Consider the following 288,358-nt stretch of genomic DNA (forward strand, 5'->3'; position numbering starts at 1 on the left):
CTTTTAGTTCAAGTTTTCAAACGAATAATATGATTATTATTGATTATTCATTGCCAACTTTTCAGCAAAAATCTAGTGAATGTTATGAAATTATCCTAATTAAAGAGAGTTTAGTGTTACGTGATATTAGCTTAAGCAATTAGAATAAATAATGATCCTTGATACCGCTGTACCAATTGCATGGAGGTGATGACAAGAAACTGTTAATCTAAATTCCACGACATTACTATAAAGAAAGGTACTAACACTGTTTCAGAGAGGAAACTGCAATATACGTTAAAAGATCTGGTTGGTTCCGTGAAGTAAAGGCTTTTTCTGAATAATAGAGTTGTAATCCTAAAGCAAATTTAGTTTACTATTAAGCGTTAGTTTCTTAATTGCTGTGGTTCGTTGGTGTGTATTGATAAAAATAGCATGATATCTAATTTAAAACATCATGTGAAAAAAGGTCACGAAAGATAGAGTGTGCGACTTTCAAAGGAATGAAATCAAAATTAGAGGCCAAACTGGTAGCTACATTTATAGCACTAATAATAATTTCACAGGAAATATTCATCCATTAGTTAACCAAGCAGCGATTTTTGTTCAGCTTTGGACATGATGGCGGGTAAAACAAAATACGGTCTTGGCTAACTAGTGAATGAATATTCGCTGAAAACTTGTTATTAGTGCTATAAGTGTAGCTACCAGTTTGGCCTCTAGTTTTGATTTCATTCTTTTAAAAGTCGCACATTCATACCTTTATTGGCCGTATATTTTCACATCTAAAGTGTTTTTGATTAGATATATCTATTCAGTAACAAGTGTGGCAGCTATTTATATGGAATGTTAAGCAAGTTTAAAAATTATATTGGCTGCATCTTGGGTCATGGGTAATAAAACGTTGTTCAGTTGTATATTTTCAAAAAACAATCAAACATAATAAAAAATATAAAAAAAATTCTAATTATGTTTTGAGTGCCTAAGAGTTCCTCGTATTTCGGTGTCAGAAATAGTTCAGCTCAAATAAAAAGACAATGTATTTGAGTTTAGTTCCCGTGGAGTAATTTCACAACCAAATTAAAATATACTCTTTCCATGTAACTTGTTTAGTTTAATAATTTAATAGCATATTCATTAGTTTTATGTCAGCAATTTCTTTTGATAGCATATTTCACCATCGTAACATTCAGCCATGCACCCCTTGAACTGAGAGTGTTGCCTTCACATATTTTCACATTAATTTGAAAAGAACAGTTATGAAATAGTATAATACTAATATTTCATTGATAAGTTTGTTTTGTTTGTTTAGAATTAAGCACAAAGCTACTCAATGAGCTATCTGTGCTCTGCCCACCACGGGTATCAAAACCCGGTTTTTAGTGTGTAAGTCCGCAGACATGCCACTGTGCCACCCGGGAGCGCATTGATAAGTATGTAATTATTATTATTTTATATATTATACACACACATATATGTAGATAAATAGTTGTTAAGCTGACCTAAAATATTCACTAACATCTAAAATTATAATCATTATCTTTGTAGTCATCAAATATATTATTGCTATTTCTGTCTATTAAGGAACTCAGGTAATATATAAATTATGTATTATGCTACATCTGTCCTTTTTGTTTGTTCACGTCAAATGTTTTTGTTCTGAGCGTTTGTATCTAACGTTCGTGTGTCTTGATCTTCAAATCTTCGTGGGCCTGGCATGGCCAAGCGTGTTAAGGCGTGCGACTCGTAATCTGAGGGTCGCGGGTTCGCATCCCAGTCGCGCCAAACATGCCGGCCCTTTCAGCCGTGGAGGCGTTATAATGTGACGGTCAATCCCACTATTCGTTGATAAAAGAGTAGCCCAAGAGTTGGCGGTGGGTGGTGATGACTAGCTGCCTTCCCTCTAGTCTTACACTGCTAAATTAGGGACGGCTAGCACAGATAGCCCTCGAGTAGCTTTGTGCGAAATTCAAAAACAAACAAACAAATTAAATCTTCGCGCTTTAACTTTCCTTTGAGTGTCATTTATTTTTTATACTAAAGCTGTAAATGTTAAAGAGTTTCTAATTTTCTAGTGATTTAATAAAGTAACAACACAAAGTTTCACGAAGTTTACTTAGGAGTCAAAAACAAACATTTTAAGAGTTGCTTTTTTTTTAACAGAAACAAAACAAATATCCTAAGAGCTGATTTATGAAACAAAAACAATTGGTGAAGTTTGTTTAAAAAGGCAAATTATAAATATCGTGGTAGTTACTTCAGAAAACAAACATTCGAAACAATTCAGGAGACAGAGACAAACTTCCTAAACATTTATTTGGGTGTTTAGATAGGATATAAGACTATTTTTTGTGACTTATTATACGACCTCCAGGTTATTTGAAACATTTTCTTTGAACTTGAGTGAACTATATCAATTATTTTATATTTGAGGAGACAATAAATTAATAGATGATGCTAGAAAAGAATCATTAAACAAAGTGAAAGCTACGTTCACTAATATCTTTAAGATAAGATAAAAATCGTAATGTAAATATATGTATTACATTTTTATTCGTTATATGGCGTGAAATATGGAATTAACACAATCGTTCGTGAGCATTCAGCAGGCCAGGCATGGCCAGATGGTTAGGGCCAGCAGGTCAGGCAAGACCAGATGGTTAGGGCATCCGACTCGTAATCTGAGGGTCGTGGGTTCTAATCCCCTCCCCACCATGCATGCTCGCTTTTCAGTCGTGGAAGCGTTATAAAGTGATGGTCAGTCTCACTGTTCGTTGGTAAAAGAGTAGCCCAAGAGTTGGCGGTGGGTAATGATGACTAGCTGCTTTCCTTCTAGTCTTACACTGCTAAATTAGGGACGGCTAACTCAGATACTCCTCCTGTAGCTTTGATCGCAATTACAAAAGAAACTTTCACCGCTGGGACAGCGGTAAATCTTCGGATTCACAACGTTAAAATCAGAAGCTCGATTCTCCTCGGTGGACACAGCAGATAGCCCGGTGTGGCTTTGCTATAAGAAAACATACCATAAAATAAACAAACAAAAACAAATGTTAATAAGAACACGAATTAACTGTTTTCATACGTAAAGAAACAGTGTATTATATCGAATAAAGAATATAGGAGTAAAAATAATAGGCTTGAAACTAATGTCTGATAGCAAGTATAATTAAATATAATCATGCTTCGCCAGTTTTAGAAAAGACGTTCACACCATAACAATCGTTGTAACAAATGGTTTGTGAAAATAATGTTTCGACCAACACTCTGTTCACAGTGTGGAAAATGTTGTGTTAACATTACAGTAAGCCTAATGATAAGGTGCAAAATCACTTAACTTGTACTCTTGTATGAACATTAAGTGGGTTAGTTAAGGACAGAAGAAAAAGAATTACGCCACAGAGTCATATATCAAACTGCATGAGTTAAAATATAAGTTTCATTTAAGCTAATATAATAGTTTACTTAATACCCAAGTGCAACTTCGACTACTGTATACAGTAGTATAAAGTTGCTAACTTTAAATATAATTTCTTCTTTCGGGACTGTGAACTTTTTCTTCAGTATTTTTACATATTCATTTTTAGTGGAAAAGCGAGTGTCATTAAGAACTACATATAATAGAATTTATCAGTGTTTTGCTTCGAAAATCCATTATAATATCTATATGTATCATTGTTGGAACATTTACATTTCATATCACGGTTGTATGAGTTTTATTGTAATTTTTTGATAAGTTAAAACATTTTCGCTGTCTTATACCATTTAACTACATGTTCTTAATCATTAAAATTTCACTACACTTTATCAAAAGCAGTTTAAATACTATAAGTAAAAAAAACAAAAACTGATATACTGTAATCTGCGTTCAAAGGTGTGTAGCGAAAGTACATTACATAACTATAGTTTCAAACTGAGTTGCAATCTCATTCATGATATAGAATTTTAAACAAAGTACAAAAGTTAACTAGAGTATAGCATTCAGTTTTTAACAAGGCGAAAACTGTATTGTGTAATAACTGTTTCGATGTTGTCATAGTGATTGAAATGGGGAAAAGAATATGAACCTGTGGGGGTGGGGGTTCACAAGCAGAGAAATTCACCATTCTAATAAAACTTTAAAACATTGTTATTTACCAAACCTTAAGAACAATCAGTTGCTGAATTTGACGTTAGTACAGCAGTAAGACCATCAGTTATAACAGGCTTCGCTTCGCCGGCATTTATTCATTGATGGCAATTCGTTTTCTATCATTCTATCTTGCAAAGAGAAGAGGGGTTCCATGGGGCAAATCAAAATTGAAAAGCCAAACATTGTTTCCTAGTGTAGCCAGAGAAATAATTTCCTCCTCACTCACTGTCGGTTATGACAGTGAGTGAAGCTATTAACCAACAGCAAACTCGATTTGCCGGAGTTAATTGAGGTGGAGAGGGCCCACGCTAAGCCAAATTAACCACTCGTTTGCCGACGTTTTTTTATTCTGCTGCGTGTCTTCATGCATTAATGTCACATATATAAGATCTATAGCGCCCCATGGGACAGAGTAAGGTAATACGTCCAAGAGGTCCCTTTCATTTATTTTATTTTTATAAATACTCAGAATTTTACGTACACACGACTGTAAATGGTTAAATCAGTCATTGCTCGAGATGGAATGTACTAAACCTTCCTCGCATGACAAATGAGCTGAAAAACAAGAATGTTAATTAAATAATTTGTTGTTTCTGAGGAAATGTCTATCACATCTGGAATGGACTTTGATATTGTATTTTATGTTGTGTCGCAAATATTTGTTACACCTTTTGTCGTATGGATCTAATATTTCTGTTAAAATATGGATTGTAATACAATAAGTCTCATAGTTTGGTGCATAATAAAGGCTACTTTTGCGAAATTTTGGTATATTTTCTAAAACTTCTTCATATGCATGTTTCCATGAAACATCTTTATATATGACGAAAAATGTCTAATGATTCTGCTTTTTAATTCTTTGGTGTGTTGTTTAGTAACATACTTTCGAAACATATGTATTTTTTAATAACAAACGCCTATTGTCTTTATTTCCGTCTTTTGGTATGTAATAGGAATGTCTATATGAAATATCTATATAATATAACAAGCTGAAATACCTGTCGACTGATGAAGGATGTTTAAACGTAATTGTTTGTTTGTTTTTGAATTTTGCGCAAAGCTACATGAGGGCTATCTGCGCTAGCCGTAAGTAATTTAGCAGTGTAAGACTAGAGGGAAGGCAGCTAGTCATCACCACCCACAGCCAACTCTTGGGCTACTCTTTTACCAACGAATAGTGGGATTGACCGTCACATTGTAACTCTCCCATGGCTGATAGGCGAACATATTTGGTGCGACGGGGATTCGAACCCGCGACCCTCAGATTACGAGTCGAACGCCTTAACGCACCTGGCCATGCCGGGTCCTAAACGTAATTAAAACAATGTTAGTTCAACACGAATCACATATTTCAAAGTAATAACTTGAACAGAAGGTCCATCTCAAACTTTTAAAATTATAATAAAGCTTCTTCATGAACAAAATTTACAATTTGTTTTCTATCTACCAACAAATAAAGATTTTCGAGTGATCCCACTCTTGAACACCCTACATCTCATTAACTGTGAGAAAAGTGTGGTTGTTTCAGAAACAACTAAACAACATTCATACTTTGACCTTGAATCCTTTTAGAATATTCAACATTGTCCAAAGCGTCAACCTGTTATTATTGTTTGAGATTGATTCAATAAGCTGGAAGTAATTAACTAAAAGGCTTTGTAAAATAGAAATTTGGCTAAGTTAAATGTTTACATCTTAAGACATTCCACATAGTTCATAGTGTTTAAATACAAATCTTGGTTGAAATTGGCCCAACAGCCTCAGGAGAGATCGGGAGTAAGCAAACACTCATTTCTTTAAACATTACAAGTGTGCTTTCTTGGATGGACCAGGGTTTGTGGTTTTGTGTGTTAGTGTCCCGGAATATGTGTCCGAAGACCTATAATTCGCGTCCTGTTGGCACAAAATCACATTCCAAACTTTAGAGCCATGGATGTGTTGTAAGAGTGACGGTCAAATCTCATTATTCGAATAGAGTAGCCTAAGATCTGTTATGATTACTGTTGAAAGGTTGTTTCACTTCTGGTCTGCCAGTTCAAAATTAGGGATAGCTAGTACAAACAAGCAAGAAAACTTGGTAGGTATTCAAGTGAAATGCACTTGTATAGTTTTTCGCGAAGTGTATAACTAAATTAGCCCTGAAATATATTCTAGAGCAATGGATGTTAAGTAGCGAACCTTGTTATTCATTGATAGAGAAATCTGCACTTCTTTCTATCGAAATCATTTGACTTTTCTGACTCATTCTTAACCTAAGCTCGATACTACAAATAATGACTAATCTTTTAATTAACAAACCAATAAACTTAGATTTAAGAACAAGACAGTCTTCAACTTTGATCAGATATAGTCAATATCACCTTTCCTTAGTTGGGCTGTAACACCATCGGATCAAGAAATTAACACTGAAAGGTGAGAAAATTTTAAGATATATTGGTGTAGAGAAACCAGCATCATTTTTCATAGTCCCTCCAATTACATGACATTTATTATAGAATAACCAATTACTGTTTACGAAATATATAAGACTAGAAACACGAGAATGACAACTTCAACCCAACAGACCAATGACAAAAAAAGGTGGTTTGAAATTGCCATTAGCTATTTAAATGTCATATTCCTAAGATATTGATTTAAGTCAGTGAGGAGCAGAATTGTATGTATATATACCTGAACTATGAATATTAACAAAAAGGTTTAGTATCTAAAATGTCACATACTGTTTTCGTCTTTGATATATTAAAGAGGTCAAACAATTTATCTACACAATGTAAATTTCAAGTTTCTTTTAAAAGCGTCATACTAAAAATAAGAGTAATACTTGGCCTATTAATTCATCAATTATTTCCTTCACTTCAGTTGTTTTATTGTACTTATGACTGAAAACAACTTGCAAGAAATCTATTGTTTATAACATATTTTGAGTAATCGGATCAAATTTTAGAACAGTTAAATTACTTAGCACATCATTCGTCAGTTAGAATAATTTCTATGACTTCGATTAGTTTAACCAATTAATATAAGGCGCTAGTAATGAGTGACAGAGCTAGCTGATCAGATCCAAAGTTGTTAGAAACACTGCCGATAAAGATTTGTGTTATTAATGTAAAGTGTTTTGAAACAGTTGGTCTTAAACATATATGTTTAGATAGCAGCATATTAAAAAAGTAAAAATATATATACATAAATATTTATTAAAAATAAAGTAATTACTCTAGAAGACAGAATTAGAACGAACAGAAAGATCTTCTGCAACTACATCTGTGGATATTGTTGAAGTATTAATACTTCATTGCACGTATGCACGTGTACGCACAAGTATCTTGAATGCGTTTTGTATGAATATAGTTCTGAAGAAAAACTTTTGATCATTTAATTTTCATCGCTGTGATCAGTGATAAGTTTACGTCATGCCTTCCTTCACTGATGGATTTTGCCCAGTAAGCATGATAGATATTCCCCTTTGGCTGAGCAAATCTCAGCTTATAATAACCGGATCTCATCAATTCATATTTTCTAATCAACCAGAACCAACCTGCATGCATGGTTGCTTCTCTGCTGTACTCCTGTCACTGTTAAGCGGTCGTTTAAGCGTGTATGCATCATGGAAACAGAAAATGAAATTCTCTTTTTCGAAGAAAGAAAGTTTGAAGTTAAATTAAGATTTGCTAATGTATTTATGAACCTGAGCATGAGATTGTTTTTAGTTTCACCAATCTTATATAGAAACGGTTCTGTCAAAAACAATACGGACCCTTACAAACAACAAATAAAAAAAAAACTCACTTTAATTTTCATGTATCTTGTGACAAAGATTACAGAAATATGTTACAAATCGTCTGTGAAAAACCTTATTTGCTGGCATTAATATACACGTAATGTTTTTCGTTTTCTGATAATTCTCTAGGAATTTCTATTTTAACAATTGGCGAATCAAGTAAGCCATTTTATTCTTTGTAACCAACTGACTTTCGTGGAATACTTAATGATTAAAATAAATGTTGTGTTTTTATTGAGCACTCGAAAATTTTGAAGAATACATCACATGTGCATTAATATCACAGCATAATAAAATACTACAAGTATTTATGAAGGACGTTTGAAGTGAACTATAAAAACATGGGATGGCGGAACTGGATCTGGCTTTACAATGGTGTTAGTACGTTTCAAAGGCACGTGTCATGCATGACAGTCGCTGCAGTTGTTAGGCCTTACAAAAACGTTTTTCTCCTTCTGAACAGTCGAGATACACCATTAAAGCACAAGTTCCGTTGTTCCCGCAGGTACCGGAACTCACGCTCTCAACTGGGAACCTGAACTGTTCAGAAGGAAAAGAACGTTTTTCTAAGGCCTCATTCCTAACAACTTTAATGACTTTTATCAATAAGATGTTCCTCTGAAGTGTATAGACTGGTCATAGGGTATAACCATTACCACCAAACTCTTATTACACCTCACAATCTTAAGCAGCATTATAGACTACGAATAGCTTTTACAAGCAAAATCATTCCATAGGGTCTTATAGTGTGAAAATCAAGTATTCCCTTATCGAGTCGCCATCATTTTCATTTGAGATATTCAACGACTCCACAGACATCAAACAAGCAGGGAGTTGTTTGAAAGGCGCTTCTAGAGAAGTCATTGGTTGACTTGTGCTATACAGCCACCACTAAGATAATGCCATCACCAGATGTCAAATACCCTATATAAAATAAGCATTTGATGCTACTGGAATGTAGGTAAACCAATCAATACGAAAAATGTGGGAATAGAATAGATGGTTAAACAGAAAAAAAAATGTTGTTGGCACTTCTTCAAAGATGATGATGATTAGTCACTTTTTCATCTAAATCACAGACAGTTCTTATACCATGCACAGATATCGGTAAAGCTGGTCGAGTATTCATCATCTTTCAAAGCAACTACGTTATGTTTAAAGCTGATGTAAATTTAAAGCTTTGCACCAACAATGGAACTGGAAATCGTAAGTCTCATTCTCCTCTGGATTCCTGAAAACAGTGAACTGCAAATAGATAGTGTCATATATACGTTATTTGCAACTGCTTCGCAGGTAATACTTTGTAAAGTTCAAGCATCTGTATGATAAAATCATCACATGAATGTACGTGCTAAGCCTTACAGCTAAACAAGGAAACGGGTAAGTTGAGATCCCTACACAGAAGCCTCTTTATGAAAGCCTGCACATCTCTGCTGTAGAATATCGACCTATTCTACACTTTTGAGGCACAAACGACAATCACAGTAGGCCTTCTTCAGCTTTAAAAGAGTATAAGCCTACTGGAATAGCCTATATAGTGCAGCTAGGTAAAGAATAAATGGCAAACAATAAAACATTATAGAGCCAGAATACCAGTGAAAGTGTCAGTAAAGGAACTCTCTTGTATCTCTTGAAGAATATCAGCATCTTCACAAGGGATCAGTGCCTGTCGGCGCAAACCTTGGGATTGCCACCTAGTGTTTACTCAACTCAACTCATACATATTTAACTCATTTTGTATCTCTATGTAAAATTTTAAAGATAGCTTACCATCGCTTTTTTTATTAAAAAATCTTCATCAAACGTCTTCAGTTTACGGGACATTTGACAGAAATTATGCTTTTACTTCTTCTATGTTTTCATTTTAAATTTTCCTTCACCCTTCTTTAACTTTCAGATTATTTTTTCTCACGTAACAATAAAAATCCGGGTACATTTTTAAGCTACTATTCACCTAGAGCTCAATCTGGAAACATTATAAACAAAGATACTACCTTAAGCCTGAAATTTCGTAGGTTGGTGATCCACTTCCTAAGTACTTCATTTATTGAATGTTAATGAACACTTGTATGATTGACATAGCGTTATAAAAGTGACAATTATTAAGTTCACAGCTGAAGTAAGCCGTTATGTCAGCAGGTGTTGGTTGGTAATTATCTTTTCATTGATCATTGGTTCAAAATTAGAGACGGATATACCTGAACGTTTGGAGTCTCTGTTACCAAGCTTTTTAGCTAATGTGTGTAAGGTGTGGTATTGGTTGAAAATACCAGTACTTCTGTATGGCTGATTCATCAAGAATTACATTTGAAAACTTATTAGTCTCATCTCATAACTTATAATTTAATGTCAGAAAATAATAAGTGTATATATATATATATTGTGTTTGTGTTTTTTTATAGCAAAGCCACACCGGGCTATCTGCTAAGCCCACCGAGGGGAATCGAGCCCCTGATTTTAGTGTTGTAAATCCGTAGACACACCGCTGTACTAGCGTGGGGCGTGTATATATCTATATATATATAATAATTACTTTAAGATGTGTGTATTATAAACTAAAAAGTAGGCATAGTAAAATGATGTGAAATATATTGAATTGAATGTCACGTACATAAGCCAGTTCGTCGAATAAGTCTTCAGTGTGAGTGTGTGTGTGTGTACATATATATGTACATATGCCTCGGTGAGCCTTTTATAAGTAGGAGCACCATCTTTACACGACGGCAGTGTGTGTATGAAAACTATTCGTTCGTCTAGTATCTAAGTTCCAAAAGTTGTGCATTCCAACGACGTTTTGCTCTCCAATAGTGATGAGTGCGTCGGCTAAATTCTTTTCATTTCTATAGAATATTTGCTCTCTTGTCGTGTATGTTTGAATTACTAACGTGTACGTGGTTAGAAAGAGGTCTTCGTGCGCACGTATACTTTAAGAGCACTTTAAATATCCGACGTGTCCAGCGTACCAGAATTTATGAAACATAAAATTTGGTAGTAGACCACACAGCGGCGAACAGTGGCTTCGGTCATGTAATGGTTGCCAGATTGGATAAGCAGTGGCGTGTAAAACATGCGGGGGTTGTGGGTTCACTGTGCAGCAGGTCTCCTTCTGGGGTACAGAGGGAAGGTCGAGATGCCACGTAACTTGCCGGTGATTCACATCCGACACCATAAAATTGTATTTGTCAGGTTTGGTCTTCAGAGAATTTAAAGTGTGCGAATGTGACTGTTAACTCTAAGCAATCAATTTGTCACATACACGAATTCATATCACATATGTTCATGGGTTCCGAGATACACGTAAATAATTACAATTAATGACGAAAATTTACCATAAAATTCAAAATTTTCTTACTATGAATTATTATCTTTATGTTGCTGCACATTATATAACATGGTACTTGATAAGAAACGTCTATGCTGACAGGATATGCTATTATTTGCTTTGATAATACTTGATGTCATACATATAACTTATCCATAATATTATATATATATATATACGATTTCAATAGAGATAAATAGATAGATATTGTTACGTTTCTCACTAAATGTTTCACTGAGAACAGTTGATAGTGAAGACCTAAATAAAGGCTGGAAACTGACGTTGTCTTAAATCAATACACGTTGATTAAAATCAATCTATCACTTAATGACCCTTAAGTTCTACTCTCTGTGCCTTCAGTACTTTTCAAACCGTATTCACTCTTTCGAATTTGATTCATAACAATGAAAGGTCGTGGTTGTGAGCCTGTTTCTAATTTCTTAAACGGTTGCTTTAATTCTTTTACCTTGTCGTATAAAAATTATGATTACATTAGATATTAAGAAAAGATGTCGATAATAATGAGTGTACTTATTGATAAAATGTAGATAGCAAAAAGTTATACTGAGATTATATATTTATCCACAGATGGCGCTCACTACCATCCAATGACTCAAATAGAACACATTATTGATCCCCTTTCCTAGAAAAAAAAGGTAAAATACGCATGTAAGTTCTAGGGTTAAATTTCTTTCTTTAGTGTTTATAATGTAAGCTGGACTATAAAATTAATGATTTTATTGCAAGATAGTAATTAATAAGTACTAATTGTTTGAAACTTATCGACTTAATCAAAAATACTTATTTGTGTCACATGGAATGATACGTTGCCGTCATCTGATAAAATGACATAGAAGCAAGAAAATCTAAAGTAAAAGATGAAAAATATTTCATTATATATTTTAATTTAAAACCATTACTTAATTTTTCAAATGATATATTATAGATACTTTTTTAGTTTTTTTATAGTTGTTTGTTATTAAAACTACATTTTTAGCACTGTAAGTCCCTTTCTACGCCTCTAAAAATGAGGCATAATTTATGAAACATTTCTTAAACTTTGACAAAAAATATTAAAATAATGCAATGTTAATAATTTTTCAATCTAAAATTTTGAAAGGACAAATTTAGACTACGAAAGATACAATATTTAATTATACTTTCAGAAGTAGTGTCTTCAGTGTTTGTTTCGGTGTTGTAACAACGTGCGTAACTTTGAACAAAGTGATAATAGTGAACAAACAAAATCCCATTTATTTAACACTTTTGGTATTAACAAACTAGTTTTTGAACACCGAGAGGGATGATTTTTTGTTTGATTCTAAACACAAAACTAATAATGGGCTATTTGTTCTGTGTCTACCACTGGTATTGAACCCGAATTTTTAGCATTATAAGCTATGAAGCTTCTAACTGTGCCACTGGGTAGTTCTGAAAAAGGTGGAATTGCTTACTAATTTTTGCTTATTTAATCTAAATGCTTCTTTTCGCCCCAAGTGACCCAGTACTAAGTCTGAAGATTAAAACGCCAAAACCAGAGTTTCGATGCCCTTACTGAACATAACACAGATAACCCGTTGTGTAACTTTGTGATTAACCACAAAGAAACAAAAGTTTTTTATCATTTTTATTCATCGTTGTCATGACGTGCAGCTCATTTTATTATATTAATCAATTAAAAATAATAAACGCTTTGTTTGTGTGAAGAAGTTCAAAAGTAAAAACGATTTGTTCCTTGTCTTAGAATCCCTGTTAAACGTTTTAATATTTTCATCATATATCAGTATTCATATTTATTGTTTGTTTGTTTTTTGAATTTCGCGCAAAGCTACTCGAGGGCTTTCTGCGCTAGCCGTCCCTAATTTAGCAGTGTAAGACTAGAGGGAAGGCAGCTAGTCATCATTACCCACCGCCTTCTCTTGGGCTACTCTTTTACCAACGAATAGTGGGATTGACCACCACATTGTAACACCCCCACGACTGAAAGGGCGAGCATGTTTGTTGCTACCAGGATTCGAACTCGCGACTCTCAGATTACGACTCGAACGCCTTAACCCACCTGACCATGCCTGGCTATGCATATTTATACACTAATAAAGCTGCCTCCTCTAGTGGCAAAGTCTGAATTAGGCTTCGATACCAGTGTTGGGTACAACACAAATAGTCCAGCGTGTAAATTTTTTTTTTAACAACTAACAAAGAAACAAAGCTACTTTAACCAAAGGCTTTATTAATGAGAATACCCTACTACGAATCATGAACATAATTTGGAAAGATTTTATGTGTTGATATATTATTTACAGAGTGGAGCATAAAAATCAATAATTCAGGTTTGAACCAAAGCCGATGTTGGTACTATTAGTTTGTACGTGTGGTTGGTAGAAGTCAGATTAGAAAAATATTCATAAAGTCTAAATTCACTTCTAGTTAATGACTCTAGTGGCATGTGTGAATTAAAACCTTCTCCCGGGGGAGAAGAATGTAAGTGAACTTAAAATGGCGATTAACAAATACACTTTTATTACAACTGACTGAATTATGAAGTGTTAATTCGGATTTATCTTTAACGTATTCTGTTGACGAATAGCCAAGAAATTGTAAAGCTGAACATTAAACAGCGACTCACAATATAAAGAGCTTTTCATTACACTAAAATATTTTTGCAGTTAACTTTATATAACCAAATGCTACAGTTTATTTGTTGTTTACTATTTTCATTTCAAAAAAGCCACCATTTTGTGGTAACATATTTATCAGTTCGCCAACCATACTTAGAAAAAAAAACTGATCTGCATTGGAAAATATCTGATTAGTTGAAATACAGTTGTTTCAATTATCTGAAAGTAGACGTTTTTCAATATAATGATTTATTAACGTCTATGGCCCAGCAAGCTATATAATGTTACTCTGATCATTGACTGGGTAAAGGTTAAGAATTTTGAGGTGAATATTGACATAATAATGTGACAAAGTCATGTTAAGGCAGTACTTATAAAAACTTGACTAGATGACAAGAAACATTTTGTCCAAACACGAGGATTCCCGCCCCTTAGTTAAACACCACTCATACTCTGTGTACAATACACCAAAGTATCATGTCTAGAGCACTCAGAGCAAACTGTTAGGAAGTGTCTCTCTTGTTAGTTCATTAGCGGTGTTCAACCTAAGCCTAATGCTAGGGTTAGAACTAAAGGTCGTCTTGTTCTTACTCGTAGGGGATCCAGTCATTAGTCATCGTGACAAGCGGCTTCTTTAACCACAGATACACGAATCCTTTTCTACAGACAAGAATTCTTAACTGACAAGGCTAAATGTCACTTGCCTGTTGGGAAAGAAGGTAATCGTATCTGTGTGTATTAAATGAATAGTTAGTGAGACGCAAACAAGTTAATGTTTGAACCGGAAAACTAGAATCCCGAAAGTGAAATGTAGAAAGAAAATGCAACACATTACTGTGCGAGAGTAAAAAATGTTAGATATTTAAGCTTTCTCTTTATTGAATTTAGTCCTGAAGGAAACAACTTGAGTATTACGTGTTACAAAGAAAGGAAATCTTAACACGCGAAAGGCTGTCTTTTACAATCTTGTAACTAACTTGCACGCTTTGCTTCAAATAATAATTAGATCCTACTTTCGATAGAGTTACGTATATTTATAATATAGTACCGTCTAACGATACATTTCTTTAAATGTCATATATTCTGCTACTTAGTTTTAAAGATGAAAAAGAAATGGTCTCTTTCTTTAAAAAATCGCTTAAACCGTGAACGTTTATGTCATAATGGTAGCTGTTTTTCACGTAATAATGTACGCAACAAATATATGATTCATAGCTTTTATAGCTACAACTAACTGATACATTAAACTTAGTTTAATGACAAACAAGAGAAAACAAAGTAACTCCTAATAAAATAATATGATATATTTTTATTTTATATATATTTCTCGGGAAAAATGTCTCATTTAAATCTGCTCAAAATTCATACAGTCATGTGAAAAAAGTTAGGACACTCTATGAAAGCCTGTGTATTTGTGAAACATTTTTGGATATATAGATACTTAATCTCAATTTTAACAATATTGAGAGATTATAAAATATAACTAAACAATTAAAACTGAAGAAAAGACTTCTCAATATCTTTTGTAAATGTAATTCTACAAAAATCTATATTCTAACTGAGGAAAAAGTTAGGACACCCCCCACATTTATTTCCACTTAAAATAACTCAACTCACACAAAGGTGTATCACACCAGGTGCACATGATTAGAAGATTGTTACTCAGCATTTTGCATGAGGCTTGCTCTATTTAAACCTCAGACATTTAGTTTGGTGTGCTCCTGACTGTTGAAGTGAGAGTGAGCACCATGGTGAGAGCAAAAGAGCTGTCTGAGGCCTTCAGAAAGAAATTTGTAGCAGCTTATGAGTCTGGTAAGGGATTTAAAAAAATCCCAAAAGATTTTGAAATCAGCCATTCCACTGTCCAGAAAATAGTCAACAAGTGGAGGGCTTTCAAAACAACTGTAAACATGCCCAGGTCTGGTTGTCCAAGCAAGTTCACCCAGAAAGCAGATCGCAAGATGTTAAAAGAGGTCTCCAAACACCCTAACATGTCATCACGGGACCTACAGCAGGCTCTGGCTACTGTTGATGTGAAAGTGCATGCCTCTACAATCAGAAAGAGACTGCACAAGTTTAACTTGCTGGGAGGTGTGCAAGGAGGAAACCTTTGCTCTCTAAGAGAAACATCAAGGCCAGACTGAAGTTTGCCAGAGAGAATGTAGACAAAGACCAGGACTTCTGGAATAATGTTCTTTGGACAGATGAGTCCAAAATTGAATTATTTGGACACCAGAACAGAGGACATGTTTGGCGTAAACTAAATACAGCAGCAGGACCTGGACAGCTCACAATCATAGAATCCACCATGAATTCTACTGTATATCAGAGGGTGCTTGAGGAACATGTAAGAAAATTAAAGCCGAAGCGGAACTGAACCCTGCAACACAACAACGACCCAAAACATACCAGTAAATCCACCAAGGACTGGTTGAAAACTAAGAAATGAAGAGTCCTGGAATGGCCGAGTCAAAGCCCAGATCTTAATCCCATTGTGGGGTGACTTGAAACGGGCTGTACATGTAAGAAACCCCTCAAACATCTCACAGCTGAAAGAATTCGGCATTGAGGAGTGGGGCAAACTTTCTTCAGACCAATGTCAGAGACTGGTAGATGCTGTAAGAAGCGTCTCACTGCAGTTATTTCAGCCAAAGGGGTAACACTAGCTATTAGGGGGTAGGGTGTCCTAACTTATTCTTCAGTTAGAATATGCATTTTTGTAGAATTACATTTACAGAAGATCTTGAAAGTCTTTTCTTCAGTTTTAATTGTTTAGTTATATTCCTATAATCTCTCAGTATTGTTGAAATTGAGATTAAATATCTATATATCGAAAAATGTTGCACAAATACACAGGATTTCATAGGGTGTCTTAACTTTTTCACATGACTGTAGGTATTTAAGATTCGTAGGATCGACAGCGGCCCAGCGGTTAATGTGGCGGAATGTAAATGTGATAATTCCTGGTTCCAGACTGTTTTCACCCAAAGAAATTATGCACCATATTTGAGGTCTTGGTTGCGTTACAGGAGTAACAGCCAAATTCCATTATATGGTCTCAGAAAAGTATTCCAAGAGTGGGTAATGTTTATTAGTTACTTACTCTCTAGTATATATTGTTTAAAATACAGGGACGGCTAGCGCAAAAAGACCTCAAACAGCCTTCTGTAAGAAACAGTAAACAAACTCGGAAGCTTATGAGTTTAGTTAAAGAGAGAAATCTAGCATTTTCTTTCACAGCTCCAGAATGGTGTATGTGTTTTATATTAACCGGGCATTTGTTACATTAGTGAACATCTAAAAGCTGTCAGCAGTTTGAGTTTTTATTTATTTATAATTTATGAACTACATTTATTCCTTGTTTATATTCTTTGGTGAAACATTATATGACGGAAAAAAAAACAGCTGAATTTTCTGAAAAAAAAAAAGGTTTATTTTCTTGCTAATTTTTGAACTTTGTAGTTTACTAAGCCGTTTATCTGGTTAAAGCTGATTAACTTTCCTGGATATTCACCAGTACTGTTCATTTTAATACAGATAAAAAATGTTAATTGAATAACTGTAAAACGACTCTCAAAAAGTAATTTATTGAATCGTCTTGTTTTTTGTATTACCACAAAAACAGGTTGTTTTTCGTACCATCGTTCGAGTGTTATTTTTAATCGTAGAATTAGTTTTCTTTTATTTGGTAAACGTACGTGCTGTTAAACGAAACAACTATGCATGATTTAATTCGAGTGGATATTTTTGTTTCCAGCGCGAAGTTGAACCTTGAATTCTACTGTAACAGGCTGTTATGATTACAACTTCAGTCACATGGAAACAAATTGGTGTAATTATTCGTTAATGTATGTGCAAAATCATATCCAGTTATAAGTTATAAATACAATTAAAATGATTAAATATCCATGTTTAGTTAAAAAACAACAACAAAAGAAACTGTAACTTGGTCGACATCGAAATACATATTATTTTTCCCGTTAACGAAATATTTCATTTACCTGTTATAAAAGCTCGTAGATACATATCTTGGCATATATTCTGTGCATAAATACACTCGAATATCTGTTTTCCGCCTTATAGGTAAAAATCAATTGTAACCAATAAGGTTGTAACAAGAGAAGAATGACAGTGCATTTAAAAATTCTTCTAACTAGTCTTAGGTTCCTCTTTTCTCGGAATATCCATTTAAACCTCTCACAGAAACTAAGCTAGAAACATGACAAAACTGAAAGAGATTGAAATGGAGAGGGCGTTATCAGTTTGTCTGACGGTTTCAGGTATATAATTATCTCATGTAACCTATGAGCTGACGCGATCCTACTCGAATCTTTTCACAAAAGACCGTAGAGAATGCTGGGATTAATCACACAGAATGTTCTACTATATCAGCAAACCAAACAGAAAAACATCATAAAAAATAACATATTTTACCAACAATTCCATCCCTCAATAATTTCGTTAGTTGGAGAGGTACAATTTGAATTTTAAATTATGAAGACTTTCTCGTAGATTCAAAGTTTAATTGACTTATCGAATAGTGCACTACGTTGAAGCTGCGTGCATTGTCAGAGTATAGTAGATAGCTATTTGCTGTTAGGTGTGTTAATTTTTATATACATTTATATAACATATGTTTATATTCATATTTGTAGCATTTAAAGAGTCAAACTACTTTACGTATTAAGGGAACTTAATCATAAACGTTTTAAAACCGACAAAGACTTATCTTCATCTTTATTACAATGAGAGATATGCGCCTGACTTTATTGTTTGTTTGTTTTTCTTTTAGTTTTATTCTGTTTGCATATACATATTTGTAAAACGCGTTGAAGGTCGTTGAATTTTTATCCAGGTTTTGGTGATGAAGTAAGCTATTAAAATAGAAAAGCATCTATGGGCCGACAGATGAAGAAATTATTTTTTGCGTTTTCACCAACAACGTTCTATCTGTGATCCCTCAGTATTGTTATAAAACAGTGCCTACTCTACAAGCGTCAAGATTCCTTTTCTCCACTTGCGTCATTCTTAACAGTGCTAAACTGTTCTAATCTATATACATCAAATTATATTGCTCTAAAAACCTCATTAATGATATTGCATCACTCTCATAGGTGGCGATGTTGTGATGCTACTTGTTGTACAAGAAAACCGAAATCGATAATTTTAAAGAGTGATATTTCAACATGTATCCAAACCACTAATTCCTACCGTCTCATTGCAGAACTAGTGATAATACTATAATTTACAGACAGAACTCCCAAGCAAAACGTCTTTCACTCACATAAACAATCACGGTCAGAAATTTTGTGTGAATGATCTAAGTCCGACTGTTTTTTAAAGAAAAAATGCAGACTAATGTGAAACTTTAACTTATAAAAATAAATTTTTACATTGTTAATTGAGTATCCGAATTTCGAAGTAATCTAAATGTTTTAAGCTGATCTAACCTTATTGTTTATTACTGGGATTAAAGTAAACGATATAAATAATAGCAAGGGTACACAAATGGTGAATCAATTCTCTCTAATTCTTATAAGATTTTGCTTTCTTGTGATTTGTTTTAAAAATTATATACTATTAGAGAGACTGATACAGAGACTTAATTATATTATCTATTAAGCTGTTATTTCTCATCTATGTAGTTAGTTTGCTCTGATCAGTAGTTAACAATATTAACTTTCTATTTTAATGTGTGGTTGCTTATTCTATGATCTAAACCGAAGGTAATTGTTCTTTTATTTTTCAATTTCTCTCAAAGTTACTCAAATGGTGTCTGTGTTAGCCGTCCCTAATTTAGCAGTGTAAGACTATAGGGAAGGCAGCTATTCATTACCATCCACCGCCACACCTTGAGTTATTCTTTTACCAACAAATAGTGAGATTGACCATCACATTATAACGCTCCTACGACTGAGAGAGCAAGCATGTTTGAGCCCCGAAGGAAATTATCTCTCTTTTGAGCTATGTTTGTAAAAATATATAATCGAGACATCATATTGATTTGTATACATGTTCTTACTAAGTAGGATTGCTCACAATGATATGAGTTGAAATAAATAAGCTTTAAATCACTTGCTCCAACCATTAAAGAGTAAAGAGCGCAATAGAAAACAAGAGAGAGAGAGAAACTAAGCCTAGTTGTTTTTGTTCCACCTTCTATAACGATGCCATCATCTCAACAGCAGTTCATATATTCTGGGTTCTTTTCTAATTACCGCTGGGACAAACAGTAGCTCAGCAGTCCCTATATCATTTTTACCATTTCTTGACGTCAGTCTGTACTGTATTGCGCCACCGGTAAGTGCGGTATATTCGGTCGAGGGATTTCAGGCCCAGACCTCTTCCACTAGCATATAAATCAAACTGAGGGGAAAAGATTATCAAAAATTCAAGCGACAAACGAATTGCTTATCAATAATGTAAGCTTAGATTTCTCGTCCTTTATTGTAGATTCATAGTGCCTAAGGAACGTCTCATTGGGTTGTGAAGGGACCATCTCAAAATGTTATAAAAATAAAGTGTCTTTCTCTTTTAGAATATAAACAATAACTTTTACTTTCAAAAACAATATACATTATCGAAATAATAAGAAATTCTTAGCTCTGTCACTAATTTTGACTTACTAATTGGTTCAGTTGAATCTTTTATTTTATTAGATGTCGTTTCTATAATAAAACATTTTCCCTTACTAGTTATTTTTAAGTCACACCAAATATGCTTTCAAAAACAAACGGTCTCAGCTTAAACTCGCGAAAACTTCAAAGCGACGCGCTGTGCAGTAAGACTTGCGATATATCATTGCTATTTGGTACTAAAACACGTCGTGTTTTGTAGTTAGATAATCTATAAAATCACATAGGACTTATGACGAACTCCAGATACAATGGAAGATAGCATTTCGACGATTCTATCTGTTAAAAACCGAGCTTCGATAATGCGTCTTTTTGTTTAATGAAATTTTTTTTGACTGAAACAATATTTTTGTATCCAGTTTAATAAACAGTCACACGGGAAACTGGAAAACTTCAACTATTGTTTCGTAATGAAAAGTAATAAAAGTAATTCAGTAAAGATATAATGAAGTTTTTAATACGTGTAAAGGTATCTTTAGTTTATAAAGGTAAGTTTCATAGACTGAATAATTTAGGCTTAGTGGTTCTTAAATGCAGTTGTTCTCAGATGGATGTGGACTTTCTTACCAAAATCAAAAGTAAGGTGTTTTTTGTTTGAGATAAAAACCACACAAGCACTACAGAAAGTCAATTAGTAGCAACAAATGTAAAAAAAAAAAAAAAATGTACATTGTATTTCATGTTCATTTCAGAATTTTCAAGCATAGCTACATAAAGGGTCATTTGTACACATCCGTCCGCAATTTTGAGGCTTGGTTGCTAGGACGCTTAATTTCCAATCTGTTAGTTGTAGGATCAAAACTAAGCCCTGGTCATTCTCCTCTGGCGTGGGAGCGTTATAATGTGACTGTAAAGTACATTATTCCTCAGTAAATAGTAGTCCAAAAATTGGCGGTGCGTGCCTTCCCTTGTACTCTGCAATTTAAAATTAGGAACAACAGTAGATCACTTAACAACCTTGTCATAAATAAAACAAATAAGTTAATCATTAAAAAGTAATTAAGCAGAACATTTTATACTAAATTTGTACAAATATAAGTAAACAGAAACTAAAAAGGGACATCCCGGGCCTCTGGGGCAAAGCCTCTTTACTTGAGAGTGTGGGTATGGTCTCGTGACATTTTACACTCACTCTTCTAGTTTACTACTATCATAGCTTCTAGCACTGTTCGTGGTGAGCACAGCACAGATAGCCCATTGTGTTGATTTGTGCTTAACTGTAAACAAGCAAACAAAATTACCTGAAGAAAACAGACCAATGTTCTGTTGAAACGTGTGATATTTTCTTCAAACGTATGCCACATTACTATGCTTACAGTTCATGAAAAGAACATTAATTTGAGGTTTACCTTAAGTAAGATTATGTTCTGTGTGTATGTATATATTGCAACACGTTTTTCATACGATGGAATGTTTAAACTTTACAAAGTGCCCAGTAAAGCAAAGGTAAACACTAGTATACCATTAGGAATAGAATTTACATCAGTCATACTAGAGGAAATTTCTAATTTGATGGACTTGTCATGTGAAACGTCACCTCACGTGGAATTTCTGTGTCTATATCTTCAATTAAAATACTTAATTAACAAAATCATTAATTGTGTTTTAGTAGTAATAACCTATGAGAGTATAATGAAACGTTAATTAATTGTTATAAAAACGCCAATCACGATTTAATGTATTTGCTTAAAGGAACAGTAAGTTAATTCAAACAAAGAACACTGAGCTTACCGTAAAAGTAATTTGGTTAGGGGAGCTATAGATTTCCTAAGGAGGAAGTGAAAAGCTGCAGATTGTCGCATACGTTAGCATCATTTGGTTGAAAAAAATTACATGTATAGTGTGCTTCAAAAAGAACACCAAGATACACTAAGCTACGTCACAATAAAGCGTTAAGTAGTTTGTTTGAGTCCACAAAAATATCCCTATGAACCACAGAGAATGAAACTGACGTAATTTTATCCATTTTTCTGACACGATTGTATGGTCATTTGACCGCCCAGCAATGATCTTTTGCGAATTTGGTCTGCTTAAACGTAGTTTGAAATTTGATGTCCATGTACATTGGAGGGTCTGATAGATTTTGATTTTAATGTATGGTCTAAAGTTGACCTCGTAATCTATTAGAGAAAGTTTTACGATGACAGTTTCAAGTATCTGATAACAGTGCCTAATTGTGACCATTAGGCTTAGCACGATTGACAATGAAGTAAACAATACGAGACTTGGAACATCGCTCTTCTAGAGTGCGATTATCTCCGTATAACAGACTTGTTGCACTTTATCTTCATTTCAATATGAGTTTTGGTATCAAGGCTCATTAACTTCTTAGCTTACCTTAATTAACAACATTTGAAAGAGCCCAAAAGTAAATGTGAAGACATATTTCAATGTAGGAGCTGTAAAGTTGTTGTTTGTTATTAACACTACAAAATGAACTATCTGCGGGTATTGAAACCAATAACATACCGTTGTGTTACTGAGAAAGCTATAAAAATATATAATGTTAGCATAGGAACAGGATGGCGTATATGAGCTCCACACCTGCCTCATTCTTTACGTTTATTCTTACTAAACATGAAGCAGTAGAATTATGGACACGATCTTCTCACCAATCCAATCCGATAAAAACATTTTTCTGAAAATATTAAGAAACATCGTTGTTGAACTGAGTTACACACTAGCCACGCCTTCTAACAAGAGACAACAGTAGTACTATGTACGTGAATTTTAAACCACCCTCATCCAATAAGAGCTTATTCCGTTTTCTTTTTATCACAGTAGAACTTCATTGTTTACATCAACTCAACCCCAACCTTATCCAATAAAAACAATGCGTCTTACTTCATTATAAAAATAAGGAAACCGCACTGTGTACATAAATTTCAAACTATCTTCATTCAATACAGTTTATTTCTTTGTAAATACAAAGCAACCACATTGTGTACATAGGCTCCACATAAACCTTATCTAACAATAAGTTGTTTCTAATTATTCAGTTGGTTTTTTTCTCTTCATTAGTCATCATTGATTCAGATTTGGTTGTATATTCCATTCTAAGTAATATATATCAATATCAAAGATAACCGAATAATGATATTAAAATATTGATTCATTGAATAGCCTTATCGGGTGGATGGGTAGATTTTATGGGAAATTACAGTGATTTCAAAACTGTTAAAATATTTTTAGTCACAGAGATCTTGTTTCTTGAATACTAAAAATCCGCAGTAGAAACAGACACAAACACTTTGAAATGTATAAAGTTATGCAAATAATGTGAGCAGTTTTCTGTTTTTATCTGTTCTTATTTTTCTCATCTAAAAGGAAGAGTTTAACTGATGGTAGAATTTAGTAGGCATATTTAGCAATGAGCGTGAATTTGTATCCTTGTAAAAACACAACATTGCCTAAAGAAAAAAATCTTTTCGGCAAAAAGCAAGAAGTATTTACTTCTTGAGAGCTGTCAAAGTCGTTCAGGGTGGTTCGTATGTGAAGTTCGTCTAGAATCGATGCGGTACCTTTACTACTTTGTTTTCCCGCGACTTCAGTTGTCAGGAGCTACACTACTTGGAGATGGATCACCTGCTTTCATTTACAGCTTGAGTACTGTCAGTATGAGGAGCTAAACCTAACTTGCCTCAACACATAAAACATCCACCAGGGATCTTTTACTAGTTACTTAGATAACTGGAAAATATTAATTGGCACTATTTTGTTTGAACTTGAATGACTGGGACAGGTGAGATAAAAATTTACGTCGTTTGGTTTTTTTGAACATATGAGTTTCGACAAATTCTCAAGACAGCAATAACGTACAGTTTTAGGGAAGTAGCTAAACAATGCATTTTTTATAACATAGTACAGCTTCACATCTTAAGCTAGAAATAACTACGAGATACGACGTATTCTGTCAGAAACTTCAGTGTTTACAAAGTAGTTTCAGAACTTTAACTACTAAAGATCCCTATTATTAAACATAAAAACTTTAACAGATCATATATATATATATATACCTATTATTATTATTCTAATGAACCTCAAATGGTCATGTTCTCAGTGCGGTTAACGGTTACGAAGATAAATTGATAGGACACATCGACATAGAAGTTATTTCTGAAGTGCCACAGGCCTTCACAACGGAGTTAAATGGAACGATTCTTAGTCTGCATGTTAAAGTTCCCCATGAAATAGAAAACTATTTTACTTAGTACATTGTTAGATACCGCTACATTTTATATAGGGATAAGAAACAATCCCTCCAGCCCGTTAAAATATTGAATGACTTATACCAAACGCTTTTGTTTACACAACGAAAATAGTCGATTTACCGCGACGGAAGACACAAAACCGAAAAAAAGCCTTGGGCTTTTATTAATTAACAACGTACGAGTAGCTATGCAAAATATAGATAAAACAAATACTTAGCGCATGGGATTAATAATGACACTTATATGGTTGTATGTATTAAATACATAATTATCTTTATTATCGTCTTTTGAAGTTGTCTTTTAATTTCAAGTGTCTCTAGGATATCATTGTTTCAACGTACTACACAAGGGGTGGAAAGTTTATTCTCTACGTTGTAATCTAAACTGTAATCTACACTGTTGAGGTGTATACAGTTAAAATAGAAGATGGTGTAAAAACCGAAATAAGTAGATTTTTTAGGGATGGTCCTTTTTCATAATAAATTATTTGTTGTGCAACTACCTTAATGTGGATTATTGTTTAAGTTTTTGAAGTGTACAAGCAGATATATTGTTTTGAAATTAATAAGTCATAATTTTTAAACATCGAATACGGTTAACAAGTCTTTACGTTTCATCAAAAATATTCCGAAAAGTTCTAACGCATTCAGTCGTGTAAGATGACATAATATTTGATTTTAATAACATTCTTTTTTTTTTTGGTGTGTTTATTTTAATTAAAGATACACGATGAGATCTTCGCCTTCTATTCATCGCATGGAATCGAACCTAGCATCTTAGCGTTGTAAATCTGATGGAAGATGGAGTATAAAGGTCAAATGTATTAAAATAGTGCAAAATGTAAATTTTATTATGTTTTCTAAAATAGTCAAAGGTGAAATACGGAAATATAAAACAATAAGTTCAGCTTCATCGATAGTTTTATAACTCGAAGAGAAACCATTAAGATAAGTATGATTGTAGGCCTAGTAAATTATAATAGCTTACATATTCAGATTAAATGACAAAATACTTTAACAATATAGAGAAATAAAGAAGCTTCCAGTGGTTGCGAGAGATAACTAATCTTAGAACGGAAAAAGAGATATTTAAGTTTTATGTTTCATGTTTATATATATATATATATGTCTTTCTATTGTACAAACTATGAATAGCCAATTTCAATTCAGACCCAATGTGTTCTTGTGGGTGGGTGGGTAATATAGTGTCGTCATGTTGAAAGTGTGAGAAGAAATCAAAAGGGTCAGAACGATTCCTGTCTTCATCTCTCTCAATATAGATATATATCACTTCTCGAAAAACGAGTATTCCACTCTCTCTCTGTATTTAGATGACCTAATTGAACGTTAAAGACAATGTTCCACTCTCTTGGTATGGATTTTGTAATTAACTTGCAAAGACAAACTAGTAGGTCGATATCTGCAAACGTTCCTATTACTACAGAATACATATATATATATTGTAGCAGAGAAACCGGTGAATCAAAGGCAGTTCGATACGTTTAACTAATACCATTATATCTTAATTAAAGAAAAACTTCGAGAAAAATTACATATACAAATGTATAACATGTTGAATTGCATATAGTTTTTGTCATACCTCGTGCACATAAAAAACAGTATTTTGATAAGGTATTAATATATATTATACTGAAGCAATTATCATTAACATAACAAAATATTTATACGGAAAGCTGCTTTTGTTGTTTTTATTGAACGTTTCAGGTTTTGTTAAATCTGTGAACAATGTAATAACAGTGTTTGTCAAACAAAGCTGGTCGTTAAAGTACAGAGAAGTGAATTAGCAGTAACAAAAAAAACACACTCTATTTTGGGCCATTATCTTCTGTAATCCCTGAGTGGAATCATTGATTTGCATATTAATTTTAGTTGCATCATATCCATTCTATATAATTAGTTAGAATCCACATATTCTACTTGATGGATCACAATAAATATATCTTACATCATAAGATACAGCCCATATGTCTTATAGGAAATATTATGAATAATCCATTGAAATAAAGAGAGCTCGTGTGTATTCTCTGCACATGTTTAGTTGTAACATAAACATTTTGAAAAGGCTAATTTTATACAGGTATTAAGACAGTCAGTTATAAAGTATATTGTTGTGGATCAATCCATCTTAACACATAAAATATGATCACTTGTAGCATAAACACTTTGAAAGGCTAATTTTATATACGTATTAGGACAGTCAGTTATAAAGTATATTATTTGGAACAATCCTTGTTAATACATAAAATATGATCAGTTAAGACTTGTTTTCTACATTGTCACCTACGGTGTACGTTTAACCAGTTATTTTTGTTCATTATAGTTGATCAGTTAGGACAAAGACAAGAGCGTGAAATCGTATTTAACTGTACTTTACTGTACTGTCACGATGTTTTAGAAGAGCACTAATTTGGTTTAGTGATAAATCAGCAAAAGGTTGTAAGATTTCAACAGGAGCTTTATATCATTCGTCAATAAGAACTGAATATTATTTCTTCAGAAATTTCGAAATACAAATACGACGTTACAATCTGGTTTCGAAAATACTTACTAATAGTTCAATTAGACTAAGGTCTTTCGACTTTGAAAATCAGAGTTTATGACTCAGTTCAAATTAAACATGTGTGCTATCACCTGAAAATTATCAGTAGGATCGTTGTATCGTAAGGAGAAGTCGGTCTGTTTGCAGCTTAAGGATAAAACCAAAGCCATATCAGCGAAATGCGATTCATTTCATGATAAAACGATCTATACTTCTAGCAACTGGAATCATGCACCTGAATTGTACACTTTCTGCTTTCCTTTTTTCCTATTGGATGAGAAAATGGTGAATGTTGACTAATCTCACCAGATCACCTTGCGCTCACTATTCATGAGTCCACAGTCTGTGAAGTCATTGCACCGTTTCATGTGCAAATTTGTGTTACTGGGTTAATGAATGGCTTGTGCATCTGAGATAACACACAATTCGTCTTTAGACTTTCTTTTATACAAACCGATGACGTTCCTTATAAATATTCTGAACGTATTTTCGTTGCTGTTATTATTACTTGTTTCAATACTTGCAGCCACCTCGTTCACTTGTTACAGTCTTCCTAGCATCATTCCTAATTGGAAGTTTGTTAGATCTTTCTCAAAGACGTGGTGTCGAAACAAATATCACAGCGTTGATGAACAACCCATGAGTACTCCTACTGCGGGGTTATGTGTTACATTTTCAAACTTATTTATTTATAGGAAGAAATTCATGTATTTCTTGAAATTATAAGAAGGGTTTAAGTTTTCATCCAACTCATACATGTATTTTACGAAATCATTCATGGAATTATATTATTTTAACTGATAGATTACGACATTGAATAAGCAGCTGTAACAAATCTATTGTTACAGTATATGGTAAATTTTAATATTTGTTTACTGCATTATAAATTATAATGCATGAGCTCCTTAGAAAGATTTTAAAAGATGCATAATATTACGCTTATAAATTCTGCATGAATTCTGCTACGTAAATAAAAACCTTTATGATTAGTTGTTATTGTAACTTACGTATTGGATGATCAATTAGCTAAACAGTTTTTTTTATAAACATTTATATTATAAGTTACGATAAATACTGAATCTTCCAGTATGCCAGTAAAATATCTATACACAAAAAGAAACTCAAATATCAAATTTCACAAATGCAGAGCACAAACTAGACTTTAAATTATGTGTATTTGTTGGGCTTGAAATTGAGCTTTAAAACAAAAGATATGTTTGTCAAACTCGTCTTGATTGTCAAAGTAAACCTTTTTTTGGAATTAAATACTAGATATTTAGTAACATTTCTAATGGAAGTTTCTAACCTGGTAACTTTGAAGGTAGAATACAATTATGTATCATCACTAATTTGTAAAAGGGCAAATATACGAACAGAAATCTTAAAGAAAAACAAGTTTAATCCTAATAATGCTTTAGGACTTGTAAATGATTACTGCACTGTTCTAAACTCTGTTAGTGAAAAAGGAGAACTATTTTTCACGTAAACAAAGACTATCTCATTAAAGAACGTAAGACATTCCCTATAGACAGATAATAGTTAACATATAGTGTGGGTAGAAATAACTTATTAAAATATGAAATGCTCGTGCGCTTTTCGAAAGAGGAGTCTCTGGTTATCGAGTTTCTTGTGGTTTAATTGAACCGTTTTATAATACTGTGTATCTTCTTAATTCCATGAATATGACTAAATGTTTCAACAAAATTTTTACCATTCACATGCCAAGCATGTATTATTCTCGTCGTATATTATGTACATTTACTGGTCAAGTTCTATCCTTTGCTATAAAGGACTTTAGTAGTGTTCTTTTTCCAGTTTAAGAGTAAATTTGAAAACAAAAACAACATGTTTAACATGTTTTGTCTCAGTGAAATTTTTATTATCCTTCACACGCTAGAGAGAGATATATCTTTATATTTAGGAAAATACATTTTGAATGATTTTGGGATAGTTTACAGTTACTGAGCGGAATAATAACTAGTATATATTTATAGCAAGTAAAAACAAATGAACCCCATGAAATAATGAGAAAAAAACAGCTGACGAAGACGTTTTTACGAAGATTAAAATGCGTGGTAAGTTGTTTTTTTCAATGCCGCAAAGATATATATATATATATATATTTGTGTAATTTATTGTGCAATAATCGTTGGAAGTTTCGTAAAACGATAAATGGTTGATTTGTTACAAAGCGATGAAGTGAAACATGGTGATGTATTTTGAGCTGTCTAAAATATTCAACGTACGGTAGGAAAAAGAGACGAAACCATAAAGTTTGAAAACCACAGATCACTTACTTATTAGATAGGAACTGCCGTTTACAAGCCTCTTTACGATATCCTTGCCCAAAGTCATGTCAGTAAATTTCCCACTTCACGGGCAGGTGTCTTTTTGAAATGTTGGCCACGCCCACACTTGAGGTAAGTAGGAGGAGCTTTTCTTACAGGAAAATTTGTGCGGTGCCTTTTAACAAGAAATTTGCAGATAACATCAGTGTGATAGTGTTAAGGGCGTTCAGCTTATCTACTAACATTGTACGTGTAGATTAAATGAAAACCATTTCCATCACTTCATGGTTTACACGAAACAAGCATTAGGCGCCTCTGGTTCTATGTTTTGTCCTTTTTTTCAGTTGTTATGATCTCTTATAGCGATTCGTTGTTGTCTAAGTTGGTTAAAACACACTGACTGTCTAAAAAACAATCAAATCGCTGGTACTTTTATTTGTGTTTTCTAGAACATTAGCATATGATCTTAGTGGTTTTAATTAATAAAAAAAATTTTTATATGTAATATATCTGGTGATGATCTACCGTCCATGAATTTGATCCTTGAAGGTTAAGGTCGTGCTATTGTGATTTGGAAATATAGATAGGTTATTTTCAAAAGAGTCATAGTCTACCACTGTAACATTTACTCTTGAAGTGACTTACTAAAATCTATTTATTTTTCACATAATATTCACTGAGAAAAATTGTTTAAACACGCACATAAACAAATTCGTAATCCAGGCTCTTTGAGCGATGATGGAGTATTATGAGTTTTACTTTTCATCTGGTTTCTTGGCTATCCCTTTAATAGGTTAATGTATTGTAGGCCCACGTCACTGTTTAATTGTTCGTTTATTAAAGAAACCAAACGGGATGAGCTTGTAGTTTACCTGCTGACCGAGCTAATGATTCCAACAGTTAAGAACGCGATAGATTAAAAGTCACTCATAATAGTTTCATATAATATATTAACCACAGACACTGGCATGCATGTGACACGATAATGTATATGAAGAACTACATTATGAAATCATCCAACCATAACATTTGCGTCACCTTTTAGTCAACAAAAATGAAACCCATTGTGACGTATGTTATGTCGTTTCTTCAGTTAAATCAATTTTATATTATATGTTTAAATTATACGTTTATCCTTATTTTTATTTTATGCCTACTTAGCCGTTTTGTGTGATGTAAAATAACATCCAATTTGTCTTATATTCTGGTAATTTATTACATATGACACATCGAAAAGATGTGGATAGTGCATTGAATAGACGTTCAAATATTTAAAGATGTGAATATGAAAATAGAATGGAAGTAGTATACAAAAGTTGAGAAATATGTACGCATTTCACTGTTATATTTTTGCATCAAACATAATGTACGGACGTATTATAGTCTGTAATGCAGAGGCCCAGCATGGCCAGGTGGTTAGGGTTCTCGACTCGTAATCTGAAAGTTGTGGGTTCAAATCTCCATCACACCAAACATGCTCGTCCTTTCAGTCTTGGGGGCGTTATAATGTGACTATCATTCATACAATTCGTTGGTAAAAGAGTAACCCAAGAGTTGGCGGTGGTTAGTGATGACTAGCTAGCTACCTTCCCTCTAGTCTCACACTGCTAAATTATGAACGGCTTGCCCAGATAATCTTCGTATAGCTTTAAACGAAAGTCAAAACAAACAATTCTGTTCGCATTTCGATGTCTTACACAGATTAATACGTATCTGGAAATTACAGAAAAAAAATCAGATCAAACAGCTAAACTACAAGAGCTGTAGTTTCAATACCTGAAATGAAATAAATGCAACTTGGAAGATTCAAATATTTTTTATTTCATTCACTTGACGTTTAGAACTGCTATACCATCACTTGATCCAGTGTTGTACTATTATGTGGAAATGCCATTTTCAGATGAACACACGAAAAAGAGTAATGAAAGGTTAAGATTTGTTGCACTTTCCCAACTAAAACTTTGATTTAAGCAAAATAAACACAGTTTATAAAATGACGTTCGTGTACAAATATACTGTATGCTCACGTAGGAATTCGTGAAATATTGTATACTGATAGTTACTTTGTAAAGAAAGATGTAGCTTTCTGACTAGAAGATAATTATTTATATAACTTTATTCCTATTGTTAACTTTAATTAAGACTATCCTGCATGACAATAAATATAGGTGTAATTTTTTTATTTAGAACCAATCGAGAAAACTCAATTTAGTATTTATTGTTGAATTTTGTATGTATCATAACAGGATTAAACCTTTTGCCACCTGATGCATTTTCAGAATATTTCACATATTGTCATCCATTAACAATATAGAAGTAAGCTGTTTTTCCTGAATAATAAAAAACTCTACCAAATGCTACACAAGGTGTTAGAATACCTTTAAATAAAGTATTCATACTTGTATTAGATTACATAACAGAATATATTTCAAGATTACTATAAGTTACAACATGTATTTCAATATTATTTTAAAAGTACATATCGAGAAACTATTAATGATAAACAAGTACATGGTTACTATGAAAGAGTCTTCAATAAATGCGCTATTTAGTTAATTTTCGAAAACCGTCCTTGTAATTAATAAAAAAAAAAGCTCTTGCGCCATCTTTCATCGGATTTGAAGTTATAAGCGGTATTTTTGTGAATTTAGTAGAACCTTTTCAGAAATCATAACTATCTAATAACAGAAAATGTACGGGATACCATATCTGATGATGTCCATAGCATGCAGGTCCACCCTTGAGATAGCACTAACATGCGGGTTTTGATTCCCCGCGGTGGACATAGCAGATAGCCTAATGTGACTTTTCTTTTAAAATACAAACATGTGAAAAACGCGCTCAGCAGGTAGGTAATTCTTAAAAAACACTTACTGAAAGAACGTGATGCTGTATGGTTATAATTTCAGGTAACAGATGGTGTGTAAGACATAAAATTAAGAGTAAAAGTAGAGTAAAATTTTACTACGATATCTTCCATGAAATATCACTGCGATACATTTTATATATTTTTTATATGTTGGATATTTTAGGACGAAGACTATAAGTCCTTTTAGAAGTTTTAACATGTTTTGAACTCAAACTGTAAACCTGAAAATCTTAGAAAATATCCTTTAAATTGTGAACAATGCATCAGGTATACAGGGTACATTAAAACTTCACTGTTGTTAATATAATTAACATACGTATTTGCTTTTTCAAGCTCGCCATGCAGTTAGTCCACATTATTACTCATTTAAATATTATCTGATAATTTACCCGTCAGTAAGTTCATTAACAAAATCAGGGAAAAATGTCGTTTATAAATAAAAAGTTTGTTTTGTTTTAATTTCGCACAAAGCTACTCGAGGGCTATCTGCGCTAGCCGTCCCTAATTAAGCAGTGTAAGACTAGAGGGAAGGCAGCTAGTCATCACCACCCACCGCCAACTCTTGGGCTACTCTTTTACCAATGAACAATGGGATTGACCGTCACATTATAACTCCCCCACGGCTGGGAAGGCGAGTATGTTTGGTCCGAGAAGGATTCGAACCCGCGACCCGCGGATTACGAGTCGAACGCCTTAACATACTTGGCCATGCCGAGCCAATATTAATAAAAAAATGAAGTGTGGATGCAACGTCTAATGTGACATGTCCGTCTATATAAAAACACACAAACTAAACTTTACTGGTGACGTTTTAATTAGAAATGATAAAACCAGTTATAATCAATTATAATTGTTGTGCGTAAATTATAATTGCTTAGTATATGGCAAACAGACTAACATATTTGCGCATATTGCACATAATATTTGCTCTAAAATGTCCTTAAGGGCACATTTTCTTAAACCCCGTGTGCATAATATTGATCGCTTTCCAATATCCTAGTGTGAAAAATCTATAATATAATTGACTTCAGAAGCCCATTATGCTTGTAAATCGTTGTTTGCCTATTCATTATTAATACCTCCAGTCTGTCATTGTGTCTATAATCAGCATTGAGTCTAACTATTAGCAATAATTACGTACATAGGTCAGAACTCAAAATTAACAGAGTGAATGTTTACATATTGGTTAACTAGCAGTATGTAATGATGTAAAACAAAAACGTATAATTTGTTTGTTTTTAGTTAAATACAAATCTACTTAACGGCTAACTGTGCTGTGTTCATCACGGGTATCGAAACCCGGTTTCTAGCACTGTTAAGTCCGCAGTCTTACCGCTGTGCCACATTGATTCTTCAAGCACTTTAGTTGTTATCAAATATTTAGGCCCGAATTAAAATATATCATGAGGCCCAGCTATAATATTTAAGTCGGTATTTTTTAGCGCAAAGCTACGGAATGGCTATCTGTCTTTGCTCTATCAACTGCGACGAATCGAGCCCCAGAATATAGTAAGTCCGGAGACTGACCGCTGACTTAGGAGTGGACAGATATTTAGGTTGATCCAAAATGCATATGCTAAGGTAAAGGTGCAAAATAATCTTAAGTAATAATATATATGACAAATGAGTGAAAAACAGTGAAAAATTAATATAATAAACAATTAACTAATACACTTATTGAAATTAGAACTAAGTGAAGAGTGAAATATTTGTTTGAATTTAGTTTGCTGTTTGTGAAATACTTGTTTGTATTTTTTAAAATAGTTTACTTGGCACTATTCCAAAGACAAGATCTAGTGTCATACAAGGTATACATACATACTCTGATATCTTTATCAGAAAGAGTGTTGTCTGTAAAAAACATCAGTCTCACCGTTGACTCATTAATATGTTGAATAGAAGCCGAATTATAGCTCAAATCCTGAACTTCTGAGTAAAGCCCGGTTTCTTGTCGGATGAAGTACAACCGGGGATATAGCCGGGAGATTGGAAAGAAGATTGGAAAGGACTCGTCGACTAGCAAGCAGAGGAAAAATATTTGTAACCAGTGAAGCGTAGAACCATCACATGTCCTGGCAGTGGATTCAGTCGGCTGACTTGGTGTCCGAACGGAGCTAGAGCTGCTTAATGAGCGAAAACGGCACGCAGAAATTAGTTCCTGATGAAGACTGATGGCCACAAGAAATGCAAGCCGAAGTTTATAACCGACAGATCGGAAAAAAAATGACGAGTATGACGCTAGTGTACCACGTTAGGTGGCTCTAGCTGTCTACTTTTCTTCTGATGTGACATGTGGAAAAAATTGTTCATAAGAAATATTTCGTACGTTATAAAACGTTCGTAATGCCTTTTCTACTTGTGATCAACAGTTTTTTGATAATCACGTGAGTTAATTAATTAACTCATATTTTAAGTTTTGATACACTTAAGGTTGACTTCATGGTCAGTTTTCGGGAGAAATTATTTTCTAGTCTACATACTACTGTTTGTTTGTTTGTTTTTGAATTTCGCGCAAAGCTACATGAGGGCTATCTGCGCTAGCCATCCCTAATTTAACAGTGTAAGACTAGAGGGAAGGCAGCTAGTCATCACCATTCACCGCCAACTATTGGGCTACTCTTTTTACCGTTACATTATAATGCCCCCACTGCTTAAAGGGCGAGCATGTTTGGTGTGACGGAGATTCGAACCCTCAATGCTCGGATTACGAGTCGAGGGCCTTAACCACTTGGCCATGCCAGGCCACTACTGCATAATTAATAAGATGTCATACAAATGTTGAGTTCTGAATTTCTGAACTATCGCATCGGGTTCGAATTGTACGATTCCATGAAATATTTCCTTGATCTTGGGCTGTGCACGCGTTATAAGAGTGACAGTGAATCTCTTAAAATAAATAATGGGTGGTAGAGTACTACTGATCGTCTGCCTTTCTTATGATCAATACAATTTAAAATTAGAAACGGTAGCAGATAGCCTTAGTAGCTGTCATAAATCTAAAAATCGACACTGAAATCTATATTTTTGAATTATTGAATATGAAAAAGAATTATCGTAAGACATAATACTTTACTCAGCAGACAGCCCGATGTGGCTTTGCTATAAGAACACAAACACACATAATACTTTACACCCATAAAAGGTCGTGCAAGCTTAAAACAATCGTATTCGATAACTTCAATGACAGATAAACGTTGTTAGGAAAACATTATTCCAATTATTATATATTTTCTTCATTTTTCTTAGAATGATCATTAAATGTTAAGTTTGGACATAATTCATTAAAAAAGAAGAGATAATGACTTATCGATTTTCACAGCGAAACGTTTAGAAAACAACTATTTGAAGTAAACTAGAGCTAGAAAACTTTAATGAAGATAAGATAACTTCAATCAAATGATGAAATACTACAGAAATCGTCTTGTGATGGTGATATGTCCTATATTATAATACGTGGCTAGTATCTATGATATCTTATAGTATGTGTAGATAAAGAATAAAAAAAAAACAACTTTACTGGAAGTCGGAATCTGTTTCCGCTCACTTAAACAAGTAGTAACTCCATAATGGCGACTGTCAACGGTTACTTGTCTGAAGAACAGATGAGAAGAGGTATATCTTCTGCTTGGCTGTTCTTAGTTTATTTCTTGAAGACGAAATAGGGGAATATCAATGACGTCATCCAAATGATCTTCTTGACTGGCGAGAAGGTTTTTACGCTCTCCTGGACAGATGCAAGCGTATATATGTATGGCTGATTTTTGATTTATTTCTGTTTTATCAGAGCGTATACCTTATCTATTTTGTATCCTTTCACGTTTTGTTTAAACAACAAATAAACATGCCATATATGTATATATATATATATATATATATATATATGTATATATATATATATATATATATATATATGTAAAATGATTAATCACGTATTCTGCTTTTATCAAACATCTTTTATTGTCTTATTTTTCATCAACAACAGCAAAAGAAGTGATAAATAGCAACTCAATCACTATCAACAACTAAACCCTGAACGAAATGGAGTTTCCATTAAAAGTTTCATTACGTTTTAAATTTCAGAAAATGCTAAGAAGAAATAAATGAAAAAGAAATTATACCTAAAACAGCCAGAAAATTCTGCGGTTTGTTCTTTAAGAAAAACAAAGTTATTTTTCTGATCTGGTATGTAACGAGGTCACTCTTAATTTTACAGAAGAAAAATACTATTAACATGTTTCATTCGATACATAGTTTTGCATTTTCGATACAAATCCTCATAATAAATCTTATACCACTTATCACGTGATCCTGTTGAAACCAATTTTGTCCTTACATGAGATTGAACAATTTCGATAAAATGGAAAAGTAATTTAAAATATCTATAATTTATGTAAACGTATTTCCAAAACAATGTATTGAATTATCCCGTATTTTTTCGTCTGTATTTGATTCAAGTTTTCTAAACTTAACAGATACCCATACTTCACCATCAGTTTCAAAAATAAAAGTAGATCTGGGGTACATTGAATAAATTGAGGTTTCATGGTGTAGCATGTGAACGTATTTTACATACGGATAGTATCAGGTTTAATACGTAGTATCAGTCTTACCAAACAAATCGAAATGAGTTTTTATTGTGAACGTTTCTTTGACGTACGGATTAATGACCATTTCATTAACTTAAAAATAATTTATAGTAATAACTTCAGACTATCTCATTACTAAGCTGAGATAAACTCAAGCAACTGCTGTTAAAAGTACGAACTGAAATACAATGTCATATAATTCTATGTTACAAAGCGTTATTCCAAGTACTTATTCCTAATCTATTATAAAAGCGCTTGAAGGATCTTTTACTTCAACTACAATCTTAAAGGGCTATATATATGCAAAAACGGCTCGTTTGGGTTGAGAAAATATTTTACATAGAAGAGCGAACAACGTTTCGACCTTCTTCGGTCATCGTCAGGTTCACAAAGAAAGAGGTAACTGACCGGAAGCTGACCACATGTTTGAAAGGGGTTGTGTAACTGGGTGTCGGAATGTAGAGGGCGGTATTAGATGTTTCAATATACAATTTTATTTTATTTTATTTTATTATATTAATATAGGTATAAAGACGTTCCTTTATATTGGTTTATTTTGGGTTTAAGTTGTTGTATAAGTAAGGCTTCTTTAATTTTGCGTTTGTTTATGTTTGTTTCTTTATTTAGTATTTGAGTGTTTTCTATGGTTATGTTGTGTTTATTTGACTTGCAGTGTTCGAAAACATGTGAAGGTGACTTTTTATGTTCTTTTAATCTGGTTTCAAATTTTCTACTTGTTTCTCCAATATAGAAGTCGTGGCAGTTATCACATTGTATTTTGTAAATAATGTTGGTGTGGTTTTTGTCAGTGTAGTTTTTACATAGTATAGACCTCAGTTTTGTGCCTGGTTTTTGAATAAATTTGGTATTAACTGGAATGTCATATTTTGTTACTAGTTTTTGCCAAATGTTGGTTATTTGTTTGCTGATGTCAGGAATATATGGTATACAGCAGTATATGGTTTCGTGATTTTGATTCGTGAGATATATTTACTTTAGTTGGTTGATTTTGCTTTCTGTCTAGGTGGGTGCGTATAATGTTTTCTACGGTTTGTGGAGGAAACTTATTGATGTTGATAAAGTATTGTTTTATTTTGTCTAATTCATCGTTAATTTTATCTGGTGAGCATAGTTTTATGGCTGTGTTTATTTGGTTTCTTAGTATGTTGAGTTTTTGTTTTGTTTCATGTGCTGAGTCCCAAGGAATGTATAGTCCAGTATGGGTGATTTTTCGGTGGATTTCTGTTTTGAATTGTGTGTCGGTTCTTGTAATTTTGAGGTTAAGAAATGATATTTGATTGCTTTCTTCCTGTTCACATGTGAAGTTAATGTTGGGATGTATAGAGTTAATGTGATTGAAAAAATTAAGTATGTGTTCTGTAGAGTTGAATCCCGCAACCGTGTTGCGGAAACCATATTCAAAGAACATAAAAAGTCACCTTCACACGTTTTCGAACACTGCAAGTCAAATAAACACAACATAACCATAGAAAACACTCAAATACTAAATAAAGAAACAAACATAAACAAACGCAAAATTAAAGAAGCCTTACTTATACAACAACTTAAACCCAAAATAAACCAATATAAAGGAACGTCTTTATACCTATATTAATATAATAAAATAAAATAAAATTGTATATTGAAACATCTAATACCGCCCTCTACATTCCGACACCCAGTTATACAACCCCTTTCAAACATGTGGTCAGCTTCCGGTCAGTTACCTCTTTCTTTGTGAACCTGACGATGACCGAAGAAGGTCGAAACGTTGTTCGCTCTTCTATGTAAAATATTTTCTCAACCCAAACGAGCCGTTTTTGCATATATATTTCTCAATAAGTGGGTTTCTCGACATCACTGAATCTTAAAGGGCACTTGTCAGCTAATCTTACGCAATACATAATGTTAATAAGCCGGGAGTGACCCATGGACTAGCGTGCTGGGCCGGGTATTGAAAGTCTAAGGGTCGTGCCACAATATTGCCGAAATCACGCTAAATACGATCAGCTGTGGGTGCATTACAAGAGTGACAATTAACCCCATTATATTAACTCAAGAGTTAACTATCGTATTTGTATATTACAAAATTCAAGTTTTGAAAGTTTACTCAATTTAACACACCTAGATGAATGATTAAAGAAACTTCGACACAAATACCTAAATAGTGTACAAATCATAATTATGGCACGAAGAAAAGTTGAAAGTGGAGACAAAAATGAAATAATTATAAAACTAACCAAATACTCTTCACTGTTGATATTCAGCCAATACTGTTTAACGTTGAAACCGCACTTAATATTTAGTGTATAAGCTTTAAGCCATTTAGTATTCTCGTACATCTTAAATAAAAGATTTATTGAATACTTTGATCGCTTCTGGAGAATGATACTACCAGCTTATGTGAGTGTGATACTCTGCTTCCTTCACTATATATAGTCTTGGTCAAAATGTTTGTACACTTTTCCATACTAGTGCTATTGTCTACATGTATGGAGTAGTTATTGAGTATATGCCAGAGCAGTAACAAAGAAGGTAGTGTATGATCGGACAAACATATATGAGTCGTTATTCTGGTCTGTATAAGTTGTTGTCAGTATTTTTTCATCAAAATATACATACTCTCTTCTATAAGAATGTTGTGCTTCTGGTGTAAGCATTTTTGAAACAGATCAACACTTTGTCCAGGGAATTTCTGTGTACTTGGTATAGAGTTATGCCATGCCACGTGTCAAAAGTTATAAAGCGTCAAATTGTTAGATCGTCCAGAAATGGTATGATGCAAACGGACATCGTCAGAGTAGTATCCCAATATACTGTATCCAGGACCATGAAACGTCATCGAACTATAGGAAACGTTTCAGGAAAGTCTACTGGTATACGCCGAAGATGACATGTTTTGATCAAGTTAACATGCTCTTCATATCTTCCATGGAACCGTCAATGGCGCGATTTAGCATCACCTGGAGACGATATTTCTTCCATATGCTACAACGTTTGACAATAACTCTGTGGCCTAGTACGCGTATTGTACAGAGTTATTTCAACCAGGAGTACGTTGCAAGATTTCCATGACCAGCAAGCAAAGTCTCCAAATTGTAATCCCGTTGGGAACTGCTCGGCAGAACTGAGCCGAAATATTGTTTACCACGACCCTAAGCCAGCTACGGTAGCTGAGTTGCAGTGCCTTCTAGTGACAAGTTGGGATGAAATTACGGTGAATTACATCAATAACCTCATCAGCAGCATGGAATGTCGTTTGCGAAGATTGTTAGTGTACGAGAAGGACCAATCAAGCACTAAATGTTTAATATCAACTGATATAAGGTTACAGATGCTATTTATGATAAGCTGGTGATATAATTTGTCATTATGTATATTTTAGTAAGCTTCTGTTGTGATAAATGAAATATTGAATTACACATGTTTCTACAAGTGTTTGACAAAATTGTTCGCTGTTCTGAAAAATCGTTCATGTTGTCCACAGAATCAGCTTAACAATAATGATATTATTTGTTGCAAAATATGAAAATAAGACTGTACATTTTTCGCACACCAGACGAATGCACTGGCAACTGAGCCAAATGGCCTTTAGTGTTTACTTACGCTACCACGGAACTAATACAGATGTAACTAACATTAATCAAAGTCACGCTACCTATGTAAAGTTCACTATCATCTCCGTTCAAACAAATTATTTCAGTGTATTAACCGAATGTCTGTGAAGCAATAAGAGATTATCCAAAATAATATACAGAAGCTTTACTCGAACTATCAAGGAGCAAAATATCTTTATCAAATAAATCACGTAATGAAATAAGCAAATAAAGATGGAACAGACATAGTCTTAATGAAGTACCTTTGGTAAGATGGTGACAATACAGTATCAGCACTACTCACGACTAGTAGTATCATATACGAACGCCTAAATGCACTTCATCATTACACTTTTTTAGTTGTATAGGTACTAATTATCAATTGATGTATATTCTACACTCCAGTCTCGAGTATGCCGTTTTTAGAGAAGTCCTGAGAAAGATCATACGTATTGGAAAGAGTCATGATTTATTTCTGAGTCATCTTGTAAAATCAGCAACTATAAGTAACGTAACAAACTTTCTTCGTAGTTAAGTTGTTACGTGTACACTGAAACTGTTTAACATTACACGTATTAAAAGCGTCCACCATCGTTATTATTGCACGTGTGGCAAAAACCACATAAATTATCACACCAAATAGAATAGAATTACAGCTATACATATATAGTATCTTTATTGAGGAGGAGTTCGTTATGGCTCCTTCCCTCCATATTAACACACATTGTATCCACAGAGATGTTTAGGTATAAAAAATATATATTGTGGTAATGTTTATACGGATTATTTCAAAGCACAGAAGCCACAAAAAGATAATTTTAAAGAAACTTTTATTATTATACATATCTTTGCATTGAAGATATTACCTTCAACAGAGTGTTTGTTACATAAAGACTGGTACAACCAGCCACTATGACGGCTGTGCAACCCTGAAATTGAAGTACTTGATCCACATATAATTGTTTGTTTGTTTTCAAACAAGTGCCTATACAACAAAGAGTGCATACAACTTTAAATTAAACATAATATAACACAATATTATACCATAATAGTGAAAGTCCCTAGCGTACGGAAGATGAGGTTCATCAATAGGGTAAGATCGAAAACGACGTTAAGTACATTTTTAGAAAACGACACAGCAACAATGAAGGTTAAAACAAATAAACACAGTGAATGATGATTGAACGATTTATATGGCGACAAACCACAAATGAGAAAATAGTTATAGCCGGTCTGTGTTTAATATTCATATTAATTTCCAGACAAAAACTTTGAAATTGGCATCTAAAAATTACTTAAACTATTATTAGGTGAAAAATGTTAAACGAACGTTATTCGTCTTCCTGACCAGATTTGGTAGAAAAAGCTCGAAACTCTTTACTTGTAAAGACATTCAGATTAAATAAGTGTTTTTAATGAAATAATATTTAAGTTATTTTACCTGATGACAAAGTTATAATTTAATATGTAACAAAATTCTTACTTTTCTTGTTCCTGAAAGTGTTATTTCCCAATTGCTTATCCCTAAAGTAAATGGAAAAGACCTATTTTTCTCTTCAAACTTTACTTTTGTGACCTGGGAGCGTATAACAAAAACATGATGGGAGACTATATTTGGGAGCTGATATGTGAAAGTGATTTACATTACAGTCTCAAATCTCGAAAAACTACTTACTTCTAAACATTTTTGTATAACTTTAGTATAAATACACGTAATTCTTGTTTCATATGTTGTTTTATTCAGATCTTATGTAAATGAAAATGTGCAAATTTGCCCGTTTTTACATAGAAAATAGGTTAATTTCTAAATTTTATTATCCAGGTCACAAAAGCAAAGTTTCAAGGGAATAAATGGCCATTTTCTGTACTTTTATAACATAAGCAACTAAGAAATAACACATACTATCCAGGAACAAAATTTATGTTACATAGTGTAATTAAATAAACAGACGAATAGTTAACTTTACTCATTAATGATACAAAAGTGGCAAAAGTATCTCACATTTTGTCCAGTAACTAAAATTCTGAGTCAGTCTTAGTATAGATAAGAAAGTTTAAAAATTAATTGATATAAAGTCAGAACACTGTTTTGTTAAAACAGTTTTACTAATTTTTGTTAAATATTTTTGGAATTTTAGTTTGCAATTAAATAGTATTTGTTATATAAGATTAAGCTTAAATATGTTATTCAGAATTGAAGAACATATATACTTGCTACTCTTTCGACAAATCAGAATTGGAAAAAGCCTAATAAGTTAAACCAATCTTATTATTGTGTTCAGCTGTCCAATGTTTAATTTTACTAGAGGTTTTATATAAATTCTGAAACACACACCATATTTTTTAAGAAACGTAATCAATCCTTTTAAAAAAAAAAGTCATACAAATAATTTTCTGAGATTTAAAAGTAAGATAATGCTTTTCTTCTGTTTAATGCTTTTTTATCTTTGGTTTTCATAAGAGTCATATTTTGTTACATATATTTGATTCACAGGGTGATATTCAATGCGACGAAAACTTTTATGAGAACCATTAACTATGACTCTACACCTCAAGTCCACTAACTACATTAAACTTGTGAATTTAGCAATGGTAGTCATGTTACAGAAAACATGTGAAACATAAACATTTGGAGAGAAAGTAAAGTTTGTACATAAAATGATAGATAACGTTAATACATCATTGTGTGAAAGTGAAATAAATAAATAAAAGACATTATGCTTGATATCTGTGTAGAAAAATGCTGGGGACAAAAGAAAAACAAAAAGGAAAGCTCTATGAATATATATTTTTTTCTAATCTAGAAATATATCTACTTATAACAACTTGACAGAAATGTTCAGCTAACATCAGCATTCCATACGTAAAACATTAAACTAGAAAGAGGTATACTTGACCACTGGCCTACTGACAACCACAAACTGTACACTTAACTTCTGCTAAGATGAGCTTATTTTTATAGTTTATTCCTCAGTCCAGCAGAAGATAAACGTTATGACCCGCGTGTTTCATTTCGTCCATACTATTGTTTTCATAGCAATATAACCCAACACTAAGTTGTGTCACTTTGTCATTTGAATCCAACGAAGGTCATTAGAGAGATTACAATACTTATGATGATTTTTGTCCTTTGGCCACGTGACAAAAGCGTGATAATTTTTATAGGATGACATTGTTATTCACTACTGCCCTTGACGTCAGTTGGCCTCACACACTTTAAAAAACAAAAACAATTTCAGCATTCCTCGAAGCCACTTAAATGCGTGGAAATGCAGTCTTCAAGTCGAAAATTTTTGTATGTAATTATGAAAGAAAAACATGCGCGAAAGAAGTTGTGAAACTGTCCCATATATTTACATTGAGTATGAGGACTAATCACCGTATAATTACACATTCAGATATTCAGATTACTTTTTTCTTTTAGAGGAATCAAACTAAGTATTCCGCCACTAAGTTGAAAGTTTGAAGCTGGAGTACTTTGATCCTAAACACATGCTTGAGCTAAAAGCAGTTTCATACAACTATGTATACATAAATAACATTCATGCACTAACAAGGAATATTATTTACATCAACAACAAATGCTTTTAAATATTGAAAAATGAGGATCTTATATCATGACTTTTTTGTTATATCCGAATATTGTTGGTTTCTCATCGCAATTCGAAATCTGACGTGGTCGATCATTTCATCGAAGAACTCTCATTCTTGTCAAGTGCTCATAAAAATTTTGTTAAATGCAAATGTACATGCGAATATTTCGAGTTCTTTGAACGTTACACCAGGTATGTTAGCATTAATAGCACAACTATCTGGTGAAGTTATACATTTCCTGTTGACTCAGTTGCGAAAAAAAAACCCGGTAAAATTGAAACGCACTTCTCTAGAAATTTCGCTAGTATTGATGAAGAACCTAGGAGTTATATTTGACAGCTTCTGCTACGATTGGCCTATTATTAGGCCTAACTTTCCAAAGGGTGTGTTTGTTCCCAACTTTTCTTATTTAAAGGTGAGTGGGGGTAATTGGAGGTTGATTAGGTTTTGTTTACTTGTTCTTTTTTTCCAGAACAACAAATGTTATTTTTTTTTAAATTCATCCAGATCAAACAGAGTCCGTTTGACGAGAATAATGTCACCAAACTGGTGTCTCACTTAGTGACTGATGAGAAAGACCTGGATGAAACGACTCTGGCGCTGAGGATCTAGGTGGGCCGTAACCATCTGTAACAGGTGGCAGATTCAGCACAGAGTCAGGACTGGAACGTTGAGACAAAAGATCGCTGTGGTGCTGGAGATAGGGGGCGTCTGCTGCAAGGTTCAGTTGCCCTAAGGAAAAATAATTCAGTGTATAAACACCGCCAAACCAAAACTTTTTCCTTAACGTCTGAATGTCCTAAGACAAAATTAAAGCACTATTTATATACTACTATGTATATAAACTTAGAAATCGACGAAATAGACTAAATACCTCCAGCTGATTCTTTAAGAATTTTTAATTGATATAATATAATTCAATATTCATGCAAGTGTGTGTGTGTTTTTATAGCAAAGCCACATCCGGCTATCTGCTGAGCCCACTGAGGGGAATCGAACCCCTGAGTTTAGCGTTGTAAATCCGTAGACATACCGCTGTACTAGTGGGGGGGGAGCAACCTTCATACACCCCTAAGACTTCCTCTCTCTCTCTTACTCGGTACAGTAAGTATCACATATGCTATTGACGCTACTAAGTTAGCTGAAGTGACATCATCAACATCAAATGTTTTAGGTCTCTGTTTTTGAACTAAAAATGAATAAAAAGTAGTCCTTAACTATAAATATCAAGATTGCAACGTAGTGTGTAAAGATGATTCTTTATTCTGATGTAATTTGTTAAAAAACTATTTGATTTTTAACGAGCCAAACGCAAGAAAAATATGTGCAACTGATGCACTTTTTACCAATACCCCATTTCTGAGAGTAAATTAACATTTTACTATTTTACTGATGTATTGTGCTCATATATTGTATCCGTATAAAACTTTAAGAAAAATAGTAGATAAGAGATTAAACGGGTTGGACGACAACAAACAAGTCATGTATTGTTGAGTTACCGCTTTATGAAGTAGCTGGTAAGTAACGGCTAATTATTATTGAAGTTTTGACAAGTATTCAATATATCGGACAATGGATTCGAATTAAACATCCTGTGTATTGGTTACGGAGCTCGATTTGTAATCTGAGGATTACGATTCGAATCTCCTTTATCAAACATGCTCGCACCTTTTAGCCGCAGGGGCGTTATAATGTTACGGTCAATCTCACTATTCGATTATAACCGCCCAAGAGTTGGCGGTGGCTGATGCTGACGAACCGCTTTTCTTCTGGAACGGCTAGCGCAGAAGGCCCTTAGCTTTGCGTGAATTTAACAAAACAAGCTACCACTCGGTGTAAACGCGAGCTAACAAGCTGAGCGATTTACGAGTTCACCATAAACTCTCTGGAAATAAATTATATATATATATATACGGAAATGGATAGGATAAACAGTTAGTTCTTACTATACTAAAATACTTAATAAATAAATAATGCACACTCTATTCACCTAAAGCTCACATGCCAGCCAAATGAAGAAAGAAAATAACAACTAAGAGTTGAAACATAAAAGATAGTAAGTATTATACATGTATATATCATAGTCTATAATAAGTATTATACATGTATATATCATAGTCTATAATAAGTATTATACATGTATATATCATAGTCTATAATAAGTATTATACATGTATATATCATAGTCTATAATAAGTATTATACATGTATATATCATAGTCTTTTAAGTTGTACATAAGTGTTTTGTAAAGGATTAAAGCAAATAATGATTTACGATATTGCTATAGTAATTATTCCTTACTTGAGTTGGTGGTGAGAAGTATTAACCATACATCTATATACATTTTTTTATATTTTCTTAATATGTTCTCACCTTCTAAAATAAAAGAAATAACATGTTCTTATACCCTTTAAATATATGTATATTTAGATATAGGTATTGTATATACAATATGTACGCTGTATTAATTTATTTTCTGTTATAATGAAATTTTCATACAAAAATTAGGAAACGTTTACAAGAAATCCGCTAGTTCTTTAAAAATAACCAAAGCTAACAAAGGTTTTAACGTTGGTTTTAAAATAAGAGATGTTAAAATTGTGTAATTATGGTTGTAGTATTAAACATGTAAATGTTTAAAGAGTTATTACTCTTTCAGCCCCAGCCCCGAAAGAATATAAAATAGTTCTTACTACAAAATGTACCTTGTACCATTGGACCTCCAGGTGGTACAACAAGGTCCATAGCCCTTGAGGACGGAGGCGGGCTTGGTACTGCGGCGCTCCCCATAGGTCCTGGCGGGAAGTCCAAAGAATCTGGCGGATGTTGGCCCGGAAAAAAGGAGTAGAAGCCTGGCTGAGCCCCATAAGGAAAGTCAACAGGACTTCCAGAATCTGCACGTAATCAAATTGTTATTCACGATTTGACTCACAGAAGAAAAACAACATGTGGTAATGTTCGGTGCCATTTTAACAGAATAGTATTGAAATTTATAAGGACCAATGTTTAAACGAATTAAAACTTATCCAAGTTTTGTGCAATTAAATAAGTTTTGTTTGATATAAACTTTCTGTAGCAGTAACTGATTTACTTGTTGGTAATTAAGCACAAAGCTACACAAAGGGCTATTTCTGCTCTATCTATCACGGGTATCCAAACCCAATTTTTAGGGGTATAAGTCTGCAGACATGCTGTTGTGCCACTGGAGAGTACTATAATAGAAAGTTATGATTATTATAGCGTTTCCTGTCTTAAGTAAGAGTAGTGGGTTATAACAGTGTTTTCTATCTTTAAGTAAATTTATGGGATGTGTTAGTGATGTTAAGTAAAATTGGTGAGATATGTTAGTGATGTTAAGTAAAATTGGTGAGATATGTTAAGTAAAATTGGTGATATGTTAGTGATGTAAAAGATATGGTGAGATATGTTAGTGATGTTAAGGTAAATTGGTGAGATATGTTAGTGATGTTAAGTAAAATTGGTGAGATATGTTAGTGATGTTAAGTAAAATTGGTGAGATATGTTAATAATGTTAAGTAAAATTGGTGAGATATGTTAATAATGTTAAGGAAAATTGGTGAGATATGTTAGTGATGTTAAGTAAAATTGGTGAGATATGTTAGTGATGTTAAGTAAAATTGGTGAGATATGTTAGTGTCTTCTGCCTCCAAATGAGTATAATAAATTATGTTTGTACCTCTAATTAAAAGTCATGAGACATGTCAGTTTTCTCTTTTTCCAAGAGAATTCGAAGTGAACGTAAGGCGTCATAGGGATTTGATATATATAACAAATATAGCGTGGGGTGATACATTATTATAAACTATTCTTTACTTTCACTCTGTAGGTCTTATGATTTTTTTGTGTCTGCAAGTAAACATTATGATTAATAAAAGTGTTTTGTTTCCAAATGAAAGCAGTGTATTTATTAGTATTCAGTATCTCCTACTATTAGACTGATTATGTCTAAGTTCTCTATATTCAACTACAAACAAGTTTATGTCATTACTCTCCGTGTATAATTAAAAGGCACAGGTTATTCTACTGTTTTTTATCTTCATGTAAAAGCTGTTGGTTAAGTTTTTTGTTTTATATAGTTTCTATCTGGAACTACAAATGATAGATTATGTGAACGTTATTTGTCTTGATTTGGAGGTCGTGAATTACGTCAGCGGTCTCTGTCTCCAAATTAAAGTAATTGATTATGCTACTAATCTTTGTCTCCAAGTACAGGATAGATTATGTGAGTTTGCTCTATATTCGATTGAAAGTTATTGACAGTATTAGTGATGTTTGTTTTTCTTCATTTAAATATTATAATTTAAGTTGACACTCTCTGTATCTAACTGACTGGATCATTGTCCAAGTAGTTTATATTGTGGTGATCTGATTCCGACTATTTCAAAGCAACATTTTAAAGTTCCTCAGCTCAGTTTATTTTCCAGTCACAAGTTTAACTTGATTGAGACAAATAGTTTAAAGTTTCAATTTACTAAACCGACGTGAAAATCAGCGTTTCATAATTCGATTGTTGCTATCCAAAAAACTCCAGAGAAATTATAAGCTACCTAAAGAGGACTAGAAAATTACCGTATTGCCCTTAATTAACTGCAAAAGGAAGGAGGCGCTACCTTTTATATGTGATTTGTTTATTTCAAGGATAATAAGTTTGCAAGTACCTAATTCTTTTTTTTAAATCAGAACTACCCTAACAAAAATGGATTATATGTTGTACTACTATTGCTGTCAAAATTAAGGTAATAAAGTGGATTACTGTTGTTGTTACACTAAGTAAGCTGTATAAAAAATATTGGGGGAAGATAATTAGAGAGGTAGCTTTAATTAAGGGCAACACGGTATTTTTAGTTTCTAAAACCATGTATGATTGTACACGAGCAGTACTTAAAAGTTATATTGTAGAAAATCATAAGATTATGTTATTGTCAATGTTTAAAGAAGTTAGAAAGGTTTCTAGTATCAAAGAAAAAATCTGACGCGAGATTAAAATACATGAGGCCTTGCAAGGCCTGCTAGTTAGGACATTTGACTTGCAACCTGTGAGTTATGGATTCGAAGCTGGTTACTGAACTTACTCGCCCTTTTAGTCGTGGGAACTTTATAATGTGACGATCAACCTCACTATTTGTTGGTAAAAGAGTTATCTAAAAGTTGACGGTGGGTAATTTAGGTTAGCTGTCCTCTTTCTGGTCTATCACTTCAAAATTAGAGACATCTAGCACATATAACCCTCGTGTAGTTTGTTTTGTTTTTTTTTGCAAAATTCAATAACCAAACAAATACACATACTAGGAATACACACACTGCAAATGAGATAAAGGGTCAGTGGAATAAATGAAATGATGAGGATGAAGAAGAGAGAGATGAAAATTAGTCACAGTAAACAGATTTAGTGCCATGATGATAGAATTAGCACACAGGGCATATGCACAAAAGTAACTTTTAAAAGTCCCAAATACTCGAGCGCTTGTGAATAATTGATAAAGAAAAATCAACTATTCGGAAATGTTCAGGTTTTGGAGATTTTTGAAAACAGATTTAAACAATGATAACAATTCAAACTTAATAATAATAATACTGATGAACTTCAATAGAAAGACGTAAGTAACAGTTTAAATAAACAATGAAGCATTTGAAAGTATGAACAAATGACAGAATGGTTAGAACACATTTTAAATAAATAACTTATTTGAAAACAAAAGAAAGATACGGTGAGAGCAAAAAATGCAATAGTTATTTTTAGCAAAACCCCCACAATGGTTATCTGCGCTCTTTCTATCATGAAGGATCAAACCCCCGATTTTCACCGCTGTAGGTTATCATACTTACTGTCGATCCAGGGGACAATAAAATAGTGATAATAAATAAAAGAAAATAAATGAGAACAAATAATAAAAGTTTGTTTATTTGTTTTAGAGCAAAACTATCTTGGGTTATCTGTTGTGTTCACTGCGAGAAATCGAACCCTCGGATTTTACAAAAAAAAAAAAAAAATCACTGCCTTTTCATGAAATTTTGCACTGTGTGTTACTTGGATTTACCCAATAATTCATTTGTAACCAATATAATTATGTATTATTTTAATCAAAATACCTGTGACTCACTGGTAAAATTTACTTTATGTATATGAAAAACCAAATGACAGGTCAGAAATCTGAAATCAGATTTGTTTGTTTAAATGTTACGATATAAATTAAAACTTTTTTGTTTATCTGTACAAACATTTCAATACACATCATATTTTAACTGAATTGTTTTAGTAGGAATTGAAAAAAACGTTAATTGTAAATCTGTGTTTTTCCAACTCCGTACCGTGTAATAGTACTACAAATCGAATAAAAACAATTTTAGAAATGTTATTTTGCTATGCATCGAGGCCACTGTTATTAATGGGCTTCGATCGAGTTAAGGCATGTAACATACAAGGTAATACCGCCCGCTGAGCTACGCATGTCTGACACTATACGGTTTGAGTCAAAACCATTTGGCACTTTAAATGAAACTTAATTGGATGTAACTCATTAAAATTTTCCTGTTTTCCTACTCTTTTTACTGCTGCTACTTGTTACATCTTTGAACAAAACAATGATAAAAAGCGTGTAAACGGTTATTTGAAAGGTGTTTTCTTGTCTTTAAGTTATACTAGTATAACAACAGATTTGTCATTCCGAAAATGACTAAAACCTCAATACGTTGAATTTATGATGGTCTAACAATTGCATAGCAAGATCATAGTGTTCATCATAAATTTACTTGTTTGTGATATACAACTGAATAGAGAATCCACGCTGATACGGTTATTCCATTTTTTAATCATTGATACGTATTTAGTGCTTAAATATTAAATTACCAGCTCCCAGCGAGTCAACAGTGAGTTTACGGTCTAACAATCTTAAAATCCAGTTAGACTTTCAGCGGTGAACATAGTGCAAAATAGCCTATTGTTTAAAGTTATTCGAAAACAAAGGCGACAATAAATATTAAACTACCTAGAAGCTCGAACAAAACTTTCAATTAGTTATTCTCTGTGCAAAATTATACTGACATTAATTTTTTAAATTAAAAATAACTGTAAAAATCATTTAGATATTACTGTGTTGGTGTTTTATTATAGCAAACTCATATTGGGCTATTTACTGAGTCCACAGAGAGGAATCGAATCCCTGATTTAAGAATTGTAAATCTCTAGACTTACCGCCGTACTAGCGGAGGATGTATGCCACGTTATAATGTTAGTTTTTGACGACTGTTAATTCTGAAAACAATAAGCCTTAAAAGTTTTGTCTGTAGTTTCATTAATTTAATTACAGATATATGTATATATAATGCACACATATATTACAAGGACCTTTTTTTTTCATGTACTTTCCTGCAAATTAGATATTTGAGAGAAACGACCCCCATGTTTCAGAACACCTTCTGTGTTCTCAGTGTTAGGTTCAACACGTACATAAATAACTACACATTGTTTTAGCCATGAAATCAAATTGTGCGTTTCATTTCACGCCGAATGGCAAACCTGCCATTGGCAGCACGTAGTTCGAAGTCGGAAGGAGTGGAACTCATGTCGTGTCAACAAGTTTTCCAAGTACCACATTCTCGTTAGACTACACGTCAGTTGCACGTGGTCCACGCTCCACGAGATGCGGGTTGCGTTCCTTCAGAGACTGCCTGAGCGATCTCGAGACTTGACTTGAGCATCCATCCATCTATCTAGGAGGCCTCATCAGTGAAGCGCGAAATGGAACGAGGCCTAACGGCTGGTTTAGCTGGAAATGATTCCTCTGGGTGCGCTAGCCAATAGCAAACACGAGCTCGATAAGAACCTTCGCCTCCCGACATCCAAAGATGGTCCAAGAGATAAGAATGCTTTGTGGCTGATCGATTTTGCATCGGGGAAGCGGAGTTTCAGAATATGGTGTTGTCTGCCCGCCTACGGGTTGAATTTAGACATATACCCGTCTATCTTAACTTCGAATCTATGGTAGAAACGACCTAGACCAGCTGAGAGTGAGATACAGCAATCGATGTCAGCTTTTCCAACGAACATTATAATGTTTATTTCTAGGCGCAGCTTTCCACGTGAAGGTTTAATGAGAATATGCGTCTTGTACTGTTTGGTAAATATTGTGTTACAGTTTAAGATGACCAACCGTCTTCCAATATTCTTATGTGCTCAGTTAAATAGAACCACGTGTAAAAAACAAACAAACAAATAAACTGTCCCATTAGCAATATATGTTTATGTAAGCTTTGTAATGCCACATGAATGCAAGATTACAGGACTTTGAAACACTGAAGGGGATAAAAATAAAACGTTAAAAATTACTTTTCAAATTTTATCTCTACGCATATTCTTTTTGTTTAGTTTGTTTCGCACGTACTTATCAAAAACCTCAACAATGTAAACGTACTAGAACATTGTAACTTTATGCATTTGGAGTTTTAAAATACTCGTTTCTCTTTTAGACTCGAGAGTAGACCTGATGGTTAGGGTACTCGACTCGCAATATAAGGAGTTCAGGATCGAATTCTATGTTGAAACATGCTTGCCGTTTCAGCAGTGGGGGCGTTACAATGTAATTGTCAGTCCTACTATTGAAGTAGATTAGCCGAAGCATAAATTAGCTGTTTCCCTCTAGTCTATCACTGAAAATAAGGTAAGGCTAGAGCAGATGACACTCATCTAGCTTAGCGCGATATCAGAAATAAATAAATAAACAATTTAAGCAACGGTTGCTTAAAACGGCATTGATACTCCCAATATGAATGGCCTAAAGTTCAAATATTTATGAGACAGACGTGAGAACAGAAGAGAGAAAGAAACATCACTTTAAACTACCTTCCTATAAAAACTTCAATAAGTTTCCAGTTTCTTTAACTTAAAATGAGTTTATGGTCATCACAATAATAATTCATTATAACAGGAAAAAAATTCTGAACTGAACCTGATAGCAGGAAATAAGGAGGTGAGTAATAACATATAAAGATAAAGAAGTTAAGATAAGAAATAGAAAGTTAACTTAAGTTTATATATCAACTGTATATTTATTATTAATTTATCTTTTTTTTCCCATTGAGTTTCTTCATACCTTCTTTCACCAGAAAGGGCCCCAACTACCATTCTAGTTTATAAAACATTTCGGAAGAACCCTTCTCCCTTCACTATCCTAGTTTTCGTCTATCTTTTACAGGCGCTCTTGTGACTGATATGATTCGTTTCCACCTTTGGTTCCTTCACACACACATACGATTTGCTTCTGACACCTATGGGTACAGCCGTTCCTAACTACTAATCATTTAGACACTCGCCGCCATAAGAGCACACCCTGGTCTTTAAAACCGAACATGGAAATTGACTTTACTCTTATAACGTGCCTACATCTATAAATGTGAAGCATGTTAGGAAGCATCGCGGCTGAAAACTTGAACTTTCAATTTGTAGCTCGGCACATGTTGACGCCATACAGCTAAAAACAGTACTACATTTATAAAGCTATATAGGTCTAACTTAAAGGCTTTTGTAACCTGGTGTGTCTTTAGAAGGAACAAATACAACCCTATACTTTGAATAAGACCAATAGCGTTAGTTTAAAATGAAAATCTAAACTAGATGGCGCTGAGTACACATAGACTTGTTTGTTTTTTTTGTTTTTGAATTTCGCAAAAAGCTACTTGAGGACTATCTGTGCTAGCCGTCCCTAATTTAACAGTGTAAGACTAGAAAGAAGGCAGCTAGTCATCACCACCCACCGCCAACTCTTGGGATACTCTTTTACCAACGAATAGTGGGATTGACCGTATATTATAACGCCCCCACGGCTGAAAGGGCGAGCATGTTTAGCGCGACGGAAATGCGAACCCGCGACCCTCAGATTACGAGTCGCACGCTTGGCCATCCCGGGCCGTAGTACACATAGACATATTTTGACTTAATGTTAGATGAAAGGTACATTCTGAACTAAAACCAAAAAGTTTCATGTAGATAATCAAAATAATAACAATAATAGTAATACTTCGCAAGATTTGGCGAAGTCTCAAACAGTCCATGACTTACTGCTTCAGTGCTCGAATAAATTATGCTGGCTGTTATTAAAATTAAAGGTCGGTCGAGTCTTTTATAGCCATTTATGCGTTCTACACTCCCTAAAATGTTTCAACGTGATTCTCGGAGATAATATTATTTTACTATTTACTTGTTTATTCTCTCTCTGTGTGTTTTTATACATAAAACATCCAAATAAACGTCAATGGTAGAGTATAAATTTGAATAATAAAATGATACACTTGAAAATTTGTTGTTGCTTATGTATCACTGGTATTCTTTTCTTCAACTGACTTCATTTGTCAGTAATAATTTTATTTTCCTTTCGTGGTATAAGTTTTCTTCTTTTTGTTGTAGTAAAGCTTCTTGAGATTTCTAAACTTTATAAAGAATCACTATTGCAAAAATTTTAAGATTTCTAAAATATGTTAGAAGTCAGATACAAAATACAAGTCCCGTTAGCTTAGTCTCTCATCATTGACCACGTAATTGAGATACGTGTTTATTATATAATGACTGTGACTATTAATCTGAATAAAAACATTTACAACAGAAGACTTTGTATGAAAGTGTACCATATCCTATTATGGATTGATTTATGTTAAAGATGGGTGTCCGACCGCTTGGCCTATCAATATATCTTTAGCTAAACATAATACAAAAATAGTTATTATAACGAGACTTCACCTTTCCCATTTAACTTGCACCTCTAATGACGTATACCGAAATAACCGCAACTTTGGTAATAATATATGTATTCTATAATCACAAGATATTCATTTTGTGTGAAGGTGGCTTATCTTAACGTGTGATAACCTACAAGGAAAAGCAACTGCAGTAACCCATCAGGGACTCTCCTATAATGATGTCTTATACTATATGTGCTGAAACCTTACACTATAGATGCATCACGCGGCCCTGCATGGTCAGGTTGGTTAACGCGTTCGACTCGTAATCTGAGGGTCGCTGGTTCGAATCCCCCGCCGTACCAAACATACTCGCCCTTTCAGCCGAGAGTGTTACAATGTGACGGTCAATTCCACTATTTGTTGGTAAAAGAGCAGTCCAAGAGTTGGAGGTGGGTGGCGATGACTAGCCGTCTTCCCTCTAGTCTTACACTGTTAAATTAGGGGCGGCAAGCGCAGATAGCCCTCTTGTAGCTTTGCGCGAAATTAAAAAAAACAAACAAACATGCACCATGCTGTTAATGAAACAAACATTTTTGCTTTCTCTTATTTAAAGATAAATTTTCAAAAGCGCGTGACACGAGCGTATCATATATACATGCATTAAGATACACACACACACACAAATATACAACTATTTCGCTTTAACTGTAGCTAAATATTTTTAGTGTGACCACGACATTGCACGATATACATTTAATAAGTTGTAAATTAATCAGATATGAAACACACATTGCAAGATATTATTGTTTATTGATTAAAATATCGTGCCAGTGTTAAGTAATCTATTGATTCATGCACATTATCATAAGTTGAATGATTTGGATACAGCAGGAAAGTAAGGACACGAGAGTAAACCACTATTGAAAGTATGATAGAATACACTCGATATCAAGGGTAAGCTTGTTCACATATATGAGAATTTTACAGAAATGTCTCTGATTGTATAATTAAAACTTATACATGTATTGGTATCACCACGTTTATGGAATACAAATTACTGAAAACTAAGGTAAAAATGTACAAATACACATTTTCTCTCTCTTTATCATAAGTCCAATGAAAATACAAGTAGTTGTCAAACTGTGAAATTTTATATCCGCTCTTCTTCTGATACTAACCGTAATAAGTGTCCACACTTCTTCTGGTGCTAACCGTACTTTTGTATCCATACTTCTTTTGGTGCTAACCGTATTTTTGTGCCCATACCTTTTATGGTGCTAACCGTACTTTTGTATCCATACTTCTTTTGGTGCTAACCGTATTTTCGTACCCATACCTTTTATGGTGCTAACCGTATTTTTGTGTCCATACTTCTTCTGGTGTTAACCGTATTTCGATACTTCTTCAGGTGCTATTCATATTTTATATCCATACTTATTCTGGTACAAACCATATTTTGTATCCATACTTCTGGTGCTAACTGTATTTTGTATCTGCACTTCTTCTGATACTAACCGTATTTTTCTATCCATAGTGCTTCTGGTGCTATTCATATTCTATATCCTCACTTTTTCTGGCACTAACCTTATATTGTATCTGCACTTCTTCCAGTGCTAATCCAGCGGTGTATAGAGGTAGGTATCGAACGATCATTCCAGCATTCTTAAAGGGTTAAGAGGTTTACTATCTTGGGATTTTTAATAACAATTGACTTTTATGGGAATCACTTCAATTCTCGTGTGAAAGAAAATGTCCACATTTTTAAAAAAAGACCCCTTCACTTTATAGAGCTGGCAAATCTCTTTTTACATAGATATTCATATAATTTAATATGTACACACAAAACAAAGACTTATAAGATAGGAAATAGATAGATTATTTGTTCGTTTTGAATTTCGCGTAAAGCTACACGAGAGATATCTGCACCAGCTGTACCTAGTTTAGCAGTTTAAGACTGTAGGGAAGACAGCTAATCATCACCACCCACCGCCAACTCTTTACCAACAAATAGTGGGATTGATTGTTACACTATGTGCCTCCATGGCCGAAAGGGCGAGCATGTTTGGAAATTCGAATCCGCGACCAAGAGTCTGCGAGTCGAGCGCTCTAAAAACCTAGCTGTGCTCAGCGAAAAAGACTAAATAGATGAAATAAGATAAAGAAAGTAAAAAATAGAAAGGCTAATAGGTATACAACAGTTAATATTTTCTTTTACCAACAGATATAGGGGGGAAAGCAAATCTAAATAGAATAGACATAATTCTCCTATGAAGAACCATTTAAAGTGAAGGATGAAATCAAAGAGTGCCGCAGTAAATGCTTATTATAGCAGAAGTTTATTTATGGCCAAGAAGCTTATGAGAAAGTCTGGACTTTGAAGCACCACATGCCATGGGTGATGCTACATAGAAGGAGGCAACCGAGTGTTGAGGGAGTGCTTTAAAAAGAGGGCAGAGGCTGCTGGTTACTTTAATACTTAAGACCTCTCCCACTTTAGGGCCACCCCTCTATTTTCTTTTAAAAATGAAAGTTTCAGCCTGTATAGTCCACTCCTTTACTTACAGGTCTCGCACCCATGTCACTCCCTTTTCCCAACCCCCACTATACTGTCCCATCGAAGAAAAATGACTAAAGTTGGTGCCTGGAGAGCTTACGTTGATGGCGTGATCAAGGTCTCTTCCCATCATGGTGGCGTGTAGGCATGCTGGCCGACTGAAGGGCACCCAATCGATCTTCGTCAGCTGTCGACATACATCGCTGCAATTCCCACACCCCTTACCTTGGTGTTTTCAGGTTGATATCCTTACACATATTTTACCTGAAAGTATTGCTGTGCTATCGTTGCCAATAGCTGGTGCTCATTCGGAAAAATGAATTTAGAGAACCAGAATAAGAGGTCATAGTAAGTAATAGAAACAAATGGAACAAGTTAAATGAACTACAAGCAAAAGGTGGCAGACTAGCCAATTATTTGTGAAACGTTTTGATACTTATCAATATAAAAGGTAAGAGAAATCATTGACAACTAAAGATATCTATCTTACTATTACTTTTTGAATTATATGCTCTTTGCTTTTTAATAATGAACATAAAACATGAACTTAATTTGAGGTTAAGATACTGTGTAGTCATAATGAAAATCACGTACGAAGCTGAGGATTTGCTGCTACTATAAATCATATATTTTTAAATTGTATTTAAAGTTTGTATCTACGTTCAGTGAGAACCATCCCCCCAAAGAACATATATATATATATATAATCAATAAATATGAAAAATTTAGCATTTGCACCAGACTAATTTTCATAATTATAAGTTCGATTCCCCTCGGTGGACTGAGCAGATAGCTCGATGTGGCTTTGCAATGAGAAAACACACACACAGAATTATAAGTTTCTCGGTTTTCTTTACAAATACATTCATATGTAGAAATAAAAATGTTCTGCATTTGAAATCCGTATGTAAATTTCGACGTCACAGCTGTCGAAATCTGAAGACAAAAGGAAAAAAGATGAACTTTAAACATAATGATGCCTCGAATTTCTAAGAATAGTTAAACTGGTAAATCAGGCGTTTAATGTCAACCTAATAACATTGATCAGTAAACCAGTGACCTCTAGAAAAACAGCTATTTTTATTTATCAGAATCTTATTTTAGTAAAACTTTATTTTTGTCTTCTTATGCCTCGTTGGTTCGTTAATCAATGTCTGAATGACATATCGATGTCTGAAAGTGATAAGGGAAAAACTTATTCACAACATTTTGTTAGTAATTATAGTTACGAAAATGAATCAGGTATGAAACCTGAACATGTACAATTTCTTATAAGTGGGGATTCCCAAACTGCACGAAGGAAAGTATTAGTGATTTCGTTGCAAATACACAAATTATGCCGTACTGTTAACCTGTTCGGTATTTAGCTTCATTGGTTGTGAAAGGGAAGCCTCAGTCAAAATGATGAATTTTTTGTGCGTGGGAAGTATGTTTATAGTATTCGTTTTTCATAGATAAGCACACTCAAGTGTAGTACAATCACCCATATTCCAAATATTAGACCCCTCAGTGGCACAGTGGTATCTCTGCGGGCTCACACTGCTGGTAATCCGGTTTCGATACTGGTGGTGGGCAAAGCACAGATAACCCATTATATAGCTTTGTGCTTAATTCCAATAAATCAATCAAACAACCAAATATTAGGCTTTCCACTGAGTTCAATTAAAATAGTTATCCCGTCTGACGCCAAATGTAAATGATGAGATTACATTATTATCTTAAAATATTTTACATACATTTTTTTTCAAACCAAGGGATTCAAACGGCCTGTTAGTAGAGGTCGCAATTAAAAAAAAAACACACAGTATTTTATTCCGATAATATATTGTTAGAAGTACAAAAGAATAATAATTATTGTAAAGTATTTTATCGCTTAAATTCTATTAACTCCTTCTTGCGATAAATGTATAGTTTCACATAAGCATACAATCTAAAATAAACATATAGTCACTACCAAGAATATTCCGTGACACCATATCCAAACACTTCTGACGTAAAAATACAGGTATAATTCAGTAGAGACCACAAAAAGAAACACTTATATCACAAATAAAACGATGTTGGAAATTAACAGTATTTTTGTCCCATATTTAGAGAAATGGGAAGGCGATCAATCAGTGATAAATTGTCATATTATTTACAATACCGCTGTCTACAATGAATAGCTCGATGAAAGCACCTTTCACTCCAGTCAACATAGCACATCGACAGAAGTGGGCATCACAGATTCTATCACACCTTCTTGCCTATAGGAACACTGTAATTTTTTCGATGAATCCGTGTATGCACAATAAAAAGACAATGGTTGCACCTGAGCTTGACAACTATTCTCCCAGGAAATTTCGTTAAAACGTCTGCAAGTTATAACAAAATAGAGCGCTATTTTTAAATGTGTATGATGCTATTGGTCAGTAGGATGAATGTGAAAGAAAGACCTCTGATGCAAAAGACATCACAGTTTTCAAAGAAGGCCCTCTACCTGTTTACATCAGTAATCAGTTAAGAGGTAAATTAGTGTCTAATGCAAGTTAGGGTTTCTACTCTGTCAACTCAAGTCACAAAACAATGATCCAAGTGGTCTGACAAATCACAGAATATGTTTCGTCCATCCCTGATCGTTTCCTGCGAAAGCTGAACTTCTTGTCCTCTAGTGGCACGGCGGTATGTTTACAGACTTACAACGCTAAAAACCGGGTTTCGATACCCGTGTGGACAGAACACAGATAGCCCATTGTGTAGCTATGTGCTTAATTCGAAACAACAGCGATACATAATCTTCTCAAACAACCAGCTGAAGACACCCTTATCCAAGTCCTTTACCAGGAATTGGTGTGAATCCAGCAGAAGACACCCTTATCCAAGTCCTTTACCAGGAATTGGTGTGAATCCAGCTGAAGAACCCTTATCCAAGTTCTTTACCAGGAATGGATGAGAATATCACAGGCCAGATCTTTTTAAAAAGTTGTGTAACCGTGTTTTCGCAAAGATTATACTTAATCCTACAGTGACTCAGGCTAAAAATCGGGTTTCGATACCCGTGGGGACAGAACACAGATAGCCCATTGTATAGCTTTATGTTTAACGACAAACAAACAAAATGTTTTACTTCATACAGTAAAATTTCTTATTGTAAAAAGTATAGACTAATTTGATAAAACAAAAAATTTGGAAACAGAGTCTAAAATGTTATTAATCACAACAATGGAATTTTGAATAATAATAATAAGAAAGCCATAAAACATAAGTTAAAACTTACTCACTGGGTTATCCGTACAATAGACAGAAATTATGTAAATTCATGATTATGGAAAAATTATCTTAGGACATAAAAAGATGTTTTCTTTATATATAATTAAAAAACAAGAACCAAAACACTAATAGAAACAGCAAAATACAAAGTGTGAAACCGTAAATTTGAATGTATCTCCTCATGGACCCAAGAAACCTTCCTGTCAAATTTGCTGAAGATCCGTAAAAAGGAGCGAAGTAGTGATAAAATAAAAATTCGCAAAAACACTCGTAAAAACCGCAAAATACAAAATTAAAAATTTGTGTGTATTTCCCCATGGACCTAATGAGCATCCATACGAATTTTGGTGAAAATCCATCCACACCCTGCGAAGTATTTACATGGACATACAACAGACAGTACTATTATATTTGTATAGATGGTGCCATTGCATTATATCTGCGTATGATGTATTCCTGACGTCATATCTCCACTCTGAGAATGAAGAAAAATAAAGTTCTCTGTGACAGGAAACAGAAAAATCGTAACACCTATTGCAAATATACAAACATACAAGATAAAAAATCTGCAAAGTTGGAGGTTGCACATCGCATAATAAAAATGTTTTTCCATTATCATTCAAGCATGAGTTCTATTATAGTAGGATGTGAAAGTCTCCTGTTTAAAAATTCGTAACATCAACAGTTTTGTTTAATCTTTTTTAAAATATTAACTATATTGTACTTATTGGACAGTTGTATACATCATTGAATAATTCCTCTTCCTTCATTTCGTAAAATCAACTTTCTTTGGATTTTGTGTAACTTCGACAATCCTCAGATTATTGTAAACCATGTATGTATTTTGTGCCTATACATATTTAATCTATATGATAAATTATTGTGTATATTAAAAATTGTTTGAATGTTATACGACGAATGTTTCTTTAATAATCAAACATGAAATTGTAGTATTAACTGGAACAGACTAAGCGAGAACGACTAACTATTTACCATAAATGTCAGTGGTGTCTACTGCGTTGAGATATAAGACGTTTCAAAATTATTATACACATATCTGCATACTTCTTTAGCGCTTAATTGAGTAAGTTTTTCCATAGGGTTACAGATACTAGTACACTTTGAGATTAGAATGTCGAGGGAATTCATTTTCAGCAAGAAGTCAGTTCTCTAACCTTTGAAATATTTGTAGTATACTAACAGACAGGCCAGCTTTTCTAGGATCGTATTTTTATGTTAGTTGGATGTTGGGAAAAGCATTTCTGTGGCTTTAAGGCTGATGGCAGCTGTTGAAGTCTACGCCAGAGGGTGTTCTTGCAAATGGCGAGACGTCTCAGCAGGGATTCTAGTTTGAAAAACCTGGCGACAAGTTTTCTGTTCTCAGTCATTTATGGGTTATTGGTATCTGTAGGGGTCAGTCATGTTGCTGTTAAACAAATGAACTAGTCCGGAACGTACGATATAATGTATCGTAATGTTATACACGACTGAATATTATCTGCGCATGTTCCATGGCTAATTGATAAGCAGGTGGTTCAAGGCAGATACCAGAAAGTTGATAGGGTTAACTAGCTTCCTCGGTTCATATGTATAAACAAGTCCAGAAGCTGGTTCAAAGGAAATGCTTAAGGCCTGTAACTACTATATTATACTTCGGTGTCATGAGGTCAGGGGTTAGCGAGAGCCGCCCAGGATTGGTTATTACCTTCTACCTGCCAATCTATCGTTATTTTCTTCTATACTCTATCATTTTCTTATTTTTCCAAGCACAAGGGGAGGTACGAAAAATATTGTAACCTGATATTTATCTCAGGCTGTATCCGGTTAGTTTATTACCTTCAAAACGGCCATTGCTATGGAAACATACACGTGCCACACGGACATCCCCACACTTTAATCCGATGAAAACCCCGTTATTTTCTAGCTGAAATAACACCGTGTCAACCATAAGATTCTACTTAAAGAACTTGGTGTTGAATTAACACAGAAAATTATATGAATCAGTTGCAGCAACACGTGATATTTTGGCTACTGTGCAGTTCCAGCTTTCAATAGAACCTTCCCACTCAATTTTTCATCAAAGAAAGAAGCTCCTCACACACATAGATAAAAGTTATGGGTCAAATCAAGATTAAACATCAGCGTAAGTGCAATAGGGACGACTCACTGTACAATAACACTATAAATGCCAAAAGCCAACAACAACAAAACAAAAGTATATTAGCTTCCATAAGCTGACTGATTTTGAAGGTTTTAACAAAAACGAATCATTATTTTATGGTATACAGAAAGGAAAATAAATCAATCATGCCATCGATTACATCAACAGTCTTTTGAAGGTTATTCCATCACAGTTAAAAGTTTTCGTAAATGTGAGCAGAAAAAACACTAGTTTTATAAAACAAACAATTCAGTAACAGAACCTGAAATGTTATTAATTACAATAATGTAATTTGTAATAATATTGAGAAGGAAGTCAGAAAAAAGTTTCTTGTTTAAAAATTCGTGACATCAAAAGTTTTATTTCATCACTTTAAGATATTAACGTTACATCACAGATTCACAAGAAATTAAATAACCAATTACATTTGTGTGGCTTCAGAATATACAATCCCAGTCTTTTTTAATTCTGTTTTATATGAAACATTTAAAACAGATTTTACGTCAAAATGGAAAAACAAAAAAAATATGATTAATTGGTTTTTAAGTTCAACGGCTAAATAATAGTATTAAATACATAAAAAAGAGTAACTTTTTCTTGATGAAAAACAAAATTAGTTCAAATGTCCACTTTAGTAAGTTAACCTCTCAGTAGTACAGCCCCGCGGGCTGACAGCATGAGAGCTTTTATGTATAGTAAGTACCAAGTCCATAGAGTAAATTGCCCTAATAATGGCTGATACATACTTCATTACAACTAACAAGGGGAGAAAACTGCTCTCCTAGTGACTCAATAGTCGCTATTTCCGACAGTCCACGCGCCATCATGCAGAGATCGTGCCAAATTTGAGTTCCGCGTTCACGCGTGATCTTTTTAGCACCCAAGTCAAAATAAACTGACATTTTGATAACAAAATAAAAGTTTGAGCAATAAAAAGACATTTTAAATCATACCTACAGGAATTTAATCTAAATTTGTAATATATATATATATATATATATATAAATGTACATAAGTGATAAAATTATTTGGAGTAATTTCATTTCTTAAATTACGCAAGATCTAGAATTGGGATTTCTTTGTTTGGGAGCGATAACGCACTGAAAGTTCTCATAAAATTTAATGTATCATCAGAAAACTGGTAAATCATATATCCTACCAGCGTTGATATGAGAAACGAGTGTGGCTACCTGGAAAGATGTTAGTTCTATTTCTGCCTACGAGTCATCGAAGCAAGCACTCCGTAGACATAGAATTCTGGAAAACAATATTCCTAACTTACAACTAATTCGACCTTTTATTTCACGGTCCTGTTGCTGTGAAAACAGGAAACGGTTGGCTGGTTGTAGAACGGACGTTTGTAATGTTAAATGTAGATACGGAATGAAATATATTGTAACCTCTTTAGTTTTATTAGAATTATCTGCCCCCTCACAGAAGCATTATGTACACACTTGTGTAGTTAACATATATAAGTACCTTAAACATAATACAAAAATGGTTTTAAGAGAACGTCCTAGTTTGTACAGGTTTATACTGAGTCGTCGAAAACATATGATATATATATAATTTGATCTGAAGCTATCAACCATCTGTCAATATTTAAATAAATGTACTTATAATTATTCACATAGGCTTAAACTTTTCAAATAATAACAGTTTCTCTTATGTTAGTAAGCTGACTCTCAATACCTGCTATGTCATTCTTTTCTTTCTTTTTTCAATACAATTTTTCTTGCATTTGTCGAGAACGTTATTGGAAACGACTTGGGTTTTTTGAAAGAAATTCTAGTTCTGAAATCATCGCTACGCAGTTCGCACTAGTTTCGAAGACGAAGCTTTAGATTTTCAATTTTAGTTTTTTTTTTCATTTGGTCTCTATTATAAATAGGCTGGGGCCCGCTTTCCTGCCTGGAGGCCACCCTTTCTGTGGCAGGTCGATTTGCTGTCAGGCGGCAGGCATCAGCGGGAGAGAGAGAGAGAAAGCGGGGCTCCTAGTGTTGCCAGCATAGGTATCGGAAATCGATGGGGGGAGGGAAGATGAGCGGGTTAATCCGACAGCCAACAGAAACGATACAGAAAGCTCTGATGGTGGTTGGCCCTCCCCATATAGTTTCTTGTTCAGGAAATCTCAGGGAAAGCGCAGTTTGATGACCTGGAAACACCACGTTTGCTGGTACAAAGTCATAGACGTCTCTTTCTTTCGCAATAACATTGAAACATTTTATAATAAATACCCAAAAACCGTTGAATATGATAACCATTCGATATATATGACGTTTTTATTAAATAAAATCACGATATATGAGTCTATATACAACAAACTTAATATTATAATAACACAGATGTGAATTTTAGAAAGACGTTCCGTTTACTTACTATCCAATGTGTATAAACAAGGATGCTGATAAAAACATTTTGAATATTGTGCTTCAATAACCGCACGGAAAAACTATTAAAAACACGAAAGTAAATCATATCGCTCCGCTTTAAGATGTGGGTGGCCACATTAGCTGCTAAACACCAGAATGACACATTATAATTTGGTTGAAACACATAACTGTCACTGTCTTCCTAATCTTGGGTAATAGGGTAAAACTCCTAAAATGAAAAAAATACGAATGTAACACTTTTACACGTTGCAACAGATGTAGAAATGTATTCATTGGATCTTGCTGTTATTTGTGTACATTAACAACTAGCTTCCAACATATTAACGTCCAGAGCCGGTATTAAACACACGTGCAGCTGTTGAATTTATTACATGTTGAGTTCAGTAGTGTATGGGTGAAGGGCAAGGAATGCCGTGGCTTAAAATACTTCGCCACTTAAAAGATTGTTTTTGCATAGCGTGTCTGTAATATTGGCAAAACATTAGTGTTTAGAGTAGGCTTCACCAATCATTATTATAATAAGATATTTTGACCCCTCCATTTGCACATTCATAGTTTAACATTCTATTAATTATATCCAACAACAGCAATTTGGCTTTATTTATAATCAGTTTTAGTAGATTTTACATGGTTCATGACCTAAGTGAATGTTTAACTAACTTTGATAATAATATGGTTAATTAGGCGAAGTTGTAAGTGTAACATACATATTAATTATAATGAAAACATATGCATAATATAATACACTGCCCACCGGTGGTTCAACGACAAGCCTGAGGATTTAAGACGCTAAAAATCTTGTTTCGATACCTATGATGGATACAGCGAAAGTAGCCTTTGGACTTAACAACAAAGGATTAAATAATACATTTCGAGAACTAAATGTTTACAAAAACCTTTCTATAAAATCGTTAGCATTATTCAAGTTCCCTGAGAATAATTCATAAACATTTTTGTTCTTTTTCCATTCCTTATTTTCGATAACAAAAACGTTCGTTTCATGCCGACTTTTCGTGATCACTCTGAGAGAACGACTGCGAAGCCCTCAAGCCCTCCGACGTCGCTCTCACCATCTGCTCGGCGGGAACTGTCGCGTGCAGACACACGCGTTCATTGGGCGTTATCCTACACAGAGATGTGAGACCGCTTGCATGGGTGTTTGCATGGCTTCCCGCGGTTCTCCCATCCGGAAAACCCCTGCAGTGGGCTTTGTTCCCAGGAGAGTCGTTGAAAATGAACCAGCGTGCACCAGCCGAGAGATGTGTAGGCCTAAAGATATTTGCATACATTTGTTGCATCTATAACTGTCGTGCTATAAAGTGTAGTTTGGATGATTGCAATGTTTGAGGACTATACGTCGCGTACAAGTACAGGCGCAGCATCTCGTGCATTGAACACACTGACAACAAAGATCTCGACAGGTGCTGAAAATTAATATACAATCAGAACGTACAGAGGTGTAGTCCTGCTTTCTTCACCGAAACACGTCATTGAAGAAAGTATAGAACTTAGTGGAATATACAATGGTTTACTGAGTTTGCACTATTACCATAGTTTATAATTCTCATTTCCAGCTAACACATACAACAATAAATGAAGTTTAAACATCAATATATATATATATATATTCAGAAGATTTACTGTTGTTAATTTTTATAATTGTTGGAGTACATTATTTATCAAGCATCAATATTTTTAATGTTTAAGTAGTTAAGCCTATCACTGTCACATTCTTAATACGAGGAAACATTATTTTTCGTTTGAATGTCCACGCAACCATGATTGTTATACATGTTCAACATGTAAGTTGATCGTATTAACTCAAAAGATATTTATACATGTGACTGCGCGTTGAATTTTCTAAGATACTTTTAAAAAGAACTCTTTATAGTAGTTCAACAAGCTTAGTACGGTATGAAACTGTACGGAACAGTACAATCATGTCTTCTCCTGTTAAAACATCACTGATATGTTATAGTAACATACTATAAGTTGTGACTAAGGTTTCTGACCAGACGTGTCCTGAAGAAACATTCTTAGGAACACGGAAACTATAAAATTTAGTTAACTTGTAAAATAAAGACTGTTTTCGAAGTTTAAACACTCTTTTTGTTACTCAATAACTTTAAGTTTTGTTTTAGCGTAAGATGATTATCATACTGTGAGACATAGTGACCAGCAAAGGACAAACATAAACAGGCCCATAATTACCTTTGTTATCACAATGAAACAATAATCTACTCATGTAGAAATGAATTTTTAGACGTCATCCTATTAATTATTTACATGTATAATGAATGCAAAATCTAAATTCATGTTTTCCTTGTCTGGCTATTTTCTTATTCTCTTCTATTTCAGGACTTGTAATAGTTACAATAATAATTGTAATAGTTATAATAATAACTGTGTTAGTTATATTGATAATACTTTTGTAACATTGTTTACAGAATACCACTGCGTGCCACGTACTCCCAAACTCCATCGTAAACCCAATGTAAAATGAATAATTTTACTCACCCGAGAAGTATCCATAGCCAGAGTTAGGCCCTACTACCATTTCTGGACTGTCGTCAAGTCCATCAGGTGACATTCCAGGTCGTATCGGCCGCATGGCCCGCCTAGGGTTCCTGAAAAAGTGGCGCCGAGCTCCGAGGGTACTGAGTTGTTTCATCCGTCTTTCTTTCGATCGACGATTTTGGAACCAAACCTGTTACAACATCAGATAAAGGTGTCTCGTGATAAATGATTTATTTACATCTTTTTATAAAAACATGTACAATACAAACATTAAGAAACAAAAGCGAACACTACAATTATACATTAACTTTTCAATATTGAAATACCATTGGACAACCTTATTCTTATAAAAGTATAAATCACATTTGGGAATACACAGAGGACAATTTTAAAATTCGACCAAATGTGCTATTTCATTTGTAATTTAAGTGTCTTTTTTGTTTCAAATTACAAAATGACTGACACATTTCTGAAAATAATCATTTTTTGAAGTTAAAAGTTAATCAGTATAATAAATATAACTGAATTTTGCAAAGGGACACGGATATAGTACATAGTCACGTATGGGATCGCTATAACTTGAAAATTTATGAGTTTAGAGCTAATAATAAAAGTCCTAGATTTATTATGTTTTTGGATTATTTGTGCAGTATCACAATTACATTAAATTTATGTAAGAAAAGTTCAAGTAACTTGAAGATTAAGTTTTAATTTTTAATGAATTGCTTCACGCTGAAATTTCGTTCTTCTAATTTGTTTATTTGTAATTAGCACAAAATTACATATTGGCTACCTGTGTTATACCCCCCACAAATATGGACCCAAGAAATTTAGCGTTACAAGCCCTCGAGTACCGCTAAACTACAAAGGAAAATAAGAAAAAAATCATTTTTTTATAGTTCGTCCCTCAGCATGGTCATGCTTCAAATTCATTTCCAAAACATGAAGGAAAAGGTTAAGGTAGCAACACTTTGGAAAAAAAAGAAATTGTATAAAAATAAACTGTAATTGTTCCCAGTACGTAATCTTCGATCTTCCAAAATACGACATATAAAATTATGTTCTTAAAATGAAAAAGAACTGGGTTTTCTTTATTCGTAAAGCTTCTTTTTACACACACATTTTCATGAAGTAAGAAGTACACACCGACATTCTTTAGTTTTAATTTTCCTCATAAAATGTATTTAACGTCTGGTTTTTCGATACCAAAACCGTAAAATTGATTTTTTTTCAGTAATACAAATACACGCACGTACGTTTACAAAAATATAGTCAGACAAACAAATACAGATATAAAACAGACGCTTTTAAATCTCATGCTATTTCACAAGATCAGTCAAGTGAGGCGAGCCATGAATGCAATGTTGATCTTTAAGTAAAACGAGTGTTCCATGCACTCCCTGGACACACACACGTATACTGATGTATGTATTCAGTGATGAGTATTAATTATAGACTCACCATTAAGTTACATTATCCTGCATGAGTGCATGTGAACGTCGTCGGTGTTGAAGAATTACACACTTGATAATTAAACATTATTAAATTTCTGCTTTTGTATATTGAGAAGAGGGTGAAATTACTCGTCAGACCACTGACCAAACATAGAGTCGAAGTAATATAATATCAATGAGAAATAATCTAAATGGTGCAATCCTTTGTTTTAAGGTCACATCTAGTAAAAGTCTAGAGATGACACTCGTGGTTTAACTCAAATATTCTCCATTGTAGCTTACATCTAGTGTTTGTAATTTCACACTCCAAAGCACAGTATAAATTTTGTGAATTTCTTACAAAGTGTCATTTACAGTTTAAAATACATGTACTAGAATTGTAAAAAAACATGCGATTTATCTTCCAAACACGAGTTTTTAACACAGCTGTAAAGAACTCACGGTTCTCAAAGATGCCATAATGATTTTCAGCATACAGTTTCTAACAAAGCCTGCAATAAAACTAGTTAGTAACTTGTTTTGTTATAATTTACTTTGTCTCGTTCTATTCGAAGTGTTTTTATTTCAGCTATTATCTTTCAGATTATACTGCCGAACTTAGCTTTATGGACAGACGAAATCGATTACGATATACTTCAGCTAGAATAAGTAAAATAATGAATACAAATTCGTTTTCAATACATATTTTTATTGAAATGTTCTAATACAGAATAAAACAAATTTCGTACTAATCGATATATTCTCTAATAAGACGGCGATACGACTCTTAGTAGCTTTTGGACGAAAAAAACAACAACAAAACCAAAACCTTTAAAACAGAAGTGCATCAAAAACTTAACAAAACTGTCAGGTTGATATAGGCAAATGTTTTAGGAAAGAAGGTAAAAGTAGCACTTAATCATTGGGTTTATATTATATATATATAGAATCCTTCGCTAACATAACAAGAGGGGATTTTCAATAGCCGCAGCATTCGAAATCCTTTAAGCAGAACATTAAAGTAAATTAAACTATGAGATCTGGTAGATGTCTGATACATCAATCGAAAGAGTTTGATTTTCTGAATCCAAACCTGTAATCAGAACTCATATTGGTCAAAATATGACAGAGCTATGAGGTAAAAGTTTTAATTTAATAAAACACACCAAAAAACTCAGAGCCATTCAATGAGCCGTTATGCTGCTGCTAAAAAAAAACGTATCAGTATGATCAAAAACTAAACTCGTCTAACAATTTTATTGACTACAAATATTATATATATAAACATAAGTTTATATGTGTATATAAATATATATATATATACACACACACATGGGTTACTGATACTGCAATTGAAATTGTGATATTCTAAACTATTAATCTTACCACTTACACTTTTATTTTTAAAAATAGCCAAATGAAGGCATATTTGAAACCTTGTTTCCTTTGATCCAGTATCATATAAATGCGATAATTTTCAAGTTCCCACTAAATTCAAATTGTCTTTGTTCTCTTATTGATCTGTTTAGTCTTAGCATTCAGAAATTTACCATCGTATGTTGTTAGTCAAACATTCACCTGGAAATACAAAGAGATTAGCTAGCAATAGTTTTATTCTGATTGGTGAAGGATAAAGAACTATTGCTTTGGCTGTGTGTTTAATCTATAGTTTTGCACACAGTATTCAGTATGCTCCAATTGGTGAGAAATGTAGCTAAGTATTCTAGTTTCATTTTTTAGTTTTTCCTTAAGAGAAAGCATAATAACGTAAATAGTTCTCCAATTAAAATTACTATCGATTGAATATAGTTCCATATAGTCATTGATCATACGTGATATGATCCAGTTCACCATTCAGTAAGCATCTAGTTAGTGGGGGTTTCCATAGATAAATATATTGCCATATTTCTTATAAAATTGTATCTTGTTTTCACCTTTTATTTCACTATTGTTCTTATTCTCAGGTTCAACACATTTTGTATTACTTTAATCACTACTTACACTGGTCAGTTATATCCTGCAATCCTCTTGTCAAAGTGAAGATAATTCATCCAAACATACTCTGAATACCACAGTGTAAATTACAATGACATGTTTGGTGCTATGAAGTTAGAGTTCGTATTTTTCGTTGTTTTAGTAATTTTTTTTGTATTTTTAAGACATATTTTATCTCGGCCTTGTTCTTACTTGTGCTGCAACTGTTCCTCTACTAATATCCAAACTGAGAGTTATTCTTAAGGGAGACTAGTCATTGCCAGGAGAACTGAGGGAAATGATGAGAAATCTCTTGCTGTAACTAGGGTGGTCTCTCATATTGAAACAGACTTTCCTTGAAATAACCTTTATATTTCTAATCAGTATTAAACCAATGAAAACTTTAAAACATCTCATCAGGTCACTTCTGATTTGGCTACGGCACTGACGTACCACTAATAGGCTAGTAAAGTCAAGAAATCCTAGTACAGTCAAGCCCAATTTGGAAATGGTCTTGCAATGCTAAGTCTGTTTATATAAGGTGTGGAAAACCTGTTTGGTTAGATAGACAGGCCTGTGATAGTTGGAACACTGCATTTGGCATTGGTGCATCGAGTATTATTAGTCGCTAGCTGAATGAATCAAAATGGAAGTTGTGGCTCTCCGTACTTACCTCATTTATTGTGAGATGACAGTAATGTACTGCAGTGGATGGACGGAACTAATAATTTAAGAAGACTGCAGATACTGATTCACCAACTGGAAGAAGATCTGGTTTAGTATTTGAAATAATTATGGAAAAGATGAGAAAAAAAGGTTATAAAAGGCAAATACTAAGAAAATGCTATCCTTATATTGTGTGAAATTACGCTGCACCACAGCATGAGAGGGTAGAGATAAAGCAAATATGTTCAACAGGTTTCTTGTGGAATGGCTAAAGATAACTTAAGTATATTTTTGTAGCAGTTTAAGTAAGATATTATACAACACCAAATCAATTTTTCATTGTTTTTTTTCTAAGTCTTCACGGCGCCAAGAGATACTGAAAACTGATTGTCACCAGTGGTGGAATAATCACGTTATTTCAATCAGAGAGAAAACAGAGCCATCTACCAAGCTAAATTCAAGGCTCATAATTGTGTGTCATTAAAAAATATAGCGAACTTTGATGATTTGCTTACTTTTCTTGGAAAGGCCCAGATGAGAATGGCTGAGGCAGAACAAGAGGTGATGTTAATTGATAAACATGTCAATAGTCTGACCAAAAAGCCAATAAAAGATTATATGTATCTCCAAGATGTATCCATATTGATATAGGAAGAGTTAGAGGCCAGTTGAAATGGTAACTTCCAGTGATATGTTTGAGAAAACTAATCTTGTGGTAGCGGCAGTAGTACAAAATTACACTGAAGACATTAATGAAAAGTATTTCACTCAAAATGGTTCACAGTCAGTAACAATAGTTGAGAATGTTAGGACGTGTTTCCCAAACAAGAAACATATTAATCAGACTAACCTAAATACATCATGTGATCTAGGATGCAGATGGAGCGCATGATAGAAGTAGAGATTTTACTTCACAAGAACCGATGTACTTGTGCCGTCTAAAAGAGAACTGCTTCACTTTTGGTGAGCTTGAATACCAGGATCAACACTTGTCTTATTCATTAATTTTTTTTGGTAGAAAGCTAAACTATAGACTCAGATGACGTTAGCAAATAAAACTGAAGCCGGGATGCAGGAAATAACAGCTGCAACTAGGTTTATTTTAAACTAATATGTTTCAATTTCAGTGTGATCAACTGATTTGAATAATGCTGGAGCTTAACTGATTTGACTTATGGAGTGATAGGATCAACAACAATAACATTACTGGGCATACGTGAATGCAAGGTAGAGTAGAGTTTCTGGTAATTACTGGGTTTGCTATCCTTCTTCTCGACTTTGCTGAATATGGAGGTACTAACACCTAAAGCTTCTAGAAGGACAAGCTTTCATCATACCTATGAAACCTGACTTATAGTGAGACTGAAGCTTACCTTTTATGCTGTATCTAAATGAGCATTGGTGTGATTGAAGATTATTGCTCAGATATGGGAACCCTATGGATGAATTTCCTACAGGGTTATTTGCAAGAATAGCCTACCAAACAGGCATGCTAAAGTTCTGCAGCAGTCTATCTAGGTCATAACAAGAAGTACAAAAATGACAAGTTTTATTTAAAAATAGTAGTTTATGAATTCAGTGCTCCAACTGTAAATAGTTAGCAAAGGGAAATCCATTAGTATACTGAAAGAAATGTTCATTTATACATTGTTATTTTCGTGTATAAATATACTGTGTATTTAAATAATTCATAAATCAGTTTCTAATTAGATCCAAGTTACGTGTAGCAGAAAAGAAGCTGAAGCCATGGACAATGGTACACACAAGTTGAATTCCTGGAACATATATTAAAACGTTAAAGAGTGGAAGCTACCTAGAAATGGTCACAGCAATAAAAGACTGGATTTAGCCGATTTCAAGTGAAAAGCTTTGCAGTTTTCTTGGCTCGTATCATCTTGCTGGGAACCTTGTAACTAGCCTTCCAGTGGTAATTCCATTGCTATTTATACTGTCTAATGCGGATGTACATTTTAAATATAACTGCAGTTGTGAAAGGGATGAGTTTTCCCACGTTGTCATTTCAGCAATTTTACTCAAAAAATTTAGAATTTTTATTTTAGCATTGTATAATTCTTGATGAGTTTACTTCACGAATGATAAAAACATTAAACTTTCCTTTCGGTCATTTTCCTAAAATGTCTGGACTGTAAAACTCCTGAATTTAGTAAATGTTTTCTGGCTTTTAAGTTTGTTTTATCTTTCAATTAAATTTCAACATTTTATTTGGGTAGCTCGATGCTTATTTTCTATTTGTTCAGCCGTGAATCTACCTTTTGAATTCTCCATTATTTTGTCACATACACGGCCCGGCATAGCCAGGTGGTTAAGATTACACTCGTAATCTGAGGGTCGCGGGTTCGAATCCCCGTCACATGCTCGCTCTTTCAGCCGTGGGGGCGTTATAATGTGCGGTCAATCCCACAGTTAGTTGGTAAAAGAGTAACCCAAGAGTTGGCGGTGGGTGGTGATGACTAGCTGCTCTCCCTCTAGCCTTACCCTGCAAAATTAGGGATGGCTAGCGCAGATAGCCCTCATGTAGCTTTGTGCGAAATTATAAACAAACTTAATTCACTGAACTTTCAGCGGTTCTAACTATAAAATGGGATTTGTACTTAAGCTGATAATTGTCAGAAGAGTAAATTTTATCTATACTGCTGTACAGTAAATAATAAAATATTGCTGTAAGGAAGTTAGCAATATGCTTTATAAATTGGAAGCTAGTATGATCACACAAAAAACCTTTTTGGTTATAGAAAACCGACTATAAGTATAACTTGACCTTCAAAATAATCAATGTTGTCAAAATATTATGAAACAATACCGGAAATAAAAGAAGGTAAAGGTGAGGTGATTTGAAATTTATGTCACGTTTGTACGATTTCAGTAGGGAGCTGGTTGCTTCGGTCAGTAAAATAAATATTTTAGTAATTATCAAAGAAATAATGGCTAATTGTATGTATATATACATATACATATGTATAAAATAAGAATTTCTGATGCACAATAAAAATATAAAGAAAAACAAGTATCTTTAGCTGTTTTAGAACAGGATTTCAGAAATTCGCAACCTAAAAATGATATATATGTATATATATATTTAAAGAGAATATTAACACTGAAGCGTTAGGTAAAATCAAATCAAAACGAAGGACTGCATTAAACTCACAAAGATACATTTTTTTATGCAGAACTGGACATCGTTTAAAAAGCTTGAATCCTGTTTAATTCAAATGGATTAACTGTTTATTTACTGTAAGGATGTAAATGACTAGTTTATGCTTTTTTGCATCTTTGTGGTTAATAAAGAACCAACTCACTCAAGTGATGCCAGACTGATGCACTGATGGTTGCATACCAAAGATTGTACTGCAAATTCCTCATAGACTCGAATCAGAGCTATGGTAGTATGTGTCTTAGCTGTAATTCAACTAGTACAGAAGGGCTAATACGTTGCACATGTGAATCATGTGTTGACATCTATTTAATGCAACTACGATACCATTAAGGAGTTGTTTGCATTTATACACTTTTCACTAGTCAAATTTACGTCAAACAGTGGAAATACGGACTGTCTTAAAAAAGTTGGCTTTTACTAGTTGCATCTCTACCATACAGTAATAGTAAAGACCATGTAACGTAAAGTTGCAATAATAAATCCTCTGACTTGCCATCAACATTGGAAAGCCACTGGTATACACAGCTAGAAGTAATAAAAATGTTTTAGTTACAGTTGGTTACGATTAAGTCAAACAAAACATATGCTATTGTCAGAATCTCACCATAGTGAATTCGATTTTGGTAGAGTGTATTGTGTGTTGTTAAGTGCCTGAAGAAATACACATGAACCATGGAGTAGACATCAATAGTTGTTTGTCAAGCTGTTCTAGTTATTGAGAGTAGTAATGATACAGACTTTATGTTACTAGTCCCAGCCATTGAAAGAGATATACATATGACCAAATATAGGCTTTATAAATGTTTTAATCCAGAGTCAGCTGACAAGAAAGACCATCTCCCATACTAGATGAAAACTTATTAAGCTAAAGAAGAGCATTTTCTGGCTGTTTGCCAAATTTGTGTTCATTCAGTCATGAACTGTCACTTCCTTTAAATATCATGTTTGGCCCATTAGTGGGTGTAGAGGTTTCTAAGTGTCCATAATAAAGAATACGTGGAGTGATTTCATTCAATCCAAACATATGTGTATGAACTTGCATGCTGCTAGATGGGAAAGCTTAATTTAGAAGTGAATAAAGACTACGAATAGGTGATGGGAGTATTGCTTCAACTACAAATACTGGGTTTGACTGTGGGATACACTACCATCCACACAACCACTCATCATACATAGATAAACCGATGCTATGTGCAGTTGAACATCTGCTGACGTCTTGGTAACACCAAGAAGAGGTGTAAATGAGCAAAGAGGTATTGGACAAAACTGTAAAACTAAATAATAAAAACACAAAAAATACATAGGTGTGGAAGGTAATTCAGATCTTAACTATATCAAACCCAAACTAAATTTCAAACATATAAATATATCAGCTGAAATATTCAATAAATAGAAACAGCTAGGAAAGTATCAATTGACAACTGAACATAAAAGGATTTAATGAACAACTGTTACCATTATGTTAATTTCAACCACAACTTCACACATGGATATATCACGAATCCCAGATTTGTTTATCAAGGATCCTAGATTTTTTCATCAAAGAACAACAACAATATTATTGCCACTTGTTACTACCACAAGAATTTGTGAAGTAATAAGTCGGTTGTCAACAAACAGATATTATGACACATGGTTTCTGTCAAATAAATGAAAAAAGTAATTTTGTGATTAGGGATGATTTATTCAGCAGAAATAATACCTATGATAGCTCTATTATTTTTTAACTTGAAGGTGAAAGAGGGACATGGCCATTGCCTACAAAACAAATTATTCACAGCAATAGTTTTGTCATTACTCAAACTATAGTATTTAAATATATGGAATAAAATGGCATAGGAAATATGTATTCATAACTGAAGGGCTCGGCATGGCCAGGTGGGTTAAGGCGTTCGACTCGTAATCTGAGGATCGTGGGTTCAAATCCCCGTCGCACCAAACATGCTCGCCCTTTAAGCCGTGGGGGCGTTATAATGTTATGGTTAATCCCACTATTCGTTCGTAAAAGGGTACCCCAACAGTTGGTAGTAGATGGTGATAACTAGCTGCCTTCCCTCTAGTCTTAAACTGCTAAATTAGGGACAGCTAGCGCCGATAGCTCTTGTGTAGCTTTGCGCGAAATTCAAAAACAAACAAACAAACATAATTGAAGAGTTTATGTGAAATAAAACATACATAAAATTTCTTCAGTTCATCATCAGAAACTCCATTACAATGAATAAGTAAAGGTGATGAAAAATGCGGTAGTTTTAAGAATGTCTGTAGTTCCGGGCTGGCATCAGTTGACACACCACAAAATTTAGAAATTTGGATAATTGAAATTCGTTATACGATCACAAAGATCGTTACCCGTGTTTTGTAATTTTAAAGATATCTTTACATCGTATTTGTATAAAAATGTTTTTTGCAATTGTTACTAAGACATTTTAATCTATTTTAACTGTTGGTTGTGCTTAATTTTGTCTGTGATTTTTTATTGCTATAATGTTATCACGATTCTGACAGCTGATAGATTTGAATTTTGTTTTAACTATTATGTAATAATTTCTAAAATTGGTTAGTAATTTGTATCTTATGAATCTTATAAAAGTTATATGTGCACTTATTTTGTCACTGGTTGTATTCCGATTTATAATAATTATATTTTGTTACGGTTTATGGTTTGGTGCATCTTAAAGACCTGATTTGGAAAGTAACTCATGGTGAACACATCTAGGAACGGGCTATGGTCAGCTAAATAAGCACTTGATATCGCGGCCCCTTTAAAAGTTAGAGAGAGCATTTCGTTTTCTGCGCATTTGTATGTGAATTAACCATGATATAGTTAATGAACGTCTTCATAAGGCTCTAGGAATAACGGAAAACATCAAATTATCAACCTATTTTGTAGATAAATGGAGTGTTATGCAAACACCAAAAATATGACCAGAAAGTGTGAACTTTGTTATATTACAGTTGAAAAATTATACAAAGGTTAAACAGCAATTTTATAAATATGGCTGAGCTAATAACTGTATAACCCCAAGTGGCACAGCGTTATGCCTGCGGACTCATGACTCTACAATCCGGGTTTCGATAAATGTGGTGGGCTGAGCACAGATAGCCTACTGCGTAGCTTTGTGTTTAACTTCAAAACAATTATATCATTATTATTGTGTAATATTAAAGAAGTAAATGTCATACAATTTTGTTAATTGTTATGCTTTCTTCTTCAATTGTGCAGATAGCCCTCGAGTAGCTTTGTGTTTAACTTCAAAACAATTATATCATTATTATTGTGTAATATTAAAGAAGTAAATGTCAAACAATTTTGTTAATTGTTATGCTTTCTTCTTCAATTGTGCAGATAGCCCTCGAGTAGCTGTGCGCGAAATTCAAAACAATCTTCTTCAATGTGGCCAAGTAATAGTCGTTTTTCAAAAGCCCATTTTTATTCAATATGAAAATGATTTTTCTAAAATTAAGTTTGATGAAAAGCATGAGTTTTAAAATGAGCCTAAGAAAAAATGTTTTATTTATGAGTAAATTATAATGTGTAAATCTTATGTATACTAACTGACTTCATGCAAAAATTTAAAATTCCCGACGTGTAAGTGGAAAACGCAGTTTGTTAAACATATTCAAACGATTACTTTAGAAGACTAATAAGGTCTGTAGCGCTCTGGCGTAAAAAAAGGTTCATCAATCACGCTATGTCATTAGGATTTTTCACAAAGTCTCTTAGCTTCCGACTTTCTTTTTTCAATATTCTTCCCTACTCATAAAGACACTTGAGTGCGTTCTATCATATCAAATACGTTGCATGTTATATAAGAGCCGCCTCACTTACTGAACCAGCAAAAATATTAATACATGCTTTATGAGCTGTTGGATAGGCTAGGAAAGAACTGATAAAGGACACGTATATGAAAGCACAATCATCTATACACATTTAATGTAAAAGCTCATAGGTACCTAAAGGTAAATTGCAGTTTACGTTGTGGTTTGTTTGTTATTGGTTGTGTTTTTTTTTTTTTTTCGCAAAGCTGCAAAATAGGCTAGTTGCACCCTGCCAATCACGAGGAATCGAGCTTTGGATTTTGACATTGTAAGTCAGTAAATTGACCGCTGATCCGTCGGAGGACCAATAGTAAAAAAATTTGGGATAAAAGTTTATCCAGTGTTTATTATATTGATAAATGTTCGACAGTATTTTTTTATTGGAACATAAGCCTATTTATAAATGTTGATATTAATCGTATGTTATGTTGGAACATAAGCGTATTTATAAATGTTGATTTTAATCGTATGTTATGGTGGAACGAAAGCGTATTTATAAATGTTGATATTAATCGTATGTGTCCCCCGCTAGTACAGCGGTATGTCTCCGAATTTACAACGCTAAAATCAGCGGTTCAATTCCCATCGGTGGGCTGAGAAGATAGCCTGATGTGGTTTTGCTATAAGAAAAACGCAAACACACACATTAATCGAATGTTATGTTGGAAAATAAGCGCATTTATAAATGTTGATATTAATCAAGTGTTATGATTAATTTCTGATGAAAACTTTTTTCTCTCGATATTGTTGAAAAAGATAGTCACATGATGCAACTGAGTTGGAAGAGCCGGGTAAGTAAATGAAGAGGTTTGTCAGTGTTTATGTATGTGTGTTTGTTAACTTAATAGCTCTATGACATTGAAAAGAGAAAGTTTCCTCTCACACACATGTTGCGCAGAGTTTCCCATTCTGTCACTGATGTCTGTATGAATTCCGGATTACGGGTGTTCGAAGACCGGTTTACACACGGCTGCAGAGCCCTGATAAGGGATCCCCAGCGTAGGATTACTTTAACGATTGTTTTCCTCTAACCTTTGTGAAGAAAATCATACACATAGACTGAGAGTCTGTAAAGCCGCCAGCTTAACAGTTCAGTGCTGGAAATAAAACCTAAATATTCGTTACAGGAAATAAAACCTAAACATTCGTTACAGGAAATAAAACCTAAATATTCGTTACAGGAAATAAAACCTAAACATTCATTACAGGAAATAAAACCTAAATATTCGTTACAGGAAATAAAACCTAAATATTCGTTACAGGAAATAAACCCTAAACATTCGTTACAGGAAATAAAACCTAAATATTCGTTATCGATTACATAAGTTTACTCATCGACGCAGCGTTGTTTCTAAATGTGTAATTTAAACACACCTGAAGTTTCAAATAGCTACGGATCACACTGTTCTACTTTAATACAAAACCTACAAACTTTAAACTCTGCCCGAGAACCAGTTTGTTTTCTGTTATTAAATATTCAGTGAATATAAAATTAAGGCTGAGGAATAACATCGTCTTACAGTAAGAGATAATTAACAACGCAAAATGAGTAACTCCCTTTATCAAAACTAACGTTTAAGTTAATCTACGAAGCTGTCACAATTAAAAAACTAGAATAAATTAATTATAAACAGCTCATGACAAACATACAGCTCTGGTTGAGAAAACTACAATCCATTCTTTCATAAAAATAAGCATAAGTCCTTTTCAGATGTGAGAGTAAGTTCAATAGTATCCACCTTGAATATGTGAGAATACATTTAACAAAAAATACAATTAAAGTTAAGAACAAAAAGAACGACAAGTATATCTAGTCCGTCAGCATATCCTTTCTATGTATTTAACATGTGAAACTCCATGACGCCCAAGCTAACTCTTAATCTGAAACTGAGCTTCCTTTCTCTGTTTGGCCAACGTGTTCCAGAGTTTGTGAATGTAACGGATTATTTCCGACGAGTGAGTGGTCTGTAAGAAAATAATTATATGAAGAGAGTACATAAAATGCTATCTGCTTTTAAATGTGGAACCACTTGAAGCATTAATTTTCGATTTCAGGTCAATAAATAAAACAGACCAGGCAGTTTCTTTTAGCAAGTATGGTGGTCTGATCACGTGTCCATGAAGATACTATGAAGTCATCAGGGTGACTATGGCGGTTGTCGGGAGTTAGCGTATACTAATGAGGTTTGTTTCATTTCTTATTCTATAAGAAGAAAGGAAACAAAAGATCTCCTAGCAGATGCGGCATCGTTCAGTCAAGCCTAAAACCACGAGATTTTGACTGTGAATTGCAACGCTTACGTCCCTGAACGTGACTGGAAGGAGCTTGACACTATCTTAAAAAAAATGTATAGAAGACTCGGTGACGTTGTTCTTAAAAATGTATATATGTGATGATTAAGGCAGGTGTTTGCCTCAGGCCGCGGCCTTATTGTAGAGCAAGGTAAGTGTAGGTATTACTAGCCTGCGACTCAGGTAATAAACAGGGGCTTGTAGCTTTTGAAGCACGGGTCCCTTCTATGATAGTATCTTAATATGATATATTAAGAAATATACAGGTAGACATATCGTGTCTCTCAGTAACCATTTCGATTATCTTTGAAGTCGATAATTAGTAGCATTCACTGCAATATGTATGATTATGTTGAGATATAATAAACGTTTTGTCATAGTTTTAGCTCGTCAAAGAATTGTGCCGTTCTTTTGAAAGAAATTCGTACATAAATCTCCACAATACGTGTGTAAAAGAAGTATTTACAAAATGAAAATTGTAACTTCTAACAAAATTAATTATTTTGTGAAAAGAAATGGACGTTCAGAAAATAGTTTCCATGCTGATATTTGTTGACTAAATCACCAATACCAGTTCAATAAAAACTTAAGTTAGTGTTTGATTTTGTAACAAAACATTATTTGAGGAATACTGAAAAGACATAAAACCTTCCAGGTTTTAGGTTGGCTAGAATAGTTTAATGTGTGTCTAAGTCATATGAGTACTCTGTTAGTGTCATAGTAACTTGACTTACCATATCAAAATGGGTTTGACAGAGTTCCTCAGATTATCATATATTGATTTTTTAATATATTTAGTCACATCATCTAATAAATAAGAGTAAATGTCTGCTTGCCATGAACTTCTAATAGTTGTAAAAGTTATTAAAACATTTAAACCATTCACAGTTTTTTAAAGACTTATTAACCTTGATGTCTTTCTTCAGTTTCTAAAGCCTGAAGACTATATAACTTGTCCAACCCAATTCAACTTTAATTAAAACCAAACATTCTACATACTATTCCATACCTATATTCTGAAATCCTTTTGATTCTTCTATCACAAACTTATTTCTTCTAATTGTTAAAAAATTAAACATCCATTTCTATCTTCTGAAATCTATCGTTCACCAACCACACATCTTTCGAAAAATAACATATAATCATATCTACCATCACCAGTTGAGGTGTTTAAATTTTGCTCATAACGGTTCCAAATCTTTCACACAGTATAAACTCTCTATATGTGCGTTTACACAGGTGTAACATTTCTTATCACAATTCTTGGATACAAACTAATATGGTGTAGACATTTTGGGATCTTTCTCATCTTCTGTAGTCAGTTTAATAATCTCAGCAGATATCTCTTTGCACGTTTCATTACGAAAAGATAGTTTATTTCCACGATAGATTGTTTCTGATACTTTTATTATATTTCGCCTTATATGCTGCAAAGTGCATTTGTTTTATCACCAGGAGGCAGTTGTCACATGGCATGGTACAGTGATCGATGGCATAGAATCATTCATTTCACAAGCATGACAGAGACTTAAAGCTGAACAGAGGAGGTTATAGTTACTTGAAGTAGTATAGGGCTTGATCGATATGAATTTACTTAATGTCATTTTCCTCAAACAGTCTATACAAATAGGCATCTAATAAATATCATGTACACATTCGTATTATTATTGTGATATACCTTTGCAAAATAGTTTTAGAAAGTTGGCTAAGTCGACTAAAAAAACATATTTGAAAAATGGCGTAATCATGTTGATTTGCTTTTTAAATACTGTTTTCTAATGTTGGGTATCCATAAAATCGTTATCTTCCAATGACTGTATGATACTTATGAGTTTTACTAATTATTAGCTTAAATTTTATTATACGTATAGGCAACAAATAAAAACATTGAAACAATTTAGCATTTCAGTCACTAAACATAGGAATTTTATTTGTTTGCAATAAAAAGTATATTATGTCTTTTGAAGAGTTGTTTGTTTGTTTTCGAATTTCGCGCAAAGCTACACGAGGGTTATCTGCGCTAGTCGTCCCCAATTTAGCAGTGTAAGACTAGAGGGAAGGCAGCTAGTCATCACTACCCATCGCCAACTCTTGGGCTACTCTTTTATCAACAAATAGTGGGATTGACCGTAACTTTATAACGCTCCCACCGCTGAAAGGGCGAGCATGTGTGGTGTGACGAGGATTCGAACCCGCGATCCTCAGGTTACGACTCAAGTGCCTTAACCACCTGGCCATGCCGGGATCGAACTGTTCTGTAAAAGAAAAATGCTAAAAACAAACCTGCTAGTGAGCGAGATGAACACAGGTTCTTAAGGTAAACATTTTGTTAAAAATGGGGAACTTCCTTGAATGAAGATTTATAGTGATATTATATTTATTATTACAATTTCTGAATGGATAAATAATATATTTCCAATATGTCTGAGTCAAAGAATACTAGTTCCAGTAGAAATGTTTAGTAAAATGTCCTGGGAATAATATTTTTATTGTTTTGAAGAATTTTGAAAATATTTAATAAACTCAGATTCTAGAACATAAACTTATAGAAGTTCCAACAAATAATGCTTTCAAAACCTGGTGTTCATCATTCTTTAGGTTATGAACAGAAAACTTGAACTGACGAGTTACATTAAAGTTCATATCATATGGTTAGCTTTTCCTTTGTTTTACTGTTTTATTGACGTGGTTCAACCTAATTTATTATTTATGTAACTATGCAACCTACATGTTAGCTGAAATATCCTGTTAAATGATGGTTAATCAAACTTATTCTTATGTTTTTAGCTCTTCTTTCAAACAATTGTTACATCCGGGTATTTCTTGCGTCAATGGTGGATATAAGCAACATAAAGAATATAACTTTTATCCATGTCAAATTTCTCAATAAATATTTAGATATTTGAAAATAGTTTGAGACAATGCATATATAAATCTACATGTGTGTGGATAAAAGAAACAGGACCAATAGAGAGATAAATAAATAAGATGAGCAAACGTACAATCTTTCGAATTTGATATACAATTTCAGAAGTACCTTGAGTGGCATTTTAATTGTATTTTTTATTTCTGCTTTCAAACAGCCCTGTAGATTGATTCCATTAATGCCCATGTTTCTTGCTTCAGACCATTAAAATAGTTTCTTCAGAGTATCTAAGTGAGTACTGCGTTTTTCTTTCTTCATTTTTTTAATGACTCTATAAGAAGGAATTCTAAAATTGTCAAAATGAGGTATTATTATATTCCACGAACACCGAGTCAACAAACCTTTCCCCGAAAGTATAGAACGGAAGACAATTTCAGGAATACATCTCAGACAAAAATTATCCAAAGAACTAAAATTAAAGCAGTTTAAACCCCTTGTATTTAACAAAACAATGTAGAACGGTACAATATATCACTTTCATGAAGGACAAATGTAAGATGTTTGTAAATCCACCATGAATCTTAAACATTCCTTTTCTTTCTTTCTTTTTTCTATAAATGCTCATCCGGCTTCTTTAAAAAGGTGGAGGTAGTCCCAAACTTGTAATAAATCATAAAAAGTATTGTAATTTCTGGAAGAAAACATGTAAATTGACAAGCCAACCACTCCTTCTAACCTTGTGCTTCAAACTCCTTCTTCCCACAAGAATAGGGTGCCTAAAAATAAAAGAGAGGAGCCGTGTCATCACAGTCTACATTTATCTTACGTTCCTTGACAAGCAACCAATCCGCTGCTAGATTCTTTTTGTCTTCTCTCTGCTGTAAGTTCTCTATCTCTAGCTTTTCTCACACTAAGATATCCACGCCCCTTACTGCCTGTTCCGCCATGTTTCCAACACAGTATTAATACAATGCTTATCTGTAACTGTTGCCTTTTAAACCATGGTAAATCGGATGTGTCAATATCTATTCTCGTTGGCCCTAAAACCTTGCTTGTTTGAGGTGGTAGAAAAAAAAATACTCGACTGATTTCATTACATACATTTTCTTTTGTTTTTTTGTGTGACAGTTAGATTTAGACTCTTGGTTATAGATGATCATTTTGATTCTGAATCTCGGTATGTATAGTGTATAGCTCAGGTTTCGTAGTTATTTTTTAAATGTTTCGTTGCAAGTTTATTTTTACTCCTGATGATTCATTTACCATCTATAATTTCCATCCATTGCAATTTTTGCCTTTGATTTTTATTTCTTGACTTTGGTTCTTATCAATTTTATTTAAAGTTTTACAATATATGGTTCCTAATTTTATTTAAAGTTTTACAGTATATGGTTCTTAATTTTATTTAAGGTTTTACAGTATATGGTTCTTAATTTTATTTGAAGTTTTACAGAATATGGTTTTTAATTTTATTTAGGGTTTTACAGTATATGGTTCTTAATTTTATTTAAGATTTTAGTTCATGCACTTTTGAAACTTTAGACATTTCAATTAAACTTTAAGAAAGATAAACAGGTTTTAAGAGTGCCAATAGAAAGACCAGAAAAAAACTTTAAAATACTGCAGTAGTATTAAGTTTTAGGTTGTTTACACTTAGTTTTTCTCAAAACTACAACAACGAGAAACTTCTGTAGAAAACTGTTTACTTGTCCGTGACAAATCTCAAAAATTGTTCGGAAGTTATAAACGTGTAACTATTAGAAAAATAGATGGCGTCCTTTTAAAATTTCAAAATTAAAAATATTTTAATCATTTCCATCACTGTCACGTATATTACAAAAATAACAGAATACGCTAGTTATACACATTTTCTGTCACTCATGTAAATAAATGAATAAATATATGTTCGTGTGTTTATATATACTTAGTCATACATATCCTTTAGAGAGTTCCTTTCGTATACTTAAGTCCCAAAAGCTTCATTTTCTATATACACAGAAGTCTACTGTAAATATTGAGCTTTACTGCGTATACATACCCACTTCTGTCTATTACGTATGTTTATATGAATACACGTTCGAGAAGGTGTATCACACCACATGCTATTTATTTACACCCGCTTCTTTCTCACTTGTATATAGATCATAGCATGCGTTAAGCTGGGGTCATTGCAGCTACATACTATAGTAGGCAATAATAGACCCAGTAGGTTCCCTAAACCCCCCACGTAGGGAACTGTGGGGGTTAGTCGTTAAAAAGAATCTCCGCCATTGGGCATGGTTGTCAAAGAGTGCTGTCGAGCTTGTCACGGGCACCATCTCTGAGTCTTTAATACGCCGCTCCGTGCCATAATGGTTCCATAAACCTGCCACCAAGAGGGGGCGGACTTTATGGCCTCTTTTGTATGGAGAGAAAGTGGCAGCTTTACCTATAAACATAGAAACAACAGGTAAATGGTGGCGTTGTCAGAGGAACAAGAGTGACGGAAAATGACTGCCTTAGTCGATTTATTATTGTAAGAGTACGTTCATGAAAATACTACCACCCCTACACACACAGCTGGGGTCCTGTCGAGTTTACTAAAGAAAATTTTTTTTTCAGAACAATGTTCGTAAATTAATATCAAGGTTTCAGAGTGTGATGTAAGTGAGAGAAATATGCAACATTGTTAATTTAGAGTAATGAGAAACTCTCTTACCGTTATCACAAAAAGTAAAAGTCTGAAAATCAGAACAGTTATTTACATAACAAAAAAAACTTGTTACAGACTTTGCCTTGTATTCCTATATATACATAATATAGTTTTTACATTTCATGTGGTACCACTTGGAATCGGTTTAGAGACTGTAATTTATGAATTCTCTCCTTTCTTCCTAATTTTGTTCATTGACAAAAACAATATGCTATTTTCGCTGGCAGCGATCACATGTGTACACATTATTCAACAACGTGTGAATTACATGTTTGACCAAGTGATCAGGATACTTGACTCGTAATCTGAGGGTAGTGGGGTCGAATCCTCGCCACCAAACCTGCTTGCCTTTTCAGTCGTGGGAGCGATATAAAGTAACGATCAATCGCACTATTTGTTGATAATAGAGTAGCCCAAGTGTAGCGGTGGGTGGTGATGACTAACTTCTGTCTTACACTGCCACATTAGATATCCTTCGTGAAAGAAACAAACTAATAAGAAATAAATGATAACATATTAAGAATGCATAAGACGAAACAAAAATTTCTTGTTTTCATGGTTTCAAACAACATAATATTTTGAAAATTTCGATCTTTTCTGCGGGAAACATTCTGCTGTTTGAACATAACATTGAAATTTTATAACGTGTCGAAAATATATCTCACATTGCTTTGACGAAACCTTTGTATTTTATTAAACAAATTTACTACGTTGTATTTTCCAGTTCCAAAATGAGCTCACCGAATGAACGGAATAGTTAGAAAATGTAAGAGAGAAACATCTGTAAATCGACGCCTGAAGTTTGTCGCAGTTATCCTTCCTGCACACTATTACGAACCATTTAAATTAAATCATCTTCGTGAAGAACCTGAGTAAACACAATGGTGCATACCTTTTCTTTTCTTTCTAGTTTTAATTTTCTAAAGATTATATTTGATAACTCACAAAACAACGTATACTCAGATCCAATATAAAATATGTGTACCTTATTTTAAAACTTCTGTCAAAGCTTTAAAACAAATTCAAAACGTAGGTTTTACAGAATGCTTGAATTAACTCATAAATGAATTTAAGTGAGTTTTCCTGGTCGAATTTTATTAAAGTGTCCATGTTTATATTTTGACTTTTTCTTCATACAAAGAATTCTTCATAGACGGTAACAAATATTGTACTTGCAAACAAGTTGGTTTAGCTGAACGACAAGTTACTAATTACAACAGACACATATCTCTGAGAATCGAGTGGCTTCCATCTCAGATTTATCCATGTGCTATGTTTATTTCAATGAAACCTGGAAACAAACAAACAGTAGTTGCCTTAGAGAAACAAATCTGATGTTAGAAGATCGTCTTTCTCGTGCTTCGCGTAGTCGGCCGACATATATCACGACAGTAATTTCCAGGGCCTGATATTTGATACATGTAGACGGTCTTCTATACAATCTACAATATTATTAGAACATGGTCACAGAAAAATAACGCCGCTCTTAATCTATAACTATACCAATGTTGTTTTTTATTTCATAAGTGTTTCATGTAGTAACATGCTCTAAGATTAATTACCTAAGGTATCAGTTGATTGTTTACGACTTTTAAGCGGAGAGATGTAGACAATTTTCTCTTCAACTTTTTTTTTTTAATGTTTGACGCTCGTAGAGCATAAAATGTCATTATTGAAAGTGAAGTGTTTCTTTTGTTTGTTTTTCTTGCAAGGTGTTCAAAGAAATTTTTCGTCAAAATCCGTCAAAACTGTTCATTGAAACAAAGTGTTTTTAACTAAAACCTGTTAACCGCTGGTAACCGTCCAATCAAAACGTAAACTTATAAGGCGCAAAAACTACGAACTGTATATCAGTTGACGAATTTCTCCAATTATTGACAAGACACGTCTATCACCGATTTTAACAACGTAAAGAGTATTAGAAAAATGCCATATAGCAGCTATTAAAAGGTCTAAAAAATATATTATTTCAGAAGCAAAAAAGAAATGAAAGGTTTCTATAACACTTAGTGCCAAGACTGCAAACAGTGAGTGCCTGTAAACCTGTTATATGATAAACCACTTTTCATTATTTTCTGTACTGAAAATAGAGTACAAATTTGATAAGTAACCGCGTGAAAAACTTGTCTCTGTTTGTGTTGTTTCAACAGTTTAAAGTTTTACCTATTGAAGGTGGAGTAATAGAGCAGGGAAGAAGGTTGAGTTGTTTAGAAGGGGATATATATATATACAGGGAGTAGCTAAAGGCTGTTATCGATATATATATACAGGGAGTAGCTAAAGGCTGTTATCGATATATATATACAGGGAGTAGCTAAAGGCTGTTATCGATATATATATACAGGAGTAGCTAAAGGCTGTTATCGATATATATATACAGGGAGTAGCTAAAGGCTGTTATCGATATATATACACAGGGAGTAGCTAAAGGCTGTTATCGATATATATATACAGGAAGTAGCTAAAGGATGTTATCGATATATATATACAGGGAGTAGCTAAAGGCTGTTATCGATATATATATACAGGGAGTAGCTAAAGGCTGTTATCGATATATATATACAGGGAGTAGCTAAAGGCTGTTATCGATATATATATACAGGGAGTAGCTAAAGGCTGTTATCGATATATATATACAGGGAGTAGCTAAAGGCTGTTATCGATATATATATACAGGGAGTAGCTAAAGGCTGTTATCGACTATGTGCGCCTCACAAGTCCGTATTTCGTCCCTGATGAACACCATCCTATTCAATACGATTAGGTACCAATTTAAGGCACTCATATTGTTCTTAGGTGTTTCATAGAAAACGAAGAAAACTTCATTCATCTTCCATGGCTGCTACAATTATTAAATTTCAATCCAACTTAGTATACTAAGGATGAAAGTGAATGCCACATTTACTGTATCAGTCGTTTGTAGACATGTTTCAAGACAAATAAACTGGAGCGAACAATACTTGTTTAAAGATTCTATGAACTCTATGTCACGTCAAGTTCAGGATATTATTGCAGCGACAGATGGTCGAATCTGTCATTAGGTGGAATCACAAACTAAAGAAATAAAAAGTGTATATAAAATTATAAAGATTTATTATATACATATGAGAATACAAGGTTTAGTTTTAATATTCTATAGATGTTTAAACATTAAAAAAATTTAATAAATCAAAAGTATATTTGAACTTTAATGTTTATTACAATATGAGTTTTGTTAAATAAAAAACGTACAGAATTTGGAAAAAAAATGCGAACAGAACAGAATAGAGCGAGAAACAGTTGAAGTTTTATGTTCAGCTTAAATGTTTGCGCAAAATTACGCGAAAGCTATCAGTGCTAGCCGTTCCTAAATTAACAGTGAGAGATTAGAGTGAAGTTAACTAGTCATCACCACCAACGTTTGGATTACTCTTTTAAAAGCCAATAGTGGGATTCACCGAACATTATAACACCCCACGACTGAAAAGGCGAGCATGTTTAGTAGGACGGAGATTCGAACCCGCGACCATCAGATTGCACGTCATACGTACCTAACCACCTGGTCATACCGCGCCTGTAGCAGATGAGAATCAATGACTATTGTTAAGTCTATGTGAAAATGGTGGACTGAAGGATACATAAAGAGAGAGAGAGAAACTGCGTTGGACACGAACTACAGTAATTTAGACAGAAAGGTGGATGCGTGTAGGAACGTAGAAAACTGAACAGTACATGCTTGTCTGAGCTAATGACGAGGCCTAGGTAAGACAACAGCGGCAAGAGATTTCAGTGAACAGATTAAGTCGAGTCTGGACATTAAACGTCACGTGTTAACCGTTTGAACAGACATGTCACTGTGGTAGAAACTCCTTTCTAATTCGCTTGTGATAGTTGTTTTCTGCCCTTCTTTCTCTCTCTATTCATATCTCTGTGTACGACATCCCGGTACAAAGGGCGCCAAAACCTCGTGCTGGATTCGAATTAACCCGTTGCACGCTCCGTCGACCTCCCTGATAGTATGCACGCGCAAACACCGCGTGCAGCTGATGTGCAAAGCAACTTGTGTGAAACACTGCCGTTTAGTTTTAATGGGTTCGGACGCACTTGGCTAACTAGCCTAAGCCTAACTTATACATCATACGTTGTATTCGCTCCGCTTGTTTTGCCTCCTTCTCTCCTGGGGGTCTACATTACTTCCAGTGTATCAATACTGGTTGATTTCAGTTTTTTCTACAGTATTTTATGGTACCTCATGTACATTAAACGTAGACATCGCGTGCTTGCCAGAATAAGAGGTCAAAAAAGTAGACACGTTTTAATTTATGGTGACCACGCAACAAATACTTATTAAGTTGGACATGGTCATTGTTCTGTTTAAAGAATTGTGGTATGAAAATGAAATTTAGGCACGTTCGTTTTTCCAGCGCTAAATGTATTAAACGTAAACTAAGCCTAATAACAATGTACGACTTCTCAAATAACGAAATAAAAGTTCGTTTACACCAAACGATCATGTTTTACAGATATCACCACCATACGCTCATCTTCGTCCCGAGAAATAAGAGAAAATATGCATTATATAACAACATATAACAAAATAGAATTAATATGAACTTGCTGAAATGTAGTACGGAAACGATGAACAACGGCTCATTCGTGTAACTCTTCAACACGAACAGAATAGAATAGATAAACAAATAAACTCTTCAAATATTTTAAAAACTGCTTTATAGCCATAAAGTACTGACCTAAAATAAATATAACAAATGTGAATAAACTCTGCAAAACTAATTATTTTTGTTATCAAGTAAGAGTGAAAATAGTTCCTTTAAATACAGGAAAAGAAAACACACGTTGTTCGTAATGTTTCTATTCAACGTACGTTCTTAAGTGCAAGTGTATGCGTGTTTTCTTATAGCAAAGTCAAATCGGGCTATCTGCTGTGTCCACCAAGGGGAATCGAAACCCTGATTTTATCATTGTTAATCCGTTGACTTACCGCTGTACCAGGGGAGAACCTTTAAGTATAAGTATCGGCGCTCAAAACTACCATAACTTATGGAAATTATTTTGTATATATGCTCTATACTTATGCGTAGTAAATCTCGAGTTTTACTTGATTAGAATATTTTAATCTATGGCTTGCAGCTCAGTGTTTATCAGTAGCAGCTATTTATGAGGCAAAAGTTTCATGTTGACCTTAAATAGCTCCAACGTGCTTACTGTTCGATCTTATTGTTATGGAAACTTCATAGTTTTATTTCCCATAGGCCAGAAATATTTCACACACACATATATATATATACTATCGAGATGGCACTGTTCCTGCATTCAATTTGTTAGGATGGAAAACTCAGTCTGCTGTGAAATATATCTGTACGATTACGAAACTTTTAAACAATGTCTATGTTTCAAATTCTGTCTTGCATCTTCAAGTAAGTAACGGTTAAGCTAGGAGTTGCCACTATCTTGTATGGATCTCACGTTATACCAACCGTTCAAAGACACTGTGCGGAGTCAATGTAGCCCTTAATACCGGCGAGATCTGAGGGGTCAGGCGGGCGGCTGATGGACGGTTTCAAATCGTTTTCCAATAGCCTCGTTTATCCAAACTCGCGTGCTTCAGTGGGAAATGCGCCTTTGGTTAACCAGTGTTGCAAGGGACCTATTTTACGTACATATATATTCTAACGTATTTGTAAATCTTAATTTATGGTAACTTCATTCAAGAAACTAGTTTTCAGTAACACAATTCACCGATGTTAGCAAAAGAGCTATAACTAAACTAAACAGAAAAAATCAATACTTTATCAAAAATGTAATTAAATGTCCATGGTATAACATGATAGTGTGTGCCTTTATTTTTCTAATATCAGCTTGAGTTTAATTTTCAGATTCTACATACGTCTGAATTATGGACAGAACTGCACATAAATACACAGTACCTAAATTACTCTGTTTTAAGAAGGTGTAACGTGTATAGAAATGAAGAAAGTGCCAGTATAATGTAAAGAGCGTATTCTACTCACCATGTGACATAACGCAGGTAGCAGTATTAGATAAAACAGTCTTGTTTTAAACAAATCAAAAGGAATGGCTACAAAAGGTAAACGTTTATATGAGAAAGTGAGGACTAACATATACGATGACATCAAAAACACATTATTATACTGGAATAGGAATGGAATTCATGGTTCTACACCACGTTGTTTCTTTTTCAGTACCGTGTAAAACTATCAATAAAAGTTTCAGGAGTTTCCACCTTAAAGTCAGACGGGTCTCTATAATAATCTGTGATAGAAGAAACTACGTAGATTCCTTGAACTAGGTCTACAGCGTAAATTACCCACAAATATCATTCACTCACTTTCAGAAAATCAGGTGTATGTTAATCTCATGTTTCTATCGTTTAAGCTTCACGTGTGTCTTTCTCTTATAGTCTCGCGGGGATCGTGTGTTGTTCTGAGAACATTACATTATTAAAACGCATTTATAAATAAATACATATTACTGATTTCAGAAATAACTGTATATGTTATGTTAAGCTCTTTGTGGTTGTATGCTCTTGTTTGTTCATTTTACGTACTGGATGAATTTCTGTTTCATAAACTTTTACTTATTTTATTTACATTTTTTCTCAAGTTCTTAAGTTTTTGCTTGAAGTCATGTTTTACATTTATTCTCTCGTAAATATCTGCTTTCAAATATTAAATAAGAAAAGAAAACCTAGCAATTAAAGCACCAGTACTTTATCGGAAAAACATGCCTAAGTTGACCCTACTACCATAACCAAGTTCTATACACACGCTGTAACCAAATTCAAGTTTGCAATGGTGTATCACTGGTGAACTCTGTCCACGACAGTCCCATAAATCATGGGCGCTTGTCAAAGACTCCTGTGAGTCCACACAGAGTCTCCAAGACAAAGCCTGCCGTGTAAACACTCTATTTACATGGACCAATTGATCTTCGTTTAGATGGGCCTGTTTATGTATTGATTGATCGGGCTGTAAAGGCTAACAGGAATACTTTACCTTCTTGTCCAATGTCAACCACACGCAGGCCAAACATATGGTTCGGGTGGGAGACGACATGGTAGGGAGAAAACGACTCTTGAGTGTAACTGACAATCGCTTAATTTGTTGAGTAGTCAACTTATAAATATCGAATGGCTTAAATGTGTCAGTCAAGCTGTATTTACGAGTTATAAATCTAGTATAAAAGCCTTTTGTTTTATTTAAGTTTATTTGCTATTTGTTTGATTACATCTAAAGGATTAGCAAAAGTTTATGTTGTCATAGGATGTTCATTCTCATTCAATCATGAATTAATTTCAACCTGTTTCACTAAAAATGTTTACAGATTTTACTTCAGCTTAAGCCTTGCACTAATTTTACTTTACCGCATAACTCTGACTTCTGTGGAAATCTAGTCATGTTTTAGTTGCCAAAGTCAAAGTATTCTTAGAAATACCGAGATTTGGGTCCTTGCTTAATTGATTAATCTTCATTTTGACAGTTTTAGAGTCCAATGAAAGTCCGTTCAAATTTAATAAATCAATAAATATAAAGTGTGACAAAAAAATGTCCTCGGAAATCGATCACGACAAAAAGAAATTCAGACTTGCCTCATACAAATGTTCAACATTACACCAATGCGACGAAAAACCTTAATCCAGAAGATTATTTAAAAAAAATCTATCTCGATATTTTTCTTTGCAACGCACACAGACATATTTACATCTAACTATATATGTGTATGTGTGTGTGTTTATATATAAATACATCTATGTAACGTACAATTATCCATACGACAACCCTGAGCAATACACTCTGTGTCAAAGCTGGTTTCTGTTCGAATTTCTTTAGTAATTCACAAGCAAAAATCACATTTACAAAGTAATTTTGGTTGTGTGATAACGAAGTCTAAGCGTTTGGACCTTGCTAAAAGTTTGTTCGTTTTCAAGAACAACTGAGCATTTGGAAAACATATTTTGTTGTATAACAGTAAGGACCTGTCATGAAAATGTTTTTGTTTCAATTTTGAAGACAACATGTATTCCTTTATATGAGTGAACATTCTCAAAGTACATAACTCATTACTTGAACGCATGTAAATCCATCATATATAAATGCGTATATGATGTGTAAATGCATGTGTGAAGAACATCCAGGTCGAAGCTGGAACACTCACTGAGGCGAATGTTTTATATATTCAAAACATTTTATTAATGACACTGAAAACCATCTCTATAGATAAACTCCACACTACGTATGTGATACTTTCAGTAGTTTAAAGATTGTTCCTTCCTAGTAAAGGTTAAATCAAGTTTCACTCAGCCAGTAGGGCACTCAACTTGTGTGTGAGAAACCTCGGGTTCGAATTTGAGCCGAAGAATTAGAAACAAAAGAGTTTACCAGAGTAACCAAATGGATGTGTTTTAAGCACCAGATGTTAACTAGTAGCCTAAAAATACCATATTTTTGGTATAAGAAAAATCCAAACGTAGTACTGAACTGTCAGTTAATATCTCTACTTTCATACCAGTATGATTCCTAAATTTGCTAAGAATTACAATCAGAGAGAGGAGGTTTACAAATGTGATGCAAAATAAATTTGACATTAGTCGATGTTACCAAACAAAGACAGAACAAACAGGAAATATTAACATGAACAGTAATAAACGTAACATCAGATATATACTTTCTAAACAGTTTTATGTGTAGTAGTTTTAACTGGACTTATAAACTTGCTACAACATAATTGGTATTTATTACACTTGTATTCGAAAAATAATTCCTGCACGTCAAATGTTAGGTGAATATCGAACTAAAATTTGATATTATTTTTTTGACAGCAAACATATTTCGTTACTTCATGATTAGAATATTGAATAAAATCATATTATTAACATATTACAAATCTTTGTTAACGATATTGTTGATAATGAATTATTTTACAATATGAATAGTAGATAAAGTTCTATTATTAATCTACTACAAATAATTATTAACATTATTATCAGGGGTTCGATTCCCCTCGGTGGACTCAGCAGATAGCCCGATGTGGCTTTGCTCTAAGAAAATACACATACACATACAATTAACATTATTAATCTATTACAATTAATCATCAATAGTATTGTTGATAACGGATTACCTTACTATCGGAATAGTGGATTAAACTACCTTATTAATCTATTGCAACTAATTATCAACATTTTCACATATTTTCTTCAATACCCACGAAGAATATGTCAGGGAAACACAAATCTGTTTGAGAAGTTTTCATTGCAAGAAAACCTATAAGAAATTATAGACTATATTTATGAATTCTAATTTGATTCGTTTAGTTTGTTGGTTTGGTTTTTGAATTTCGAGCAAAATTACACGAGAGCTATCTGCGCTAGCCGTCCCTATTTTCGCAGTGTAGAACTAGAGGGAAGGCACCTAGTAACCACCACCCACCGCCAACTCTTGGGCTACCCTTGTATAACGAATAATGGGATTGACCGTAACATTATAACGCCCCCACGGTTGAAAGGGCGAGCATGTTTGGTGCGATGGGGATTCAAACCCCGACCTTAAGATTATGAGTCGAACGCCTTAACCCACCTGACCATGCCGTGCCGATTTGTTTAGCATAAAATATTTCCCTCTTTACCCAATGAATCATTAAATTACATTAGTTTTTCATAACTGCATTTTTGTTTTGCTTTTTTACATTAGATTGTTGAGTATAAATAAATTTATTTTTAATGATCTAATTCATATTATTTTTCATTGACTTCGCTCATTTTAAATTATTTTTAAATACAATCTACTAGTATATTTCTAATTAAGTAAGATATTCTTCATTAACTCATATTTCATATAGGATAAAATTTTGTTTATTTCTCAGCTTCCTATTTTTCCTCAAAATTCACATTACTGATTATAGAAAGATGTATTCATTCCTTAAACGACCTTGTGCGGACCACTGGTAGTGTGGCTGCTTGTGTGCCTGATACTTGTAGTTCCCGTCCCGATACTATCAAAAATAAATAAACAAAAATCGCTTACGCTGTATGGATTTACGAGTGTTCTAAGAATGGCAGTCAAATCCCACTATTTTGTTTGGCCAAAGTAGTCCAAGAGTTCGGGGCGGGTGGTGTTGAGTAGCTGCCTTTCTTTCAGTCTCAGCTCAAAATTACGGATAACCGGTTGCAAATAGGCGTTGTGTGGCTTTGACTGGATTTCAACAAAAGTGACAAAACAAACCTTTCTTTAAAATAATATATGGAATTTACGCGTGCGCGAGCTTCAAACCCTACAACTCGTAACTATCAAAATAGTGTGAATCCACGACTGTGAATAATGTTCGCCTTAGTAAGGAAGAGATTCCGATAACAAAAACTAAAGAGAAAAATAAGGCTTAAGATCAAGCTATCTCGAAAAAAGAGTTGTTTTTACGAACAGAGTTATCTATGCCAAGAAAAGTTAATTTCTTCTCCGCTTCAAGTGCTTCTAATACCACTAGATGGAACCACAAGAAAACAAATGGTTTTATTTGTTTTGTATTTTAAATTAAGCACAAAGCTATACAATGGGCTATCTGCGATCTGTCCACTACGAGTATCGAAACCCGGTTTCTAGCGTTGTTAGTCCGTACAAAACAAGTTTGTATCGTTGCACAGAGGTATAAAAGAATTGACGAAATGATATTTAATAGAGATTCATGTACACGTAGACAACTGTAATTAGACAGACAATGAGCAAATAGGTGGATAGCTGAACTAATGAACAGGCAAACAGTTGGAAGAAGAGTATGAGAGAATTCACAAAACTTTAGACGTACAGATTGTGGTAGTCATGTGATTAAATATATAATAATTATTTATTTCCTTCTATTCATCTTTCTATTAATTAAAATGTTTTTACTCCTTCTGATTGTGTAATATATTATATTTTTTTATATACAGGTAGTCCACATTCTTGTCTTCTAGTAGCTTATTTGTTCCAAAACGCAACGGTCAGTATTAGAACAAACCACAGGAGGCAGGAAAGCAGACCAGTGCTGAAGTCAACCGAACTACCTGCCCCGAGCGGACCCCAAGCGGAGCGCCGAACTGTACAACTCCCTTCTCCTGCTGCGGCAGACGTTCGGAGAGCCTCTGCCTCCGTCCAACATGAGCGTGAAGTACGGCAGTGATATTTCATCACTCCCTCTCGTGCAGTGAAGGCCTGGCCATAACTTTGGTCAGGTTTTTACATGGCCGGCCGTTCTTTTGATCGTCAGCTCACGTTTGATGACAACTTGTCTACTCCGCCTTGTTGGTGAAGCTCTAGGCCGCAAGTATAATAATGTTTGTGGAATTTTAGCTTTCTTTCGTCGAAGACTTCACGCTGGGCACCAAAATTTATCTGTACAGCGTGACAAGAAAATCTCAGCCGCTGGCTTCAGGGAAGGTTGTTATGAGTGCCAGTAATCTTTCTTAATAGCTATTACCTTAAGTTCCTTCGACATTCATCTCACAGCTACTTTCTGAAAGTCGAAAGGCAAACTTATTGTCTGTTTCTGTCCTTAGACAGTAGCCATATTGCTGAAATCTGATATAAAAATGAAATTCTTTTTTACCCCTGATTTATGATGTTGCAAAAAATGTCTTTATAACCGTAATGACTAACTTATCTGAATTTCCTAACATTTTTTTACAGATATGTTTTGCAAAAGAGGAATCTCATGGTTTATTTGTACTTTCAAATAAAACGACATAACTAGATTATAAGCATTAATAGATACATATAAACAACAAGGCCTGCTCACTTCAAATACATAGGCACGAGTAGGTTTTGGAAATGTATTGAAGTGATGAACTACGTGCAACCTTAGTACCAATCTTTAAATATTAAGTTATAAGAGATAATTTCACTTTTAACATTAATAAATACAGTAAACTATAGTGTCGTCAAGCCCTTAAATTCGTCTAAGTGTATTTTGTATGATAAATACTACACACTCATGGGTTATAATCACTTTCAGTCTGATTTCTTGCGTTAGAAGAAATAAAACAAAGCCTGTACACACTATATTTGCACTAGTTGTCTTTTACAAGTATATTAACTATCAATATATATATATATACAACATTAACCCACAACACATATATATATACGCGTTAGCTCAAGATATGTGTATATACAGTAGTAAAAAAATTACCTGGTATTTCTTACCAAGGTTTTTTTCCCCCTAATTTTCTTGGTTCCCGTATATTTTGCGATGTGAAAGTGTCAGAACTAGTGTAAAACGGTTATGGACATTGGTGAAGGTTCACTCATATTTCAGTCATCTAAACACACATGTGCATCTTTGTTAAAAAACTGTGAAAACCGTATTACGATAGACGATCAGCAAATTTTTTAACAAATACGAAAATGTTCACTGAACAGGAAAACCTAGATCTTAAGATAACGCCATTAATGTGGTTGACGAACAGTGATCACAGAGTCTATCCCTTGTTTTAATGTCTGGTTGCGCCACCATCTGCCCTAGACGATTGCTTGTCATCGATGTATCATAGAGAGACAGAATGTTAACAGAGTTGTATTCGTGATGCCAAACGCGAATTAGGGCTTCCTACAGCTCCAAGGTGCTCTCAGTTTTTTATCTTACACTTTACTTTCCAACAATTTTCAACAGAGTTGGGATATAAGCTGTTGCCTGGTCTGGACCCTTCACCTGAAGCAAATAATTAAAACCTAAGATGTCTTTTTAAGACACGTAAAGTGAAATGTTCCTTTTATTTCATGTCATAGAGTGTATGAATATTACCAACCTTTTTAGCCCTGTGACATGAAGAAGAACCATTTTAGAATATTCTATGGTCATCTTCACCCGAGTGATCCCGAATTGATGGCTTTAATTTTAACCTGGATCAAGGATCTCGATGTACTTGTTGGCATTGACTGTGCCTTTCACGAAGGACGGACTAACAACACGCTAGCCAGAGATGCATCACCATATCACCTGATCCTGCAGATTCTGTATTGTTCCATTCAAACACAGTGGACAAAACCCTTCTCCACATCGACATTGTAAGTGCTTCCTATCAGACCATAGCAGGTGAACTTTGATTCATTTGAGAAGACCACTTTGTTCCTTGCATCAGTTTAATCAGCATGCTCTTTATCCCAGTTGAGTTTCATCTTTCTCGTCTCGTCGGTGAGGAGAGGGTTTCCTTCTTGCTGGGACATGAACACAGGCGAGACTGAAAGGTGTAAACGTTGCCATGGTCCATTGAAATCTGTGGACGACAGTCGACAATGTTTCAGACTCTTGTGTTTCAGAACACTATCCTCAGGTACTTTGGAAAGTTTCTTCCCACCCTTCCCTTCCACCGCTCCATACAGCCAGTCTCTCTATATCTCCTCATCCAGCGGCCCATAGTCGACTGTTTAAATTTAATTTTTTTTCATTAAATCTCCCTTGTCGAAAGTCCGTCTTTGTTCAAAGAAACAATGATTGTTTATTTCCATGGAGTTAACCCACAACCAATGGCTTTGATAGCATCACATGCGCGTTGTAGCAGATAAGCTTTTAAATTGACTCTCAATAAGAACTTCTATTTATAGCAAAATCAAAACAGCTAATACAAAACAGCTAGCACAGACAGCATATAGTGCTCCTGATTTAACAATTATACAGTACTGCATCGTTCACGACATATATTTGCACCTACTGGTATTAGAATCTCAAAACAGATAATGATTGTGAAGAAAAGAATGAAAAATTGGGTGTTACAATAAAATTTTCTAATATATACGTGCGTTAACTTTCTATACATATTTATATAAGCGTTAGCTCACGATATGTATGTTTATATGCGTTAGCTTATGAATGCATATATGTATATGCATATATATGTATGCTACTTCAACAGAGATCCTGCCATTGGATGGAACGAGAATCAAATATTGGCTAACAACCTGAATTATAACCACACTATAGCAACATGAACAACATACCAAGCAGTATAATTACATTTTTAATTAAAAATTTAATGTATTACAGAAGTCTGTAGACAGTGAAATATACAACCTGTTTCTTGACGCTTTGTGAGGGCGTGTTAGAGATGTGTTTGATAGAGTTTTGGAGATAACTGACCAAGGATAAACATCCAACAAACATGCACATCTGTCAAACATGGCGACTGAGCATGATGACGCCCTCAAAAAGTTTCACCTTCCGGAGAAAGTTTGGGATGCAAATTAAGGTCGTATTATTTGAAGCAATTTAATTTTACTAAATATTTATTATTAACCTAATGACTGAATCATCGAAAGAAAATGCACGACGACAAATTAACTCGTCCAATATTGTAAATAGTGATCCTAAAGCTAATTTTTGTAGATCATAATAATATATTTAAGTGCTCACTAACTTTTGAGCTACCTTGTATATTTACGGGTAACCATAATGCATACAAAAGCATCTTCCAAAATATTTTTTTTTATGTTAATAAATCTAAGAAAATGAATGAAAACAATTAAGTTTAATGCCTTAAAACTAGTATTAATGTATTTTAACTGTTCTGTCCGTAAGTACCTTATTTACAACCAAATCAGGAAGAACTATATCAGCTGGGCCCGGCATGGCCAAGCGTGTTAAGGCGTGCGACTCGTAATCTGAGAGTCGCGGGTTTGCATCCCTGTCGCGCCAAACATGCTCGCCCTTTCAGCCGTGGGGGCGTTATAATGTGACAGTCAATCCCACTAGTAGTTGGTAAAAGAGCAGCCCAAGAGTTGGCGGTGGGTGGTAATGACTAGCTACCTTCCCTCTAGTCTTACACTACTAAATTAGGGACGGCTAGCACAGATAGCCCTCGAGTAGCTTTGTGCGAAGTTCAAAAAACAAACAAACAAACAAACATATATCAGCTTTCGCCTTCAAGTGTTTAGACAATTTGGAATCATCTCAGAACAAAATATAACACTTTCTATAAAATCATAGAGGAAAAAGTTAAATAAAAATTACTAGTATTTTATAAAAAAAGTATTTAAAGAGAGGTTTAAAAAATTACTGGTTGCTTGTCCTACAATCGTGTTTAGAGTTTGTTTCTTATCGCGTTTCAACTCTTTTTGTTGTTGTTCTTTCTGGTTTTAGAAATAAGTTACGTTACTTCATAACCCATCTTTTTGTGAGTTGAATCTGAGGCTTGAAACTTAATAAATAAATCTTACAGTGATTTATCACATTACTCGAACTGCTTAGAGCGCCAGAAGAACTAATATCCATTGGGATGTACTTTATACGTTTGTGTCTTTGTTTGTACGCCTTCCAACACATGAACAAGTTTGACAATTTGTAATTCCGTTAGAAGCCTCCGTCTGCTACCAGCAAGTAACACAATCATATAATTATATCGCAAAAAGAGTAAATAATCAAGTCTTGAAGACAAATAAGGTAAATGTTTGTTTTTCTGGTGACGGAACCTAATGCTCCAAAACAGCCGAAACTATATTTTCATAGCAAGGTACATAACTAATGAAATTTCACTTTTCGGAACTAGATATTATGTTATATTACGAAAAAAGTCTTCTATATTTGTTATCTTTTTTTCTTTTTTTTTTCCTTTTAATGTGTATCATTATTACCTAATGAAGCATATTCAGTTTTCAGCTAATCGTATTAGTAAACCCGTGTTTTGCATTGTTGGATGTGCTAGTTAAACAAAACTTATAAAAAAAATTAAATGTCTGCGATGTATAATTGATACACGTATTTTTCAAACTTTCTTTGAGGGAGTATTATATTACTTTAACACAAATTAAGTGACATAAAAGCAAAAGTGAAGCATTAATGAATTACATTCAAACTGTGTATTTTAAATATTATATTCTTGATATTGGAATACAAGCCTATTGTCATTCTAGCATAAAAAGTCTTAACACAAAATAATCAAAAATCTTCATTCGTAGAAAAGTGAACTGATCCGATGAGGTATTTTTCAAGGACAAGCAAGGTTTATTGTTTCTTTGTATTTTCCACACACATGAATTACACTTATTACAGCTGTTCTCCTTAAATGAATTTTACAGTATGTTTTTCAGAAGGTCCATGGCAAAAAGAGTTAACACTTGTTAAACAGTAAATTTTATTACGAATGGAAAAAAATAAAACAACAGCAACAAAGTAAGAGAAAAGGCCTATTTGTGTAATTTATTTCGAGCTATCTCGGTGCGGAAAGATTCAATGAATATCTTATTCGGTTATTTGTTATGATCAAATACAACAAGAAGTTTCTTTACCTTATGACATCCTATTTTTCTTGTAAATGATAAGATCACGTTTTGAACAGAAGATTCATTTTAGCTATGTTATATGACAACACAGTGAATTGTAAGTTTAAGAAAACTCTTCGTTTCCTGGGCTGACCTTGTGGTCTATGAGACAGACGCTGCTTCGAATAAGACAAAAGAGAAAAATACAATAAGAGCAGTACCACGTTTCTGATGGTCTTATGCAGAATTGCAGAGTTGGACTAATTTTCGTTAACACCCCAGACATAAGTCCGTACAGAGGCAATAATTCGGTGGCTAAATTAAAGAGCAGTTAGTTCTACGAGACAATCCACCCTCTACTACAGCGCATACTGTTCAATCTATATGGCCACAAATTACCGCAAGTGCCGCCGCCACACAGGCGTGGGAAATGGCAGGCTGCTGGGTGTCGATAGGTTGGCAATATCTCTACATAGAGCGTTATGAATGAACTTGACAAGCTTTATATATATTTACCCCATACATATACAAAAGCGACTCGATAAGGTATGGATATATCAGTACCACACATACACAGGCGCGCGCGATAAAATATTCTGTGAAAGCAGGTCATCTATCTGTAAAGAAATCCGAAGATGTGCATGCACACAAACTCACTGATTTTGTGTAAATGAATAAACAGACTACAGTACATTTGATTTTATCGAGACATAGTTTTTTATTCACAAACTTCATTTGAAACAGGGAAATGAGAGTGCATTAATTTTTGTACGAAAGGACCTGACCGAGACAATTAGTCGTAACTCACAGATAAAATGAAACGGCAAATTTTAATAAATCGAAACTTCTCGGCACTTATAAAATTTCTATATTTCATTTTCGTTTTTATCATATCACATGAATTCCACAAGGCTTACATAAGCCTGTAATTGTAACAAAACCGCTTTTCTACACAGTAGTTATTACATTTTAGTGAACAGCATAAAGGCTGATTACACATATTGTGTGTGATTCCAGATGAACATCCAACCTTTCTAATTTAAATTAATTTTTAATAGCTTCAGGAAGCAAGTGGCCACGTAAAGTTTTAGTTGACCATAAAATAAAAATAGGAACACTGTACAACTCCTTTCCCAGTTAATATAAAGGTGATGTTATTTTTTTCAAATTTTCTGTAAATTTACAACTATATGCAGACCCGACAAATGAATTAAAACGATATATGAGAAATGACTTATTAATTCGTTGCAAATGAGTTAAAAGAAACATGAGAAATGACTTATTAATTCGTTGCAAATGAGTTAAAAGAAACATGAGAAATGACTAAAAAGTGTAGTATTTTGGAGACGTTTGAATCGACGATAAGTAACAACGTAACTAGCATAGCAACCTTTTTGACATTTATTAAAATCTTTTTGTAATCTCTATTTTGTGAAGAACAATCAAAGTGCAGGAACAAGATATGGATGAGTGAATAATATAATAGGAAGAAATAACTATAAGCTTCATTATCCTGCATATAGCGTTACATTTTCTCACGACATGGTATAAATATTGTAGATTTCAGTAAAAACCACACGTCAGTACCTTTCACAAAATGAAATTAACGTATTACGAGAATGTCACTGGTTTAACTGGCTTAAAATTCACGGGAGATACGTTTATATAATAAATTAGTTCGCCTGATGGAAATCGTTCGCACACAAAGGAAAAACGAAATCGTATAAACTAACATTTGTGAGAGAGAAGTTCGTAAAAGTGGTAAGATTTTCCCGCCATCCTCGAGGGCTCACACGTTCTTTGTCATTTTCAGGGCTGTGGAACGATCCTGTGCAATTTTCACCTATCATGTAATTGATACCTTTGGCTGTTCTTTAATAGTGAAGCTAGAACAGCGACTGTGTTATTTTCAATCCAGGCCTCACCAATAGCTAAGATTTTTCAATAAAGGCCCGCGAAAAGACGTTAACCGTGTGTATATTCCTAACAGACAAACAAACAAAAATCTAGGCTGAAAAATCAGATTGTGATATACGTTTGCCCATTTCAGAGTGATAGTCAGAAGCCCTTCGCTGTTAAACCTCATGCTGGAACGTATTACTATCGTTTTGTTAAAATTATCACTTCAAATTATTCTCATCTACTGTGCTTTAGTTAAACTCCACTTCAAAAAAATATTTAATAAGTAATACACTTAATTTTGTAAGTAACTGTTTTGTGATAACTAGGGTTTGCGTAGTCTTGATGAAGAAAAAATCACATTTAGGACACGACAATTTGTTTGTTTTAGAGCAAAACTACACTGGGTTATCAACATTGTAATTCCGTAAACTTGTCGCTGACCCACTGAGGAACAAAACATGATGAAGCACCCGTAGTAACACTGTTACACAGTTATATTTTGTCTCTCCACTGAGACGCAGCACTCTTAGTCGATGGACTTGTAATTATTTTCTTACAAAAATACCGTTATAGCGTATAGATACGTGTACAGTTTAGGTGTGTACAAAATTCATGATTTGCTAGTTCTCTTTAGCTCAAAAACAAAAAGTCTATAATTCCAACATTTGTTCTTCAATACTAAGTGGTGTCGATTAGTGAGTCCAGTCGTTGTAAAAAGCAACCCTCATGTAGTTGGAGCAGGTTGGTTTCTAGGACAACAAAAGTGTTAGGATGAACTAATCATGATTGGCTATTTTTAGCGCCATCTTTGCTGTTTAAGTGTTTTATGTTGTTTTTCTGATTACGTTTTCCATATCTTGATTCAAACAACAGATCTGAGACTTTGAGTACGAAGAAGAAGCTACACACACACACACACTAGTTTGATGTTAAAAATGAAGGATATATGTCATTCCTGCTAAAGTCAAGACTTGGACACAAAATGCTTTCCAATATAATTCCAAATACTATAAGGTTTTTCGTCATATTTTTAAACCGAGAAAAGCAAACAAAACTAATCCTAATGTTCTTGATTGGCAATAACTTCAACCAGCCAGGATAAGATGGCATAAATGATAGTTAAGTCACGGTTGATGTAGCTTCATCAGGACATAACAAAAGTCAGAATATGCTAGAACCTTGTGGGAATATCTTATAGAATATTTTAGTGCACGCCATTTAGATTACAATATCTCCGTTTTAGCTGATATGCTTGAGATACAACGTGAAAGTGTTCAGCCTATAGTATTAACTAGTATATCTCTTCAAGTAGCTGAACAGGTTACTTGAGAGCAATGTGGTTAATGAATAAACACTAATTATTACATATATCTGATAGAATGGACATTTGGTTACTAAAAAACTTGGCGCTACTAACATCTGCGAAACCTCTAGGTACAATAGGTCATGATTGATAATGTACTTTCGTTGGTAACATATGCTACTGATGTCTGAACACAAATCTTGTGATAGCGAGAACGCTGAAACAAAGTGTCTAAACAATCTTGGGTAGTGCTGATTTATAAAACTAGCTGCCTTTGATGAGAGGAAATAAATACAAACATGCCAGTCAAAAGGCAACAAAGGAGGATTTAGTTGAGTTTCTTTGAAGTTTCAGCAGGTTATTGAGTGGAATACTCGGTTTCCTTAACCAAGTGATACATTATCCCCCAAGTATTCAGTCTTGAAAACGTAGAGAAACTAGGTAAAGACTAGTGGAGAGCTACGACTGTATGTATGATAATAGATCTCCAGTGCAGGTTCAGAACAGCCAACAACGGTAGACTCACTAGTGACATAAACCCTCTAGGATATTACATCCGAAAGATGTGACCAGCAGCTCAGTTATCAGTACCAAAGTGTTGCTGTTCAGCCAAGATAGATACTAGCTTAGAAACTGAAGCTTATAGCATCTATTGCATCTGTTGAACTACCTGTATGGCAATGCTTATGGTAATGCTACCTCGAGATATTAATGTTGTCATTGCTAGTAACTCATGAAACCATCAAAATCTAATTTTAATTACTTAGTAATTTCTATTACTGGATACTATTTACGAACTAATTTATGTTCTAAATTTTGGCTGTTAATCTCATGATGTCTTTGGGGACTTCGTTTATAGTGTAAGTGAGTGAAATTCGATCCTGAGTTTTCTTGATAAAACAGTATGATTTGAATTAACTAATAATTTCCATGTTTTCAAGAAGGGTATTAAAATCTTGTTGATTTATGTGTTACCAGTTAGATAGATGTATAAGGCTTATTTTATCACTATCTTACTCGTGTGTGGTTCATGCTCCATTATTTTCAAATTATTCCATTTTCGTGCGTGATCTTTTTTCACAAGTATGGAAGGTCAATGCAATAGGTCAGTAGTTCAGTCTTGTATGCCTTTCATACTCCAAATACAAACTTTTGTTGGTCTATTTGTTTCTCAAGTGTGTCGGAATCCATATTCACAAGGAATGTTGTATGTTGTATTCCTGCTCTTACTAGGGTTGTTAAGTAATTTAACATGTATTTACTTGTTGTGTGTAACCTCTGAATACTGTTCAGGTTTTGTGGTATTCACATATACTATACATGTTTCCAAGGAAACATTTGACATATGTTATATTAGTATATGCCTGTAAATGTCTCCCTTTTTATCCTTTATTTTCTTCTTTGTCAACTGTTCTGGGTGTCAACCGTCAATGACGGTTTTACTAATATATTTTTCTTACATTGCAGCATCTTCTGTATTATACATATTGTTCATTTCAAAAACTAGGCAGTCTATGACAAATTTTACACTTTTAAAGTGATTTTTTCTTGTTTAGGTATTTACCCAGATCTATGAGTTACCCCTAAATCCCTGTGACGTATTTGAGAGGATAAAAATCGGAGTTACATTGTTTTTTAATTGCTTGATGTTATCTGTTCAGGTGATTCTTGGAATATTATTATTAATGTGAGGCCATATTATACATACGTAGCATTAACATATCTCAACCAAAGCCTAAGTGTAAACTGGTTGTTTGACTGTTATCTTCAAAATATTTTATGTAGGAGTTAGTGAGCGCTGGTGATAGGAGTAAGTATATCTAGTCCTTCATGTTAATATCACTTATATTGATACAGAAGGATATGATAAAGATTGTTATTTTGGTAGTTGGTTTTGTTTCTCAAGAGCTCTATGGTTTTTCAAGCTGTATCCGTAGGGTACGTTAATGAATATGTTGGAAACGTGGAAGATGATCATTGTGTTTTGTGAGGTTATCGTGGTTGTTTTTATTAATAATTTATACCAAACTGTATTGAGGTGTTAACATACAAGGAATGTTTTATCTGTTAAAGATAATATTATATTAACATGATAAACAGCTAAAGGATTACATGGTGAACATCTGTAGTGAACTGTGGTATAAAGTAAATAGAAATACTTTGTTTGAGTTCCAATGCCTGAAGTTGTTTTTTTTTTAATCTGAGTCTCCCCAGTATATTAATTATTAAAGTGTGTGATTAATCCTACAGATTATCTACCAGTACATACAACTGACTACCTACCACCACTGTAAAAGATTCTCAAAATTTCACTATCCACACGTCTTACTTCTTACGTGAAGAGAAATTCTATTAAAAACAAGGCAAAACCTTGTCATTAGCTCATCTTTGCTACCACTACTCAATGACTTCTATATAGATGAAAATCTTACAAGACAACATCATCAAAACACTGTTATAAGACCCAGGACTGAGATATGTTGATGATGAACACGTAATACGGCCACACACTAATGAAATATTCCAAAATTCGTAAACCATTTGAACAGATGATATCCAGCAGTAAAGTTTATAATGAAAGTAGAGGAGAAGAAACGCCTATTTCTAAAAGTTGTGATTACCAAGACTGTATGCAAGGCCTGTATTATGTTTGTTTGTTTTAATACAAAACCACACAATGGGCTATCTACGTTATGCTCTTCTGCGGGTAATCGAACCTTGGAGTTTAGACTTGTAAATCCGTAAACTGAGGGCTGCCCCACCAACATAAAAAGGCTTATTAACCATTATATTTTGCAAAATACCATGTTTTGATAGATCCTATGTATAAATTTAATAGTTTTAATGTATTTTGTCTTCTAGTACAAACTTATTGAGGTCCACGCTGTGCTGTATTTAAGGTTAAATGGTTGTATTATAAATGGAAATACTTGGAGTTATTTGTCACTTAGAAGGTAATCAAAATGTTTAAAATTTGAAGAGTTCTGTATTTTGTAATCATAGTCAAAGAGTATATCATTGATTGTAAGAACAGTTGGTTCATTTTGTAATTGAATTTAAAAGGTCATGTCACTTATATCATTATGTGATAATACTGTCAACGTGAAAATTTATTTAGGATTTGCTTAAAGCATACTCTTGTTGCTTTTTGTAAAATGACAGAAACTTTGTTTTTATTTACTTTTTAATTAGATTATCATTCAGTTTTAGGTAATATAATTATGAGTTAGTTTGCTACAATGTCCAAACGTTGAATTGGAGAGTTTATGGCTTGTTTGTTACATGTTGCCTCTAATTCGAGATTCGCGCATCCAGACTAATGGTCAAATACCACAACTGAGTCAGAAACAGTAGATCAAGAGTTCTCTCTATAATCTACCAGTTCAAAGTTCGATACCTTGCAACAAAAACTGTAAAATAAACGGTTATTATTTGTTATTGTCATTGCTGTGGCGGTTCGCTAATGACTTTTTGTTTAGCTAAATATGTCTGTATGACCATAAGTTAGTTTGGATAGGGTTTGGTAATTAATCTTGAGCGAGATTTGGTAGAAGAGTAGGATATTAAAATGTTTCAATGTAATAAAGATAGTTTGTGCATGGCTAGCTTAATAAGAGTTTAGACTAGCTGGATGTATTAGCCCCCCTTTGTGTGTATGTGTGTTTATAAGACATTGTGAAATCCAGCTTTCTTTAGCAGAGTACGGTTTGGTTTGTTTTTGAATTTCGCGCAAAGGTTAAGAAAGTGAATTGCAATGGTATGAATTTAGGTAGTCATGCACAGTTTGAGTGTGTGTTGTAAACGCCCTGACAATATGTCTTTCTGTCATACCGGTGAATACTGTGGTGGAGATAACCTGATATCTTAATTAGTTCGGTATCGTCAGTTTTGTAAGCGAAAGTTATACTTGTAGTGTTGGCCAACTGAAATAGAAATTTAAGGATGTCTGTTCTTAAACTGTCCTGTCTTAGAGTTTTATACGTATGACATCTTGGCTGTTTAGATGTACATTTATTTTTAACTTGGACTGGAGACTCGTGTATTAATATAGGCTTTGATTAAATGTAAACCAGCCCTAAAAGGAAGTAAAACACTTTTAGTTGTGACGACTTTTTTTAATCATAAAACACACATTTATAACTTATAGTTATATGTCCATTTCAGTCGTTAACAAAATCTTCGATACTCTAAAATATTCTGCACTTCTGGAGTTGTGTTTATTAATGTAACTAATTTCTATTTATTATATAAGTTCATTGCTCGTTTGGATGTTTTACAAGAAGCAACCCATCTGTAAGTAGAACACGCTGAAAGTGCCAGGATGTCCTGACCACAACTAGCTGCCAGAACGTTTTAATCACAACTGGTTCTTTGATGCTGTGACCACTGGGTGCCAAAAAATTTCCTGACCACTAATGGCTGCCAGGATGACGTGACCACAAATATCTTCCAGGATTTCCTGACTAAAATGGTTACTCTTTCGACATCATCTTTGTCCATCAAGTGTTTTCCTTTGTTTCAAAAACACTTCTTCGCAAAGCGAAACCTAATAGATGTGTAAGTCTCCTTGATCATCTGTTTAAAATCATTATACAGCCAATGATTTTTCATCCAACTTTATATTATTATATTTTTTAATTTTTTTCTTTCTTGCAGAGTTTAATTAGAAGAGGACAATACAACAAATGAAATTTGTTTCCATACATCGAAAAATGTGATGAAGCCATTGAATTACTGTTTAATACTTATTTGGAAGCATTTTTATATCAGTTTTTGGTTTTGGCACGTTTTTGTAAAACGTTTCTCGAGAGGTTCATCGGTAAGTCTAAACTTATGCCTCTTATAAATCGCTTTTCGATACTCATGGTGGGCACGTCACAAATAGCCCACTATGTAGTTTTGGACGAAACAAATAAGAGCAGAACACAGAGATTACATATCCTTTTCCTGCCGCTTCTTCGAAAAGTGAGAAAATCCTTCTCAGTTCGAGAAAGATCAATGATACGGATCATTTTTTTCATTGTGACGAGGAGTCTCAACGTTAATGTGTCCATGAAATATGATACAAGCTTTATCACACTTTATAGAGTTATCAAGACAAAACAGCGAAAATGTTCGATCTCACGTTATACAAAATACTTAAAAGTGATTCATAACTCAGATCCGGACTAACTTTGCAAATAACTGTCCCATACTGACTTTCCATCTTGTGTAAAAGTTTTGTGTACATCGGTCCTTTAGTTTTCAAGATACGCGATTGAAAACAAAGACAGACAGACACACGCATACACACGGGGACCTAATTACAATATTCTCGCCCTACTTTGGTGGCGAGGGCAACAAATAATATTTCGCAAAATCACAATTGATATATTTTTCCAACTTAGATTTTCAAAGAAATTAAATCAAGTGTGTTTTTCATAGTCATTGTTTTGGAGTGTGCATTACTGAGTAATCTGTTGCAAAATATGAGAATAGACTTAGATTTAAACAGCAGTTGCGTCTTACGTTATTTTAAAACGTAACATAATAATTACTGAATTTCTTTTAACTTCTTTCTGTCAGTACAGTTTTGCAAATTTGAAATATGCAGTATAATAGAACGTTAATTTAGCTAATTGATAATTTTGTTCTCTACTAATTCTTTAGCGTCTCAAATGCATTATTGGTCCCTCTCGAATGATTTGAGATGCAACACGTATCTTATACTATTTCAGACAACACAAAGAGATATATTCATATGACAAGATTCTGTGGAATTAAATACTGTAGTGTAAACTGACCAGTTTCGAAGAACACTGACTATTATAATCCAAACGGGTAAGTTGGTAATGCTTAGAAAATCTCAGTAGCCACAGAATGCTGTCTTTTCTTTCGATATATATTAAAACCAAACAAACAATCAACTAAACCACGTTTTATTATTTATTCTAAATAACTAATCGATCAAACGCAGGCCCGGCCAGGAGGGTCGTAGGTTTGAATCCCCCTCATACCAAACATACTCGCCCTTTCAGCAGTGGGGGCATTATGGTGTGCGATCAATATCACTATTCGTTGGTAAGAGAGTAGCCCAAGAGTTGCCGATGGCTAGTGATGACTAGCTGCCTTCTCTCAAGTCTTACACTACTAAATTAGGGACGGTTTGCGCAGATAGCCCTCGTATAGCTTTACGCGAAATTTGAAACAAACAAACAAATGGTCAGAAGCAAGGATTATGCTATATTCATACAATTTCAGCATACGGTTGAAACCGCATGCCACTGAAATTTACATTGTAAGTTAACAGATATTGGATTATTTTGTTTAGCAATGAACTTAATCTCTTTCAACAGAAAATCAGATCAGTTTGAGTTACAACGATTCACTGTGAGAAAAATTTCATTAACGCAGAACTTAATCAAGTCTTTCTTTCATTATTTTGTATGCGTCTTAGTTCTTTGTAGAAAATAAAAGAAAACAAATCAGTCGCCTTACTGTATTTGTATATGACAAGTTTTCTTGTTGTTGACGTAGTTTCACGTGACTCCAAAATAAATTTGTTGAATTAATAAACATCAACAATACAAAACTCCTCTAAATCTTTCCTCGTTCATTTACTGAACAAGAAATAACAAGATCAAAAAATTGTTCAAATCAATAATAATTACAGCTTTTGTCTCACTATTACCTAATATTTTTGATAATGATTTAATCGACACTTCAAATGTTTAGAGTTTTAAGACTCAGAAGGTAAATGTTATCTTTTTGACGCTTCTAAAGAACTGTAATAATAACTAGCTGTGTATCATGGTTAGGGTTCTCTCTAAAGAAGTGTAGTAACTAGTTACACATCTTTAACTGGATTGAGAAAGTTTGCTTGTTTGTTTTTGAATTTCGCGCAAAGTAACACAAGGGCTATCTGCACTATCCATCCGTAATTTAGCAGTGTAAGACTAAAGGGAAGGCAATTAGTTATCAACACACAACTCTTTGGCTCATCTTTACCAACAAATAGTGGGATTGACTATCGCATTATAAACGCCTCCACGACTGAAAGGGTGAGCATATTTGGTGCGACGGGGATTCGAACACGGGATCTTGAGATTACGAGTCGAGTGTCTCAACCACCTGGCTATGTGGGGCCAATTGAGAAAGCACTCTAAACATTGTATCGTATATTTGACAACTTTATCATCCACTTATTTGCTATTCTGATTAGACCTACGAATGTAAACTTCATAAAAGTTGTTTTGATTTTAATTGTGTTTTTTATACTTCAGCTACGTAAATCTTTTGAAAATAATATTTATTTTTCATCTCGTGAAGAAAAAAGACTTTTACTTAGATCAAATTATTATATCGTTTACCGCAATGAACATTTTCTATTACTACGTTTTTTAACAAAAATATAATCAAACAGAGGAAAAGACAAGAACGTTGACGTTAAATAAATGTGTATTATCTTCATTCATCCTAATTTTCTTGTGTGTGAAACAAACGTTTTTAATCTCAAAACTACATGTTGTGGTCTTTCTTTTATACAGGGTGTTCGAAAAGTCACTGTGCACTTATATATTTATTAACAGACAAACTGCACAGTGACTTTCCGAACACCCTGTATATTGCGTTCTGACATTTTGTAAAAATATGTACACGCTGGAGAAAAATAAATATCATTTTCGGATTCAATGTACAGGAATTACTGTAGAACATGTAAAAATTTCAAGACAGTAAAACCATCGCAGGCTTGTGTAATTTAGAAAAAAAAAGTTAAAGATGTAAATATAATTAAATACGTTTCCATTGCAAATGTAAGTTGTCGTAAGTAACTTATTTTAATATTGAAAACTGATGTACTTCCATCAACAAATTCAACACGTAATCAGGCCTGGCACGACCAAATGTTTAGGGTGCTTGACTCGCAATCTGAGGGTCAAGGGTTTGAATCCCTGTCATACCGAAACATACTCGCGGGGTCGTTGTTATTTCACGATCGATACAACTATTCGTTAATAAAATAGCAGCCCAAGAGTTGGCGGTGGGTAGTGATGTCTAGCTGCTTTTCCTCTAATCTTACATTGCCAAAGTAGAGACGGCTAGCGCAGATAGCCCTCGCCTAGTTTTGCCTAAAATTCAAAAATCAACAAATGATTTTCATAACTCTCAAGGGTAAAGGTATAAGTTGAAATATTTCTTACCTGTATAACGCGCATGTTCAGACCTGTTTCCTGAGCCAGCTGTTCCCGGATATGACGTGTTGGCTTTGGTGTAGCTGCAAAAGCAGCCTTTAAAGTTTCCAGCTGTTTTGCTTTAATGGTTGTGCGAGGGCCTCGTCGTTTACTTCCTGGCGTGTTTTCATCATTTTGTTGTAAGCCTTGATTTTGGGAGCTGGAGTTGTTGGTACTGTTTGGACTGCTTTCGCTCCCACTTGTCGTTTTACTTTCATTGTTGTTACTTGAATTGCTTAAACAGCCAGGAATTGAACTGGTGTTATTTCCCACTGACCCAGCCAACTCACTGGCTGGAGTATGATTGAACAACGTTCCTGTGCTGTTAGAAATATAGTTGCCATTCAGTAGTCCATTTGGCTTCCGTTCCAAACTGGAATCTCGGTCAATCTCACGGCTGACGACATTATCCGGATCAGCATGAGTGTCGTTTGTTTCATCAAGCTCTGTCTGATCTGATGGGGATCCGGCGGTAAGACCTATGTGAAATAAGTAACAGTTATATTAGATGGAAACCTTTTTGTAAATAAGATGAAAATCATAACTGTTTAATGCCAATCAGTAATAGTCTGAGATGATTTCAACCTCACAGCTATGGATCATCCATTGCAGTGAACTCAAAATCATAAAAAAGCAAACCAAAAAAAAAAGACAACAACAAAGAAACTCAAAGAGAATTTGTTCTTCCTACAAAAAACACCGATAAAATTTCTTTCATTTACAGTGCAAGAGGTACTTAGCACTCTTGGTAAATTAGTTGCCACCAACAATGCAATTTTTTATGCTCTATTTCTATAGGGGAGGAGCTCCGACAAATATCTGTGGTTGCTTAATACAGCTTGTGTAAGGTACGACGCAGCTGGCCACAGCACGCACAACATCGATTAAACATTGTAAACTAAGAAAGAGCGAACAATGTGCAATCATATTTCACGTCGCTGTTGAAATACGGCCAATATGGAAACCTTGGTCCTAAACCACCTGAAAATAATTATCACCAACACTATTCAGACACCAAGCACAGATTGTTGATGGTCGCGGATAACTTATCAGATTGCTACTTGCGACTGATAGTCGTAAATATATTATGGTTATAATAATAACTGTAGCCAATCGTAATCAAACTCGTTAGAAATTATTATTTTCAGAATACAAATGAAAGCGACCAGTAAGTTCTTGTAACATATAAATCTGATTAGTTTAGACATGGCAAACAAAATGTGAAATGGGAATACTATATTAAAATTATAAACTCCCATTAATGATGTAATTATATTTTCAAAAATTTAAAGTTTAAACATGTGAAAATGTACTTAAACTTCGTTTATAATCTATATCTTTATATAGTCCTTTTACAAGTTGTGGATTAATTAGACAAAAAGCGTTCTTTTAGCCCTTCTGTCGGCTGTATCTAAACTTGAAACTCACACGTTGCTGTATCTGTTGTTTTTGATAACGACTGAGTAATGATAGCATTAAGCTGCCTCAAGGGTCATTTAATAAGTTTAGTAGGCGCGCCATGGCCAGGTGGGTTAAGGCGTGCGACTCGTAATGTGAGGATCGCGGGATCGCATCCCCGTCGCGCCAAAAGTGCTCGCCCTTTCAGCCGTGGGGCGTTATAGTGTGATGGTCAATTCCACTATTCGTTGGTAAAAGAGTAGCCCAAGAGTTGGCGGTGGGTGGTTATTACTAGCTGCCTTCCCTCTAGTCTTACACTGCTAAATTGGGGACGGCTAGCGCAGATAGCCCTTGAGTAGCTTTGCGCCAAATTCAAAAACAAACAATAAGTTTCGTTTCGTTTTGAGCTTCACACATTTTGTCTCTTTTCAATAATAATAGTGCTGTGCTTTTATAGTTTAGGCTAATACTTTAGATTGCTTGAAGTGTAAAATCCTTAGATATTGGAGTGGTTTTTAAAAATGTGACTTTCTGTTATAATTTAACTTGTTTTTGTATTTATGGCAAAGCTGTTACTTTTGACCACTGAGTAAAGAGGTACCCCTCTGTTATAGCGGTAAGTCTAAGGATTTACAATTCTAAACTCAGGGGTTCGATTTCCCTCAATTTGAGGTAGCTTTGCTATAAGAAAACACACCTACACATCCACCCTGAGTAGAGGGATGATAGGCAGACAGTGACACCCAATGGCCATCATTCACGCTAAAGGGTTGACTGTAACCCTTACAACATAAAAGTGTCTATTATATTTTATGGAATCACAAGAATTTTACTTCCTTATAAATCCGAAATCCAGAGTTTTATAATAGGTCAATATGCGTATTATTTTTGCACTTTGTTATGTTATCGTATGTAAACAGATGGGATATTGCATAGATACTTAATAACAAAAATAACTTTTGACCGTACACTGAGAGAAACACATTTTTTTTTGCTTCAGAATTTTCATAAAGAGTTATCTGATTTCAAATGACTCAGTAAAAACAAAATGCAGCTCGTCAATATAACCTACCGCCAACTGTTGGAGCTGCACTTATTTGACCAAATAGATTTTACGGCAACAAGCGTTGAACCATAAATTATCGGATTCATGGACCGAGCATGCTAGCTTACCACGCCCATTTCTCTGAAATAAAACAAAAAGGGATTTTGAGGAGTAGATAGAATTAGGTTCGTGATAAGCAGTTTTGGAAACAGCCAACTATACAGCACGTAATGTATATTTCAAGTCTGTTAATTTGTTAGCCTGCCACCAGAGTGATGAATTGAGGCATAAGGAATATTTCTCAAACTTTACAAGAACACGGAAGATCCAAGCAAATAGTTTTAAATCATGTTTGATAAGGTGACGGAAATTTGTGTAGAAGATGATATAACATTTTTCCATAATAGATATTTTTGTACATCGTATGAACAGAAGCAAGCTAATCCATTGTGATTCAGGTGGCATCACTGTGAATTTAAGGAGAGAACTTAGGTTTCATATATAAGAACCAGGATCTATGGTTCTCAGTGAGTAAGGTTAAGAAGTTAGAATAACTTAGGTTGAACAGTCAGGGACTTTCAAAGTCCTCTTGTGTTTGCACTTGACAAACGAGTCCCTTTGAAGTAGTTAAATGGAGTAGCTGTGAAACTGAGTCGTACACAATTACCATTATATACAGGTAACCTTGGAACAATAAATATTTCACTTGGACAGCTTGAAGCAAATCAATGTCCCAGGCCAGTAGCATAGCTAGTAATACAGTGTGGAGGTAATCTTTAAAGGAAAGACACGTAGACCTTTTGTTGTAGTCAAAAAATGTAAGTGGTACCTGAAAATCGATATTTAATTAAAATAAATCTAAAGATATTTAATTTTTGTAGAATATTGGAGTGTTTTTCGGCCCCCTTCCCCCCCCCTGGCTACGCCCCTGCATACTACATGCAATATATTCTCTCTCTTTTCGTAATGGTTCTTGATCAATGAAGTAGTCATTGGAATTTGTAACTTATATTTGACATCAGATCACACCTTAGAGTTCTGGATATTTCCTAGTTGCCTTCAATAATCTTTAGAAGAACAATATATCTAACAAAACCGTTCGCAATAAACAATTATAAAACGCCTGAATTAAATCTGGTTTCTGAGTTTACTAAAGTGTTAATTCACCCCTTACTTGATATTTTTCGGTTTCAGGTTAGAACCGGTATTTCTTATTACTTGCTGAGTTATATATACGTAACGTGATAAGACACACGCGTACCCGTACATATGGTGAAATATAGTGCTAAACATCGTGAGATATAAGAGATGGTTAGATAGTTGGCACCAGCGCGCTGCCATCAGTAACACAGTGCTGCAGGGTATCGAAAATCGACTGAATTGTCGTACATTTCTACTCTCCCACGAGGCTTGTGGCTTCCCAAAGGCAGTTCACGCTAACCCAGCCATTTACATAAATCGCCCGAGTGAGGCCTATGAAGTTATCTGTCGCTGACATTCCCCAAAACGGGGAAGTGTTTTATTCATACCCGATACGATGTCCGATCTGTCCTGGTGGCTCACTCACTTGTAAACACTGCTTGCTTAATGGTACAGTAACCGATGAGAGACAGAGCAGCAGTAACATGTTATCTGAACGAGATATGCAACTATAACGCCCCGGGTGTAGTAGCCCGGATGTTCAGATATGCTTATGGGTTATTAGACGGTGTAGCTCAAACTGATATGAATGCTGCTTTACAAGCCAAAGAGAAATATATGTTAACAATAACTAGTGGTTTATCTGGACAAGACATAAACGATCCACTGCCTTTCCGTTATTTCACTGAATTTTAAAAGGATCACCACATTCATATAGTTTACATGACAACCATTCGCTGAGAAAACAAAGTGTTCTGTTGCAAATGATGTTTGCGTTCGCTTTTATTTGCAGAGTTGACACTTTGATAAGTTAAAGAATGTCCTCGTATTGAAAACCACCCATCATATTCCTTTCAACTCTTCTGTTGTTTAACACCCATAGTCGCCACTTCCTGCATAGTTTATATAGATTTAAGATCGTATAAATTATAATTAATATTTATGTCATTTTCATGAAAACTTAACTGTATACTAAATGTAAATGAAAGATACAAAACGTTCTTTTTCTCGTGAAATGTGAATTTGATAACGTACGACACAGACGTATATCGTCTCTATATATACTAAATTTATAAAGTTATTTTTCGTTAACCCTACTTTTCACCAGTAAAACACGAATTAATAGTAGTAACTACATGCGTCGCTTCTTATGAAGCTTTAAACATATAAATTATCTTTCCAGAACTTCTTATTTTAAAAGAACAAGACACGTTAACTCAACTATTTTATCTTAAAAAATAACAAACTATCGAAATATTTTACAAAATGAATAACATATGAAGTTCAACATTTACTTTTCCAACTCAATAATTATAAAGTTACATCAGCGACAAATGCATTCTGGGCAAATGTAGTTCACGTTTTCAGTCTGAAACATGCAACTTAATAGATCACTGTTTCATGAAATGCATTTGAGTAATATTCAATAGCTTACGGAGCTCTCTGTAAATTAATAATGGATTACTTTAATGGAGTTTTTTACAAAGCAAATAATTTTGTTAATTGAATATACTTCAGAAAGCACGATAATTTTTACTGTATGTGTAAGAAAAATATCAAAAGTAAAATAACAACTTTACCCGAAAAATAACCATAATAAACACTATAACTTATATTGATAAATTCCACAATTTTCCTTATTTTTGTTGAATCCCTTTTACTTTCTTTTAATTTTGTATACTCGATTTTCATTGACAATTTAACACGTCGTTTCTAAACAAGAGGCCCCCACTAGTACAGCGGTATGTCTCCGGATTTACAACGTTAAAATCAGGGGTTCGATTCCCCTTGTTGGGCTGAGCAGATAACCCTTTGTGGCTTTGCTATATGAAAAACACACAAACACACCCAAACAAGAGAAATTATAACTTCTGGAAAAAGTCACAGTTCTCTACCGAAAATCTTTTTGATGCAATAAATGACATATTTAATTATACAAATGTCTCCGAGAGAAAATCATACTGTGTGTAGGTGTGTGTTTTTTTATGACAAAGCCACATGGGGCTATCTGCTGGATCCACCGAGGAGAATCGAGCCCCTGGTTTTCTCGTTGTAAATCCGGAGACTTACCACTGTACCAGCGGGGAATAAATTCATATTGTTAGAATTATTGAACTGTGGGAATGTTTTGGAATATTGCAAAAAAAATTGCTTTGATGACAGAGTAATTTTAAGAAGGATTTACTGAAACGTCTTCCAATAGTATTTTCATGTCATCAGACTCACCGTAATAAAACAACAATAAAAAAAACTTTAGTCCTATTATACCTTAGAGATAAGTGGAAAGCTATGTATTTATAAAAACTGGTAAAAAGTGTTTTACGTCTTGTCTCTTTAAACACAAATTGTACTAACATCTAAAGATGTGGTTCAGTAGAAAATCAAATAAAGAGCGCCCTTAAAATGTTATATTTCTAGATTTAAATTAACTTTTGTAGATGTTATATATGTGCAAACAATGATGAAAAATAACTAAAAATTCAAAAGGATTATGTATAAACACTTCCGTTTTAATATTCTCTACTAAACATCAGCTATATCAGATATATATAAAAGTTGTATTATACGTTTAATAAACTAATGTTCTCGCAAGAGTTAGAGCGTTCATTAGCTTAATACCAATGTTTTGGTATTACTCGAAAGGCCTCGTCGGCACTAGGATGCTGATTCGATATAACATTATGTTTCCTCTTTTTCGAAATCTGTTGTACAGGGCCAATAAAGATACTAGAAGATTTACTGTGAGGTGATGTTAGGACATCCATACTTATTTATAAGTTTGTTTATTTAAGAAGAAACTTACACAATGTACTATCTGTGTTTTGTCCATCAAAGGTGACAAAACTCGATATTAGCTCAATTATCTTTCAGACTAACTATTGAGCTACCGGTGCGTGTGTGTGTGGAGAGGGTAAATCTAAATGTCCATACAGGCATTCTAACGATGTCTAACTGTGAAATGATTCATTTTTATAAAAGCATTATGATAGGCGCAACATTCTCATATAAGAAAGATTAAAGTGTATGCCAGTAGTGTAAAAAGCAACAACAAATTAATTATATTCAATAAGAAATCGAATCAGTATAATTCGGACAGTCAAGTTGCATCTCTAAGTGTAAGGAAGTTAACAATACATTACATGTTTCTGATCGATCGACCTGCATACCCTGAAGAATTAAGTCGACGTGTAACATTCCAGTAGTAGCCATGCACAACTTTCTGTGCCACTCCTTCATTCAAACAGCGCTGTTCCTATTTGTTTGTCTAAGTAATCGATTCATTCTTTGACCTGTCGATAAAAGTTATTCACGTGGGCCTGTTTTTCACACAGATCGGTTTCTCGTGACATTACGACTACTATAACTAGCTGGGAAGAATTGTTTATACGTGTACATTAACCAGGCAGAATCTGCCTGGTTAAGGCTACCATTACCCTTTAATTATGAGAAATCAGATGACAAGGTTTTGATGCTAATCGGAAAACGACGGATTTACAGGTTACTGAAACAGTTTTTAATCTTGAGATTGAAGAACATGTCAACTCTGTTGCGTTATGGTGAGATTTTTCATTAAAGACAACTGTCTGAACTAGGTTATGATAGCAATAAGTTGTTCAACAGCTGAGTTCTTTGATATACACCCAATAAAATATTTTTATGGTTGTAAATTGACAGCATTTCCTTCCAACAGCAAATAATATAAATATTTAGACAAGAAATAAAAATGAACTAGAGATAAATATTCAGTGACATTTAGTTTGGAAATCAAAACCAAGAATTAGATTATGAGTATTTACTACCAGTATAATAATACATTATGTGTATAAGGGTGAAAAAAAACCTGATAATAATAACAACAATGATGTATACACTGCTGGCCAAAATATTAAAGCCAATGAACATTATGACGATATGCATTTTGCGTTATTAGACTTAACCACTTATTTGAGTAGAGCTTTGAAAGATGAAAATGAGAAAAGGGAAAATAAAAATAAAAACCTTCTTTAGCATTTAATAGGGAAAATGTGAACGCTATGAAATTAGCCTAAATACTAGCTGGTCAAAAGTTTAAGACCATACTGAAACGAAGCATTAATCGGTAAACACGTGACGAAATTTAGTTATTTGTATTCAAGCATTAGCGTTGTCAACATCTCCCACTAACATCTCCTGTGTTGCATTGGGTAAAAACATGGCAAAGGCTAAGAAGTTGACAAAGTTTGAACGTGGCAGAATTGTCGAGCTGCAAAAGCCAGGTTTCTCTCAATATACCATCGCTGGTGAGATTGGGCGTAGTAAAACGGCTGTTGCAAAATTCTTAAAAGAATACGAAACAAGAATTTCAAGGGGTCGGCTCAAGAAAATTTCGCCAGCGTTGAGCAGGAGGAATCGTCGGGTTGTCCGCCAAGACACCAGCCGATCGTCGAATCAGATTAAGACCCTTACGGACGCAAAATGCAGCTCAAGAACAATAAGACAGGATTTACGAGAGTAAAGCTTTAAAAGCCGTAAACGTCTTCAAAGACCACGCCTTCTTCCACACCACGACACAGCTCGGTTAAACTTTGCAGAGAAACACAGAACATGGGACGTAGAAAAGTGGAAGAAGGTTTTACTGGCACGATAAGGGTATCCCACCAGAGACATTTTATACACAACACAGTGGAGGAGGTTCATCATGATCTGGGGTGCTTTCTTCTTCCATGGAACAATGGAGCTTCAGGTTATACAGGGGCGTCCAACAGCAGCTGGCTACATTGGCATATTGGAGAGAGCATCTTTATTCAGTGAAGGCTTTTGCTTGTGTGGAAATGACTGGATCTTTTAGCAGGACAACGCTGCAATCCACAATTCCCGCAGGACAAGAAACATTTCATGGCAAATAACGTGATTCTTTTGGACCATTCAGCGTGGTCGCCCGAACTGAACCCCATTGAAAATGTTTAGGGGTGGATGGCAAGGGAAGTTTATAGAAACGGACGTCAATTCCAAACAGTGCATGATCTACGTAAAGCCATCTTCATCACTTGGAATAACATTCCAGCCAGCCTTCTGTAAACGCTTATAACGACCATGCCAAAGCGAATGTTTGAAGTTATTCGCAATGACGACCGTGCAGCTCACTACTGAGACCTCTTGTTGGGCATTTCCTACCTTGTTTAAGACTTCTTTTTGGTATGGTCTTAAACTTTTGACCAGCTAGTATTTAGGCTAATTTCACAGTGTTCACATTTTTCCTATTGAATGCGAAAAAAGTTTTTCATTTTTATTTTCCCTTTTCTTATTTTCATCTTTCGAAGTTCTACTCAAATAAGCGAGTCTAACAACGCAAAATGCATATTTTTTGTTATGTTCATTGGCCTTAAGGTTTTGACCACCAGTGTATTTGAAAATAAAATAGAAACTCTATAATCCGAACGCCTTCGATAGTTTGCCCCTGAAGAAGAAAGATACACCTTTCGAAAGCGCTCCGGTTATAGAGTTTCTATTCCATTTCTATTAATATTTCTTGAACCTATGTGTTTTTCTAACATGATGAAAATATATATATATATAAAACCATACATTTCTAAGCAAAAAAAAAAAAAAACATGGTCAGGCATTCAACTCGTAATCCGAGAATCGCGGGTTTGAATCCCAGTCGCACCAAACATGCTCGCCCTTTCAAACGTGGGAACGTTATATGTAACGGCTAATCCCACTATTTGTTTGGTAAAAGAGTAGCCCAAAGGTTGGCGGTGGGTGATGATGACTAACTGCCTTCTTTCTAGTCTTAAAATTGCTGAATTAGGGACGGCTAGCGCAAATAGCTCTCGTGTAGCTTTCAAAACAACCCAAAACTCTACAAACGAACATTTAGTTCCACCGTGATAAAGGAAAAATTACTTACAAAACAATGCACCTTTTATAACTCGTCGATAGTTTTGTATGATAATAATATACTGGAAGCAACGAAATTGTGCGCAAATATGACCGGAAATGCAATTGTCATAACAGCAAACTCTGTGCAAATGCATAGGTCTATGTAGAGCATGGTTGTGTTAACACTTTTGTAACCGTTGCAGTGTAACAGTAAGTAATGGTTTTACTTCAAACTTCATCTGAATCCATTGAATTCCGCGGGAATTTAACTTCTTTTTCAATTTCATTTGTTTACAATTTCTACGGATTGAAGTGTATTTTGCTCATTTTCGTCAAAAGGCACCTTGCTAAAGTTTTGCGGTAGAACAACGGTAATTTTTCGTTGTTGCAAGTCCAAAATTTGGAGTTCGACTTCCCGCGATGGAGACAGCAGAGAACCTCATGTGGTTTTGCTTTAAAACAAACAAACACAGTGCTAACATAAAATGACGTTTCTTGTACTGTATCTATTAGAACCATTGCAACATTTTACCTGCGTTCAACTAGCCTGTGTGTAGCAGTAATATGTTCATTATCTTGAAAAACTCCAAAAAATTTAGATCTCTCACCGTAAAACAAAAAAATACACAAATAAATAAGCGTCTTTCTTGTAGGAGTGCATTCCACTGGCACATTGTTTTTGAATGAGGTTTAATCGATTTTTCTCTGTTCTTTTAACCCTGTTCTTTCACATTTCTTAAAGCCCGCTTTATTTTTACGTAAGAAAAGCATTGTATAGAAAGAGCTTAGAAAGGGATAATACAAGCCCAGATATGGAGAACGCATAAACGTTAATGTATGTTCATAAAATGGAAGAATTTACTCTATGCGTGTATACTGTGATATTAATGTCTTATGCGAAATGCCAATGAAAACGTATGGATAAACTGAGATTTAAAAAAAAAGTACGTAGATTAATATAAGAAAACGTTTTGTTTTTGTTTGTTTTTTTAACGTTAAATGCGTTTCATAAACACATGAATAAAAGTGTAGAAACATCAAATCGACAAACATGAATATCAGGATTGCTACTTACATCATTATTCTTTAAAGGAATCCTTCAGTGGCTCAGCAATAAGTCAAAAAATTTATAACACTAAGACTGGATTGCGATGCCCGTGATGGGCACAGCACAGACAGCCCATTATGTAGTATTGCTTTCAACGACAAATACATCGTTAGATGAAATGTACGTGCACAATTATGATAAGGTATCCTGGTATTTTCAACACATTAAGAAGGTATTTCCCGCTACGAGCGTTTTTTGTTTGTTTGTTTGTTTTACTGGGTTAAGGCGTTTGACTCGTAATCTGAGGGTCGTTCGAATCGATCGCACCAAACATGCTCGCCCTTTCAGCCATGTTATAATATTGTGGTCAATCCCACTATTAGCCAAGAGTTGGCGGTGGGTGGTGATGACTAGCTGCGTACACTGCTAGTAGCCCTCTAGCTTTGTGCGAAATTCAAAAACAAACAAAAACAAACTGTGAGTAGGCTTCAGCGTATCTCTGTAATTATACCGATACCAATTTACTTGTGTCTTTTCAACTCTGTATTGCACCTACTGGTAACAGACTTCTACGTGTGGCGAAGATCTTCGTTTTGGGCTGGAAATGTGTTTTTATTCATACCATACATTAAATGTATTATCGTCAAATAGCATGACTCTTCATAAATTGAAATTTACTTACCCAGCTCAATTTTCATCAACTAACGACATAATACATCACCTAGTATAGGGGCGCTAGGTTTTAGCCTTGAGATAAATTTTGCTAGCCCTATTTGTGATAGAAAAAATATATAAAATTGATCACATATTTTTCTATGTGTTTCCTCTATACTTGATATATCCCCATAATAGCAATGATCTTTTAATGAGCTGAACACAGCATAAAGTAAATTAACATTTTTTTTTATTTAGTGTTTAAGCGCCAACTTATACCATAGGCTCTCTGTGATTTTCTACCGCAATTTTGTTTGAAGATTTGGTTTGTTTTGAATTTCGCGCAAAGCTATACGAGGGCTATCTGCGCTAGTCGTCCATAATTTAGCAGTGTAAGACTAGAAGAAACGCAAGTAGTCATCACCGTCCGCCGCCATTTCTTGGGCTACTCTTTACCAACAAATAGTGGGATTGATCGTGACATTATAACGACCCCACGGCTGAAAAAGCAAGCATGTTTGGTGTGACGGGGATTCGAACCCGTAACTCTCGGATTACGTTGTTTGAAGGTAAGCTCAAAGCTAGAAAATCACGTGTATTGAAACCTGGTTTTTAATATTGTAAGTTTGCAGACATACCGCTTTTCCGGTAGGGGGACTCCACCGTGATATCAAATCAACAGTTTTAACAGGAAAAGCTCGAATTTAATTTAAACTTAAAATCATAGAATTGACCAAACTTTTTTTAAAATTTAATGTTATTAAATATTCGTCTTAATAATTAATTTTTTAACTTAAAAATACAATATATTTAATCCATAAATATTAAACATAAAATATTTATGAAAATCAATAATTTATATATGTGAACACTATTAGATGTAGCTTTTTATTACAGATAGCGAATGCGCATGGACGTTTATTGATTGTGTGTGGAAAACTGAACACTCTGAAATTTAAATAATATTTTTCATGGGCTATCAGAAAATGTTTTATAAAACTACTTTTTACCTCCTTAAAGTTAAGACTATAAGACATTTGTAACAGAATGAAATTTTAAGATATTCTGTTGTAGAACGTGTACATTCGACATAACGTAATACAATATTTGTGGGTTATTATTCCACAATTCTAAATAATCAATTATAATTGTGATTCATGAACGCGCATCTTTCCCTGGACACAACTAAAAATTTATACTTTCGAGAAATACATATTTTAATTATGTTTAAAAAACAAAAAACCATGATTCTTGTATTTTTTTATAATTTCTGCATTAAATTCGAATACAAAAATAATTTTGTAACTATGGCCTTTCGATTTGAATATAGAAATGTATGATTCTCAGAAGATTAATTTCCCAATGGCTCATCGGCTAGGTCTGCAAGCTTACAACCATAAAAATCGGGTTTTGATTCTTGTGGTGAGCAGAACCCAGACTCCTGATGGACAATGGTAAGTTACGGACTTACAATACTAAAGTCTAGAGCTGAATTCCCCTCTGAGGACACAGCAGATAACCCAATGTGGCTTTGCTCTGAAACAAACAAACTTAAGAGAATCAGAAAATCAGTATGGTGATTAGTTTGGCTATCAATAACGTTAGTCTTTCTATTATGTGAATAGATCAGTAAAAACAACAAAATCATTAATTATTATGCCCATCCTATGACAACGATTGAACTTGTAAATCATGACTCAAGACTTGTACAGCATAAAAATGTTTCAGTGACAGTAATTATGTATATTCCAATAAGCAATAGTGCTTTGAAGTAAGAACTCAGTAAATTTATAAGTTGACATAAAGTACTTGTAAGATATATTACCAATGCTAGTAAGGATTTACACCTTTAACACTGAATTTAAACGTACAGCCATTTCAACAGATAGTTTTCGATACCATTGTTTTCCTCTTTGTAATATAACTATTTATCATACGTATACCTTACTTGACTCAATAATTTGGGTAATTAAAAGTTTCCGCTTCACTTTTTAAAAAGTAAGATGGAGATGAAACTTTTTGCGCTTGTGTGGGTTTTTAATATATGCATTCATCTCCTCCAAAACCTAGGATACATTTTATAATCCCACCTTGCAACTTCTGCTGTAGGACCTCTTTTTAAAAATGCAACATACGTTGTGTGATTTTACCTGGCCATGCCGGGCCTTGATTTTAATGTTTAAACAGGAAAATACCGCCATGAAGTTCAAAATGTAGTGTCCGAAAATCGTCATCGTGAGACATCGTTGGAGGACATTTTTAATTTATCTTTCAGAAATAATATATTAATTAATAAAATATCGCGCTGGGTATGCGAACTCACGACTTTAGATTACGCCTCAACCCACCTGGCCATGCAAGACTCATTCTTAAGTGACATTTTTTTCTACCTTTTGTGATATAGAAGGAGTGTCGATATTTAACTACAGATAATACAAGGAGTGTCGACATTTAAATATAGACAGTACAAGGAGTGTTGATATTTAAATATAAAGAGGGCAAAGAGTGTCAGCATTTACATATAGATAATACAATAAGTGTTAACATTTAAATATAGACAGTGCAGGGAGTGTGACTTTCTTTCATTACAATGTTTGTTTTTTGAATTTCACGCAAAGCTACTCGAGGGCTATCTGTGCTAGCCGTCCCTAATTAAGCAGTGTAAGACCAGAGGGAAGGCAGCTAGTCATAACCACCCACCGCCTCTTAGGCTACTCTTTAACCAACAAATAGTGGGATTGACCGTAACATTATAATGCCCCCACGGCTTAAAGGGCGAGCATGTTTGGTGCTGTCGGGAGTCGAACTCGCAACCCTCAGATTACTCATTACAATGAGAACAGTGAGATAAATAAAAAACAAAAACACGTAATATATTTTAAAAGAAAGCAGCCAGTTATATACGAGAGAAATCAGTAATATAGAATCTTAACTACGAATGGAAATATTTTTTTAATTTACCTCAACTGCCTTTTCTAGATATCCCCCACGGGACTGTTTAGGTTTCTTAATTTACCCTACTTTTGCAAGAAGAGTTTCTTTCCATATCTTTAGACCAGTGATATATTTTGCGCACAGGGAATTTCATGATATAATCTTTAGTTATTTTCTTCGTGTATCTAAACTGTGTTTCTGATGAAAGTACTTGCCAGGAGATAGATTTCTGTCGATTTTTCTAACAAGTCCTAATTCTAATTTTTTACCTTTCTTTCTGCTTTGTTCAGAACGCTACTTATATCATTATACTTTCCATTAATCACGCTAAGGAACCTTTTTAGTGTTGAAAATGTATACATAATTAATAAAATAATGAGGTAATATGTTTGACTACGAATAAAAACATTTTGTTATAAAACAACAATATTTTATTTATATTACCCTTGACTCTTTCCCTAGTGGTAAACTTTGAAATTAACAGTATGCGAACCGGCAGCCACTGCAACATTATTTATTTCCTTCGTATTACTGTAAAGACAAACATATTTTTTTACTGTATTTAAGTTTGCACTAACACAATGATTTTATTCTTGACAAGAACCTAGGGTTCCATAATATTGTTCATGCGTTGTAAGGATATATCTTGTAATGTTCTGTATCCTTTTGTGTGTTTTTCCAACTCATGATTTAAATGATTTGCACACATGCGTGTCTATAAAATCCATTTACTTAAAATTGTTTTAAACTTTATCAGTGATGACTTGATAAAACTTTTTTTTTTCTATGGACAAGAACTTTGAATAAAATGTTTTATTCTTCGAAAAATACACATTTGCGGTAGAGTGTTTTCTTCGTATTTAAATTTATGCTAGCGGGAAACAGTTGAAATGAGGAGGTCACGTAAACCAGCTTAATGTCCATGCCTCGTGCTTTGCTCGGCGGGCGGTCATCCGGCTGGGGTACGTGACTAAAACACACAACCCGAAGGTAGACTCGATTTATATTTTTACCAAACAGTGCTGTTGTTTTTTATATCAAAAACGTGCATATGAACGTACACATATAAGAAATATTATATGTCGAATACGCTTTGTTAATATATTAGTTCGCAATACGTAGTTGATAATTGATAAAGACATATATAATTGATATAAAAATAACAATTTTATTTATTTGTAATCTTCAAATACGGAAAATTATATATATAAATGTATATATGTTAGCATCTGATTACGTTAAGGGATAATTAAGTGAAAGGGGTATATTTTTATTTCCCGTGAATCAGTTATCGCATATTATCTCGTGGAATTAATATTTTGGAAGCCAGATAGCTAGAAGAATAACAACAGTCCAGAAATTTCTAACCATAAAGCACTATTCGTAAATAATTTGAGTTCATTCTTGTGAATGTTGCATGTACGTGTAATCATAGGTATTCCATTACAATATCTAGTAATGATGCATACGGGCCCTTCATGTTTAGGTGGGTTAAGGGTTCGACTCGTAATCTGAGGGTCGTGGGTTGGAATCCCCGTCGCACCAAATATGCACGCCCTTTCAGTCGTCGGGGAATTATAATGTGACGGTCAATCCCACTATTCGTTGGTAAAAGTATAGCCCAAGAGTTGGCAATGGGTGGTGATGACTAGCTACTTTCCCTCTAGTCTTACACTGCTAAATTAGGGAAGGATAGCGCAGATAGCCCTCGTATAGCTCTGCGCGAAATTCAAAAAACAAACAATAATGCATACAATATCTTTCAAAAATTAATGATTATTAAGTTTCTTCATAATTGTGTTATGTTTACAAGTATATTCTTGAACGCCATATTTAGTTTTTCTTATCATTTACGATGTAGGCAGAGAATAGTTAGTTGCTATTTTTCTTTCAGTTTAATTTACCTATTCCTCTTATTTACATAAAATATTGACGTTTCGGCAGACTACTGTTTCCCAGTACATAGTCTGCATGTAGCAAAGCAACGTAAAAAGAACGAAAAAAATGGCGTGTTAGGATGCGAAAGAACCTCCTTTCGTGGATAAAACTATGAATTATGAATATGAATATGGACGTGGTGAAGCCTCTATAAAATTGATAACATTGCACTCTTGAAATAGATCATTCCTTATGTTTATATATATATATGTGTGTGTGTATGTACATATATATATATTAGAAACTGGTACAAGCTCTGGCACTACATTGTCCTTGTAGTGATTTATATCGATTCTTTGCTCCTGCCAGGTAGATGACAGTTATTAATGAAACTTGAAAAGAAAATATAGAGGAGAAACAAAAATTACAACGTTCAATGGCTAAACGTATATAAAAAAAGTAGAGATGTGAAACCCGTCAGCACCACTAGGTTGATTTATACTGCCGTCTCAGACACCAGGCACATAGGGATGATAGACAGAGACTTATGCCTCCGCATGACCTAGAACAAAAGAAGGCGTGCTCTCTTTTGGCACATTCGAATGAAAGCACTAGGCAGTTACAAACCAAACCTATCCGAATACAAGCGGGCTAATTCATACTTTATCCAATTCTCTTACCTGGAAAAACAAAAACTAGCTAAAATAATGTCAACTCCAGGGCCATCTTCATCCTCTAGTCTCTTTTGCTATCCCTAAAATGCATTTTACATTAACATAATAATACTGATAACAAAATTTTAATTTACTTTTGGACGTAAACCAGCTTTTCTAGCTAAGAACTGTGAATTGGCATTTGCTTTGTTTCAACCAATATTGGCTCAGCCAAATGGTTAGAGAAGTCTACTCGCCATCCGAAGGGCACGAGTTCAAATCCCCATCTAACCAAACATGTCTGTCTACTCTTTCAGCCGTGGTAGTATTATAATAAAACAGTCGTTGGTAAAAGAGTAGCTCAAGAGTTGACGGTTAGTGGTGATGACTAGCTGCTTTTCATCTAGTCTTTCACTGCTAAATTAGAGACGGCTTGCGTTCATAGCCTTCGTGCAGCGTTGTGCGAAAAACAAACAGTCAATCAAGTTAACATACTGTTTTCTCTCATCCTCTGTAAAACAAATCTTTTATAGTTGTAAGAAAGACGTACATATAGAAGAGTAATTAAATGTTTACATTAAGCTTTCAAGTTGTTCTAAAACATCCAAAATGGAATGCCAGTTGAATATATTTTTAATGATTCAGATTGACTTAGCAAATAAATATTTTAAAAGTGAAGTACACAAAGTGTAATTCGATTTCCTTTTACTTTATAAAACTATTTTTTAAAAACTCTTGGTGAATGATAAAAAAATTGCTTCAATAGATAAATCGATGGAGTTTTAAATAGATTGATGAAAAGTTGTATAGGTTGAGACTTAAGAGATAATTTATGTGAATGACTCATCTATCTGTCTATTTATCTATAATCGTTTGTCGGTGTATTTATTTAACGTGTGCTATTACATAATTACTCCTTCAAATTTATTTAGCGTATCAATTAAGTTGTACATTATACCCATTTTTGATTTGTACCTTACACAAATAGATTTCCTTGTCATTATGTACATTAAAAACAGAAAGAGAGAGAAAGAAACATGCCATAAAAAGGTAGAATACTTTAAATCGTTGGTGATGCAGTCGTCGTGTAACTATGATGTGCACGAAAACAACATGCTAGAGCGCTATAATACTTTGTTTCCACCCCCTCTCTGTGCCCTTTACTGTAAAGAGATCGTGTTTATACGCACTTGTGTCGTTTTTCCCGCCCCCGATAAAACAGAGACAATCTGTGCTGGCTGAATGTTAGCACGCCAGGTCAGTTTCCCTGTTCTCTACGCTGAAACCTATGGTTCCTATGAAGCTTATTCAACCAAACTTTCACTCCGCCTGCACGTGCCGCGCGCATCAGCCTCCGCCTCTAATTTCACACACTATCTTTTCGCGTTTTTCTTGACGATTGAAAGAATCGATGATAGAGGCGGAGTATCGCCGAACACGACACACAGAGACAAAAGTGTCCCCGTGAACAGTTTGACAGTCTTTTGACAATGGTCCAATATAGAAGCCTACGACTTAGGAAGTGATGAATGTGAATGTTCGTCTTCAAAGCCAACAACTAAGACACGTGTTTTGGGCTTTTTATGAGCAATACATGTTCAATTTCAGTGTAGGTCATTGTGTACACCAATCCAATAATAAATTTTTAATATAATACAAAAATGACATAAAGCCCGATTTTAATAGAGAGAAAAACATAAACACCTTATCTTACCATTTTGTTCTTGTTGAAGGAAAATACTTCTACACGAACTTTGTTTGATTTGCTTTCAATAAAGTATTAACTACAAAATCAGTTCTGTTTTTCCTTAATTTTTACATTTGATATGCATATCTTAACACAGAATTGGAAAAAAGTCCTCTGTTTTAAATTATTTCATCCATTTGCGTTACGTATATTTATACAGAAACTTACAGAATCGTGGAAAAGTAACTGGTTGGAAAATTGATTGGGATACATAAACAGCTTTAGTTTGCACTTAATGGCTTTTATGTTGCATTTAGTTTACACGTTCTTTATCCTAACACACCCAAAAATTTAATTTATGTCCAGTCTGTAGCTTATGCATGAAATAAATTAAATGATAATTGGAATTTGTAATATTATAAACAAGACAATGCAGGATTACTATGACAAAATAATGCCAGTCTATCCAATTGGTTTATTGTAATGCATATCGGACATCTGATGGTTCTTCATCACAAACGATAAAAATATATATCGTGGTGTTACACAAACCTTGATTGTCTCTGTGTGTCCTTTGAAGTGAATTACACAGTTTGTATTGCTCCAAGTTATTCATGAAAAACAGGTGGAACTTAAAAAAAATACATCTGAATATTTATCGTATCGGGCGAACGGACGTCATTTAAAACGGGCTGCCCTAATTTGGATACACGTGTCTCAAAGTGATAAGTAAAAGTTACAGTTACTCGAACACCTAGCTAAGTTAGATCACGAACTATAAACTAACAAACGCTCGCTTCAATCTATTGATTCCGACCAGCAGCAGTCACAGAGTACCTGCAAGAGATTGAATTAGACATCACAAATGGACATTGTTAGAAACCAACTTTACAGGAGCCGTCTGTATGCCAGACACCCAAGTTCATGCGATGCATTCCGTTCACAGCAAGGCACAAAAGAACTCACAAGCAATAATGCCAATAGAACAACCAATACTAGGCGTGTAATATTTCTGTTTTACAGAAGAGTTGCTCTTCACTATTCAGCCAATTAATAGATATGTAGTCAGACATTTCGATAAAATCTGATAACATTCTCAGGTTAGGTAACTCCTGTTAAGATGATTTTTCACCAAGTTCAGATGTTTATGTAAACGTGTGGAATTAATCACTTAGGATACGTATTTAAAAGCCTCAAAAATACGAGGTTTATTGCTTGGTGAATGTGAATGAATTACTTGTTTACTATAACATGAAGAACACATCTGGCAAATTTAGTTTAACTTCGTTATCACACGTATTTCTTACTACTATGCAAGTATTAGTCGATAAAATATTTGAATAGACCTCATGCTGTGTTTTTTCTTATAGTAAAGCCACAACGGGCTATCTGCTGTGTCCACCGAAGTGAATCAAACCCCTGATTTTAACGTTGTAAATATAAGGACTTACCGCTGTCCTAGCGGGGGATACCTCATACAGAATGCTAATAATATATAATAAATTGTGAACTTAAAAATACGTGCCAACGAAATAATTTAGAATTCGACTCATTAGAAAAAATAACAAAGACCAATGAGTATGTGTAACACATTGAATAATAGTTAACTAATTTATAAGATATATTCTTATCTCACACAATTTTCATAGTCTGTAACAAATTTTGTACCAACAGCAGGTTTAAATTTAAACTAGCTTTGCAATGTCCTTAACTCATTTGATAGTGTCTACTTAAAGTTGAAACATGAAAATAATAAGCCTATTAAGCAATTCGTTTTCACATATTTAAACAACACCCAACGTCCTTTTGGTGTATTCATCTAATGCTATTTTAATTTCCGAATAATTTAATATACCTCCCAAATGATTTTATTATCTGTTATAATAACACTCAGTTTTAGTCTGTCCTGGAAATGCTCGCATTTCAGTGGTTATAAACAAAGACGGGTATTAAAAAATGTCTATTGTTAGGTCGTACAACGATATTAAAAGTTCATTTACTGACAGTATTAAGTACGGCAAAATTTAACCCTAACTGAACTAAAGCAAAAAAATTAGCAGTTGACAGTGTTAATTCATCTCTTTATCGAATATAAGGGAACTGACTAAAGGCTTAACTAATCATAGGCATAAGGCAAGTGGACTTACAGACGTCGGTGTCTGCGATTAAAATTATTTTGTACTATTCTAGAAATCGTATTTTAAGAATGTACTGACTTTCTGCGAGTTTCTGCTAACATAATATATAACATTCTTTTTGTTTGTTTGTTTTTTTTAATTTCGCGCAAAGCTACACGAGGGCTATCTGCGCTAGCCGCCCTTAATTTAGTAATGTAAGACAAGAAGAAAGGCAGCTAATCATCACCACCCACCGCCAACTCTTGGGCTACTCTTTTACCAACGAATAGTAGGATTAGCCGTAACATTATAACGCCATCACAGCCAAAAGGGCAAGCATGTTTGATGCAATGGGAATTCGAACTCGCGACCCTCAGGTTACGAGTTGAACGCCTTAACCACCTGGCCATGCCGGGCCCTTACAACATTCTAGTATAATACAATATTCAGTATATTCATTCAAGTTTTATGATAGAATATGTTTCAGAATGCTTCACATCATCATCGATAAATCCTATTTTTTCTACTGCTGTCACTAATTTGGGGATTGACACATCATTTCTGTTTTGTGATTAATCAGATAATCTTACATATTATTATATGACAATAATACGTTGTTTCAGATTTCTTTTTTCTTTCATAAGAAACAATATTAAGAAATTGCTTTACGTACTTATTAAGCGTGTGACTTTGAACACTGATGCTTTTGTTTCACTCGAAATGTAGTTTTAATGTTAGCACCAAGACAAATTTATTTTGTTTTATGTGTACCTGGATATAATATGTGTGTACGATACTATAATATAAAACACAGTTTTACAAAGTGCTATCAATAAACACAGTTTTACAAAGTGCTATTAACAAACACAGTTTTACAAAGTGCTATCAATAAACACAGTTTTACAAAGTGCTATTAACAAACACAGTTTTACAAAGTGCTATCAACAAACACCTGGTTCCACTAGCATATAGAATAAAAGTCTATACCTCGTGTGCCATATAAAATATATATATTACTAAGAAGTATTCTCGTGCCATGAACTCTTAGGCAGAAATATAACTAGGTGTGGCGATCCATTATGAAACGCATTCAGCTATATATTTATATATATACACACACGCGCGCGCACCTAAAAGAATATCCTTTAGTTAGAAGGATAACAATATATCAGCAGGATGTATAGATAAGGTATGATATTAAGGTCCCTTTAACCAAAAGGGTATCTCCGGCATGGCAAGGTGGATAAGGTACTCGTACTCCGAGGTTCTCGGGTTCGAATCCCCCAAACACGCTTGCCCTTTTAGCCGTGGGGGCGTTATAAAGTTACGGTCAATTCAAATATTCGTTGGCAAAAGAGTAGCTAGCCCAAGGAACGGTTAGCGCAGATAGTAACACTCGGAAATTCATAACAAAATGAGATCTGCTGTAAAAAAAGTGCTTAAACAGCAAGGTAACCACTGATATAATTTCAATAAAATTATACATATATTTTTGTCACTAAGCTTTGCTATTTCGAAGAGTGAAACAAATTGATTATAAATTGCGAAGAGTTCCGATTTTTAAACAAATCACAGAAAAGTATAAAAATTCCTATTCTAAAATGCTAATAGCCACCTAGTGAATAATCTTAGAATCATTTTTCTTCGTTCGGTAAAAAATCAAAAGAAAACTACACTGTAGTTATTCAGTTCGTATAATCATCGGTTTCTACAGGCTGCAAATCCTTTGGTGTATTTAGGTTAAATATATGACATCATCAACTGTAGGTGATGTAATTCTTCGCAAGGGTTTTTCTTGGCTAGATTGGCTTTTGTCTTGCTTGAACAGAGCGTGTGACTATTACACCAGTTATTATATTGTGAGAAAGATATAAGGATAGCTAGATTTAGCTTCAGGCGTCCCTGAGGTAATGTCATGAACCGTGCACTAAAGTGAAAAACACTAGACTCCGTGGGAATTTTATTACAAGATACAGCGTTCTCTCCAAATTGAGCCGGTACGAGAATCTTATGCAAGGTACAGCTCGGTTGGGAACATGCTACTGAGAAACATACATCTTTCCTAAGGGCAAGCTGCATTCCATGTCACTACTGGTGCTGGACGGAGTGGAAAGGGAAGGAGGCGCTGGGAACGATATATATTTTGGCACGTTGTCTGAAATATACTGAGATACGAAGATAATTCACAGAAAATGTAATGCTGTACTCCTACTGTTTGATTCCCTATTGCCAGATTTCTCAGCCCTTTGATTGATCATTTCATCTATCCATTTGTATATCTCTTTTAGGAATATATAAATCTCCATTTGAGCTTTTGTTTTTCTCTACAGTTTAGGATGTATATATACTTTCCTTACATCTTTAATAGTTTCTACATGTTTTCATTGTAAAAATAATGTACTAGGAGCACAATAAAAGTGCAAATACACACTCATAGATAGGGAATATATAAGTATCACAATGACTGTTATTAGTACACTCTTTTATGTACATGGCACAGCAACTATCTTGTAACATTACAAACAGTACTAAATATAAAGTATTTAACAAGTCCCATATAAAACAAACAAAACTTTATATTACTGATATTACAAGCTAATTTAATTGAATTTCCTTTTGTTTGTGTTTGCTAGAGTCTTATATCCTATCGGAAGTTTCCTGGTTCATACTGAACAGCGTTCTGTACAAATAATCTTGCCTTTTTTTTTAGTGTTGATTTTAGCGTGTACGTGCGCCTTGTTTCCAACTACCAGTGTTGTAAGTCATAAAGCCACATGAGGTGTTTCACTACTTCGAATAATTTTGCATAAAATAACATCTTATGTAAAAATTCATGAACGTGAAAATTAGAAAGTTTATTCTTCTTTTCTAAAAGTAATAAAAAACTTTCAACAGCAGAAGACGTGTAGAATGTGAAGAAGTAAAACGGCCGATATGTCCTGTAGTTGTGACGTGTGTCCTACTTAATTAAAATATATAAAAAATACCCTTTTTAAATCAACGAGAATTGTTATTTTTCCCTGATATTTGTTAGGATAAATATAGTAAATGATATAGCGATGATAATCTCATGTTCCTTTCGTGTGTGAGAAGAGTTAAACCTCGACACGGTTTGGGAGGGGGAGGAAAGCAAGGGAATATTTCCCCCAAAGGTACAAACCACTGCTATAATTTCAATCTCTGAAATTATCGTTACTGAAGATGTAATTTACTTTACTAACTAGCGAATCTGGCTAAAAAACACTTTATGAGAATTGTTTCAGATCAGTAACTCAACCGTAGACTTTAAATATCAGAAATTATATATATTTATATTGTTGAGAAAACATGTCAAAATGAAGCCCACATGGGTTGTGGAGAATATGGAAACACCGAACATTTAAACTTTTACCGATAAGAAAACAACAACAAACTTACTACCTTTGTAAAGCTCGTAAACTAAAAAACTCGAGAAAATGCTATTTTGTGATTATTTCCTTCAGCTTTCTTTAAAAAAGGATAGACAGTAATTGTTAAATGAAATTTTGAGCTATAGTGAAAAGAAAAATTGAATTTCTAAGCTATTCAAAACATTTACTCGTGACTGTGTCAATAATAAATATGACTCAATAGGTAAAAGAAAAAAAAAGTTTATTTTGAAACAATAAACACTTGAATTCGTGTGTTTCTTCATGCCATAGAGAATTTCGTACTCGCTCTGATTGTTTAATCAAGCTCATAAAATAACATTTCATTTTTCTCCACTTATAATCTGGAAAGGTGTACTTAAAATTAATGTGCAGTAGCAGCTTTGAATATATATAACGTATTCTCAGCCTGATCTATATTTGTATTACACATAGAACCTGTGTATGATTAATTACTTTAAAGCACTTAGTTTCTTATATTACTGATTTCGCTCGCTATATATATATGTGTGTTCTGAACACCTGCTATATGAAAAGTTTTTATACTACGTCTGTTGTAAATATAGGTTTATATAGATAGAAAATTACGAAGTTTCCGATATGGAACGTTCTTTAACGGAAGTCTTCCTCTGTGCTTACAAATTTCCTTGTCAACTAGGTGCAGGAATGACGGCAGAAGGATCTTCCCCTGGATCCCTTACACTGTTATTATAACGAAGTGAAGTTAAATCAGCTCTTAAATTAGTAATTGTTTACTACTTGTAAACCATAATTAACAGTGTTTAAGCCTCAAAAGGGTTGGAACTTGGGCCACCACTATATTATAAGACCTTCACAAGTGAACCGCCCTTCCCCCTACTTGCACTGGTAAACGTAATAAAATATGGTAACATGAACACCCTCTCATCGATGTTACCATGACTACATGGACTTAAGTAGCTAACGTTCTCGCTTTTATAAACAGTTAATGTTTTAGATTTTTAGAAAACCAATAAACGTTAGTAGTATACAAAATACAATTCACATAAATTTCGAGATCTGTTTCTTGCTTACAACCCGATACTGTATTCATCTTGCTTCTATATCTTACCAAAAATGTAGATGTTCTCACTGAATTGCTTGTACTATCTATTAAGAATATCTGTGCTACAGCTACTGTATTTTAAAATGGGAAAGAATGTTACCTGTGATAAGACTCATCCACTCTCCTGTTAGTTTCACATACACATAGACATACAGCACAAACACACGCACGTATAGAGAAGCATGTTCTTTATTTTACCAATGATGTTACACCAAAGCTAAAATAAACATACGCACACATTTACATATATAATAATTTAAAGAGTGCATGCTATCTCTGTCATCTCATTTTTTTATCTTCGCTTAAAAATTATTGGAAAACATTCTTAAATTTTATGTATAGGATCTTGACCCTATAAAGAAATAAACATTGTTGAAAGAATCGTGACGGAGTTCAAGAAATGGAGCTGTCATGTTTGACTGAGCCCATGTAGTTAAAAACTGATATTATTATTTAAATACTTTTTTCAATAATGGCCTTTATTCATATTTCTAAAATTTTGGGAGTCAAAGTGGTTTATTTCAACTTTCAAGATTGGATCTCTGTGATTTTCATAAAAACTCATATAAACATGTTGAAAACAACTGTTCAAATATAGATTTTACAAAATGTTTATACTAAAACTATCTGATAAAAATTTAAAGGGGTTTAAGAGGTTATCAGAGTTGGTTGTCTTAATTTTCATGTAAAGTGATAAAAACAAAAAATTCGTCGCTCAAATAACAATTTAAGTTTATATTTTGTGAACGTAAAAATGTCTTTCCTCGTATTTATTAAAAAAGGAAGATTTTCAGAAATCTCAGAATTGCTGTACAGATTTACTTAAAACTGACTAGATTATGTATGCTGTAGTTGTGAAATAAGATATGTTTGGTTTGGTTTGAATTTCGCGCAAAGCTACATGAGGGCTATCTGCGCTAGCCGTCCCTAATTTTGCAGTGCAAGACAAGAACTAGTCATCACAACCCACCGTTGACTCTTGAGCTTCTCTTTTACCAACGAATGGTGGGATTGACCGTAATATTATAACGCCCCCACGGCTGAAATGATGAGCATGTTTTGTGTGACGGGGATTCGAACACGGGACCTTCAGATTACGAGTCGAGTGCCTTAATCACCTGTTCATGCCGGGCCAATAAAATATGTAAAAATTTTTGAGTAGCTGGTGCTTCCTGTAAATTTTCGTAGGTAATTTACCGTTAGCGTTTTATTTCTAATATTCTAATATTCTAATCTATATTATTATTTCTAATATCCAAAGAAGTATGATGGTGAATAAAATACAAGACTAATATAACATAAAACATATATTTCGTAAACTGTTATGTACTATACATTCATGTTATTTTTCGTTTTGTCTTTTATTTTTATCCTACGTATAAAGTGTTGACGTTTGTATAATACAGAATGAATTACTAAAAATATTGACATATATATTTGTGTGTGTGTTCTTCTTCACAAAGACTGGCTAGCGTTTGTTTTTTCTTGTCTTAACCTATCAATTTAATAATAGCGAAGAGTCTCAACGGCCAAAAGACTTTCATTAATTCGAATGTTTTATAGGCAGTTCTGATGTTAGTCGAAGTTCAAGACTTCAAAGCTTTTCGTAGCTAAATATGACGTTCTGTATTGACCCAAGCGGTAAATGCTCACATGACAGTCTAGCTTGCTCATTATCTGTGGAGTAATGGTCTCTTTGCACGAAATTGCATAACCCATTTACCTTCTTGAAATACAAATAGTTTAAAATTTTTTATGGTTCAAGCATAGGGTATGCTATTACCTATAAATCTCGAAGGTATATATATATATATATATATGAAATACAGCTTTGAAAGGTTAAAAAACTCTGATGCTTTTTTTTAATCATACCTGTCTCAGTAAATACTTAGTTACAATTATTTTAAGGATATATTTGAATGTTCAAATTTCATATTAGCCATTTTATTATTTTATTTTATTAATTTTAAGGCAATTTCTGTTTACTTCCTTAGTTGTTCTGTTACTGTATTGAAACATTTAAATTTGTCATCCTCATTGTAAACCTGTTTTGCACAATTGAACAATTAACACTTAGTTCCATTTTTTTTATAGCGCCATCTTCTGCATTAAACCTAAAAGTTTGGGACATTCGTTCTCCATTGATATTCATATGACGAATATATCTGGATTTACGTATGAACAATTTAGATATTTTACTTAATTGACATAGTTTATGGAACATAAAGTGTAATAAGAGGATGGTTAAAGAAATTATTTGTTTGATGTGAAACATAATAACATGAAGAAGTGAATACGATTGAAAAAAATGTAGAAATTACGAGAGGTGGTAAAATATGGTTGATTTAACGTAGGGCACAGGTAAGTGTGAAATAAATTATATATGGAGTAGGAATAGTAAGAGTGTAACGATAAAGTATACACATGAATATAAAGAGAAGAGAGAAGTGAGAGAAGAAATGAGACAGGTATGATATGACTAATAGATATAATAAAAGAACAAAGGACGGAAAAAACTATTAGTTATGAAAAAAGAGAGAAAATGAAACATTAAATAAAATAAGGAAGGACAGTGAGACGGTGAAAAAGAAACAAACATTACTGGGTATACAAGAAAGTTAAAGAGGAGAGGGGTATAGATGGATTCTAGGTAAAGAGACAGCAAGAGTCTGAAAGGAAAAAGGGTGATTGGATGTGAAAGAAAAAAATGAGCGAGGAATGGAGACGGTTAGATAAGACAGGAGAAAACAACTGGAGGGAAAGAGGAAGACACTGTTAGACTTTTCTTTTTAACAAATGAAAAAAAAAGCAGTTGGATGAAGTTTATAATTAGCGAAGAAGAAAGGAGAAAAGACACTGGGTTACGTTAAAGAAATATAATGAAGAAAATTCCAATTCAGGTCAAGAGGAAAAAAAATATATATTTACTTTAAAAATAGAGAAAAATTTATAGTTCTACAAGTAGGGCGAACTGATGGTAGAGGGGAACCGAAGGGTTTGTAGCTAATACTAGTAAAACGTTTTGATTAAAAATATTTATTTATTCTAAAGCTGGAGAGCATGAGACATATTTTAAAATGTTTAATGGAGTTAAATACCTTGATTATGTCTGCTGTTCAGATAGTCATCTTTACAAATGAAACATTTCTCGTCAAGAACATACAACTCTTCTCCTGTTGACAACTGTTTCCTACAAACCATACAGGTGAAACACTTTAGGTGAAATACCTTGCTACGAGCTCTTCGAACTAGGTCTGTAGGAGAAATTCCCTGGGCACAACCAGCACACTTGGTTCCAAATCGTCTGAAAGTAGAAAGTATCGAACATAATGAACACAGACTCTACCTATTATAAATGCTCGTACCAACATGCGTAATTAACACCATTGAAATATGAATGGGATAGTGCAGTACGTTTTAATAAAATTAAAGAAATGTAATTTATATATCTACATTATTATTTGTTAACTTTTTTGATTCATAAATAATATAAGTGGTTATTTATTCATATATCTTTTTCTGTATATCACAATAAACCAACATTTCTTACGTTTACAAGCAGCGTTAACGATACCAACAATTCGCCTATCAGAGAAATGTTAGAAATTAGACTTATAGGATAAGGGTTAACTGCTGGAACGCGAATAAATTTTGTCTATGTTTCTCTTTGCGTGTTTAATGGTTCAGATTCTAATATACGTAAATTCTCCTAGAGCCCATTAAGTGTTTCAAGGATTCAATACGCTCAGGAAAAAATTGCTGAATAAAAATACATCTACTTAAAGATAACCTTAATAAAGAAAGATTTTTGTTAACTATACAAAAATATTTATCTATATAGATCCCAGACATAAAAGGGAGAAATTTGACGTTGAATTATCTTGTTTATTTTCAGGCAGACATGTGTCAGGTCACCAAAAAATTGGCTATCTTCTCTTTTGAATTTCTGGTATTTGTGTTACAAGATTGCCCTTGTTTAGAGGCCCGCCATAACCAGGTGGGTTGCGGATTCGAATCCCCGTCACACTAAACATGCTCGCTCTTTCAGCCGTGGAGGCGTTATAATGTGATGGTCAATCCCACTATTCGTTGGTAAAAAGAGTAGCCCTAAGGTTGGTGGTGGGTGGTGATGACTAGCTGCCTTCTCTCTAGTCTTACACTGCAAAATTAGGGACGGCTAGCGTAGATAGCCCTCGTGTAGCTTTGAGCAAAATTCAAAACAAACCAAACCTTTTTTAAAGTTATGGCTTTTTAATTTCGGTACGGAAAAAATATGAATATGATACTCTCCTCTTAAAATTAATTACTATTCATACAAGGGGTAGTATGATTTTCAAAAAACATTATCATATAAATAAAATAATAAAAAATAAAAAATAAAGAACTAAAAACCAAAAATTAAATTTACTAGGTCAACTTAAATAAATTTTGAGTTGTTAATGATTAACATTGGAGCCATCTAATGATCATAGAAGTTGATGAGAACATACAACTTATTGGAACTGATAATAATGTATTGTTGAATAAAGAAGCTTGCAGCGAGATAAGAAACTCAATAGAAATCAAACATGAACCTCAAGAGAGTATCCAAGTTCAAAGAAGACATAGACAGTCTAAAGTTTTTAATCCTAAGTAACGATGACAAATTAAAATGACTGAAGTACGAAGATCATACAGTTTTCTATCTAGTAACAAACAGACCAAAAGTGTCTTCAAAACGAGATAGAATACAAGCTACTGAAATATAGAAATATATATGTCGAAAAGCATTCAATGAATAAGTAAAAATCCTGAGTAAATATTTTGCATCGAACACTAATAGCGAGGGATAGGTTTGGAATCCTTGTATTTAACAAGAAATTAAGAGTCAACGAGACATCTCTCATGGTTCAAGAAGTGTAAATATGATTGTTAAAACGTGGAAAACTTTCAGAGTCATAAGTAATGTGACAAATGTTAGGAACAAGCGTGGCTTGAGATTAGAATAGACTTCCAGTTTGACTTAAAACACATACACATATAAACATTAAATTTTCTAACGAACACACCTTCTTTACATTTATAAGATCCTAGAATTTTGATGAATTACTCAGCATGAAATTTATATTTTGTATACCAAATAGAAGTTTATTATATAAGGTAAATTTTCTTAACATATATGTATATACATGTGTTACACGATTCTCTCAACCTACAAAAATATTTTTGAAGCTCCGTCACTAATTTCAGATACAAACCTGGAAATAAATTACTGTATTCATTTATTTGTTCCGAAAAAGTTGCTCCGTTCTCTAATTTTCGGGCTGAAACTGATTTTGCTACATAAAGTGATTACAAGAGGAAAGTTGTGATAAAACTAGTAAAATTCATGTGAAGAATCTATTATATAACTTTTAGATTCAGCTACAGGACGTTTCTTTTCTCTTCTAAACTCATATAACAGTGTTGTTCCGTGATGGATATAAACTAGCTTATCTTAATATTTCTTGAATTAGCTTTCACTGAACAATTAACAGACAACAAGGTTACTTCTACACTTAGTCGTCACATCTTGCACATTGCAGGATATTACAACAAAATGAGATAATTTAAAGTAATGTACTCGAGAAAAGTAAGTGCTAGAAATATGAGACTGTATGATTCAAAGTTTCCCGTTGTGGTTGTCACTTCTATTTTAGAGATATTTAAAATGCTGAGACATTGCGCAAAAGTTACCAGCATAGAGTAAACCGTTCACGTCCAACTTCAAATCGGTTTAACAGATTCTTTCCATTTCCGCTTACGTCCTATTCAGCAGCGTGTGGAAAGCCTCTCTACACATTATCCTCTTCACACTTTTATCATAGAACAATTTCGTAAAAATCCGGATAAGGACAAACTGACGCTGGACGTGAGGCGACAAAGGGATGTAATCTTCCAGGGCTGTCAGCCCAATCCGCTTAAATGAAACCTGGACACTGAAGACTATTAGTACAGTGGTCAATAGAATCATGATTTTAAGCATGTTTTTGTCTTAAGCCACTCTTCACAACTAAGGACTTACTTAGATGCTATGTTAACCGTATGACCAAAAAGTATCTTTACTTAAGCATTTGCACTAGGATTCAGGTTAAAATATTTAAACAACGATAATAATTTTGTTTAATCTTTATAACGAATTTAAAGTAATTTAGTTTCACTAACTATAGTGACAATTATAATTCTTTGTAAAGCAAAGACTCGTTCTTCTTCAACCTAAGGAACTAATAATTAACTATACAATGTATAAGTTACAACAACATTTTACGCTAAAACAAATTATAGTGTAACCATACAAAAGTAGTTTAAAGATGCTTAATTAAGGTATGTAAATGATTCTCAGTTAAGAAGCCAGGCGTGACCTAGTAGCTTGTATATTGGACTGCAGATCGAGTAGTCGCACGTTCAGCTGTGTTTTCCTTATAAAATTGACAGCCAATTTCATTATTCCCCTCAAAAAGACGGACAAAGCCTTCTCTAGCGGCAAACGATACTAACTCAGTGCCTTTCCTCTCGCCAGTAGTTCAAAATTAGGGACTAAAATTATACTTGAGCCCTTCCAACCTGGCCGTTTAGTCAACGTCCACACAAGGTGCCGTTCAGAGAAAATTCCAGCTTTCATTGACGACCATTTCTCAATATTTGGAAGTAAGCCAAATAGCGAGTAAGATAAAAACAAATAAGTCTTTAACCCAGTGTTACAAGTTCAACAACTAAAGTTTCTAAACTAAAACAAAATCATAACAAGACATATCCCAGTTCCAATATAAACAAATAAATACCTCTATGATCTCCTAAATGAACAATTCTAAGTAGAAAGTAATATTTCGTGGTATACAAATAAGGTTGGCATTACATAATTAAAGCTACGACCTTTCTTTTCATATCGTAATTTCAGTTCCCTGCTGGTACAGCGGTAAGTCTAAGAAATTACAACGCTAAAAAGGGTTCGATTCCACTGAATGGATTCAGCAGATAGCCCGGTGTGAATTTTCTATAAGAAAACACACATGCGCTTTCATTATAAAAAGGACTGATCAGGAATTGAAATATCTACTTCGCATACATCTGCTTATGTTTAGTTTTTAAATTCGCAGCTGTTTGATAAAACGGTTTTTTTTGTTTTATTATTATTTTACAGAAACTTCTTCATCTATACGCTTTCTACATAAAAATTCCAGATTGAACTTTTCTCCGGTTTTCATCAAATTGTCAAAACAACTGAAAATTCTCCCTCCCTATTGGTTCAGAGCTAGTCTTAACACCCAAAATCGGATTTCGATACCCATGATGAGAGCAGGACAGAAAACCTATTGTGAGCTTTGCGCTTGACAACGAACGAGCAACAAATTAAAACTGAATTTTTTTAATAAGGTATTTTGATTATTTTGACAACGTATTAAGAAAACTTTAACCACGGGGAAATTAAATTATTATAAATTGTACTCGATAAATAGCCAAGTGAATCTATAGAATAGATAATTAAATATTGAATTCTAATTACACATTTTTTGTTGTTAAATATAGTTTTTAATGAAAGTTATTCTTCCAGATTTATACAAAATTCTTTTTTAACATCTGCCACAAGAGCTAGCTCGGCATTTTAATGTGAATAAAAAAAAATAGAGTCATTCAGGAAAGGATTACGTTGTTTTAATTAGACAAAAATACGACGTTTGGTTCTATATTTTTGTAGTCTGGGTCGTTGGACCAGATCCAAGGCCGTGAGAAACAACATTGAGAAGTTAACTTGTTAAGTATAAAGTACAACGATCAAACGTGCTTGAAATGTTCTAGATGTTGTCGTGAATGTGATGGTTTAATTGTAGTGATTAAGCTAAACCATGAGTCTAGGTTGGAGGAGGGATAAACTTATTCAAAGATTTGACATACCAGTTGAATCGGAGATTTGACAATTCGTTACAGAGAAACATATAACAACGGGCACAATGGTATTGTTATCTTTAAAAAAATCATTAGTTTCAATACTGTGTAAATCTAACAATACAATAAAGCCCAAAGATACAGTGTTGAAGTTGGCAGATGCATGGCGCCTTACAAGATTATTTCCCTAGCGATTTTCAAATTTACAATGCCATTTCTGCGATGAAAATTAAACATACGAAAGATAATATAGATCCTAGTACGGTACTATTATAGTATAATCCACATCCTAGTACGGTACTATTATAGTATAATCCACATCCTAGTACGGTACTATTATAGTATAATCCACATCCTAGTATGGTACTATTATAGTATAATCCACATCCTAGTACGGTACTATTATAGTATAATCCACATCCTAGTATGGTACTATTATAGTATAATCCACATCCTAGTACGGTACTATTATAGTATAATCCACATCCTAGTATGGTACTATTATAGTATAATCCACATCCTAGTACGGTACTATTATAGTATAATCCACATCCTAGTATGGTACTATTATAGTAGAATCCACATCCTAGTACGGTACTATTATAGTATAATCCACATCCTAGTACGGTACTATTATAGTATAATCCACATCCTAGTATGGTACTATTATAGTATAATCCACATCCTAGTACGGTACTATTATAGTATAATCCACATCCTAGTATGGTACTATTATAGTATAATCCACATCCTAGTACGGTACTATTATAGTATAATCCACATCCTAGTACGGTACTATTATAGTATAATCCACATCCTAGTATGGTACTATTATAGTATAATCCACATCCTAGTACGGTACTATTATAGTATAATCCACATCCTAGTATGGTACTATTATAGTATAATCCACATCCTAGTACGGTACTATTATAGTATAATCCACATCCTAGTACGGTACTATTATAGTATAATCCACATCCTAGTATGGTACTATTATAGTATAATCCACATCCTAGTACGGTACTATTATAGTATAATCCACATCCTAGTACGGTACTATTATAGTATAATCCACATCCTAGTACGGTACTATTATAGTATAATCCACATCCTAGTACGGTACTATTATAGTATAATCCACATCCTAGTACGGTACTATTATAGTATAATCCACATCCTAGTACGGTACTATTATAGTATAATCCACATCCTAGTACGGTACTATTATAGTATAATCCACATAGATTTCATCGCGTCATATTTATTTTCATCAGTGTTTAGTTGTTTTTCGTTTTAGTAGTTGTACTGAGCTCCATTCTTTGACATTTATCAAAATAACCCTGAATCACCAGTTTTCGGAATAACCACCTTGTTCACCATCCTAGGCTCCTCACGAAAAGATGTCGGCCTGGCTTGTTTGGCAGGTGTTAATAATATTGAAATCCTTATATTTCATCGTTAAAAGTGTTTATTTCTACATCTATTACCAGAACTTTAAGATATATATACCTAATTGTAAAAAATATCATTAAGAATAATAACATAAGCAGTTATGAAAGATATTCAACAAATACACATTACTTTAAATTTTTAGACTGACAGATTAAAATGCGTAAAAACTTTACCATACGTTACGGCAAATGAAAATATTTTCTTCAAGGATAATACACTGTACGAAAAAAATGCGATTTAACTTCATATTCTTAAATACAAATCATTGCTTTTTTTTGTTTTCAATGTGTTATTTACACAATATAATCTAAGGTCTATTTCATAAAAGATCCTAATAAGTAAAACATCTTAATTAACATATACTTTAAACTGTTTATCTTACTTACACAGTAAAGCAATCAAGATGGGTCTAATGGCTTAATAGAACGAGATGCTGAAACGTTAATTATCGAATGGATAAAATAACGTAGATGACTCGTGTTAAATATATATATAATTTTCTACTCAAAGTCCAAACTTGTGCTGAGTGTAAAATAACAGTGCAGTAATGTAGATAAATTAAAAGATGTAGACAAATTTATTTAAATCCTAACGAAAATGTTACTTGAAGAACATTTTTAATGTCTTGTGGCAACGTTTTTATGCTTTGGTAAAACATTTTCATAATACTGCGAATAAAAGTAGTGTTGAGGTTGCCAGTCTGGCTAAGCTGTACAGTTTACTGATAAACACAGATATCGATGACACACAGATCCTTCATTCTAAACAGTACGCTGGTAATAAGATTTGAGGGTATAAAGCACGCCAGGTGGATAAAACAGAGGATTAAGATCAGATCTAACCACTAAGGGGCCTTTCTAATAGTACAGGAATAACATTCTGTGTTATGTCTCAGTTGTTTCAGTATACATATATATATATAATTAGGAATTAGAAGTCAGTATACATATATAGAACGAAAAGCCCTTTTATCATTTTACTCACAATTACCTACTACAGCAATATTCGTTACTCCTTCAGCACATGTGCACGGGTTTCAAATCATTGTAATGTGTCGGCTTTGCTGAAATACTATACAAAATTAATATACTTAACACCCATGTTTTCACATTAACTTATGTAATATGTATTTATATGTACGAATAGGGATTCGTCATTGATTAAGTAGCCAAAATTCTGTAATTCAAAACTTAAATTCAATTAGAAGTGGCGCAGAATCATCCCATAATGTTAAGACAAGATCACTTTCCAAGAAATGCAGCAGAACCCATTTGTGATCACTGATAGGCATCTGGTTCTATGCATCGTAATCTTCTTTGTTTGTTTGAAGTTAAACACAAAGCTACATAATAGGCCATTTGTATTCTGCTCATCACGGATATTGAAGCCCGATTTCTAGCGTTGTAAGACCGCAGAAATACCGTTGTTCCACTAAGAGGCACTTTGTTATATAGGTTTTTCTGTTTTCTCTATCATTATTGATGAACACCTGATTCTATATATCGTGGTCCACTTTATGTGCTTTCTTTATTCTGTGTTGTCACTGACAAGCACCTGACTCAATATGATGTGATCCACTTTATGTCTTAATTTGTCCACTTGATTCTTTAATAACGAGTAACGAATTCTACACGCTTTAGTCCACTATAAATGTCGTTCTGCCTTCTGTATAATCACTGACAAGTACCTAATTCTGTACGATGTCGCCTAGATAGTACTGTTCTGTCCTCTGATAGGGTACCGACAAGTACCTGACTATACGTTTATGTCCATTTTGTGTGTTGTTCTATCCACTGTATCATTACTGACACGCTTTGGCATCTATACGATAAAGTTCACATTACGTGTTATCACCACTAATAAGAGCCTGACAGTGTGGTGCACTTTACGTGTCATTTGAGAAATGTCAAACTGAAGTATTGTTTTGTATCTTCTTTGTTGTGTTTTCACAGAAGAGTATTTGATTTTAACAGAAACGACCCATTTATATCTTTGAGTGTTATATTTTCACAGATTTCAGCAGAAATAGCCCACATTATGTTCCAATAACTTTAATATATCAGGAGAAAACGTTATCTCATCCACAAAGAATGAGAACAAAACCTCAGATGGAAAAATCAAATAAAACTGAGTTTCATTCATATAATATTAATATTGCAGTCTCCTATTATTGGACCTAGGCGTTTTAAAATAATGATACGTTAGTTTTACAATTGGCACGAGTCATATCCTTATAGTTCAGTGACCCTAGTACTTTGAACTTTTGAAATTAATAATAGCTACCAGAACTTCTAGAAGTCAATGAAAAAAGAGTTAACTAAGTGATGGACGATCTCATCGTTTGGTAAGAATCTAATTTATTTTGTTTCTATTGAAAGAGAATAAAACTCTTTTAATGCGTGAAACACGAAATCATTACATATTTTAAGCATTACAAGTGCGTAGTAAAATGAAAATAAATAAATAAATCAACAGCTAATCCACACCACTAAGTAGTTTATCTCCTACACATCAGAAAGCCTGAACACACACCGCGAATTTTCAAAATATACATTACACACGTAAATATGTAAGTATATGTATCTATATTAAATTAGAACAAATATTAATAATCTTAGAATGTCACTTAATGGATCAATTTAGACCTGAAACACTAAGATCCGGGTTCGAATCTCTGCGATGGACAGAGCGCGGATAGTCTACTATGTAGCTTTGCGCTAGTCCCCCCACCAGTGGCACAGCGGCATGTCTGCGGACTTACAACGTTATAAGCCGAGCTTCGATACTCATGATAAGCAGAACACAGTTAGCTCACTGTGTATCTTTGTGCTTAACTTCATACAAAAACGTTTTGCGTCAAAATAACAATTTCGAAAACTAAAACGATAAGGTGCACTCATTTGTAGTACCTTATTTGTTTTTATTTTATTTTCAGCTTGAACTTTTTTATTTTATACTGAACATAGGATGTGTTAATTTACACGTTTTGAACAAAGTAGACGTTCGACTTACTATTGAACAATTTTAGAAAGTTATTTAATAATTCTCGTATAATTACAGTACTCTGCCAAAGTTGTCTTTTAAGAAAATCGATAACTTTATAACTTTTACAAACACCACTAATTTTATCTTAACTCTCCATGTTACAGAAAACATAGTTTGATATCAGCTTTTTAGTTGTTGACAAGTAACGTACAAGATAGTGACAACATTCTCTGCACTGTTATCAACAGCGATAACATCTGTCTTAAAACTCAGGATTCTCTATACGATTAAATTTCCATCCTCTTTTATAGTATTTCCATCTCTGATAGAACTGTTTAAATATTTGTTTCAATGCTATTTCTAATTATCTTTATTTACATAAACATTGTACAGACGTTATGCATGTTTTATATACGCACACTTTGCATACATGTAAGCATAGCTAACTATCTGCAGTTCACTCATCTGAATATGTACAACGAGCGGTTATTTGCCCATCATAGATTATAATTATGCGTTTTAAACTGAATCAACACATTAATACTTTGTCTGTGTTACATTTATTGTGTAATTGAAGCTTTTTTGTATTTACAACTGAACGATTTGTTTAAATATTATTATAATTTATGTGTATGAATGTGTTCTCTATGTTATATTGCTATATACACAACGTTTCTTATTTTATTCTTTTATATACGTAGTTGTTATCTCGTTTCTTGTTTTTCAAAACTTAGCTAATAAACAATGATTTGTCTATACCATTTAGCAACGCTCAGTCTTATCTATAAATATATAACAACAATAAAGCCAAACATTTTTCGATAATTGTCGTAGTATGTTCCTCAAATATCTCTTGCACAGGTATCTGTTTTATCAAAGACTGCAAGCATCATTCAATTTGATCTATATAAATTAATTTCTTGCACAGATATATCTGTTTTATCAAAGACTGTAAGCATCATTCAATGTGATCTATAGAAATTAATCTCTTGCACAGATATCTGTTTTATCAAAGACTGCAAGCATCATTCAATGTAATCTATAGAAATTAATCTCTTGCACAGATATCTGTTTTATTAAAGACTGCAAGCATCATTCAATGTGATCTATAGAAATTAATCTCTTGCACAGATATCTGTTTTATCAAAGACTGCAAGCATCATTCAATTTGATCTATATAAATTAACCTTTTGCACAAATATCTGTTTTATCAAAGACTGCAAGTATCATTAAATGTGATCTATAGAAATTAATCTCTTGCACAGATATCTGTTTTATCAAAAACTGCAAGCATCATTCAATTTGATTTATATAAATTAATCTTTTGCACAAATATCTGTTTTATCAAAGACTGCAAGTATCATTAAATGTGATCTATAGAAATTAATCTCTTGCGTGTGTGTGTGTTTTCTTATAGCAAAGCCACATCGGGCTATCTGCTGAGCCCACCGAGGGGAATCAAACCCTTGATTTTGCGTTGTAAATCCGTAGACTTACCGCTGTACTAGCGGGGGACCATTAATCTCTTGCATAGATATCTGTTTTATCAAAAACTGCAAGCATCATTCAATTTGATCTATATAAATTAATCTCTTGCACAGATATCTGTTTTATCAAAGACTGCAAGAATCATTAAATGTGATCTATAGAAATTAATCTCTTGCACAGATATCTGTTTTATCAAAAACTGCAAGCATCATTCAATTTGATTTATATAAATTAATCTTTTGCACAAATATCTGTTTTATCAAAGACTGCAAGTATCATTAAATGTGATCTATAGAAATTAATCTCTTGCACAGATATCTGTTTTATCAAAAACTGCAAGCATCATTCAATTTGATTTATATAAATTAATCTTTTGCACAAATATCTGTTTTATCAAAGACTGCAAGTATCATTAAATGTGATCTATAGAAATTAATCTCTTGCGTGTGTGTGTGTTTTCTTATAGCAAAGCCACATCGGGCTATCTGCTGAGCCCACCGAGGGGAATCAAACCCTTGATTTTGCGTTGTAAATCCGTAGACTTACTGCTGTACTAGCGGGGGACCATTAATCTCTTGCACAGATATCTGTTTTATCAAAAACTGCAAGCATCATTCAATTTGATCTATATAAATTAATCTCTTGCACAGATATCTGTTTTATCAAAGACTGCAAGAATCATTAAATGTGATCTATAGAAATTAATCTCTTGCACAGATATCTGTTTTATCAAAAACTGCAAGCATCATTCAATTTGATCTATCAAAATATCTGTTTTATCAAAAACTGCAAGCATCATTCAATTTGATCTATATAAATTAATCTCTTGCACAGATATCTGTTTTATCAAATACTGCAAGCATCATTCAATTTGATCTATATAAATTAATCTCTTGCACAGATATCTGTTTTATCAAAGACTGCAAGCATCATTCAATTTGATCTATATAGATTAATGATAATTCTTATGTAATGTAAAATTATTAAAATGTCACAATAAGTCGAGGTTCATTCTTCATAATTAATTGATGAGACTCCAACTTAGTTACTTAGGGGAAAACGGTGACAAAAATACACTTTAACACATAGAAATAAGATTTAAAATGAAATCAATATCATAAACAGACTTAAAACATATTGTTTACTTTATTCAAAATCCAGCTCTTTCCCTGCTATTTCTTACAGTTAAAAAAAAATTGTAATTTTGTGTTTTTTAAGTACGTAATCCCATTATAAAAATCAGCCATTAAGTAAGTAAGTGTGTGTTATAACATCCACCATTCACAGTTGGCTGGCTCGATTATCGTAAATGTTTGTATGATAACTGGAAATTTTCTGCCCATTTATATAGGCTATCTTGTACTGGAAATGTTTTGGAGAACAAAAGAAAAACCTGAAATAGGTCACTTTCCCATTTTGTAAAGAGTTTGGTCTTTCCACTTAAAGACACAACAACTTAATCAGTTACATAAATCAATTATTATTTTCCACAAAACAAGGTATGTATTTAGAATGTAATGTGTTGTTAGAAATCTAATAACACAAGAAACAAAGAAAAGAGAAATTATCTGACATTGTTCTTTACACAGTTCTTGTTTTCTTGACAGGTACCCTGAAACAGCAGAGGTAAAATTGGTCAGATTATGGATCTATCCAAGAAAGTTGTGTGATTGTTATAATGCTTTGATGTAGAGTCGTGCCATAAAGTCATTGAAATATCTGTTACAAATATAAGAGTACACTTGAACCAGAAAATATACAAATAAAGAATCAACAAATATATAAATACACTATAGTTAAAGCATGTGCATGAAATGAAACTCATAATTCGTATAAATAAATCGAATATGGAATAAGTTGATTCAACTAAATAGGCCAAATATAACTGTCCACCTTGAGTATGGTAGATCCTTTAGATATTCGATGTTCGCTGCTTTGGAGTACTGAGAAATTAAATGGTAGAAACAGCACAAGTAGTATCCTCTCAGCTCCTACAGTATAGAATAACGTTAGTATCCCTTGGGAAACGTACTGGAAACATTATACCCATGAAATAAATCCTCCTATTCAAACATGATTTCTCATAGGTCAACAACTGAGAATTATCAATGCAAGTGGCTCTCTCCGAAAGCGGTATACCCCCCCCCCATACACACAAAGGGAGGCGAAATAAAAATAAACCAAACTTTTTAACATAAAATGAGCGAAAATCTTGAAGAATACTTGAAATTTGTGATATTTTACCTAAGACAAGTACAAATCAATATTTTGAACTAATGCCTTTTCCCGTTAATTTCTGTCATGCAAGTACCGAATGATTATACTTGTAAAATGAACTACAAGTCTATCCAGCCCATGATCGTATACGAACACTTGATAAAGATGGTTTTAGTTCTTTACAATTCAATACTTTACACTTTGATATAAAAAACGGTCACCATGAACAACAAAAGCAACTAGAAATCGATATCTCTGCATAAAATAATAGTTTTGGATACTCCTCTGAAAGGGCCATTTCCATGGCACCAATAGAGTCTGGAGTCATTTTACTGGCTGCAACACATCCAATAAGAGCGTTCCGTAGATGTCTAAAGAAACATGCGCCCCATTCTGTTCTTTCAATCATCTTTCCTTTAAAAATGTGTTGACCAGTTCAGAACGTTTGGAGCAGAATCAACGCCCATCAGGTGAACACAGGTGTCAACTGGAATTATAAAAGCTTATAAGATGTACATCCTACATTTTTGTTTTTAATGATACCAATTCGCAGTACAGTATGTTTAAAGCGATAAACTCGCTAATGTTTGCTCCTGTCCACACCATACCTCCTTCCACCAGTACCTCGTGCGTCAAAATGTTTGTACCTAATTCATGTTTTCTCCGAATGAGTATACGCCTGCATTGTGATTGTAGGGTAAAGCTCGTTTTATCTTCTAAATGAATATTGTATCTCGTACGCATCAATGAACCATTGAATGTTTTCTTAGCAAGTAGTTTTGTGCCTTACTAGAAATGCAGAGCACAACACTGAGCATGTGGTATAGTGACCTCTTGTGTGATTTGGTTTAACTTATATTCCAACAAGGCTTCCAGTTGCAGTTGCGAACATTTAAAACAACCTCTGAGCAGGTAACTCACGATTGTCGTGAGCCGGTATCGGCAAATAACAGTCGTCTGCTTGTGTTGTGGACGATGCTCACATTGGTCTGCTTGTATCTTATCATTCATTTGAAAGCAGTTTCACAGTATACCAACTACACTTTAAAACACTTGCAGATAATTTATACACCCTCTTTTATGATTGGTCAGTTTCGATTTATCAGATGGCTCTTTACATCAGCGGAACGTCTAGTTGTTTTCTTTATGATCTATCGATGGTTCATGAACTGTGTAATTCGCATCAAATTGAAACATGACAGACGACTATGTGAGAGAACTATATAAAGTAAGGCCTGAATGACCAGTCATTTGTATTATGAATCATATGATTGATCATTGTACGCTTGACTTGTATACGAATAAATTGAAGAGAATGATTAATGTAATGTAATGTAAAATCACACTCCTATAATCACTATTTTTACATTTCTTTTCTGAATTTTTAAATTAACTTACAATATATATTCATGTACACAAACAGAGGCAGTCAGTTAATATTTTTATTTCAAAGGAATACTCTTTTAATTGAAATTGTGTCCCTATATATGAATTATTAAATAAACGAGAGTTAAGACGGAGCTTTACGATTAATTGTAGTTTAAAGACAAAAATATGAAACCTTACAATTTGAGCGCTTTGGAAAAGTGAAATTTTCTACAGCAGTGATCGAAATGTTTGCTCCTGATGAATAAAAGTCCACTTTTCAAAGCGTTGGTTTCGTATTTTTATCTCTAATTCATTTTCTGAAAGTAAGTGTTTTCACTAATTATAATTTTATATTATCGTAATTCGATTAGAATATTTAATGGATCATAAACACCTTATGAAAACTTTCATTGTTAAAAATAGTTCATTACGATTGCACGAGGCATTAGGTAGTTGCTTAAACCCATTTATAAACATAACCTTATGTCTACATCATTTCTAGTTGATCAGTTTATGTGAAACTGACAAAATATATTGTAAAGTTTATTTAGAATAAAACTGTATAAACTGCTTAGTTCATTGATTCATCGAAACTCTTATTCTTCAGTATTATAATCATGACAGATAAAACAAAATCTTTGGATATTCTAAGGTATCCGGGATTACCACTAGAAGCTACTAACACTGCATTGTCTATAGATTAAAGGTTTTGTTTATACTTTCATTGGTTCAAGTAAATTGATTCTGTATAATTCATGCACCCCTGGCGTTGTGGTCAACGTTTGGTCATGTGTGCAAAACGAATATAAAATAAAAATAAACAAAGATAATTGGTCAAGGAAAACAAAAGTATATGCTGGGAAGATCATAGCAAGAAGGGAGAAGGTGCAATAGTTTTATAATTTATTGCTATTTATTTTTAAATTGTTATCTATTTGTATTTAAATTTTTCGAAAAAAACATATTTCTCTGAACCTGAACTTCCAGTTTATAATCCTTTACGTTTTTATAAACTTTTATATTCTTAATTTTATACAAATCTTATAGTGTTAGAGTTATTTATTTCTGATTCACCAAGAAATAATCTTATTTTTGTTGCTAATATTAGCTCAAATTTCAACATCTATTCACTGGCAGTTTTTTACCTGTAATCAGTTTTGATTTATTAGGTATAAAATCCTTCAGCTGTTGAATTTAGGGTAAAACCCGACATCTTCAGGAGTGGTTTTAAATTACGAAAGCTACCGTCCTTTAAACCTAAAATAGTTGGGTTTAAGTCATGAAACTTAACAAAACTATACAGTCTTAATAGTTAGTGTTGCGAAATGTGTCGATCTTTAAACCGAAAGTAGTTGATATTACGCCATGAAATTTAACAAAACTTTACAGGTTCATTAGTTTGGGTCCCCCCCAAACGCTAAATCAGGGGTTTGATTTCCCTCGGTGGGCTCAACAGATAGACCGATGTGGCTGTGCACGCACATGCACACTCATTAGTTTGGTTTGTTTTAAATTTCGCGCAAAGCTACATGAGAGCTATCTACGCTAGCCGTCCCTAATTTAGCAGTGTAAGACTAGAGGGAAGGCAGCTAGTCATCACCACCCACCGCCAACTCTTGGGCTACTCTTTTACCAACGAATAGTAGGTAAAATGTCTTAAAACCATTAAATAAACTCCTAATATGTTTATATTTATTGCTTGCTCTCAGCAACCAAACAAACCACTTTTATTGCGTCATAGTTATATTCCAATCAGTATATTTCATTTCCTGTGCTGTTTTTTTTTTTTAAATTTTATTTACTCTATGAATTTTTATGATTACGTGGCATATAATGAGGCCCGGAATGGCCAGGTGGTTTAGGCACTCGACTCGTAATCCGAAGATCGCAGGTTCGAATTCCCGTCACACCAAACATGCTCGCCCCTTCAGCCATGGGAGCGTTATAATGTTACGGCCAATCCTACTATTCGTTGGTAAAAGAGTAGCTCAAGAGTTGGTGATGGGTGGTGATGATTAGCTGCCTTCTCTCTGTTAAATTAGGGACGGCTAGCGCAGATAGCCCTTGAGTAGCTTTGCTCAAAATTCAAAAACCAAACCAACCTACAGTGATTATAATTAAGATTATCTACATAGAAAGAAAATAAAGAAAACTTTGTATTTGTATCAGTAAAAAACACATGCTATTTTTATTGTTAGTTTTGTGATTTTTTTTAGTATCAGTAGACACATTTTTTATCTATTAAAAATATATGTATACTATATATCAAATCTCTTTAAACAAAATATAAGTAAAAACCAAATTGTCCCGCGCAGTACAGCCTTTGGGATTAGAATCGTAGTACTAACATGCGCGACCTCAGAGTCTAAGATATTGAATATTACTTATTTCTGTGAGAATAATTATAACACGACTAACGCAAGTATAACCACGAAGGTCCTTTAAAGTTCGTTTTTGTATATCGGTGATGCTTGTGATTCTACACTTCCTCAATCTCCTTCACGAATAATTTCACCATACATTAATTTTAGTCTCTAATTAGCTACAATAGCATAACGGCCATAAATACTCTAAATTACCATGCATAATCTAAATCTAAGGAATCACAGTAGCTCGTGAGTGACTTCTAACCGTGATAAACGAGCTGCACGCGCCAAATCTTATATTCATATATCAAAGGTTGGGTCAGACAACTAACAAATAATAATACATTCATATAATATTGCAGTAAAATGAAAGGACTGGAAGAAGAAAAACTCTACAGATATAGAGTTTATCGGTTTCTTTAACGAATTAAACTGAAAATGATCTTTCCACAGCCAATCTTAAAATTGTGAGAGCTGGGAAAAACCAGGTGATGTAAGTTTAAATTGACACAACAATTAGCTAATGTTGTTTTTCGCATAAACTCAATAGAGTATGAATAAATAAGCATTATTTTGTTTATAAGCTCTCATTATCAAAACATGTCACGCACATTTGAATCTGAACTAAAGTCGATTCAAGCTTGAAAAATGCATAATTAAGCTGGTACAAATATCTAGGTACACCAGCAATAATGACTTTATAAATATTACAAAATCTTTAATAGAAACTAAACTAAAATATCTACATAATGACTTTATTAAGTTCGTAAGAATTATTCTACGAAAATAGGTAAGCCAAATGATATAACAAATAACTTAATTACGCATGAAATATATGATCTTATAAACAAAATTTAATGAAATAAATCAAATCGTGACTTTTATTACAAAAATCATAAAATCATACAAAATATTCAACTTATAAAATTCGTAGTAAAATCTCACGCTATCAGTTGGTTTATAAGATATTTAAAAAATGTTAAATTCAAACGAAGAAATGTATAAATCTTCTACTAGTTTTAATAGTTCTAGTAATTGTGTGTGCCTATTCAAATACTTTATTTTACAGATAAAAACAGTTCCACAATATATAGAAGACCTCTTAGTACATCCTGCTTATATTCAATCGCCCAGTAGCAGATTCTTGTTATTTTGGTATAAGTAAGATATCTTATACCATCAACTCAAATCTAAAACAGATTAACGAAAAATTATCAAAAATTACACATATTAAGCATTATGTTTTAAGTTAAGCTTAGATTATTTTCGATTGTAATTACTGAACATTAAAAAAAGGTAATGTTTAATTTGATGTGCAAATAAATTATGGTATTTCTTTTGAATTTTGCGCAAAGCTACGCGAGGGCTATCTGCACTAGCCATCCTTAATTTTGCAGTGTAAGAATAGAGGGAAGGCAGCTAGTCATCGCAACCCACCGCCAACTCTTGGGCTACTCTTTTACCAGCGAATAGTGGGATTGACCGTCACTTATAACGCTCCCACGGCTGAAAGGACAAGTATGTTTGGTGTGAATAAACTATAGAAAAGAGACTCCGAAGAAGTGGTGAATCTTTATGACCAGACAATAGTAAATTACGTTTATTAAATTCCACAAATATAGATATAAAATATACACTTTTATTCAAAACTACAGTACAGGGTAATGACAGGTCCATATCTCCTATATAAACTCACGTCATTGTTACATATTCATGAAACTGACCTACAAATAATAGCATACTCTCGGCCTAGCTATCATTTGTATGCACACCTGACTTACGCATAACTTTCACATATGCGTATGGAAATTAGTATATATCTAAGCTGGAAAACATATTTTGCATAACATTTACAACATTTTGCTACTGCTCTTTCAAAAAGTAAAAATAAAACGTAAATTTAAAATTGTTTCATTGAATAAATCAAACATATATATAAATGTTAATCAATGACACGAACGTTTTGCAAATATTATTTCCCTTTAAGGTACTTTATTTTCTATTCAAGTACGTACCATGCATTTATTTACTTAGATCAATGCGTAAAGTTGCCAGTCTGGTTTGTTTTTTAATTGTCTTTTTCCTCCTTTCTCTCCAGGTTAAGCACGTGCGTATATATATATATATATATATATATATATATACACGTTTTAAACTTATTTCAAATGTTTTTTTCCCTTTTTTGTATTAATACCCATTAATGTTAATCTCCATAATCACAGTTTAACTTTTAACGCCGTAATTTAAAAGATAACATGGCATTGGTAAGATAATTGGCATGATTAGAAATCACATCTTCTGAGTTTACTAACACGTAGCGAATATTTGAATACGATCACAGAGAATTTAAAACGTTATTTATATTACTTAAAGGTAGGTGATTTGACTTTGGTCTCCTTTGGATATACACTACAAGAGATATGGTTAACAGTGGTTAAATAATTGCAAACTACTGGCTAAACAGCCATGTTGGACACTGAATAAACGTTTGAAATGTATCGTCAAACAGTGATTGTTGAGAGACTTAAATTATACCGACAATGATATGTTCTTTAAACACAATTTTTATTAACTGAATCAAAACAAAACTATAATCTGAAACAAATGTAATCACGTTTAACTGAAAATTAGATTATCATCTCGTATATTATGCACGAAACTAAATAAAACATAAAAAAATTATTCTAGTATTTAAACTATATCACAGTGATTCGTAGCTCTGAGAGAAACTTGTATAGATATTGTTTTGAAATATTAATGCAGTGATCATATTCTGTTCACGATTGTAATTCATCGTAATTTATAACAAGGTACCTTAAAATAGGTGTGATCGGTTAGGATGACGTAAACGCAATATTTAAAAAACATTAGTAAGATATTTGTAACAAGTTGAACTCTTAAATAGATATAATCTCGACAACAGATGGCTTAGTCCGTAATATAGCCTTAAATGTGTGCATGTTTGTATACTAAAACACGCAAACATTTGTGATACGTTTCGGTATGAGCAGTTTCTTTAGCTGATAAATTCTGAAATATATGCAACTGTTTATTTTGCTCTACTTGAGCATAACGTTTAAGGTTAAAAACTACAGCAACAAAGACAGAAATCATCGTTGAGATTCCTGTCCGTATTTATCAAGTTTTGTTTTCCTTGCCTTGCTACTAGTATTACTGTATACCACTTATTGTGAGATTGTACTGATTTCTTGCTTGGAGTTAAGCACAAAGCTGCATTGAAGCACAAAGCTGCACAATGCTCTATTTGTGCTCTGCCTGACACAGGTATCGAAACCCGGTTTCTAGCGGTGTGATCCCGCAGACATACCGCTGGTCCACTGGGGGGCAATTTGTATCGAAGTAATTAAAGGAACATGAAGAAAAATTAAACGTTTCCATATCAGTATAAGTCCCAGACATTCTCATGTGTAAAAGAACGTGCCTAGTTGATTTCGTAGCAAATATCTATAGAGTTCTTTAACTCCTTAGTTAATGGGCCGCCTTCCTTATCGAGCCGAGAACCTCACTTAATTAACAAGTGACTGTAATAATACAGACGGACGTCATGAATCACTTTTCTAACTGACACACACACACAGCACGCAGCAGTGATCACCATCAACTTAACACCCGCAGTGGCCGTTCACTTATGCAAATCTTATCTTTGCATATGAATGCTTGTATTTTCTAAACACTATGTATTAGCATGTTAGAAGGTGAAAATAATTATCATTCACAACTAGTACATGTCGTAAATATTTAGGTGTGTGTGTGAAAACTCCTAAAAACGATTAGCTGGTATTTATCACTAAGGTTTGTGAAGGGATAAATAATGGTAAAAATTTCAATGACTGTATGCGTAAACTTAAAAGTTACCACTGGTTTAGGTGTATTCAAGGTGTATTTTGATTTGAAAATGTTTTTAGCTATTAAGAACATGATATCACTTGATTTATTTGAAAAAGCCTAATTTTTCACACTTCAGAACTTATTGTGTTATCTAAAACAGAAACCTATAAATTTTTATACCTATACATGGCTTAAATATTGTGGTAAAACTTGTTTATTTATAAAATGATGAAAATCAAAGCTTGCATATTTCTATAGGCTCTCATCTGACTTGAAACTGAGGTACGAAACTGGTTTCTGCTTCCACAAAATGGAGTCGTACCATATAAATATGATCATTCAAATAGTGCTAAAGAACACAAAGGCTACCTAGTTACAGTATGATTTAAAGTACAAAAAAGGAAAACTTAATTTTCATTAGTGATAAAGAAACTGAATTAAATATGAGTTTGTGTTTTTAAGTTACAAATTAATTATCGTAAGAAGAAATGAATATACATTATAAAGATGCCGATTGAAAACTATTTCTGATTCTAGATTAACTGTTTATTTATACACAAACCAATTAACTGACTAAAGTGATTTCTAAAGCACAAACAATTAAATATAAGTGTTACGACTTTGAGCCTAGAGAAGAACAATTTACTACAACACTCCTCCGAAATGAAAATATTCATGTTATATTTTATTTTTAGCGTAAAACTACACAATATCACAAGGTGATAGAACCCACGATTTTAGCGTTGTAATTCCACACATTTACCGCTACTATCAAAGGACTATTGAAAAAATAGCAACATATGCTAGAAAAGGGAAAATTTTCTGTAATTTAGGGAAATCTTACAAATATGATTTTATTTTTATTTTTCTTGAGACCCGTTAAAATACTTCTACAAAACTTATCTAACTTTGTAAAGTGTTCCTGAAAATGCATTGCCCTAATGTTATTTTTTTACGTAGTTGCATGATGTTCTTTTTTGTTTTGAAGCGAAACGTGAATCTCAAATAGAAAATTATTTACTTGTTGTCTTCGAATTAAGCAGTTAGTTTAAGACTTACAAAAAAAATTATATATTAAAAATTTAAGCAAAATTCTCAGAAGGAATAAACTCGGAGTCTCTATTATAACTAACTGCATTTGTTTTCAAGTTCATTTTCTAGCCAGTAAAAAAGCGAAGGCAAAGTTCTGTTATTATCTGTAGTTCAGTAAATATCATTTATAGTGAAACTTGAATATAAATAATTTATTGTGGAAAAGTTACAAAAATATTCCTCAATATTTATGGAAGAAGGCATTATGAGAACATATATACATACTTATAATTCTTGCTGTAGTCTTAAGTTAAAAATAAAAGCTAAGCCTGGCCAAGAAATTAACTATTATTTATCGTACTGTACATTAGTACTAAAAGTGAAATAATTTTTTTTAACTTTTGCCAAAGCTTCACATTTTTCATGAAAGTAAATCTTTGAGTATGTTGAAATCATTTTTCATGTTCATCGAAAGCAAACACATTTGTAAACTGACTGAAATTGTAAATCAGCGCGTTTCCAATGCAACACAATTATATATACATATATATTGTATTCATAAAGTATGCATATATCTATATTATTTTCAGTTATGAAAGAGGTTTGCAAATTTCTAAGCAAAGCAAAACTTTACATATGATTTTGTGCACGCTTACTGAAACAGTTTGTTCATGCCCAAAGAAACAAACTTTCTTATTACAAATAACAATAAGTTCATACCAATTACTAATAACAAATGCACGTGCAAAATGAAATATTTATTTGTACAATTTAAGACCGAAATATTATATCATATAAAACTTTCTCTAAACATTTCGAATAAAATATTTCTATTACTACCCCTGGAACAAGTAGTAATAAAGCAAAAAACATAAAAACAATAATAAAAAAACAATACTGTATGTTATTCACACCAGTACAGTCAACTGTATATAACATGTTGTATCTCAATCGAGCTGAATGTCGTGTAAATAAACATACTCATATTATTCCAGTTTTTTTTTCTTCTGTGTAATTAAGCACATAGCTTCACAAAGGGTCATCTGTGCCCTGCTCACTACGGGTATCGAAACTTGGATTACGGCGTTGTAAGTCCACAAACGGATCTTTGTGCCATTGAGGCTTATGTCAAATTGAAAATCAGCTTGCTGTAGAGTGAGGTTCACGTGTGCATCTGGCTGTTACTTTAGTGATTATGAGAATCTGGTAAGATAGGATCTGAATATAAACATATTTGAGCGTGTACTTATTTCAACCGAAAATAAGAATAAAGAGAAACATTTACGATGTGAAGTTTTACTACAACATTTAAAGTCATATTTGTAACTAAGTGTTTAATTTTCTGGGCGAGCTGGAAGTTTTCTTTGAGAATGTGTGATAAAATATCAAACAAACCACCTTGCCCCCCGCTAGCACAGCGGTATGTCTACGGATTTACAACGCTAAAATCAGGGGCTCGATTCCCTTCGGTGAGCTCAGCAGATGGCCCGATGTGTCTTTGCTATAAGATAAAAACACATACACAAACGACTTTATATTTAATAATTTTACATAAGTGGCATTGAGTCGTTTAGTAACTGCATGTACCAAGAATGTAGCGGACAAAATCGTTTCGTGTTTCAGCATACAGACAGAAACGTAGTCTACATCTAAACGTCAGGCACTTACAATCTATAGAAAACTCAATGATAATAAATTAGTAAAAAACTAACTTCGTTTAAACGATTTTTCTTTATCAAGCCCATGTAGTCAGTTAAGCTAAAACAAGCAAATATTGTGCCAAATTTCGTTAAGAGGTAGTTGTTTACAATGAAATAAATACATTTAATTATATAAGGGATTAATAAGCTAATATTAATTATTTAATTTCTGATTTAATATTGAGTCACATGTTGGCTTGTTTTGGACCTTTCAATGCTTTATAATATTTATTGGTGAAGAAGCTTAGTTTAACTTGTCGTAAGTTAATAATATATAGCCTTACTTGAAGAAGTCATTTCGACAGTAGAGCTTTCCATCCCTAGAGAAGCACTTTTCCGTTAGGTTGCATTTACATTCGCAGCACTGAACGCATTTAGTATGCCAAGATCTGTCCAAAACGTTCAGTAAAAATCGGTCCAAGATGGGGCGATCGCACCCAGCGCATTGGACCATCTTCATAATGTTTGTAGGAAGTCTGTGTGCTTTTCTAATTCAGATGATGGTTACCGGCCACCTTTCACTCTACTTAACACAGAACAGCAGAGAATGTTAAGTCCTCGAGTCGTGATAACGACTGTCAGGTCAACCTGTTCCGAGTCAGAAATTTAAAGCTTGAAGATAGTCTGTTCTCGAGGCTGGTTTCTGGCCGATAGGATTTGGGTGGTCAGTGTGCCAGAGCTCAAAATTGCTGTTGCCGTCTGGTTTATTTACTTGATATTAACAAAACGATATCAAATTTTCGAAAGTTCACTTCAATAAAGACAAACAAATCAAACTTGGATCGTGGCAGGCATCTGAACTAAGAAAGTAAATTTTTAGTCTTCTGAGCGTTGGTGCTTTTCTGCCTTGATTTTCGTTTATATGATAGTCATTCTTGTTAGTTCATCAATAAAGGTACACGTGATTTGAGAACGGCCACTAGATGGGGCAAGCTGTTGAACAATCTGAATAATTATTAGAAGAAAAGACCAGTGTGTAGTAGGCCTTGGATCTAGTCCAGTTGTGAAGCTGTCAGATGATTATAAACAAAGCACAAGGGCCCTAAGAATATAACACTGAGCGACACACATCTGCTTTCGTCCTCAGCTGCCTTCGCTACTCATACACCGCGCCCTACGCACCGTCAAATTTATTTTGCTAGTCCTGCCATGGAGGCGGGACTAAGAACTGTCTATCAAAAGGAAGGTTGTCATGGAAACGTGTTTACGCGTGGATACCACGCTGAGAGCGGAGTTTAGAATCAGGCACCCGACCGCTCAGTGTTTTCCAAGGAGGACGGACTTGGGTCAAGTCGGAGGTCCGTTCACCGCTTGAACACCAAGGCAACCAACCGGTGAAAGTTGCTATGAAACTATTAAGGAAGTGTTTCGGCACACACACACATAAAAAAAGTTAAAAATTCTGTTTCTAAAGGACCCGCTTAAACTTAAGCACGAGTGTGTTTAATTTATTAATGAGGCAGAACTTGGAGTAAATCACTTCAAGTAGATTAAAGCTCATACTGATAAATCTAACAGTTTTTGAACAAATAATGCTTTAAAGAAGTTCACCATTTTGTTTTAATGTGAGTTTTTCTTTTATAGAAGATTACTACTAGAAATACGTCACCCCATCAAGACAGGTCCTTTAATATACTGAATAAAAACTCTATTCAAAAGGTAACTTCACCTTACACACAAACTAGTAACGCATGTCTATCTTGGGCTCTATATTTAAGTTCAGATAACCTGTGTTTCCAGTTATAACACTACGTGGCAGGAGAAAGACATATTAACTAATTCTTTCTGTCTCAGTTTGGTTTGGTTTTGGAATTTCGCACAAAGCTACTCGAGGGCTATCTGTGCTAGCCGTCCCTAATTTAGCAGTGTAAGACTAGAGGGAAGGCAGCTAGTCATCACCACCCACCGCCAACTCTTGGGCTACTATTTTACCAAAGAATAGTGGGATTGACCGTCACATTATATGCCCCCACGGCTGGGAGGGCGAGCATGTTTAGCGCGACGCGGGCACGAACCCGCGACCCTCGGATTACGAGTCGCACGCCTTACGCGCTTGGCCATGCCAGGCCCTTCTGTCTCGGCATGGTCAGGTGGTTAAGGCGCTCAACTCGTAATCTGAGGATCGCGGATTCGAATCCCAGACACACCAAACATGCTCGCCCTGTTTGTCGTGGGGGCGTTATAGAGTTATGTCAATACCACTATTCATTGGTAAAAGAATAGTCTAAAAGTTGGCGGTGGGTGATAATGAATAGGCGACATCCCTCTAGTCTTACACTGTTGAGATAACGTGTGTTACCAGATTCAACACTACACAGTAAGTGAAGGCGATAGAACATATACGATTAACTTGTCACATGTATCTAACTTTGGCTCCATGTTTCAGTTCAGAGAACGTGCGTTACCGGGTATTACACTATATGATACATGAAAGTATTTGGGTTTACAGCTCCGTTTTGAAAAACCCAACACTTTACTTCTATTTTCCTTTTAAAATCTTGTTTTGTGATGCAGGTGAACGTTGTTCATTTTGAAGGGTTTGATATTTTTTATTTTTAAATATTTCAATGGTTAATTTTCTTAATATAACACTTAATTATCAATATACAAGTTCTTTTTTGTTGTTCAAAACTTGTTGAAGAACTAGAGAAGAGTTCCTTTAAAACTAGACAATATGTACACCTCTTTAAGCAAATAATATAAAAATATTCTACGTAAGTTCATTAGTCGTTTTACAACACAACACTGATTCATTTAGTTCTCAGTAAACATTTAAAAGGCTTATGTACCTTATATTGCAGGGGAGAATTTTCGGAATATTTAATGTATTTTTGTGAACTTTCTACATGGTAGTGTAAAATATTGCCTGGGTGTCTAAAGATATCATTTTAAAATCATGACAATTAGTTAAGTTAGATATTTAAATCGATCCATTGAAGCGACATAAATTTTTTACTCTCGAAAAAAAAATTCTAAAAGTTATGCACAGACATATATATAATTACAATATATCTTCGGTTCAATAAAATGTATTGTAACATTTTGATTGTTTAGCAGTCTGATATTTTTTTTTATCTTTACGTAGCTCATTTTCTTGTATGAAGATCCCGTAATGATTATTACTTTTATAAAAGCATAAAATTGACAGCATTGTAATGACTCGGGTGAAAATCTACTTCAGCACTTTGTCGTGACCGTGTAAGAGAAAGCATTTTCCGGGCTAACGTGTGAGCCTGTTTTGTGACCTACTTTACGTTACAGGTGGAAGCAGGATTTTAACAAGCAAGTGTTGTCTGGATGCCAAGGTATTCCATGAACAAGAACGAATCAAGACAGTGCGATTTCGACCTTTTGCGCTAACAACATGCAACCACTGCAGACAACAGTTTGTTATGCGAGCAGTGAACTTCACATAGCTGCGGGCAGGACTAAAAAACAGCCGCATAAGCGGTCGTTGCTTTGGCATGGTGCCCAAGAACTCTCGGCTTGGTAGCCACGCGAAACATTTTGGATACGGCAGACTCGCGTGCAGCCAGTGGTCCAAAGAGCCGACCGCACGACTAGTGATGCAAACCCTGCGACTCAAGACAAAAGAACGGTAGTTGTGAAGTTTCCCACAGTATACCAGTACAGAATACTTGCCAAGGTGCTTCTAGGAAGGCTAGTGATGCTGTCATTTACCAAGATAGGAAACGCAGCGTGACATAGTTATGCACGTACACATTTCACTGAAGGCTGAGCCGAGTTGTGAAAAACCCACATGTTGTTGTGTTGTTTTGAATATTTTCCTATGTTATTTAATACACAGAGCTATACGGTTCCTGTATGAAATAGCTTTCAAAATTTAGAAACGCAGCGGATGTAGTTACACTATCGGTTTTATGGGTCTCCACACTCTACTGAGCACACTACTAAGTTAGCTTGAAATAAGGAAGACATAATCAACTATTAAATACTGAGGTCAATCAGCTGTGGAACTGAGATACTTAAAATGCGCGGCCTTTATTGGGAAATAGGTGAATGGATGTTGTGTTAGATCATATTTCATTTAGCAAACTTGTTAGGCCTGAGACGGCAGGCGTCCATTACCGCAACATGACAGTGTGCGAGAGTTAACCTGTTTTCGTCTGTTTTGTTTTTTCTTTTTTTAAAGTTTACAATGAAGGTCGCCAGTTGCTTATTCTTACAGAAGTACATATGGAAATATCCATGTTGATCATTAGTTATTTACAAGCTCTCTTACTTTTGAAACAAATTATTTACTGCAATTTAGAATGAACGAGACTCGTTCGTTCAGCCCTTCAATAAACAATCATTTGATAGCACTGATCGAATGAATGCCAAAATATATTTAGATTATCGTAGGACGACGCTAACTCTGAATTTCTCAGACTTTCACCTTAAAATCAAGGAAAACTGATAACTTATGTTCCCTTCATGGAACTTGTTACACAGTAAAGACGTGACGATAAGGAATGAGTCTATGATAGTTACAAGTAGGAACCTGATTTCAAATGAATATCTAACACTATCACAGGATAAAAATATCTAACACTATTACAGGATAAAAATATCTAACACTATTACAGAATAAAAATACCCTTCACTCTGCATTTCAATCTTCTTCGTCGTCGTAGGAGAAAAATAGTTTTTGATAATGTTTTGATACTTATGTTACCAGATTCTTAGTTGCAGGTGAAATTTGAGCACTTCGTAAATTAAAAAAAAAAGATTAGATTCATTGACGTGAAACTGTCATTTAACTATACCATTTAACACTGAAGTAACTTGCATATTATTCATTCTATTCATCATTAAATTAATTTGTGTTTTGATTATTACTGATATAAAAATAAAACGGATATAGTTAACTTATTTAACAGAACATGCCGTGAGCTGATTTTTAACTATATACGTATTTACTACACGTTAGAAACCTTTATCCCCCGAGAGTGTTGTATAGACATTGCGCAAACTATGCTAACTAAAACCAGACTAGAGTGTGCATGGGGCAGCCCTCTGAGATAAGTAAAAGTTTCAAATGTTAGTTTACCAAAAATTATCTCATTAAAGTTCTCAATCAGAAATCATATAATTGTTCTGGGTTTGTAAGTATTTGCTTGTTTGTTTTTAAATTTTGCGCAAACTGTGCTAGCCATCACTAATTTTACAGTGTAAGACTAGAGGGAAGGCAGCTAGTCATCACCACCCACCGCCAACTCTTGAGCTACTCTTTTACTAACGAATAGCAGGACTGACCGTCAAATTATAACACCTCCACAGCTAAAAAGCGAGCATGTTTGGTGTGACGGGGATTCGAACCTATTATATTCAAATTATGAGTGAAGCGCCCTAACCACCTGGTCACCTCCACGGCTGAAAGGGCTAACATGTTTGGTGTGATAGGGATTCAAACCCGACCCTTAGATTATGAGTCAAGTAATCTAACCACCTGGCAATATCGGGCCCGTTTGTAAGTATACTGAGTTATTTATGTTTACAATATCACCTTGTATACACACCTCTCTAAGCTTAGTATTAATTAAAACAACTATGTGATAGCTAGAGATGTAAAAATAAACGTAACACCTGCTTCCTTTTCTTCATGAATTAATTAATTTATTTAAAGGGAGCTTTAAAACGTGAATAAGTCCGAAGTAGCAGTGGTACTGCATTAGTTATATTTTTACTTAATGTTCACCTATGTGTTATATTTATACCCGAATTTAATTTTCAAGTTCTTTCATGAGTTGATGCCCCCCGCTAGCACAGCGGTAAGTCTCCTGATTTACAACGCTAAAATCAGGGGTTCAATTCCCTTCGGTGGGCTGAGCAGATAACCCGATGTGGCTTTGCAATAAGAAAACACAAACACACTTTATGAGTTGATGTCATATGAACAGAGCGAGGACAGATTGGCTTAATTACGTGTTGACATCAAATTTGCTGAAGTTTCAGACTAGTGTTGAAATCAACTCTTCTGGTAAGCCTTAGCAAATATTTGCGCAGAACAGTTCACCAAGTACGCGTGTCATTCAGAAGTATTGACGCATTTACAGTTAAGTTACAACCATCTGCTATACGCAGTAGATTTAGAAAATGTTACGCGATAGCATGAAATGAATTTTGGAGACAAAGGAAAATCACTTAGACATAAGTGTAAGCAAAAAATATTTATTTTTACAAATGAAAGCGCTAGTGTTCTTAGCAAAAAGACCAGTTGCTATGCATGCTTACTGGGACTCATGGCTGCTAAAACAGGTAGGAAGAAAAACATGTCTACACTAAAGAAAGACTTATGCAGAGATTGCATATGAGATATCTCACAATATTAAAGTACTTGCACGTGTGAATGGTCATTCATATCATAAATATTCAGAAGAGATAAGCCGCCAGCTTATATCAGCTTTTACAAATCCCCATACCACCCTTCAACGCGACTTGCAACGTAAGACGAAGTAATGACTAGTATAAATGTAACCCTTGTCTTATAAAAAAATGCCCCCCAGTAGCACAATGAGATGTCTCGGACTTATACTACTAGAAACTGGGTTCCGATACCCGTGGTGGGCAGAGCACATATAACCCTTTGTATAGCTTTGTGCTTAATAATAAAACAAACAAACAAAACCACAACAAATCTAATAAAAAGAGAAGTGGAAGTTCAAGACCTGTTCGTAAGACTGTCAGCTAATCACAGAACACTCATACAAATACGTTTACCTCAATGTAGTAATATTATATCTCAGTTATAGAAGATTAATTATATTATTTTGTTTCAGCTGCGACAACTCACTTCCTTTCTCAGAGTTTTTCTAGATCCGAACTTTAAACATTAACGTTAAATGCCAAATTGTTATCAGTTTGACTGATAATCGGTCGTATTTTTTAGTAATGACCTACTTAAATTGCATGCACGCCATATGATAATTGTCCATTATAATGAAAAAACAACTTTTCTTTACATTAGGCTCCGACAGACAATATATACAAATAGATCAAACATAATTTTAAAATAAAATCAATTCAACAGTCTTACGAAAAACAAAAAAACATCTTCAGACAAAATCTTCAATGTCAAATGTCTTGATGAGGGTCTATGAAGCAGGATATTTGTATATGTTTCCTCTTTTGTAGATTTTAGGTCCTTCATTTTTTCAGATACATCCTTTAATATCCTAATGCATGAGTCCATACAAGTCGTGTACAGACAGTTCTTTGCAATCTTTCTTTCTTTTTGGTTTTTTTTCACTTATTTACCATAACTTCATTAGACTTCCTTATTGCCAAGAATGAAAAGGCATTTTTAGCAAATCTGCACACTATGAACTAGTACGAAGTCCTAGAACTTAATACTCTCTCGTACACCCTTCTTGTTTGTTTTTTAATTTCGCTCAGAGCTACACAAGGGCTATCTGCGCTAGCCGTCCCTAATATTGCAGTGTGAGACTAGAGAGAAGGCAACTAGTCATCACCATCAACCCGCCAACTCTTGGCTATTCTTTTACCAACGAATAGTAGGATTGATCATCACATAATGACGCCCCCACGGCTGAGAGGACAAGCATGTTTGGTGCGACAGGGATTTGAACCCGCGCCCCTCAGATTGTGAGTCAAACGCCTTAATCCACCTGGCCGTGTCGGGCCCTAACAGTATTCTCAACGAAGATCTTCCTTTACACATATTAAATATGGCATAAACACATCCATTTCTAAAGTCTTTCATCAGTGCAAGTGACAATGATAGTGTCACACTCTACAAAAGTGTTGTGATTTCCTTTCAACTTCTGCATCATGGTCGTGCTTAATACATCAGCGAGTAATACACAGTGAAACTTGACATGCATCTTGGAATTTTGGTAAGGCAAGTACACACCGAAATTAATAAAAAAAAAAATTATGATCTATAATATATTAAAGCTGTACATACTTTTATTTAAATTAATTTCAAACCTCTAGCAAAACGTTTTGTGTTACCTGTTTCTTTATCTTTACCTGATTTTGAGTATAAAGTAATATCGTGTTATTATTTACAAAATAAATTCTGTTTAACTTGAAATGCTGTCATGCAATTTGTATTCATATGACCATGAAAAAAAAACAATGTATAAATGTCTTTTTGTCCGGTCATGTAGTATTGACTACATTAGTCAGCTCGTGGTCTATTTTTTGTAATGGCTAGCACTCCAACAACATCTTCAGTCCCTAAACTGGCTATCAAAAATTTTCCATACATGACTTTCAGTCTCATGTTCACTCTCTGATTACAAAATAATAAATTTAATAAATCTTGGCCTTATGTAGGAAAAGTCAGGATGAAAAACCACAAATCATCTCGATCTTTGATTGAATACTAGAGCGAAAGCTAGCTTATATTAGCATGCTGTAAATCTCTTCTGAGAGTCTAATAAGGTCACACTGAAGAAGCTACATAAATGAATTGCCTGGTTTATGTCAATCATTGCTTTTATTTGGTTGCACATTCAAATCTGTGACTGAGAATCTGAAAAAAAGTATTCAAGTGAACAAAAAAATGCAGACTTGAAATTGAAGCCTAGATAATGTGGATTCATGTTCATGAGTAGAAATGGAATATCTATGGATCTTGCTAAAATAACAATAGTGTAAGGTTTGTCTCAACCAGTGAACAAGCGAGTAGTCCATAGTTTCATGGTCTTGCACTGTGTTATTAATGATTTCTAGCAAACCTTTCCAACATTTCCACACCATTTTCATTTATCACCAAAGTTTATATGTACTTTAGATGGTATGAAAAAAGTGAAAAAGCATTGTCATTCTGCAAATATGCTTCAGTAGAAGTCCCAGTGTTGGTGTATTCACAAAATATTGTGGGTTCTTATTAAATACTGATACCAGTGATAGCGTAATTAAAGCAGTGTTATAACAGTTTACAGGATGTAATATAATTTGTAATAGAAGAGGCGCTCTGCCAAGACAGTGAAAAGTGAATGTATCAGAGATGGCACTAGTTAACATTTCGGTATTTGCCAATTACTTAGCTCTGGCTAGATAAGACTTTATCTTGTGTTGTGATGAGTTATAGCAGTCATGAACCCTTAGAAAGTTTGTAAGTTCACGTCAACCAGCCGCATACCTATTTTGTTGAATTTATAGTGAACTAACTGGTCTGACTAACAATCGGAAAAGAGACTGTCGAGTCAGAGTAGGAAAGGAACACTTTCTTATTCAAATGCAGACAAGAAGATAAAGGAAACAGATATGGAGATTTAAACATTTCTAAGTGTTGGTCAAACCAAGAATAACTGTTTCGTGATTGACATGACTGAAATTAAGCGCAGTCATCTTGAAGCTGGTGACCATAGGTGTAATGTTTAGTACATCAACAGTTTGCACAACTGAAGGTGATAGGTAGAAGTTGAAAAATTCTCTTGATAAAGTATTGCAACAGTTGCTTCCTGAGCTATAAGATGGTATTGTGATGCACAATATATGCATTATATTGTACGATAACCACTTGAACACTTAGTGTTAGAACAGTTGTTGATCATAAGATTGACTGAACCAAATATGCTATGTGATCCTTACTTTTGGAGCTATTGAGTTGAATTTCACTGTATGACATATGTATGACATTGAATTATAGCTACTTCATTAACATAGTTTTGGATGGCTGGTGTCAATAGATATAATGCATATTATGCATCAAAGTTAATACAACTGGAGATGATAGCTAGTAGTTCATAAACTAATTTTAAGCTACTAATGTATGTGGTAATATGTAATTATGTTATATATATATATGTATTTACTTCGCAATATATGAGCATTTATAAGTGTCGTATAACACAAATGGATCAATTACAAAAAATAATACAATTATATATAAATAATTTGATTTTTATGGTAAGATCTTGTGATATGAATTTAATTGAGATGGTTGACCTGTGAGGTATTTAAAAGTACAGTGCATCTGTTAATTTGATTACTAGTAGTTAGATAATGCTTCAATTGTGACATGTAATTGTTTAACAAGAAGTGAATTTCCTTATAAATTGACACTACATTTGAGAGAAAACACTCTTTTATCTTGTGTTTATCATTAAGATTGGTGGAAGATATTTTGGCAGGATCAAATTAAAACATTGTATGAGAGGGCGCAATTATCAGTAGTAAATAAAATTCAATAGAAGCGTTTAGGAAAAATTAAATTTGGGGTATATAATGTTTTACTCAGTTATTATGGAATATTTTTAGCTTTGTAAATACATTTTTCCACTGTCAGCAAAATTTGCAATTAAAGATGAATGGGGGAGAGAAATAAAAAGTAGCACTCGGGTTGGTGAAATTTTCAGAAACCTAATCTAGCCAATGTTCAGTTTGTATCTGGAAGAAAGTCACAAGGGAAGAATGATTAAAGTGTTATTGATTTAATTGTCAGAAGTATAGGTTGGCTTCTGCTAACCTGAACCACCTCGTGTGTGAGTAGAACTACCCCATTCCTTTTCTAGTAAAACTAAGCACTGTTTATGTAACAGTTAAATGGTAGTGTAGAAAGAAGATGGATCGAAAACCTATTTGGGCCATTGTCACAGAACTGGAAACAAAGGTAGCTACTAGAATTTGTCAAATGAAGAATCCCTGAAGACTAGCAACCAAGAAGTTCACAGACATTATGAATAAATCATACTGATTAATATGGTGTGATCACCTAAGAAGCTTTTAGAAATGTCACTTGGTCAAGATAATACATCAACTACTTTGTTGTTAAAAGAAGATTTATAAAAGATTGTGGTTGTAACTCAACAGTTACCACCATTTGTACAACCTACACACGTGAAAGACCTTCTTAACAATCGAGCATACATGTTCAATTCGGACGTTCAGTATTTAAGATCGAATTCTTAGCCATTTTGTTCTTCATTTAGCCAATAGTGTTTCATTTTCTTTGATTAAAACTCTAAGTTTTTATAACTGAAATGAAAAGTTTTATTCTCTTCAAGGGAAGATTCCATGGTTGCAGCAACTATAAAGGAAAAATCAGAGTTAAATAACAATGATGAGAAGACAATAGAAAAGAGATCTGTGTTGCTAACACAGTCCGTTGATATGCAAGGTTCTGATAGGTTGTTTGAAGCCTCTTCTTACGATTCTGTTTTTTAAAAGACAAATCAACTGGATCAGTTGTCCAGCTTCATTTTTATAGTGTTATCATCATCATGACAACAATTACGATAAAAGAACATTTTACTGTATAGTAATATATATACATAATATTAATAATCTAACCCCATCATACATTATGTTTAATTTCTCAAGTATACATTTGTTTATATAGTGTTTCTTTGCATATGATTTTAAATTCTTGTATGCGTATGATAATGTTTTTTTTTTTTTAATTTTGTGCAAAGTTACACGAGAGCTATTGGCTCTACTCGTCCCTAATTTAGCAGAGTAAGGCTAGAGGGAAGACAGCTAGTCATCACCATCCACCTCTATTCGAACACGCGACTCTCGGATTACGAGTAGAGCGTCCTAAACACCTATCTACGCCGAGCATATACAATACATATTTAAGCACTTTGGATTGATTTTTTTTTTCTGTTATCATATGTGTTAATTTTTCGTCTTTGACATTTTAGTATGTGTTATATAAGATTTGTCAACAATATATCTGTTTTAACATAAATGTTCTTCTTAAAAGGTGAATTTTATTTTTCTTGTATTATAATGTTTTACATTATTGTTTAAAGGGTCCACATTAATGTTGATATCTGTTCTGTTTTATAAGGATTCATTTATAATTTTGCAGATTTATTTCTCTTTAGTTTGTATTCTGTGTTTTGTCATGATTTTAAAAACCATTAACGAGTTTATTTTGAATTTGATTTTTTTTATTAAATATGTTTCATTTTTAAAGTTTATCTTAGTGATGTTCAATTTAAATTATACTTTGAATTATTGATAAAAACACTCATGATGTTACCATTGCCTTTATATCCGTGTTAAAGGTTTATTTATGATCTGCGTTTGTTAAACGATATCATGGTTTTTGTATGTAGTGAATTACCCTTTTTTGGTATAATACATATGTGTAATTATCGTTGTTAACAGATACTGTTTTCTTGAAGTAAAATTCAAATGCGAATTGTTTATTAAAGGCTATTTACTATGTAGGAATGTGTACTTACATCTGTCTTAACGAGCCTTCTTTATTAATTACGTTTATTTAGTAAAGGATTATGTCACCTCTCTTGGAAGTAAGAATTTGTAGGGGAGAGAAAAATTACCATACCACTTGATCAGGGTGCATGTTTAGATTTGATTGGGTTTAAAGTTAAATTAAATGTTGACCTGAAGATAAGCCTGAAGTAAGGGAATAATGAAAAGTTTGATATATAACAATTCTCGGTTATTCAAAGGAAGTTAGAACTACTCTGTTATAAATATCTTTCAAATCTTCAGTTATTCAGCAGATCTATCTAACGGCTCTCAGGATAGCAAGGTTGACTTAGATATACCACAGGAATAAATCAAACATATATTCTTGATAAATAAAGTAAGTTTACTTTGTTCTTCTTAACATTGTTTTAGTTTAATCACTGGTGTCTTCACCAAAGACGTACTCGTCTTGATATATATACCTTGTATACCGTAAATTTGCTAACATGAATATTTGTTTGTATTCACACACATTTTACCCACTTCAGTGCTAAACGTTAACCTGTATATAGTTAAAGTATGTAATATTAACTTTCAAAGGTAAATTTAATAGCTCTATCAATCTTTTGCTAGTATTGGTCGTATTTTCCATTTGCCTACAGGTATTGCCTAAATAGATAAATAATCTGAGTTTCAATAACATTATGAAGGTAAAAGAAATCACAAACCAAATTAAACACAAAATGCTCTCTATCCAGGTTACATTTTGTGCTAAAAGTTAGAAAATATTACCCCTACAGCTCAATGTTGTAGAAGTACTGGAGACTGCAAAAAAATTACACTTGCTGTCATAAAATATTAGCCGGTTCAAGACACCATGCTTTTATACCATTTATAAATCAAACCCGGTGAATAAGATAACCAAACGCTCTTATAAAGACCTACGAAAATTATATACATTTTGCTACAATTCATTCAGCCCATAACAAATTTCTTACACTGTGCTAGTTCCAGTTTCTTCTGTACCCGTTATGAAGATCGATATGGAACTACCAGATCAAGGTTAAAAAATTTCATACTACAACACAATGAAGGTCATGTTGACTTCAGTGTGGTACCCCTCAGGATGTTTAAACCATCAACATCTATTGACAGTCATCATAAAACTTGATCCAAATCCTCAGAAAGCAAGAATTGAATATCATTTCATCCCACTGGTATATCAGTTATAATCAACAATCGAACCATTAATCAAAACCTGGAATACTATCTGACGACAAAATCTGTATTCAACTAATGAGTATTGCTCAGTTTCTTCCATAGAAATGCCACTACAAATCACTAAATAGACAGAAAAATTTTGCAAATCACCGAAACACGGTCTCACTATCATATATCACTTCATAACTTGTAAAATAATAGTTGCAATTTCTTTAAGCTGGGGACCTTCAATCAGTCACCATAACAGTCAGTAGACTGAATGATGGATCGTGCTAAAGTACTGATCAATGGATAGCTTTTCATCCCTTTTACTTTCGGACAAAGCATCATATATATCCAAGGTGGTTCTGTCTTGAATAAAGATTACAACTCCATTCAGAAATTTTCTGGTATAGCTAGTTTAATCTCTGGGTAGCGCAGGTGGTACAGTGTCTACATCTTTTCTAAGCATCTTAAGGGAAGTGCAGGCACATATATTGCTGCCTCATATTTACAACAGTATACGATATTCTGTGATATCTTTTAATTTTTGCATTATGCAAAAACCAAAGTATCTGCTGCTTTAAAAAACTGAAAACCTCAAGACAGCTAATACTTTTTATTAGCTCATTGTAATGGAACAAGAGGTATCATGTGTATCAATAATAAATTTGTCAGTTCATGATAAATATGTTTCATCTCGCTGCTCAGCAACTTATATCCAAAATATGATTGAGTGTTTAATTTGCTTTTTAAAAGTTCCTTGTTAATTATTTGTGTTGCAATGACTTTATGACATAGGGTGTCCAAAATATGGATGGGCAACAAGTGATATACTCATAACCTTTGATAAGGTCATCTCTTCGTTTCTGTATGTTTCTATTCATGATTGGATGTGTAAGAAAGTTGTACTTTTATACCAACAAGTTTATGTGCATTTTGAATAGTACAAGTTTCATTCAGTTAGTAAATCATATACGAGTAAATAGTAAATCATATACCTACTCGTAGGTAGTAATGCTCAACAAATATCAAAATTGCAATTAGTTTCTTTTTTGTTATAAAATGCTGCCATTTGGGAGCTAGTGGCGTATACTTGCATATACAATTACATGCTATCCTATTGTCTTGTCTTGTGACAAAGTTTTTCCATTACCATTGCTTCTATTGCATTCAGATATTTGTTTATAAATGGCAAAATTATCATTTCTACCCATCTAAATACCATGTAAAATGTAAAAATTGTCTTCTTTTGTTTTTTGCAGTTACCACTGTAAATGGCCAAGTATTCCTCAAATGTTTTACCATTACACTCTTCCGTATCTTTTAGTTTCAACATAGGCAACATTCTTGGTACTCTAAGGATGGCTGCATGACAGCCACATTATTATCCGTACGCCAGCTCTATCTGTGTAATGATACGTAATTTTTAGTAAACTAAATTAAACAATTGGTCTTACTGAAACATCAACATACATGAGACTCTGTATTGAATTGTATAATGGTAGCACAACCTTCAGCCAGAAACTCAGATGTTCAGGAAATCGCGTTTTCAACTTTGGATGTAGCAAATTTGCAAGGCTTAAGCTACATGGCTGGCTCATATAATTTCTGTCTCAATTACTATGCTGTTTATCACGGCAGCATTCAGAAAACTAACACACAAAGTATGTGTACTATTTGTTAAATAAAATTAATAAAACGAGACATCAACGTTTTTAACTTGCATAATAATTTGTTTGTAAAGGTTAAAAATATAAGTTAAAACTTCTACATGTTTCGATGAAAATAATTCCGTCATCTACAGGAGAATAAACACATAAAGTTACTTATAAACCTAGTGTTCGTGTATAATTTGCAAAAAAAAAAAAACTATCTGTTTTACGTATTGGAAGTGCACTATTAGTTTGAGACAAAGCCAGTGTGATTACAGTAAATGGTAACAGATGAAACAACATTTGCGCATCCAGAGGTATCAGTAACTTCTCCTTAAAAGAGTTTACACTTCTTCTCGGATCCAACCTGTCTGAACTGGATTGTGTTTCTCTAGAACAACGATTTACCTGTTACACAAGTGAAACTGATGACAATGCACATAAGAGATTCCATAAGATGCCTGACTATTCATGAACAAAGGTGAGAGGAAACTACTCTTGTTTATGAAGCAACACTAAAATGACAGAGTTGGCGTACAAGATTTTTTTCAGATCTAGCTTGTAACTAGTCCTAAGAACAAAGTATGATTTAATTGGTGAAACTGGTTGCTTAATACAGAATAATGCTTTGCTGATACAGAATAACGTCAGTTAGAGTCGTGGTTATTCCAATATCAACAACAAACTCAGCGTAACGTCTATGTGTTGTTACAAGAATAAATCATATGACGCTCAGGCCATAGTTTTCGTCACTCCTCACCATACGTTTTAGTAGAATCTGATAGATGTGACTATCCAAGATGGTGACCACTCTCAACTAAGGCACTAATGGAGTTGCTTCAGTCATAGCTTACTATATAATTTTCTGAATTTACCATAGCATTTGGCTTTAAGGATACTAAATAATTTTGAATTAGAGTAGAACATGGACAACCCTTCATCTACTGACGACATATGCCAGTTGCAATAGGTGTTCTGTTCCTTATTATTCTGATGACTATAGAATGGCAACTCTTGCTGCATAGGTACTTTAACTGGGACCAATAGACCTGAAAAACTCTGATGATACATAAAGAACTATTCAGTCTGCTCCCTTATATCTTGTGACAACTTCAAAACCATCTCTTTAAACACCAGCAGGGTGAACTGCTTCATATCACTATGATCGAAAATCACTAGTGCAGGCCAATTCTTATAACACTATGTAGCTGAAACTCCAACAGTTTCAAAAGGAGGTCCTTCTTATCTTTTAAAAGGCTTGATACACATGCAACCTGATGAATATAAAGTTCTCAGAGAAGATGACCAGCAGGATACTATGACAGAATAGAGGTAACGTTGAGGCAGCTAAGATTTTTCTCTAGCTGTCTGTCAATCTCTTATCCTAAGGATGAATAAAGAATATGAATATGGTTCCCATAATAGGTGGTAAACATCATTGATCAAGACTAGAAAACTCTCCTAGTCTTCGACTTACTTTCAGATTGTGACTTCACTATAATCACAGATTATTATTCTCTATTTTTATTTCAGAACGCACCCTGTCATGATCACAGTTCACAAATTTTGCAGTAACCAAGGGGTAAAAAAGAACAAAGAGAACCACGTTCAAAGTAAGCTCAACAAACGAATCTGTTGTCATGATATCAAAATGTAACGTAATAACCTAGTATTCTGTTTAGGTATACTAAGGTCGTCCAGGCAAGGTATATGTATCTGCATGATGCAGCAGATTCGAATACTATTTTACAAAATGATAACTCAAATAACATAAAAAAACAAGTCATTATTTTCACAAAAATAAGTGTTGGGCCAACTTTTATGACTGTCAGAAAAACGTAGGAGACATGAAAAGGCCAAATGAAGATTAGTGTAAGAATCCTGCTTAGTGTGCTTTTTATGTTGATTCTTCTGAACTACTTGGTCTTTGCACAGACACTCCAACAACACAAGGTACCATCCTGAATGATAAGTGGTAGATTTGTATCCCCTGTCAACAGTAATTTTATTTTGATAACATTCTTCTATTTCTTTTTCCATGTTTTAGCAAGATTTATTTGCATCCTTCTACATAACAGCTTGTCAGGTAATCCTTTTCGCTAATGTGTAATGTTAATATATTGTTATGTCTTCTTTAATTGTCCTAGAGATTTATAACTCGGTGTCAGCCCATGCAGTACGCGTAATATGAGTAGCTTTATTTCCTTGTAGACAAGTTGTTTTCTATGTAATCCTTATTTTTGGAGTTGGAATTCTACAGAGTTTTATAAGGCAGCAGCAAAAACGAGTTGGTGCTTCAAAGCCCTTGTGATAAAAAATGAGGAAAAGAATAAGTTTTTTTATATTATGCCATAAGTTAAATAACACACTACCTTTCCTACTTTTGAAAACATAAATTTGTAGAAAATACACCTGTTACTGTTCCGTGGTTTTCTGCGTTGTCACAAAAGAGTTCATACAAATCCATATTTTACTTAGTGCATTTTTCTTGGGTCTGTCAAACAGTAAAGATCATGTACATTTTTACTTCGTTATGCACAAAAGTAATACAGTGTTTTGGTCAGGATTTGTTCTGTGATGAACAAAAGTTCATTAAAGAGTATACGCAAACATATTTTCTTGTAACAGCAATAAAAAGCTACAATAATTCCCAGTGTCTGATTTGTTTCTTTTCTCTTTTGTATGTTGACAATATTAATGTCTTTAAACCTTTGTGTTACACGATGTTCTTGTCATTTTTGAGAGATTTCTACTTGTGTCTTCAAGTGGCATTCTCTAGCATTCTAATGAAAGCATTGTTAATATTTGTCTGTCTCAAGGATCATTATTACCACTAAATTTAATAAACATCTACAACATGAACCTACATTACCCTAACAGTTCAAACAAATGTTATGTGATAACATTTGCTGATGATATTCTGGTGCACAGCAAAGACTATCAAAAGCTGAAATCGAAAGTAAGTGAAACCATTCCTTAGCTAGATGACAGCTAGAGAAATGAAAAAATAAAATCATCAGTTCTGTCATAGCTATATTCAGATCACTTAGCAGCAGACATTCCGACGAATAACAAGCATTACCATCCTTTACAGGCATTGCCACACCTATGCCAAAACACCTGTTTAAGACTGGCCATAGACATACTTCAACTATTTTCCACCCCATTAATGTTTTATAACAACTCACAAGCTTCAACAGCATTAGAGAGCATACACCAGCAGTGCATGCAAGCAAACATCTTCTCCAGGGAATAGTAGTGTTAAGATCATGTATTTCGTCATAAAGCTACTTTCTTTTTCTAGAAAGACATTCCAGCTCCACAGTTACCTCACAAACAAGTTTCTTAGACATACTCTAAAACGTCTATATATCCACGAATTTAATCTCAGATACCCTCTAGTGACTAGACATTGTAACAGATCTACTGTTATACATTTATTTTCATATCTGCATTTCTTTCAGTTTAATTTATGTGACGTATATTATCGGATGTGTATTGCGCAAGTCCCTCTTGTTTTTTTAAATTTCTAGAAGAATCTTGAGAGTAAAAATCAACAATATATGTTTTAAGGAAACACTAGTGTTTCTTCAGACATTATCGAAATTTCGAGAATCTCGGTTAATGAGTATATAAAAGCAAGCCACCACAAGACGCAAAGAGACAGTTATAGAATATTGTTTGGTCGCTACAGTCAGTATAGCATGAGCTTCGGAAGCTATAACTGTGATAAACGGTTATTAATCGGAAAACTACAGATATTTAACCAGGAACGTTTTTTTATTTCGAACATTACAAATCATTTAACTGCTGTGAATTAACTTCGGACGTTAGATATTGTTGTCTGTGGAAAACTTCCGTGTGCTTCAAGCTAGCTAGCCATCAAGAGAAGTGTACTTGTTTATCAACATAGAATTACTTCGCTCTCTGTGAATATCGAGAAACGATTTAGTTCCAGAACAGATAGAAGACGCAGTTTAGCTTGTAAGTTTGTAAACCTGTTTTACATAAGGCGTAAGCATCATTTGTAATAACTATTTGTTATAACCGTTATTATAATTTTTATTGTTGTTTGTATATTAAACTATATTTATGCAATGGAAGAAAATTGTGTGTATCAATCTTGTTGGCAAATATCATAACTTTGATATGTGTGAACATTTAATTAACTTCTAAATTAAAATTAAAAATTTGGCTTATTTGAAATCGTTATATATAATGTACGAAATATAATAAATTGGACACTCGTCTGAGATAAATTATAATACGTAACAGCATACAACATACAAACTGTGAAAGATAAAAAGCCTACCAATGCCTAGTTAAAAACCATGGTGGCCATTCTCTGTCATTATAATCACAGACCATCTTACACCATGAATAAAAAGAGAGCTCATTTGTCACTTATCATCTTGTGGAGTAACATTATTCTCCATAAGACTAGTGAAACATTTAAATAATTTCTCAAATGGCTCGAAGTCATAGACCAAGAGTTTCTCTGGATTCTAGAAAGCAGTAAACAGTAAATCAACAGTACTACCAATTTACTATCTGCAACTATTTCACAGGCAGTATTTTATAAAATAAAAAATAGTTGGTCCTAAGATAGCAATGAAACTGCATGGTAAGACCAATTCCATGTTAATGCCCATGATTTTGGAATTAGATGCTCTGTGATGGTCGGGTGTCCACATACTTTTGTCCATGGCATTCGGCGTTCCAATTCATTCCAGAGGTATTTGATGTGGTTTAGGTCAGGGCGCTGTACAGGCCAGTTAAGTTCTTCCATATCAACTTCGGCAAACTATGTCTTTATGGACCTCGCTTTGTGCACGAAGACACTGTCATGTTGAAACAAAAAAGGGCTGTCCCCAAACTGTTGCCCAAAAGCTGGAAGCACACAATTCTCTAGAATGTTATTGTATGCTGTAGCGTTAAAATTTCAATTCACAGGAATAAAAGAGCCTAGCCCAAACAATGAAAATCAGCCTCAGACCATTATTCTCCACAAAACTCTACAGTTAGCACTATGCATTCAGGCAGGTGGCGTTCTCCTGGCATCCGCCAAACCCAGAATCATCCATCAGACTGCTAGATGGTGAAGCGTGAGTCATCATTCCAGAGAACGTGTTTTCACTGCTTCAGAGTCTAATGGCGGTGTGCTTTACACCACTCCAGTCGACGTTTGGCATTGCGCATGGTGATCTTAGGCTTGTATGTGGCTGCTCTGCCATGGAAACCCATTTTATTAAGCTCCCGACGTGAAGTTTGTGTGCTGACGTTACTTTCAGAAGCAGTTTGGAAATCGGTAGTGAGTATTGCAACTGTGGACAGACGACTTTTACGTGCTACGCGCTTCAGCACTCTGCGGTCCGTGTTCCGTGAGCTTGTGTGGCCTACCGCTTCGTGGCTGAACTGTTGTTACTCCTAGACGTTTTCACTTCACAATAATAGAACTTACAGTTGACCGAGGCAGCTCTAGCAGGGCAAAAATTTGACGAACTGACTTGTTGGAAAGGTGGCAAAAGTGAGGAAACTAATATGCTTGCAGGATAAACTCTTATATAGAATTTATAAGAACTCTACTAACACTACCCCCATCTAAACTAGAAAGATGCAAATGACAATCTTGAAAGGTCTTCCTCGAGATTCAGAAGGAGTGATTCGTTGGTTTAAGAGTAGCCCAAGAGTTGGCGGTGGGTACATCAGTAAAGGAACTTTCTTCTTCCTGTAAGGAAGGTATCTTCCACATAACAGTTCAGGAGCCCTGTTGTTACAACACTTGGAATTGTCATTCAATACTCTAATCAATCAACATGAGATCGGCAAGTACAAACCTTCACAAAGTTATTACTGTGATATGTAATATCTGTCTAAGACTATAAGTATTAATACAAACATATGACATTTTTATTTCGTTGTATGATGATAAAATGGCAATATTATATTGATATGTATAATTTCCTGATGTATGTTCGACATGACATATTTCACTTACAATTCAGAAAATACCATTACATGTATACTATATATATAATTTATTTTTCATTTTAATTAATTTGCAAATAGTGTTGTTATTTATAAAGATATGCAATATGATTTAAGGCTTAATTATCATCCCATTATATTTTTATGCAATAATGGCATTTACCCTTTTTGTAGTCTTTGCTTAAGAAGGTATCACTAACCTTCTTTTTTTACAAGATGTGTCGAATAAAATAAATACTTTTATTTTAAGCTATTTAACTATAAAAGATTATAATCAACGAACATATACTGATGGAACTAAGAATGTAGACAACCTGACATTACTTCTAAACACAAAATAAATTAATTACAATGTATTTTATCCATCGCTTACTGAGTTTTGTCACACTCACATAATACTTGTGTGGAAATAAATACAAAGTCAATTGTGTACAACTGTCTACAAACCTTGCACCTGTACGCTACCCTTGATAGAACCAAAAATGTATTGTCACACAGTCAGGATTTGGAAAGATCTGTCAATTTGTTAGAACCATTACATGACAACTAACACGAGTTCTAGCATTAACTTGTAGGAGAAAACATTGTAGCTGAGAATAGATACTTATCCATTAATACGATCTTCACTCTTGGGAATTTGCACGTACTCAGTATAAGGATGGGAAAATCCTGTTTATTTTTCAATATCATTAAAAAATGTTGGTCTTTATACCTAAACAAGAAGGCATTTAAATTCCATAATAATTAAATAAATATTAAAGTATCAAATTGAGAATATATTTTAAACTGAGTCATCAAGCAGTCCAAAAGCACTGAAGTGAAACCAAACATATACTTTAATAATGTATGTTATTTTTCTGTTTAAGAAATAATTATGTATAATGTTCTAAAATCTTTAAAAGTTGAGCTAATCTTAGAGCACGTTAAAAACTGTAAAATATTGATTTTTATGTTAAAACATATTGTATAATAAAATTCTAAGAGTAACTGAATCCATTGTTGACAGGATCAATCTATAAATATCAACAAGTGTTTTCAGTCCTTGAGTGTTGCACAGTCAGAATATAAATAACAAAAAAATACAGCACGCCAAAAGACAAAATTTTCAGCCTTGTGTATAACTTTTATGCAAATAACCTAAAGCAGAGAACAAATTTTATCACATGACATTGCTATTATTCAGCTGTGCTAGTACTGTTCTACACTTCAATAATTTTCGAACTGCTGTTTCATTTTTAACAATTTGATTTTAATTTTGAGATATGTTAGAAAGCCTTTAACCAAAGTATGAAAAATCCTACTCCAAGCAGTCACCATCTATCCTGGGTTCAATATTTAGGCATTCCTACTGGTAACATTTCAAAGCACTTGAGTATTCATCATCTTTTACCATAAGCTACAGAAGCCAATGGGTTTTACATAGCTGTAGTGTCAATAGCCTGCTAATTTTTATTTGAATATTGCCCTCACTTTGCATATTTATCAGAACACTTTTTTACAGGATCTCCATCATCATCAGTAACAAGTGCGAATTTGGCAGATGACTCCCATGCTTCTATTTCAAACAACTTCCTCACATTATCCCACTACAATTGCACACATTTTCATGACATATGTGTTTCTATAAACTAGGCATCGAGTCCCTTGTTCATCCTTTAGAAAAGGTAATAACATTTATAAATCCTTGAGGCAATTAAATTTCAATAATTTTATCATTGATCACTTAATGCATGTTCAGTTCATCATCAATGTAGAATTGCACAGCAATACGTTTAGTATAAGATAGTGCACCACTTCATTTTTGTGTGGGCTTCACTATTTCTTTTTCTCAGGTATTGTCTAACCTATCTCTTTTGAAGCTGTTGAAATATACAGTGTGATACAGTTTTGAGTTCAGATACTGTTTTATTTTGCATATATGTATATATGCAATACATAGTGTCAAAGACAGTTTTTCTTTACATTTGATACATTTGTAATAAGTTAGAAAAGTAAGATTTATGTTCAATTTAATACCTCTCTCAATTTTAAAATATCAATGACAAAGCATTGAGAATTTCAGCACTTCTATTTTAGTAACTTAAAATATTCATTGGCTGTACTGAATCCAAATTGGAATTGCTCATCATTACATTTTTCAGCGTATTTTTTCATAGTCTTTGCGACATTAACCACTTTATGAAACAAGAAAGATGGTCTCTATGAACTGTGGTAAAACAGTTTCTCAGCAGAATTCTTTGGCAAACTTGCATTTGATGATAGTTCCATCACCATTTGTGTTTGGGTCCTTGCATGAACTACCACATGCCTAATCTGACATCTTGGGTTTCTGTTTTGATACACCCTACAATCCAAATTCCAGTTTATATTTCAAGGGTGGGAAGAAGTGCATCAAATGATTAGTTTTGACAAAACTTACAAGTAGAACTTCCAGAAACAAAAACGTTTCCTTTATGTGTTGCTTGTTGTCTCCAAATAAAATAAGATCGTATTAAACCTTTTCAGGAACTAATTTATTATTATTATCCTTTTTGTATACAATGATCATTGTTCCATGCTAACTAGATCCATTTTTTCTATGTTACTTGGTTATTTTCTCTCAGTAGTATAATGTTTTCTAAATCATTTTGAAACTGACTGTAAAATTTTCCTCGCTCAGTGACCCATTTTCGATGTATGATTTCAATTTTCAACTCAATCATGGTGATCCCTAAACAGTTTTGCTTTATCACAACTTTCATGCAAAATTTTGAAAATATGTTACAGAGATGTATTCATGGTTTTCGTTTCCACAGATTTCTCCAGACACTTTGTCGATGAACCATAACACAAATCTTATCCAACGTATTCCATTGGCGGATAGGTATTTTCACTAAGAAAGGCCATAGGATATATTTTGAAATGCACAATGTTGGTCAGTGCAGTCTCTAAAATGTTTAACATATCGGTATTTCAAGAAGTTTTGCGCTAAAATCATTGCCCTGAGGTGCTTTTATGACCTTTGTATCCACAGATTTGTTTTCTATGTTGCATCCACACCTACAAATTACCAACCTTAAGATTTCCAGTAACATGACGTAATCCATTGCGCTTTTCAGGATGGTATCATTACAGGTGATTCCCTTTTACTCGTTTCAAAAATACTTATTTTCCCACCAGCGTAAATTTATATCGCCTGGCTCTATTCACTATAAAACTCATACATCCATTTATGAATCATTGTTCATGTCAGTGCAGAAAAAGAAATCTTCCTTCTGTCCACAAAAAGATCCTTTTCTACCCAAGACAACATCTTAACACAATGCGTAGACAATATGTTTGACTAAATCATCCTTTGCATTGATTTCTAAATGCTGTTGTGAGTAATAACGTATCTAAATATCCAAACATTAACCTTCCAAGAAGTTTGTAAGTATCTCTTGTCTTCGTGTAAACAGTTGTAGAGATAATGAAAACTGGAAACTTTTCTGATTTTGTGAATCTTTTCAACACATAAGTTTAATGCTTCCTTTTTATCAACCGTACTCTTCTTGGATTTGAATTCACACAGAGCGACATATTTCAGCACAGTTTTGGTCTTGATACTATATCGACCACAAATAGCGTGAAAAAACCCTCTGGAGTTGTAGGATATAAAATAGTATATATTTTATCAGTATAATGCTGTTCGAATCATGTCGTCTTAGCTTCTTTCTCTACACATATATTATTTTAGTTTTCGAAGTGATAAGGTAGAAATTATCCTTCTCGATTCCAAATACAAACCTCAAATCACTATTTTCAAAAGCTCAAACTGGTTATTTCACTAAAACGAAACAAAAACACACTTTTCATCAGTGTCATTTGTCATAACAGTTCACGTAATGCTATAAATCATGAGACGTCAATTTACTGTGAGCTTCTGGAAGTCAAATATTCCAACTTTTTCCATTCTTAAGGCTTTTCATGAAAATTAGATTAGAACAGCTCTCTCACAAGTTGCTCATTATGTTTCCTCAATAACTATGCTTTCATACTATTTGTTATTCTACGTGTATAAGGATTTGATTTTATGTTTAAAATTATTTTAACATCTGGGATTTAAAACTATTCAATCTTTATACATGACTGTTATAGCCATACTGTTCTATACAGAATAAAGTTAAACAAGACCTGGATAAATATTTACGTTTTAGCCGAGGTGCTGAAAGGGCACATTACGAACCTTAGCGACGAACCTCACTGCATTCAGGCGTTGGAATTCTTCAGAAAACAAGACACAAGTAAATCCTAGCTATTCGCCGACTGTAGTATGCTTATTAATTACGTTAATGAATTTATTACTAATAAAACATTTTCATTTAATTGTTTGTTTGTTTTTGAATTTCGCGTAAAGCTTAATAGTTAGCGAAGATAAACTGTGATAAGCTTTGCGCGAAATTCAAAAACAAACAAACAATTAAATGAAAAGGTTGCATTAGTAATAAATTCATTAAATTCTACTATACGAACGATTTTATTGTCACCCTCTTGGAGCACCCACGGTACCAAAGCGCAGAGTATGATTTTTTGGTTGAATTTGGATTCAAACATTGAACTAGTAATTCCATACACTGCACGTTAGCCACTAGAAACCATAATCTGCTCAAACGGTTTATAGACAGTGTTAACAGACTCAAGTCTTCATATCACAGATCCCATTAAAACAGATCTCTCAAAGAGGATAAAAAACTGATAGATTAAATGACAAAGCTTTCGTTGTATTCCCTTCCCATCTATTCAATTCATTAACGTTTTTATTGATTATTTATTTAGTGCTTCTTGAGGAGTTTCTGGCACCCTCTGTATTTGTGGTAAGTAAAACAAGTTTAGTGTTGCTTGAAAGAAAATTGTTATATAAAAGAATAGGAATTACAATGTCATCAACTCCCTCAAGAAAGTATAACTAGAATTATCTATAATTGATACCTGCCAGTGGAGTCCACTGTAAATTAATGACGGTTCTTGACACAGTCCTTCGTCCTGGCTGAGAACAGTTTTTTTTTTTTTTGTAATTAAACATAAACATTTCCAATGGGTTACCTATACTCTGCACACCACAGGTATCGAAACCCAGTTTCTAGTGCTGTAAGTGCGCAGACATACTGTTGTATCATTGGGACAAATGTTTGTCCTCCTGAAAAAAGCAACTTATAATAGCTCATCCCTGTGAGACTTATTGGCTTTGGATCCTACGCTATATAGAAATTAAATTATTAAAAATACGAAAATGTGTGTGTGAATCATAGTAAACAGACGCTGTGCCCTGACTATTTCTGCAGGGAATTTACAGCCTAGTTGGTTGATTTGTCGTAAATACCTGAACTTCCGTTACATAAACTGTGTACACCATCTCTGCCTGAGTCTTCAGTTGAAAATTATAAAAGAAAATGCTTGCTATTTATTAGACACGCATATTGTTTTAGATTGCCAAACAGCTCGTTTTTAAACCATTTGAAGTATTAGTATTCATTTATTTTACCCATTATACATTTCATACGGGTAATTATAACATTTATTTACTTCATTTTCAACGGAAAAATAGTTGAATTGGAAAAGAAAAACGAACATTACTACTCTCTTTGAAAGATAATACAAAACTATTATAACTAGATATAAAAGAGTAAAAATAGTTTTTCAAATGTTCATTTTGAGAAAGATTTTCTTTATTAAACTTCTCATTGCCGTTTAATGCAAAAGCAAAAGGGAAAACTTTAGAAAAATGTTAGAATTAGTTTGGGACATGCTAAAGTACAAGAATGCAATGCGCATAAAACTAGGTTTCTTTGAGTGAAATTTTTACTTTTTCTCCAATTTACTGGGCGAGTGAATGGAACATAAAATAAACTTAATTGTTATTATATTAAATAAAATTACATTATATCTCGGGACAGAAATGTAAATCAGTTTTATTTGAACTAATGTGATGTTTGCTGTAACCGATATTATTGCATTGTTGTTACAACTTTAATAAACTATACGTCATAGCCAAAGTTTGTTGTGATTTCGCCTTATTGGGTTTATTCCGAGCTACTGTTTTAGAAGGAAGACTCTTGAAACTCATATTATATAGTTATCACGTGTGTGTGATCGTTAATCGTAAAAATATATGTGTATATATGTATTTGGAATAGGCCTGAAGTAACATCATAAAATGTTAATATGCTCCAACATTTCACAACTCACATATTATCTGTGGGAAATAACCTATATATCCACTCATTTCTGAAGGGGTGAAATTTGACATGCATACGGTTAACATTCCACTATGTCCATATGCGTATGAAAACGTCACTGCAGTTCGCGTGACAAATGTAATAACCATGATACTATTGACATAAACGGTTAGGATAACGCAACACAAACTTGAAATATTAAGTTAGCCTTAAATTCATTCAATTATACCACTAATTTCCCATTAACTAATACTACTTTTTTTTGTGAATATCAGTATAATGTGTATTTGGATCTCCCCTGGCTTCTCTCCAGAATTAATGATTGACATTTTTAGACAAAACCTAATGATATTTTCCAGATATGTCTCTTAGTCAAATGTTATTTCTCTCAGTGAATTGAAACGGACTGGTATTCTAGTTCTCTAGCATGGTTTCTTTCAGATTTTATCTTAAGTATTTTGGGAAAAGGTTCACAAGAAGGTTTCGCTATCTTGTAATACAGAGTTCTTTCTAAGTTTTATTAAGCCACCAGTGTATTCAGTGTGTGTGTGTGCTTTCTTATAGCAAAGTCACATCGGACTATCCGCTGTGTCCAATGAGGGGAATCGAACCCTTGATTTTAGCGTTGTAAGTCCGTAGACTTGCCGCTATTCCAACGGGGGAACCCAGTGTATTCAGATTTATAGATACCTGGCAGGTGTCTTTATTATAGGTCTTTGGTTACTCGTGTTTATGTTATACGTGAATTATATTGTGCAAATTTAATTTTGTAGTCTTGCCTCTAACCATTAATTTAAGTTTTGTTATTGCTGTTTTGGGTCTCATTATCTCATATATAAACATTTATTTTACGTAAAAAAATAATATGTAATGTTTAATCAATAAATCAACTATGACTACTTTGAATATTCGTTTACATTAAGAAAAAATACCGATACACACTCATTTGTTAAATTGACAAAACGTCGTGAAAAGTGATTTTGAATTAGAAGGTATTAAAGACAGTGTAAAAAGTTAATAGGTGAAGCGTTTACAATGCTTGGTTACCTGACATATTGAACACTGGAAACTCTGTAATAGAATATCTTATGTCTTATTATTTAAATGCATCAATTAGGTGGAACATAAACTCATGAACTTGTCCAAATGTAGCCTTAAAACTGAACATATTCACGTTGAAGAACCAGTTCTTAACGTCAATAAATACATCAATCTCTTATATTTATATTTCTGAATATGATAAAATTTCTTGTGCTATAGAATTAAAACACTTGGATATTGCTAAGTTAGAAATATTTATAAGCTGCAGCTGATAGAACCTGCCGAATGTTTTAAGAATCAAAGTTATTTCCTGAAAGATCCAGTAACAATATATATATTATATATATAATAACAATGATAGAGGTGAACACTGCCATTGATTTCTATGTACCTATCGTTCCTAGATAACTACACAATGGGTTATCTGAGCTCTGCCAGCTACGGTTATAGCAACCACATTTTAAATTGTGTCCATCTTTTCATGCCTTCTGCTGAGCCGCTGGAAAGGGACTGGCTAAATGTCGCGCAAAGCCACTAATGGGCTATGTGCGTTAACCGTCCCTAATTAAGCAGTGAAAGACTAGAGGACAGGCAGGGAGTCATCATCACTCAATGAATAGTGGGATTGATTAAAAGATTATAACACCCTCAAAGCTGAAGGAGCGATGACATTCAGTGACGGAGATTCTAACCTGCTACCATAAGATTGGGAGCCGAGCATCTTAACCACTTGATCAGAGAGGATGCTGCTATAGGCGCAAAAGCAATTAATATTGACAAAGATGTGTTTTTATTTCGTAGTCAAATCGTCTAGTGTAAAGTTTATCTAATTAAATACGGTATAGATCATAGGTGTAATTTACTTGGAGGAGCAGATCCCATCCACTTTCAGTGGAACACCGGTATGAATGCAGACTTACAACGCTAAAAACCAGGTTTCAATATCCGTGGTGGGCAGAACACAGCTAACCCATTGTGCAGCTTTGTGCTTAATTAAAAAGACTTAAACGTTCTATAAATAAGAAATAAAAAAGTAGATTTACAGGTGGAAACGTGGTGGTGTAAGGCAAAGATTTTTAACATTGCAAGGAAAACTTATAATCAGTTAGTGCCTAAACATTGTAGTGTACAGTGAAACCGGGTAATTGCAATTATAGTAGATGTAAAAAAAATGCTAAAACCACAATTATCTTGGTTATTAAATCAGACCTACCTAAACTATGAAACGCAAAACAGTTATAATGTTTCTTGTATTATCCATGTAACCGGAACAAAGAGTTTGTTTATTGAATTTCGCATAAAGCTACTCGAGGGTTATCTGCAATAGTCGTTTCTAATTTTGAAGTTATAAAACAGAGAGAATGCACAACGGGCTGTCTGTGCTCTGCCCACCACGGGTATCGAAACCCAGTTTCTAGCGTTGTATTCCGGTTACTTTTTTTTTATTTCGAGCAAAGCTACACCAGAGTTATCTGCTCTAACCATCCCTAATTTAGCAGTGTAACACTAGAGAGAAAGTAGCTAATCATTACCACCCTCTGACAACCCTGGGACTACTCTTTGCTAACGAATAATGGGGTTGACACTCATGTAATAACCCCCCCACGACTGAAAGGGTGAACATGCTCGGTGATGGGATTCAAACTCGCAACTCAAAGCGCTAGTTGCGACTAAAGCCAAGCGCTATAACTACCACGCCTTGTCACGTCCTGTACAAAGAAGAGATTATACTGTTGTTGTTAATAATATATGTATATAAACTATACAGAAGTGGACAAACATATTATTTTGTGTGCGAAAATAACGTAAACTATATGGAAGATATCATACTGTTACTTATACTAGGCTTATTTAAATTATAGTTAGAGGATGATGGTATTGTTGTGTACGTGAGATACATCTAAATCAAACATAGTTGTATTGTTATGTACGTGAGATACATCTAAATCGAACATGGTTGTATTGTTCTGTACGTGAGATGCATCTAAATCGAACATGGTTGTATTGTTGTGTACGTGAGATACATCTAAATCGAACATGATTGTATTGTTGTGTTTATGAGATGCATCTAAATCGAACAGAAAACGACAATTGAATTAATTCGTACACCAGTTGATGTAAATTATACAAGGTATGATAATTTTGATACTTTTAAATATTTATGGATATATATATATATATATATTTAGCAAATGAAGGAAACTATAAACAATAGAACAACCACGTTATTTTGTATACTAGAGGCATGTGCATTATAAGAAAAAGAATAAGTGTATTCTTTCCATTATTAGACACCTATAAAACATAAAAAGAGAACAACTGTGTTAGTTCACATACTAGACGAATATAATATATACCTATGGATATTTTTTGTACTCTAAATCGTGTAAGAGTAAAGTGATATATTGTTTCTTATTCCAGTGGTATGTAACCAATAAGGAAGAGGAGAATTTTATTGTTTCGTGTGCAAAATGCACTTACATCGTAAGGAAAATGATAAGAATGTATTTTTCACATACCAAATGCGTTTAAAAATAGGAAAAAACCGATTATATTGTTTCGTATGCGTGATGTATGTAAACACTAGAGAAGAAGAACATTGTGTTATGTTATCTGTATGTCAGATATATATATACTATTCAGAAAAGGACATATTGCTTCTTAACCAATCTTAACCAAGATATGTGACATTTAAATTGTCTTTTATCTCAGATTATGTAAATCATAGGAAGAAAACAATGGTATTGTTTCACATGACAAATGCGTTTGAAGTGTACAGAAGATTTATAACATCTACTATAGCACAGAAGAAAAGAAAACTTAACTCAAGAACATGTCTTTTGGAAAAAAAATACTAAAAAGGGGGACAATTTTTTCTGTGGCTTGTATAAAAGTTCATAGCGGTAAGTAACTGGTCCTTGGGTGAAGAACTATCCTTAGCTAACACAGGCGGTAATTATACGTACGATGTTTATTAAACACACATTCTAGCTAAGCTTAATGGTTTTAACACGATTTGAATAACAAACAACCTAGTGATAACACACTTATGCACACGATGAATTTTACAGTTATATAAATATTTACACAAAATAACTAATATTTGACGCACCTCTCCTTATCTGTTACAATGTTTTCAAAGTAAATTTAACTAGAAATATAGTACACGTACACACATCATTTCGTTTACCTTAAGAAACACGAGGCTTAATTATTCCAAGAAGAGACAGAAATATGTCAACGAAGTCGTTTGAACTGTGATAACATTATTCAGTAAACAGTATATAACGCTTGAAATTTTGTAATACGATCAATTACATTTTATGTGTTTGAAGCTTTAAAAATGTTTCGTATTATTGTATGTTTTCAATGGAATTATCTAATAAAGGAACATTTGTTTCTTTGCATCAGAATTTTCGCGTAAATCTACATGAAGGATCTAGTTATTAATAGTCAATAGTCAAATTTTGAACTAATAAATTAGAAGGAAGGAAACTAGTTAAAAGCGGTCGTAGGCATCTTTTGGATTAATAACGGTATCTGACAGTTACTTTTATAGCGCGCCCATGGCTACAAAGTGAGGAGCGCGTTTATGCAGTAACAGTCAAAGAACCATGAACCATTAGATTAAAAGTTAGAGCACGTTAACCTCTAGGAAACGCCCAGTCCCATGGAAAGTTTAAGTTAAGTTTGTTTATCTTCACAAACGAATGTGACAATGTGCAGTTTACAAATACTCTCAGTTAACTTATGTTATCTAACCTTATACCAATTAAAATAAAGATATGCACAGTAAGGTTTTAAATCTACCGTACAGTTGTTACAAAAACTACTATATTTGTATTTCATCGAACTATTAAGCTAGTTTTGTAAAATAACTTCATGACAAAGTACTGGAGATATTTGTTTTGTATTTTTTCGTTCGCAAATAGTGTTTATATCAACATAATAAATGTATTTTTAGCAATATATTTTTATACATTGCTTTACAATTGATTAGATTTTAGATTACTATAATATTGATGGTGATTATAAAACTTAATGACCGATTGTTTAGAATAAAGCGCAAAGCTGCACAATAGATTACGTGTGCTCTGCCCCCTACAGGCATCGAAACTCGGTGGTTTCTAGCGTTACGCGTCGCAGACATACCGCTGTGTCACGAGCGTGCTAAAACTTAACGTTTCTGTACTGTGCAGTAAGTAAAAAAAAAAAATATTCTTTCCTTTGCAACTTTAAATTTATCTACGATATCATTCTATACAAAATCTTTACATCTGAAACTAAACCTGCACATGATTTTAAGACGAATTTTTGTAAAAAACATACGTGGTAAAACGGTAAGTTTTACCATCCTGTTTATAATACTTGAAACATAGTACCTTGCACAATAGATGTTAGTTTTTCAAAAAGTTAAAGATTATTGTGTTAAAGGCAATTTAGTCAGACGTGTTCTACGTACTGGCGAATCCTGTTTATAATAGTTAAAACACAGTAACTTGCACAATAGATGTTAGTTTCCAAAAAAAAAAAAGATGAAGGATCATTGTGTTTAAAGGCAGTGTAGCCAGACGTATTCTAAGTACTAGCGAATTTTGAAGTCTAAAATACTATCACGTTTTCCTAATATACAGATAAATAATCGAATCATTCATAACACTCTGCCAAACCCATCTGATAAAATAAAATTAACGAAAACAACAAGAAAGCATTCTGTATCGTAAGTAGTAAACTAAGTTTTAAATCACTGTAGGCGTCAATGTGGAATAACCTTACTCTTATGTAGTGTCGTAAGTAGTAAACATTAAGTTTTAAACCACTCCAGGCATCGCTGTGGAATAACCTTACTCTTATGTAGGGTCGTAAGTAGTAAACATTAAGTTTTAAATCACTCCAGGCGTCGCTGTGGAATAACCTTACTCTTCTGCAGTGTCCTAAGTAGTAAACATTAAGTTTTAAATCACTCCAGGCGTCGCCGTGGGGTAACCTTACTCTTCTGTAATTCTAACGAAATGACAGTTAACTCTTTATTCAGCCTTAACTTGTTATTTGAATTTTAAGAATTTTGTTCAATACTATTATCATTTAACTGTTTTCACAAGGTGTAGCTAATAACATAAAAGAGTGTTTGGTGTTCAGTGGTTTAACTGTATAAACTGAGTTGCTTCTCTGTTCTCACTTCAATTCTTATGACCTTGATTATATATGTATATATTATTCTGCGAACTTTCTGTTTCTCTGAGTGATGAGTTCTCTGAATTTTCTGTGTTTATGAATATTTTATAATTTGAACAACATGAGTAGTATGTTAAGGCAAACTTTTTTATTTCTTTAGGAACAGTTGAAAATAACATGAATACATATGTAAAAAATTCAATAAAGATATATATCAATAGTAGAATGCCTATTTCTTTCGGACGTAGCATTTCATAACCACACACATTTCAGTTAAAATAAGAAAAAAAGTCGCTTATGTTTTTACATCTACATGATAGTTTATTTATTTGTACGTGTATACAGATATCTGACTAGTATGGGAATTAAACCAGAACAGTTCACAACGATTTTATCGTAGCGGTAACGCCACTAAATTCTTGTTTGTAATCAAGCTACTAATAGACTGTCTGTACTCTGCCCACCACGGGTATCGAAACCCTGTTTCTAGCGTTGTAAGTCTGCAGACACGTTACTGTGCCACTAGAGGGTGACGTTAATTAACGATTTCAATGGATTAGTATACACTATTAGTATTCCCCTATTCAGATCTGTTGCTACACTTATCTCTTCATACGTATAACATTAAAAGGACTAGAATTAGAGGCAGTTTTGACATAGTTTACCCACAAATAGGCTTTGTGATATAATAATTTTTTTTTACAATTTCCATATCATAATATGGGCATGCGTACTCATAAAGAACTGTCAGGTAAATCGCCTTTCATTCGTTGTAAGTCCTCAGATTGGAGGGTCTGCTTTTAATAAATATTTACAAATACTTTTAACTACGTTTGTGAAGCTAGATAAATAATTACTTTAGGGAATTGAAGTTCAAATCTGTGTACAACACATAACATGCAAACTGAACTTCCAAGTTCGGTGACCGGCTGGTTTATACGAAAAATTCCTACTTAGGATATCTTCCCTCCACTACCAAACTTCATTGACTTAAAAGGTAAACACAATGTTAAATTGAATGAAATGATTGATCATATATCGTTTCAATCTCAGGATACGTAACATTTTTAATTCAGTTACAAAACCAAACTTTACTTAAATATAAGATCTGTGTAGAGGGTTAAATGTGATATCGAGAAGAACTGATACCTAAAACATGAAGTTTAACTGGTCTTATGAGTAAGATTTTTACCTAATTAATAATATGCATATTTATTTGTCTATTCAGTCACGTATACTTATTTCCCTGAATTATTTAAAAAATAGTTCAGAGATACAACAAGGGTTTTTTAAGATAGCGCATTTTGAAAAATAATTGAATAGGTACTTGTGAAAAGATATTTTGATCAGGAATATTATTACATGAGTAAGAAGAAATGATATTAGCTTAGAAGGTGTAATTATTTAGAAAGTAAATAAACATTTCTTTGTTATTAATGATCTGTTAATTTTCATGAAGATATCCAAGATACAGATTATTGTAAGTTCCGTGCAGAAGAGTTTTGGTAAGATAATTACATAATTTATAATAGAATAGCTCGTTTAATAAATTACGTGTTTACATTAATAATTAACATTTTCTCTACACAATTAGATTTATAAGTGTTTGTACGTGCTGCTGGCTTTTAACATATGGCATGTTTCTGCATAAGAACATATTTGTACACACAAATAAAGTATATAAATTAAGTCAACTATACCACTTAATCAATTGTTATGGAAACGAAGTTTCACGATGTGACCTGAGATTCAAGTTCTTGGACACTCAGATTATGATACATATAGTTGTTTCATACAGCTTTTTAAAATAGGGGAGAGTTTGAAGCACTCCAAATCGTTCCTAAACCACGACTAGACCTTAATACGATGTTTAGATGTTTAGCTCGTGTGGGTGATTATCAAGGATTGGAAGCCGGTCAATCACTGCGGACTGGTAGGGATTAGCTTCAAGTTCTTAAATTGAAAGTTTCATTAATGTAATAATGAACCACTTCCAAATGAATATTATTTTTGCAAGGAATCTTATGAGACAAAACATAAACAAGTAAACGCAATTGTATAAAACCAGCTCCCAGAAAGAATAAGTCCAAAATAGTAATTGGAGGCCAATTCAGTGTAAAGACGTTTAGGAACAGATTTCACAAGGCTGGCCTGTATATCATAAGTCTTCTCAGATTATTTCAGTCAAAGTGAGACAAAAGAGCTCGTCTGAAATTATGCCAAAATTCTCCTGTAATTCGTAGAGTGATTATTATTGTTTTACAGATAAATCGCACTTCGTTCGGTAGCAGATACTCATGTGGAGAGAAACTAGTATCAGATCCAACTCCACTTCCGTAGAAAAACATGAAGCACACAGATGTTATGGGAGTATGATGTGGGAATAAACATTTGTAAATTTACTATCCTTATTAATGTCAAACATTAGAAGATCTACACGTACTTCTATTTGCAGGTAGATACATTTGACCATGATTTATACATAACTGGTGATAACTCTCACCCACGCTAAGCGACATTTTTATTGAATAAAGTGGATAAATGAAATGAAATGATCGGGACACTTACAAAACTATAGTTCGGTGTAGCACCAATCAAATACTCCTGGGAGATGTGTAATTACAACCAATGAAGTAACTCCAAACTATAAAGACAAATTATCTATATATTCTTGTATATGTATATGTTATTTTTCTGTAACATTAACTAACATAACTTTACCCTATTATTTCAGAAGATGAAAACATTTTTACGTAGTGCTAAACTTTACTTTATTAGACTATAACTTAATTAATATTCTATTCTGCAGAATCTAATATAATTTAACAAATTTAGTTTTTATTCGAAAATATTCATAGCATGAGTTTTTTGTTGATTTTGCTTTTAGTCATAATTTTTTTTTAGTTTCGTTTGGTTGAAATATCATGATGCATGATTCTCTAGCCTTAATATTGTTGGTGTAATATTAGTATCAAAAAAGTCTTGGAATGTTTTCTCATTTCAATTAAATGTAAAGTGTTATTCAAATAACCACAAAACAAAATTACTTGAAACATGTCTCATAGCATGGAATATCTGTTTCGAACATGTTTTAATTAAATGCTGTTTAAAAACTTTTGTCTCCGTTTTCGTTACATAGAAATAGAATCAGCAGCCATCTGTAAGTGCATTAGATAATAAAAAAAATAGTTTGAACTGACTCGACTTGGTATAATATTTCTAAATAAACTGCAAGATTGTTAATCAAAACTTGCATAATTTTCATTACTGATATAAATTATTAAAAAGATGTGCAGAAATCTTGTCCATAGTATGTATAACACTATAAAAAATCAAAGTCGTACACAAATCAGTTACCTATTATTTGCGACTAAACGGGTGACTTAATGGTAATCGTTTGAAAGAAAATGCTAAAATACTGATAAATAAATAAAACATTTTAAACATATTTAAAAAAAAACATCGACGTGATATTAGTTTAACAGATGTCAGCAACAGCTTATACAATTCTTGGCGATATTTACTGAAAACAGATGACCCTTAATATAATTTTTTAATATATCTAAAAGTACAACTCTAGATTATATATGAGTTTCTGGATAGTCACATACGATAGTTTAGGTCATATGGTATGTCGGTAATTTCACAATATCTCGTAGATAATAAGTAGAAACTTAACTTTATTGAGATGAGTGTCTCTCCTCGTCACATTAATATAGGTGTACTTGTTATATTATACGCCCGGCATGGCCAGGTGGGATAAGGCGTTCGACTCGTAATCTGAGGGTCGAGAGATCGAATCCCCGTCGCACCAAACATATTCGCCCTTTCAGCTGTGAGGGCATTATAATGTGACAGTCAATCCCACTGTTCGTAGGTAAAATAGTAGCCCAAGAGTTAGCGGTGGGTGGTGATGACTAGCTAGCTACCTTCCCTCTAGTCTCACACTACTAAATTAAGGACGGCTAGCGCAGATAGCCCTCGTAAAGCTTTGCGCGAAACTGGAAAACAAACAAACAAACAAGTTATATTATATCTCTCAAAACTTTGATATATTATGATATTAAAGTTTTGAATGTGTTGCAGACATTTTGAAAACTATTCTACGTCAAAATATGTTCACACGTTCCGCGTACCTAGTAAACAAAGCGTGCATATCGTTAGTTGAAAAACGATCGTCTTGAAACCCATTCCTGTATGACTTATTCGGACGTGAGTAATATTTCTTGCGAAACGTTTCCTTTTAATTTTTACTTCAAGCATCACTATGAACCGCACAGATGCACTCTGTTGCCTATCTAGCTCAGCCTGCAGGAAAAGCGACAATTCTAAGCCTGGCTGTTTGAGTTCATTATCAATCAATAGATAGGATCGATCATCAAGCGAGCGTACAATACAAAAAACGATTACAATGAGGTTAGTACCACAAACAGAAACCACTAAACTTTCACAGTTAGAGGTATGAGCTAGTTTTAAATCATCGATGGCTCAAACATTAACACAATCATTTTAAATTGACTAATACTGTGAAACTTACGTCTTGAATTAAATTAACGTTTGGTTAGTCCTAGAAGAAAGATCAATCAAATGATATCGACCAACACTAAAACTTTTAATGAATCTAAGTTTTATTTACAATTCCACACAGACAAAATTCACTTAGAGACTCAGCAACCGTGTTAAATCTGAAAGCTTATCACGCTAAAAGCCGGGTTTCGAGACTTGTGGTGGGCACAGCTCAGATACACCATTGTGTAGCTTTGCGCTTAACAACAAACAAACAACAGTGACATATTTTCCAATTTAGTAGCAAAGTTTCAATCGACACAGATTTGCTGAAGATTTAAAGGCAAACAGCTAAATTAAAAGTATATAACAGTGTATAATATCTACTAATAACAAAGTTTCCTGTAAAGCCTCAAATGATTAGATTTTCCTTTATTTTATTATTAGATGTATTTTAATTTTTGCCCCCCAGTGGCTCAGCGGTATGTCTGCGGACTTACAACGCAATAAATCGGGTTTCGATACCCGTGGTGGGTAAAGCACAAATAGCCCATTGTGCAGCTTTGTGCTTGATTCAAAACAACAATTTTAATTTTTATGGAAAAGACAAATATTTGAAAACAAACTTAGTTTCGTTCTTATCTGACTCAAACACAATGACATTCATCATTCAAGAACAGCGATCAGGGAAGAAATGGACCTGCCAAGTTCACATTAAATGACGGCGTCACTGGCCACAGTGTTTTGCTGACGTGAGGTTTCTACCACCTTCGATCTCCATCGATCTGACAGTTACCCTGATGTCAGGTGCCGCACGCGGCGCTCGAGTTCCATGAGCGATAGTTGCACAAGCGACCTTAGCGCGTGGGATTTGGCGCAGGTGTTCGACCGAAGGGGAGGGACAGACCGATAATATGTAGTCTGCTACCAGGATTTTTGTTGTTGTTTCTCTCAATGAAACAAGGAGTCAAGCTGCAAGTTCTCACGCCAGACTAACTAAAATCCCGGGAGCTACACCGTCTTCTTTAGCTCTCCTCGATCCACTTCCGAGGCTGTTTGGATTTCTTACTAGCACATTTATTTTCACAGAACACATAGTGTATAACATCGTAAAATACTTGTTTCCCTACATAAGGTTTATGGAAGAAAGAACAAATGTTGACAAAAGATGGCTTAAACAACTTTTACACATAGAAGAATATCTTCAATAAGACTGGACGGCAGTTATATATATTTCTAAGCTATTCGTCAATCAGAGTCAGTTATGGAGAAAGTAATTTAAATAACTATATCAACTGTATAAAGAAAGCAAAACAAAAATTGATTGCTTTGTTTCGTTCTTCTGAACTCGCTGCCTCAAGTGGGCCAAAAGCTAACAGAAATATAGACCCTTGTAGTTTTAACAGCATATATTAGTTAAGTTTTTCATTATGTAATCATTTTTAGTCTTACCTTAATAAACTAGAAAGCTGTATTATATAATCGTATTTTATGTTGCTGACTTTTTTTTGTATTCTCCAAAATACTGTGTATTTTTAATTTGTTATTCCACATTTCCTGCAGAAGGAAATGCAATATACAATTTCAGGTTACTTACCTTCTCCATGGGTCAGTAGCATACTTGAAGGCTTATAACACTAGAATTAGGGGTTCGATCTCCCGAGGTGGATACAATGCAGATAGTCCGTTGCTCTATTAATTACAGATTTCGAGACTATAAAGTCTGACTATCAAATTGTAATTGCGTATTTAATGTACCTATTAAAAAGTACACCCACAAGATTATAAACACGTAACACGTGCCTGTTTTGTTTTTGCTTGTACTGAACTATGAATTGTTAGAATTAATGTATCGTGTACTGTTATAAGTGTGAGTAATAGTGTTTGTTTATCGATACTGTACCAGAATTACATCTCTCGCTGTTTAAGTATCCTCTTCCTTTTTTTTAACACTTGCACATGGTAACTGTTTTTTTATCACTTGCACATGGTAACTGTTTTGTGCACATTTTATATGTGAAATTACTTCCTTGATAACGAAGTGTTGTGATACGAACACAGTAAAAGGCTGGCTAGTTATCATATCAATTTATTTTACTTAGAAACCTGATTTAGATACAGTCGCTCTATAGATAAACGTTGGGACTTCTCTTAAGACGTTAAAAATATTTGTGAACTTGTTAATTTTTCTTCTATTTTCGTAAAAGCATTATATCTAGATTCATAAACTATTTCTTATTGTCCTGAGATACAGTGATTACGTTTTGTGCCCATCAAAAATTACTATCAGATGTATATTCATTCTTAATACATGAAGAACCTTTCAGTTGGTTGTTTTACATATTTGTGTGGTGGCAGCGCAAATTCTCTTTAGGTGCTTAAACACTAACTACTGTGTCCTGGCATCGCCTGGTGGTTAGGGTCGTCGACTCCCCGTCAACGAACATATCACTCTCTTAATTATGAGGTCATTATAATCATGATAGTCACTTCCACAACTCGTCGGCAAAAGACTATCCTAAGAGCAAGCAATGAGTGGTGTTTACTAGCTTCTCTCTAATAAATAACTGCTGAATTAAAAACGAATAGTGTAAGTAGTCTTCATGTAGCTTTGCTCAAAACGCAAAACAAACCAATAATTACTGTAAATAAATACTGAAATGTAAGGGGGTTGTCGCAATTTCCATAAACTCTTGTTTCAGTCAATACTTTTATTTTTGCACTGAAACCTTATTTTTGATAACTTTTTCAATATTGGTTGTTGTCTAATTACATTTTTAAATGCGTGTCTACAGTTTTCTTTAATAGGGTATAATCAGGCTTTCAATTGCATTAAAGCATTGACAGTTTTCAAAATATATTTTATTACGTACTTGCATTAAAATCTGCGCAATATCGAAATTTATTATCAATTATATTTGACTTACTTCGGAGGTTGTTATCTCAAAGCCAAGATTTCGATCTAAAATAATCTTTATTTGCCTATGCATGCTTTTTAATTAATTAATTTACATATATAAAATAATAAAATTAAGTATGTAAATTAATAAGCTAAAATATCAGTTAATTGATAACTGTTGAAATATGATTAGTGCTTAGGTTTGTTAAAATATTAAGAAATTATAGTCACTTAATTTATTGGCATTTAAACAAAATTCAATGTTTATTATAAATTCCGCAAAAAATAAAATAAACGTTAAAAAAATCTAATTATGGAAATTGTACTGAAATGCAGATATTCAATACTAAAAATAACAATAATCCAACTGAAAAAAATAAAATCGAAAGCTGTCTCTGTTCTTCGTGTATTGCTTGTATATCTATATAATAAACTTCAGAAAAATATTTTAGTAACTATTATATGCCTAAAAGCAGGGCCAATGTTAGATCAGTAATGACTTTATGGGGGTTCGATTTTTTACGGTTAGCAGGGCGTATCTAATTCTATTGTGTACCTTTGGTTAAAAACATGACAACCAAAAACCAAGGTATTCTGAGAGATATCTCTATTTTAAGTCATGTCATCATGTAAACATTTAAGTGATACTAGAACTAACACTTCACGCCATAAATATTTTATTTATTAATAATAAATTATTAATTTCTTAATAATAAATATTTTATTTATTAATAATTATTAATTTCTTAATATCCTTTAAGAAAAATTTTGGAAAAAATACGATGTGCATGGATAGAAATGTCATAAAGTACAGAAACAATATAGGGACGATAACACAAAACCAAACAAACATCTCTTCATAAGTAGCCATTAAGTAATGTTATAAGGTTATGATAATTATTTATCATAAGACTTTATAATACTATTCAGTTTAAACCTGAATTCATATAATTGAAAAGAATTCGACATTTAGTTGTAGATAAAAGTTATTCTTTGAAGTACATGGTTACATACGTAGTGTTTTTGTATGATTTTGTGTATTCATCACTACCTTGTTTCTGTATTTTTTTTTGGCATTGCCATCATTGCATCATCCTTATTTTTCAAACAATTTTTTTTATATATTTGTAAAATATATTATTGTAGCTACTTTTTGGAAAACTGCTTCCGAGTTTGGATACTGTCTGGTCGTTCAAAAGATAAATATATATAAAGCGTTAGTATTTAAACGTTCAACTACGTCTGTACATCTCGGTTTTTGTCCGTTTCACATTCACTAAATCACCAATACTGAATGGTTCCCACTAAATGAAGCAAAGATTTCTGAACAAATTGTATCTGTAAACATATTTTATATAACATAACATGATTTAATACATCATGTACTTACATAATTTATGACGTTTTTACCAAAAACGTTTTTTGTTCAGATATATTTATCAATGTCATAATAATTAAACATATACAAATAATCGGTGTAAATAAATGATATTGTGTTTTCAATCCTTCCCCTAATAATCTGATTTGTAGATGAGTTAAATAAAACTTTGAATAATTGCAAGCCACTTACTTAACTTAGTTCATGTTATTAGTTGTTGTTCTGAGAAATTATGACATAAATAACACCTATATCACGACTATGTCGTATCCCAGCAAGGCTGGTACGTGCTGGCTTTGGTCGAAAGGCCTTATTTTCAATGATTATGACAGATTTAGTGTGGTTTACATATTCTTTGCTCTCATTAATGTTAACCCTGAAGAAAACGTAAAGGCAAAAAGTTGGTTGAAATAAAAATACACTCTTGTATATTTAATTGGAGTGTAAAGGTCGTTTCTTCTTAACTTATCAAAATGTGTCAATCCCTCCAATATGCACTAGAGGTCTTGAAAGGAAGGACAACAAAATATTTTTATCATTGATGTACTCATATTATGAATGTAAAGCAGAGAAAAAAAAAGAGTCAATGCTTGATTTAGTTTTTACAAAATAAGTACAGTTAAAATCATTCAACTGCATAAACTCATTGAAATGTAAAAAAACAATAACTTAAGATTTGCGATAAATCTCATACGTTAAAACTAGATAAACAGATTACACGATTTAACGAATATTTTGCAATAGAATGAAATTATAATTTTGCAATAGTATGAAATTAAAACACTTTAGGAATTATTTAATTAATGAAATCTAAAAACAAAACAAAACACTATTTGTTTAACGTTTCAGAAAATGCAGGGAAACACAGAGAGAATTGTTTGTTTTAAAACCAAGCTTTCTGAAACGATTAGTTAATTAAAATCTTGTTCAAAGACCCACGTTCAGTTGCTAGCTCTCTGGATCTCCCATAACTGTTAAAACTGTAAGGGGTCATTTCAAAATACAAAGTCTAAAAAAAACAACTTTTTCTCAGCCTTATCGTTGTGGTTGTTAGTTTTCCAACAATAGTTTTATGTTATAATAATTTATTTGAATTACGGTCAATTTAACTGGCTTGAAAGTGTTTGTTGCCTAAATAAAATATATATTTAATAACTTTCATGTTGGATACAGTTATATAACAAGATAATCGAATGCGCACATTGCATTTCAGCATACCTATTTGTAGTTATTATGCATTTACAATTTTAAAGAAAAACTGAATGAATGTTTCTATGCTAAATAAGTATTTTCAAGAATGTGATGTTTTTTGTTGTTGTTTGTAACCAAGCACAAAGTTATACAATGAATTATCGGTCCACCACGGGTATCGAAACCCGGGTTATAGCAGCGTGTGTACATAGACATATGCTGTGCTACTGTGGGCAAAGGACGTGATCATTTCGTTGGAACAGGTTTGTGACTATCGAGTTAACCAACAACGAAATCCAGTTTAACAGGTAACCCAATTACCACCAGACAAAAAGCCATCTTCAGTTATATCATAGAAATCCATGGATAAAAAAACAAAATCGTGATTCTTGAGATCGCAAACTAACCTATGAAATTATTTTTCATCTTTCGGTTATGCTATGTAGTCAATTTTTAAAATACTTAATTTCACTATTAACCACGTTCCATTCTTTACACACGTCTCCATATAGGATATTCGTAAGTTTATGGACTTAAAACGCTAAAATATTGGGTTCGATTTCCAGGATTTAGACCCACAAAGTAGCCTAATGTGGATTTGCTCGAAAACAGCCAAATCTTTACACATGCTTCTCATCTTTATGGAATGATGTTAGTTCTCTTAATCACACACTTATTGGAATCAGATCTTTGCATCATCTAGCTAATCAATTTCTTATTTAATCATAATCGCCAACTTCTAGTATAGTAGTCTCGCATATGCAGAGCAAATATGAACCTATTCATAGAAACAAAAAGGAAATTTTTACCATCTTTAAAAGCCAGACGTAAACAAGCTCATATCACGAGGTAAGATTATGTATATTTATTGTTATTTCCTTATTATAAGTAATAAAAACTCTTAGTCCGATATTTTTGTATAATATTCTAACTGGACATGAAGTAACCAGTAAGAGATAAAAGGTTAACAATAAAAAGAAAGCAAAATGTAGAAATGTTAGTTTACCGATAACCTGAAGGACATGACAACTGTTCTACATACGTGCCCTGAATAAGTAACTAGTACATAATAACTATATCTCATGCACCAACATTGACGTCGTGTCAATTTTTGTTTGTAAGATAAAGGCCGTTACAGAGCAACACAAAGGTAGCGCCACAACAAGAACAGATTTCACACCATGGGCAGATCCTAGAATACTAAGAAATGGCGCTTTCCCGGAGAGTCTGGCGTCAGGGCTGAATGTAGACACCGAACAGGGGGCGCGGTTTGTGTTATAACTCAATCTTTAAATGGAACATGTCCTGTTGGTGTTTTGTTACTCTGTCACATATTTAAAGCCAGGGGTTCATTAGGACTACCCAGAAAGAAAAAAAAAAACTTCAACAACGTAAAATAATCCTCGTCGACAACTCCAGCAGCAGATGATGTACGCCTTCAAACACATTGGACCGCTTGCGGCTCGAAAGGTAGAATTTATGGTTCATGGACAAATGCCCCGCGATGGTCATTCGTCAACTATCGGTACTGTCTGCCTTTAAGTGACCGCGGCTGTGAGTTCTATCGTTACGATATCCGTGAATGACCTTTGACTTTCTTTTTGGCTCTGACGGATTCCACACTGACCCCGTGCAGGGATAATTACTGTAGTAAGTTTCTTCCTTCTTCGTCCTCGTCAGTAGTCTTGACTCAACGTTGACGAACTTCTGTTTCATCACTTTTTTCCAGACAAGTTAGACCTAGAGGCAAGACGTATAACTACAACAACACGCCTATCTTCATCCTTGTCTCCTTAAATCTAATTCTCTTTTAAAATAAACATAAAGATGGCTAAACTGTGGTGACGTAGGGTGCATGAGGACATACAGGAATGACTATACATGGGGTAATATGATGTTAGCCACTGCCTACAAAGTTGATTACATAAAACTATTTACTTCACAAACTCTAATAGCATAAATTAAAAGGGGAGTGAAAGTTAAACAAAACTGCTTCCGTTACCTATTTTTTTCGTTTTTTTGCCTGACGTTATATAAAACTTATTCTGCTTTTGTGATATCAAACATTAAATGATAACAGATGAAGAAACCGCCCTCGGGGGAACCTATATTACATTAGTTTCTTAGAATGGTGAAGATTAACCTTTTAATAAGTGAAAATAGGAAGATATTCATTTTTAGACACGGGGAAAATGTGTATTCGTATTTCTTTCTCTCCCTTGTCTTTGAGTAGACATTGGCGATCATGGCTATTCGTCTTTATTTCCCTCGAGCTAACTGGATGACGTCGTTGTTCTTACATTGCTAGGTTGTTATCGCTGTAGCATAACTTCTTTAATTACCGTCCAACACTCGCATCTGCATGGTAGAATACACTAAATACAACATATATTCGTAGAGCGATATTAATAAACGATTTAGAGTAAAAGAAAATAACAGCTGAAAAAAGAAATATTTCAACATTCCCTATGGAATCGGGGAAACTTTCCACCAGAGGGCGTCTAGGGCAGTATTGAGCTTCAAAACCACATTCAAAGTCGCTCAGGAGCAAAGCCTTCTTCTACAATATGAAAGATATGTCAAAATAATATTACTTCTATCTGATCGAAAACGATATCAAGATAAAACTTGATACTGCTAATAAAATAATAAAGAAAGATTTACATATTTAATAAAAACATTTAAGAAAACTAATTCGTTTTGATTTTATTTCATTGAAGTAGAAAATAAACACATAAACCAGAAGTATTAAAACCCTGATCACATTTGTTACAGGGGCTAGTTGGATCTACTATATACATAAGTTTGAACATTTTCATGTTACTTTACGTCATTCCTAAGCTCATAGATATGCTCTGTTTGACCCGGCATGACCAGGTTGGTTAAGGCGTTCGACTCGTAATATGAGGGTCGCGGGTTCGAATCCCCGTCGCACCAAACATGCTTACCATTTCAGTCGTAGGGTACGGTCAATCCCACTATTCGTTGGTAAAAGAGTAGCCCAAGAGTTGGCGGTGGGTGGTGGTGACTAGCTGCCTTCCCTCTAATCTTACACTGCTAAATTAGGGACGGCTAATGCAGATAGCTTTGCGCGCAATTCGAAAACAAAACAAAAAATATGCTCTCTTTAGCCTTTGACAAAAAAGAAAAAAAATTACAAACAAACTAAACTCTGATTTTTTTTTTATAAATCACCACAAGAAAACATGTTTTACACTTTCTTGATACATGAGAGTAATATTATCGTATTCAATTCAATTATAAGAACTGTAATACAAGCTTCGTATTCCTTGATATCAACGTGTACGCAAAACAAAAACGTTGGCAATGTAAAATAATGCCCTTTTGGAACAACTTTCACATGTCGATCACGTACGTTTACAAATGTATTTTTAATGTTTTAAAGAGGGCAACCAAGAAATGAAATTCTGAACACTTACGTAAACCTACACATTGATACATCGGGTATTTGGCTTTACAGAATTGAAATATATTAGTAGTCTTTGCAGTTAAACCTTTGTTGTTTAAAGTTTATATTAATATAAGTAAATAATTTCTGTAAGCGCCAATAAAACGAAAGTCACTTTGAATTAGAGTACTGAGGTATGTGTGTGTGTGTTTTTTCTTATATCAAAGCCACATCGGGCTATCTGCTGAACCCACCGAAAGGAATCGCATCCCTGATTTTAGAGTTGTAAATCCGTAGACTTACCGCTGTACTAGCGGTAAGCAAGGGTAATGTGTCAACTTGAGATTAAATATTGAAGTGTTGCAAACAGTAACCTCACACCTCACCCGTCACTTCACAGCCTTAAATTTTAGACAACCTCATAACATTTCATTACGTAACTTGTGTTGTATAATTCTTTCGTACTTCTGCAGATAATTGTGATTCAGATAATGATTAACTCCCAAACAACACATGCACCTATACAAAACTGACAACCTTTTTCTCTTTTATTCGCCTTCTTTACCTATATTTCACTTAATACGGTTTTAAGATTACCTGTTACACCTATTTGTTTATAGAACAGGATCAATTTCTCTTCCATTTCGTTGCGTTTAATCACATATATTATTGTTTTTACTTGTAATTATCTTAACGACTGCTTGAAAACACATGTATTATCATAAGATACTCCGTGTATCAGAATCACGGCTTACCGGTTTCATGTGAAAGAAGAATATTGATTGTATATCTCTTTAACTGTTGTTCCTTGTTTCTAAAATACAAAACCCAACGGGTTTTTTTATTGTCATGTCTTTTGTTCGTAAGGCACTCAATTATCTGGATAAGTACGCAGTGTTTATTCCACATATATTCTGTAAGAAGATAATTTGCAATGTATCACAACTCTCAAGACGTCAGTGGAACACTTACGCAAAGCATGAGCGTAACACTACATTAGTGCGTGTGAGAAAAAGTGAACGTCGTTTCAATTCATCCTAAATCAGTGAATCAGAGACAATTATAGCCATGTTTTGGCTAATATTAAAGAGGTTTTCAAATATATCCAAAGGTCATGACTTGTCTTAAAGTATTGCTGTTATTATAGTTGTTACTACCCAGTTCGTTTTCTTTACTCATAATGTTTTGCAAAACGAAAATATTTTCAAGCTGTTAATATATATAAGAAATTATTTATCTTTGAGGATTCAACGAGCTTCTTCTAACTTTTTGGAAATAAAAGTGTGGCCTATTCTCATAAGAGAGTCTTCAAACGCACTAAGAACAGATGGACGAGGATCGTTAAACCTTCCAAGATACTCTTCAATAATTCATTTAGAATTTACTACCAGTCCTATACAATACACGTGCCATCATCCTTTAAGCGGCATCATGGAAAATCTTTCCTCTTTCTTCATTACGTTCAACGATTGTAACGGATTTATCGTTATACATTAATTTTAAAACCTACGCTTGTTTCAATATAGGTTACTTTTTTGCATGTAACGTATATTCCCGCTTGTTCTCGAAGTTTGTAGAAGGTTCTTGAGAGTAAGGATCAATAATATTGGACAAAAATGTGCTAGAAACTTTGAGAAATTCGTGTGATTGATGTTTAAAACCGACGCGCCAGAAGAATAAATTATAGGACAGCTACAGTCAGTGTGCTGTGGGCCTCAGAAGCTATAATTGTAATTAACACCTATCAATCGGAAAACTACAGAACTGGACCAGGAACGTTTATAGATTTCGAACATTACGAACTGTTTAACTTCAGTGAATTACTTCGGACATTATTAGTTATACGAAGATATTAGATACTGTCGCTAGTGAAAATTTACCAATGCTTCGAGCTCAGCCAGCCTTCAAAAGGTGTGTATAGGTGTATCAACAAACATTAATTTGCTGTCGTTTGTCTGTAAGTTTGTAAAACTCTTGCATATAAATCATCATTTGTAATAACTATTTGTAATAGCCATGATAATAAATTGTATTGTTTTTTATTTCCATATTAAAATATATTTGTGTTAAAAAAGAAAACTTTCTGTATCAATCTTGTTGGCAAATAACATAAGTCTGATACACATTAACATTTAATTAACTTCTAAATTAAAATTAAAATTTCCGGTTATTTGAAATCTTGATATCTAGTTTGCACAACAAAATAAATCGGGGACTTGTCCGAGATAAATTATAATATGTAATATGATTGAAAGATATTAAATATTATATTTATCTAATTAGTTGTTCACGCAGGTGAGTTCTTTTCTTTAAAAAAATATTCATACAGAATAATGTACGTATGTGATCATACACATTTCACAAAATAAAGAGAACACAATAAAAATAAATATCTATACCCTTTTCGCAATTTGTTCTAGAAATGAAATTTTACCTTTTAATTTGAAAGTATTTTTACGCTAAGTATATTAAATGCTATGATCAAAAACTGATTTTTTTAGACTAGTAACAACAAAAATATTTCCAGAGATGGTCTTCATAGTTACTTGTATGTATCTCATAAAATAATTTATTTACGTCAAAAATAGAACTGAAAGTGTTTGCATATCCACAAACATAATATTGTACAAACACACAACCAGCCCATCATATAATCAACAATAAAAATTAAACGTATAAACTTTTCTCGTCAGACAAGCAACAATAAAACTCAGACATACAATCTTTCCATCAGACAAGTAGACATTAAAACTTAATAAAAAGAAAACTTATCTTGCTGTTAATAAGTATTCTGATGTTAGTGAAAGTCTTTTACAAGTTCAGCTTGTAATCAAACGATGATAGATTATTAGGGCAGTAGTCTGAAACTTAAGGTGTTAACAGATGTAGATTATTAAAATTGTTTATTACAGAATATGCAATACTGAGTTGAAACCTGTTATTTTACTAAGTGCAAATAGATCAACTGTTTTTTTTTCTTTGCTTTAGAAGATTCATTTATATTACCACATAAGATACAATTCAAATAACATTTTTGTTACTTTGTTTTCAGGAGTTATATTATGTATTAATAGTTGTTTTTTAGTGACCTATCAGTTTATGCAGCAAATTTCTTATCAAACGATCAACCTCTGCGATTATTTACGGAGTTGTGACCACCCACAGTAATTCACGCAGTTGTGACCGTCCATAGAAATTCACAAAGTTGTAACCACCCTCATTAATTCACGAAGTTGTGATTACTCTTGGTAATTCATAGAGTTGTGATTACCCTTAGTAACTTACGGAGTTGTGACTCTCAACAATAATTAACAAAATAATTACCCCTCCCAATAATTCACGGAGTTTTGATTGTTCTCAGTAATTCATAAAGTTGTGATAACCCTTAGTAACTCAAGGCGTTGTGACTATCAACAGTAATTAACGAAGTTGTGATTACCCTCAGTAATTAACGGAGTCGTCACCACTCCCAGTAATTCACGGTGTTGTGGTTACCCCACCCAGTAATTCATGGACGGTAGAACTACTGTTAGCAGGGATGAAATTCTGCCGGTACTCATTGGCGCTGGGAACCGGAAAGTATTTTAGTTTCTTTGTCGTTTTCTTTATGTTTACATGTAGATTAATTTTCTTTTTCCAAAACAGGCCAATTTCACCCAGCTGAGTACCCCTATTTTTTCTTCTTGAGAATGAAACCACTGGACGTTAGTAATGAAAGAAATTATTACCCCTTTCTATAATTTAGGACGTTTTGATAACTCTCAATAATGAACGGAGTTATTACTACTCCCAATAATTAATGGAATCTTTACCGTTTCCAATAATTCAAAGTCATTACCCCTCCCAGCAATTTGCGGAGCTCTGCTTACTAGCCCGCCATGGCCAAGTGGTTAAGGCACTTGGCTCGTAATCTGAAGATCGTGGGTTCAAATCCCCGTCATATCAAACATGCTCACCCTTTCAACCGTGGGAGCGATATAATGTGACGGTGAATCCCACTATTCGTTGGTAAAAGAGTAGCCCAAGAGTTGGCGGTTGGTGATGATGACTAGCTACCTTCCCTCTAGTCTTACACTACAAAATTAAGGACGGCTAGTGCAGATAGCCCTCGTATAGTTTTACGCGAAATTCAGATACAAAGGAAACAAACGGACTCTGATTACTCTCAGTAATTCATGGAGTAGTTTTTAAATCATATATGTACAACTCTCACAGAATTTTATTTTTCTTACATTAGATGTCAAAACAAAATGCATATGTTCAAGTTTTACTGATCACATAATGCTATTTCAACATTTCTGGTCATTTTTACCAAACATATTGATTCAAAGTGATAAAGGCATTTTCTTTAATGCTGCGAATGAATAAGACTCAAATTTTGTCCATTTTTTTTTTGTAAACAGATTTCTCTGTACACAATTTGTTTTAAAATAAGTGTCGATCTTCTGAAAAAATAAATGTATTTGCCATTCAGAAAATGTTGATATTTTGTATTAAGTGTCACGATACAGTTGATACGTTATCTAAACATATAGACATTCAATTTTTCAAAATATGTGCTTGAATTAATGGTAACTCAGATGGTAGCTCTTTATGACATGCTGTCTGATTCAACAGGTTAAAACACACGTGTGAAAAATAAAACATTGATTGTTTTACCCACATAAAAAAACTCAAACGTCACGAATCCCACTAAAAATATCAAGTGTGTGTGTGATAAACTGGAGTTATTTTGTTGCGAATTTCATGAGAAAGTCTGAAATTTGACGTTATAACCAGAAACGCGGATATTTACAAGAACATTTAGCATTTACTAAAGTTAAAAACGTTTTTTTTAGTGTCTGACCGTCTGACCGATTATTATGGTAAAACGATTCACTTAACTATATTGTTAACTCAATGAAGATTTTCCACCTTGAATTAATGTTTTATTTTTTAACTTCCAAACAAACTCTCATTTGAAACGTATTTGGGTAAACACTAAACTCTGAACGTCGTTCATGTCGTTACTTGGAATACAACATATCTTAACGCATATTCATACACTTATGTTTTTGTAATAGTCTAACAGCTTACACTGCAATTATGCATTATAATTACACACATAGTTTCATTTAAAGTCAGTATTTTTGTTGTTGTTATTGTTGTTGTTGTTCTTACTGTTATCTACATGCTCTGAGAATACACGTGTGGGAATGAAAGTAAAAGTGGATAAAGTTATAACACATATGTTTAATCAAGAACATCCGTGTGGAAAGCATACGGCACGATGCCTGTATGGAAAAAAACAAAGAGGTAGTCTAAACATAAAATGTGTTTGAAAAAAAATATATAAATAAATAAGCGAGAGCTAGAACTAAAATATGCTACTATCAAAACAGTAATGTCCCGTGACTGAACATCACGCTGTTTTCTTACGTAGTTAAATCAGCTGGCATGCTGGATCATCCAACTGCTGGGATAACCCGGGGATTCCGTGCGTGATTCACCGAGTTTTGGTGAGATTAGACTTCTCTCATGTGTACGTTACCTTTGCGAAAGTTGCACGTGCCCTCGTCATTTACCAGAGCACGAGGATGGTCTATGCATATGTTGTTAATTTACCGCCGTCTGAGTTATAACACGAAATGCAACATCACATTCAGATTACGTAGATGAGTTTGTTTTTCATTTTGGTTGCTTTTTTCTCATCGCCAGAAAATCTAACGAATTCGACCACGTGAAAAGTTGCGAAAACTTTTCAAATGTTGACGAGTTTCTTTTGTAATACACGCTTCCATTTGTCACGCGAGTTGGTATAATCCATTACACTTAAACAAAGAAAAATCATTTATTAGTCAAAGTGGAAACTTTCATGTCCCAAAGAGATTACATGGACTGAAGAAATACGGAACATTCATCTTTCAAGAATGTATATGTGTTAGAGTATAGTCCTGCAAGGGTAGAGTTAATAAACTAGAAATATATCAGTATAGATAGTTGTGATAGAAGGAAAGACAAATTATCGCATGTTGCCACAACAAAAATTAAAGAAACAGAAAGGAAAAATCCCGAAAACCTATTATTGCCTCAAGCTCTAAAGAAAATTTCATTTATTATTGGAGAAAAATAATGATATAAAAATATAAGAAATGAAATGAAATTAGATAAGGATTTTAAATCAGCAATTAAACTTAGGTTCTCAAAAATGTCCTAATATGAATTTGAGTAGTGTAGTTTAAAGTAATTAAAATCGATTTAATTCTGGGGTTTGGTTTAAAAATAAATAAAGGTATACTGAATATCTACAGAAATATACACAATAATTTGTAGGTGGTTAAGCTTAAAGCTACAAAATGGACTACTAATTTTTTAACACCGCATTTATTTGGGTTAAATACGTTAATAAGCAAATCTTATTGGCTGTGAAATATGGGAGAAATATCACCAGAGAAGAATAATTTGATTTAAGATAAAATTTTATTATTAATATTAAACAAAAATAAATAAGCATGTACGAATGCTTAAGGACCCCTTAAGTTTAAGAAAATTACAACGTTAAAAACCGGGTTTAGATACCTGTGGTGGGCGCAGCATAAATAACCCATTGTGAAGCATTGCATTTAAGAAGAAGCAAACAAAATGATGAAAATTAAAAGTGTGCTTGTATAATACAAGCACAGATTTACTAGCCAGATTAAAAAGGCAGCCAAGTTTTAAAATAGTTTGCATCATTATGTTTATAGGACTTAAACTCTTGCTTTCTGGAATGTGATTTTTCTTAAAGACATGAACGTTACACATGCTTAAAACTCATTGTACAGGGTGGTCCATAAGTCCCTACCCATCCATATGTTATTATGGTATATTCAATTACGCATGTATTATAAATTTGTTTGTTTTTTCAGAGAAATATGACCGATTTAAGTCCATTTACACTTGAAAATGTCTCACAGAACATGACGTCGCATAATATTATGCAGCGAGAATGAGGGACAGCACACAGATACACTGGATACATAAGATATATGGAAGGGTAGGAACTTACGGGCCACCCTGTATGTTGTTACATTAAGAATGACCAAAGCTGCTACTAGGTTATACAAGATTCGTGTCATTTTCGTAACCAGTATGCTAATACAGTTAATATTATATATTTCTTCAAAATCTCCTACAAATTAAGATATCAAGCACTGTACGCAGACTTTGCTAATTAAAGAAGTACGAGTGAATAGTATACGTTTTTACCACAAACAGCACAAAAAAAAACATCGAGAAAAGAAATATGAAGTTCGCTTCTAAAAGGAAAACTCCAAAATTAGGATAATGAATTATTCCGTATAATAAGAAATTAAACTCTTCAATTTTACTTTCGAAATCACTATGTACTTTGGTCATTAAATATTGGTGTGACCAAAACCCCATAACTTTAATGAAGAATTGAAAATTATATAAAAAAATTAAAACAGTATTAGCATTTATACCAAAACAAAAATTACCAGCTTAGCTTGCTAAGTTACCATAAAAAAAAGCTTGTTGAGGCTAATGGAATGATAAATACAATAAACAATAATACATTAGCCACTCGTTCTGTATCTATATATGTATATTTATTTACGTTCGTTGCATGTAGACAGAAATGTAATAATATTCTTTTGTCTTCTATTTTCATTTTTCTAACAATCGGATAAAATTTATGCAATTAACGACGCACTGACTTTAATCGAGTACGTCAGGTAATTAAAAAACAGCACACGATTGATGGGCGTGACCTTTTCATACACCTTATTAAATATACAAGATTTCATACAAAGAAACAGGCTTACAAATACATGGGCTAAGAGATATGTAAACGACTTGTCCTCACGCAACTAAGCCATGCTCACTGTCACGCAGAGAAGTATGCATATGCACACTGAAACAAATACAAACACTTTGTGAGAAGAACGTTTCGAATTTGAATATTTTCAGATAATTTGATGTTCTTAAAAGGAAGAAAACATACGTGTTAATTAGAGAATCGAACATTAGTCGACTGCCTGAAGGTTTTCTCCCATTGTTATTTAATTAACATTTCCTCTTTCTATACACAAATAAAACATTTGAAAAATGCTGACGAGTCATCCGCTGTTCATCCTTCATTTCTCACGCACTAACTAACAAGCAGGCGTGATTCAGTTTAAAGCGATTGTTTGTGTCTCGGTCCATGTATGTTCGTGTAGGTGCGCATAGAGAAATAGATACATTAGAAGGGGGATTTCTGGTCGCTAGATTATTTCTTTTTCTGACTGGTTTTATATAAAAACACAACATGTACGGTTCTTAATATTGTTTACAAAAACTAATATATCTGTGGTTTAGTTATTATTGGTTATCAGGTGAAGTCAAACTACCTAAATATGAAGGGTTAGGTGCGAACAGGCATTCATACTGTTCAGTGTGACTTGAAGAGTTATATACAAATATATATATTTGTTATTTATATTCTTTTTCGCATGACTTTAAGCGTTACATATAAACGTAATACTATTCAGTGTGACTTGAAGCATTAATTAAAAATAAATATAAATATCATTCAGAGTGACTTAAAGCTTTACATATATGAGGATATTATTCAGTGTATCTTGAAACGTTACATACGAACACGCACTATTTAACGCACCTTGATTGATTTACGTACCAATATACATACTATTCAACGTTACTTAAAGCATTATATATGAATATCCATCAATCGTTCCATATGAATGTGACTTCAAGCGTTGCTCCCAATTATACATACCACTCAACGTGACTTGAAACGTTATATACAAATATGTATATCATACACGTAAATTGTCACATTGTTACGTATGTAAATAATCGTAAAAGGGATCCGTTTATGTTTTCGTCACAAGAATGAACATGTAAGGATTTTGAAAAAAAATTAGTGAAATTCTGATTATGAGTAAGAATGATGCTAGAACTTAGTGATTTGACTGAGTTTCTTATTTTAAACATTTTATTAAAGATAACTTTCATAACTCTAAAGATTAAACTCGCTGCCATGCAATATATTAATATCAGAGGACTATGTTACTCTGTATAGAAAAGCTTAGTAGAAACTCTCGATTTACTTTCAGTGATGTCGAGAAAACCCACTTGTAGAGAAATATATATGTAAAAACGGCTCGTTTGTGTTAAGAAAATGTTTACGATTCGATTTACTTTATTTTCAACACAAAATACTGGTAGCCTTTATCAACAGGCTGTCTTAAATAGTAGCGAATGTAAAGAAAAATATCTGTTTACAATCGTTATTAGTGTACGTACTAGTTAGTACAATGGGTTATTTCTTTTCCTATCGATAAGATATCATAAGTCATTGCGTTTCCGTAAGTAGGATTGGTTAACAGATACAACGACAAAAGTCCAGTTGGAGTGGTGATAAGCCGGGTAGATAAATGAGATTACAAGTGAACATATACAACAGAAGGACAGATGATGATTGGGTGAATATAATAGCCAATGAATTGTTAAATATAATACTCTGGATGTACGAATGGCCAGAGAAATGAACCAACGGTTAGTAGGACTAAAGTAAATGAACAATAAGCTTAAGATGAACAGATAATTGGGATTGGACAGATGGAAACATAAACAGACTTTTAGGCAATAGGAAAGAGGTTAATTTATGATCAAGCTAGGAATTAATAAATAAAAAAGCATACTCATTGGATGGCGAGAAAGAAAGGGTGCTTGAAAGAGTGATAGTTCAGTAAAAGGTTATTTCTTCAGATAGGGGTAAGGGTAATTGGTTAATATTAACAGAACACACCTTGGAGATTAAAAAAATATCAGTTTGATATATCCAATATTTATATATTTACCAAGTTGCTCATTATATAATAAGTAAATCACCCTAGCGTTAAAAATATCTCAATATGTCCAATTCTGTTATCAATGCGTGTGAGACGTAAAAAAAAATTATTATAAAATGAAATACAGCAGTACTAATGTCCTTATATCTGTAATGAAGCTTTTGCTATGGTCCATACGCCGTGAATGTGCATAGTGTATATAAATCCGCAAGGATCGAATATTAACGTCGTACAAGTTACTATGTTTAACGATAGGGAAAAGAGAATACGGGGAATTAAACTAGAATATTGAAATGAAAATAAACTACTTTGAATTACAATTTAGCGACATCTGCTGGATTTTATTGATTCTTATATCAAGTAGAGTGACATGAGAAAGTAACAGTTGATACAGTTGTAATTACAGAACGTTTCTTTCATATGTGTTTCATCTGAAGTCCGGCAGATGTTATGAAGAGGTGATTAAAAATATTAATAAGTAAAGTTGAAATCAGAGTTCATATAATGAAACGTGCAGAAAAATGGTGACCGTCTTTACTTTCTCATAAAAAAAATCTGTGTTTGTTTCATTTGTATAGGTGTCACAATGAGAGTACAGAGCTTACAAAAAAACTTTTGGGTGCCAAAAGTATTTCTATACGCGATGAAAAAGTATCAGATATACCCCTCCTAGAAAGTTAGTAAACCTCCATAACTATCAAAATGAAATTCGTTGCTATGCAGTAGTGTCAAATATACATCTGTGAATAGTTAGAAAATCTCACTACTGACAAAACGTGAGAGAGATGAAGATGATAACTCTGAAGCGGAGTCAATGAGTCAGACTGTCATGTTTTCTCTTGTCATAGTCTTATCAGCTACAAATTCTGACGGCTTACTGCGAGTTCCCGTCAGAACCAAACGGTCGGCCGACAGTCGTTGTGCCGTAAAAGATTGTATCAGTGAGCTCATTCGATGTCCTCCCGCCGGCTAGATCTACTGATCCCCTTCACATCCTGGGAACGACCCTCAAAATCACTGTCTATCAAGTCCTACTGGACATTGAAACGATCCGACAAACAGAATGCAAGTGGCATTGACAAAGTAAAATTTTGTGATAATAGAAAAAAAAAAAATCAGATATAAGCCTGAATTATGCATTCTACTTTGGTTAGAAATAAACTATTTGTAACCAACCTCACATTAGAAATTCAAATAACAAACAGTTTTATTCAATCAATAAACGAGGATTTATATACTTGTATGTTACATTTTTGCAGTAGGAGCAGAAATAAAACAGTTTCATTTAAACTTCTATAGTAAATTGTTGTGCACAGTATTTATGCTAGTTATATATCATAAATAATTATAGGAAGTCGAAACTAGCTGATCGTCATGACATTACACCAATATAGAATTAAAAATCTGAGATATACTAACAAGAAACTAAGCTGATATATAACATTTTACAGAGTTTGTATGCTTTGGCATTAAAAGTACGTAATAAGATCTCTTTCTAATGGTCACGACGTCTCACAGGGTATCGGTAATAAATTGAGAGACTTCCAACATTGTAATCCTGGATTCGATTTCCCGTGGTGAGCATAGCGCAGCTAAACTATTATGTAGCTTTGCGCTAAAGCAATAAAAGCGAAATAGATTGCTAAAATATGGTATTTCTTAAGCAAATTAGATTTAAAGAAAATTCTTGTACTTTTTGGTTTAATATTAATTTGTTCAAATCATATTTTATACATATCAAATTCTAAATGCATGGTAATTATTACAGAATAATGTGCTTGGAGGTGGCAGACCCTACGTCGAACTTGATTCAATACAATAGTACAGTGTTCTTGGAGGTGGCAACCTCTACGTCAATCTTGATTCAATATAATAGTACAGTGTTCTTGGAAGTGGCAATCTCTATGTCGATCTTGATTCAATACAATAGTACAGTGATCTTGGAGGTGGCAACCTCTACGTCAATCTTGATTTCATTAAACTCTGAGGCAATGATAAACTAGCATATCAGTAATAATAACAAGTGTACGTTTAAAGTTAACATTAATGAAAACAGCAAAAAAATTATTATCTTCGAATAATTGTTGTCCCATTATTGTCCCAAGACTCGCCATCAAATAATAATAAATATTCCATAATAATCGTTTTGCACTCATTATTCTGTTTTAAAATCATGTTTACGTCATTAAGACGTATGTAGTTTGACCTTCACGACAGTAATATTATATTACAACGTTTCTATTTGTATCTATGAAATAAATACCACTAGCAATACTCACATGGCTCGAATGTTATTCAGTCCATAAAACAATAATATCATTGTTCCCGTATTTTGTTTTTAGTTATAATTAGAAAATTCAAACATGCGAAGTATCAATAAAACTATTTTAATTGTATCATATTTGATGTCCTGCGCTTTTTATGTAGTCTTTTCTCACAGGTAATAAAAAACTAATTAGTTTTTAAAAGAAGCTTTTCACAATTCTACCGAGCTGCGGTTGCGTGACAAAGTTCAGTAATCTTAGAGCAATTGAGAATTGGATGGAACTTAAGATTTAGTCTAGTTTTTCCTCAGAATAATAGAGCGAAACATAGTGACTTGAAAACAGAAATCTGTAATCAAAAGTCACGGAATCCAACTCATTTAAAAAATAATAGTTCGTTAAGCTTGTTCTGTTTCCCATAAAGATTAATAGGGTTTTTATACATATACTTAAAGCTTCTCATAACTGAGAAACTTTCTGAACGAATATAAATATAGCAAAGAATTTGAAATTTAATAACTTAGCTGTCCCTTAGTTTGGTTTCTGTGCTAGCTGTTCTCAATTTAGCAATGAAAGACTAGGGGGAGGGCAGCTAGTCAATAGCACCCACTGCCAATTTTTCGACTACCCTTTTACTAGTGAATAGAAGGATTAACCGAAACATTATAACACCTCTACAGCTGAAGGAGTATATGTTCGGCGAAGGAGATTCGAATCCGCAGATTGTGAATCAAGTGCCTTAACCACCAGGTCATAATTTTGTTAGAGAGCAGCTGTTTATGTGTTAATGTCCTGTTAATTTCAGGTCTGAAGTCACATTTTCGCATCATATATAACTACTGTTTATTTTAAGCCTAAACAATTCGTTTTAATATTCAGTAAATCATTGATTTGCCCTTTATAAACCTTTGCTATTATTCTATTTGGAGGTGAAAATACATTTCCTTATAAAATTGTATTTACAAAGGGGAAAGAAAGAAATCCCAAATAAATAGTAAAACTAAAGAAATTTAGAATACCATGTAAGAATCGTCTTTAGACAACTATATAGAAAAGAATGTAGAATTTCTTCTTTGTAAATTTAGATTTCAGTCTTACCACAGTAGGTTTGCATACACATGCACACAAAGCACTCGTTTCCTCATATAATAACTGTTATCCTTATTTAGAGAAAATTTCTTATGCTTGATCGCATTGCAGAGATAAAAATAACAAAGCCGTATGTTCGAAAGATTACTTTTAATTTAATAATTTGAATTTAAAAATATTAAAAACTAGCTATTTGCTATAAACATTGCGGAAACATCTTCGAAGAAATACAAATATGCTTTAAGGTTGTTTTCTTTTGTTGTTGTTTTATTTTACAAATGCAGAACTTTTTAAAGTAAAACTCAAACATTTTGGATATATGAATAATTCTGAAAGTATTTCATCGTATACCAATAACAAAAATTAAGAAAAAAATTATTCTAATTTATTGAAAGTGTTTTCAATGAACTTGTTTTGGTACCTTCCCGTAAGATGAAACTATTCAGTAATTGAATTTAAGGAAAACTCTCAATATCGAACTCTTCAGGAAGTTTTTAAAATGTTCTACAATAGGCAAGTATTTAAAGTTATTTTTCTCGTAATGTATAGGCTAAAAAAATTAATTGGACTCGGCATTTCAATTTAATTAGAGGTTCCGGTTTTCTGGATTGGGATTTGACACTCTATAGATAAATAGTGATGAATAATTACTGATCTTCAAATATTTCTAGTAGAAGGAAAAACGTATAACTACAATCTCGAAGCAAAAGAGAAACATGTTACGAAGCAATATATATATATATATTTCGTTAAATATCGTATATCATGATAGCGTACGTTAACAGAAGTAGATTGATGAAATCAGAAATGGGACTCCTATAATACAACAAACACTTTGTGGATATGTGCTTCGCATATATATGATACCATTGATAAACATTAACTATTTTCAGCTGTTATGTATACATATACATACTTAATCGTTACCTGGTAACCGTTCTTTCCTGCTTACATTTAAAATAAAAGTTGTAACCACTTCACCATGCTACTCGTGTTGTTAGTTCCACTGTTCCTTGTCTTGTCCAGACAACACGGTCATGCGCTATTTCTGTTTCTTGGGAAGATTCACGTTCCATCTGCTGGAGCTGGTGTAACTGAGGACTTCTAGCAAGGCGTGCTAGGTTAAACAAAGGTTAGCTTTAAACATTTTCCTTTTAGAAAATCCGTTGTACAAGCAGTGAAGCATACCAAGCAATACATTGTGTCACGCTTTGTTTTAAACATGGGGGTATATTTAGACAAGCATGAAGTTACGCATTATATCAAAGACATTTATTGTCCAATATTCTTTGGTGACTTTTAAAACTGACAAAACAATCGGTTTTTCGTTGTAAAACCTTGAAACACGTCCAGGGTTTTATTTTCGTAATGTCGTACGGTTACGGATCTCTAAATTTATACGTAGACTTAAGACCAAAACGAGTAAGAAAATATTTAATTCGAATTTCTTGCTTCTGGAGTGAGGGTTGTGATCTAATACTTCTGTTTTTGTTATTTTATGTTTTGGGCATGTCAGGTAACAACGGATTGGCCATACGTACGGATACTCGTTGCCACTAGAATTTTAAATAAGATAATAATTAAGTTAAAGTCGTTTTATTTTAGATTGAATATTGGCTTTAATGAGGAGAAAGAGTTATTTTGTTTTAAGCACGGAGTAACACAATGCACTCTCTTGCTTTGTGTTCACCACAGGGATCGGTCACAATTTTTAGCGTTATAAGCCCTTAAGCTTATCGATTTTATAAAAGTTTTTATTATTAATACTACTTTATACAATTAAATTTACCACAATGAAAATTGCGAACATTTACTATATCTAAGTTTAATGTACGTGTGTGTTATATTAGTTCTAGTATTACGAAACGTATGTGTATATATATAAACTACGTTAGAGAACAAAATCTCTATTAAGTCAATGGAAGAAATGGCATTAAATCTTGCGAATTTGTTTTGAATTTAATGCATACATTCGATTGTATCAACGGTTGTTTATGTCACATGGGCCTGGCATGGCCGAGCGCGTTAAGGCGTGCGCTTCGTAATCTGAGGGTCGCGGGTTCGCGCCCGAGTCGCGCCAAACATGCTCGCCCTCCCAGACGTGGGGGCGTTATAATGTGACGGTCAATCCCACTATTCGTTGGTAAAAGAGTAGCCCAAGAGTTGGCGGTGAGTGGTGTTGACTAGCTGCCTTCCCTCTAGTCTTACACTGCTAAATTGGGGACGGCTAGCACAGATAGCCCTCGAGTAGCTTTGTGCGAAATTCCAAACAACAACAACAACAATGTTTATGTAACTTGGTTTATTTTCGTAACATAAAACGTTGTCAAATTTTATTAAAACTTCTCTCTCTCGTTGTGCATGGCAAGGTGATTATGGCGTTCTACTCGCAATCTGAGGGTCGTGGGTTAGAATTCCTGTAACATCGAACACACTCTCGGGAGGAGTTATAATGTCATGATTAATCTCATTATTTGTTGGTAAAAGAGGAGCTTAAGAGTAAACGATAGCTGCCTTCCCTCTAGTCTTACACTGCTAAATTTGGGACGACTAGGGGAGGTAGTCCTCGAGTAGCTTTGCGCGAAATTCAAAACAAATCGAACTCTCTGTGTATGTATTTACATATTCACTCAAATTCACCTCGTATATCATGTAAATCAATAATTTTTGCTTTTGTTTCTCGTTATTAGGCCCAGCATAGCCAGGTAGTTAAGGCGCTCGACTCGTATTCCGAGGGTTGCGGGTTCGAATTTTCGTCACACCAAACATGCTCGCCCTTTCAGCCGTGGGAACATTATAATGTGACGGTCAACCCCATTATTCGTTGGTAAAAGAGTAGCCCAAGGGTTGACTGTGGGTGATAATGACTAGCTGCTGTTCCTCTCGTCTTACCCTGCTAAATTACGGACGGCTAGCGCAGATGGCCCTCGTGTAGCTTTGCGCGAAATTCAAAAAACAAAACACAATTCTTGTTATTTCGTTAAACTACAATTTACTTTTTTTTCTTGATTGATCAAGGATTAATGAATAAGTGAAAATGTATATCATTGACGTAGTTGGGTTCATAGGCACTGATAGTGCTCAGAGATGTAGTTCTCAACTGTTTTGCATAGTTTGGGTTTTATTATCTAATGTCAGTTTTTGTGTTTTCATGTTAGAAGATACCGAAACAGAAAGTGAAGTGATAGATAGAAAAGTTATGTACTCATAATTTACACCAAGGCATTATCAGCCTCTAAATTCATTGCGCACCGATGTTTGGAAAACAAATCAAATATATTTGTTTAACTTTTTAATTAAAAGTGTAAACATGTTTCGTTCAATAATATTTTACAGAAATCAATACTTTCACAAACTTACCATACATGTGGTATCCAAAGTGTAGATACTCCAACTATGAGATGTCACTACTCACAACCTTATTCTTGAAATACTAACACATTGTTAAGAATCATTCGTCTTCTGGAGAATTCTTTAGCCTTTTATTAATGTACTACATACTGACGTAAGCCATATATGTCTATCGTGTTTGTACTTAGTGTATGATCAAGTGAGTGGCATTTTGAGAGATTTCTGAATAAATGTTTGTTCTTGTCATCTTATTCAGATCTTTTTAACATTAAGAGGGATCTCACAACATTAAAAGTACTCTCTTAAGAACAGTTGTAACTTGACTTTGTAAATAAAGCCCTGTTTCACATTGCACACATTCTCTTTTCATCCACGTATTTTGGATAAACTCCAGATCAACGTTCCATTACATATTTTGCCCAAACTGTTCTTACAGTGGTTATTAATCGAACATGAAAGTTATAAGTGTACGTAAGGGTTCCGTAGAATAAGACAGCAAGGATGAACGTTTGATACTATGAAATGAAGATTTCGTATTACAATTTTCAGTTTTTTTAATGAAACGTACTTTTTATGCTACTTTTCTACTCTTGCAGGTCATAAGCTTTCAATTTGGTGAAGCGTAAAATTGTAACTTAACAAATGAAGGATTGATGGCTAAGGAAAGAAGATCTATGTTGATGCAAAACCAAGATCGATAAAAGGTGCAAGTCCTATTAGAAGTCCTGTACTGGTCATCAGTCTTTTTATACTGTTATTAAGAGCTATGTATACAGTCTTTTTCTGGCCACAAACTAAAGAATGGAAAGCGTAGCCTGGAACCTCAAGTTGTTGATCTTTTTCCCCCTTTTGAACTTTAATCTCATCCCACAAAAAACACGACTGGCTGAAGGTTGGTATTATGTCTTTTAGGCTTATGATCCAGCCTACAAGAGGTTGGAATCCCTACAAGAAATTTAGACTTTTGTTTATCAGAACATTTGAATTACATTTCTTGTTCATATTAACCATCGAGACCAACAAAAGATTAGAAAAGTCAGAAAACGCAAAGTCAATTGATCAGAGCTGTCTTGCCAGCAGAAGAAAAAACAATTGAAGTGGAAGCGTGAAGTATGCAAGAGCTTCACTATAAAGAGAAATATGCTTTTGCTGAGACCTTTAGGAATCATAAAGAGGCTGTGGATCAAATACAGTTGTCAGACGAGGTTCCAACATCAGTTTGTCATCACCTAAGAAAAGTGTTGAGTATTATTCCTAAGTGAAGGTCTGCGAACTAGAAGATTATTGTAAATGAAACTTTCTGTATATTGTCCACGATAATACTTATGCTTAAATGATCAGCAGATGAACAATAATAAGTTATTATCATCATTGAGTTTACAACATGAAAATAAGTAGAGCAAGATCGGCTTTGGCCACTAACGTAAGGGTAGCAGAAGTCAATTTATGCCAAAAGTTTTGTGGTTAACCCAAATCATACAGGGCTGGTTGTTGTTTGGTGTGTATGATAAAGATATACAAGGAAGAGATTGAGTTCCTTGCTGATATAAGAACTGCAAGTACAATGGTCAAACTTGAAGTGCATCAGACATTCTGATTGAGGTCACTATTCTATTAAATCAGTACAAACTTCATTCTGATATGTTCAACGAACACGAGGCACATCTCTAACTATGTATTGTTGCTGCCACTCACATAATGTAAGTAGTCGTTTCCAATCTTGGTTAAGAAATTAAAATATTAGGAATGGACAAACTGTATTTTGTCTACGTTACAATTGAACTACAACTTCTTCGAAGAAACAACCAATACTGAAAATAATAGAACGCATATTCAAACTAGGTTCACGGCACCTTTGAATACACAAGTGGTATTCTGTAGTGAACTATGGACATTGCTATCTGATGCAATGATGAAACAATGTGGTGACACAAACCTGGTACAGTCTATAATTTTAGATATTCAACTAAATAGTTTCCTAGAGAAATGGTCACTGGTGTCGTCAGTGACGTAGAACCAATGTAAAGACAGGATATTTCAGTTAAATCTTGTCTAAGAGTAAAAGAACAACTACCCGAGCATCTGAGAACAATGTTTTATTATTATACAACAACCTGGATTCAACAAAACTATATGAATGCTTTGAGTTACTTGTTGAATATACCTATATTTATGAGACTAAATAAATATTTGGATCAGACAACAATAACTCATTATCACATAGGTGCAGGTACTATGTGTTATATGAAATAGGGCTATATGCACAAACAGCTCTAATATTGAAATGATAGAGCAGAGGGAAGGCAGCTAGTCAATGCCACTTACCGCTACCTGTTAGTTTACTCTTTTATAAACGAAAAGTGTGATTGACTGTAAAATTATAACTGGAAGAGTGTGCATATTCATAGTTAAAATTGAAAATCACGATCTACAAACTATGAATTGAGTGTTCTCACTGGAAAAAGAGATATAATCTTGATCAAAGTTGCAAAATCACACCAGTTAGAAATTGGCTCCAACTTGCTCAAGACTAACTTGTTTGTAAGTTTTACACTGTATTAATAAGTATATATGACTAATTTCTCCAAGAGTTTACTGTAGTAACTAGAGGCAAAATGAATTTCAGGTGATCTAATGCTTTAAAAGAGGCTTTAATATTCATTTAGCTGCGACAAGATAATTTATTCCTGTTGAATTTTGATGCCAGTTATAGTGGTATTATTATTACAGATTCAAGGTGGAGTAAAAGATATAAGTGCATATGCTAATAATATGTTGACACTTTCTGAATGTAGGTTGAGGCACGAAGAAAGAAATGTATACAGTTTTAATATTTGTTAGTTGTTTACCATTCTTTTGCACCATGTATCATTGAAATGAGTGATGAGCTCCAAAAACTGAGGAAAAAGATTATTCACATTGGATCAAAATCTTGTAAGAGTATAAATTGACTGAATCCATAATAAAGCAACTCTGACAGATTTTCTTCCTAAATGGTGAAATTTTATGTGTTTTTCAAATGTCATGATTCAAGACAAAAATGTGTCAGTGAAATCCATTGTATCAACACTGATATTTAGCCATGACAATTCTGTTTTGGATGGACATTAAAATGATGTTTCTGGAGATCCAAAAAGAGCAACCAAAAATCCAAATTTAACTTTGACACTACATGTCTTGGAGCAAAATGAAATCCAACACTCACAATAAGGGAATGTAGTGAAACTTTTCATACCATGTTCCATTTGTATGAAAATTTAAACTCATAAAAACGTGTTTTATAAAAACACATGAACGTTATCCTCAATCTGTGATTTCGTTATTGGTATTATGAACAATTGAGCAAAGTATACTTTGGACTTTAAATATTACAAATGATAGCAGACACTTGGATATTTTTTACACATGTGATAAGAGTAGTTTTTTTGCTGGATTCAAATTGAGACAGTGAGTAATAATGCACTGTACTGTGTTTGTGCTGACTAAAAGAATAACTAATCAATACAGGATTAACCCTGGTAGAGAGTTTTTCCATTACAGAGAATAGTCCTGGGATAGTCACTGGTCTCCTTTCACAGATTGAATGGAACAATTATCATATGCTAGTTTTAATCAATTACTTCACTAAGTGGATCAAAGCTTATCCAATAGTTCATGTGCTAATACAACGCGTTGCTGATGTGTTGCCTAAGCAATGAAGAGCACGATGTACATTCATTATATTGCACACTGTCTGATGATCCAGTAATATAGACAAAACAAGCAATGATGCAAATTCTTATGAATTTTGTCAATTCCGACAAACAAACTATTTTGAACACCTGTTATGTATTACTAGTATATCATCCAAAGAAGACAAAGTCAACTGACTGCTTACCAGATTGTTTACGTGTGGTTAAAAAAAGTACAGTTCCTTGATAATGTGATCCATAATTCACTACCTTATGGAGATATGCTACAATGTCTGCAACTGTATATAGAGTGGTGGAGGTCTGCATTAGATGACTCACATGAACTTGGATTTCGACAAGCGCATTCTGTCAATATACGAGCTGTAGCAGTGGCATGATGTTGCAAGCCCATTGAACATTTTAACAAGTTAAAGCTTCATATCAACGACCAGCCTCTCATGCACTAGTTGAATGAGAAATCATAGATGATAGAGATTGGTGGGTCAGGAGCCAACAAAAACACTATTTTATACAATTTTGGCTCAGCTGAAGAGTAGGACAGTGCTTGTTGTTTTTACATGGCTGTCCAGGAAGTACTAATGAAAGAATAGTGTAAATGCTTAAGTGACTGACATAAGAAAACAGCTCATCCAGTGCATCCAGTTTTCTTTTTCTAGCCTCCTCCCATATTTTATGTTAGTATTCATGTAATACCCACCCATTAGCTTCATAAACCTACGATATATCTATTATATTCTTCAACCACGAGTAAGATGGATATAAAAGAAATTTCCTGACCAACCTAAGTTGTTTCCTTCAAATTTAACCTTAATATGAATTCTGGTAAATTAAAACCGAAATCATTGTCATAGATTTAGGATGAGATGTTAATTCCTGTCTCTTTAATTATTATACTAGGATTAGCTGCCAGTCAAGCAGCCAAGATGATCATGAAAAATCACTGACTATAGGAAGAAGCGTTCCTTACTTTATGATCTACCAGGTGGTGTATTATGATAAGATGTATGAACTACATTACATGGTAGTCACTTAATTATAATTCAGATAGAACAACTGATGCTACTGGATACACTACGTAAAACATTGATAGCTGGCACAAGTGGCGTTGGTTGTAAGGATTCCAAATCTCAAACATTTCGTTGTCAAACTACATTGGGTGACAGCTCCTTGATAATAACGTAGATAGAACAGCTGATCGTGTTAGATGTAATGCTTTAAGTATTTGCAGGTCATATGAACTGACTTAATTGTTATAATGACTTCTGCTTTTATTATTTTTCTGTGACGCCATATTTAATTGGCGGATATTGAAATATTTCATTTTCTGATAGTACTAAAGTACTAAAATATGTATTTATTTTGAATAGTGTACTTAATTTGCTTCAGCTTAAGTGTTTTTCGATGTATGCTATAGTGGAGAGTAAAAATATTAAAACATTTATAAAACATTAGTTGGGCTGAATTCAACCTACAAATACTTATTTCATGATGCCAAGAGAGTTCAGTTTGTTGGCTCGTAAATTGTGGTAAGGTTTTAGAAGCAAAGGTGTAACTTTCTGATTAATATTTAGTTCAGGATACATTTTGTGAATCTACAAACTTTCTTCAGTGTATAGCATTAGTGGTGGCATTTGTATCACATTCCTGTAAACAGTAGCATGTTGTATTTTGCGCATGCTCTTTAATACATGAGTTCGTATTGTAGAGTTCACATAACCAAAGTTACACCTTGAACATGACGATGCGTTAGAGGATACTGTCTTTATATTTAAAAAGATTATTTAAATAAGATATCGGTTTAAAACAATTCTAGAATTATCAAGAGAGTAAATTCTATTATTCAGGATATATCTGATTTTTCCCTAAGTTTTGTAGAAGAATTACCAGCAAATTATAAAATGCGATAGACTATTTCTTTGTTTTCAACACGTTTACTAACTTTTGAAAAGTACAAAGCTTTAAAATAATTCCTGATAACACTATCAGTTAATTGTAACGAAAACTTATTTTTGTAATACAACCTTCATGTGGCTTTGCTGTGGAAACAAACAATTTTTCTCTATGGTCCCAGTCCTCATTCATATTTTTGCCTTTTTCGTCATCATTAAATACACTATGTAACACAAAGTTTGTTCCTGGATAGTATGTATTATTTCTTAATTGCTTATGCTGTAAAAGTACAAAAAATGACCATTATTCCATTCAAACTTTGCTTTTGTGACCTGTATAATGAAATTTAGAAATTAACCTATTTTCTATGTTAAAACGGGAAAATTTGCACATTTTTATTTATATAAGGTCTGAATAAAACAACATAAAATCAAGATTTACATGTATTTATACAAAAGGTATACAAAAATGAACAAAAATGTTTAGAAGTGAGTAGTTTCTCGAGATTTGCGACTGCAATGTAAATCAACTCCCAAATATAGTCTCCCATCATGATTTCGTTATATGCTCCTTGGTAACGGCGTTCAATGTTCAGTATATATTGGTGAAAGCGCTCGCTTTACTCCTCTGAGTATGCTCCCATGTTCTCCTTGAATTTATCAAGATGAGCGTCAAGAATATGGACTTTCAGGGACATCCTGCAGCTAATTTCGCAGTAGTTCTTCACCAAACCTCAACTAGTTCCACATAACTTTAGGCCTTGTGAATGTCCAAGAAGACCCGAACCACTGCGACAAAGCTGCCCCAAGCTTTTTTTCTTTCCTACTGAGCTTCTTGTGAAATTCTGTGCACTCCAGGTTTTTCTTTATTTGTGATCCAACGAAGACACTAACTTTGACCTTTCTCTCAGGCAGCTTAGGGAAGAAGTCTTGAAGGTACCCGAAAGCTGCAGATTCCTTATCAAGAGCTGTGACAAGTTGTTCAATGCTACCCAATTTTATGTACATTGGTGGAAACAATACCTTCTAGAGGTTCATTAGTGGCTCACACTTGACATTGTGCCTCCCCACAGAGAACTCGGTCCGTTGTGGCCAGTGATTCCTGTTGTAGTGCGCTGCGGTGTCCCTATTGTCCCAAAGGCAAAGATAACATGGAAACTTGGTAAAGCTTCCTTGGAGACCCATCAAGAATGCCACTATTCTGATGTCTCTGATAACCTCCCAGTCATACTCATCATACATCAAGGCTTCTAGCAAGGTCTTGACGCTGTTGTATTCCTCTTTGAGGTGCACAGAAAGATACTTAAATTTCAAAAGGTCTAAAATTTGCATAATGTAAAAGCTTACTATTCAATATTTATACTGTATAAATATTACCATGAAAAGTTCTAGAAAATTCTAAAAGGTTTTTGAAAATTCTTGTAAGTTCTACAACATTTTCGAAAGTTTTTGAAAATTCTTGTAAGTTGGAGAAAATTATCTATCAGCTACTCAGCATTGAATCTACCTCGAATGTTCTGTAAAATGGGTAAATTTGAAAATTTCTTTTCAAACTTTGCTTTTGTGACCTGGGTAATGAAATTTTCAAATTGCAATTTTGGTGACATCACACTATCTACATGCCAAACGATGTAAAATTGTGGTTATAACATATGCCATTGTATCAGCTATGACCGTTACATGCTTCACTGATACACTGTAGGCCAAAAATCTTAAGGCAATGAACATAAAGAAAAAATATGCATTTTGCATTGTTAGACTAAACCATTTGTTTGGGTAGATCTTCGAAAGATGAAAATAAGAAATGGGAAAATAAGAAAAAACCTTTTTAGCATTTAATATGGAAAATGTGAACATTATGAAATTAGCCTAAATACTAGCTGGTCAAAAGTTTAAGACCATACCAAAAAAAAGTCCTAAATAGGGTAGGAAATGCCCAATAAGAGGTCTGAGTAGTGAGTTTCACGGCTGTCATTGCGAATAACTTTAAACATTCGCTTTGGCATGGTCGACATAAGCGTTTGCAGAAGGCTGGCTGGAATGTTATTCTAAGAGGTGAAGATGGCTTCAGGAAGATCAGGCACTGTTTGGAATTGACGTTTATTTCTATAGACATCCCTTACCATCCATCCATAAATATTTTCAATGGGAGTTCAAAAGAATCGTATTATTCGTCATGAAAAAGTACTTTGTCCTGCGGGCATGTGGATTGCAGCATTGTCCTGCTGAAAGATCCAGTCGTTTCTACACAAACGAGAGCTTTCAGTCAATAAGGATTCTCTTTCCAATATGCCAATGTAGCCAGCTGCTGTTTGACGCCCCTGTATAACCTGCTTCTCCATTGTTCCATGGAAGGAGAAAGCACCCCAGATCATGATGGAACCTCCTCCACTGTGTTGTGTAGAAAATGTCTCTGGTGGGATACCCTTATCGTGCCAGTAAAACCTTCTTCCACTTTTCTACGTCCCATGTTTTGTGTTTCTCTGCAAAGTTTAACCAAACTGTGTTGTGATGTGGAAGAAGGCGTGGTCTTTGAAGACGTTTACGGTTTTTAAAGCCTTACTTTCGTAGATCCTGTCTTATTGTTCTTGAGCTGCATTTTGCGTCCGTAAGGGTCTTAATCGATTCGACGATCGGCTGGTGTCTTACCGGACAACCCATCGAATTCTCATGCTCAACGCCGGCGAAATTTTCTTGGGCCGACCACTTAAAATTTTTGTTCCGTATCCCTCAAGGTCTTTTAAGAAATTTGCAGCAGTAGTTTTACTATGTGCAATCTCACCAGCAATGGCACGTTGAGAGAGATCTTGCTTTTGCAGCTCGACAATTCTGCCACGTTCAAACTCTGTTAACTTTTTAGTCTTTGCCATGTTTTTACCCACTGACATCTTCTGTAGCTAATGCTTGAACACAAATGACTAAATTTCGTAACGTGTTTACTGATTAACGCTTCGTTTCAGTATGGTCTTAAACTTTTGACAATCTGGTATTTAGGCTAATTTCATAGTGTTCGAATTTTCCCTGTTAAATGCTAAAGAAGTTTATTATTTTTATTTTTCTTATTGTCGTCTTTCGAAGCTCTACTCAAATAAGCGGTTGAGTCTAGCAACACAAAATGCATATTTTTTCTTTATGTTCATTGGACTTAAGATTTTGGCCAGCACTGTATCCATGTTTTAAATCGTTTTAATATAAAGTATGTACATAATGTACATAAGAGTATGTGTTCTTGAGTTGCGCGTTTATTCGTGTGTGTTGTATAGCATTTGGGGACTAGAAATACAGAAAATGAAGCTATAAAACAACAATAAGGTGGAGCCACATTTAGTGAAACTTTAATTAGCCACTTGTATGATTTCATAGGAAGATGTAGTGCACCCAATACTTTTATTCATGATGAGAAATATACCTAATTTTGAAATCTGAAATTTGAAAGTAACAAGAAATTATACCATTTTAAAGAAAATATTGTGTTTTCCAACATTTTTTGTAACGTTAGTGGAGAAAATGGTCAATTAGGTTAAAATGAAATATTCTCAAGCACGTGAAAAATATATGAAACTTTAGTATGAACTATAAGCACTCTGTGTACCATGGGAAATCGAGTCCCATATTTTAGCACTGTAAGTCTGTTAACTTATTGTTAGGCCACTGATGGATTTATGTAGAAGGAGAAACGTACTGTCATTAGCTTGTGTCATACCCAGAAACCGGTTGGTGCAATCAATGGGTTTGTTGGTGTTCATGCGACATGTGCAATTGTACAGATTGCAAAATTCCATTTGCGTGTATTTTTCTGAATATGTTTTAACATTTCAGATTAATATGTGACTGTGTAGCCTGATAGTGTAAGTGGTAATTATTTGATATTGCTCCTAGTTGTTTCAAGTAGTAGTTTAGCGAAATGAAAAGATATTAAAGTAAAATGTCAGTGTTAGAGGCCAGCTCTAATGCTGTAGGTAGCTTCATGTCCTCCTATCCGTATTATTAAAACTACACAGCGAAACAATTCTCTGAATGGTAGCTACGTTAGTTAAAGTTGTTTTTAAGCAACAGTCTATTGGAAAAGCATTACAATAAACTCGTTAGATGTATGTTATATACAAAATCTTCTAGCCAGAACGTTAGCAAGTGCTTAGAAAACATTTTTCTCTGCCAGTATAAGTGTTTATATATGCAGTTGTATAAATGACATTTGACAAGAGCAATTGGTTAAATACTTCATGTCTGAAGCCTGCTTTTAGAGCATATTGTAGTTGAAACCAAAGTGTTATACTTTAAAAAGTTACACTAATAGTTGAAGCTATGACATATCAAAGACTGGGTTGACCAAGTATTTTTAATGCTTAAAATCAATTTATTAACCCTTCTGTCTATTTTGTTTTTCAACTGAACTTGAGGGAAAAAAATTACAACTTATTCAGTGACACAGAGAAGTGCATGAGATATCCACGATTATACAGGAATTTCTCATCCTCACAACCCTGAATAACATCTTCGAAACGGATGGCTAGGGAGACGTTGGCTACCCTGAAATGCCGAATTGAAAGTTGCGAGAAAACTCGTAACCATCAAAATGACATCTCATCCCTGATGGTGCAGATTTATCGTGAAATCAATGTCTACCTCACAATTTAAATTGAGGTCTCTAAGAAACCTAAGAGAAAGATTTTTCACCAATGTAACTATCACCTTAAATGTCAGAGCATTGAGGTCACACCTCTTCTATCAACAATGGCAAAACCACCAGTACTTTCTTTAGTTTCTTTCTGTATCAGTGTTTCGCAATAATTTTTAAACATGCCGTAACTCGTCATGTATCGTTTTTAATTTCATAAAAATAAAGTACTTTATTATCATTGAGGAAATGTTTAATTGTTATTTCTAAACGTTTTAGAATTTGCCTTTTATTGATTTTCATTTTGTTAAACTAAAAAATCTTCCATAATTTTTGAAAATAATTCACATTGTTTTATGTATCGTCTTTAATTATGGAAAAAAGCGAACGTTCTGCTTATTTATCTTGAGTAGTTTTTAATCTTGCAAAACCAAAAGTGTTCTAATATTTATACAAAAGAAAGAACGAACAGCAAGCATGAACTTTAAAGATTAAAGTATTGTGTTTTATTGTTAATACTAGTTCTTATCGGTGTAAATAGGGTATTTGAAATTTGATGCATCTATGTTAGAAGGTGCATTATTTATATGATATCGTCTGTTTTCACTGAAAATTATTATATTATTAATCTTTTCTAAAGGCTTGTGCTTATTTATATCATGTACTCGTAGTGCTATGGAGCTTATTTTTTCGTGTGCAGGTATACACAGCACTTCAGTTGCACTGTCGGTTAATTGTTTATTTGTTGTTGTTTTTTGTTTTTTTTTGGTATTTGCTTGATTTCAAAGTTTAAATATATAGATAGCTGGGTTCAACCTGAAACGTAATGAAAGTGAAATAGAATGAAAACTACATATATGTATTCTTCTTCTAAATTGGTTTATTTGGAATTAGGCACAAAGCTACACAATGGGCTATCTGTGATCTGCCTACCACGCGTATTAATACCCAGTTTCTAGTAATATAAGTCCCCACACATAACGCTGTACGATTGGAGGGGTTTTTAAACTGAAATGGTGAATATTCTTTTTTCGTTACAACTTTCAAAATGTTGTATACTTATAAGCGTTCGACACATATATCTTTGTTTTACTGCAAATATAGTGGCTATAGAACGTCGCAATATTATTCTTGAGTTAATTAAACATTGTTAAAGGACTCTTCTCTTTTGATTATACCACAAGAAAATTCCTTAGTATAACATTACTATATATTATGAAGATCCAGAGAATGGGTTTTTTACTATTTTGACTTCCGTCATAATCAAACGACGTGAATAATAGGTGCTATTTGGGAGAGTTAGCTTCATTACTTCATTGTAATATGTATAATGGATACTTCTCCCAGTCCTGTTTAGGATTTAATCCATTACAGATAAATCTCTCGGCAGGTAGAGAAACGTTCTCTCCTGTTTTAAGTTATTTATGTGTGTGAGCACTTTGCTCATGGAAAGTTGTGATTTAGCTCGAATTTACAAGTCAATAAAACATCACTCCTTCTCACTGTTCTCCACTGTGTTCAACCGTGTTTCTTCAGTTTGATCGTCAAACATGAATATTAACTCTGAAATACGTATTTTGAGAAATCTTCCTTGTCTGAGCGGTGACTATTCGTGTACGTAAAAATAGCACAGTCTTGACGAAAGCTGAGATTTATTTGAAACTACATTTTCCAGCTATTTGTAGTGTATGTCTTAATGTGCACTAAAAATGCATTATGTCAACATCTATTAAAACTATTAGGGAACTATTTGAGAATCTCTTTTTCGCATTACGTTTAAATATTTTTCAAATTACAAAAAGGGATGTGCACCCTAAAAATACCTAAAGTAATTTCGTAAAATTCTAATTCAATTCAGTTAGTAAACAACGCATAACTAATTTCAACTGATATTTAAAATATCGAAGAGGACTAACTTATTTATCATATTATTCCTAGAAGATCGTCAGTTAGTTTATCCCTAGAAAATTACGTTAGTAATTATAAATTGGTTTATTCAATGATTTACAAATACACTAAGTCTTACAACTATACCAGTGTATGAGTTATTCATTAAACATTATTAAATTTACAAAACATTACTTTGTGTAACATGAATTTCATCTTCTAACTCATATTATTCATTATTAATTATCTTATAAAAAGACAACAGATCATAAGAATTATGTGATATCTCTATGTCCAATCTTTACCGAAGAAAACGGTATACTTAACACTGTCTCTGTAATAATGAAGCAACTGTATGTTCACGTAAAAACTGGTATTAGTCTAAAACATATTACAGAGTTACTAACAGAAGTTATTGTTGTTTTTTGTGCTTGAAGAAACGCTATATCAGAAATAAACTTCAATTTACTAAAGCATGGGAACTCGTGATTCGTAATCAGCTCTTTCGAAAATTACTTGCAGCTTTCTAGAAATTCTTAAATTAAAAACGAGTAGAATGTTATATCTTACACTATTTGAAAAAAAAATTATGTAAAAGCGCTTTCGAATCACGAAGATTGAATATTTAATTTTTTATTATCGTACAAGAAAATACACGAAATTAGAATTATGAAGGTTGTGAAAAATATCCAAGCTGCTATAAATGTTATGTAACATTTTTTGACATCACAGTTTTTATGAAACTTTGATTAGTATTCAGAATACAGATTAAAAGTTAACCTTCGTATATCTGAATAACGAAAAAAAATTAACAGCCATCATGTACTCGACGGCTTATTTTTGAAATATGAAATTCAAATGAAAGAATTCTTACCAAATATTTCTAAGATTTTCAATGAACATTTAAAAGTTCATGAAGATTTTGCTCGCATACATTATTATCAACTGAAAAAACTTCAAAATAATGTTTTGCGAATGCTTGTCTCTATACACTCATGGAACAATTTTGTTTCCGTGAACCAAGAAAATCCCCACGGAACATAATGAGATCTAATCGTATGAGAAATAAATACAGTTACTATCACTCTTCTAACGAGGGATAAGCCACTTTCGTGACTCGATTAAATAAATAGATTTAAATAATCCCAAAGTTGAAGTGGCTAGTTATTAAGTGTGAAGAGATAGACGGATAATTGCGTCGTAATTGCTATATAGTTAACCTGAGAAGTTTAGCTGTCTACGTTTCGTGGGTTGTAGATAGAATAATTATAATCGAAAATGAGTAGAAATGGCAGTTTATATTAGGATTTTATCTTTTATATGTGAGTTGGTGAAACATTTAAAGTCAGCCGACAATGAATAAAAAATGAGAAAGGTTAAAAGTAAAGTCTAACAACAATTTATAAAGTAACATTCTATGACACGTTGGTTTTTTGTTTTTGTTTTAATTAAACCACACTTTAAAGTTGCTAATTTGATAAGCGTAGAAGTGTTTCGTTGTTTTTCTTCACGGATAACAGACGTTCAGTACATATCAATATACTTAAAAAAAATTGTTTCTTTCATTTTCTTTTCTCTTTCGAGATGGTTTAATTTAAGCCTGTACACTACACAAAACAATGAAAGTAATCAATATTTAGGATATAATAGTCTCTATGAAAAGAAAAAAAAATTACTTTAGTACTAGTTACCTTTTATTACTACGTAAATTAAGACTTAGTGCTAAGTCATTGAGAACTGCAATATAAATGGTTAACTATCTTGCCTATGATACATACTTGTATCAATATATGTATATATTGTTCGCACATAGTTTGAGGTGAATCACAAACCTCACAATGCTACAATTCAAAGAATACTGAATTGCTTTCAAACCAATAGTAGAACTGTTCGGGGATTTTGACAAGACAGAGCATCACCCGCGACACAAGAAGGTGAGGTCTATATATCGATTTTTTTGTTCATTATAATAGCGTGATACCTTCTACAAGATTGAATCAAATACACGCAGCCTCAACTGATCAACATACAAATAGTACCTGGAATGCCTTGATGATAAGAGCGTTTGAATCGCAATCTGTGAGTAGCGCGATTAAAACCAGTCCCCGAAGATGCTCACATTTTTATTTGTGGGGGCTTTATAGAATAGATTCATTCTAGTATTCGTTTGTAAAGAGTAGCTCGATGGGCGGTATTGACTAATTGCCTTCACTCTGAACTAGCACGCCATTATTTAAGACGGTTAGAGCAAATAGCTAACTAGAAAAAAACTCCTATTTTACACGTGTTTTCTGTAAATCTACGAACAAGTAGAAATATTTACGTGAAAACAAATGTTATAGTTTGAAAGCTATATTTGTAAAAATCTTTAAAATGAATGACAAATGAAAGAAAACGAAAGTGCAACACATTTCCATAAACGGATGATTTACAGTTTTAATTTCTCAGTTAAACTTAAGAAGAATAGCATTTTCTAACATAATTTTACTTAAGTTTCATTTACTTACGCAACTTAAACTACATTTCCTGAAAACGTTGAATTATTGATCAAACTTAACTCGAAAATGTCAGTAATACTTGACGATGATTAAACATTGCGTTTAATTACTACTTATTGTTTTGGGTTACCCATGACGTAATGGTTAGTGTGCTACGCTGCAGGTCGGGTATACGGTTCGAGACGTGATGCCGTTAAACACACACTCGTTACTTTCAGCAAGGTCCGACATGGCTATGTGGTTAGGGCGTTTAACTCGCAATCTGAAAATCACAGATTTGAATCTTCGTTACACCAAACGTACTCTCCTTTTCAGCTATGGAATCGTTATTACGTAATGGTCAATTCCATTATTCGTTGGTAAAAGATAAGCACAAGTTGGTGGTGTGGTAATGATTAGCTGCTTTCTCTCTAGTTTTACACCGCTAAATTATGGATGGCTAGCTTTGTGCGAAATCCATCACAAAACAAACAATACTTTCAGCAGTAGATGCGCTAAAAACTCTCATTCAATCCTATTATTCTGTTCAAAGAACCAGAATAAAGTCCTTGTAGCGACGAGTACTGCTAGTTGGCAGCCAGTCCTATGGTTAGCGGTTTATTACTAGGGAAGTTTACAACTGAACACTAAAGTATCTGTCTGGCTGTTTAGCCCACGTCCGCACAAAGTGATATTCGTGTCAAAACTTCAAAAATAAATCTGTCTAATATAATGATTCAAACTAAACAGTTTAGAACTAATGTTTATACGTTGTAATGCCCAGAAAACTTTTGATGTACACGATTCATAATTTAAGCGGTGAGTACTGTGTTGAGAATTGGTGCTGGTTTTAGCGCAAAGCTAAACATGTGCTCCGTCCACTGCGGGAATCAAACCCCTGATTTTAGCACAAACTTACAGCTTACCCAGCAGGAGACTGAGTTGAGAGTAAGATATAAAATGAAATTTAGATTTTGAAAACTAATTATTTAGGCTTAAAGGCAAATAATAAACTACGAATAATTGTAATTGTATCAATATTTTTATCATAAATATCAAAATATTAGGACATACTTAAACAGAAATATTCTGTTTCTGAAACAAACTACAGTACAAAAGCTATAAAAATATAGTGATCTCAGAAATATTATGCCTAAACGATCGAGTGTGTTTGTGTTTTATTATAGTAAAGCCACATCGGGCTATCTGCTAAGTTCACTGAGGGGAATTGAACCCCTGAGTTTAGCGTTGTAAATCCGTAAACTTACCGCTGTATCAGCTGGGGACTTAAACGGTCGACAGGATATGATGAAATATCTAAACTACCATGTTTCTAACTGACGTTTCTTATTCGTCACTAACCTACAGATTTATATTGAAACAAAATCACTCGAATATTACTCAGTAATTTGTTCAAGCACTACAATTATCTCCCTATAGTTGTTGTTTTTAAATTAAGCACAAAGCTACACATTGTGCTATCCGTGCTCTGTCCACCATGGGTTTTTTAGTGGTGTGAGTCCGAAGACATGCCGCTGTGCCACTGGGGATCATCTCACTACATGATGATTATCCGAAAAAATTTATTTCAAAAGCTAATTTATTCCTCAACAGCATCTTATGTGGTGCTTTGAACTTTTACATTTACCTTTTTATAAATTGCTGCAACAGTTAGATTCGTAATATTTTCACTATTAAATTATCTTAAGTTTCTCACAACCAGCTAGTTCTTCAGTCGAATATACTGTTTTTCCCCTCTAAAAAGAAATACTGATATGGAAAGAAATAAGGCAAGAGCTTTCCAAAAACGAACTTGATCACATAATTCTCGCTCTAGTCTTTGTGTTTTTGTTTTATAATCCGTATCTTGTTATCATGTAAAAAAAAAAAGTCTGTTTTCCTTGTTGTGTTCTAAGATAACTCTAAAAGTAAAAACAAACCTGTGTAAGGAGAAGTATCTAAGTTTACTTATTTATATATATTTTTTTCATTTCGATTAAACTAACATTCTACTTTTATTTTAGAAATCTTGGATGTTTAAATTCCAAATACGTTTTTATTTTCTACTTTCTGCACGAAGAATGCATTGCATAATATGCAAACAGGCCAGGCATGACCAAGTGGTTAAGGCAGCCGACTCCTAATCTAAGGGTCGCGGGTTCGAATCCCCGTCGTACCAAACGTACTCGGCCTTTAAGCCGCGGAGAGTTATAATGTGACAATCAATCTCATTATTCGTTGGTAAAAAAGTAGCCCAAGAGTTGGCGGCTGGTGGTGATGACTAGCTGCCTTTCCTTTAGTCTTACACTGCTAAATTAGGGACGGCTAACACAGGTAGACCTCGGGTATCTTGGCGCGAAATTCAAAAAACAAAAAACAAACAAAACAGTATGCAAAACATTATTTAATCAGTAGTGTAAATGATTCACAAATTAGTCATGACTCTGTAATAGGCCCTCCCTTATTCCTACTCATAAATTAAACATTCTCAGTTTACCATTAAATAAGAGTGATAGAACTTTCGAAAGCGCTTGGGTTATATGGTATCGTATTTGATGTTAAATTGATTTTTGAACCCACGTGTTTGAATACTATGTGATGAATTATGAGTGTTTGAAGACTATGTGATGAATCATGATACACATACAATGTTATTTCAAATATGATGCATAATTTATTTTTTTAATAAAGTTATGATGTTAAACATTCTGAATCGAGTTTTTCTCCAATGTTTTGGGAATTGTACACATCTCGATATTTTCCAAATATGGTTATATATATACATAGGCCGTTCTTAACTTACAATTGCATCAACAGACAAGCTGGCACGTATAAAAAATAACTGTTTGTGAAATAATGAAGTTTGAACAAGTTTTGTTTTCATCTTCTTTCTTTTGTGAAAACAAGTCTTTGCGGTTGTCTATGAGGAATTGTTTTCTTATCCTATATATATATACATATATTTCTGATCTGAGTCACGTACACTACATCGTGTACAAGTGCTTTCACTACAGTACAGCTTGTGGGTCCAGACTCACGTACCTTCCGTGTATCTCTCTATCTATCTATGCACATTTGGTGTAGCGAAACTAACTTCAGCACAATCTAATCAGAAATTTGATTTCTGCTGCAGAAAATCCAATTACGGAAGGTGATTCCATCGAGTCGAAGAAGATTGGTGATTGTCACGGGGGACGTGATGGTTGTTTTCGTTCACAGCCATCTTGTCTCCGTAACTCTCAGGAAATCAGGTGACAAAACAGGATATTTTTCTGATAAACTGGAGTTCATATGTCGATGTTCGTACTTTACAAACCTCTTAAAGTCTTTAAACAAATTGAAAACCGGCATGGTATATGAGAAAATAGACATAAAGTTTTCCAGTTTAACTATTTTATTGTAGTTCGTTAGTTAAAATCAAGCTTGAATTTTTTTATGTAGAAATGTTTACATCATAATTTTATGAATTATCTGTAAAATAACAGATGTTTCTCAAAGAATATTTTATGTCTCCCGTAAGTTTGTCCATGTGTTTGTAGTGCCGTCAAAGAATATTGTTTTAGTTATTTCGGTTTCTGTAAATTAACTCACCATATAAGATAAGGTAGGCTATCATATAACTTCCATATTGCGAAAAAATACGTAAATAAATTTTACTCCCACATCGATCTTGAGATAGAGATTGGTCTAAATAACAGACACTTTTCCATGTAAAATATGGCTCTTGTATTGTAAATGTTTTAGTCAAGGAAAATAATTCGTTACAGTTCACTCCTAGATTAAGAGCCACATGTAGCTATCTATAAGAAGTAGATAAAATGCATTCTCATATCACTTTATAAGTATCAGAAAGTTTGTTTGTTATTTTTTAGCAAAGCTAAAAGAAGCTATCTACTGTGTTTACCGCAATGTGTTCAACATTGTAAGTCTGTAGACTTACTGCTGTTCCAGCGGAAGAGGTATTAGAAGGACTGTGGTGTTCATTATCTAAACACACATATTATACGTGACGTATAGATATGTAATATCTGTACAATGTTTTTTCTTTTTCTTTTACTGACAGTAAATTTTGTTACAGATGATATGTTGACAGCATTAGGGGGTTAACTACAATTTTTATCTTTTGGTTGTGCATTCTATTGAAAATACGGCCCACGTTACAGGCCCAAAAAGTGACGTAAACTCTATTCATCTCCTCACTGAAACTTGAAGTGCCACGTCCCTTGTAATCCAGTGTTTGTTGTTGACCCGTTCATGGTGGAAGTGAGATCCAACCACAAGGCTTTGTCATAAGAAGCCGGGAAAACGCCGTGAAATTGAAACTTGATATTTTTTCTTGTCCTACTCTATTATTGTGTTGTAGGGGACAAACATTCATACCCAACAGGTTGTTGTTCTATTCCTGCCTCCACAGTTCACTCCCTAACCCCGTCAATAGGCTTAACCACCGTGCTACCTCTCTCGCTACGTGGGATACTTCAATCTCTGATTATCGCATTACCCACAGGCCACTGAATACGTTGTGTGTTCGGTTACAGAAGAAAAAAGCTGGTTTTCTGTTTGGTAACCGACTACATACAACCAGTATGGGGCTATAGGCCGCTTCATTTATTATGTCGATATACTATAGGGCGACCACACTGAAGGTTGAATAAAAGTGCAATGAGGGTGGTCGGAGTTTTTGTGCAGTTTACCCTTTTGAGTTTTAATGGGATTTACAAATTCATCCACCTTAAATATACTTAGAGAGATTTAATAAAACGAACAGCTTAAGAAATGGTTTTAAACTGTCACAGTAACATTATTCAACCAGACACAGCAGTATATCGGATATATATGTCAGAAAAATCGTTAACATATCAGGTAGTTGATATGATTTAAAACTCTTGCATACTGTTTAACAGGTATTCAATCTATCATACTGGCATTATTCAACCACCGGGCAACACTATATCGGATACAGATGCCAAAAATATATTTAATATACCGGATAGTTGATGTGGTTTAAAACCCTTGTATATGGTTCAACAAATATTTTCTTCATAAATGTTCCTTTGGATATTGACATTTTAATTATTTATAAATTCTTTAAGTAAATTTGATTCGAACGTACCAATATTAATATTAATGTGATTAGAACCCATTAATAAGTATAAGACAGTTATATAAGCTCTACATTTAAATGGTTGAATCCTGTTTAATACGATAAACTCACGAACCTCACTTTATCTGAGAGGAAGCATCCTACCCATTTCTTCAAGTTATTTATATAATGTGGCATTTATAAAAAAATAACCACCTTTTGAAAAATATTTATGAATTACTGGAACCTGCAGTTCATCATATATTTTAGTACATATGTTAGTATGCATTTTAGGTAGAATTTTTGAAAAAAAATCTAACGTTTATGTCTTCTAAGATAATGATATGTTTATGTTTATGTCTTCTGAGTTATTGATAACTACCAATGCGTACACAACCATTCGGTATACGACTTGTGGTTTTGTAGTTTAAACTAATAAGTGTTGTAGTAAAAATTATAGTAACATTCATACTAGTTTCTGGTGTTTTCTTACCTTAAAAATAACACTAATTAACCGTCTCTGGGTTTGAAAGAGAAAAGTTTGAAAACTTGTTATTGTTGAAACGAAAATTTAAGATCAAAAAGTAGAAACAAAAAAATCAGAATAATTCATGTTTTAATATCCATTTTTCGTGAAATATTTTAAGGAATTTATTAAGAAAGGATTTTAATTTTTCTCTAAAGATGGTCCTTCTTTTATATCTTAATTTTACTGGTTTAAATAACATCCTTTATAAATGGACGGCCACTAGTTGGCATGGAAGTCGAAATTTTAAGAGATAAAGACGTTAGAATTATGACATATTCAACTGAAAAAAGAAACAGTTTATATCTAATTCAGCATTTTAACAGAATTATGCATATATGACCCGAAAACATCTTTACTCCTGAGAAAGTAATATATGTCCAAGTTAACGTTCTACTTGGTAGTTCTATGAAGCGTTTTGCCAGCTCGTTAATATGGAAGTTTTTCCTAAACTTTTATTAACGACAGTGATTTTTTATTGGTTCTCCATATAATAAATTCGTCAGAAGCATGATGTAATGTCCAATAGAAAGCTACTGCCGACAACATATTGTTCTTGCTAGTGCCAATTACTTTTCCGCGTGAAAAGAAAGACGCATGGATTAAGAATAAGTTTGTATTTGATTTAGTAAGGTGGGAGTATGTTTATAAAATATCTCCATAAAATAAAATAGACAATTTTCTATAGACGTGAATCATTATCTGATCTTTAGACTGGCAAAATAAATGTTAAGATATCGTACTGGTAAATCTTTATAAAATGATAAACCTATGAAATGGTTTTAACCACATTTGTTAACCAGCTCCCTACTTTCGTTCTGATCATTCACAAGATTATTTGTACAGTTAACAAAGATTCCAATAAGCGACTGGTTTAAAAATATGGATCATATTTGTTTAATAATATATTTTTATGTCAGTCGTATAATTGTTTTAGAAGATATTTTTTTGTGCAACATGTACCTCATTTCACATAGCCTATTCTTAGATTTTGCGATTTTCTATTTTAGATATCAAAATGTTTCATTTTAAAATCTATGAAGGGTAAGCATTAGTAAGGATAAATTTTGATTCATACTCGTTGTGATTGTGTTGTAGTATGAGATTCATGGGCACACGAGTAGAAAAATGCAAGTTGACAACGCAAGTAGATCTGATGTAATAGTCAGGATAAAATCAATGTTTAGTTCTTAGGGAGCGCAAAACTGGCGTGACAGGCGACAGGAAGACTGACTAGGTCGCATTCAGGCATATAAACACGCAGTTTCCTCGTCATTTTCACCAGATTCTCGGTCATGATCTGCCGTATTTTAATGTACTGGCCATTGGGTGTGGAAAGGCTCAGAAAGGCCGACTTGCGACGAAACCACATATCAGTTATTGAACGTTAAGAAGACCTTTACGTAACCGTGGCACAAGAACTGACAGTCCAATACTTTTTTATGTTAATTTTACCACAAACCACTTTATTATTATTGTGTTTATGTTCGGCTCAAGTTTTATGTCTATCCGGCAACCTTCCTGGCTTATCTTCAACATCATCCCCACAAAGTGTCGCTTTTTTCGTAAAGTGTGAAAACATTTGCGACGGTGCACGTATCAACATTCACAAATATGTAACAAATAGTGTACAACTAACTATTGTTTTAACACGTAGAAATAAATGAGCCTCAAATCCTTTTGTCAGTTACTTGCAAGTCATAAAACTGAAATAAATGACACATGAAACTATTTGAAGTCCCTGAACTAAATTAAATATATATATATGGACACAACATCATTATAGATCTTCTTTTAAAAGGTTGTAAAAACTAAAAAAATTCTCACTGACTTTTACTGGCACTGTTAAAGATGAAACCGGTATCTGTATTATGAAAACTTATTTTTATTTTAGTTAATTAATTGTTCGTATAATAACCGAGAAATGAAAAAAATTTTCCTTCGCTTTCGTAATTTGCAATTATATATTGATATGACAATTATTGCTGATGTATTCTGACTGTTTAAAATGAGTCACTTGAACACTTAATTATCTTACCTCGTGCAAAAGTAATTTAACGTCTTGTAAAGTGTAAGTTTTTATGTTTATTGTACTATTTTCTTTGGTGTTTAAGTAAAATGAAAAAGGACTCTTTCTCGATTTTGACAAAGAAACTCGATAACAATTCACGTTGTAGTACTTTTTGAAACGCCCTAGAATGTGTACTTTTAGGTATAGCATTCCCGTGAGGTATGTTTTTTTTACTGCATTTTGTTTAAATTAAGATAGAAATAACATGAGGGTATCTCTTATACCAAATGAAAACATTACGATTTTGAAACTTTGTATTGAGAGATGTGAGTCATCACATTGAGAGTTTTTCTCTTCGTAAGTATCAGCTTCAATATTCAAAACCTTGTTTTGTTAAGTACTAATTACAACATGCTCCGTATTGGTATCACTAAATACTAATTACATTATTAGAACTTCGCATTGGTAGGCCTATACGTTGTCTACCTTATTTCAAAATCTGTACACCATGTAAGTTACTATAATTGTATCGTGCGTTCCGTATTGCTAAATGTAACTTATAATGTTTGAATTTTATTTACTTAAAGTTTAACATTATTAAATTTCTGTTAACAATATTAAAAACATTTTAATGTGTGTATCACTTAATAAATTAAAGTACTGTGCACGTTAGCATAATTTAACATATCCATCATTTACCATTAATAGTATCCACTTATGTATTTATAGCTTTGTATTAGTAAGTTTTAAATACGATAGGCAAAAGGGGTAGTGGTATCTTAGACGGTACCTAAACATTTTATTGGTAAATGCATACTCAAAGTTTTCCGCTGGTAAATAATATTTACGTAATTCAAAATTTACATCAGTAGGTAAAAATTACGTCATTGAAAGCTTTGTATTTTTAAGTATCATTTATGATTTTATGATGTTGTTTTGGTAAGTTAGAGTTAGATTTACATTGGTTAGTGTGAGCTCTCATATCTAAAACTCAATGTTGTTCAACATCAGTTAAGACTTTCAAATATTTCTGTTGTTAAGTGGCTGTTGTGATTTATAAAACATTCGATCTGACAACTTTACTAATTTATATCGTAAAATAGACCTCTAAATGTTATTATCTAATAATATATATTTTTTTTGGTGGACAGATGAAGAGATATGCTGATTGTAATGAAGATTTTAATTGTGTTGTCAACATTCACCTTTTGCGAAGGTTGAAAGTAAAAGGAAATATATAACTGGTAGAAAGGCCTCATACGTACACACAAACAGAATAGAACCATACGAAACATGAGAAGCACGAATAGGGAAGTACTAGTTTCACTAGAGTATCTCTTTCACTGGTGACTAGAAAGAGCTGAGCGCAGGAAGCGAGCAAGTTAAGGCACGTGTCAGGGGTCTGTATAGAATAATAAAGGATGTACACAGTGAGAGATCTCCGAGAAAAGTCGGTCTCACAGCCACTTGTTATCTGAGCACACCAACTGGTAGGTCACGTGGTGACCGGAAATTGACCGGATATTGACATTACTTTATGATGAGACTTCGTTGATATCAAATTATATATGGTGGAGCAATCTTGTATAAATGGCCAATCAGCAGAAAGCATGAGTTTTCGTCATATTTACACGATGTTTGCTCTCTTCAGCGAAGGAAGCTTGAAAAGTGAGACCATCAGGGTACGAAAACATGTCAAGGATAAATACTTGGAACTAAAAAAATAAACACTCGGAAAAAAACTTCTAATGTACAGACATTATTATTGGGCATCTATGTGTTAGTATTCGTCATTTTAAATCCATTTTTTATTTTAATACAAGCACTTTTCTACAATATCAAAAACAATGGAACAGAAACACCTGCTCCCCAGGTGGCTTGGGTGCTCGACTCGCATTCTGAGGATCGCGAATTCAAATCCCCGTCACATCAAACATACTGGCCCTTTCAGCCGTGAGGGCGTTATAATTTTACGGCCAATCTCACTATTCGTTGATAAGAGTTGGCGGTGGGTCGTAATGACTAGCTGCCTTCCCTCTAATCTCACACTGACAAATTAGGAATGGCTAGAGGAGATAGCCCTGGTGTAACTTTACGCGAAATTCAAAAACCAAAATCAAAATACAACTCTAAAAACAGAGCTTCGATACCCGTGGTGAGAAATGCACATATAGCTTTTTGCTTGATTACAAACAACAACAACAGAAACGTCTTGGTGATTACAAACGCTAGGATACAGACTGCTTGTTGACATGTAAACAACAGAAACGTCTTGGTGATTACAAACGCTAGGATACAGCCTGCTTGTTGACATGTGAACAACAGAAACGTCTTGGTGATTACAAACGCTAGGATACAGCCTGCTTGTTGACATGTAAACTTGTTATCAAGACTCTGTAAACGTAAGAGTTTTGTGAGCGTATCTTCGAGCATAGAAATTAATCAATTTGGTTTTAACTTCATATTTTATGAAAATCTAGTTACTATTTCTTCTTGCTTTGTACACGAGGTGATTTATTATTCGAAGACAATGTGCACAAAACTGTTTGCATAATTTCTTTATTAAAAGTAAAAATAGTTTTATAAATGAGTCCAATTTGTCAGAATTTTCAGATAAAGATTTCAAGGTCATTTTTCAATTATTTGTGATAACAATTATTAAAAAACCAACATTGACAATGATAATAAAAATATATATTTTAAAACCAGTTATTCTCAAGGCAGTTCTGTTTTACGTGATGAACAATTTGACTTTTTTTTTTTTTTTTGCAAAATATTCTGGTTAACTTTGTCTCTGTTCTATCTGCTTCTGCAACCATTATATATATCCAAATAGTATTAGATCATTACCAAAATCCATTGAATATAGATGTTATTATCATGGATAGACTACGTGGTTCAGATTCAAATTTGAAATATGTTTTTATGCATTATAGTGACATTATTTTTCGTATATCTTCACATAAATACCATCTGAAACGAGTGTTTCTAGTCCACGTGAATGTCACCGTGAGGTTCTAATGATCTTCATTGGATTCTGTTTCTGTTTAATAAACTTAGAGAAAATTTGTTTAACTGTACTACAGTGTTTCTTGAGATAGAGCTAACACTATTTCTTGTAATTTTTGTGAGGTAAGACAAAAGTGAAGTTGACTATTACAGACTTCACTAAACAGGTATAAGGAAAGTAATTAGACCAGTCGTAAATGCTTACCTACCTTCCCGAACGATTTGGTTGCTTCATTAGTGTCTTCATTTCTGAACAACAAGTGTAGATTAGATGGACATATAATTCTACTTAGTGCTGTATGCAAACAGTTCTTCATTATTGAAACTAAATACACGTTTAACAACGCTTTATGTTACACATTCTTAGACGAATAACATTCAAAGTTTTGTAGATTGACATGTAATACATATCAGACCCATATCGTGATTAGATACAAAATCCACTAAACATGTTTTGTTTTGGTTAGATTTCACTAATCTAGAGTTAGCCCCTTTCTAGTAATATTTGTGTTTGCATTCGTTTTTGTATTAATACATTAGTCTGATTTAAAAGCTTAAATTAGCCTTGTACCGTTTTTAACAAGAGAACATCGATCATCTCTCTGTTACGTAATACGTATGGCAATCATCAGGAATATTACGCTTTTATTGTTAACTTTTTACTTCACCCTACCCTTACCTGAACATAATGAGTTCCATATAGAAGCTATACTGATCATTCGTGTTGTAATAGTATATTTCACCTGTGATACTTGAAATATAAGCTGTGCAATTTGTAGCAGTTTATTTACAGTTAACACTTTAACAGGAAATTACATATAATAACTAGCTATTAAGATGCAAATACTTGTGAATAAAGTGTCAATACTACCTTGCAAGCATATACTCTGCTTGAAATAGTTAAAGTAGAAAATAAAACCTGTATAGGGCCTAACAGTAACGCGTGTATTTTGTTCTTCTCTAACAAGTGTCGCTGTTGTCGCCCTTTTGTTATTTGAATACAAAATCGAGTGTACTGATTACACATGTTTGAAAAGTAAAGAAATATTCAACTCAATCAATACAGATTTACACCAGTAAACGACCGCCTAGTAATTTTCCTGGAGTTTCTTAACTGAACAGTTCTAGGAAATTTCAACCTAACTTCAGTTTCGTAACGCTAATGGCCCCTGTTTGTCTGTTTTGTGTCGAACAAATTTGTCAAACAGTGAAACCAAACTCATCGTAACAAATGCTTTAAGGCGTGAATGCGCAGTTGTAGTGAAGGTGTATTGATTACAGAAAAATAAAAATTCGGAATATTTAACGACGATAAATGGCGAATTACCAAAGAGCCTAATCATATTGTGAAAAGCAAATCCTGTATTAATTCACGTTGTATGTTGGTAAATTTGCTTATCCCCTAACTCCTACCACAATTTAAAGTAAGCGGAACCAACTTTTGCAGGAAAACTTGAAATGATCTGGGGGGAGGGGGTCTTTATGTCATAGCCACTCACCTTATTTATTTTGGCTATCAGACCCGATGATAATCTAAGAGTGACCTACTATGTGAATAAATACCTTGCCATCACTTCAGTACGAAAGTCACAAGATAATTATTGAAGGATATAGTTATTGTTGTTTATCACTCAATATTGATACCAGTATTGTTACTGATACTGAAAGATATTGTTTGAATACTGTTTGTTTGTTTGTGTTGTGCATTTTTTTTCTTCTCGCTGGTTCTTTTTTTCTGATTCCATTACTATTGATTTATTAATATTTATGATAAGTTGTTTATTAAAATTAAAATTGGTACGATGTCCTGGCCATGTAGTTCTTTATTAACTGTGTTGAATTTGTTTCTAAGTGTTGTTATATAAACGAAGTGTATTTCTTTATTCAATTTATTTATTTATTCAATTAAGCCATGTTTCATCATGTTTGCTTCCAGCTTAGAATGTTATTGTAGAAAAAATATAGACTCTCTTCTAAGTAGGTATATTACTTGGAAGTTTAACGTGAGTGAGATCACGTGAAAACGAGACTGAGATCGAGGTGGTTGCTTAGCAACAATGTTACCAGTTCAATTAATTTTGAAAGCGTTCACTGTAATAATATTTAAATTATTTTAACGTGCGAATTTTCTTCACCATATTTTTGTAATTTTTATTGACATTCAATCAAAAGCAGTCCATATAAAAAGAAAGGTATCTTAAAAAATCAACGCCCATATATCATCACAGATTTGATGTAAAACAAAACAAAGATGATAAACTAAATACCGTTACCTTACAACATTCAGGTCAACTTTTGCTCTGTATTACACAGTTGACCCTTTACTTTCGTTGTTTGGTGATTACTGTTTCATTGATCTAATTATAGGTCTATTTGTTCTTTATATTTATTTACTGATGCTATGCATCATACAAACCTTCCAAGTCGTTTCAAGGTTGTTGTTTTTTTTAATTTCACGCAAAGCTACTCGATGGCTATCTGCTCCAGCCATCCCTAATTTGGCAGTGTAAGACTAGAGAGAAGGCAGCTAGTCATCAACACCTACCACCAAATCTTGGGCTACTATTTTACCAACTAATAGTGGGATTGACCGTGACTTTATAACGCCCCTATAACTGAAAGGGCGAGCATGTTTGGTGCGACGTGGATTCGAACCCGCGACCCTTAGATTACGAGTCGAACGCCTTAAACCACCTGACCATGTCGGATCTGCTTTAAGGTATAGATTTATTAGCAAAACGAAAAAGAAGAAACAACTTAATTTTAAACATACGAACGTATTGTTTTCAAAACGTTGAGGTCTACGAAATTCAATGACAGTGGTTAATAAAAATTTTAACATTCATTATTTAATTGTTAAAACAGCTGTTTCACACTAGAAATGCTGCAACATGCATTTAATAAAATGATGTGGCGTATTAAAAATAACTGATATAACTGAGGTTTAAGTTAGAGATCAGGAAACTCTATTAAAATATCTTAAACTATAATTTGTGTTATACGTGTATGCTCGTTGACAGATAAATATTTCTGTGTATTTTTTTAGTATACGTATACATTAAAGGTTTCGTTTACAGAAAATAATTACCGAAGTGTATAACTAAGACTTTGAGCTCAGTTCGGACAAACTATTGAAAATTCAAATATCGTTACTATGAATACAAAACTCACACAAGAACAGAAATGTTTAATAATAAACAACCATCTTGCACGAAGTTTTCACCTGCTACTTCTGGCGTGACAGACAAAATAAATCAGCGTGTCGTTTTCAGTACACATAATCAATGTATCTACCGATTGTAGTGCATATTTACTGTCTTGTTTTTGGTAATTGATCGATAAAACGAGAAATGAATAGAACAGGAAAAAAACAAAGAGATGAATGTCATTCCTGTGACAGTTTGGTACCGGATTCAGTGATTGATGCGCTCGTCAGAAATGTAACCATACGATTCAACACCTCCGCCCTTATCGATCCGCGGTAATGCTTTATTTTAAAACCGTTTTGAGGTGACATGTTTCTGAAACACGATAGTTAGTAGACGTTACAACTTTTAATCTTTTGTAGTTTCGTAAGAAAAACAGCAGTTTAGTCAGAAACGATAGATTTACTTATTGCTTTCCGAACGACTTTACGGTCGTTTTTTTTTTTTTTTTTGTCTTTTCATCAATGTTCTCCATATAACTGTATACGTTTAAAGAATATATCGTTCGTTTCTAATGCACTTCCGACCTAAATCAGTTATGAGTAACACGATGACGAAGGTTTATACACATAATATACGGTTGGGAGCTAAAAGTAAACTATGTTTGAACAGTTTTTCTCGTTCTAAAGCGATAAAACTTTAATTACACATCTGGATCGATTTGCATTAAAAATAGACTAGAGTAAATGTGCATGTTAGTCTATCTATTAAAGAACATGATGATTTCGTTAAAAACGTATATTAAAATTTGTACTTAAAAGTTCGATACTGATATCGTAGTTGATATGAGATGTAGCAAGACAATTGGTCTTGCCACGCTGATGAGACTTTTTATAAAGCAACCAATAAAATCAGTTTTTGTTTTGTCACTGCTTTTTGTTTTGTTGTGATTCTTTCGTGTAAACAACTGTTTATTTTAAGCTACATAACTATACAGCCAGCGAAGTTATGTCATTGTAAGGCGTGATAAGCCACATAACAGCAAGCCTCAAAGGGAAAAGATGGATATTGGAAGGTGCAAGCAATCTACCAAAATCTGCACCCATACTAAGCCATACTAGGATGTTAGAAAATAAAAACTTTTAATTTAATTCAGATTTTTAAAAAATATGGCATTAACTGAAATAAACCTTGGGTATCATGTTTAAAATCAAACGTGTAATACAAGATTTAGGACAAACGTAAAACTTGTATATCCTGAAAAAAAACAAGAGTATTTTCACAAACACATGGAATTACTATATAAAACGACAGCAATAAAATGTCAGAAACGTTCACTTAGACAAAATATACCAGTTCTTAGACAGGTATTTCATACACCTTAAAAGTTTGGTTGGCTGGTTTTAGCGCAAAGGTACACATCAGACTGTTTGCGCTTTGTCCATCGAAAGGACTCGAACCCCACTACTTTTTAATATTGTAAGTCCATAGTTAACCCACCGGGAACTACATCCAAAGGAGCAGCAAATGCAAATCCTTCAAAGCAGAAGAGAGAACTGTTACCTTCTTTCAAATATTGTTTCAGGTAGTTAATGAAAAGTAACTGATTTTTAGGATACATTTTATTTTAAATAATTCACTATTTTAAACGATATCATAACATACCATTAATTGATGAATTAATTAGTAATCAATAAATATTTTTAATGATATCACTTTTGATTGCTGTAAATACCTAAACAGTCTTGATAGTATGAAAATATCTATACAATAAAACCTGCTACTTGGCGAAATATTGAATCATTTTGTATGTGAGTTTGGCCAATCGATTATGTTTTATTTTGTTTTGATAACCACTAAATAAAATGTCAGACTTTCAAGGAATATTGTTCACTGACAGAGACTCATAGGGTTCATACTTAGACAACCCTAATTTAAAAGAGCTGACTAGAAAGAAGATAATTAATCAGAACCATTCACCATCTGATAAGCGGCTACTCTTACTTGAACAGTATGAGTCAATATCAAACTTACAGTACCTCACCGTTGAAAATGTGAAGCGTATTCATTGGCTACCTTGGCTCGAATTTTGGACATTTTGATCTAGAGACAAGCCCGCTAACTACTAGACTACTCACAGCCACAACTTTCTCTGCAGATAACTTAAATCTACTTCAGATTACATAAATATGAACAATTGCAGATAACAGTTACAAATCATAGATTAATAAAGGGTGAAAAACCGGAGGCAATAAAATATCATTCGAAATACGTCATAAAACGTAAACAAATATTTAAGGTATGAATCAGTAAGTGAAATGATAGTACACAAAGACAAATTATATAATGTTTACTGGATAACATTATTAACTAAAATTCATACCCAAGTGCAATTAACTGAAATTCTTCTTAATAAACTGCAAAGGGCACTTTGTATTTCTGAAGATCCTTCTTGGTCTAGTTTCTTTCATCCTTGTCTTCTGCAACCCTGCAGCCAGTTTGCCCTCACTATTGTTATTCCAGCTTCTCTGCTGATTGTCTTTTTATAACAACAGCATTCGTTCCTTCATCCAATAAGCAGACTGAACTTGGCAGTGCCAATGTCCTCTTTCGGTTGTGGTAAGATTTGCATTTCTTGGTGGATACTGTGGAGACAGCTCTAGATGCTTCTAGAAGGAACAAGTCACTGGAATGGTGAATTTGGCATAATTTTGTGACACTTTCTTGATAGCATGTTTTGTTGTCGTGTTCAGACATTTACTGGGTGTAAGGCGTGGATCTTAGTTCGTATGCTAGGTAATAAAAAAGTACTTTTAAAGGACCTCCAACAGTCTACTAAGATCTGGTTGGAAACCTGACTTAGGCCAGTGTCGACACGCATGATCTGACTGTCATTGTCTTACTAAGTTATCTTACACTTTCTAATACTATAAATAAGGTTGCTACTAAAGGTGTTGGTCTGATAATAGCATATGATGCTTAAAACTCTAGCTTTTCTTGCATCAACGCTCTCTTTAGCTCCAATCTACTAGGGTTTGAAGACCCTAACATCTTATATATCACATCATCGACATCATGGTCAAGATTGTGGAAACGAGATCTCCAAAAGTTGACTGATACGACTTGTAGTCAAACTGGTAATTAGCTTGAAAATGATGATTTTTTTTTTATGATTTCAGGAAGTAAGATATAGTAAGAAGAGCACATTCAGTGCCAGTCTTTAATTTTAGTAGAGGCTCAGTTTACAGAATTAGATGATAAAGATTTGTAAAAACAAAACACGAAAGCACGATAAACATATTATTGACCAAACTCAAAACGCTTGAAATAATAAACCTTTACATGCAGGCAAGTGCCAGTATTCTCTCACAGACAATGATACATTTAAATAATTAAACTCGTGGTTTAAGCTCTGCCCAGTCGCATTTATAGCTTGTAGTTTTATAACCCACCATAGGTTACTATATACTTCCACAGCCCTATCCTGTGAGCTACTGATTGTACTAAGATTCTGATGCTGTATTCTGAGAGAGTTGGGATCATTGTATGCTGCTGATACCAATCTTCCCTCATCCTAATATTCAAGAAATACAACTGATATCATGGTCCTGATTCTGTATTCTGAGAGAGTTGATATTACATACTGCTGACACAGATTTCTCCTCAATGATATTGACACAGGTCCCCCCATCTGTTAACTCAGCACATAGAACTGGCATTATAACAGGTATTATCTCATTCATCAAAGTAAACCTAAAACTTTTCCAAATCCTGTGACATTATAGAAATTGTCTACTCCTATCAGGCATCATAGTAACATAAACGTATGGTAATGACAATTCAACTAATTTTCTGCTTTGCATATCAGACCAAGAAAATTAATTCCTAGAACATAAAGCATAGCTACAGATAGCAAGTACACTGGCATATTGTTTATACAACACATTGACTGACATAGTTGCTAACACAAAGGTAAAGATTAGATTAAGAACTTTTCCTACCACTAGTCTCAACTGTTTCTGACAGTAATATTGTCAAACACCGTTGTATGCATATAAAATAGGAAAAATAAAAAGTATGTTAAAGTAATTGAAAAAGTATTAGATAAAGTAAAATAATGATTCAGCACAGTTCTCACAAATACAAAATTTTACTTCGCCAAATTCAATATTTGCAAATTCTAGCGAGTTAGAATACAATTAAAACCTATATACGGATAGAAATACATTACAATAAATATATATATTGGCAATCTCAGTTGGTACATGTATTCAACACATGTACGTGCACCACGGGGTTGTTGGCACTTCAGACTTTAGTATATTAAGTTTTGTTATTAGTTGAGATTAGAGCCAGAAAAACCAGGGCCAAGTAAATGGGTGGATAATAAATACCACAGCCGAACTCAATCCCTTCCACCAAACTGAAGTTTCTTCACTGTTGTGTTATACCCTTTAACATTCTTTTTTTTCTTATGGAAAAATGTGAAAAGTGATTGTACCCATTTTACAGATCTTTGTGAACCCTTGTTTTCATCTGCTCCTGGTAATAGATTGTGTATAAACATTTACAAGGAATATTAGTCTTAGCTTAATTTCAACAAGTTTAGTAAATATCCCTTTCAGTCCCAGCCAGTTTTCTCAAATTTGAGAATTTTGACATGCATGCACTTAAAGAGATTGCACTGCCTTTCTGTCACAACTAACGGACTTCAGATGATATTGTTAAATATGATTCTTCACCAGTCAAGCACTTAGCACAGCTTGAAAAGAAAAGACTATTGGAGTTTATAATATAATACTAATCATTTTTATAAACGTAGATAAAATCACGACCTTTATCTCCAGAATATAACTTTATTAGCTCAATATTTGACTAGTGAACTTGGAGGATATCGATAGCTTCCAACGAAGCTGTAATAGCGAAATATTGAGCTAATAGAGTTGAATTCTGGAGATATAGTTCTGATTTTATTTAATGTTTTCTGAGATGCAATTCATTGCTAAAGTAGCACTTCAGCAGCTGTGATATCAGTGATGAAATACATCTCTCAAATCTTTGATGAAATAACCAGTAATCATCAGTGAAAATCAATTATTCTTGAATACTTACAGCAAGGTCCTAGCAATATCAAGAGTAGCTTGCTTGTCATGATGTAGTGTCTGCATAACCTATCCACTTCCTGCCAAGATTACAGCAAGGTTTAATGACAAATCCTAATTATATAGTAACCTGCGACACAAAGTAGTATTTTCGAAAATTCTTACTTTTTAATCAGTAAGTCGAGTTTACTTCTGATTTGAATGTGACATCATAGTTCGTTATTTTTTTTAATTACTAGAGCTGTTCTTAAGTTGTGTAGGTTACTTATTCAACATTTAATTAACCCAGGCTTCAGGCAAAGTTCAAAATTGGCGAACTAATCTTAAAATGTTAATATAACATACCAACAAAAGTTACTTAAAAAGCCTTCTTTCTATATATATAAGATATACTTCTCGGAACTAACTTTTTAACAGAATCAATAAATCATTTGTAATCGGGCCTCAAAATCAAATCATCTTTCTTCAAACTCCTGATTATAGCTTGAAGGCTACATAGAAATCCTCAAGTATTTTAGGCACCCCTTCCCTTCTACCATCCTACATACAATTTTCAGCCCACCCCTTTCCTTAACTAACTTCCCGACTTGAGTGCTACTGGTACGGCGCCACCATAAGAGCTAACTAAACTTGTGTTGCACTTAAAGTATACGTCACTTGGAAGTTTTCGTTAGTACAATTTGCACTTATAAGGATAGTTCGTAAATTGTCCTTAGTTGTACGAAGTCTCGTCTTTTGTTTCTATATTTTTATACCAGAGGATTGGTGTATTGTATGTGACAATGACGAAGCACCACCATTGTGTTATACCTGAATCTTACAGCCAAGAAAATGATCTATAGTGACCGGTATCTACCCATTTCCACCACCCTATCATTTGGGGCGGAACCAGCACCCAATTTCACTTCGCTTTTAAGGCTGACGGTTTCAATAGCATTTGGTAAGCATGCGCTATAAGCCAGCTTCTATTCTGCCTTTTCTCCCCCTTTTCCTAAGGGATATTTTTTAATTTCCTTTGTAAAGAGATAAGAGAGAATAAACGGCCAAATTGTGGGATAGCTAAAATGTATAATAGTTTTAAAACAATGAACTATATAATACTCCTGAGTGAAAGCATGCAAAACGACTTTAAAACTGTTTTTTATAGTGACCCAAACTCTGGTCATTTTCTTGTGCTGATAAGAGCATTTCTTATTTTGAATTTCTTAGCCATTTAGATTAAACGTACTGTAACCACAACATTTCATTAAACACTTAAAATCACAGCCATTTTTCTTAATATTTTTATTTAATCTTTTGTGGGAAAGTGCTGATATAAATTAAAAGTAGATTAAGTCCCCTTTGCGCAAAAACATTATTGTTCACAGAATAATAATACCAAACTGTCTACAGTAAACATTGATGATAAAGGCAATAATGCTCGGCATAACCAGGTAGTTAGGATGCTCGTAAACCGAGAGTTGAGGGTTCAAATCCCCGTGACACCAAACATGTTCGCCCTTTCTGCCAGCGAAGGCGCTACAATGTTACGGTCAATTCTTTGGTAAAAGAGTAGCCCAAGAGTTGGCGGTGGGTGGTGATGACTAGCTGCCTTTCCTCTAGTCTTATATTCGTACGTTAGGGACGGCTAGCGAAGATGTCCCTCGTGTAGCTTTGCACGAAATTCAAAAACAAACAAATAAACAAAGGCAATAAATATAGCCTACTATGCTCAAATGTATTGACATAAAAGCTCGGAAGAATTACAGTAATTTTAATTATACTTAATCTATTAATTTTTATTTACCGAAGGTGTTTTTGTTTCCTGTTTTAACACGGGTAGTTGTAAATTAATTCAATAGAATAATAGAATGTAACTCTTGAAGCGATGTCTGGAACAGTAATTAATTCTTGTTTTTTTAAGGAAAACTCGTAAATGTGGGATAAATATTTGAAAGAAAAAATATTTCACATGAATATTACAACAGTAACGCTATATATGTTAATTCGTGTTTTGAAAGTAATTATATTCAGCTTCAAGATAATCCTTTTAAACTGGGTTCATCCGATTAACAAATTTAAACCCGTTATGCGCACTAAATGGTGATCACACATACTTCTAACTGTTTAAAGAACCGAATATATGAACTACAGTCTAGTACTTGTACACAAAAATAGAGAACATAAATAGGTAATTTACTTTATATTTGAAAACATTATTTAAATTGATAACGTAACTAATTAGCGTTTTGGTAATGATTATTACTATGCAGCAATCTTCGTTAAGTTCAACACAATGCTCATGCGTGTAATCGAATTAAACCACGTGGTGGGTTTTGTATAACATAAACTAGAACGTCCTCGTATTTCTGTTATAAAAGTACAAACGAAAGTTTATTAATTTCCAGAAACTTATAAGTTTGTTTAAATCAGTGTAAAATTAGCTTGGTAATAAGCCCGTCAAAGCATACTACGTAATAAATGCTTCACCGCTGTTGTATTTGATTATTCGAAGTTCAAGGGTGTGGGATATTTGATAGTGACGTTTATGTATAATTACGATGACAAGAACAGTGTAAAAGAAGATAGGACTATTATAAAAAAGCGAAATATATTTTTGTAAAACTACAAACAAACTTTTATTTCACATTATTTTCAAATATCACCTTCCGATACATTTATAGAAAACATTATCTGAAACTTTAAAAGGTTTTAATTTGTTCTTTCTTTCCGCTAAGCACAACTAAAACGATGTTTTAAATCTGTTTCTTTATTATCGTTAGATGCCCGTACAAGGTGTTTAAAAGGAACTTGCTATTTTCAGTCTCTTTTCGTACCGATAGGTGGCTATAAAGAGTTTTGTTTATTTAAAATTAAGCATAAAGCCACACAATGGACTATCTGTGTTCTGCCGATCATGGATATAGAAACCCGGTTTTTAACGGTATGAGTCCACAGACATACTGCTTTACCACTGAGAGACAAAGTGTTTTTCTTCTTGTATTATAGTTTTCTTTCTTATTATTGTTACAGGTGGCTGGAAAAAAATTAAAGTTACTATTATTCTTTCTATACTGTAAAGATGTATGGTACAGTCTTTAAGGCGCATACTTGTATTTTGTGTGCAAGCTTTGTAACACGTTATTAAGAATTTTCATAAAACATAAAAAAACAGATATTTCTGTCTTTGAATATACGAAAACAAACGTGGCATCTAATAATATTCAATATTCAGCTAGTGCTATTAATTCAGACACTGGTTACAACTCTAGAAAACTGCGGTAAGCTTATGAGTGTTAGAAATTAAGTTATATGGAATAATTATAGGCTTAGTTATTATTTATTTTTACATTTTATCTCAGGTTTATAGTTTTAATACGTAAACCATAAAAAGTGTGTATAAATCATTGTGTCTGCATAAATATTGAATCGATATTACAATATAGATTCAAATTGTGTTGTCACGTAACTTTTCCTAAATTGCTGTCCGCACCAACATCTAAACGGTATCAAACGAACTGTCTCAGTCCTGACTGACGATCTCGTAAGAGTGGTTTTCCACCCATTCCCTTACAGAACCTCAGTATTTCGCAACAGCTCTTTTATGGGACAACCCAGAAAGTTAACCCAAAATTTGACATTGATTTACATTACAGCATGTAAATAAGTAGGCCTACAAATTGCTGTAAAATGTAGACCATAGGCCCACGTGTTCGCTGGTAAAATTAATTGTGATTAATGGTCTGGTTGTACATGTGCGATATTAGCTTAGTACAAGTCATCCTTACAGGCGGAAGCTGTCATACCATTCTTGAACTGAAACCTTGCACCACGTGAACTAAATATTTTCTCCAACTAATATATAGTGTCCAATGTATGCCAATGATTTAAAATAAATGTATGTTTGAACAGCGTTTCAGACTCTAATTAAATACCTAACTGAACTTGAAACATGTTAGTCAAGGATGTTAGAGAAAAGGTAAAAGACATCCGTTAAAAGAAAAACACATTTATTTTACTTTACATTTATTGTGTTATTTACTTTACATTTATTGTGTTATTTTACTTTAATTTTCAAGCAAACTTATATTTTAACTGTCTTTTAAATGAGACTATTCCTTTCACATTCGCGTAAAATAGCTATTTTAAAGAAAAATATTAAGCTAAAGTATTTCTTATTGCCTATGGTTGAACATTTGTACCAAAGAAAGTGCCCTATTTTATAATCTTGACGTTCACTGTTTCTTCACACCAGGTGGTACTTTATTATTTTCAGCGTCGTTTCATTCGATCATTTGACATAGAGATGGTATGTAATGGTTCTTACCCCACGGCTTCAGGACTAACAGTGTGCAGCGTCTCAACAGCAACGGTAATTTGTTAAATGTCAGTCCCGTCTCAGTTGGTCATTTTTCATAGTTTGTAACTCCTCACTGTTTATGGCACAACCACCGCATGACTGACTTTACTGTCAACCAATGCTTCGAATATTTGAAAAACAGGTCGTCATAATTCACGGAATAAAATATCTGACTGATATCAAAGTTGCTTCGGTGATTAAACTGAACAGTAGCCAAGAACAACAACTAAAGACTTTCAATAATTTAACTTATATAAATAGGTAAATTATTGTAAATTATCTGTGAACATTTTGTACGTTTAATGAGAACGTAAATTATTCATCATAGATCTATATTAAGAAAACGTTTTCAGACCTTTCCGCACAGTCGGTCAGTTTTAATTTTTACAATAGCACAATTTGATCCAAACTAAAGTTGACCTAGGCTAACACAAATGCACGATTTTTTTTTTCCAGTACAATTTCTATTGTGTGCTGTGAATTGTTTCTGAAAAATGTGCCGAACAGAGTTCCGGTCGTGGCTAACATGCTAGAAGCCATGTAAACATTCCATATTGTTCTTAGCCAACCACGTACGCAAGTGATACTATTATCCACTGAAAAGATTGAAATTACCATTTCGAAACGATAAATATCGTTAGGTAACTTAGATTTAGTAATTAAATTATTTGAGTTCTGCAATATATGAAGAATTTTGCCTTTTTTTTAGCCTAATTCATAACTTGTCAAACCATCCATAAACTTTTAAGGTGATTGTACAAGGTATCCTTAATAAGTTAATACACAGATAGAATGAATTTAATTTAGAATTACATGAGTGGCACACCATCATATGGATGGTTGTTTGTTTGTTTTTTTAATTTCGCGCAAAGCTACTCGAGGGCTATCTGTGCTAGCCGTCCATAATTTTGCAGCGTACGACTAGAGGGAAGGCAGCTAGTCATCACCACCCACCGCCAACTCTTGGGCTACTCTTTTACCAACGAATAGTGGGATTGACCGTCACATTATAACGCCCCCACGGCTGAAAGGGCAAGAATGTTTGGTGTGACCAGAATTCGAACCCGCGACCCTCGGATTACGAGTCGAACGCCTTAACCCACCTGGCCATTCTGGGCCGTCCATCCTATGGAGCTTATGTAATTATCTATGTTTTGGTAGTTCCTTACGAGAGGTGTAAAACCACGACTTGTGTTGGTCCATAAACTACCCCAGCAACTTTTTTTTACAGAAAAACAATAATTAAACTGTAATAAACAGTTTTACAGATATAATGTTATACTCACCCATTTCCAAATACAAATGTTAAGTTTGTTATCCAAATAATTAAAAACAAATTCCGGTTCTATAACTTGAACATAGAATCTTTGACTGATATTGTCCAAGGCTCGGTTCCACCTTTCTGTTCTCTTTATTGGCTTTTTCACTTACAATAAGCCCCCGCTGAGACAGGGGTAAGTCTACTGATTCCCCTCGATGAGAACAGCAGGCTGTCTGATGTAGCTTTGCTATAAGGAAAACGAAAACAGAAAACACGCACACACTTAAAATAAGTTTATTCTCTTTGATCCATAATATTAGCTGTTAGTAATAGAAATATATAATCGAGTTTAGATACACTTTCGTGATTTAACTGGATGGTGATAACTTATTTATTACTGACCACAATGGTATAATACAGTACGAAGTTTCATACTTCTGATTAGAAATGTATGGATGAAAATAGAAGAGGATAACTTGAACTCTTGGACAACTTAACTGACCTTATTAACAAAGGCCCTACGTTCAAGGTCTAGTCCCAGAGTTTCTTTTCACCTATTGGCTTTTTCACTTACAAGTATACTAGTTAGAAAGTTTATTTTCATTGATTGAAAAAACAACGAATAGTAAGAGCTAGCTTTAGCTATTTGATTGCTACTTTATTACCTCCTTCGCCGTCACAAGGGTTGTTTTCACCCCTTTGTGTTTGTCAGCAACATTTCTCAAAAACAGCTAAATAAATTTGGACAAAAGCTAGTATACATTGATCCAATTTAGACGCGATTAGGTTTTGGAGAGTCAAGGTTACAGCAAGATCAGGAAAATAAAAAAATGCCTATGTGTTAAAATTAGAACTGATTTTTCATACTATTTTTGCTCTGCAACTCATTCAGAAATGAGTGGGTTTTAATGAAACCTGGTGGACATTATTCCTCTTTGTCCTGTCATAAATGGTTCGTGCTCGTTTATAATGATGAAATACTCACGTATTTTCGTGTTTTTTTGAGACCCGAATATAATCAACCCTGCGTGACGAAAGTAAGCGCTTTACTGAATGCTCGTCTAGTTCATAAAAGAAATGTATTTGCTCATACTTGCAAACATTTCATTTTATTTCAACACGCTAACAGTACAGGTGTGCGGTTCATAAAATTAAAAGTAAAGTTGTATATATATATACAATTGTCATCGCAATACCCTGACTGTGTGGATTTGCTTGGTTTTTGTTTGGGATGTTTGAGCGAAGCTATTTAAGGAGAATCTGCGTTAACAGCCTCTAATGTTCAGTTGTAATATTAGAAAGAAGGCAGCAAGCTATTCCACAGCACCTATCGTCAACTATTAAGCTATTCTAATCAAATAGTGCAATTTCACCGTCACTCATAAAACACACCAACGACCCCAAAGTGCAGAGCGCGAATTTGCGGTAACGTAGCAAGAACCTTGGAACCTCAAATTTAAAATCCAACACGCTCACCACTAGGTGACACCAGGTCAATTCTCCCCCAGAGGGATCTCTTCACTGGTTCCTGTAGAGCTGATACAGTACCAGCTTCTTTCCACAGACCCGCAGAACTGGTCTTGTCATGTGGCAATGACGAGTTTATTAAGAACGTTATCCAGAACCTATAAAAACAACACGTAATAACTTCTATCAGAATGGTACGTCACCGTAACAACGTCGATAATAATTTAGAAACAACACGTAATAACTTCTATCAGAATGGTACGTCACCGTAACAACATCGATAATTATAAAAACAACACGTAATGACTTGTATCAGAATGGTACGTCACCGTAACAACATCGATAATTATACAAAAAAAAAACGTACTAACTTGTATCAGAATGGTACGTCACCGTAACAACATCGATAATTATACAAACAGCACGTAATAACTTCTGTCAGAATGGTACGTCACCGAATCAACACTGATAGTCTCATCACTTTGTGCTGACGTGACTGAGAAATTACTCAGAGAAACACTGGTAGGTGTTTATCATCTTGTACCACAATAACTAACACCGAGAAAAAAACAAGATTGACAGGTTGACAAAATGCATACAGGTAGTGCTCTACCAACTTATGACTAGCAACATTGATAGTGTTTTATCATCTTGTGACATCATAACTAAACAATAACAAAACTTTGATAAATCTGGCAAAGTAAATATTAATTAACTTACAACTTTGTAAAACATGTCAACGTACAACGAACTCATATTTGCGAGTTTGGTCAGAAAGACATATAACAAACCAAAATTCCCGACCAAAGTTGATGGTTTATCTTAACATGAACATGACGTTAACTACATAATATATATGTTTGTGTGTATGTGAACGTTTGAAGATTTCTTGGTTACTTAATTTACATGCTAATGAATATTCACATTGGCTGAAGCCAAACAATAAATAGTTAATACACTTAAGAAATTTATATTTCTCGAAACCCCTATGATGGGAGAGTGCAGTTTTCTCTTGCTGTTCATTAATTCTGCTTTACAATAGTTACAAATATTTATTTGTATACTACAACAGCTATATTGGTGATAACCTAAAGTTAGGTCTCTTTCTAAGAACACAGATGTAGTGATACTATATTGTGTCACTATATAGATAATAAATGAGGTAGAATGATACGTGCTGACAAGGAAAGAGTAAACTGTTAATAAAACACTAAGTTGTCGCAAATATTTTCACTTTCCGAAGACTGACCTTGTAAAGGTTAAATAATTTTATCAAACTCTGTATTGACTGGTATTCAAAACTACACAATGAAGCTATTCATACGTGAAATATTGTGATGATTTACCCATTTGTTTTCAGGTATCAGCTTATTTATTGATCAATGTGTGTGTGTGTGTGTGTTTGTTATAGCAAAGCCACATCGGGCTATCTGCTGAGCCCACCGAGGGCAATCGAACCCCTGATTTTAGCGTTATAAATCCATAGACATACCGCTGTACTAGCGAGAGGGCCTTTATTAATCAACAGTGGAACTATCTGCTGAAATAACTGGCATATGTGATAAATATAAATGTATGATATATTCAAATTAAGACAAAAACAACGGAAAAGATTAAAGGCTCTTGTTGAAACAAGAGTTGATAAAATGTCTAGCATCTGAATGTCACGAATAACGGCGGGCGTTTTCTTGAAAACAATAGAAAATTACAGAATGATAATTTAACTAGGTGATGAATCTATATCCTTTTCAGAAACTATTTATCTTTCTTTTAGATTTGGGCCCGGCATGGCCAAGTGTGTTAAGGCGTTCGAATCCCGGTCGCACCAAATATGCTCGCTCTTTCAACCGTGGGGGCGTTATAATGTGATGGGCAATCCCACTATTCGTTGGTAAAAGAGTACCCCAAGAGTTGGCGATGGGTGACGATGACAAACTGTCTTCGCTCTAGTCTTACACTGCTAATTTAGGGACTGCTAGCGCAGATTGGCCTCGAGTAGCTTTGCGCGAAATTCAAAAACAAACAAACATCTTTTGGATTTCACTAGTTATATCCGGATTTAAAAAAAATTAAATACTATGTTATCATACAAATATTAGACACATTTTAATGTAGTTATCTTACACAACGATATCATTTATTTTAGCTGAATTTAGAATAAGTATTATATTTGTTTCAATATGATTAATTTTTTTTAATTTGGACTTTTAAGCATATTTTAATAAAGTTTAGAAGAGTAAAAACAAAAATTCTAAAGAGCTAAGTCGAAAAGGTTCTACTACATAATGAATGAATGGTTTAAATATCGTAGTAAAATTTCGTAATTGTTATAATGAATTAACTCAGAATAGTTCCAACACATAACATCTCAAAAGGTGGGTACATTACAACGTTTTGCGTGATCAACATCACAGAAATAAGAAATGAAATGCAAAGTAAGCTGGATGAGAATTGAACAACAATCAGTTATGGTATCTCAACAAAACGTGCAACATAATTCTAGAATACATTAAGAAACAAAACTAGTTTTGTTTCACAGCTGCGTTCAGCAAGCAATTCTTGAAACGTAACGCCTCCCAGTAATCGTTCTTCAATTTTACAGTAAAGTTTCAGATCGCTCATTTTAAAATAAAATAAAACCTCAATAATCAGTTAGTGTTAGTAAATTTTTGAAACTCGAAATATCTCGCCAGTCACACATCTTTTCAACCAATAATCACAGAGAAGATGAAACATTTCTTCTCTTTTCATCATGAAGACATTTATAGTTCATTGTTTTCTTGAAATGTACTTAATTGTATCCCAACACTTCAAATAACTTTTTTGTAAGATTGCCGATATTCCTTGAAATAATGTAGAGATAATAAAAAAACAACCTTTATACACAAGAAACGAGTGACAACATAGAGTACGTTACAACCATGAGAATTGGTCACCAAGCACAATAATTTTAACGTTCCAGCCAGTTGCTATTTAACTACTAATTACAACATATAACAAAATTTTACTTTTTCTTGTTCCTGGGCAGAAAATGTTATTTCCCAATTGCTTATGCCTAAAGTAAATGGAAAAGACCTACTTTTCTCTTCAAACTTTGCTTTTGTGACCTGGGAGCGTATAACGAAAACATGATGGAAAACTATATTTGGGGGCGGTGAAAGTGATTTACATTACAGTCGCAAATCTCGAAAAACTATTCTCTTCTAAACATTTTTGTATAACTTTAGTATAAATACATGTAAATGTTGATTCATATGTTGTTTTATTCAGACCTTATGTAAATGAAAATTTGCAAATTTGCCCGTTTTTACACAGAAAATAGGTTAATTTCTAAATTTCATTATCCAGGTCACAAAAGCAAAGTTTGAAGAGAATAATAACCATTTTCTGTACTTTTACAACATAAGCAATTAAGAAATAACACATACTATCCAGGAACAAAACTTGTGTTACGTAGTATTATGTAATAAATTGTACTAATATTGCCTTACGAATGATACTTTTTAAATATTTTTTTCATCTTCCTGATATTTGCCAGTTTGGTACGATGCATGAAAACATAACCGTAGGTGAAAATTTTCTAATAAAGAAAAATGTTTCATTGAAAAGTTTAGATTTTAACACAACTTTCTAAACCACTGAGTATCAAACCTAATTTGTAATACGTTGTGTAACCTTATACGAAAGCTTAGTTCATCTGCCATAATATCTTCTAACGAGTAAAAATCATACTGGAGTGCATTAGAATAGTAATTACTACAACAAAGTGAGGTTTCTTATATCTAGCGTAGCTAGTACAACTAAATAAGACTTGTTGTGTGTGGCGTAACAAATAATGTTTGTATAAATGTGTCTCAGGACGGCTGGTATGAGTATTAACACTTGTATTAATAAAACAGAGAACAACGTTTCGACCTTCTTAGGTCATCTTGTTAACCTGAAGATGATCTAGGACGGTCGAAACGTTGTTCCTTTATTAATAGAAGTGTTAGTACTCATACCAGCCGTCCTGAGACACATTTTTACTTCAAGTGGGTTTCTTGGCATTATGAATGTTTGTATAAATAATGGTATACATTATAACATCTGGTTTGTTTCATGCAGTGTAACCGGTGAAGACTATATTCACACGAAAATAACTAACCAGTAAGTCTTCGAATAAAAACTTAATTATAATATGAAAAATCGCCTAGTACTTGCTTCTGAAGATAAAGACTTAGCCTTCATCGAAGTAAGAGCTGCTAATGGACTGATAAATTGTATGTATTCTTGACCCGTGGATCTGTGTGTGCTGATAAAACCTAAACCAGAACTGTTTTGGTTTATTTTTTTTACAAAGAAAACATTTCCCTGTGCATGCATAATAAACTCTAAATACAAAACTGTGTTTCTACAAAGAAAACATTTCCCTGTGCATACGTAATAAACCTATATTACGTTGCAACACGTTTTTCTTTCTAACTAATTTTTAAACCACGTACATTCTCAAAATCCTTTCTTTGCGATCAGCGGGAAAACTTCACCTCTTCTAACCTCGAGGCTTTTCCCATTATGCATATAAAAGACTTAAACAGACGTTATGACTTACCACTAGATTCAAGAAAAAATCGACCGTCAGGTGGCTGAGACAAGGCCGATTTTGATTAAGGTTACAGTGATGAGATTACACAACGTTACACAACTTTAACTGCACTGGTCCCTAAAACACGAATAAGACAATCCTGCTCGGAGGCATTTCCTTAGCCCTTGTGAAGAATAATTGAAATTTAATATATCATTCTAAACCTTATACCTCGGGTCATGATTCACCAGGATGACACTCTGTTACGTGAACGTGAGAGTGAGAGTATATATCCAAATTTACATACATATGTGTTCAACACATTCGCACAAATTAGTGCGAAAATATGATTACATGTAAATATGTATTTATGCCCAACTTTAACGACAACGACTTCCTTGTACAACAACACTATCGATTCAACACCGGAATTTTGTGCGAGGCAATAACATGCATTCTCGGAATTTTAATTTACATATCATTTCAATCCAATCTATTCTTCATACATATACGAACTGAGAACACCGGCGAAATTTACAACAAACAATAATAAACAAATTTTCGTTGCAAATCAAAATCACAATAAAGAGGGGGCGTAAGAAACAAACGAATTGAAAAACAGATATAGAAGCATGAACTCTGAGAAACATTTATTACATAAGATGTACATGATAAAGTTTGAATTATGTAGATGTCAGTGTGTGTGCGCATAGATGCATCAAAGTCAAGTGGTCTTCACGGAGACAAACTGCTTCTGTCTTATTCCACTTGATGACAAACAACGTCGCTATTTCGAATCTGAATTCATGTATATTTCATATAAGAGAATCTCTTGTGACTAGGAGTAATAGATCAACTACAAATTTAGTCTCTAATCTCTTGTATCTATTCTTGAGGTAATCTACAGAATTATGGCGTGCACATGTAGACAAAAAATAAAGTTATCAATTATCGTAGTATCTTAAACTGCTCGCACACGTAAATGTATGTTAAACAAATGTATAAAAACTCTTTCAACCTTTCATGTAAATAAATTTACAAAATACACAAACTGACAGAAATGTACAACTGCTTTAAATCCTGTCTTCTGAAATACTGAATGTTCTGATAATGTGAAATAAGACATAAATAAATAAGATCGTAATATATAGGAGAAAAAAGTGGTGTGAATCTATATATTTATACTGAGCGATAAACCTAAATATTTCAAACCATCTAGAGAAACGTGGTGCATACCCTTAAATAAATGTGCGTGTGTGAAAAGTTGCTTGTTTGTTTGTTTTTTGAATTTCGCACAAAGCTACTCGAAGGCTATCTGTGCTAGCCGTCCCTAATTTAGCAGTGTAAGACTAGAGGGAAGGCAGCTGGTCATCACCACCCACCGCCAACTCTTCGGCTACTCTTTTACCAACGAATAGTAGGATTGACCTTAACATTAGAATGCCCCCACGGCTGAAAGGGCGAGAATGTTTGGTGTGACCAGGATTCGAACCCGCGACCTTCAGATTACGAGTCGAACGCCTTAACACGCTTGGCTATGCCGGGCCCCATGTGAAAAGTTGCATATTTGGCCATCTGTGCTGTGCCTACGACAGGGATCGAACTTCAGTTTTTGGGCTTATAAGACAGGCATGTTTATGTATGAAATAAAATATCACAATTGCGGTGATGAACGTATCTATTTATACAGAAAAACTTTGATTAAATTGTGTCATTCCTGGAGTTGAGTATACTTTTAATTAAGTCATGTATTAAATAATTAATTTCAAAGCATTACTTGTGTAAACTGTATAATTTGAAAGTTTTTTTTCTGTCTGGAATATAATTTTGATGTATGAATGTAGGATAATTAAACTCTGATAAAAACAATAGAATGATTAGTGTTGTAATCATCCTTTTATTGTTTAAAATATTATTTGGAGAACCTGGAGTGATATACTGGAAAAACTGGAGCAGCAGTATAAAGTGAAAACGTAGCTCGTAATCATGTCATAAAGGGACAGTTTCAGCGCTAAAGGTGATTTAGGGTAAATGATTTCTTGTCTTAATTTATGATGACTATGACTAGAAATACACTATAGACCTATATTTGTTGATCAAATAAGTAAATTAAAAGCTAAACAGAGCTTTTAAGACGGTAATTAAAACTTAGGCTTAGCTTCATTGGTTTGGTTTGAATTTCGCGCAAAATTTCGATTATGAGTCGAGTGCCTTAACTACCTGACCATGCCAGGCCTACCTAGCTTGATAATGATTGTAATTCACGTAATTATTCTGATTCACACCATAATAATTATTGTTCATTAACATTGAAGATATAATTAGTGTCTTGACCACTACTATGTTTGTCGTATTCCAGCTGTTCTGATGACCCCTAGCATTGAGCGAAAGGCTTCATTGGTACTAGATATTGTAGTCACAGTGTAAATAACGTAGCATAACATAGAATGTGTCTCCGAAAGATCGTGTCCAGTCATATGATGACTTTCCAGTTAATTCATTGACTGGGCTTGAAAGTTAAAATGAGTATTTATTAAAAGGAACTGTTATATAATAATTGACAATCGTTTCATAATGTTCAAAGAGTTTCATCTTGAAATATAGATTGCTGGACGTTAACAGTACCTAAGAACTTTCGTTTTATACCAGATATTGTTTTATTTAGATGTTGCTCTACTTGCCACACGAACTAAATATGTTAACATTAATTGACTTTTGATTTTTTATTTATTTTATATGAAATGTTGGTCAGTAAACAAATGAGATCGTAATTTAAATGAGTGTTTAAAACATTATATATTTACGATTCACTGAAATTACATGTTTATTAGGCCTGGCATGGCCAAGCGCGTAAGGCGTGCGACTCGTAATCCGAGGGTCGTGGGTTCGCACCCGCGTCACGCCAAACATGCTCGCCCTCCCAGCCGTGGGGGCGTTATAATGTGACGGTTAATCCCACTATTCGTTGGTAAAAGAGTAGCCCAAGAGTTGGCGGTGGGTGGTGATGACTAGCTCCCTTCCCTCTGGTCTTACACTGCTAAATTAGGGACGGCTCGGTGCAGTGGGCTAACACCCTACTCACTTAAATACTTGTTGAAGAATCCGCAAGCGATTGCGGCCTTATGTTCCTAGGTGGAATCTAATGGTGATAACTAACATGTTTATTACGCGATTACTGTTAATTATGACTTAAAATATTCAGCAAAGCTTACGTCTTTTAATATTTTTTATACAACCTTTAATTTGTATTACCTGCAGATGCACTTCTCACATCATCTTCAATGTCAATTCAACTTCTATAGTGTGAAGACAGCAACAAAAACTTTAGTGCATATAACCCATGAGTTATACGACTTGTTCGAACTTTTCATTAAATCATCTTATTTATTTTAGTCTCTTTGTCGTTAATCACAATGGACTAGTTGTACTGTTCTCACTACAGGTATTGAACTCTAATTTGTAGCGTTATAAAATGGCAAACTTACCACTGACCCATTGAGGGTGGGCGTATTTATGTGAAGAAAATTGCTTGTTCAACTACATATAAATTATCTTTTCGTTATATCAATGTTTTAACTTGATAGCTTTAATCCAAAACTTTGTTATTAATTTTCTAAAACAGAATAATTTAACTTTTCTTACTGTTGTTAGGAGCACCCAACTAACATATAGAACTTCAAAAAAACACAAGGACAGAGAAGATACCGAACAATAAACACAGCCCCAAGAGAAACCAGTAGAAACTGTGTCACTCATATATATATATATATATACCAGAGGTCTATCAGCGACCGTATCTGTGGACGACACAACATCAGGACCATCTTTAGAAGTAATACAACACTCACCAGAGTCAGTCTACCGACGTCTAAAGAGCAGAAAAAAAACTGCGTATATGACATTATATGCAGTTTTACAAAGGAGCAAAAAGTCGTTTCCTGTCTGTCAGAGTGGAAAAGCATAGGAAGGCAACTACAATCCGGGAAGAGATCAACAAGTCTGACGCAGCAGAACACGCATGGTCTGATAAATAACACAGACCAGAATGGGAAGAAGTCATTATCATAGACACGAAGCCACATTGGAAAACAAGGAATATCAAGGAAGCAGTACACGTAACATTTACTACCAATCCAGTCAGTATGACAAGTGTAGACACAAGTATGTATAGCTTCCAGTATTATGCAGAATTTTGAACAACAACAAAAAAAAATACTGTAGATAAAAACGTAGAGGTACTTTTAAAACATTTCAAGATTGTCTTCTTGATAGCCAAGGAGCTAAAATAAGGGTGTTCGGGAGAATAAAATCAGAGGTTCGAATCCTGGTTCGAGTTATTCCCCAAATTTCTCATTGTAATGCACAAAACAATGTGTGCTATCAATCCTGATGACGGCCAGCAAATTTACTTTTCGAAATATTTTGTAAATAAAAATAGCGCCAATAATTATAGCATCAGTAGAATCAGCTCCTCGTCTGAATCATTCCGCGAAGTTTTAGCAACACTTTACTTCAATTTTAAAACGGTTATCACTTTTATAGCAAGCATTGATTTTCAGCGACTTCATTGTTGCTTTGCAAACAATTCATGTACTGTCTCTCTCATCTTTAGTTTTTAACTTGATAATGATCAGTTGAAGTGAAATGCGGTATCCACAAACATCATTGAATTTTGTACGTAATATGTATTTTTATCATTACAATCAAATTATTTTTATCTGTTCGGATATAGTACATAGCATCTCTTTAAGCTTCGTGCCTCTACGGATAATGTTTGTTTTGTGGTTGCAAGTTATTAATCGAGAACTGCTAATTCTCTTGCATTTATTCAAACGGTCCAACTAACTACAGTGGTGTTCCCTGGTGTGTAAAATATTTTGTGTTATTAAACGAAGTTTTTAACCAGTTATATTTTCATTCTGGTAACATGTTCCTGAGTCCGGCATGGTCTGGTGGCCTGGTTAGCATGTTTGACTTGGAGCTTGTGTAATTGCGGGTTCAAATCACGTCACCGAAAATATATGTCAGCCATGAAGACGTTATAATATTGATGTCAAACCAACTTTTCTTCTATAAAAGAGTAGCCTAAGGGCTGGCGGTAGGTGACGTGGACTAGCTGTCTTTCACTTCCATCTTGCTAATCACTGCTAAATTAAGGATAGCTAACACAGATAGCCCTCGAGAATTTCAACAAATAAAACAGATTCCTTGTCAGATTAGCAGCGTTTTGAAGAGTAATATAAATTCTCTGTGTGACATCTACATCCTAGTTCTGATTCCGTAATAAATTTTAATCCTTGTCACGATAAATTAACTCGTCTTGACTCACAAGGGCACAGACTGTCATGTCTGAGGTGTGTTGAAAATCTACGAACTGAAGACGCGTGTTGACTTAAGTCTGAAATATTGGACGTCCCAAGTGTTGTGCATAGGCCAGTCGTCACGAGAATGTCGTGCTGCGGCGTTATCTATACAGTTTCTTATCACTGCAGGATCTCAGCTACTGTAAATGTGAGAAACACGAACTTTCTGAGGGTATATATATATATTTAAATTTATAGCGAGTTCGCTTGATTTTATATCCAACACATAATTAAAAAACTCATACGTTGACGTAATTTATAATGTATACTTGTTTACAAACACGTATAAATTACTATGTAACACAAATTTTGTTCCTGGATAGTATGTGTTATTTCTTAATTGCTAATGTTGTAAAAGTACAGAAAATGGCCATTTATTCCCTTCAAACTTTGCTTTTGTGACCTGGATAAAGAAGCTTAGAAATTAGTCTATTTCTTTGTAAAAGCAGGAAAATTTGCACATTTTCATTTACGTAAGGTCTGAATAAAACAACATGTGAATCAATATTAACATGTATTTATACTAAAGTTATACAAAAATGTTTAGAAGTGAGTAGATTTTTTAGATTTGCGACTGTAATGTAAATCACTTTCACGTATTAGCCCCCAAATATAATCTCCCATCGTGTTTTCATTATACGCTCTCAGGTTACAAGAGCAAAGGTTTAAAAGAAAAATATGTTTTTTCCATTTACTTTAGCCATAAGCAATTGGGAAATAACACTTTCTGCCCCTAACCAAGAAAAAGTAAAAATTTTGTTACATAGTGTAATTAATAGAATGAATGAGTCCTGAGAGATGGTTTCTGTCGCTGTGACCGACAAAATCTCTTCTGTATCTCTCTACATTTATAACTGTTCAAGAATTGAATAAAATATAAAACACCATTCATACTAAAGGGGCCTGACATGGTCAGATGGTTAAGGTACTCGGCTCGTAATGTTAGGGTCTCAGGTTCAAATCCCCGTCGCACCAAACATGCTTGCCCTCTCAGCAGTAGGAACGTTATAATGTGAATGGTCAATCTTACTATTCGTTGGTAAAAGAGTATCCCAAAAGTTGGCTGTGGGTGGTGATGACTAGCTGCCTTCCCTCTAGTCTTACACTGCTAAATTAGAGACGGCTAGCGCAGATAGCCCTCGCGTAGCTTTGCGCGAAATTCAAAATAAACCAGCCTCCCGCTAGCACAGGGGTAAGTCTACGGATTTACAACGCTAAAATCAAGTGTTCGATTCCCCTCGGTGGGCTCAGCAGATAGCCTGATGTGGCTTTGCTATAAGAAAAACACACTCAAAAGAAACTAATCATACTAAAGGAAGATAAGATATATAAAATATCAGGGAAACATCAATGAAGAATAATTTTCCAATACAGACGAACTTCTGTATTTCAGATGTCCACTGAATTCTTTCAACATCTTTATAACTTACTTCGGCTTTACTACTAGTCAATTTAAATCGACTTGCTCCCTACAACGGAGTTACTGAATCATGTATTTTGAAATATCACTTTGAGTGCTGTTTGATCTTATCTAACTGTGCCCCGCTAGTACAGCAGTATGTCTACGGATTTACAACCCAAAAAACAAGGGTTCGATTTCTCTCGCGCGCTCGGCAGATAGCCCAATATGGCTTTGTTATACCCCCCAAAAAAAAAACACACTTATCTTACAGTGAACAGTGTTTTAGCTTTCTATATTTTAAAATACCACTTTGAATGTAGTTTAATCTTATCTGACTGTAAACTGTGTTTTAGTTTCCGCCCAAATAGTGTAGTGATATAATACAGTAAATTAGGACTTCATTTAGAAGATTATCAAATTGTTGTTAATAAACATAGGATTTACTTAGTTTACAGGAAGACTATAGCATGGCAGATTCGTAAATGTGGAGCTCGATTTTTATCAAAATTTGGGAAAAGTCGAGAGAGTATAAAATGTATTTTAACAACAACAAAAATCTTTCAATCGTTACCAGCTAGTGAGTTAAGGTACAGTCAATATATTTGCAGATAAATTGCTATAAAGTAGCACCTATGTATTTTATAGGGAAACAATATGGTTTGGGCACACAAAGAAACAGATGTTACTGAACAATGAACAACAAATTCTCATTTGGCACATTGATAACTTGATGTTACTGACTCTAAAAGAGGATCACGTGGTACAAATAAGCTGGTGTTTTCGAACAAACAGTCCTCACGTGAGACACAGTTAGCACTAGTACTACTTAATTTAAATACACTTACGTTAAAATCAGTGCTAATGACTTTCACTCTGGACGAATAGATTTGTGGTGGTGATGTATAAATATGTTTCTCACTTAATATACAGGCTGTTCAAACTAAATTGTACAGAGGGTGTATGTGTGTGTGTGTTTTCTTATAGCAGAGAGCAACATCATGCTATCTGCTGAGTCCACCGAGGGAGATCGAACACCCAATTTCAGCGTTGGAAATCCGTAGACTTACCGTTGTACCAGTGGGAGATAAATTATTGAGAGAATTAATAGCACTTTATTTGAACAATTTGTATGTGTTAATGGGGTGGCGTGACGGGCGACATTTTACGTGTGTCTATTCTTTTGACTCGTAACAAAATCACCACAACTCCAGTTCTATACCGAGCAGCGTATTCGTCTGCAAAGTGAAAGCCATAGTTAGAAATGGTAATCCTCCCATCCAACAAGCCGTTAGAATGAAACTGGTTCTATCTCATAACATTGGTAACAAGCTAATAAACATGAGATTAAAGTTGAATTGTATTTTCACGCCAAAGTTTGAACATTTATAGCTTCAACGGCTTTTTTAATCTGAAAGATGATGGAAGAACTGGGAACTACAACAGTTTCATTCGAACGCATACGAATTCAACTCCATTGGGTTTGATACATTTGGTTTACCTAAATGTGACATCTTTCGAGATTACTATTGTATGTGGAAGTGTTTTATGGAGGAAAGTTCATAAAAATGTGTGGGTTAAGAATTAAAACGTCCGTTTCTCCACACACACACCTAAAATCTGAGGCATTGATATATAGATCCCAGCCAGGGTCCATTGAACCCATCCCCTATCCTGAATAGACCTATTTGGATCCTCCAACAGGTTCCTCCAACCATCCTGCCTTCGTCTTCACTCTGCTCACCAAACACGTACTCATCATTATCTTCACATAGACAGCATCAGCCATTCGGCCATAAACGAACGTCAGCCATTCAACTTAAACATGTATATCTTGTGCGGGATGAAGGAGGATTGTTTGATTTTCGAACACCCTTGGTGACTGATTTTGCTTTGGAAACAATTAATCTCATACCAAAATAACTGCCAGCAGAAAAAGGATTAACACGCTGTCCTCTGCAGAAGTTATTATTTACAGTGTATGATATTCCCACATGCATCAGCTTGAGCTAAAATGAAGTTGAATGAAGTAGTGCCCTAGAAAGCAGAAGATTTGGAATAGATTTCTTCTAAAACACAGTTTGCTTCTGAAGAACCAGACACTAAATATGAATATGGAAACTGAAACAACTTTACACACAGATGTAGGAATATGAACAGGCTATCCAAGTCCTCACCTTCCTCAGTCATAGTACTTGAGATTTTGAACAAGATATTATGTCTAAATCACAGGTGCTAATTTGAACAGCAATTTATTTTCTTGATATATTCATTATATTTATTTAATGAATGTCAACTTGATATCAAAGCAAAGTGCCAGCAAGAGACCGTTTCAAAATTAAGTGATCTGTACCTACGTACTTGTTCCATAAAAGATCACCATTCGAAATGATTCGCTGAGTCTAACAAATAAATAGAAAGCTAACCTTATGACAACTAGCTCACAAGCAGTTGAATGAAAAATAATCTTGTTTATCTTTTGAACCAGTGAGTCCAAAATTTTATTTCCTGGCAAGATGAAAAGCAATTAATTTATAATTACTGTGTTAATGAAAAGCAATTAATTTATAATTACTGTGTTAATAAAGAAGCAAACACAATATCTAGAACTTTTAATATTTAATGCGACTAAAGAATACACTAGAAGTGGCAGCTCATTAAGTGAAAACCTAAGTTGTTAGTCTGCGGCCCTACTGAAATATTAAACGTTAAGAAAAGCCAAGCAATATTTTGTTAGAGTTCTGATTTTTAAATATAGTTTCGTTATTTCTACATAAAACTGACATTTATTTTGCAGAAATCAGTTTCGAATATTTATTTTTAATGTTTGTTTGTTGAATTTAGCGCAAACTATTCGAGAATGCCCGAGCCACCTGTCCCTAATTTTGAAATGACAGACTAAAAAAGAAACAGTTACTCAGCGACACCCACTGCCAACCGTTGTGCTTACCAATGGATAGTAGGATTGTCCGTAAAATTATAACGCTTTCACGGATGAAAGGGCGAGCATGTTCGATGGAGGGTTTCGATCTCACAAATGAATATTGTAATTCGGATGATATATCATCAGGCCATGCCAGGACCTTTCTTTCTTTACAATAAATGATTGTATTTTGGTCAATAAAACATGTGTAATGTGGCGTGCTTCATATTGTTTATTTCTCACGTTTTTGAATTTGTGATAATTTTTAATTTTTTTACACAATCCTAGGTTTATTAATTTACTTTTATATGTATCCTAATACCCTTTTTTTCATGATTAATTCCTTTTGCTTAGCTTAGCATTTCTGTTAGAGATTAATCCGAAAATGCCAAAATATGAATGATATCAGGGCGCATATTTGTTGACTAAGCTGTAATTTTAGTTTTTGTTATCACAAATGACATTGTGCAAAATCGGATATGTAGTTTCCGATCTGCTACGAATTTTGAAATTAAGTAAATTTGAAAGTTGGAGTGTAGTGCCATCTAGTGAATATTAAATTAACTATGTTAAAGGTAGGTGTGTAAGAATATATAACCTGCGAAATTTAGCTTTATCATGAACAACAAGACAACTTTAATGCTTGCTAGCTTGTTTCATACAAAACGATAATTTTAATTGCACGAAACAAATATAAATTGTCTGACATCACCTGGATCTGTTTATGCTTTACTTCAGAACCAAAAGTACTAAAGATCTATTATATATGCAATACAATGTAAATACCAGTTTTTAGAATATGACTATCGTGATATTACATTTTCTCTATTATAAATTCAAATAAAAAATATTAAAAACGTAAGCATACATGACGACTTTTCTGTTGTATCCCTCAAGCAGTTTCATATTCGATATACAAATAAAACATGCATTAACTGCTATGCTTTGAGTTTATACATTTAGATTTATCATACAAACTGTGATATTTTTCTACCACGCTAACGTGACTTTTTCACGTTTCTTCCAGATTAGTATAAACAACTAATAGAGTGTAATAGAGCATGCCAACTGATAGCTTTTCTGCCCCATCCCCTCCGGTCTATGATTCTAATATTTTCAAGCAAACAGACAATATTAGTCCTAAATGGTGTGTGTTCTGTTCAAATATTGACACAGCATATACACTTCAGTCCGGAAATCTAAAGAGGAGGACGTGGTGACGCTTGCTGATTGAACCAGCCACCAGCAGCCTAACAAACCAGACTCTGCTAATAGCTTTACACCCAAATGTTGTCAACATTATCAGTGGCCTTAAACGGGAGAAAATAGAGATTTATCAAAACATTATTGTCAAAAATCCACATGGATATTAACTTGTATATACACATATATAAAGAGGGGCTGCATATTCTGTATATATACACATATGTATCGGAAGAAGCTATATACATTGTATTGATTTAAGAATACGTGTTTAAGAAGTTTGTATTTCCATATCTCTGTAAGTGCGCCATGTTCACCAAATGTTTCTAAATTGTATCTGTATTTTTATGTGAACATAGGTTTTAACAAAACCTAAATTAAGTGCTGATTGCACTGATTAATTAATTACTTTTAAAGAGAAGCTGGAAACAGAAATAATTACAATAAATAGCTAATAATTCAATTCATTATCACTGTTTGTAATAAGTCTCGGTAATTTTTTTAATAAACTCACGAACTTTCTTCAAAGAAGCACTCGAAGAAGAAACAGGATGGATTCAGATCGGTGGACTTAACATGAACAACTATTTTAAGCAGATGGCATCAACCTCCTTGCAAGCAAAATCCTACTAAGAATAGTATAAGAAGTGTAAGTATCTGTGGAAGAAATACACCATTTTAAGATTTGTACTTATAAATCTTACTTATAAAATGAAATAAGAAATTATAAATTAGTAGCAGATGTGTATGTTCAAGCCTTTGACATCCTCTGTATATAAACTTCGTTTCCCTGTTTATATCCGGGTATGAGAAGGTAATTTTTTCTGAACAAATAGAACACACATACACATACAAAAAGAGTTCAAACAGACCGTTTTGGTGTGGAAAATGAGATTCATCTCCTGGAATCAAAGCCCTGCCCACACAATAATCCCATACTTGTATGAACAGCTTAATGAAAATTTATATTACTGGGTCGATATATATAAACACCATCTAAAGAAAGAAAGAAAAATGAAATTATCTTTCTAATACTAATAACCTAGTATATCTCTCCACTTGAATCTTTATCAATACACTAAACTATAACTGATTTTAGGTAACAGCACATACTAAGTGCTACTTCTGGAAACAAATAAAACAAAAATTATGGTCAATGACAGCTGGAGGCTAGATAAAAGTGTCCCTGTTTGTTGATGGTGAAACTAATGAAGAGACTGAATCATTCGAATATCCGGGATCTATTTATTATCAACAGAATCAGTAAAAGCAACCTAGAGATGAGGAAAATGTTGGAGAGAGCAGGAAATAGCTTCTCAAGATTTATTAAGGTAAAGACAAGAAGCTACTTGTCGGTCTGAAGATTCGCTATACTCCATTGTCTATTCATATGTGAATCATGGACACTGAAGAAGGAAGATGAAAGAAGAATTCAACCGTTTCAACTCGCTGTTGTAGAAGTATTCTGAAGATAACATGGATGTCAAGAAGAAGCAATAAATCAATATTAACGACCTGAGTAAAGACTACATTGTACATCAAATACAGATGAATTATTGTAATTAACACTATTAGACAAAATAATAACCTGGAACGCACAATATTGAAAGGAATGTACGAAGTAAAGAGAAGAAAAAAGCAAAGCACAAATCCAGATGGGAGAACGACATCCTGAATATCATAGGGCAAGAAAAGGTCTCACAAGAGAAGTGAATGAACGAGACTTGCTTAAGATGCTGAACATACCATGTTAGTGAAGCTTTAAAAATCAAATTATCAAGATAACAGCTACAATAAATCGAGTTCAACTGTTTACGTTGCTTTAAATATACCTTGCTTCTATTTTGGTTTCCACCATATGCAAAAGTCAAACTAGTTGACTGTTACTTATGATCAGTTATTTTAAATGGTTTAATTTACTGATCAAAGCAAACTGGTAATATTTACTGACTTATATGTATTAGGAATGCACTTCCATTTTTTCTTCAGTTATTTTATTGTTGTTGTTTTGAATTAAACACAAAACTACACAATGGTCTATCTGTGCTCTGCCCACCACGGGTATCGAAACCCTGTTTTTAGCGTTGTAAGTCCGCAGACATTCCGCTGAGCCACTGGAGGGGCCAGTTATTTTATTTTTATTAAGCTGTTTATAGAGGTAAGCGATTATTACATGGGTATGATTTAATTTCATGAAATAAATGTCATTCACCACACGATAAATGTCTGCTTTAATTCTTAATTGTGACTGTTCTAGTTCCTCAGAGGAGGCTGTCATATCTTGCTGCAGACGGGAGAATAGTAGTTTTTATATACTGGCTGTTTGAAGCTTGAATATCCAAAGTTGCTTCTAATTTGCAAGTTTTGATTTAATTTCGCGAGTAAGCTTTCTAAATAGTACAAAATTGGATATATAATGTATCTCCACTGTGTCGTATATTTTACTACTATTCTTACTCTATAGTATGTAAGATTATTGTTTTAGTCGTTTTACATGTACGACACTTTTTTTTCGCCAAATTGTTTCAATTAATAAGAATCATCGAATATAAAGCGAATTGGTTGAATTGCGTTTCACCTTCGTTGGATTTTAAGACTAACACGTGTATGTGTATAACATATATATGTGTGTATGTGTACACTTAAAGTGTATATTCTCAATACCTAAAATACACATTCCAAAACGAAGATTAATTTTTTCACACGCGACGTTCAGTATCCAGTTTACTAAAAGAGTGAAAATGTATTTTAAGAAGTGTGAAACACTCGTTACTAAACAATACTTAAATATCAAATAAATTAATCAAAACAATCAATAGTAAAGCTGGAAGTTTTCTATTAAACTATAATAATATGGTAAAACATGAACAAGGACATATATCTATCAGTGTGTAGATAAAATAATGTAGTATATGCAGTTTTACGGAGACTTATTTTTAATATTAAACACTCTTGGCTATTGTCATCGTTCAGCTTAAAACACGATGAAATAGAAAAGCAGATGAGAAGCAAAATTCGTACGTTGTCTTAAGTATGAAAACACATTCAGTGTGATTTATTTCTATCGTTAGCATTCGTAAAGAATAAAAATATTTATGGTAATATACGCAGCTTTCTCTAAGTATATAAAATATTGAGTTGATAATAGGATTGTTTTTTGGAAAAGCAACAAAAGACGGTAACTATAGCGTTTCGAATTTTATGCAAATTGTTATTTTGCTTATTTCACAAATTTCTGCAATGACATTAAACTGTTTTTCGTTCAACCCTAAAAATGATTCTAGTGCTAGTACAGACTGTTTATAATGACACTAAAAAGAACAGTTTAATTTGTTATCATTATATCTGCGGACCATCTCGGAAAAGAATGTTAGTTTATTTGAATAAGTTTCCATAATACATACGTACTAAATGTTGCATACAAAAACTGATTACAAGTCAGTTCATTAGGTTTGTTTGTTAAGAAGCACAAAACTACACAATAAGCTATTTATACTTTGCCTGTCGCG

The 288,358-nt window shown here is 33.7% G+C and overlaps 1 protein-coding gene and 1 long non-coding RNA gene across 3 annotated transcripts; one reads left to right on the forward strand and one right to left on the reverse strand.

The window, feature by feature from the left end:
• Positions 1–41,386: 41,386 nt before the first annotated feature.
• Positions 41,387–166,669, reverse strand: LOC143237991 (LIM/homeobox protein Lhx1-like). Of its 2 annotated transcripts, none has more exons than XM_076477840.1 (6): positions 165,858–166,669; positions 142,310–142,515; positions 114,275–114,783; positions 67,735–67,924; positions 46,874–47,062; positions 41,387–44,899 (listed from the first exon to the last, which is right to left on the reverse strand). In XM_076477840.1, exons 1-6 carry the CDS (start codon positions 166,031–166,033, stop codon positions 44,706–44,708), a joined length of 1,464 nt encoding a protein of 487 aa, XP_076333955.1. In that variant the 5' UTR covers positions 166,034–166,669; the 3' UTR covers positions 41,387–44,705. The 2 variants fall into 2 exon arrangements, with proteins under 2 accessions (XP_076333955.1, XP_076333954.1); XM_076477839.1 differs by having other exon boundaries at positions 46,862–47,062.
• On the forward strand, positions 80,910–98,497 carry LOC143237992 (uncharacterized). The gene is made up of 3 exons (XR_013020367.1): positions 80,910–81,244; positions 87,376–87,535; positions 97,591–98,497. It is a non-coding gene; the product is annotated as an uncharacterized LOC143237992 (long non-coding RNA).
• Positions 166,670–288,358: the final 121,689 nt, after the last annotated feature.

The sequence above is a fragment of the Tachypleus tridentatus genome, chromosome 13 (genome assembly GCF_004210375.1).
Source record: "Tachypleus tridentatus isolate NWPU-2018 chromosome 13, ASM421037v1, whole genome shotgun sequence".
Lineage (NCBI taxonomy): Eukaryota > Metazoa > Arthropoda > Merostomata > Xiphosura > Limulidae > Tachypleus > Tachypleus tridentatus.

Coding starts and splice junctions, on each gene's coding strand:
- LOC143237991 (XM_076477839.1), bottom strand. CDS start 166,033: ATGAAGATGGTCCAATGCGCTGGGTGCGATCGCCCCATCTTGGACCGA. Junction 67,925..114,274: donor TGAACATGCGCGTTATACAG/GTAAGAAATATT, acceptor ATGTTGTAACAG/GTTTGGTTCCAAAATCGTCG. Junction 44,900..46,861: donor GGTACAAGGTACATTTTGTA/GTAAGAACTATT, acceptor ATTTTTCCTTAG/GGCAACTGAACCTTGCAGCA.